Source organism: Eptesicus fuscus, chromosome 19, assembly GCF_027574615.1.
Source record: "Eptesicus fuscus isolate TK198812 chromosome 19, DD_ASM_mEF_20220401, whole genome shotgun sequence".
Classification (NCBI taxonomy): Eukaryota; Metazoa; Chordata; class Mammalia; order Chiroptera; family Vespertilionidae; genus Eptesicus; species Eptesicus fuscus.
Genome location: NC_072491.1, coordinates 28152024 through 28440381, shown reverse-complemented (window position 1 = coordinate 28440381; position 288358 = coordinate 28152024). Strand labels below are relative to the sequence as shown.

Sequence of the window (288358 nt, the reverse complement as noted above, 5' to 3'; positions counted from 1 at the left end):
ATCTTTTCTAAGCCACATGAGTTGCATACAAACACTGAGAAAGAGAGAGTAATTCCCAGAATTGCAGTTTTAGTAATGAATGATGTACCCACTTAGGGCTGAGCTAAGGATAGGGGACCCTATTGTTATGATAGAAAACAAAGAGAAAATAATAAAAGAATCACTTATAGTTCTAATACGTTTCTGCAAAGTGTTATGCAAATAAAATTATGAGAGATATGGTATCACTAGGAACCACATGAAAAATTTTGACTTTCTACAAATAATGCACGTAGTATCTAATCAGCTGAGACTCAATGTGGCTTCAACATGTGTGAACCCTTGGCCTGGCAGGATTGAATCAGGTTGCCATGTTTCTCCACAATAACCAATGTGGACATCCTTTGGTCAGTATATGGTCTAATCATGACCTACCATGTGTGGGTGTGACTATGTTTTAACCACAGTGGAAACATACTTAACCTTTTGCACTCGGATGTCAAGTGTGACTCAACACGGTTAGCATTAGAATAAAGGAATCGAGAAAAAAGCAAGCGAGTGCAAAGGGTTAATGCTGATGATTAAAAGAGCAAGGAAACATCTGCTTGGGGCATCTCTGTGTTGATGCTGTTTTGTGTCACTAATGTTTTTTGTCATATTCCAAGCCAATTCAAACTTTCCCCAAAAAAATGAAAGTTGGGCAAGGGAGCATCTTTTCATGTTCAATTATGACATTTGGGAAGACAGATAATCAAATGCAAGAGTGTAACCTTTCAAAATGAGCCTAAAGCAGTGGTCGGCAAACTCATTAGTCAACAGAGCCAAATACCAACAGTACAACGATTGAAATTTCTTTTGAGAGCCAAATTTTTTTAACTTAAACTTCTTCTAACACCTCTTCTTCAAAATAGACTCGCCCAGGCCGTGGTATTTTGTGGAAGAGCCACACTCAAGGGGCCAAAGAGCCGCATGTGGCTCTCGAGCTGCAGTTTGCTGACCCCGGGCCTGAAGAAGTCAGAACCAACTTCCTGCTCTATGATGTGGGTCAAGCATGAACAGGGTGACGAATGCATTGCTACTCTCCAGCTTCCTTGTTGCAGCAGGGTGAGTACAACCAGCAAAGATCCCACACGAATCATGGAATGTGGGTCCTAAAAGGAGACAGACCAACACCTTTAATTGTGGAGAGCGGCTATGGTGTTTGGACAGGTTCAAGCATCGGACTAATGAGAAGGCACAGTCCTCTCATTGCCACGTGCAAGTCCCAGCTTGGAGGGCAGGGCCCTCCCAGCACAACAGCTATAGTTGTAAGCTTGAACCTATGGTCTGAACACATGGCCTCACGTGCCTGAGTGATGTGGGCTTGACAGAGTTCAGGTGCATGTAATTGAGTAGGATCGAAACCCACGAGAATGTTGTAAACATCTTGACCACGCCCTTACTTTGCCTTGTGGAAATCTGGCTATAAAATAAAGACACGGCTTGTGGGCGCTGTCGCTGTCTCTCCATCAGAGAGGCAGCGTCCCACCGAGACCCAGCTTTCATTCTCTTGTCTGTCTTTTCTCAATCCTTCACCGCCCCCTCTCAGGTTCACCCTTGGCCGTGCTGGCGCGCCACATTTAATAAAGGGATATTTACAAGGTGTGGGAAAAGCTGAAGGAAACAAGGAAAGGATGAATTCAGTACCCCCGTGAGAGAAGCGGGAGGGAGTTCTTCCACACCTGGGCCTAAAAGGGCAAGAGGTAGGGAGAATTCTTGGTTTTGAGAGGATAGCCAGACAGGGTGGGCTACTAGGCAGGAGCTCTGCCCTTCAGCAGGGGATGCAGAGCCCTGGTGGGAGGGCATTGGGACAAAAATAGGACTCCACTCTGTCTGCCCTCTGATCTTTTGCCAGAATGTTCCCATACCAGGACCCAACCAGAACCTTTTAGGTACAGAGCAGAGTGGAGAAGATAGAGAGTGGATACACAGGGGCAAATAAAAAATATCCATCCACATGGTTGTGGAGAAAACAAAAGCTGCTGTCTTCATGACCCAGGGTTAAGTCCTTGACTCCCAAATATCTCAGAGGCAGAAAGCCTGGGACCTGGTCTACTGCACAGAGGGAACCCCCATCCCTGGAGTTCACAGGTCTCTCACTCAGCAATCAACCCAAATGGGTGGGCTTTTCTGTTCCTACAGTGTGATGTAAAGTGAGAAAGGGCCTCAGAGCAAGGCAGAAAAGGCAAGTGTCTTTCACACTACCCCCCTGACATAACCCTCTCTGCCAATGTAAGAATTTCTTCAACAGGGAACTCTTAATACCAAGTAGGTCTTCAGACTTTCATTGTTTTAATTGTCAATTCATTTCCATTCTACTGCTCGAATATAAATAATAATTTTAATTATGTATTATGCTTGGACCCCAGTGGTTTTCTCTTTGTCAAATATCTTATTTACATCTCTGTCATGTGGCACTTGATTACCTCTACTTCCTAAAATTCTCTCCTCTCTTGACTTCTCTGAGTCTCTCTTTCTCCTTCATTTACATCTTTTATCAGATATAGGAGACGGTATTATTCAAGGACAAAAATAAAGAATGAAAAAGGTATTCCTTGAAAAGATTAGGTAAAGTTTTAAATAGGTGAAAAACTTCAAAGGAGTTTCCAAGTTAGTACAATTACAATAATTCAAACTCTAGACCTCCCTTTCTTACAAATATACAGGGGTGGGAAAACATAGGTTAAATTATCAGCCATTATTACCTAAAAGATGTCATAAGTAAGGATACAAAATAATAATAGTAATATAAATAATACAATACTTAATAATAATACAATAATAAACTCTTGTTTCCTGTACTCACAGCTGTAAGCCTACCTTTTCCCACCCCTGTATAATGTGTGCAGAGGGGTTTGCTGGGAAAATATTTCTGTAATGAAAACAAAATGTAGAACTCTGCCTGAGACTTTTAAAGTATAAGGTGATATTCTAATTTTGATCATTGCTGGGATACCTCCACTAATTAGACAGTCTTTTAAAGGCAAAAAAAAAGAGTACTAATTATGACAAAAGTAGTTTTCTTTCATTTGAATACTCCCTTTTTTTTTCTTTTTTACCAAATTAATGGTAAAATGAAGCCAAAACGGGCAGAGCATTAATAGGGCTTCAGGCCACTCTGGTTGCCAGGGGAACCTGGCCTGTGTCTCTGAGCATAGTGAGGAAAGCTGCTTATGTGGAGGTAGGTCGTCAGGAGTATGAGATTTTATCATAATATTGGAGGAAAGCTTATAAAATAGAAAGGAAAATTAAACTGCTAAAATGTTGTACATTATTATACATGGACATAAAGCACATGTTATTAAACTTACAAGGATTTTATCTCTGTCATTCTGCTCAATGCAAACACTGCTTATAACTACAAGTAAAGCACATTTCAAGCTGAAAAATGTGTTTTCAGTGATTTTTTTTTTTATTGGTTAATTAATGCTACAAAGCATCTTGAGTGGTGGGTACTTTGGTATTTCTGTCATATGGACTTGAAAACACATTGGCAAATTGTGATCAACTCACTTTCTTGTGGATCTAACAACAGAGATCAACCTGCCATGAGTTTACTAGTATAGCTGAAAGAAGCAATTATGTTTGCTTAAGACTCCAGGTGCAGCCCAACAGCTTCAAGGAAAGCCAGAATGCAGCCAGCTCCACATCACTTCACTCACCAGGTATCACTAACGTCACCCAGTGGCAGATGAGAGGGCAGGACTTCAGGGTGCAACAGAAGACATGACAAAAGCAATCTCTTTCCCAAGGGGATGTATAATCTGGTGTGAGAGGCAGACTCTAAATTTAAAAAAAAAAAAGGATACTTAATTATTAACAAATATAATTAACTCTGGTGTAATGTAGGAAAGGTGTTGAATAAAACAGAGTAGCCAAAATGGCTCTCCTTCTTCAAGACACTTGACTATTATCTGTTAGCAAATTTCCATAATTAATATTCAACCCCCTTCATGTCTTTGGCATGAAGGCACCCCGTGAGTTATTGCAGGTGTGCAACCTGTACGTGTTTGTAGGGACCCTGTAGACCAAATGTACAAAAGCATTAGGGAAGTTCTTGACAAGTGGCATTGAAGCTGACATATAAAGAGTATGTGGTAGCTCTCCAGGTAAAGGGACAGAAAGGGACAATTCTAGGCAGGGAACAACATATGTGAAGGACATGGATGCACAGGAGTAGGGCACATTTGTGTAACTGCGGGGAAGCAAACGCACCTGAACCCTGTAGCCAATGGAAGTATGACAGAAGACAAAATGGCAGTCAAGGCTCAGATCACTCTGGGCCTAACAAATTGTTTAAGATTTTGGATTTCAGCCTAAGAGTAATAGAGAACCATTGAAGGAACTTAGGCAAGAAAATGGTAGGCTCAGATTTGGGATATTTGAGACATCACTTATCTTTAATCTGTAGAATGTATTGGAGGAGCAAGAGCGGGAAAATTTCATACTGAATCAATATCATGCACTGTTAGAACAGTGGCTACTTGGTCCCGTCCAAAACATTCATGGAGACGTTCGGTCTACATAAAAATGTCCTTGAAATTTGATCCTTTCGAAACCTACATGAGCACATTTGGTCCATGTCAAATGGTCCTGTTCAAAACATCCATGCTTACAAAGAATCCCTGAGTTCAAATAACCCATAAGGTTTACTTATACTTTGGGTTTACAGAACTAATACATTAAAAAACTATCATGTTTATTGGTCCAATGTGTTGTGGTTATATTGCCAAACAATAACCCTTCTCACCTTGGGAGCTATTTGGTAATGACACATGGGGTTAGGTAGATGACTACTGTCTTTATGGACATTTTGGACAGGATCCAATATCAAGGATCAAATATCAAGGACCTTTTGGTGTAGTCCAGTTGTCTCAGCGGACCTTTTGGACAGGACCAAATGTCTTGCAAGGGCACCGTTTTAACAAAAAGGCATCTTAGTGTGCCACATCAGTGAGCAAGAATTTGTCAGGAAGAAAAGGCATGGAAGCACACATACAAAGGCGTGAAAGCCTGACACATAGTTGTGTGTTTGCAATGTCATCAGCACCAACAGTGCTAAGGTGAAAACCAGGTGCAGAATGGAGGAGATTGAAGTGGGGAGTCACAAAGTCAAGTGCTGCACAGACTGAGAGGCTGTGCTGGGGTTGTGGGTGGATTGCTCGCGGGAAGAGTGGTACTTCATGGATCTGAGGAGGGTGCGTTTTGAAAAAAGAACCGTGGTAAAGCTATTGTAATGGTCTAGGTGAGAGATGATTCAACCCCAAATCAAGGCAGTTGCTGAGAAAATAGAGAGGAGATGAGAGTTTTGAGAACCATTTAGGAAATTAAGTTGGTACAACTTGTGGTTTGAATGTATATGGAAGTTAAAAAGGAAGAGCCTAGAATTACTATGGGCTTATGCTTGGGTGACCAAGTGAATGATGGTGTCATTAACTGAAACAAAATATAGGAGGAATCACAACAAGCTTGAGGGGAACATAATGAGCCCAGGTTTCTCGAGGCTGTGTTTGAGGCACCTGTGAGGCATTTAATTATGTACACGGTGTAGAACCATCTAATGCTGGAAAGAGTCGGTGTTGGAGAGATAAAGGGCAGTTAGGGGCATGCAAGAGAATAAGGATAACAAGGTGAAAATGGGGGGAGGAATCAAGCTGATGAAAAAATGCCACAGAAACCTTACCACTTAAGGATCTAGCTAAATACCCCCTCCGGTATTTATTGTCATTTGGAAAAGAGTGGTTCTGCATTTCTTCTGTTACATGAAATCATTCTGTTCAATCAGCATATGTCAAGAGCCAGAAAAATCTGTGTTTGAACCCAACTCTAATATTAACAGCTGTGAGAGGGACCGAAGTGCAAAATGAAACAAAACAAAAACCCAACCCCAAAACTAACCCACGTGGTAAATGATTGCAAAGGGAGGACAGATATAAGCACACTTTCAAAAGTGTGTAGCACAGACCAGTTGTATCTTCAACGCCTAGAATCATCTATATATATATATAAAAGCCTAAGTGACCGAACAACCGGTCGCTATGACGTACACTGGCCTCCAGGGGGCAGACGCTCAATGCAGGAGCTGCCCCCTGATGGTCAGTGCGCTCCCACAACCAACCTCCCATGGCCCCTCCCCCCAGCCAACTTCCAATGGCCCCAATTGACCCCAATCGCCAGCCAGGCTGAGGGACCCCACCTAGGATGAGGGACCCCACCCGTGCACGAATTTATGCACTGGGCCTCTAGTAAATAAATAAAGAGCCAAATAGGTCACAGATTTGCAGAAAGATCAATGGATCATTTTGCCCTTCCCAGCTATTTTCCTAATATGTTATTTTTACTTTCTTTCTGACTTAGATACCTCTTACTTTTTGTGAACTTCGAACAAAACATCTTGCTGGGCTGGTTTGGAGGTAGCCTAGGGTCTCACCAGCAGGGAGTGAGCCCCCAGACATCTGGAGAAGATTCCTCTGCCATCTTCCTAACGGAGAGGGGGCTCTCAGACACACGGAGATCTCAGCAGGTGCAATGTTTTGTGAAAGCTAATGTTTGCAATCAGACTTAAAAGAAATATAAGATTTGATAATAAGGTGTCCAGGGTTGAAGGAGATTGATGGGCAAGGGGAAGCCCTTTTGATCTTCATATCACACCGCTCAAGAGAACTGCGCATTTCGAGGCCGTGACAAGACTCCGGAGGCTCAAATCCTTCTTTGGGAGATAGGAGCCCTCTACTGCTGTCAGCCGATGGATGGAATTACTGTATCAGCCATTATGATGTCCACGTGCGGGCATGGATGTGCGCTGTGGGAAGTGGTGGGGGGCTGTATTTGTCTCAAGAAGTCAGTCTTACACAGGAATCCACCTGAGAAAATCAGGCGCCTTCCTCTCCTGGCATCCAGCCTCCAATACCCAATTAGACAAGGGGAAGTCCCCACTCTTCTCAGGATCCCCACCTCAGTGGCTGAATCCTGGCTCCCCTCCTCCAGCCAACCTTTGCTGTCCGACCTTTAGCCATTGTCCCATGAGTCCCTTTGCCAGAGGGCCTCTTACACCCAGCAGAATCTGACAGTGGTCCGGGGACTGGCAGAGTTACCCAATGAAATGATGGTGACTGGATTTCTCTAGGGGGGGAGGGGGGTTCAGGTTCTCAGAGGCATCATAGAGAAGGGGCTATAGTCAGGATGTGAGGCTGCACGGATGAATGTAAAAGAAAGGCATTCTCACCTACGTGGATCAACACTGAGCCCCAAGGAGAGTGTTTTGTTCTGCAGGTAATCCCACACAGGACAGGGAATGCCTGCAAGACTCAGTCTGTGGGCTGTCCCAGTTAGGGGACCCTCAAAGGAACAGAAATATTCTGTTTATGTATATTAAATCATTACTATTTTATGGCCTGTCTTATTTTAATTGGATGATTTTGCTACTGTATTTGGATGGGTCATTCAAATAAGCAAAACTACGTTGTTTCTCCGCCCCTGAAAGAAGATGTATGCTGGGAACTATGCCTACAACAAATTCTGGGCATATCAAGAGTGAATACTCACACTAACTAGGCACCTGCTTCCTTACTACTCAATGCAAAAGGCTCAGCGTTCACTGGATTGGGATGGTGGGAAGACTGCAGAGCCATCCAAATGAGGCTGTCGGGAGGGTCTGAGAACTTCATAGAAGGGTGAACCCACAGGGCAAGTTTGGGGCGCGGGGCTGAAGCCCCAACCCATCGGCAGGTTGTGAGTGGGCAGGACGGGGCGCGGCCCCCGGGAGGGGCGAGCGCGCCACCCGAGCTCCCCGCCCGCGCGCCCCTCGCGCCCGCCACGCACTCGCGCGTCCCGCCTGGCTGAGCGCCGCCAGTCCCGGGAGCCCCGCGCTGCTGGGCTGTAAAGGGCCCTGGGGCAGAGCGGGGAGCGGGGTCCGAGAGCCTGCGCAGTGCTGCGGGTGCGTGGCGACCCTGAGAGCCGAGCCCGAGCCGGGAACGCGCTGTTCATCACCCGCCAGGGCGACCTCCGGACCTCTCCGCGCGTCTCCGAGAGCCAGAGGTGAGCTTCGGGCTTGGGGGGCGCAGTCCTTGGGAGCAAGGACACGGCACTCGAGGTCTCTCGTCCCTGGGGGCTCAGAGCGGCAGTCTGAGGACCTGTCCACCAGGGGACAATGCCTAGGAAAGGGGGGCTTCTCAGGAGCTAGGGGGAAAGAGCGAAAGCTCTCCACCCCACCCGGCACCCAGCAGCGCGCCTGTACCCTAGGGTGACAGCTAGACGTCCTTCTCCTGGTCCCCCCCCTGGGGACCTGCGGCCCCGGTGGGCAACAGCGGGCCCTGCACCCCCAGCACCGCCGGCCTCTGTGCGCTAAGCCTGCCGCGGGCAAAGTTTGCCGCCCCTGGTCCAGCCCATTCTCTCGCTCCCGCAGCCCCGCAGGTGCAGCCTGTCCTCACGCTCCACCTGCAGCGGCCCGACCATGGAGTCCCCAGTTCAGATCTTCCGCGGAGATCCGGGCCCCACCTGCGCGCCGAGCACCTGCCTGCTCCCCAACGGCAGCGGCGGGGTCCCGGGCTGGGCCGAGCCCGACAGCAACAGCAGCGCGGGCTCCGAGGACACGCCGCTGGAGCCCGCGTACATCTCCCCCGCCATCCCGGTCATCATCACGGCGGTCTACTCCTTGGTGTTCGTCGTGGGCTTGGTGGGAAACTCCCTGGTCATGTTCGTGATCATCCGGTGAGCGCAGGGTCCGGGCGCGTCAGTGGACAGAGACAGGAGGGAGGGCGAGGGCCCGCCGCCAAGACCTGCGATGGCGAGCCAGCCAGGTGGTGGTGGTGGGGTGGGGGCGGGGGGCTCTATGCCGTCTGTGCAGGGCTCGGGAGAGTCTCAGAGGGTGGCCTCTTAGACTAGAACGATTTCCAGGGAGAGTTGTTTGTGGGGACTGCGAGGTTCACACAGGGCGAATCCCAGGGGCCAGAGATTCTTGAGGATGTGTTTCCTCATTTCCCCAACCCCTCCCTGTAAACGCTGGACAGGTACCAGTAAGCACCAGGGTGTGGAACAAGGCCAATGTCTCTTGCAGAGAAAACCAGTCCATTTGCTTGACCCTTTGCTTGGTTGCCTGGACCAGTTTGGAGCACTTGGTTTTGCTCTCTGAAAATATTTTTTAAGATAAAATTCAGACCCACCGAGTACACTGTATATAAATCAGAATTCCCTTGATTCACCAGGTTAGTATTAAGTTTTATGAAGCAAAAACCAATATACTATTTAAGGTTGGGTGATATTCATGCATGAGCCTGTTTTAGTACTGAAATGCTATTTGTTTAGACTATCAGTGACTTTTGTAAATAAGCCATCTAATATTGATCTCTAAAGTATGTATGGGTGGTGGAAGTTTTTAAAAAAATCACTTTGTTTTTTATTTTCCGCTGTGAGAAATTGAAGGTTTTATTTTATTGTTCTTTTGTGGGATTCTGTTGATTGCCACTTCCAATAATAAATACCCAGCTATCCATGTAATGCTAATGTTCTGGTAAGTGAAGTTATTCTTATTTTGGCCTCTTTCAACAAAGAAAAAGAAAAAAAAATACAACTTGTTCTGGTTGCCCCTTAAGATATATGTGTTGCACTTCCTGGGAGACTTGATGTCCTGATGATGCACCTTTGAGAGGGAGTGAAAAGCTTACATTGCTTTGAGAATATCCTGTGAAATAAAATGTGCAAGTCACTGTTTAGGGGCATTAAAAAACGAGGGACTAATTTCTCCTTTTTATCCTGACTTTAGTTTTAAAACAGGCTTTTTACTTATGAACTTTAAGAACAGTATCTACAGTAACAGGAGTCTGATTCTCTTGGGAAATCATTGTCATGCAAATGCCTTTTATCTTTTTTTTTTTTTTTTTTTGACTTGGGAATGTCAGGTCTTTTATCCTCACCCATGCTCTGAAACTAAAAACCATTATTTAGACCTCCAAATACATTATCAGGCTCATTTTACCTACAATTAGTGTCTGTAGCTCGGTACCCTTGGTTTCCATAATTGCTCATTGCATTTTACAGGAATTCTATCGGTGATGAGTAAAGGCTACAGAAGGGGGAATATTTTAAAAGCAAATTGTTTTTTCCAAGTCATTAGTAATTTCAGGGCTGCTCTCCATTGGAGAGATTATAGTAACTAAAAGAAAAGAAAGGACAGCTGTAGTTTATATTATAATTAAAACCTTTAAAAGATCTTTGATACAGAGGCTGTTTTGTAATAAAAGATGGCTTACTCAAAAAGAGGACGCTAAGAAAAAGTCCAACTCTGCTCCTACTCAGACTATATTTACATGCTTCAGTAAAACAGATACAGCTTATTGTCATTTGAATGAGCACCTGAAGTTCTTGCTTGAGAAGAGTTTCTCAGCTGCAGTTAGGTAGTTCCCATAAAAACATCTTCCATCCTTCCACCTCATTCTCAATTACTTGGCGATTATGTTGGGTAATAAATGAAAAGTGAAGAATTATACTATTTCCTGGAATGCCAGCCTATTGAAATGATAGCGCTCATAAATCTATAGCTAAGAGAATTGTACTTAGAATTTGTTCAGAATGATACGTAGTCAAAGAACTGAAAAATAAAACCTCAGAAGAAAAATTGAGGGACTTGGATTTCATTGGCTCAGGTGAAGAAAGGAGTGAAGATTGGAGAGGATGGCATCAAGAGGGCCGTGGGATGCTCCTCAGAACTGAGCATGGATTCAAATGCAGCTTTTATAATTGATGTTGAGGGCTGCGCATGGAAAGATGGAGGCTCACTTTTGAGAAGAACACAATTTTAATATACATGCAAAGGGGTCCTGGTGGAATTCAGTCAACTAGGGACTCATCCTGGAGATGGAATTTGGGTGCTTGAATGGTGGGGCAGGTGCCAGTCTAATGGCCAGCTGAGACCTGAGGAGAAAGTGAGGGTTGTGGAACAAGCATTGATTGTGAGCCTGCCTTACAAATTAAAGTTTCAGTTGTTTTCATCATTTAATGTGATTCCCTAACATGAGGGCACATTAACCTTTCACTATGAAAACCTTAAAATGTGTGCATTTCAGCAAACCCCTCCCTCCAGGCTTTAGGGTTTGTAGCCTTGGGGTGGGAAGTTCTTTAGCTTTTGACCCGCATCCTTGGGTCCTACCAACACTGTGTGCCTAGGGGTGTGACACCCGTGTTCTCTTCACCTGCAACCCAGCCCACACCCCAGACCTTGTAAGGTAGCCCCACCTCTAACATCTTAAGCCTCCATTCTCCCGCTCTCATTACAACTTCCCACGCAGACAGCTGTCTCCTCCCTTAGCAACAAAATAAATAAAATTTAATGAACACTTACTCTAAGCCATGGTGGTAAAGCTATCTACTTTGCATGAATTATTTTATTTAATCTTCCCAGCCATAGGTATATTACCATGACCACTTAACAGATGTTGAAAGTAAGGCAAAGAAAGATTAAATAAACTGACCAATGCCACAACTTGCTAAGTTGTGGGACTAGAATGATCCCAGCAGCTTGACCCCAGATCCTGAGGTGTGATCCATTCTGCTATTCATTTTCTTCTATACCACTTCTACAGACATTGGGATACCTTCTTACCTGGCACTCCTTCATTTTTCTCCCAGACTATTTCTTTTCTTACCTAGCCTAGAACCCAGGAGCCATAACTTCAGCCTCTTTGATAATACACTCAACTACCATGCTTTCCTGCCCTTTTGCCACTCTAGCCCATCAAACCTTAATGTGGGGCACGGCTACAGTGTTTGGACAGGTTCAAGCCTTGGACTGATGAGAGGGCACAGTCCTCTCATGGCCACCTGCAAGTCCCAGCTTGGAGGGCAGAGCCCTCCCAGCACAGTTATAGCCAACAGCTGTAGTTGTGAGCTTGAACCTGTGGTCCGAACACGTGGCCCCACATGCCTAAGTGATATAGGCTGCAAGTAAACAAAGCTTGATCAGGTGCATGTAACTGAGTAGGATCGAAACCCACGAGAATGTGGTAAACATCTTGACCACGCCCTTACTTTGCCTCGTGGCATCTGCTATAAAGACACGGCTTGTAGTCCGTGGCGCTGTCTCTCAGCGAAGCAGCGTCCCACCGAGACCCAGCTCTTGTCTTTTCTAAGCTTTTTCAGCCGCCCCTACTCAGGGTCACTGAACCTGGCTGAGCTGGGGCGGCACATAAGGCGCCCTGGGACTGAGTATGCCATGGCCGTGCCAGCCCGCCACACCTTAATTCTGGCTCAAGCCAGTAACCCATCTTTCTTGTTCCTATGCCCAGCTAGTTTAATACTGCAGAATAAAATCAATTTTATCTTTGTCAGGGCAACACCATTTGCTTCAAGTGTATCCGACTAAAATTCTGCCTAGTGTTCCTGTGTCTCCTATTTTCCAGAAGGATCCCATTCCTTTCACCGTTTCCCATTTGAAAAACCTAATTTAAATGGTACTGATCCCCAAGCCCTCTATCTGACCATATCATCCAGCTGCTAGGAACACTCCTTCTCTTACCTACGTGTACTGGCAGCCACCCTCCCCTCATTCCCTTTCACCTCAAAGGGTTCCCTTCCTTCTATCCAAGGCAAATCCCTGCTCCTGTGTTTTGAACTTTCACAGCCATAGGTATCTTTGCCATATCAGTTAATCTCCTTTCTACTCTATCCATAATCTCTCCCCTTCTGCTTTTGTCCCGTAAGCACCTGGACATAGTCAAGTATTTCTCATCTTTAGAAATAATCAACATCCATAGAGCTTCCATTTTTTCTGAGTTCCCTTAGCTAACATCTTTTCATCCTCTTGTTTGACACAGGTCAGCTTCTCGGAGGAATAATCCCTCTTCATTTCCTTGTCTTTCTCCTATTCCTCAGCGCAGTGCCCTTGGGTTCTTTTCCTGGCGCTTCTTCACCAAAGTGATAGCGCTCACATTCCAGAGGCTGGCTATCACTTGTTTTCCATGGACATTTGGCATGCTTGATCAATCTGACATTCCTCCCTTTCTACACCGGCATCCTGTTCTTGGCTTCCTTCCACATCCTTTAGGGTTCTCTTTAGTCTCCATCACAGACTCCTCTTCCTCTTAAGTTTCTTAAATAGTCACATTTTCCAGATCCTCCTTAGCTCTCTTTGGTTCTCACTTGGCATACTCTCTGTATTAGCCAGGTTTCCACTAGCGAAGCAGAACCAGTAGGGGATGTACATAGTAAGAGATGTATTGCAAGAAATTGACATGTCACAGGGCAGGCCTCAAGGAAGGCAGGTTCATCCAGGCGGAATTTTGTCTTTCTCAGGGAAGCCTCAGCTCTGCTCTTAAGGCCTTTCAACTGTTTGGATGAGGCCCACCAGATTACCTAGGACAGTGGTCGGCAAACTCATTAGTCAACAGAGCCAAATATCAACAGTTACAATGATTGAAATTTCTTTTGAGAGCCAAATTTTTTAAACTTTTTCTAATGCCACTTCTTCAAAATAGACTCGCCCAGGCCGTGGTATTTTGTGGAAGAGCCACACTCAAGGGGCCAAAGAGCCGCATGTGGCTCTCAAGCCGCAGTTTGCCGACCACGAACCTAGGATAATGTCCCTTGTTTAAAGTCAACTGATTATGGACTTTAACCACATCTACAGAACACCTTTATAGCAAGACCTAGGTGAGTGTTTGAGTATTTGGGGAGTGTAGTCTGGCCAAGATGTCACATCAAATTGATCATCCCACTCTCAATGGTATTATCCATTCCTCTGGCCATAATATTCAGGCAAATTCTGACCAATCCTGAATCCATGAATCTCTCTCCCAGGTGTTAATACCTAGCTGCAGACTCAGTTGGCCTCCTTCCTTCCTGATGGCTCTATATGATTATCTTGCAGGTACTTCAAGTTTCTAGAGAATCTGCCTGTATTAATTTGCAATGGCTGATATAACAAATGACCACAGATTAGGTGGCTTTAACAACAGACATATATTTTTTCATACTCCTGTAGGCTAGAAGTTCAAGATCAAGGGGTGGCAAGCTTGGTTTCTTCTGAGGCCTCTCTCCTTGGCTTGCAGATGGCTGTTTTCTCCCTGTGTCTTCACATTGTCTTCTGTCTGTGTCCTAACAGTCTCTTCTTATGATGCCAGCCATACTGAATTAGGGCACATCTTAAGACCCCATTTTACCTCTAGAAAGGCCATGTCTTCCAATGCAGTCCTATTCTGGAGACTCGGCATTAGGACTTGAACACATGAATTTGGGTCAAGGGACACAATTCGGCCCTAAACACGATCTGTTCCCTTCCTGTTCTACTTAAGAAAACACCTCAAGCTTCAATATGCATGATAATTATGGATATATGTTCTTTTTTAATTTAAAGAAAAGCTTTACCTGACTCAAGTCTGGGCCTCATGGTTGAACTTGTGCCAGTCTGACAACTGTGTGGCTATAACCAAACTGGAGAAGTATGGGAAGAGTGGAGTGACCCAATCAGAGTGTCTGCTACAGTGCCTGCCTCTTTTCCTTCCCAGCTGTTTTATTCCTCCTCCTCAAAGTGCTCATTGTAATTATTGTAGTTTATGTGCACACCATAAACATGTAGTTTGTTCCATAGTCTCTCAAATGTCAACCTAGCCCACCTTAGATAATATGGCCAAACCATACCTACAGAGGCGTTAGAGAAAAGGCAGAGGTATGTTGTATAATTAGCCATGTGCCACTCCCTATTATCTAACATTAGTCTTACCTTAGACTTTGGTTTAAAAAAATGTGTCCTACTTTACCCTAAATTCTCTTTTGGATTCAATATTAAATATTTCCTTAAAACAAGAATAGCAAAGGTAACTTCAGAAATTATTTACAAAGGGCTTATCTTGCATTTCTCAAAGTAATTTTATCATTTGACAACCTCTAAAAAGAGAGAGTTGATTTTATTGCAAGTGTTTATGTTGATTAGCTAAATGGAATTATTTTCTCCTCTGAGACATGTGATTGCAGATGAAGTCCAAATCTTTGTGGAACTGTTTCAGAGATAAGCGATTAAACACATCCTAAGAAAAGAGGCAAAAAATAATAACCTAGTGATCAGTATAGAGCTCCTAAAGTCTAACAGACTCCAGGTAATATTGTAGTCTCCACGGTTACTTCTTGATTAGGTTGACTTTATAAGATGACAGTTTTTCCTGGTGCCTGTCTTCTCATTAGTTCCGGGAGGAACTTCTCTCTCCTTGGGGATGACAGCTCCTCTCCATTAATCATTCAAGGGAGAACAGTATCTTTATGTGAACTATGCAGTCCTCACCTCCTTTTCTCTATATTCATTTGTGGATACACTCAATTGTCACCCCTGGTGGCTCTGTGCTCGGCTAAAAACCTAGCATTGTATGGCTGCAAGACAGGCGTTGATCTGTATTAACAAAAGATGGCTTCAGAATAACATTTATTTACTCCTCAACAGAAAATCAACCAATGCATTTTTTTCTTTCTTTCTTTCTTTGGAGGAGGTGCTGGCTTACGACTTAGATAAGGAAACCTTATGCAAGAAGAATACATTTTAGGAGTGGGGATAATATTGTAGAATGCTTGCTGATCAAGCCAGTCAGACATTACATAAAAGATAAGAAAACAGAAAAAATGTGAGGAATTGAGAGATTCCAACAGAAATTGGCCTACAGGTGGGCAAGGAAGCCATCAGATTAAGAAAGGCTAGATTTATGAGGCTTTAGAGATCAGCTATAACAATAGGAACAATTTTCTGAGCTCCCATTGAGCTCATTAACTCATTATTAACTCATTTAACTGCACAACAAAACTCTGTGCTTTGCAATGTTGCTTTTCACCTAGTGAATGGCTCACTTCCTCTGGACAAAAGAGAGAGCAGGAGGGTAACCGTGTCTCCTCTCTGCCAGCACCCTTTAGCTAAGTCAGTTTTCGGTACAAAAATGGAAAAATAATGTAGCCTATCCAGCGTGGCTCAGTGATTGAGTGTCGACCTATGAACCAGAAGGTCACAGTCTGATTCCAGTCAGGGCATATTCTCACTTGTGGGCCTGATCCCCAGTGTGGGGCCTGCAGGAGGTAGCCAAGGAATGATTCTCTCTCATCAATGATGTTTCTATCTCTCTCTCCCTCTCCTTTCCTCTCTGATATCAATAAACATATTTTTTTTAAAAAAAGGAAAATAAGATGTCTACATACATATCCAGATAGCTGTACACTAGGAAACTTCAGTCATTTGAGATTTGTAGTTTTCCACTAGGTGTTCTTGGTCATTATAAACATGCTATGCACACAGTTGCATGTACTCGAATATTGTTCTGGGAGTCAGGGCCCTGATTACAGAAAGGATGAGCAGTTACTGGGGTGCTGACTCTTCCAGGGAAATCATTATTTTGACATTCCCCTTGTTCTCCTCTCCCTGCCACCGCTCTGCAGGGGTGTGCAGTGATGCAAGTCCACCATTCTGGCTACCTGCCTGTGTCACTACCTGCCTGGGGACTGCGGTCTCTACAGTCCTGGGACTCAGGGACACACTCTACTTCTCCTCAGTTCTCTTTATAGTGTTTGCTTTTTTGCATGGGAGAATAAGTCTGGAGAACGGGAGGGGCCTGATGCCTATGGGAATATGACTCCTTTAGAATACTACAGACCGGGGCAATTTCAAAGTCAGATCATTGGAGAAACAATAACTGAATTTCCCTTCTTCTTCTAAAATTAATAAGGTACTTTCCTTTAGGAAAGTACCATGATTTCAATAGTAAGTAGTCCCAAAGGACAGATAGCAAATTAATTTCATAGAGATAAACTGAAGGTATGGGCAGGATTTAATGAAGCAAACTCATGATGTTTTCAAATTAATTCTTCTGAGAATTCACATCAGTATACCTATCATTTTTTTTATCATTTTAAACATAAAACGTAGATGCCTATGTGTCTGGAAAACACACACAGGAAAATGAGTAAATCACAGTGTTAGCAATGCAGAGGAAAGAGTGCCCAAACCTGTCTCTCACTAAGCCAGTCTTCCACCGTTGGCTAAAAGGCTTGCCTTTCTCCGGGGCTGCAGAATTTTGCTCCTACTAAGTTTGGTGTTTGGGGGTCTTCGGATTCCTAACGCAGCCCTAGTATCATAAGTTAAAGGCCGGTTTGTAGGTGTTTGTTGTTTTCGCTGTGTTGGAGCTGTAGTTGGATGGCTACTCAGAAGGCTCAGATTTTACCTAGTTCTGTCTCACGAATTTGTGGTTTCAGGCAATTCACTCACTTCCTCTTTATTCCGTTTCCGCACCTGAAAAATGGGTAGTGCCTTTGGAAAAACTCCAACACCATAAGGTACTTGGCAGCATTTGTCCATCGAGGGGCCGCATGCTAATGTTTTACATCAGTGTTACCTTCTGGACTATGCCCTCTTACCTCATGTCACATGTCTACCCTCATGACACATAGGTGACTACACTAATCAGAATGTTTTTCAATCTTTAGCTGATAGAGGTGGCATTCGTCTCAGAATCACGTTATTTCTCTGGCGAAATTCCTGACTCCTTAAGAAGCTTTGGAATGACAGTCCTGAATTCCTTTACTTATTAGATATGGAGTCTGAGAATCAATGAAAGTCATCTCCAGAAAAAAAATTTGGGCATTGGTATCTTATGGGATTGTGATACGGGTTATTTGGACGGTAGTAGATAACTAATAATAACAGTAGCAATGATAGCAGCAGCAGGAGCAGCAATATGACAATGAGGGCTGGCATTCACTGAGCAATTATCAAGTACCGAGTCCCGCGCTAAGTAATGGGTGCTTAGCCATCAAGATTGTGGACTTATCATGCTGTCATAAAGATAACAAGGAGCTTCTGATTAATGAATCAGGATTTAAATTAAAAAAACAAAACACTTGGACAATACACCTCAATAGCAAGACATTCTAATAATCCAGGAATGACCTTCCCCCTGCATGTTGTCTGAGAACAGCAGGTGCAAGGAAAGGGCCAGAAGCCCTGAGACCACTGTGTCAGAACATTGCCCCCGCAGGTGCCTCGTTTCTTGGGTTCCTAGTGTCACACTTTCCCGGAAACGCGGCCTGGTGACATTGGTTCCCGATTCCTCAGCAGGTAACTTGGTTCCCTTTGCCATCACACAAGCATGTATTGTTGCCAATCTAAGAGCCACGCCTTGATTTTCTGTAAAGAGCACTACACTGGGAAGGTCTTGAGTTAAAGTATCTTGGGGAGCATTTGTAACTCCTGGAGACACCCTCTGCCATGTTGCCTCACGGCTGGCTCTCAGTTCCCTAGTTGACCCCTTTTTTTGGGCCTGCTCCCGTGCCTCTGCTGGTACACCATACTGTTGTTTTCAGGTTTGTCACATTGTCAGGTTTAGTGGGGACAGCCCACGGACTTTGCTCTTTTAGTGCCATATGCTCCTGTGGTGTGTGTGCTAAAAAGTGCCACCACTCGCTGCCAGCCCACCTCCAGCCTCTCCACATAAGCCCCAAATGCCCACCCAGATGATGCCATTTTACTTGAAACACTTGTGAGTTTTAGTAAAGCAGTGTGGATGACATGGAAAATAATTTTGTATCCTCTCAGAGTAAGAAAGCTTACGTGTTTTTTTTCCCACCAGTGGACATACAGTGACCAGAGGACTAACTACTGTTTCATTTTGGTTAAATACAAACAAGACCCAACAGCTCAACCAGACTGTTGTTGAGGGTGAGGGTTTTGTCTTATGGATCCAGGCCAGTGTAGGATGTAGGACTGTCTATAAATATTTGTTGAAGTCTTTGCTTATTTATTACTTTTAATTATACCCGTCTAGCCCTCCCTTTGTGGTGCTGCAGGGCTATAAGCATCTGTCTTTCAGAAACGTGGGAGAGAGGCCTTGCTCTCCTGCCCCTTCAGATCCTCCCACTGAGCCTCTGCCTCTGCTAACACTAGACAAATTACTTACCCGAGTCTAACCTGCTTCACCTTCACTGCGGGAAGACATAAATCTCCAGGGTAAACTTAAAGGGCAGTTGTTGTGAGAATCAAATAGGATACATGGAAGTCAACATATTGAGTTTGGTGCTGGGGAGAGGTAAGAATGGAGGAGCTGGGATCCAACCTCTGGGTGTGAATTCCTGCCATGCCATTAGTGATGATATTACTTGGAGAAATTTACAGAATAGGGAATTTTACAGAGGCTTCCACCACCTAAGAGAGGAAAGAGGAGTTGGGAAACATGAAATAAATTAGACATATTCTCCAGGCCAGGTGCATGCTACTAATTATTTCAGGAACTTTATGAAAGAGGAATTCTATTTCCCACTTTATCGTTGGGAAACTGCAGCTCAGGGTTCTTAGTGACCTCTCCAGAGTCTATCAGTTGGGAGAAAACATGACTACATCACAGGTCTGCCTAATCGTATAAGGCAGAGATCAGTTTAACTTCATAGAGAAAGAAGAGAATCTCAGGGAAACGATGTAAGAGTAGAAGTCAAAGATATTGCCTGCTCGAATCTTGGCTAGTATTAGGGATTTGGGGGGAGAAAGTGGAAAGAGTAAGAGGTCAACTTGTAAGATGCATTTTTCAAGCATAAAACCACGTTTTTAAGAAGACAATGTCTGAACAGATAGCATTTCAGTGCGCTCATTAGAAATATTTGGCTCTGCATCAGAAAATGTACTTGCTTAGTTATCTACGCCTTTATAAAACCTATGCTCTGAGCATTGGCCTTGCACATTGAATCACTTTCTAAAGCTTATGGGACATTTAAAAATATTTGAGTAAAAACTGTAAGACGAAGCATATTTTTAAATAAACTCCCCACTCTCCAGATTAACATACTGCTTAGCCAACAGAGCATCAAAATGGAAAACAAACGATATTAACTGTAGTACCAGTCCTTATGATGCTTTTATTCAAGCACAAACAAATATGTTTCTTAAGAATGGAAGAGGGGAAGGGAAGATTGGAAGTGGGGAAAGGGTAGGGGGTGGAATTAGGAGACTGAGAGTGAAATGTGATACTCTGTGTCAGATATTTTGAATGAGGCCATCCACTGCCTTTATCTCATGTATTGCCAGTTTGGTTTTATTAACCTTATTTCACAGGAACCGAAACTCAGAAAAGTCTTATACTGAGTTCAGACTCAGGATTATTTGACTTCACATTAGACCACATTGTTTCCAAGGGGAGCTAAGGCTGTTCTATCATTTCATGGTAGAAGAAATTTCTCACGTGGCAAATTTATGTCTTGAATGACACCAACACAGTGATCCATGAATACCATGGATACTGATTTTATAGCCAAAGCAGAAGTGGTTTTCCATAAGATAGCTCCTTTTAAATGACCTTTAATAAAAGTCATGACCATACCCTTGAGAAAACCTGGCTCCTTGAAGGCTCAGTGGGCATGGCTGAATTAATTATGATGAAGTCTACAAATCTGAAGTGTGTAGAAAGTAATAACTTATGGATTTTCCAAACATATGTTGGCATTTGGCCTCTGAAAGCCTGCTGATACAGTTTGGAACATTTCATGCCCTATAGATCCCCGAGGTATCACTCTAAGTGAGAGAATTTTCTTAATTTGGTTTTAGTTGAAAATGCAATTGTTCTAAACTCCATGTTGTAATGAAAAGAATAATTTGGGCTTAAAGGCAATCTTTCTGACCTACTTTTAAATTACTCTTCCCACATTTGGAAGATGAAACAAATTATGTGCCTGAAAACTCACTCAAGATGAGAGTAAAGCAAGCAAAACAGAATTCTTTCTCACCAGCTGTACCAGATTGCATTTAGTGCTATGACATGTATAAAGGAAGGACTCAGCCTGCTTTGTTTACAGAATGCATTGAAAATGAAAAACCAGTGCACAGCGGCAAATAAAAACCAAAAACTTAATTGTAGTTTAGCCAGTGAATTTGAAACGATCTACATTATATGCAAGTCTGTTGAGAAGCTCTATACTATGTATATTCTATTTATGTATGCTGTTTTTTTTTACCTGTTAATTTTTTATTTAAATTAACTTTTGCACAAAGCAGTAGAATAAAAGCAAAAGTCAGAGATTTGGGGCCATTACTATATTACTCCTAAAGTCTAGAATAGTTCTTTTACTAATATTAAATACTCAGTAAATATCTGAAGAATAAAGGAATGAAGGCAACTTCAATAATCCACATGCTTTCACAAACATTTTTACCTCATGGATTTGACATAAAGCTGGAAGGAAATGATCTCGTTTCTTGTCTTTTAGATACACTAAGATGAAGACGGCGACCAACATTTATATATTTAACCTGGCTTTGGCTGATGCTTTAGTTACTACCACCATGCCCTTCCAGAGCACAGTTTATCTGATGAATTCCTGGCCCTTTGGGGATGTGCTATGCAAGATAGTCATTTCCATTGACTACTACAACATGTTTACCAGCATTTTCACCTTGACCATGATGAGTGTGGACCGGTATATTGCTGTGTGCCACCCTGTCAAGGCGTTGGACTTTCGCACACCCTTGAAGGCAAAGATCATCAATATCTGTATTTGGCTCCTGTCTTCATCTGTTGGCATATCCGCGATTGTCCTTGGAGGAACCAAAGTCAGGGAAGGTAAGGGCAGGCATTTTCATTTAATTTTTTAAACATACTTCTAATGGAACAAAATCTTAAGTTGGGAGTGATTAGAACACACATCTAGTGGAAAAGGCAATGGAAATATAATGCCTAAATCCATGCAAGATGAGAAATAAAACAATTTTGTGTCCCTTTTCATATTTAAACACAAGCTGAGATAATGACATTACCTGAACACAGAGCTCAACCTATCTCCCATTTCGGAAGTGCTTATCAGAATCTGGAGAAATGGGGCTGAAGGTAAGGAATGATAGGCAAGTGGATTTATGAAATACAATTCCACTGTATTCTGGCAATTTTTAGATACCTCCTCGCTCCTCTTCTTTCTCCCTAAAAAGGGACCCATGCATAGTCACATATACCAAAAGGTGGCAGGTTCGATTCCTGATCAGGCACATACCTAGGTTGGGGGTTCAATCTCCAGTCAGAGTTTGTAGGGGGGCAACTGATGGATGTTTCTCTCTCTCTTACTCTCTCTCTCTCTCTCTCTCCTCTCTCTTCTCCCTCCCCCTTCCTCTCTTTCTAAAAAGACAAATCAATAAAAACATATCCTTGGTTGAGGATAAAAACAATGGAATATTATGCAGATAGAAAAAAGAAGGATCTCTTACCCTTTTAGACAGCATGGAGGGACATGGAGAGCATTATGCTAAGCAAAATAAGCCATTCAGAGACAGTGAAGTATCACCTGATCTCACTTATATGTGGGATCTAATCAACCAGTGAACAAAATAGATCCAGAAGCATGGAAGCATGGCACAAACTAATGGATCTCAGAGGGAAGGGGGCAGAGATTAAGCAAGGAATTTATATGCATACTAGTGGCCCGGTGCATGAAATTTGTGCACGGAGGTGGGGGGACCCTCAGCCCAACCTGCACCCTGTGAGATCAGACATCCCTTTTGCAATCTGAGACTACTGGCTCCTAACCACTCACCTGCCTGCCTGCCTGATCGCCCCTAACTGCCTCTGCCTGCCTGCCTGATCGCCCCTAACTGCCTCTGCCTGCCTGCCTGATCGCCCCTAACTGTCCTCCCCTGCCAGCCTAATCTCACCCCCAATTGCTCTCCCCTGCCAGCCTGATCTTGCCCCCAATTGCCTCTGCCTGCCTGATCACCCCTAACTGCCCTCCCCTGCCATCCTGATCTTGCCCCCAACTACCCTCCCCTACCAGCCTAATCTCGCCCAGTCTCTGTCTCTCTTTGTTTTTCTCAGCAGTCCTCCAGGCCTCCCTGCCTCCCTGTGTTCTTCTTCCTCTTTCCCCGTTGGGAGGGGGTGGGGCCAGTGGGGGCTGCTTCACCCTCTGCCCATCCTCCCTTCCATCCAGGCATCTTCAGGCCCAGTCTGTTTTGTTTTCTCATTCTGAGAGAGGCTCCGAGAGTGAGCTGGGGGGGAGGAAAAGAAAGGGAGAAAAGGCTGTGAGCTGGTGGGCACTGTGTGTGTTTGTGCGTTGTGTGCAGTTGTGAGTGAGTGTGAGTGCCGGCCCTACCTCCCCTGTCCCTGCCTCCGCTGCCACAAGTCCCCACCCACCAGAGCCTGCTGCGTGCACAGCCTGGCGTTAGGTCAAGTCTCTGGTCATTGCGGATGTGACGGACCCAGGGTTTTTATATATTAGGATGGACACAGATAGTGTGGTGAAGGCCTGAGGTGGAGTAGGAACCGGGTGGAGGAGGTCAATGGTGGAAATATGGAGGACACCTGTAATGCTCTCTTCAATAAAGATTAAAAAAAATAGCACTTTATTATGTTATGCTTGACATGTAAATAGCTGTGCATATTTACTAGTAATGTATACAACTCAATAAGTTTTGGGATAACTACATACCTGTGAAACCATGATCCCATCATGAGCATAAACATATCTGTCACTTTTCAAAGTTTCCTCCTGCCCTCTTTATTATTACTTTTGTATTCATGTTAAGAACATTTAACATAAGATCTACCCCTCTTAGCAATTTTAAGTCTACAGTACAGTATTTTTAGCTATTGGGCCTATAATGCAGAGTAAATGTCCAGAACCTATTTACTTGCATATCTGAAAGTTTGTACCCTTGACCATCATCTCTCCCCGACAAGCCTCTAGTTCTACTCTCTGCCTCTATGAGTTTGACTATTTTATATTCCACATATAAGTAAGATCATATAGTATTTGTCTTTTTGTATCTCACTTATTTCACTTAGCATAATGTGTACCAGGTCCCTCCATGTTGCTGCAAATGTCAGGACTTGCTTTTTTTCTAAGGCTGAATAATATTTCATTATATATATCTCTCACATCTTTTATTCATTCTTCCATTAATGGATATTTAGGTTCTTTCCATATCTTAGCTGAGGCCAACCACAAGGAAGAGACAATGTTAGAACACACAAAACTTAAGCAGAAAAATAATAATAATAAAAAATGTTCCCTACCTTCAAGGAAGCTAGATTCAACAGACAAGTCAAACCCAGGGTAAAATATTCTTTTTCTTTTTTAACTGTTCTTTATTAATGATGTCTAAGAAAAATAATCCTGAATATTTTAGCCGACACCCAAACCATATATAAATTTGTTTTTTTCCAATCAGTATTGCAAAACAAATATTTTGAGGTGCTTCTTTTCAAAATAGTACTTTAAGTTTACTTTCAATATTATTTTGTATTGCCTAAACTGGTTTGGCTCAGTGGATAGAGCGTCAGCCTGAGGACTGAAGGGTCCCAGGTTCGATTCCGGTCAAGGGCATATACCTTGGTTGCGGGCACATCCCCAGTAGGAGGTGTGCAGGAGGCAGCTGATCGATGTTTCTCTCTCATCGATGTTTCTAACTCTCTATCCCTCTACCTTCTTCTCTGTAAAAAATCAATAAAATATATTTTTTAAAAAATATTATTTTGTATTGGTTTCAAGTATACAGTATGGTGGTTAGACAATCATATCAGGGTAAAATATTTTTTAAACTCAGGTTTTTGCAATGTGCCACCCATCAAAAGTTGCTTAATAACTTCTTTTTTTTCTATGATAATGGTGATGATTTTTTAACCCTTTGCACTTGCTTTTTTCTTGATTCTTTTATTCTAATGCTAACCGTGTCGAGTCACACTCGACATCCGAGTGCAAAAGGTTAAAAATTATTTTAACTCTTCTTAGTCCTACAAATACTATATCAAAAATTAAAAGATGCCCTGACCGGTTTGGCTCAGTGGATAGAGCGTCGGCCTGGGGACTGAAGGGTACCAGGTTCGATTCCGGTCAAGGGCATGTACCTTGGTTGCGGGCACATCCCCAGTGGGAGGTGTGCAGGAGGCAGCTGATCGATGTTTCTAACTTTCTATCCCTCTACCTTCTTCTCTGTAAAAAAATCAATAAAATATATTTTTTAAAAAATTAAAAGAGATTCTTGTTCATTTCTCATAGTAACAGTATTTTGGACAATGATTTTTATAGAGACTCAAAAATTACAAGTCATTTTAGGAGATTTTATTACTGAGAGGCTTGCTGATATTTAGTTGATTATATTTTTGTATTTTAAAGTATATGTAATTGAAATTATAAAAAGATACATTTTGTTTTATTGAGGGATATTTGATTAAGATCACATTAAAATGTTTTAGAAAACATTACTAATAGAACTGTTTCCTTATTTAAACATACTCATGGTATTTTTGAAGTAGTTTTCTAACATCAGAAGAAAATATATGTTTACGTATTTTTAATCCTCACCTGAGGGTATTTTTCCATTGATTTTGAGAGAGAGTGGAAGGGACGGGGAGAGAGAAACATCCATATCATAGAGACACATTGATTGGTAGGAGCCCAGACCAGGAGGGGGGTCCAGCCTGCAACCGAGATACGGGCCCTTTACTGGGACCCTCCCGTCCATGAGCCAATGCTCTATCCACTGAGCCAAACCAGCCAGTGTGAAAATATTTTCATTATGAAAATTACACTCAATATGGCCCACAATTACTTTATCCATAAGGAAGGATCAGGACAGAGAGTTTTGCCTGTTCTGTGCTCAATGACTGCTCAGAGGCAAGAAGAAAAAGTGTGGGCTGGTTGATGCTTGGGGAAGAGGGGAGCTCTGGAGGGGTGAGTGGATCCCCAATGAAAGTGTTATAAAAGGTACTCATCCCGGGTCTCTGCTCTTCCTGGTCACTCCAAAGTATACTCTCCACCAAAGAGAAGCAGAACAAATAAAGCAGTTTTCTAAATAATCATATAAAATATTTGTTTTTATCTATTACATAGTCAATGTTGGTAAAAATAAAAAAATGTGTCTGATTTATGAATTTACTTGATAATGATGATGATTCTCTTCCTTCTCTTTCTCTTCCTTCTTCTAGTTTTTCATCTTCCCCTCCACCTTCTTCTTCTTCTCTAGAAGTTTATTCATGTTTCAACAATGTCCTTCATCACAAGGATCACAATTGGTTCCATTAAATCATAGTATCTGGATCATATTTAGACAAATTTCATATAAATTTTTACTTACATAATGGTTTCTTGTAAACCAGTTAATGTTTTAGGACAAGTTGGCTTTTATTAAATTAAATGGTTAGATTTGCGATATCTAGTCATTTATTACAAATAAATACTAGCTTTTATTGCCAGAGCCTTGGGTCTGGGAGAATTATTAATACGTGGAAATGCAAATAAGTGCTCATGCTGTAAATTAACAATTTAGCTGTTCTAAAAGTCACCAATGTCAAATCAGCTTCCACAACTAGATAATTCATATTGATAGCTAATTTCATTTATTCTGTAGTTTAGTGTATGCTACCAAGAAATGGGGACTTTCCGGGTTCATTGTTCCATGCACACAGGATATACACATGGCATTCATTCCTAACAAGGTGATTTGCCTCAGGGTATACCTTTGCAACCAAAAGTACTAAAATCCCCATTTAAAACACTTCGCAGCCACGGTAATAACACTTTCCCTTTCGTGGTGGTGTTTGTATTGTGGCGTTGTTCTTGCAGACTTGGATGTCATCGAGTGCTCCTTGCAGTTCCCGGATGACGATTACTCGTGGTGGGACCTCTTCATGAAAATCTGCGTCTTCGTCTTTGCCTTTGTGATCCCCGTCATCATCATCATCATCTGCTACACCCTGATGATCCTGCGCTTAAAGAGCGTCCGGCTCCTCTCCGGCTCCCGAGAGAAAGATCGCAACCTGCGGCGAATCACCAGGCTGGTCCTGGTGGTGGTGGCCGTCTTCATCATCTGCTGGACGCCCATCCACATCTTCATTCTCGTGGAGGCGCTGGGGAGCACCTCGCACAGCACGGCTGCCCTCTCCAGCTACTACTTCTGCATCGCCCTGGGTTACACCAACAGCAGCCTGAACCCCATCCTCTACGCCTTCCTCGACGAAAATTTCAAGCGGTGTTTCAGGGACTTCTGCTTTCCAATCAAGATGAGGATGGAGCGGCAGAGCACTAGCAGGGTCAGAAATACGGTTCAGGATCCTGCCTACGTGAGGGATGTCGATGGGATCAATAAACCAGTATGACTAGTCGTGGAGATGTCTTCTTACAGTTCTCCGGGAAGAGAAGAGTTCAACGACCTGGGTTTAACTCAGATTACCACTGCAGTCTGAGGCGGAAAAGTAGAATTTCGGACAAACTTTTAGAAACCTCGCCATCTGAGGTCATACGTGAGGCTCCAGGAGTGACCCAGGTCAATGGAAGCATCAAGGCTGTAGGGATTGAGTACCACCGAGGGAGCAAATACAGCCCCTCAGAAGGGAAGGGAAGCGAGCCTGGTTTCCAGTTCCTCTGATGAACAAGAAACGAGCCTTTTCCTTCTGGTTTCCTAGATTCACTTCGGGACTCAGCGGCTGAGGGCTTCCGATGCAGTGTGGTTGCAGAAGCTCTGTACAGAAAACAAAGCAAAACAAAACGTTGCTTTCAGAGCCTAGTGGGCATCCAGTGCCGATGCTTAACATGGACAGGAACAACAATAACCATTTCCAGGGGCCGTGCCCAGCCCACTTTATGCTACATGGACACACATTGTGTGTTGAGGATTCCACCTTAAGTTGGACTTGGACCCATACCTGAGAAGTCTGTTGTTCATATATAGTAGAAAATTATCTCGATCTTTAAACATATAAAAGATGGGTTGCCATCTAGTTTAATTCCCCCAAAGAACTATATTTTTAGCATGCTATTTAGATAAATAATCTCATGATAAGGCGTGTCCTGATGCTAAGAAACATAAATTGGTTTAAATATCACCAAAAGTCTATGCGGTTCCACCTGTAAATAATAGGATATGTGTAAACAAGGAATGGGTTTGCCGTAAAGCCAGGCAGTTTCTTGAGAGCATGTTAATAATTTCCCCGAGTTATTTAGAGGGATGCTGAGACCTTTTGCTGCAACGTCAGCTTCTCTCTGAGAATCAGTCAGTGGCGCAGCTCTTTGTGACTCCCCGAGCACCAATTAGCCCTTCATAGTGTCCATAACGCCACAGAATATTTAACTCACTCCCAGGTTGTAGCCTTTGCCGAATCTAGTTTATATGCAACATCTCTTTATAAATATATACCTATTACCGTATTTGCTGTATCCGTGAAGGGAAGGCATTTTGCTCATGTAAATCTCAAGTTGTTCTTCTGTGGCTTTCGGTGGAAAGTAGAATTGGTCCTAACTGTGAGCTGAATGAGGACATCATGTCACTCGTGGTGCCTGGACACCCCTTGCACTGGGTTCATACCTGAGAGGATAATGCCATGAGCACCACATTTAGGGTAATTTTGCTGAAACTTTCAGACGACATATAAATTCCCCTCCCTTTTCCTGAAAATTATGGTTTCAGAAGAAATGGCTTTTTCTGTCATTTGCCTGGGCAGAAAAGGGGGTAATTTAAAAATAACACTCATCTTTTCTTTAGCCTATATGTTATGTTATTAGGACAGGACCCTTTGAAATTTAATTGGAAAATCAAAGGTATGGACCTACAGAACTATACACATCACTGCTTCTGTAAGTTCTGTTCACTGTGTGTGCTCTCTCTTGTGTATATATTCTTTTTAGATTGAAGGTTTTATATGTGGCTTCAGAATTTTAATATGATGATGTTTGTCAATTAGTTAGTCAGTTCCAGGTCTTCATGGCACCTAATCCATGGCAGCAAGGTGGGGTTTTTCATGATAAAAACATAGAGCTCTGCCTGGCCGGAATGGCTCAGTGGTTGAGCATTGATCTGTGAACCGGGAGGTCATGGTTCAATTCCCGGTCAGGGCACATGCCCGGGTTGTGGGCTCAATCCCCAGTGTGGGGTGTGCAGCAGGCAGTTGATCAATGAATGACACTCTCTCATCATTGATGTCTCTCTCTCTCTCTCTCTCTCTCTCTCTCTCTCTCTCTCTCTCTCTCTCTCTCTCTCTCTCTCTCTCCCCCCCCCCCCCCTCCTCTCTGAAATCAATAAAAAATGTTTAAAAAAAACCACAACATAGAGCTTCTTTGAACATTTCTTAAATTGTATTGATTTTTCTTGTAGTCTTATAAATAAAAGTAGATGGAAATGTGTTAAATATTGGTTGACATTCACCCCATGGTTAAAAATCTTAGATATCATACAGGAAGGAGATCTGTATAGCAAATACTTTCAGAAATAAACCCTACTGATGTGGGAAATGTAGAAACCTCTTTACAATGGTAAAACCCAAAACTCTAACAGGGATAAAATCGCGGAACAAGCTTACAGTAATGTGCTCTCTTTAACTTAGCCTTCATAGCACCAGTTGCCATTATTAGAGCCTGAGCTTTAGCCTGGGTATCCTCCATTTCTTATCTCTAAGTCTGCAGCCCAAGGAGAGGGAAGTAGCTCACACACCTAAGTGACCCTGGGGGGTGTTAGACGCTTCTCCGTTAGTTAACACCCATCTCCCCAAAATGAAAGAGGAGGGAGGGTGGCTATGTCATTTAAGGGCATTGCATTAAAGAATGATAAAGCGAATCATGTGTGAGGAAAAATATCACACAAACGTGTTTCTCCATTAAAAGTGTGTATGTGCACAAGACTGTGTGCATGCATGAATGGGTGAAAGTGTGTGTATATGTCTCTCTGTGTGTGTACTGTCATGAAGCAGTGGTTGTATTGCGATTCCTTCATCATTCCATACAATACATTTGTCCACGCTCAGCTATGTCCCATCTCTTCATGCTCCTGTTCTCCCATTGCAACAAGGACGGCACTGCTCCCTGTCTCTTTGAGACTAGAGTTTCACGTATCCTAGAGTTAACTCTCTACACGACCTCCATCTTCCAACCTGGGTAACAGCTTCTGTGAGACAGAATCGAGTAGGGGGTCAGAAAACATTCAGAGAAATAGATATGCAAGAGGCGTGCGGGTGAAAAAAACCATAATCCTAATTCGGAGGAGAGTATTTGTGTCTCACACTACTCTTAGGAACCTAGAAGCATCCCCGATGCGGAGAGTTGAAGTAAAAACTTCAGGCTTTATGCTAAAAAAGGAAGCATAGTTTAAAAAATAGTTTTGAGGGGGGGAAAAAAGGACTATTCACATATTTTAAGGAAATGGCTCCATTCTATGATGTGTTACTGAGAAATAAAAGTTCTTAAATTTGTAAACCATTATCAGACAATTTATGCGATTTTCTTCCTGTGTTGGGACGTAGTAAGACAAATAATTGAAATAAAAGAAATACGTTGACTGGCTTTACATTAGAGCTGTCTAAGGAGAAAACTGTGACAAGTTTGTATGTCCATTCAATAAGACTTATTTTCTAAGCAAGAGCCATTTGGAAGATTCAGCATAAATATGGAGATCTCATCCCTAAGGTGATTTTATTCTCTGCAAGAAAAGTATATTCATATATCCTTTACTATGATGTTTATTATTCACATCTCGTTACTTTTAAGATGATAATTATGCATTGTATATATGATTGTGTGCCTTGCAATAAAATAAAAATTGTGCTGCTAAAATTCACAGCAGAGGATTTCTGTGCTAAATAATTTATTCTTTAATACCTGAAATGATGCTGCACTGAAGCAAGAATAATGTTAATTGTTACTTTAAACTATGTACCATATCTTTAACTTTCCATTCATGACAATTCTGTGGATGATCAATAGAAGGACCAAAAGATGCAGGAATCTAAGCAATGATCTAAAGTTTTTAAACCTATAATTTGCTTAGGAAATTTTACCTGTTTTCACAGCAATGCTGCCAAGATCCCAGAAGCAATGTTATATGCTACCTTTCCGATGAAAAACCACATGTCCACTAAGAAAATATGCAAAATTTAAAATCAAATTGTCCTGCCAGTAACAACATAAACTCAGCCTTGAAACACAAGCAGCCTTCTGCCCCTGCTCTCAGTACACTATAGCCACATCACCGCCATGAATGACCTGTTTCTAAGCCTCCTGGAATTTGTACACACAAAGAGCAATGTAAAAACCAGCATCCTCCTGGTTTTTTAGATATATGCAACCGTATATTTATTGCAGCATTATTTACAATAACCAAGATGTGGAGAAACCCAAGTGCCTATCATTATCGATGGGATAAAGACGAGGTGGAACATGTATATAATGGAATATTACTCCGCCATAAAAATGAATGAACTCTTACCACTTGAGACAATGTGGATGGACCTAGAGGCGATTAAGCTACATTAAATATGTCAGAGAAAGACAAATACCATATGATTCCACTTAATCTAAAGAACAAAATTAACAAACAAAACAGACACAGACTCAGATGCAGAGAATAAACTGACATTTGCCCTATGGGAGGGAAGATGGGAGACTGCATAAAAAAGTTAAACAGATTAAGAAGTACAAATTGGTAATTATAAAATAGTCATGGGGATGTAAAGTACAGCAATATTGTAATAACTGTAGGGTATCAGGTAGATACTTGAATTATCGGGGGATCACTTTGCAAATTCTATAATTGTCTAAGCACTGTGCTGTACACCTAAAACTAATATAAAATAATATGAATACACTGTAATTGAAAAATAAGATTAAAAATTTAAAATAAATGTGTTAGGAAGAGAGTGGCCACAGCTAGTGTTGTCTCAATTTCCCAATTTCATTCCCTTTTTGCTCCCATTTAAAAAAAATCTCTTGAAATAAAACTTCTGTTGTTAGCCCTAGCCTGGTGCTCAGTGGTTAGAGCATTGGCCTTTGAGCTGAAGTGTCTTGGGTTTGATTCAGGTCAAGGGCACGAACGTTGGTTGCAGTCTTGATCCCTGGTCCTGATTAGGGCATGTGCTGGCGACAATCAATCGATGTGTCTAGATTCACATCAATATTTCTCTCTCTCTCTCTCTCTCTCTTTCTCTCTCTCCCTCTCTCTGTGAATATATGAATGAATTATGTGAAGTAGGAAATGCATGGTCCTATGGCACTAGACATATTCTGAATCATTTACTAATTGAATAACCTTATGTTAGTTATGCTCTTCTCACCTAGAAAGTAAAAGTAATAACTACCTTTCAGGATGATTATAAAGAGATGATGATATAATTTATATTCAAATGATTTATAAACAATCAACCTCTATATAAGAATGTTATTATTAACCTGTTAAATAATGATTCAGAATCTTTTCTGGAAACCAAAATTAAGATTCTCTAGTATTTTTGTTTTATAGTGAATTAAGGAGTGTGACTTGAGCCAATTATTGCCTTTTGCAAGGAAACTGTGCTTCAACTAAAGTCTGTATGACCTAAGGGAAGAATTAAATTCAGAAACTCTAATCTCACAATATTGAGTTATGATTGGCAATGTCTGGTTAGACGTGTACATCAGATAACTTGGTAATTGTTAAATCAAAATCCAGAGAGATTGCTTGGGCTAGAATTCAAAGGGTTTTTCTTGAGACCAAGGTTTGCATTGTTGGACACAAAACATTTTCTTAATAACATCTCCATGAGAAAGCAATCTTCTTTTTCCGAGAAAAATTGTTTTTTGGAGAAATCTTCTGTTTGTTGTTAAAAGCCTAAGCCCACTAAATGTTTAAATGATTATCTGCTGAGAGATTTCTTTCCAAACGGTTTTCCTTTAAATGTGTTTTCATGTATTATAGAGCCCTTAGACAAAGACAGTTTTACCCAGAAATTTTTAATTAAGTAAATCACTACAATTAAAAAAAAAACAACTGATAGTTTTGGCATTGCCAACTAACCATAGCAATTCTAGGCTTTTGCTGTTCAATTAAACTTAATTTCACCTTAAACTCCATGAAGTCTCACCCCAGCCAGTGTGGCTCAGTGGTTGAGCGTCAACCTATGAACAAGAAAGAACAGGTTTGATTCCTAATCAGGGCACATGACCAAATAGCAGGCTCGATCCCTAGTAGGAGGTGTGCAAGAGGCAGCCGATAAATGATTCTCTCTCATCATTGATGTTTCTATCTCTCTCTCCCTCTCCCTTTGTCTCTGAAATCAATAAAAATATATTTTAAAAAAACAATCAAATGCCCTAGCTGGTTTTGATCAGTGAATAGAGCATCGGCCTGAGGACTGAAGGGTCCAGGGTTTGATTCTGGTCGAGGGCACATGCCCAGGTTGCAGGCTCAATCCCCAGTGTGGCGTGTGCAGGAGGCAGCAGATTGATGATTCTCTCTCATCATTGATGTTTCTATCTCTCTCTCCCTCTCCCTCCCTCTCTGAAATCAATAAAAATATTAAAGAAAAAAAAAACCAACCACCTCCATGAAGTCTCAAGCACACTTTACATATAGAAACAGTGGCATACTGAACTCATTAGTGGCAAGGAGCAAACTTAATGCTCTGCATTTATACTTCCAGAAAGGACGGCTTCGTTTCCATGGCGCTCCATGGTCCCAGCTCTCCTACCTCTGCTGGCTTCAGTGGAGTGAAGTCAGCTTGTAAGACCAGAATGCTTCACAGAGGCCGGGAGAAAGGGCATCTCCTAAGATTCCTTTGTTGGTTTTATTCTATTGTGCCTATTCCTTGAGCCTACTCTGTTTCCCCACTGGAACACGGCGCAGTACTCTGCACCTCTGGTTACTGAACCACCTTTCTTTGACTTCGCAGTCAAAAGAAAGCTATTGTACACGTTCCTTTCGCCTTAAAAATTCGGAGAAGTACGTGTTCACTCACTGCCTGTTTTTAAAGCACTGTGTCTTTCATTTCACACAGCCTGGCTTCTGCCCCACAACGCCGGTTCTGCACAGCATTTCACAGGCTACAGGGAACTGAGAGAGGGCTTGTTAACTCCCATGCACCAAAGAGGGAAGTTAAGGCCTGACTAGGGCTTTTCGTCTACACACAGTCGAGGTGTGTTACCAGTACCTGGGCATCTGCATGCTCCCATTGGACAGTCCTCCTTCTTCTCAGCTTCTTTACATGCTTACATGCTACTGTTGCTCTCTTCCTTGGCTTCCTCCACACTCCACACTGCTGAGCTCCCACCTCGCAAGCCCCATTTTGTGCTCCCTCACTGCACCCTGTCTATGGGCCTTCCTCTCAAGGCTGCTTCTTTGTGTCTCCATATCCCTCTTGACCTTTTTATCTCTCTCAGCTTTTTAAAAATCCTCACTCTAGGATATGCTTTTGTTGATGAGAGAGAGAGAGAGAGAGAGAGAGGGAGAGAAACATTGATGAGAGAATTGATTGGTGTGAGAAAAACATCAATCGACTGCCTCTTGTACATGCCCAACTGGAGGATTGAACCTGAAACCTAGTTATGTGCCCTGACAGAGAATTAAACCCACAATTCTTTGGTGCATGGGACCCACACTCCAGCCAACTGAGTCACCCAGCCAGGGCTCTCAGCTCTTTTTGGATGGATCCCAAAAGTCTGCTGGGGCTTTGACCTAGTCTTTACATTTTAATTTCAAACTCTCCTATCTCAAACTCAGTCTTCTCTTCTTCCCAAACACCCTCTCCCTGGAAAACTCCTGTTTCTGTCACACTTACCATAATTGCCCCAGTCACTAAGGCTTGAACCATTCATGGCAGCCTTGACTGGGCTGCTGCTTTTCGACAGCCAATCACCAAGACCTATTAGCCTGGCCTTTATTGTGTGACTTAAAATCTTCTCTTCTTTTCCGCCTTCCTGTAGTTCAAGTGCTTACTTCCTGTTTATTTCTCATCCTTAGGTTTCTCCTGTTCCTCCCCATCATTTCCCAAAAAAAGTTCTACAGCCACTGCCAGGATAGTCTTCTTCACAAGTTCAGGGTAACAACAACAGTTAACCCTTTTGAGTGGCCCTTTATTGTGAGGTATACATATCTTACTTCAGTTCATCCTAACAAATACCCTATGAGGCAGATACTATTAGGTTGATTCCCATCTTACAGGTAGAAAATTAAGTCTCATGGAGGGCATACAACTGGCCAAGTTTACACAAGCGTAAGTGGCAAAGCCAAGATTCAGAATAGGTCCCCTGTCTCTGAAACACATGGGCTTGTCTCCCACACCAGAGTGGCCTGGGCTCTTGGGTGTAGACTTCTAGATGTGTATACCTTCTAGACTTCAGTTTTGCCCCTCGATCTCACTATGCCTTTCCATTTAGTAGAAGGGGCCCCCGAGTCATGTGTGCTCTATTTCCTGGTAACCATAAGAGCCACAGCGTTCTGAGCCCCACCCCCATGTCTGGGACCCTGCTGACCTGCCTAATTTTTGTTATTTCCATACTCTCTTCCCAGGACACACAATGAAGAACTGCTTTCATGTCCCCCACCTCTTTCTATTTTCCAGCTTTTACAAGGGTCTTCCCACGTTTTCCCAGCTCTCCCAATGTAAAGGATGTGCATTGGATCAGGGATTTTCAGGCTTGGCTATGTAACACAATCACCTGAGAAACATTCTGCATATAGATGACAAGCCTGCGCTGCAGTCCTACTGACTTCAGAACCACCAACTAAGACTTCCTTGAATCCTCAATGCTTATGCATAATAAACAATAATTATTCATGATGGTTTTAGCGTTGTTTTTTAATGCTTCAATGAACTCATAAATTGCATAGATGTAAGCCACCTGGCCCAATGCCTGACAGATAATGGGTTTTCAGTAAATGCTAATTAGTTTCTCTACTCTTTATTTTAGTCATCACAAGTTTATAGCTTTCATCTGTTTAAATAAACATTTAAATGGAGTTACATCTCCTACATTTCTTCCTGCTCTGTATAGTTACAGCAACTTTAGTCAAAGTTCCTCTGGCTTACTGTTGACCTAAAATTACCCTTCAAACTCTTTCTTTGATCTTTTGACATTAAACTCATGCATTAGTCTGTATATTTCTTAAACTTCTGTAAAACTATATATATTCTGCTACCTACTCTTTTTCTATTTTTAGTCTTAATCTCTTTCTTTATTTTTTGCTAAAATTTTCTTCCAACTAGTGAAGTAGACCTTGAAATCTCAGAGCCATTGGCTTGATGTGCCTTTACAATATTTTACTTTATTTAAATTGGCTTTGTTGAACATTACTGGAAGCCTTGAAACTTAAATGTGAAGTGTTCTGTCTGATTGGAATAGCCCAGATAGCTGGGAAAGGTAGAAGAGAATTTCAAAGCTAAGAGCGATCTTAGATATTATCAGTTCACCTACTTCATTGACATGAGGCAGCTGAGACACAGAGACAAAGTGCATTACCAAAGGTGATGTTGCTTACTAGTTATTCGTGTGGTGGGAGGAGGGGAGGGAGACCAGCTCATGTTTAACTGGGGCATATTGGAATTGTATGAGTGTTTTTTCATCTGTCCCCTCCCCCTATTCTTAGTCTCTTAAAATGACAGAAAAACAGCAAGCAATCAGAGGTTTTGGATTTAATAGTTTTTGTAAAGTCTGATTTCTAGCGTTGGACAATTCAGGGTCTCTGAGCAATCTATGTTGCAGTGACGTGTCCAAAATTGGTACTTCCCAGAGTTGGGAGCTTTAAAATGTACCAGCGAGAAAAGGTTTCTCTCCTTCAAGAAGAAAGAAGACCACTCCTCAAAACCCAGAGATCTATCTGTAAGGGTTTTTTCCTCCTGTCCCGTATCTTAAGGATTTTTGTTCATTTTGTTTTTCCAGTGGAGCAAGAAAGACCAAAACCTAACCGGAGTTTCAGGATACAAGGCCGTGGTGGCTGTGCAGGGAGTGATATGGAACAACGGAGTCACTCCTTCTGCACCCACACCCTAGGAGTGTGCTTCTGAGGAAAACAATAAAAAAAAAAGCCAATTAAAAAATACACCTGCTAGAATTACCAAATCCATTCATATCCAAGGCAGAAAAGAAGGTCGGAGGGTAAACGGCACAGAGAGAAAAACAAAGCATCAAATCAGTTCAGGCATTGGGCTAGCAAATGCCAGGGAAGAGCTGCAGAGAAACCTGTGGCCCTGTCAGGCTCGCCTGCGGTGGTCTCTATCCACAGACTGGTGTCAGGAAGGTTCTGTGCCCTCTGTGCACCTGAGACCAAAACCCCAGTTCCTCAGAGAGAAGGGAACATGCTGAGGGCCCTTGGCAGAATGGGCCTTGCCTCTGGGTGAGGAGAAGTGGAGAAGGGTCCAGAGCTTGCATAGCATCCCCCCTGGAGGACAGGTGGCTCAGTGGCCTGCAGCAGCCTTCAGGTGACCGGAGAGGGAGGCAGTGGATGGAACTCCTCTGTGAAGGTCGAGCTCAGGGCAGACTGCAGGCAGACGGTCTAATGGAAGAATCTGTTGCTTAAGAAGGCCACCAAGAAGAGGTGCAACTGGCTTTTTGCCCATCGTTAAGCTGATCATGAATGAAGGAAAGAGGCTAGAGAAGAAAGAGCCACGGATAATGTATGAGGATTGCACTGCTGTAAGGAAAGCCAAAGCAAACCACATTTTAACATAAAATATGTATTATGTGAGGATAAAATTCTGTGTGTGTGTGTATGGGGGGGATTAGACTAGAAATATGAGCTTGGGGGGGGGGGAACAAATGTAAATTCAACAAGTGTTGAAGAGGAGCTAATTCGTGTATATTTAAAATAGGTGATGGTTTATATGGAATCCACGGGATGTTTTGATTTCATTAGATGCATATTAAACGTCACTTATGCAGTTTTATTTTTTTTAAAAACCAACATACATGTATTGCAAATTACATCCTTTTTAACTTAGAACTTACGAGAAAGTTGAGATATCCACTGGGCGTTATGCAAGGAAGTGCGTGGATATTTTTCAAAATTATTTTAAGGGGTGCAAAAGTGAGGAAGCACGTTTGGGAACTGCTGCTGGGGGTGAGATGCCAGCACAGTTGCCTGACTCAGGATGGACTCCTGCCTTCCCTGCTACCAGCTGTTTGAACGTGGGCAGGTCCTCCATGTCTTTGAGCTGGCCTGTCTGTCAATGAAGGGCAGTCTAACACTGACCCCTGCAGGTTGTTCTGAGAGTAAACCAGCCGGAGCCTGAGGAAGGAGGGCCTACACCCGCCTGAGTAGGAAGAGGAGGAGATGATTGACAGGGCTGAGGAACTGCAAGGACGAGATCTCCGTCACAAAAACGGAGACTGGCTCCCACAGCCACATCAAAATCACAAGTAAATTGCAGAGCAACCATCATCCGGAACTGCCTGAAATCTAGCTGAAAAGGAGCTCTACAACTAGCGATTTAAAGCAGAAGCCGCATGGAGACTGGTAGGAGGGGTGTAGCCGTGGAACAGGCTGGTACCACACCCTTATTTGGCGGAAAAAAATTGGGAGGGATATCTTGGCTGCAGAGGTCCCCCCAGAGGAGCGAGGAGTTCCAGCCCCACACCAGGGACCCCAGCCCAGGGTTCCCGTGCTGGGAAGAGAAGTCCCCATAACTTCTGGCTATAAAAACCAGCAGGAATTGACACTGAGTGAGACCCAAGGCTACCGAAGTCCCAGGAAGTTCCTCTTAAAGGGCCTGCGCATGACTTAATTGGATTCATTGGCTCTGAATTCTAGCAGCTCAAAAGGCACCAGGGACAGATGGGGAGGAGCTGAATTGTCCGGCATCGGGACAAGAGCTGGGGGAGGGGGCAGCTTTCTCCCAGACAAAAGTGCCCGCAGAGGCCATTGTTCCTTTGATAAGCCCTCCCTCCACAGAGCCAGAGGGGAGCACCCCACCCAACTTGCAGACCTACTCAAGGTTGTTTCCAGTGGCTTTTCCATGTGAACGACCTGTCTTGGCTCACACTTCAGACTTTCTAAACATCTCTCAAACAAGCAGCACTGGCCTCAGCGTGCAGTACCTCTTGCTAAGTGGCAACCAGCCGTGTTTTCCAGCTTGGCCTCTTCTGAGCACCCCCAAGCCCAGCGCAAGTACCAGCTATCTGCAGATGGCTTTGTAACTCTGTGGCCCTGGGCAGAACACAGGCAGGGTCTGGTCTTGGCCTGCACCTCCCAGAAGGTCCCAGAGCCAGTGCACCCAGTGGATAGCTTCAGACCACGTCGAAGCACCAAACAACCTCCTCCACAGGGGACATACGCGAAGGGTGGACTTAGCAGGCACTAGAGCTCTGCTAAAGTAAGTCCTACTGTGTGTGTGTGTGTGTGTGTGTGTGTGTGTGTGTGTGTGTGTGCAGTGATTGGGGAGGCTTTGCCACTGAACGTCACTTATGCAGTTTTATTTTTTTTTAAACCAACATATATGTATTGCAAATTACATCCTTTTTAACTTAGAACTTATGAGAAAGTTGAATATCCACTGGGCGTCATGCAAGGAAGTGCGCGGATATTTTTCAAAATTATCCACCTACTATTACCACTGAATCCTACGGACACCTGTTATAGGCCACTCTGCCAAGCCTGGAGATAGAGCAGCGCTACCTAATACATAGAAACAAAGACAGGGAAGCTGCCACAAGGAGGAGACGAAGAAACCTGTCCCAAAGGAAAGAACAGAACAAAACCCCGGAAAAAGAACTAAACAAAATGGAGACAAGCAATCTACCAGATGCAGAGTTCAAAACACTGGTTATAAGGATGCTCAATGAACTTAGGGAAACAGTAGTTGAACTTAGAGAGAACTTCAACAGCATGAAAAAGGACATGGAAACCATAAAAGAGGATATGGAAACCATAAAACAGAACCAGTCCATAGTGGCCCCTGGCCAGGGCCTGGCCCTCCCTGAGGAGCCTGGGGCACCATTCAGGGTGGGCACTGAGGCCCAAGGCGGGGTGAATGGCCCTTCCCCAGCCCAGCTCGGAGCCTCAGCCCCCAGTGGGCAGCAGTCAGTCTCCAACAAACTCCTGGCCTGGAGCGGGGTCCTGGATTGGAAGATGCCCACTTCCTCTGCGGACACCAAGACCAGAGCGACGCAGTCACTGCCTTGCCAGGTCTACGTGAATCCCAGCGAGAACCTGAAAACAGAGCAGTGGCCCCAGAAGCTGAGCATGCAGCACATCCCTGTGCGGCTGCTGATCACACTGGCCCCTTTGATCCGGAAGTCAAGGATAGTCCAGTTCCTTGTCACCAGCAAAAACCTGGAGTCCGTCAGACGTTTGTGCCGCTTCCTGGACAAGGGCTATGCGGGCTGCGTGCACCTCCCCCACCAGGCCCCCCGGCGAACCGCGCCTACTTATGCTCCTGTACTCATCCAAGAAGAAAGCCTTCATGGGCCTCCTCCCCGAGGACCAGAAGGGCGTGGTCAGCGGTATCCGGAGGATCATCCACAACCACAGGCAGGATAAGCAGCAGAGGCTGGAGCAGCTGGGCGGGATGGGGGCACAGCAGGCCCCCCCAGGGCCCACTGTGGAGGACCAGGCACTCCAGCTCTGCCCCCCACAGCCTGAGCCTCAGGGCACTGTGGGGGCCTCTGAGGCCGAAGGGCAGGCCAAGCCTCAGGATGCAGCCCAGGACCCCCCCAGGCACTACCCAAGGCCCCCCTGGAGCAGCTCCCAGCCCCCCCTCCTCTGGACCTGTCCTTCCAAACCAAGGAAAGCCTTGAACTGTTGCGGGGAAGGAGCCAAGGGAGACACGCCCACTGCATGTGTTGTGGATCCTGGAGCACAAAAAGGACATTTAGGGAAACTGAGGAAATCTGAATCAAGATAGACCAGTCAGTAACCTCTCAACAGTGGTTCACTAATTGTTGCAAAGTTACCATACTCACCTACGATGTCAAGAATAAGGGAAAGTGGGGGTGGGCTTTATAGGGACTCGACTATCTTTGCAATTTCTCTGTAAACCTAAGACATAGAATAATAAAGTTTATTTTTAAAACATCTTCATCTCATATGTGCCCACGTATTAATCACTGACCTTACGTTTTTGTGTATTCTTTCAGAGGTTTAGTGAGCAAACACTAGCAAAAGTGAATATACCTGCCCCCTCCCCCCTACAGAAATGGGGACCCCTCCCTCCCCTGCTTTCCTCCTTCATTCCAAATCAGGCATAGAGAGTCCCAGTCCTTATTTACACCTGGGGAGACATTCTTGGGAACACTTCCCTGTTGATGGACACTAGCTGCTTCCAACTGTTTTCAGTTCTGACACGATTTCAGGGAATAACCGTGGCCGTGGCTGTGGACGAAACTATCTGTTGGACACCTTCCCAGTCGTGGGACTGCTCGACACACCAGTTTGTAATCGTGGGAGACAGGGCCAGTGGGATTTAATTCACACGTCCATCAGCGTTCCTCGGGCCTGGATATCTGAGTGAAACTGCTGTGACACCCCAAGTTTGCAGTCCGCAGGGGTCAGGGACGCTGCAAAGATTCCTATGAGTGTGTGTGCATATGTGGGTTCCCTCTCTGGCCCCTGCCAGGGCCTCTGCCCTCCTGCCCTGGGGCAGGAACTAGGGCCCTAGCAACCTGACCCCAAGAATACCTCCCCTTGGTTGGGGAGCGTGGGTGGGAGAGTTTTCTGGAGGATTGGGAGGTCCTGGGGTTCCCTGGGGGACCATGAGCATGGGAAGTTCCACCCAGTCCTTCAGGTCTGGGCTCAGCACAACCTGCTCCATCCATGACGCCTCCTAAGGAGACATTAGGATGCCCTAAGGAGCCCACCACCCCTCCTCTAGCTACCCGGGGGCCTCCCCTGCCCTGGATCTCACAGACCTCCCCCCAGGGGTCTCTCTGCATCCCCTCCCATTATCTCTCCCCCCACTCCCAGGAATTCCAGTGCTTGCTCCTACCATAATATTTTCTCCACTTCCTTACACTCATCGCCATTCACTTCCCTTAACATCCCACCTTATCTCTCAAATTCTGGCTGATTTAAAAAATTCCTCTCCCGGCACTTCATAGTAAACATTTTAGAAACACAGAAACGTCGAAAGGATTGCACCGTGGATATCCATCCGTACCTCCGCCACCTAACTCTGCACTGACATCTTACTGCGAGCACGTCTCCCTCATCTCTCCACCTCCGTCCTTAGGGCCCTTGTCCATTGAACGGTAAGTCCGTCATTTTTAATTTATTATTATTATTTAGGTAAAACTTACATAGAGCGAACTATGCAAATCTTAAGCGTGTCGCAGTCTGGCTGATTTCAGAGGGCACGTATATTTATTTTAATATATAATGGGGGGGGGGAACCCACACGTTTTCCGTTAATGATAGGGACCCCAAGCTTCCTTGAACAAGGAACGTATTTCAATGAGCTGTGCTAAGCGGGGAGGGAAGGGGGGGGGGGCGGGGGAAGAGGTAGAGATGGGGCGGGGGCTTCCCACAGAATGCCGCCGTCGCTCCCGGAGCTGCGGACGCCTCTCAGAGTGGCCTCGGCCTGGGGCTCCAGGAGGAGCGGGGGACTCGGCTGGAGTGGGGTTTGCCATGGGGCCGAAATAGTGTGCGTGTGTATGCGCTTGTGTTTTCAAATGACTGTGCAGTTGCGCGCCCCCTTCCAACTCTTTGAGGCTGGGAGTGTCCCTGTGAACACAGCACCGGGAACACAGTAGGTGCCCAAAAAGTGTTTCCCGCGATCACACCTGTGCAGACGCTTTGCAAACACTATACAAAAATCAGAGTTTGCTTTTGCTGGAAGAATCCAATTCTTCCGTGTCGCCCTACCCAGCGCAGCGCTGTCTAGCAAGCCCAAGTGTTTGTTTGCAAACAGACCCGCAGGAGGAGGAAGACCGGAGCCTGGGCGGGCGATCGGGCCAGGACGTCCGTCCGCCTTTTCGCTGGGGTAGAGAACTCCCGAGCGTCCCGGGATCCGGTGTAGAACTAGACCATGGTTTGGTGAGCATGCGCACAGGGCCGCCGAGCCAGGCTCATTACTATACAGCCGAAAGAGGCTTCTAGGTGCCTCGTTAGCGCAGTAGGTAGCGCGTCAGTCTCATAATCTGAAGGTCGTGAGTTCGATCCTCACACGGGGCACAATACTTTTGTTCGCTCCAGGTCCGTCTCCTGCTGGAAAGGGGCATTTTATTTGCTCGCCTGTGGACCGGGAGACACTGGGCGTCCTCACTTTTCCACTTTGGGGTCCCCCTTGTGTCGGCTGACGCTCGGTTCAGCCTGTCCCCTCCTCAGTGCCCGCGCCGGGGAGGTTTCACTGTCTAAAATCTCTCGACTGCCCTGCTGCTCTGCAGGCTCCCGGCTTCTGGGCCGGGGGTCGGAGGGCCAGTGCGAAGGCCAGACCAGGCGATACGCGGGGACAGGGACATCTGCGCAAAGGTAGCCCGCGCTGGGTGGGCCGGGACCCAGTTGAGCCTCGTGGAAGAACCCCATCCTCACCACCTCCTTGCTGCGGCGGGGGTGGCCCAGGAGGGAGCACCCCTGCCGTCCCACGCTCCACCAGTGGCCGTCGCGGGGAACATGCAAAGCCTGGGGTTAGCGAGAAGTTCATTTGCCATAAATCCACTCCTACATTCCACCCCCTAAGCCTTTGGGTACCGTCATTCACATCATGCCAGGGAAATGCTGGCATGTCAATCTGATTCAATGGAGGCCAACCTGAGTCCACATTTCTGTCAATTAACTGTTGGAGTTCCTTCCAATGAGTGTGCCAGTTACCATGTTGCTGCCTGTCAGCTCCGATGGACTGACTCTCCAGTACCCGCACCCCAGTAACGGACTAGGCGCTTCAAGCACTTCTCTTTACAGTGTGCGCCGTGTTAAGCTGCCAGTAGGGGGTGCTGCAGGACACGTAGGAGCAATGGGCGTATGTCATCATTCCCACTGTAACGGTTAACATGGATGCAATCATTGTGAAAAGGCCTTTGGCAAATGCTCTAAGCTTGCTCAACATCAGAGAATTCATACCAGGGAAAAACCGTGTATGAATGTAATGTGAAAAGGCTTTTCATCAATTTAATAACTTACTCAACACCATGGACTTCATACTGGAGAGAAACTCTTTTAAACGTAGTCAATGTGGACAGGGATTTAGCTAAAGCCCCAAATTTATCCAACACTGTACAATTCACACCAGAGAGAAACCTTAGGAATGTACTAACTATGAGAAGGCCTTTAGGAACCTCTTTGCTTTAACAAACTCAAAGGAGTACTTGAGAAAAGCTTTTAGGATGTAGCCAGCATGGAGAATTTTTGCCAAGCTCAGCCTTTAGTATTCAGCTTCTAGAAATTTACATTGTAAAGTGTGGGGCGCGGCTACAGTGTTTGGACAGGTTCAAGCCTTGGACTGAGGAGAGGGCACAGTCTTCTCGTGGCCACGTGCAAACCCCAACTTGGAGGGCAGAGCCCTCCCAGCACAATTAGAGCCAACAGCTGTAGTTGTGAGGTTGAACCTGTGGTCCGAACACGTGGCCCCACGTGCCTGAGTGATAGAGGCTGCAAGTAAACAAAGCTGGGTCAGGTGCATGTAGTTGAGTAGGATTGAAACCCATGAGAATGCTGTAAACATCTTGACCACGCCCTTACTTTGCCTCGTGGCATCTGCTATAAAATAAAGACACGGCTTGTGGGCGTGGTCGCCATCTCTCAGAGAAGCAGTGTCCCACCCAGACCCAGCTTTCATCCTCTTGTCTGTCTTTTCTAAGCCTTTCACGACCCCCACTCAGGGTCACCCTTGGCCGTGCCAGCGCGGCACACTCCTGAAAATCAAAACCTATCTGTATTTACAGCCATCCTTGCCACTGTCTCGAAGAGATATTCCTATGGCCTTTCCCAAGGTATAGCTTGCACCTGTGTTTTTAAATTCCATCAGTTTTTACTTTGGTTATAAGACATCACTTCATCTACTCTCCCCTGTCTTTTTTATCTTTCCTGAGGTTATTTTCATGCTGTGCACCGTAGTGCTGCAATCCACCGAGACAAAACCAAAAACCTTGTCTCATCGCCCTCTCTCCTCCTCCAGTCCTCTCCCTTTCCTTTTGTTCTGTTCTTCGTGAATAAAGAATTTGTAAATTTAATAGAATTCATTCAGAGTAGGGATTATGTCATGAATTTTCTCAATGAAGTGAAGAGATTAATATAACTGTAGACAAATTTTAACACATTGGAAGCTCACTTCTCATTTAAAGGGTGGATGGTAGTTTGGGTGAAGGCAGACCTGCTGTAAGAAAGCAGCTGATAACGGTGGCTATGACTGTAATAGCAGACGTTACTGCTGCTAAATTCACTCTCCAAAATATAAATAAGTTGCTCGTTCTCAAGTTCAATGGCCCTTTTCTTTTTCCTACTAGACTTTTCTGGCTGCATTTGATGTGTGCATGTTAAAGAATTTGGGTTTTTAAATCCTTATATTTGGGTGGTGTTGTTTTAATCATATTTGTGTGTGTCGGGGGGTTAATCCTTCATTTGTTTTTCACTGCCGACTCTACTCTGAGAATTCCTAACCCGGTGCTCCTAGACCTGACCTGAGCTCCCTCCATTAATACTGCAGGCACAGGCCCCAAAGTTCATCCTAAACTCTGTGTACTAGGAGTGTGGGACCCAGAGTCTGCTAGGTCTAAGCGAAACTGTTTTGGGGCAGTCCACATGGGCATGTTTGTGTCACATAATAGCCTACCAGTCACATTCCACTGGGTAGGAGCATCTCTTCCTATAAGGTTCCAAGCACTTGCCTTTGGTAGTGATATGGCGTTGAACAAGACCCACATGGTTTCTGCCCATTGGCACTCACAATCTAATAGAGCACAGAGACAACTAGCACCAAATGCAATAAAAATGCATGCCTGAGAAATTGAGCCAGCAGTGACCTAGTGGGGATGGATGAGCTATGTCAGTCTACAGTGTAATCCACAACAAACCCGCCTCTCAGCAATGCAAGAAAACTAGGATTTTCTCCACGGGTCTCAACACCTAGACAGGTGCAATGGGAAATATAAAGATGCATGAGAGCCTACCAGAGGCTCAGAGGACTATGGGAAAGACAAACTTGTATGTGGGGCGCAGCTACAGTGTTTGGACAGGTTCAAGCCTTGGACTGAGGAGAGGGCACAGTCCTCTCATGGCCACGTGCAAACCCCAGCTTGGAGGGCAGAGCCCTCCCAGCACAGTTATAGCCAACAGCTGTAGTTGTGAGCTTGAACCTGTGGTCTGAACACGTGGCCCCACGTGCCTGAGTGATAGAGGCTGCAAGTAAACAAAGCTGGATCAGGTGCATGTCACTGAGTAGGATCGAAACCCAGGAGACTGTTGTAAACATCTTGACCACGCCCTTACTTTGCCTCGTGGCATCTGCTGTAAAATAAAGACACGGCTTGTGGGCGCTGGCGCTGTCTTTAAAGAGAAGCAGCGTCTCACCGAGACCCAGCTTTCATCCTCTTGTCTGTCTTTTCTAAGACTTTCAGCCGCCCCCACTCAGGGTCACTGAACCTGGCTGAGCTGGCATAGCACATAAGGCGCCCTAGGGCTGAGTATGCCATGGCTGTGCCAGCCCGCCACACTAAAGAAACTGGGGTAAGGTTGAGGGATATAATGTTAAGAAGCAGGGAAAGATAATCAGAAATGTATTTCATGAAATGTGATAACCTTTGAGAGACTGAACAAAAATCGTACATCTATGGATGAGGACAGTGCGGGGGAGGTAAGGGCAGAGGGTGGAGTGGGAACTGGGTGGAGGGGAGCTATGTGGGGAAAAAAGAGGAACAATTGTAATAATCTGAATAAAGATTAAATTAAAAAATAAAATAGTGGTAGTTTGATACTAAAAAAAATGTGATAACCTTTGAAATGCCAAGCAATCGCATAGGACCAAAGAGAGCTAGTCAAGTGCCTGTAAGGCAGGGACTTTATCAAGAATATCATTGGGAGAACTGTAGGCTCGGAGAAAAGAGAGATCAAAGGAATTTTTTCATTTGGTTGAGACTTTGCATAACTCACTTTCACTGGAACAGAAACTTTAAAAATATGAAATATTGCCCAGCCAGAGTGGTTGAGCATTAACCTATGAATTTGGATGTTAAGGTTCGACTCCAGGTTAGGGCACATGCCTGGGTTGCTGGCTTGATACCCAGTAGAGGGCGTGATGATTCTATCTCATCATTGATATTTCTCTCTCTTCCACTCTGAAATCTCTCTCCTCCCTTCCTGTCTGAAATAATATATAAAGTATTATAATGCTATACAAAGAAGTATGTGTGCAGTTGCAAAACCAATTGAGTAAGGTATAAATTCTAGTAAAAGAGGACCTGAAGTAGAGGTCAGAAACCGGCAATATAGAGCTGATTCTGGCTGACATAATCACAATATTTCATTTTTCAATTACAGTTGACATTCAATACTATAGTAGTTTTAGGTATACAGCATGGTGGTTAGACAATTATATACCTTACAAAGTGGTCCCCCCAAAAAATCTAGTACCCACCTGGCACCATATTACAATGCTAGAGGCCCAATGCACGAAACTTGCACAAGGGGCTCGGCCCTCACAGCTGCGGCAGCTTGCCTCGGCTCTTGCAGCCCCAGCTTCGTCCAGAAGGTCATTCGGCTGTCCCGTCTAATTAGCATATTATGCTTTTATTATTATAGATTATTGACTATATTCCCTATGATGTACTTTATATCCACGAGAATGACAATGTTTTAGAATTTGAATGCTTTTATGTGAGCAAACAAATTCTAGTTCACCAAAGTTCCCATCATACCCTATTTACTTTATATTCTGGGACTTCCTGCTGCCAATCATACCAGCATGAGCCATTAAGGCACGTTTGGAACTACCTGAACATAAACAAAAAATTAGGCGGAGGAAAGTGCTCTTAGGACACCAATGCCTTGCATGGCGATATTTCAGAACTTTGACTATTGGACAAAAAGAGAGCTCTCTGCTTAACTGAAAATATTTTACATTAAGATTATATTTTGTGACCACCAGAAAAAAGAATTCCTACTATGTACTGCACTTCACTATATGTCAAGCACTGCCCAAGAACTTTATGTACATTATCTTATTTAATCCTCACATCAAGTCCATGAGCAATCCCCCCCCCCCACACACACACACACTTTTGGGAATGGGTGAAGAGAAGTAATTCGCCCACGAGGATGAAGCAGCCTGGTGTGGAGCTGAGCAGGGAGAGGGAGAGGGTTTCTGCAGCCAGGAGAAGCAGAGACGCTGCTGTTATGACTGCGGTGTTAGGAGCACAGTGGGATCCCTGCAGAGAGGAGATCCCACTGCTGGGGGGTCAGAGGGCAACAACTTTGGCCACACCACACAGTCGATGCTCTAGTTTCTCTCATTCCTGGATGTACAGGTGTAGAGATGGTTCCTGCTCTTTATCTCAGCTTAGCTTTAAAATCAACCCTCATCAACTAAAGTTACGGAGGTTTATGCTGGTTCTTACAACCTGAAAGAGCCTAACACAAGTTTTAATATCTGTGGAGAGCGGCTACAGCGTTTGGACAGGTTCAATCTGCATTGCTCCAGAGAACAGGCCTTACTTAGTGAGAGACAGGTTTTCAATAGTTCAAGCCTGGGACTAATGAGAGGGCACAATCCTCCTGTGGCAAAGCCACGTGCAAGTTCCAGCACAATGACAGCCAAGGCTATAGTTGTAAGCTTGAACCTATGGTCCGAACCTGCGGTCCCACGTGGCTGAGTGATATGGGCTGTGCGAGGTGCAGCAAGTAAACAAAGCCTGATCAGGTGCATGTGATTGAGTCGATTCGAAACCCACGACAACGTTGTAACCATGCCCTTACTTTGCCTCGTGGAATCTGGCTATAAAATAAAGACTCGGCTTACAGGCTATGGTGCTGTTGCTAGCTCTCCATCAGTAGAGACCCCATTTTCTTTTCTTGTCTGTCTTTTCTCAGTCCTTCACTGTCCCCTCTTAGGCTCACAGAACCTGGCTGTGCTGGTGCGGCACAATATCTTCAAAAATTTTTATTGTGAGAAGTACCAGAAGCCATTTACAAGCCAAAAAGCATAAGAATTAAATAGAACACATAATTTTTCTACACACAGTTTTCTATACAAAAGGTTGATCTTTACAGGAATTTAAATAATCTAAAAATCAGTGTCACTGATTGCAAAATAGGTATTTCTTTGACTCTTTCAAGGTGACCAGCCTCCTATGTGGCCAAAAGATGAGGTGTTTGACATCTGCTACGAGCCTGCGCGGTGAGTCTCTGGCGAAGGTTTCTCACTCTCCCCAGAAGATCCCGTTCCATGGTGTCCCACTGTGTTTTTCTTTGGTTTAAAGAAACTTGAAAACAAAATTTAAAATCAACAGTTTAATTTTCTGATAGCATTGAGACAGCATTTATTTTAAAGGTAAACATGTTGTAAAAATCAGTAATGAAATAAATAATAAAAACCAAGTTTCTTAAATAAAAGCCTGACATATTACCTGGCCCTATGTGGTTCCATTTACAAGCTAAATATATATTTGTTGAATTGATGAATGCTGTCAGACAATTTATCCACTTTTGGTTATTAAGCATTTTTTCCAATTTGGAAATACAACCTTTTAAATGAGGAACAAAGTCTGTCCAAAGAAAATTTGAGTTCTTTGTAACAACAGTGAGTTTCCTCACTAGGATGCTTAATGTAATAAGAAAAGGTATTCCAAGTTGCCCAAATTAATATTGTACACACCATGAGCACTTCCCAATGATGAAATAAAAATAAATAAAATGCTTTTAATAGTGGCTAATACAGGGAGAGTCCAGAATCAAGATTAAAATATTACAATGGGTCCAAGTGTCAATCATACTGAATTAGAGGGGCTAGTAATACTGGAATTTGAAAAAGAAATACTGTGGAGAGCGGCTACAGTGTTTGGACAGGTTCAAGCCTCGGACTGATGAGAGGGCACAGTCCTCTCATGGCCACGTGCAAGCCCCAGCTTGGAGGGCAGAGCCCTCCCAGCATAATTATAGCCAACAGCTGTAGTTGTGAGCTTGAACCTGTGGTCCGAACACGTGGCCCCACGTGCCTGAGTGATAGAGGCTGCAAGTAAACAAAGCTGGATCAGGTGCATGTCATTGAGTAGGATCGAAACCCACGAGAATGTTGTAAACATCTTGCCCACGCCCTTACTTTGCCTCGTGGCATCTGCTGTAAAATAAAGACACGGCTTGTGGGCGCTGGCGCTCTCTCCATGAGACCCAGCTTTCATTCTCGTGTCTTTTCTAAGCCTTTCACCAACCCCACTCAGGGTCATCCTTGGCCGTGCCGGCACGGCACAAAGTATCTTAAAAATACACTTCTCTGAAACTCAGTTACAGCTTCAATTTCTGAAACTATTTTTTTATTCCAAGCAATATAACTTTTATGCTTCATTTTGCTGCCAAGTAACCAAACTTATCAAATGTCCCCAAGTCAATTTTCGAATTTAGAATTATCTCGTTAAAAAATCCTGACATGTCAGAAGAGACAAGAATTGAGAATCTCTTTTGTTCGACTTACATATGACTTTTGGTTTAATTCCTGTTCTAACACAGAACTTATAGGTGATATAAGAGTATGAGTTAGCAAAAATGTTTTACACAATGCTCATGACTTCTTATTAGGTGTATTTCTTATAAAGCTGGTTTTAGTGGACAATATATAAAAATTTGTTCTAAAACAGGGGTGGGGAATGTCTGGTTCGAGGGCCGTATAAGGCCCTCAAAATCATTTGATCTGATCCTGCCAAGGCATTAGGGGTGAGTTTATTAAATGTTTGACCAAATATAGCAGGCTAATGTTTAAGTTGATAATTTTGTATGGCCAGTGAATGATGTTATAAATATCCAAATGGCCTTGGGCAAAAAAAAAAAAAGTTCCCCACCCCTGTTCTAAAAGAACTCAAAAGACCTTGTAGTCCTGACCAGTTTGGCTCGGTGGATAGAGCGTCAGCCTGTGGCCCGAAAGGTCCCAGGTTCGATTCTGGTCAAGGGCATGTACCTTGGTTGCAGGCACATCCCCAGTAGGGAGTGTGCAGGAGGCAGCTGATCGATGTTTCTCTCTCATCGATGTTTCTAACTCTCTATCCCTCTCCCCTCCTCTCTGTAAAAACATCAAATATATTTTTAAAAAAGACCTTGTAAAATTCTGCTTCATTTATATGATAGTTTTATTGAAAAAGTCAGTTTAAAGTCTAACAGTTTCCTGTCCCCTCCCTCACCTCCTTTTAAAAACTCGGACACAGAGAACAGACTGACAGCTGAGGTGGGGTGGAGGTGCTGGGTGAAATAGGTGAAGTGATTAAGCAAACGAACAGACACAGACAATAGCCTGGTGATTACCAGAAGGAAGGTGGGGTGAAGGGAGGTAGAATAAATGGTGACCAGACTATGGAGTGTTGAACACACAATATAATATACAGATGATGTATTACAGAATTGTACACTTGAAACCCATTTAATAAAAAAATGTACCCAATAAATTCAATACAAATATATATAAAAAACCAACCAAGTAAACAAACAAACAAAAAATCAAGTACTTTGCTGTGGAAATGTTTAGTTCCTTTATGGGCTAGTGCTGTGACTCTATTTCCCTAAGATGTGTCCATCCCACCCCTTCCAAAAATGAACAAAACCTCCAGGGAATCAAGTCAGGGATCAAACGTCACCTGATCAGCATGAAGCCCTAGCCTCCGGCCATCTGACTTTAGTAAGTGCTGTCCTGGCCGCAGGGCCCACAGCAAACAGGTTTTCAGTGGTGGTTGGAAGCCCAGCCCAGAACAGAAGCAAAAAAATTCAAATGCGTAAAAACTTTGAAAACGAATGCTGAGGTTTTCCCTTCACAAGGATGTAAAACAGTCACGAATATCATTGATTTAGTTAGCGACAGGCTTCTATTGTTTCGGGTGGTGCTGGTGCTGAAGAACTGGAGAAGCCCGAATGATGTTGGCCCACTTCCTTTACTTGGGTTTTGGTCTGATCCCGTTGTTTCCCCAGATGGAGGTTTGAGAATTCTGCTGCCTCCATTTTAAGATTTCCATTCCCAGTGTCCTGGGAAAATGGCATCAAGATGCCATAAATGTAATTTAAGTCACAATCTTGCTTAAATACTATCACATTTAAAATAATGGAAGAAATCTTTCTTGTTTATCAACTTACTCCGTGTTGAGGAATCCGTTTCAGAAATGTCATTTAATTGTGAGGTTCCAGGCAAACGGCTTGAGGCAACCCGCTCATTTTGGCATCTGGGCCCCTCTGCTACAAAAGTGAGGAGACAAGAGGATGCTTGGGAGTGAGTAGGAAGCCTTTATCAATTCCAAGTGGTCCCTAGTTCACCAAAATCATGGAGGAGAAAAGCCCCTTACTTTTCTGTTCTGAGAAGACTGCTGGGAAGAAGGGGTCATTATTCAAAGGACTGGGAAGTGCAGTTAGAACTAAGAGCTGAGCAGAAGTTTTGGTAAAGTACTCTGAAACACCTTTAACCCAAACAAAAAGCCTACAAACAACTCAAATATGGCTGTTAGGACAGAGATGCCAACATTTATTGGAAGAGATTGTGAAATATAATTAGCAAGCTTTCCCCGAAAACTAACTGAGCTATCACTGCTGGCTTCAACCAGGCAGGGCCTAATCACAAAATACACAGGAATCAGAACCACCAATAGGCAAGTTTTACCTGAAACCTTCTTAGGTAGTAAGCAGAGTAGTGTCCGCCCCTAGCTGGTACCCCTCCCCATTTTTAATCAATCACTCCCTTCATTTCAAAAGTTACACTCACTCTCCAGCTGTGCTTACAGCTCCCTACCTCCTACAGCTGTACAGCCAGCAAGACACCCAAGTCTTTTGACTTTTCATTCAAACGTCACTTATGACTGCCCCTTCTTTTCTGCTCCATCCCTAGGGAGCCTCCATGAGTCAGGGCCAGAATGTGTGGGTCACACTCATTAAGGTGCCTGCTTTTAGCTGCTCTCAAGAGCTTTAGCTAACAGTTTTAACTCCGCTTTAGCTCAATGAGTCATTAAGATAATTTGACTAATTACCAAACGGCTAATTTGAACTGGTGTGGGGGATGGAATGAGAGTCCTCTTCAATTATTTGAGGGCTGTCATGTGGCAGAGGTGGGAAAAGCTATCTGCATTGCTCCCGAGAACAGGCCTTAATGAGAGAATTAAAAAACAAACAAACACGCAGTAAGAAAAGCAGAGTCAATGTTACATAAGGGAAAAACTTTTAGGTGAGATCTGCATAAAATGGAATAAAGCACACATTTTTACTAAAATAAACTAGAAATGGCACTTTGTAAACATGACGGGGATGCCACGGACCACAGAACCATGAAAGAAAATAGAATTCCACGGGATGGCTGAGAAAATGTTTCTTTATTGAAGCTGTTTCTTTGACAGCCCCACTGCCTAAGCCTACTCCTTCTGACCAAAAAAATGGTGATAGGGTAACCAGGTAGGGATTACCTTTTAGCTGAGCAATAATTTGAATAAAAGTGCCAAAACACACCTCAAGGATTTATCCACAATAACAGACCATATCATTTAAATGAATCTGTAACACCATGGAGAGAGAGAAAGGCATTCACGGTACTCACCCTTGTTTTGTATATGTTCAGCATGTTCCAAAGCATCATCTAGCTCCTTCTCTAGAAACCACTTTCTAGATGCATCCGAAAGAGCAGAAGCTTTCTTTTCTGATTTCAGCTGAAAGTCTTTTTCTTCAGCTTCCTTCCACTAAATATAAATAAGGGGCGGGGGAGAGGGGGATCACATGAACATTGTGGGAATGCACATTCCTGCAGTGGAAGAAGCCCCTCTGTTCCCTCTGTTCTACTGCCCTGCGCACTGCCCGGGCACCAGGCCCTGTCTGGAGTTCGGGTACGTGGGTGCCGGCCTTGGCCAGGGCAGCTGAGGAACCTGGAAAGCTGAGGCCCTTCTGATGTCACTCAGTACCAGGTGCACAAACAGGTCCCAACTGTCACTGAGCAAACAATGCATTTCAACACATTTCAAATCTCAAGTCTTATAAGGTTAAGTTTTAGTTTTTCAAAATAATGACAACTGTTTCGTTTAGTTTGAATGCTATACCTTAATAATAAAGTCTATAAAATTCAGAGGATAATTTTTTTTACTTTTAGTTTCATTGAGAAATAACCGGCATATGTCACTGTGTAAGCAAGCCATACAGTGTGATGGTGTGATTAACGTATATGGTAAAGTGATTACAACAGGTTCAGCTAAATCCATCTTCTCATATAGATACAACAAAGAGAAAAGAAAACAGGAAAAAATGTTTTTCTTCTGACGCGAACTTTTAGGATTCACTCTCTTAACAACTTTCCTATCTATCATATAGCAGCTGCTAGCCATGGTTGTCATGTTGCGGAGAATAAATTCTTTGCCCAGTTCTGGTATACTTAATGACTACAGGGAAGTCAAGTAATCACTATTAGCCCCTATTTTCTTCTTCCTAAAGTGAGAAAACAATAATCTTACAATGAGCTTAAAGGGTAAATAACAATCAATTTGAAAAACTACATAATTCCTAAGGTTTACCTATGTTCTAGCAATGCTTCAGGTTTTACATGCAAACTTTTAAAATACATGTATATTTTTTTATTTTGGAGAGGAAGAGAGAGGGATAGAAACATCAATGATGAGAGAGAATCATTGATCAGTGGCCTCCTACACAACCCCCACTGGGGTTAGAGCCTGCAACCTGGGCATGTGCCCTGACCAGAATTGAACCTTGATCTGGTTCATAGGTCAACACTCAACCTCTGAGCCACTTCGGCCAGGCTATATACAAACTTTTTATATGCCAAATGTCTTTTATAGGAATGCTAAAGAATCAAATATGCATTAAATAACAAAAACTTTGAAGAATCATTAGGGCCAGGGAAGACCATAGAGATCCATCCCTTTCATGTTACTGATGAGGAGACTGAGATTGAGTAATCCTCCAAGACACAGTAGTCAAGCTAGAACCCAGGACACTGGACACAAAGGCAGATCTCTGCATACCACGAAAGGCTAGGATTCTCAGTGTACTCTCAAACGCACCGTTTTACCCACAGGAGAGTAACACCTAATTTTACAGTCTAGCCCCAGTGCCAGCAATCTTTACCTTGTAGATGTGGGCTTTCATCACCACTTTCCTGAGAAGAACCTCAGTGATCTGGGCATCACTCCCACCCCTTCCCATCCATGAATGAAAGGGTTATACCCTGGGGTTGGGTAGGAGGAAGATAAGTCTGGAATAGTGACTTGAAGGAAATACATTATGGAAAGCTTTCAGAATAGAACTATGATCTAGCAGCAGAAAGAGGAATGAATGAAAGCTAGTTATCTAGTTCTTGATCTCTCCCTGGCTCGTCAGTGTCCTTAGGGAAGGCCATTGTGTCTGCCACATCCGTAAAGCACAGGTCCCCGAGTTGTTCAGGGAGGATCAATCAAAACATATATACTCTTAAGTAATCTCCTCAAAACCCATTCTCTGGTTCTTCTTTGGGAATAGAATTCTAATTCTATTTGGGATGATAATGCTCCCTGCCAAAAAGACTTCATTTCCAATACCCTTTGCAGCCAAATGCTGCTAGAAATGCATCTGGGAATTCTGGAAAGGAGTTCTGGGAGATGGGGCCTCTTGCAATTCTGTCCTACCTTCTCTTGCTGAATGGAATGTGTATGGGAGGCTGAAACCCATCATCTTGGATGGTAAGTTCCCCTTGACAATGAGAGACACATATCAGGAAGTAGTGTAGAAAGGCTGGAGGAGGCAATGTCCCGATGACTTTGGAGTCAGGATACAACATGGGACTGCCTACTTCCAGACTTCTTTCATGTGAAAAAGAAAAACTTCTATCTTGTTTATCATCACTATTATTTTGGTCTTTGTTACTAGCAACTACATATAATTCTTAACTCTTCAAAATCCTCTACATTGTAAGTATAAAGAATTAGGTAAAGTAGTAATATTATGCCATCAGCCAGGACAAGTCCCACAAGCTGAGAAGCTGAGACACACTAATGTATATGAGGAAGATGCTTAGTCAGTGTTAGGTAGCATCCATCAATATGGGACTTCTCTGAGCAATGCCTATTAAACTTAGATCATCTTTAAGATATTTCCCAACAAAAAATTACTTGGCTTGATGTTTTTGTCATTTGATTATATAATATTTCAAAATTTAAATAATTAATAACAAGATTATAACATTATTCTTACCTTTTTAGCTTCATTCCACATCATTGCATTCAATACTTCTATTTCTTTCCTTCTGTTTTCCCGAAGGAGTGTGGCCATTTCCCGGTAAGATTCATTTCGTTGTTGATCGTCCCATCTTTGTTTTTGTAAAGCCTGAATTTTCCAGTCAGTATTTAGACAGGCTTGTTCAGCTTTTGCCAAGTTTTCTTCAATTAACTAAGAAAAAAATTGTACATTTCAGAAACAAGGTCAGACTATATATAATTATGGCATATCCACTTAATGTATCCAGGGCAGCTGCTTGTAAACCTGGGTGCATATTCAATCACCTCTGGGTGTTTAAAACAAACTGATGTCCAGGACCCACCACAAATCAACTAAATCAGTCTCTGGGGTGGCTGGACATTGTCCTTTTAGAAAGTTCTTCAGCCCGGCTGTAGTGGCTCAGTTAGTGTGCCGAAAGGTTGCCAGTTCAATTCCTGGTCAGGCACACAACCGGGTTGTGAGTTCAATGCCTGGTCGTTTATAGAAGGCAACCTATCGATGTTTTTCTCTCTCTCTCTCTGCCTTCCTCTCTCGAAGCAAGTCCTTGGGAGCAGAGGGGGAGATCTTCAGGCAATTGGAATATACAGCTAGGATTGAGAACTTCTAGGCCAGTGGTCGGCAAACTCATTAGTCAACAGAGCCAAATATCAACAGTACAACGATTGAAATTTCTTTTGAGAGCCAAATTTTTTAAATTTAAACTTCTTCTAACGCCACTTCTTCAAAATAGACTCGCCCAGGCCGTGGTATTTTGTGGAAGAGCCACACTCAAGGGGCCAAAGAGCCACATGTGGCTCGCAAGCCGCAGTTTGCCGACCACGGTTCTAGGCTAAGGGATAGGTGGGATTAAACAATTTCCATGTTTCAACTCTTTGAAAATGAGTCAGGAGAGCCCATTCTTACAGACTGGACAAAAATCTTTAAGGAAAAATATGGTAGGAATATTGTAGAGTTATTAGCCATGAACTGTTGCAGAACAGAAGGTAAGAAACTCCTACACTATTCTTGGCTTTTGCCAGGCCCTGCCACAGACCCACTTAGCATTCTGTTTAAGGGATAATAGAGAACATTCTTTTGTGAAGGTCTCAAATTCTATTTCAATTCATTTAAGCCAGAATTTCTCCACAAGAAATTTTGTAAGTTTGGGAAATTTTCTTAAAGAGTCACAATGTACTAGATCCTCAAATTTGGCATGAAAAACAATACGACAGACTTTCTAGTACTAATTTGTCACCTCCCATTTTACTGAATAATAGTTAATATTTTAGAGACTATACTTTGAAACTACTGACTTATATATCAGGTAGAGACATGATATTTTGTAACAAAAATCTACTCGGGGACAATTTCTGAGACCATAACACAGAATACTACAATTTATAAGTTTATTTCCTTTATATTTTTTTCTAAGTCTTAAAATTCTCAGAGTACAAAAGACACATGTATATGGCTGTCAAAGAAATATCTGCAAATAAAATAATGTGAGATTCTACAAACTATGCTAACTGAAGCAAAGACATAAATTAACTCAACTTTTACAGAGTTCAATTTTGAATTCTTTCTTTTACAATGATGGGGGATGGAAATTCCCCCTTTATATATACACTAAATTGAACACATTTTTACCTTTTGGGCTTTTTGGTTCTGTGTTTGATCTGCTTCTATCAGTCTATGAAACGAGCGTTCTTCAAGATCCACTTTTCGTCTATAGGCATCTATATCTTCCCTCATTTCTTTTGTAACAGTTTCTTGATTTCTAGTAAGATTCTGTTTAAAAAACCATTTGTTAAAAAAAAATCACCAATCTATAATAATAAAAGTGTAATATGCAAATCGACTGGGCGAAGCCGGGGCTGCAGCCCAGGATCGAAGCAGCCACTGCGGCTGCAAGGGGGCTGCGAGGGAGGGATGGAGGCAGCCCCCGCGGCTGCGAAGGCCTACTCGTGCACAAATTTTGTGCATCAGGCCTCTAGTCTATAACAATGCTAGAATACAAAAATGACCTTTTTTCCAGATTTCTAATATGCACACAAATAAAAACTGTAGTCATCTAATTTTCAAAGTAAAACACAAACATCAGTGACATGAGTGAAAATTAAAGAGTAAGGAGCTCTGAAAATTCTCTCATCCACAGAAGCACTAAGAACCCTGGCAAACCAACTTTTTCAAAACTCTGGAAATTAACTGAAGGCCCGCAGCAATCTGGGGAGCACTTACTCATGGCTGAATCTTGGTAAGAACAGCAAGCATTATGGCATCTTTAACTTTAATTATTCCTATGTCCACCCCAACCCTAAGCTCTACATTAGCCTAGAAAACCAGCAGCCTGGCAGCCAATGGAGGGGGCAAATGGAGTTTGAGCTCCTTCAAACTCCCATTCCCAGAGAACTGTCATCATCTGACCTGTCAATGGTTCTGAAAGACCCCACTCCCAAGGCTGTCTTTACTAGTATTTGACCTGACGCAGAACTCAACTACTTTGAACAGCCCTGTTCCTGGGGACATTTGCTAAAAACAGAGGAAACTGTTGCATGTATTGGCTGCCTGAGGCAATGGATCCCAGTTAGCATAAACAGGCTAATCAAAAAGCTTGACAGGGAAAGGTGGGGAACTGATGTCCACAGGGGGCCTTGAAAAGCTCTGATAGATCCTGGGACTCTAGAAGGTCATGTGCAAGTGCAAGGCTGTGCACAGGCAAGGGTTATATGAATGCTCAGACCTGAGAAGGTCCTAAGCTGTCAACTCTGGTGAACTGAGGTTTTGCACAACTAGAAAGTGAAATCGAAGACAGAGTTGTAAACTATGTAAGTGTTCAAGGAGTCACCAACATGATGTACACAGAGTCCCTTGGCAAAGACTAGAGGCTTACTGGTTCAAAGCATCTAAGGAAATACCTGTCCAATCACTAAGCTACCTGAGGAGGGACTTAAGTGGCTATATATGACAAAGACTGGAGACTTTATAGAATTAATTCAGAAAAGTCACTAAGCAAAGAAACTCTGGGAGGGAAGAAAATTTGATTTGCCACATTTTATTATTTAAAATATCTGGGTTTCACCAAAAAAATTATAGGACATACTAAAAACCAAACATACAGGCCTACATATTTTGAATAGACATTAACCACATGATTGCCAAAGAAGATTAATAATGGCTAGTAAACATGAAAAAGATGCTGACATCACTAGTCATCATAAGGGAAATAAATATCAAAACCACAATAAGATACCACTTCACATCTACAACATGGCTATAATCAGAAGGACAGACAGCAACAATTGTACATAAGAATGGAGAGAAATTGGGACTCTATACTTCTAGGTATCTATCTAAGAGAATTGAAAATGTATGTCCAAACAAAAAGTTGTATGTGAATGTTCTTAGCAGCACTACTCATCATACTGAAAAAGTGAAAACAACCCCAATATCCACCAACTGATGAATGAATAAACAAAATGTGATCTGTCCATACAATGGAATATTTATTATTCAGCCATAAAAATAATGAAGTGCTGACTCAAGCTACAACATGACTGAACCTTGAAAACATTATACTACCTGAAAGAAACTTATCCTTATGGATCACAAAAGATCACAAATTGTAAGATTTCATTTATACGAAATGTCCAGAATAGGTAAATACAGAAAGTAAATTAGTGGTTGCCAGGGCAGGGAAACGGGAGTGAGTGTGAATGGGTACAGGTGTTGGGGGTGGGGGTGGGATAGTAAACAGTATTCAAGAAGATTTAAGTTGAAAAAGCAAAATACCAATTGTTCGTAGCAAATAACCTCACTTATCCTTATTGATGATATTTAGCAGTTATTTTCTAACAGAGTTTTTTTACTTTTCTAACTCTCTATTTGCAGCGTAATTACCATATAATTAGTTTAAAATAAAAATGTTTTTCAATTATATGCAGAGAAGATATATGTATAAAGAAGTTTATTGCCAAAAATTCTAAACCACTTAAACTACCAACAGCAGAAAAACAGTTTAAGTTATGGCTCATTAATAGCCACTACAAATGATAACTGCAAAGATATGCAGCATTTAGGAAAAGAATTTGATTAAGCGAAAAAGAAAAACAACAAACTATATATTCAGACATTTTTGCTACCTTACAATCCCAGATGACACTATGTTTTTTTTAAAAAAAAACAACAACAAATAAAATGAACATTAAAAAACCATGAAAAATAGAGTCTAAAAAGAGTTTGTATGAACCCTGTTTTTCTTATATTGGAAATAGCTGATTTATACCTTCTCATAAAGTCTTTTTTGTGATTCGAGTTCCAGATGTCTCATTTCTAGGTCTTTGGCTGTGGTAGCAATTTCTCGATCTCTCATATTTACCTACGTTCAAAGAAAACCACAAACTGTGAATAACAAAAAGAATTTACAAAATAATTTTTGTTTAATAGATTTAGTAATCTTTTAATCTAAACAACCCTCTACAAGTGTTTAAAATAATAGGTATTGGGTTTTTGAAATCAGAATAACTGATATTAACATTCACTGTGGAATCTATGAATAATGTCAGAGTTAAAGTTAAGCCCGATTTTCTAAAAAAGAAAGCGCAATTATCATATGCTTATTTACCAGACTGGGAGAACAGATGACAGTTCTTACCATTACATTAGCCAATATTACAAGTTAGTAAAACTTGAGCAATTTAAATTTGCAGTGGATAAAAATATAGAATGTTTAATCACAAAGACACTGGTCAACCTGACTAATTTTCCTGGCATTTCTAAAATATTTAACCATGATGAAATATATGAAAGAGAATGAGAATAGTTGAGGGAAAAAGTCAATTAAGTTAGAAGGGTTATTTAGCATTCATTGTGAACTCCAGAGGTAATATTTAACTTAAAGGTGTTCATTACATTTAAATGAGACTAAATAAAGAGGATGCATGAGTACTAAAAATAACAAATAATAAACCTTTCTCTCAATCTCATCATCCAGTCTTCTTAGTTCCATTTCCCGCTGATCTTGCTGAAGCTTCAGCAAGCGCCTTCTTGCAGCATCTTGTAAGTGCATTTCCTGTATTTTCAGCTCCCTTTTCACAGCAGCTAGTCTTAAATACAAAATGGGAGGGGGGTGGTGGTGCAAAAATAGGGTTACAGTTGTTCACATGGGTGGAAAGTCACATATGTTATATCAAGAGGAACAAATAAAAACATTTCCCAATATAGATTTAAATGGAAAAGCATTACATTTCACAACAATGAAGGGTCTGCCACCTACTTGGGTCCACTTCCCCAATTTCACTGGTGCCACTGCATCCAGCTTTGTTTACAGTATAAATGAAAGATGCCCAGTTACAGGTCTGCACTCATGGACATGACACGTGTCCACATAACAAGTCTCCTTCTCACATGTACATGTTCTTCTTAAGCTTTACTACTCAGATCCTCTCAATGCAAGTGATATCCTCTATCTCAAGGAAGAATGCCAAAAAATGCTCCAATGTTACCCAAGATTATACTTATTCTCTTAGAATTTTAGGAGAAGGCTTATAGCTTAGCTCGGTAGCTCCTTTTAACCACATTAGAAATCTGTTTCATAAAGTCATACCCAAGTAAAAGGATCATCTTAATTAATTTCAACATTTTTAAGCATTTAATACTTCTCCCCCTATCTTCAAAGTATGAAATGCATGATGAGATAATCATTGTATGTTTCAATTTGCAGGTCACACAGATATATTTAAAACATATTTTAAAAATTATGCTCCACCAAAGGAAATTTATCCAGCACAGCAATACAGAGCATTTCTGCCCATTGTAGGATAATGTTTCTACCAATGTCCTCCCAGGCACATAGATCTTGTATTATTCTGAATAATCAGTGCAGTTATATCATAGTCGGGATAGCTTTAGAATTACACTTGACTCTATTACATTTGAAAAGTTATATATATATATATATATATATACAGATTTCTTTTTATTAACTTAAATATTTGCTTAATGGAAATACCACAGTGGGTAATGCCACATATAGTGCTGTTCCTATAATGAAAAATGGAAAAAAAAATTGTTCAACTAACTTGTATGTCCAGATTTTTTCAAGCTGATAAAACATACCTCTGTCTTTGTTGTATCATCTTCTCCTCCTCTTGTAGGAGTATTTCTCTCCTTGCTTCTTCAGCTTTATGAAGTAGTTCTTGTTTTTGGCACCAAGCTTCATCTTCAGCTCTTTGTTGGTCCACTTCAGCTTGCATATTCTTAACCGTCTGCCTTAAGTAGGTAATAGTTATTATTATATGAAAATGCAAACAAGAAAACTTAAGTCCAAGAACAGCCAAAACACAAAATGTATAACTGATAATACTAGTATATAATTGTTTTACTTCTATATGTAAGAATTAAATATCTTTAGAGATATTTCCAGCCTTCAACTGCGAATTTTACACAAATACATAATCATGTACACGTATTTTTCATAAAAACTTTTCTTGTTTACATTTATAATAGATTTTGTTTCTATCGAAGAACAACTTTTCCATGATTACCTCTCTCTTAAGTACTCCAATTCATCATTCCTTATTCTTTCCCGTTCCTGTGTCTGATAGTCCACAATGAACTTGGGGTACTGGTTAAACACTGGATACTGTCCTTTTGTCAGTGCCACAAAACCACTGAGCACACTCTCTGGATGAATGTCAGCAGGTGTGGTATCCATGAGACGATAAACTTCTCTAATTACAACACTTATGTCCAGGTTATTCCGATGGTGAAAAAAGTACTGTAAGAAAAATTTGTCTTTAAATCGAGATTTACCTAACAAAGCATTTACAGGTAGAATTAAAACAGGAGTTTAAAAATGTAACTGTGACTTTATCATGAAGAGGATTTCTTTTTTCAAATTCACTGAAGCTTTCCTTAACCCAAGTTCTAAAATGAAGATCCAATTTTACATTTTCAAAATGTAAAAAAATTTCACCACCACATTATACACTTTCAAATAACACCTTAAAATTTTAACTCAAAATGAAGGCTTCTTAAATAATAGAAGAATACTTCAACAAATGCTTCTACTTGGATTTTATTCCTTCAAAATGCAAAATAAATAAATTGGGGGGGGGGGAGAATTATGCTTTGAAAATAAATTAGTTTGATTTTTTTTTAAATCTGAAAAATTTTCACATTATCTTGTTCTGCTGGCAGATCTGAATTCATACAGGGTGGGGCAAAAGTAGGTTTATAGTTGTTTGTATGGAAAATACAATCATTACTAAATAACAATATAAGAATAAACTTTCACAAAGTCACCTAAAAGTGGGGCAAAAGTAGGTTTACACACTGCTCCCCTATCCCCCCACATACACATATTTATCTTGTGAGCATAAAGTAAAAATAAAGTTTAATTTGACAGGGATCACAAAATAAGAAACAAAAAAACAAACAAAGCCCAATTTAATTCAGTCTGTCTACCAAAAAACCTCTCCTTTTCAAAAACATCTCTACTGCTTTCTTTCACTTTCTTGACAAGCCTCAAAATTCTCAGTTACCATTCAGCACATGTAATAAGCATTCAGATTATCACAGACCAGATGGGTCACTGTGATAAAATCATGTACAGAATAAACCCAATTGTTAAATATCCTTTATACAGGCAAAAAAGCACAAAACTCCCGTATTATCATGATTCTTTTCTGAAGCTAAGATGTTAAGACTAACAGTCTGCTGCAATTGCCTGCTGAATTGTCTACAAACTATGAAAGAATGTGGCTGTGGTATAGCTTGCTCTCCACTATATTCCTACCCCTTCACACCAGGACCTGACATACAATAGGTACTCAATAAATACATGGGTTTTTCAATGGAAAGAAATGAAATTTGATAACTGCTACCTAAGAACAAGGTTATTTACCTCAAAATCATCTTTACGATCACAGTTGAGCAAAGGAGCTCTAGAACATATGTTGTAGGCTACAACGGTCATCAGCAGGAATGAAGGATGGTTGGAAAAGACATTATCAAATAATTTTAGCCACTCCTCTCTTGTCAGTACTTCTGAGAACACAGTTTCAAGAAGAGGCCATGCATATAGCTAAAACGAATAAGAAAAAATGTATTAGTTTCCTAGGGAAAAGTCATAACGTCATTGCTAATAATGCCTTACATTTGATTTAGTTATTCAAATTATTACATTTAAAACATAAATAAAGAACTACCTTAATTTGGACCCTTCTTTATAGACTTTCAGGAAAGCAGTTTAAATGAGGAAAGAGAATGAAATACTGTTAAAAATACAATACTATGTTTTTTATTATACTCTCTTAAGAAAATACTGTTTTATTTGTGATAGAACTAACGCTAGTTTCCAAAATAAGGTATGCTATTGTAAGAACCTGACACTTCTTACCTGGGAAGTCACATCACGATCTATGAAGTGCTGCAGCAGCTCCTTGTCATGAAATGCCAGGACATTTTCTATCACACTAAGAATGTTGATAGGAGGGTTAGGAAAATACTCAAACCAGTGTTGACACCAATTGGCTATGAAGAAAAAAGCGGGAAAGTTATCTTTACCTTTCTATATTATCAAAGAACTTTGCAATTTTTAAATGTATCCACTCTTCATGTCCTCTGCATGCCCATAAATAATAAAGAAAAAAACATAACTCTTTAAATTCTATAACAATAGATTTAAAAATTCTATCATGTTAACATAATATTTTAGGTTAACAGAAATTTGCCAATTTCTTCAGAGCAGTCAGTGAGAAAAAAACAAACAAACAAAAAATTAAAACAAAACTTCCCAAAGCATTCCTGATCCCAGCTACAAGGCACTTTCTTGTTGATTTGTTTCTAATAGTTTTTATTTCATTTTTTATTTATTGAAGTTATTGGGGTGACATTGGTTAATACAATTACATAGGTTTCAGATGTAGACTTCTATAATACATCATCTGTATATTGTATTGTGTGTTCACACCCCAAGTCAAGTCTCCTTCCATCATCATTAATCCCCCCTTTATCCTCTTCTACCTCCCACACCTCATTGATTTGTTTCTTTTCCTTTAAAATAAAACTCTTAGTGTTACTGGCAGGGCAAACTAGTACAACCCTTTTGGGGAATCAATTAGGAAATTCATATTTTATGACATAATAATACCAATTATTGAAATCTACCCAGTAGAAATTATTATAAATATTTGCATGTGAATATAATTATAACATTGTTATAATAAGTAAAAATTAGAAACAAACTAAATGTCCAACAATAGATTAAATTAGTACATGCAAACTATGAAATACTATAGTAAATAAATGGTTATAAAATTTATAAAAATAAGGAAAATGTATACAACACATTAAAGTAGTATGATTATAAAAATAAAAAACAGCTTAAAAGTGTGAAAAAATTAGGAAAACTCCCCAGAAGCATAGCACTTGAGGAACAGATAAATTACAGTTTACCTAAAGATGAAATACATTATGCAGGCAATAAATTATGTTTTTCAAGAATATATAATGATTTGGGGGAAATGATCTTATAAGAAATTCACTTATATATTATCAGAGATTATCTTGGGGGGAAAAGAATATTGGTAGATTTTCTTTTCTTTTGTATATTTTCCTATATTTTCTTCATTGATCAGTGAAAACTTATCAAAGCAACTACAGTGTCATGAAATGAACAAAAAACAATGTAAAGAGAAATATTCACAATATGTACACCTGGATCTTTTCAGAATTTTATTGTTATAATTACTTTCTCCCTTCTGTGTATAAGAAAAACACTAAGTAATTTAAAAATACATATAAGATTAGTTATGTTTGTTAAAACAACCTATAATTTGAGTCCAGTTATCAATTGTTCAACTGATCTGATCAACCAACATGAAGACAATGACTCACTTTTCAGTGTAGAGGACGATGGAAAGCAGTCAACACAACGACTGGGAATACAGGCCACAGGCTCTGCCTGCCTGGTCCAATCCTTGTTCTGCCATCGACCTAACCTTGGGAACTTAAGCTCTCTGTGCCTGTTTCCTTATCTACAGAAAGGGGACAGTAACCACCTACCTCATAGAGTGTTGTAAGGATTAAATGAGTTAATAGAGACAAAACACTGAGATGGTACCTGGCACACAGGAAGTTCTCAAATGTCAGCTTTGGATGATGAGAAAGAGGTAGCAGCCAGCACTTGCCACAACCGCTCTGTGTGCTAAATGCTTTACATATTTACTACGTCCTAGGAATAGTAAGTGACTTTTAGTAGGAAACCCATCTGCTTCCTTCTTACCAACAATTAGCTAGAACAGTGTCTTCTAAAATACAACTATCCAAGTATTCTTGTAAATGAGAAGTTTACTAGTATGTGTAAATGGCTGTGCTATTTTATGCTCTATATCTGATTGTTTCACACTAGACTTGTTAAATGTTGCAAAGGTGCAAAGCCATCAGGAAAATGTACAAGAATTCAATCTTGGTTTCATTAATGCTTATTTACTTACTTATAAGAGTAGCAACAACTTCAAAACAGATGAGTTGGTTGTTCTGGAATAATTTCACAAATGGAAATGCCAGGAGTGGAAGATACGGGGTGTCACTAAAGATAGCAGACCAGTGCGCCAATGCAGATAGGGTTCTGTGAATAAAATAAGGAAATAAAGACCAGAAAACAGATTATTAAAACTTATTTGAATAGACAATACAGTTACATAATAACAAATTTGATACAGAAAGCATATTTGCTGAAAATTCCCTCTCCCTATTGTCTAGCTCACATCCCGTTACCATCACCAAAACTTCTTTCAATGTGTGAGTGCCTCCGTCTCTCATCTTTTATGACATTGACATTTTGAGGAATACCAGATAGTAATTTCATTGATTGTCCCTCAACTTGGGGGACAATCTCATGATTAGACAGAGGTTATACATTTTTGGCAAGAATTCCACAAAAGCAACGTATAATATAGTGATGGGCTTTATCACTGGCGATTTTAAACTTGAGTGCTTGGTTAAGGTAGTGTTTGCTGAGTTTTTCTACTATAAAATTACCATTTTCCCATTTGTATAGGATACACATTTTGGAGGAGATTCACATTGCTGCAATATACTGAACATACCTCTGTAATACTCTGAGTAGTTTCCTACTTTTGATGGGGTATTGCCTCTGAAGGTTGAGAAATGCCACGTGAACACCTTTATCGATCAAGCTACTAAATGCAGTATGATTTTCAGGCAACTGCAGCAGAGAGCGCCAGATGAACATTCTGAAATGAAAATGTAATTTTTTTCTCTGAAAAAATATATATATTTATTGATTTCAGAGAGGAAGGGAGGGAAAGAGAGAGAGAGAGAGAAATAGAAACGTCAATGATAAGAGAGAATCATTGACCGGCTGACTCCTGCACACCCACCACTGGGGATCGAGCCCGCAACCTCGGCATGTGCCCTTGACCAGAATCGAACCCAGGACCCTTCAGTCCACAGGCCGACGCTCAATCCACTGAGCCAAACCGGCTAGGGCTGAAAATGTAATTTTTTACAATGAAAAAACTGGGGGGTAAAACCGATTTAACATGAAAGAATTTCAATTTTACCTGTATTTTGTTGGATATTCACCATAGCCTTTTAATAAGATTTGTAAACGTTTTTTATTTAATCCATCTGACAATTCATTCTATAAAGAAAAAATATCAATAAACAACATAATCATAAAACTGAAACGGTAAACTAGCCCACAGTGGCTTTACAACACAAGCATGGTAAGAAATATTTTTGTCATTGGACTTTCTCTCTCTCTCTCTCTCTCTCTCTCTCTCTCTCTCTTTCACACACACACACACACACACACACACTAACAGATCATCTCAAGACAAATTGGTACATACTTTTTATAGAATAATTTGGCTATTACTATCAAAATTTTTATGCACACACTCCGACTTTAAAATATCTACTTCTACAGATACATTTGTGCAAATGTTCAAATATAGTTGTACAAAGATATTCACTGCACCACAGATTGTGTTAACAGAAGACTGACAATACAACCTAAGTGCCAGCCAGCAGAGTCCCAGTTAGATCAATTAAAGTACATCCATAATGCAGTACTATGCAAATATTGTTTAAACATTGTAGCCTATATGTGCTAATATAAACAGATATTCAATCTGTTAAGTGATAAAAGCAAGTTATAGAACAGTGCTGAAGTAAGATTACATTGCTGTAAAAAAATTAAAAATAATATATGCAGATATATATACATATGCTTATATATGCACAGAAAACTTCAGAAAGGACGTCAACAACTATTAACAACAGTAGCCTCTGGGGAGTGAGACGAAGAGTGAGCTAGGGAACAGGGAGGAAGAAAGTGTGCTTTTAGTTTTCCCTTTATAACCTTCTGTACCATCACTGTCTAACAGATAACGCAAGTCACAAATGTCACCTAAAACTTTCTACGAACCACAGTAGAAAAGTAAAAAGCAGGTAAAATTAAGTTTAATAATATATATTATTTAACTGAATATAATAAAAATGTTATAATTTCAACATATAATCAGCATAAAGTTATTAATTATTAAGATGCTACATTCTTTTGTCCACATAAGTTTTCAATACCTGATGTGTGTTTCACATGTACAGTACATCTCAGCGCAGACTAGCCACGTCTCAAGTACTCGTCAGCCACAAGTGGCTAGGATATTAGATGGTGCAATTCTATACGGTTTGACTTTTACAAAAGCAGAAGCATGTGTTCATTTTATATTAAAAAATTTTAAGCATATTATTTTAGTTATATAACTTTCTTCTCTTCATATTATCTTCTTTCACTTTTTAAAAAAATATATATATTTTATTGATTTTTCACAGAGAGGAAGGGAGAGGGATAGAGAGCCAGAAACATTGATGAGAGAGAGACATCGACCAGCTGCCTCCTGCACACCCCCCACCGGGGGATGTGCCCGCAACCAATATACATGCCCTTGACCGGAATCGAACCCGGGACCTTCCAGTCCACAGACCTACGCTCTATCCACTGAGCCAAACCGGTTTTGGCTTCTTTCACTTTCTAAGAGAGGGAAGAGTGATGATGGCCTAGAAAGCATGAGCCTTGTCTACGGCAGTCACGACGAACAGAAGTTTAATCATGATATGTTCTTACCTCTTTATTTTCAAAATGGCAAGTCAGGTCTTGCTTTAATATTCTGGTCTGTATTTTGCTTTCCGTTGATTTTGCTGGCCGCTGTACTCTTCCTGATGTTACTTTCATCTTAAGATCACCAGAAGTCAGTTTACGTCTAGGCAAATCTTCGATCACTTTCACTAGAGGAGGAGGTGGCTAAAGGGGGAAAAAATATCTAGTAGCTCTCCTTGGAAAATAGACCTGTTAACATGCGATTTACAAAATTTGTTTTGATTAATTTAATAATGAGCCTTAATATAGATGATTATTTTTCAGACAAAGTGTAAATAAGATATCCAAGAATGTTTCCTTGTTGACTAATAATTCAAGCAAATTTCTGCCAAATTCCTTTGAAGAATGCACATGAAGACCCATGATTAACAACAACACATAGAATTTAATAATTCCATGAAAGCTGGCCTTAAATCACAGACTACAATCCATGTTTTGCATTCTGTGATAAGGTTAGTGGCATGGTGATCATTTGCAGCAGGAAGGCAGTTAGACATTGGCCTCTACAATGCTGAGAAAAGCCCCCTAATGTTCTTTGGGCAAAAGTGAATTTTCCCTGAGGGAAACTGATGGGCAGTGGCAGGCAGTGAGGGCTCAGAGTTTTGGTGTATCTGCTTAAATTACTGTTATTCAAGAGCAGTTAATGAAGACCAATGCAAGGGTGGCTAACATGGATGGACGACAGGCAGCACACATATACGTATTTCAAACTTAAGAAATTAATGACTTAGTATTGACTAGATTTAGGAAATAACGGAATAGGAACAGTCACAGTGCTCCAAGGTTTCTAGAAGGAAGAGTGAGACAGAAACAGAGACTGGAACCAAAGGCCTCCTTTGGGGAGCAGGTTATGTGGGGCACCTTGCATGGGACAGGGACACCAGACTGATGCCCTTGAGAAAGACAGACGTTTAGGAATGGAGGATAAGTGAGAGATCAAGTCTGGAGATACGGCTTTGGGAGTGAAAGAAAATATATCCAGAAAAATGGATAAGGTCCAAGGAAGTTAGAAGGTTGTAGCATAAAGATTTTATTTTTGATGAAACATGTAAGTTTTTTTAAAAAATTGGTGTTATTGCCTGGCCAGTGTAGCTCAGTGGTTGAGCATCAACCCAGAAGCCAAGAGTTAACTGGTTTCATTCACAGTCAGGACACATGCCTGAGTTGTGGGCTCAATCCCCAATAGGGGGCATGCAGGAGGCAGCCAATTGATGAAGTTTTTCTCTCATCGCTGTTTCTATCTCTCTATCCCTCTCCCTTCCTCTCTCTAAAATTCAATTAAAAATATTGATATTATTTACTTGATAACATACCTTATTTATTTCTTGTGTTAAAGCTTGAACTGAGTATATGTTCAGACTTCCATTTTCCATAACACATGCTATGTACCGTCCATGTGGGCTAATTACCGATGAGCTGATTCCTTCGTCAAGGCTCCCAATTTCAAAGAGAAGTTTACAAGTCTGTATATTGATGAATCTCATAATACCATCTTGACTTAGCACTCCTAGAGCCTAACAGTAGAGAGAAACCAAGTCAAGTCAAAAGTCTGAAAGCCAAACTACACACACACACACACAGACGTATGTACGTGTGCGTACTTATATATGTATTTTTTTTAGAGGAGGACAGTTGGAGATCATATTCACAGAGGATGATTATATATTTTCAAATCCCTAATTCTGGCTCATGGAGATTTGCCTCTTCAGGTCCAGAGAAGCCTGGCTTTGCTCAGAACAAGCCAGAGCCCGCCCTGGGGAACTATCTAGAAAGGTCGCCTCCAGATCCCCCTTCCCACGGGCAGGCAGGAGATCGCCACTAATCCCTACAAAGGGAACACAGGAGATGAGACAGTTCTTCACTTTGGTCTCCACGCTGGCGGTGGGAGGTGAGGCGGGCGGAACCTGTGTATTCCTTCACTGTCCCCACAGTTTGATCAAAGCTAACATCCATCCTGCTGCTCCCACACGCCTGGGCCTCTGTGAGGCTCCCCAGGTCTACGTGCTTTCAGCTGCTATAACTAACATTTGGGGAACGTGGAAAGTTTCTGAGTTGCAAGAATAGTGGAGAGGTAAGAGGAAAGCTAGTCTTTTAAGGGTAAGTAAGATTTTAACTCATATTTTGAAAATTAAAAACATACTAGAAATGAGTAAGCAACTATGGAAGACCACAGTTTGGAGGTGGTTGGGAGCAGTTTGAAGGGGTCACTCTAAAAAGCATGTCCTCTGTTGGTCAGGTTATAGGAAACCCCCTCATTCACAGCTGATGCAGCCTCTCCAGAGGACACCTATCACATTTACAGAGCACATACACCTGATACCACTATTTCAATTCTGGGATTTTGTCCTACAGACAGGCTGTGTGGATGTTGCATGCAAAAAGGTATTCAGTGAAGTATTATTTGTAAAAGAAAAGAACTAAAAAAACAAAATGGTGAAGTGCCCACTAATAAGACTGGTTAAAAAGTTGTGGAACACTATAAAATATGAAGTTCTGCAGTGACATAGAATTATCTTCAAGGTAAATTAAGTGAAGAAAAGCAAGGTGCACAGCTCTAGAAAAAGTGGGAAAAACAAAAAACTCTAACAACAGTGGGTATGGAGAGTGAATAACTGGGCAAATGGGAGAGAGGGAGGAGGAAAAGGTTTCACTGTCTGCCTATATACATTTTTATGTTTATAACCCTGTGACTGTGTTACCTGTTAAAAAACTTAAGGGTGGAGCTGGGTGGAGGGGGGTGTGGGGGGAAAAACAGGAGACATCTGTAATACTATAAACAATAATAAATAAAATTTTAAAAATTTAAGATATAATAAACATGCACATGATACATATACATACACACACACACACATACACACACACACACACACACATCATGGGCATATACAAAAATTTGTTAAAGTGTAAGACCCAAGATAATCAATTTAAAACAAAAAAATTAATGGAAGTTAAAAATAGTGACAGGAATGTGAAGTACAGCATAGGAAGTATATAGTCAATAATATTATAATAGCTATCTATGATGCACGTTGGGTACTAGAAATATCAGGGGAATGCTTTGTAAAGTATATGATTGTCTAACAATTATGCTATATAACTGAAACTAATACAAAACAATATAGAATATAAACTGTAGTTTAAACATTTTTTAATAAATATTTTTTTAAAGTTAAGGTCAGACTATACTCAACTATTAAAAAGAAAAAAAGATGTGTGTTGGGGGTGGGGTGGGAAAAGCACTTTGTATACTAAGGCAAGATGCAAAGAAACATGTTTCATAGGATTGAGGTAAGCAATTATGGTCGATAAAACACTGTTCAACGAAGTGAGAAAATTGTAGCTCTAGTCTCACCTTTAATCATTCCAACCAACAGGAGTGTTGATGGGTCATTTAAGTTTCTATGCTTCAGTGTCATGATCTGTAGAATGGTGAGAATAACTTCCTTGCCCATGCTCAAAGAATTTAAGGTTCAAATAAAAAATAACACGTGAAAGCATCCTGTAGACTATGAAGTAGGGCATGAAATTAAAATACACTGATCTTAGGAAAAATAAATGAAAAGGTACCCTTTAGAAAAAGAGTACATTGCCAGTAACATACAAAACCTAAGATTAAAAAATTCTTTTTCAATTTTAGACTCTTCTCAACAATATATTAGCAATTTCAAATCCTTGTAACAATCAGGGTACAAGTTAAACGAGAGGGCTATTACAGTTCAGAAATTGGTATGATCCTTCTCAACACAGAGAATGCCCTGCGTTATGTTACCAACCTGGTTAGAACCAGCATCAAAACTATCAGGAAGAAATTCTAGGTGGCGAATGGCTCGAACTTTAGTAGGCATCTGGATAATTCTAAATAGCTGTTTTGCTTCTAAGCACCACAAATGAAGATGGTTTGATTTGCCTCCAGCGGCCAGGACTCGGCCATCTCTAGGTAATAAAAAGGGGAGAAAGTAAGACTAGCTGAATTGTTCACAGTGGCACTGTCCAGTTTGATCCAATATGATGATGGAAAGGTTCTGCATCCTTGCTGTCCAATATGGTCACTACAACCCACATGTGATTGAAAACTTACATGTGGCTAGTGCTTCTAAGGAAATTAATTCTTAATTTTATTTTTATTAATTTAAATGGTCCCATGCACCCAGTGAAAACCATAGGGAAAGCTCATGTTTACAGTATACATTTTTTGTTTTACGTATTGTGCTAAGAAACCAGCTTAATAAATATTTGTTTGATGACTTAATTGGGGGTTTTGGAGTAACATTTAGATTTTATCTCATACTCTCAGTCAGTTACCACTTTCTACATTTCACATATGACTATACAGAATTGGTACAGCATTGCTATATGAAAAACCAAAAACCCCAAACGTTTTCCTGCTCAAACAAAGCTACTTTGTGTTTATAAAGTACAAAAAGAATTAGCTGTATTGATTTGCAAGGTTGCTGCTCATTCATTCACCAGGCTTGTTAAGTGTCCACTATCAATCAGCCAGGTCTCATGCCAGATGCCAGGGACACAGTAGCGAACAGACATGTAAGACCCTGCTCTGAAGGGATTTTCAGTCTAACGGGGGTGGGGAACCTTTTTCTGCCAAGGGCCATTTGGATATTTTTATAACATCATTCACGGGCCATACAAAATTATCAACTTAAAAATTGGCCTGCTATATTTGGTCAAACATTTAATTAACTCACCCCTAATGCCTTGGCAGGGCCGGACCAAATGATTTTGAGGGCCTTATATGGCCCGTGGGCTGGACATTCCCTACCCCTGGTCTGGAGGAAGGCAAACAAACAAATGAGCCCGATCTCAGCTGAGCAATTCTCTAAAGAACCATGCAATGAGTGGCATTGCAGAGCTGGGGAAGGAGGAGAGCTGCGCCTGACTCTAGTTATTCAGCAAGTGCCCTTATCCTTTAAAAATACTCACTGAAATAGTTATGGCTGAAATGATATGCTTGGGCTTTGCTTTAAGACAATGCAGTAGAGAAGCAGTAGGTGGAGTTATAGATTAAAAAAAAAAAGTACCTATTAGCTGATGATGATTATAGCTAATGAAAGTATTGTAATTAGGACTCCATGTACTTTTTACATTTTTGTGCATATTGGAAATTTTCCACAATAAAGTAAAACAAGTTCTACAGACTGTATCTAAGTTTGAAGGAAACTTTTCTCACACGACAGTAAGATACTGAATGAAAATTTATAAAATTTTACTGAAAGTTAAATTTCTTTTTTTTTTAATTTTTAAATATATTTTATTGATTTTTTACAGAGAGGAAGGGAGAGAGATAGAGAGTTAGAAACATTGATGAGAGAGAAACATCGATCAGCTGCCTCCTGCACACCCCCTACTGGGAATGTGCCCTCAACCAAGGTACATGCCCTTGACCAGAATTGAACCTGGGACCTTTCAGTGCGCAGGCCGACACTGAGCCAAACCGGTTTTGGCTGAAAGTTAAATTTCTTAAAAATTCTCAGTGTCTTAAAATGCACATTACCTGGTCACAGCAAACACTTTGTACAGTATACTAGAGCTTTCAGGTGGAGCTGGCAATTGATATTTACAAAAAAGCGTATCACATTCCCAGGCAAAGATGGAATTATCTTTAAAGCAGCTGAGGATGGTATTACTTAATGGTAGAAAGAAAACCTAAAGATGGAGAAAAAAAGTCATTGTCAGATAAGGATCATATAGCCCTCCTTAAATTTAAAATTATACAATTAGCCAAACATTTTTAAAAATTATTTCTTCTTGAACTAGAGAAAAATACATTCACAATATATAAAAGGGGATAATACTGATATTTCACATACCATTATAAATTAAAAAGAAAAGGTAAAATCCTTTAAATAAAAAATAGGTGACTATAATGATTAGGCAATTCATAAAATACTAAGTTTACCAATTAAAAAGTATTTAACCTTAGAAGAGATTCAAATGAAAATAACAAAATATCATTTTATGTGAATCAAATTTATTTAAAAATAATACCCACATATATATACACAACTATACATATACTCACATATGTATTATATTTACAAACTATATACTTAACATAAACACTACATTAAATACTAACTACTGATAAATGTTAAACATAATAAATGGTGAAAGCACTGGAAAAGGGCATTGTCACACACTGCTGCTGGTAGTCAAAACTGGTTAAAAATACTGTACAGCATATCTCAACAGCCTTAAAAGTACATATCTCTTCTGAACTAGTCAATATATTTTTAAAAGTTAATCCTTTGGGGGGAAAATCAGCAAAGTGCTTTAAGATAAATGTTTGTTGAGCATTACTTATAAAAAATGTTAAAAGTTGAAAACAAATACATGATCATATTTTTTAAGAGATTTAATTTACTTAATGGACAAGTAAGACTAAAATTGATAGCTAAGTTGAAAATATCATTTTATTAATTTCTCAAGTTTCAATGGCCTCAAATATAATTTTGTGTGTCATCTGTGTAAAACACACAAAGAGAGGGAAGGAAGGAAGGAAAGAAGGGAGGAAGGAAGGGAGGGAGGGAGGGAGGGAGGGACGGAGGGAGGGAGGGAGGGAGGGAAAGAAAATGGAAGAAACCAATGGCATTAAGGACAAAATATTCCTGCCCTTCCTCTCAAAATAAATCCCCTCAAATGGCTTGAGACATTTCACATGGTTTGAAACTTGGTTACATCTCCAGCTATTTATTCTTTGATTCCAATCTAGAAGAGCCTCCTTAGCTATATAGCTTATTATTACACTTTATATTTGAACACATTTTGTCTTTGTTTCTACAGATGTGTCTTTAAAGCTTTATTATTATTTTTAAATATATGACTGTTTCCGTGTTGGAAAAAGAGCAGTGGGACTCAATGAGGCAGGAGAGCACCTTTAGGAAGTCCTGGCCTCTCATTCCAATCCCCGGGTTGTCACACACCTTTGCAATGTTACTAGTGTCAGAAGGAAGCCTGTTTCTCTTGGAATGCTGCATTCTTTGGAGGTGAAGTGTTCAGTGTCTTTTAACAGTGGATTGGAGTGTCCCTTGAGTATTTAGAATCTGGATACAGCTATTGTCACAGTCATGACAGACAGCAAGCCAGAATGACTGTCTAGGGGAAACACCAAAACTACGATGGCTTTTCCCAGTGTTACAAAAATAGTGGGTTAATAAGGCTCTTCCTGAAATACTTCTGCAACCTTGACTCCAATTTGTGTTATTGTCACCCAGCTTATTATATACGTACAGTTAAGAAGTGATTCTAATAGTAATATTATACAAGAATTTCAGGGAATTGTAAGCCATCATTTTCTCAACAAAAGTTGCAGGCTATTGTCATACACTTCGTTTTTCTCATATACATATAATAGTATCTTTTTTCAATAATAAACAGTGCTAAGAAACACACGTTAATACACACATACATAATAATGCACTATGGAAAATACTGGTTAAATAAAAAAGCCTACTCGGGATTCATGTTAACAAGACGTAATAAAAATGCCCACTCAACGTCTGCCCCTGCCTGATCCAGCCCCTCAGTGTTGTCTTTGGCTCACTTTGTCAGACAACCTCTGGGAGATCTCTTGCCAAAAGATTCAGGAAGGCATTTATAATATAAGGGCCATTTAGAAAGAATCTGTAATGAATATAGTGTACTCTATAATGGATGCATTAAAAGATGGTTTCAAAACCAATGTCAAAAAAAGGGACAATATATAAAAAAATTCATACAATATGTTAAAAAAAAGTGACAAGATTTTTATTATAACTAGCAACATTTTTCTAGAAAAGTAATAAATTTATTCCTACTGAGAGAAGCAAAAGCTTAAAAGTTAATGAGCATCAGCTGCTATTTTAGGGGACTAGCTGTGATAAATTATTGCCTACATGATTATTCATTACTAGATCTGTGATTTTAATTGCCAGAGTTTAATGATTATAAAATTGTTCCTAATGAATCATGCCACTATTTAGATAGTGTCATCTCTTGACAAGCATAAAAAGCTTAGAAAAATAACTGTAAAAGCACTAACAAATGCACAAGGATGAGGCTGTGGTTTTTTTCTTATAAAAGATGACAATCCTATGCTTTTCAAATCCATTTTTGAGAGGTATGTGAGCTTTTATCCAAGTTTAAAGAGTACAGGCTAGTCATAAGAGCAAGTTAAGGCCAAATGTATAATTCAGCAGCAATTTTAGTGAGCGCCTATTATATATACAGAGATTAAGTTAACTTCAGTAATATACTCTTTATTAAATATTTTCTAATATCCATCATTAAATCTTTTCTGATATATACTGAACCACAGAAATCAGAAACCCCAGGGTTTACTCCAAAACCCAAATAAAGAGCTAAATAACCTAGCTCCAAGCATCAGCAAAAGAATAAAAATTTACTAATATGAAGAGGTGTAACTAACTGGTTTACCTGAAAGAATGAATGACTTTGGAGTAAAACAGGCTTTGATTCAAACTGCAACTCCTCTATAAGCTGTGTGACACCTGACAAGTTACTTAATGTTTCTGAACATCAGTTTCCCTATTTGTATAATGAGGATAATGTTTAGGATTATTTAAGCTTAAAAAGAACAAAGTGCTAAGTACATAGTAAGAACTCAATAACTGGTATCTATTACTATTAGTATTAATTACTGCTACTGCTAGGTACAAAAATCAGTGGAAAGCTGTTGGAGTGGTAGGTTCTTTAAGAACATTTGAAATCTAAGGTCCATAGTTCTCTATCTGAAACGCTTGGGGCCAGGTGTGTTTCAGAATTCAGAATTACTTCTGACATGAGAAAAGCAATATGATGCATATTCTATAAATTTATGTGGAACCCCTAAGTGAACTGGAGCAATGCCCCATACTCAAAAACATTAATCTTTCAGCCTCATGTCTATTCAGTCCAGGCTCTGCTGCCAGACGAATTCAAGTCAGATCAGATTTTGCCATCAAGGGAGTTATTAAACAACTTTTTGCTTTTTGAATTACTAATAAGGAATGTGCATCTATTTATAATGTGTTTTTAAAAAAATAGTCCGGCCGATGTAGCTCAGTGGCTGAGCGTCAACCTAGGAACTAGGAGGTCACAGTTCGATTCCTGGTCAGGGCACATGCCTAGGTTGTGGGCTCGATCCCCAGTGTGGGGTGTGCAGGAGGCAGCTGATCAATGATTCTCTATCATCATAGATGTTTCTATATAGTCACTTTACAGCTTTTTAAGATATTTAATTGTATAATCCCATAATGGAACTAAATAACAGATAACAATAATTATAGATAATAATAACAGCAATAATAGAAACAGTAGCAGCTGCAGCTAACTTTTACTAAGCACTTACTATACAATAAGCATTGTACTGAGTGCCTTGCACAGATGATCACATGCAATCCTGAAGCCAACCGTAAGGTATTATTACTATTTTCATCTTATACACATTAGAGAAATAGCTTGTCAAAAATGTTTGACATGAATCTACTCATGCCTTTATACTTCTAGTTTATAAGAAACAGAGGTGAGAGATTGAGTTAAATGATCAATGATAAAACAGTAAGACGAAGCCAGAATATGGGGCATTTTCTAAGACAATTAGCCTGGTCTCTCACTCAGAAAAAAATTGATGTTATATAAAGTGAAAATGGTGGAAGGCCGAAACCGGTTTGGCTCAGTGGATAGAGCGTCGGCCTGCAGACTGAAGGGTCCCAGGTTCGATTCCGGTCAAGGGCATGTACCTTGGTTGCGGGCACATCCCCAGCAGGGGGTGTGCAGGAGGCAGCTGATCGATGTTTCTCTCTCATCGATGTTTCTAGCTACCTATCCCTCTTCCTTCCTCTCTGTAAAAAATCAATAAAAATATATTAAAAAAAAAAAAAAAGAAAATGGTGGAAGACTGTTTCAGATTAAAAGAGCCCTCATAAAATGAGACCCACAGCATCATCTGTCATCATGTGCCATTAAAAAAAAAAAATCACAAAAGTTCTACTTAAAATGTAGAATCAGAAACTGGAATAAAAATACAGTTTGATAAGAATAAAAGTCTTGCTTTACAATTATTCCCTATTTTCAGCAGAATAAACCAGGAATGTCAACATCTGGCCCACCTCAGGTTTTTGTATAGCCCAGCAGCTAAGAATGGTCTTGACATTTTTAAATTATAGATGCTTATATAAGTACACAAATAATATCCTCCATTTTTCTCTTGGCCTTGAGAACCAAAAATATTTACTGGCTGGTCTTCTGAGAAAAGAAAAAGTTGGCTGGTAACTGATAGACTATGCTGCTTTATTTTGGAACAATATATTTACATGAATACTGCATACTATACATACTTTCCTACACTTAATTTTATTCTCATATCACTAACATTTGAGTCCTATTTTTTAAACTAAAATGTCTAAATGTCTGAGCAAGGTTAAAATTGACAAATATCCAGTGTATACTAATTTTAATTTCATGGTAAAAAGAACAGATGGTTTTTGTGTCATTGTTTTATAACTGTTTCCATTGTGGGTTCAACTCCCAAAGCTCTCTTCTTTAGAATTTAAAATTCAATTTAAGTACTAAAGCAATTAAAGAAACAACTTACTAAGACATTTGGCCTAAATCCCCGATGAATACGCTGGCTACAACTTTGATCTTTCTTTAATTATCAAAGGCAAAAAATTAAAGAACTTTGGAATCTCCATGGAGACTGTAAAATAAATTTTTGGTTGACATGAACTGCTACCTGCTCATGTTAATACCAGAGAACTTAAAAGAAATACTGCATGTATAACACAACTTGAAGCAAAATAATTAATCACACGGGAGACCGAGACAAACCTGAAAATAGTATTAAGCTAATCAAATAAAAAAATTAAACCTTAAAAGCAAAAGAAATGGATTTTTTTTAAAAGGTGATATATGTATACAACAGAATATTGATCAGCAATAAAGAGGAACAAACTACTGATACATACAACTTAGATAAATCTCAAAAACATTATGCAGAATGAAAAAAGCTTTACACGTATAATTATTGACTATTTATGTGAAATTTTAGGACAGAACTAATCCACGCTGGAGAAGCTTCAGGGCAGTGCTTATCTGGGAAGAGATAGCATGGACCTTTCTGGGAAGATGGTAATGATAGGTCTGCACAGATTACAAAGGTGTGTGCATGTGTCAACACTTAACAAATGAATACTTAAGATTTGTGTATTTCATTTTATATATATATATATATATACATATATATTGTATATATATATATATTACATCAAAACATACTGAACGCTTAAGTATTCATGGGCATATATACTTTAAAATGAACAAAAAAGACAAATTACTAATAGAGGGACAGAAAAATGGTTAGAACCATACTATGGTTTAGTAACATAACAGGATTTCTAGCCCTGCTGGTGTGGCTCAGTGGTTGAGCATTGACCTGTGAACCAGGAGGTCACAGTTTGATTCCTGATCAGGGCACATGCCCGGGTTGTGGGGTTGATCCCCAGTATGGGTGTGCAGGAGGCAGCCGATCCACAGTTCTCTCTCATCATTGATGTCCCGGTCTCTCTTTCTGTCTCTCCCTCTCCTTTCCTCTCTGAAATCAACAAAAATATATTTTAAAAACCCCACAAAATAAATAAAGGGAAGTCTAGCATAGGAACATGTCAATGATAGAATCTAGATGGGGGTGTACATGTGCTCACTGTGAAATTCTTACAAATCTACTATATGTTTGAAAAGTTTCATAACAGAATGTTGGGGGGTTAAAACCTAAAACAAAACCAGTCAGCTAAATATCTATCAACTTGCTAAAGTTGAAGTTATATACTATAATAATAATTTTTTTAAATAAGAAAAAAAGCTCAGTAAGGAATAAGCTGTAGCCATAGGCAACATCTTCAATTCTATAGGCCACTTTGCTTTGCTTGTTGTTGAGTTACAAAAACACTGGTATGTGGGACAAATGCATCATTACCCTTAAATCATCTGTAAATCCTGTTGGCCAAGAAACTAGCCTGAGAAACACAATAGACCAAGATGGCCCCCCTCACTGACCTTTTGTATACCCACAGACTGGAGAATATTCAGCTTTCTTTTTCTCTGAAAGGTATCCAGGTCCCAGAGCTGTGCCGTATCAGAAGAAGTAGTGATGGCGTACCTCCCTGATGCGTGCACAGAGATTGAAAACACCGATGACTCATGTCCTCTCATCCAGCTAACCAGCTCCTTGGTGACTGTGGAAAAAAGTAAAATGGTTACACTAAAATGGGTAAAACACTATATATCATCCAAGAACGAATTCAACTGATGACTAGGTATTATGAGGCACCTCCATTAATCTACAAAAATGGAAGCCTGTGTCTCGGTAATAAAACACACACTATAGGACATGTTAGTAACATGTATATGTATCATGGAGGCATGAGGATGAGGCCAAAAAGGGTTTAAGAAAAGCCTCCCGTGTGCTGGGGAGCTCAGGCTTTCTCTTGTGAGGAATAGTCTCATGATAGAGAGTGCTATACCCGATCTGTGTTTGAGGAAGAGCATTTTGATATACCTGGTGGATCTATTGGACAGGGGAAGAGATTAGACAAAACGACTAATTTCTTTGCTGCTGTAACAACCCAGGAAGGAGATAAGGAGAGTCTATACTAAGAATGTGGTGATACAGAAAGGACAAATTCAAGAGCTATGAAGGAGAAAAATCAAAGGACTTTGTGATCAAATGGATATCTGGAGATGAAAGAGGAGTTAAGACTCCAGTGTCCTAGTTATGTAAACAGATGGTCATACTACTAACTAACGTGAGAAATACATAAGGAGGAACAGGTTTAGCAGTGTGGGGAGAAGAGATAATGAATATGATTTGAAAAATTGATTCTGAGGTACATGTGTGTGCACATGTGCATGCGTGTGTGACATACAGGCAGAGAAAACAGTCAAAAACTGTTCATGATAGTTATCAGTGGGTAGTAAAATCATAAGTGATCTTTATTTTATCTTTACATTTTGTGTCTCCAAGTTTCCTATGGTAAGCATCTTTTAATCAGGTTTTTTTTCCCTCCAGAAAGATGTCAATTAGCAAAACTAAAAGTTGACAACGTATGTGGGTTCTTCTACTTTTTCTTTTTAATTGAGTCAAAAATCCAAAGTCTAGGAGCTGCTACTAGTATAAGAAGCCAGGAGAGAGACTACTATAGAAGCTGTCAGAAAGGCAGGGGAAAAACCAAAAGAAAAGTATGAAAACTAAGACTCTTAAAGTCACCAAACTATTAAATGCTACTGAGAAGTAGAATGAGAGTTTAAAGAGGATTTAAACAATCAGAAGTTACTCATGACCTTGGAGATAGAAGTCTCAGTAGCATGGAGTTGGGGGAGCAAGAATCAGAATCCATTGATGGATGCTTCAAAGATGCAGGACTTGGTAGTGAAACAGAGGGAGGTAGTTGGAGAGGTGAAGACAATATCTAACAAAGGGGCCTCATGGTGGGGGGGTATCAATAAGACTGAAGAAACTATAAAAAGATGGAACTAAGACAGAAGAACAGAGTAGAATATAAGAAAAGCAATCGCAGAGAAGCATAAAGACTTAGTTTTTCAGAATTTCTGTGACAGCAGTGTTGGTAACAACAAAAACTGGGAACAGTTTAAAGTCCATCAATAGGTAATAGGTTAAATCTGGTTGTGCAAATATCAACAGAGTAGATAGAATATTTGGTAAATGATGTCAAATATATGTATGAATTTTTGAGGTAAGAAAATGATTGCACAAAACAGTATCGATAGATGATCATGTTTGTCAGAATGTAGAAAAGGTGTATGCATGAAAACAGACTGGAAAGCTAGGTCACATTACAAAACCCGTGTCTCCGGGCATCACTGAAGACCGCTGCTTTTTCTCTAGCGTGTGTCCTGGTGAAGAACTGCAGGGACCCTGCAGCTAGACTACCAGATTGGGAATCCTGGCTCTTCCACTTAGAAACTGTGGGGCCTGGGTCACGTTACTTCTGTGCCTCATTTCCTCATTTGCAAAATGGGGATAAGAAGTACCAAACTTCGTGGGTTATTATGGTGATTAAAATTAATTAACATGTATCAAGTCATAGAACAAAGAGTAAACACTGAGTGTCAGCTATCACTATTATTATTATTATTATTATAGTTTATATATTGTCTTAAATATAACACATCAATTACTTTAATAACAAGAAAAAAATACAGTTGAGATACCTTTTTTCTTAAGTAAGAATAAGAGATTCAGTTTATAGAACTCTACACTATAAAAAATGTTGTATAAAATATATAGGTTATGTTAAAAAAGTATTATTCTGTCCTGTGTATTTGGAATTTGGCCTTCAAAGGGAGGTATAGTCTTTATCCAGGCTCTGGGGAGGCACCCTCTAAACCCCTGGGACCTCCCCAGCGATAGGAATGTCTTTGTTATTCAGACAACAACAGCTGACGGTTTGTGCTAAGGAGAGAACCTCAAAGTGGAGGTCGGCCATACCAGAAGGACCAAACATGTGAGTGATTAGAAGGTTGGGGCTTTGGGCCACATATCAGCCTGACCTCCATAGAGAGGATGAAAGGATGAAAACCGAGTTCATCCAGGAGGGCAATAACCCAATCAATCATGCCTACACAACGAAGCCTCAATATAAACTCTGGACGTCAAAACTTGGGTGAATTTCTTGGTTTGGCAAAACTCAGTGGGGATGGCCACACATTGAAGCTGAGAGCGTAATTCATCCTGGAGGACAATGGAACCTTCTCAGATTCCACCCTATGCTTCCTTCTTTGGCTGGGTCTAATTTCTATCCTTTTGCTACATTAAAACTATAATCATAAGCATAGTGCTTTCCTGAGTTCTGTGAATCATCCTAGTGAATTATCAAACCAGAGGGTACTTGTGGGAAACCCTGAGTATACAGCCAGCTGATCTGACGAGGATGGCCCTGGGGCCCCTGAACCTGTGGCTAGTGAGGGATGGCTTTTGGGGACTGCTCCCACAGACCCCTTGCAGGACTCCAGTCTATATTTTACCCTGCTTCAAAAGACAAATAGGAGGACTTCTTACCTGTATCGAAACATTTAATAGAATAATCAGCTAACGCCACAAGGAATTCAGACTTCCTATGAAGATTAAAGGCCAGAGCTGTGCAAGCTTGTGCTGTTCGCTGAACAAGATTAAACCTATTAAGAGATGACTGCATTAGTATCAGACATTCTTCCAATAACCATCAATTTTATGTTGGAGGAGTCCTTAGAAATGAAGAAAATGAAACCCAGGCCAAAAATAGATTATGAAGAGAGCTAAATGGCATGTAAAGCAGTCTGGATTTTACTTACACAGCAGGAAGCCAGCAGAATTAGGATCAGGCATGTCTTTTAGAAAGATGATTCTGGCAGCAATGACACATGGATCGAGGGACAAGGAAGAAGTGCTCACTGAGAAAGCCGCTACAGAGAATCTCAACCAGAGTTATGAGTATAAAGTGAAAGAACAAACAAAAGAGGTGTCAGAAGTCAAGTGGAGAGAGGCTCAGTGACCCCCTAACATGGGTGACGAGGGAGAAAGCAGGAATGCTTCACGTGTACATGAAGATGAGAACAGATATCTCATAAGGTTATCGTGATGATTAACTATACAATGACTAAATGAAATCATATGTTAAGTGCTTAGCAGAGTACTTGGCACAAAGCTAGAGTTTAATCTACAAAAAAAATACATTTTCAAGCTTGGGCAAAAGATGAACAAGTTTGGGGACAGGAAAAAATAAGTTGGATTTTAAACATGTGGAAATTAAGGCCCTTGCAAAACATTCAGAGCTGCTTTGTCCAAAAGAAATACAACGTAGGCCACATGTATAATTTAAATTTTTTAGATGCCACATTAAAAAAGTAAAAAGAAACAGTCAAATGAATCTTAATATATTTTACTTAATTCACTATGTTGAAATGATATTTCAACAATTAATTAAAAATTGAGATACTCTACATTTTTTTTTTTTTTCATCCAAAGTCTTAAAAGCCCAGTGCATGTCTTACACGAACAACACATCTCAATTTGGACTAGCCACCTTCCAGGGGCTCAAGAGCTCCATGCGGCCAGTGGCTGCACGGCAGCCGGCCTGGAAGCTGCCCAGTGGTGGCAGAAGCAGGTCTGAGTTACCCGTATTTCCATGGCAGCTGAGTTAGGCCGGAGGCTTGGTGGTGGTGAGATTATCAAAGAAAAACCTGGAGTATGGAAGGAAGCAGGCCAAGGACAGATCCCAAAGTAGCACGACAATAAAGGGAAGAAAGGTCAGCAAAACACGGAAAAAAATAAAGAGGTAGAAAAATCAGGAAAAAGTTGTACCTAGAAGCATCAGGAAAAAAATTCAGGGAGGAGGGAAGAAAAGAGCATTTACTAAAAGAAAAATGGTAGAAACCACTGGATTAGGCAATTGGGAAGGTTGTGAGGAAGCCCAGCATAGTGGATTTTAGAATCAGGCCAGATGTCAGCTCTGCCACTTACTCCTCTGCTCTGCTGTATTTACAGCAGAGAACAGGGATGTGGACAAAACAAAAGAGAGGACCTCATGACCCGGGAGTGGCTATAGAGGACAGAGATTAGAGTGCCATTGCTTCTTTCCTAATTCCCTGGAAGAAATTAGGATCACCTACTTTTATGAATAAAGTGACAAAGAGGTGCAGATGGTTGAACTTGCAGATATATTTGAGGCTGCTGTTGGGGAGGTGGAAGGGAAGCTTGACGGCAACAGTCAAAATAAGAGTAGGGTCCAACACAAGGAAATTGATAAAGGTTTGAAAGCCTCTAGGCTCTTTGGCTCAGTGGATAGAGTGTTGGCCTGTGGACTGAAGGGTCCTAGGTTCGATATCAGTCAAGGGCACATGCCTCAATACCCTGTGACCTGCCATGGAGGAGGCAACCAATCAATGTGTCAGACACATCAATGTTTCTCTCTCTCTGTGTCTCCCCCTACCGTCCACTCTCTCTAAAAATCAATGGAAAAATATCCTCCGATGAGGATTAGCAACAAAAACAAATACTCGAAGGAGGATAGGAGAAGTAAATAACAAGAGAAGCAAATGAAGCATTCATTATTCTGTAATGTAGCCAATCAACACTTATTTTTATTTCATTTAGCAGTGGGAGCAAAGGAGAGACAGTTGTGTTGATTTAAGACCCGGAATTGGCAGGGTAGGTTAGGCAAGAGTAAAGGGTGGGAGAACTGTAACCATTACATTTTGGGTAATGAGGAGAAACATGAATAACAGACTTCTATCTAGATAAATAAATCACAGATGACCTCTTCTTTTCTTGAGCTTTTTGAAAATAAGTTACTGAGATCATGTTCACTACAAACAAGGAAATTCTCCTGTGTGATCACAATACAACCATCAAAATCAGAAAATTACGTTTATATATTACCACCATCTAATCCTCAGACCCCATTCAATTTTCCAGTTGTCCCAATAATGTCCTTTACAAAAAGGGCCAATTCAGATTCATGCCTTTACTTGTCATGGGTCTAGCTTCCCTCTATCTGGAATAGGTCTTCAGTCTTTCCACAACTTTCATGGCCTTGACCCTTGTGAAGATTACAGGCCAGTCTTGTAATACAATGCCCTTAAATTACCTTTGCCTGGTGATTCAACAGATTAGATTCCGGTTACATGTCCTTGGAACGGAATATCACAGAGGTGACACTGTATGCTCTTTACTGTATCTAATCAGGTAGCACACAAGTTTTGATTTGTCCCACTATTAATTTAACTGTAATCATTTGACCAGGTGGTGTTTAGCAGCCTTCTTCACTGTAAAATTACCCCCTTTCCTCTGAAATTAATAAATATTTTGCAGGAAGTACTTTCTGACTATGCAAATATCTGCTCTCATTAAACTGTTTGTTGAGTGCAGCACAAATGCCTGGATTTCTATTTTATTCAATGAGTTATGAGCCATTACTATCATTATTTATTTTGATACTCAAATTGTTTACAATATGGCCTGAGGGAACTCCTTCAAGCTGACATTTATGTCCTTGTGAAACATTCCCATTATTTTTTAAAAATTCCTTCTTTCTAGCTACAAAAAGTTCCAGGATCATGTACTTTGCCTGCCTTCATCCTGAAAGTGGTCATTTCTGCAAGAATCCTTGAATCCTTTCAGCAGATGTGGTATTTAGAAAAGAAGAACTGAACATGTTCTTTGTTAAGCAGGGGAGGCCCAGGTTCTATGAATGGACAAAGCTAAGAAGTATATGTAAATATCATTCACTCATTTGCTCGTACACACACCTCTATTTCTATATCTATACTAGAGGCCTGGTGCATGAAATTCATGCATGGGGAGGGGGGTGTCCCTCAGCCCAGCCTGCACCCTCTCCAAACTGGAACCCCTTGAGGGATGCCCGACTGCCCGTTTAGGCCCGATCCCACCAATCAGGCCTAAACAGGCAGTGGGACATCCCTCTCACAATCCAGGATTGCTGGCTCCCAACCGCTCGCCTGCCTGCCTGCCTGAGTGCTCCTAACAGCTTCTGCCTGCCAGACTGATCACCCCCTAACCACTCCCCTGCCAGCCTGATCGACACCTAACTGCTCCCCTGCTGGCTCAATTGCCCCTAACTGTCCTCCCCTGCAGGCCTGGTCGCCCTTAACTGTCCTCCCTTGCCGGCCTGGTCGCCCCTAACTGCCCTCCCCTGCAGGCCTGGGTCACCCCTAACTGCCCTCCTCTGCCAGCCCGGTCACCCTTAACTGCCCACCCCTGCAGGCCTGGTCCCCAACAACTGCCCTCCCCTTCAAGCCTGGTCCCTCCCAACTGTCCTCCCCTGCTGGCCTGATCACCCATAACTGCCCTCTCCTGCTGGCCATCTTGTGGAGGACATCTTGTGTCCACATGGGGGCAACCATCTTTGACCACATGGGGGCGGCCATCTTGTGTGTTGGAGTGGTGGTCAATTTGCATATTACTCTTTTATTAGATAGGATATTCAAAACCAGAGTTTGCATAGATATATCAAATTGCAACCCAGTGCCATAGGCTCATTCTAGTTTCCTTCCTTTCCAAGAATTAGAAACCTGGCCCCCATTATCCTCAATATACTCATTTGATCAACGCCCCTATCTTTCTCATGATTGCCCTGTCCCCCATGCAGACACCTTCTAACTTTGGCTGGGCAGTCGCAGGTCTCCCTCCCAACTGCCCCCACTGCTTGAATGCCTCCCTTGATGAGTCTCACTTAATTGCTTTTGTACTAAGTCACTAAGTCGTTCAGCAAAGGGAGAGAAGAGGAGGAAGAAGAGGGAGGATCAATTCTTTAAGATCCCTAAATCTAGCGTTCTGACACAATGTACCAAGATATTGTGTTCTTTCTAAATTGCCGAATGAAGCACCAGACATTTACTGACAAATTGGCAATAATAAATCTTTAAATTTAAGGAAAAACAAACTACTAGAGATACTGTTAAAACCAGAACTTTATTTAATCCTCTCAAATATATAACCGTATTATCTTTCTATCCTTCCCCACTTTCTTCCATCAGCATTAAAACAGTGTTTTTCAAGGCACCTGAAACACAGTAAGAACTTAATAAATCTTCCTGGATGAATAAGTAATAGCAGGTACCGAAAGTCAGTGATTTGATAACATTAAACAAGGCAAATATTAAAGTATCACTCACCTGTTTCCAGGCAAGTCAAAACCATAGATATTTCCTTGATGATCCCCAGCAATTAAGCAATCACCTGAGCTATCAAAAGCCACATTCAAAAATCGCAGAACTTTGGGAAGGTAATCAGAGGTGGTATGAATGATGTTCACTATAATTCTGCAAAAAAATACCAAACACACACACACACATTTAAATTCTATGTCAGGCACTACTTGTTATTATGAAAAATATGGCTTTTATAGCATAATTCACTAATTTTGAAGTTGTTTGCCTACCCATTCTTCCCTCTCCTACTATTGCTGCTGTTTCTCCTCTCCTGGAAGCAATCCTACAATGATTTCTGAAAACGGTTCAGAAAGTTACTCACCAAAGTAGCTATTGTTCATTTAGTCATCAAACACCTGACAAGTCACTATGGCTCAGACACTGAATAGGCCAGGAACTAAGAGTAATCGATAGACATGGGTACTGCCCTCATGGAACTTAGTGGTAAAGACACATTTAAAAAAATAGATGCACACAGGAACAGATTTATAAATTGTGATCGATAGACAACAACAGGATATAAGAGAATGTATTTTGGATTTAAATTGCTATAGTAAGCAGCAGACATGATAAAAACAATGAGTTTTCTACAAATCACAAGCTGCTGGTACGACTAGCACTGTGCTGCTCAGGCACGCAGAGTTGGCACTGAAAAGTCTGTTGCTTTGTAGAGGAGCAACCCAAGGATCAACAGAAAAATTACAAGAACAAGAAACACATTGAAACACAAACTCAAGTGATGAAACAAAGTCCAGGAAATCCTAGGGAATTAGAAGCAAGAAGATCAACCAGTGTGGCAACTGGAACCAAGATGGCATCACTTTGGGGCAAAGGATACCATTGAAATCACACAGGAGAGGCTGAGCCTTAAACAGGACAGACATTTAGGAACAGAATGAAAAGCAGGGCTGGGAGGGGAGGGATAAAGAGGCAGAGCACAGAGGATTTTCAGGGCAGTGAGAATATTCTGTATGGTTTTATGATGGTGGATACATGTCATTATACATTTGTCCAAACCCATAGAATGTACAACACCCAGAGTGAATCTTAATGTAAACCGTGGACTCTGGGTGATAATGATGTGTCAATGTAGGTTCATCCACTACAACAAATGTACCACTCTGGTGGGGGCTATGGACACCTATTGGGAAGGCTATGCATGCGTGGGGGCAGGCGGTATAGGGGAAATCTGTACCTTCTTCTCAATTTTGCTGTGAACCTAAACTGTCAAAAAAAGAAGAAGAAGCCCTAGCCGGTTTGGCTCAGTGGATAGAGCATTGACCTGCAGACTGAAGGGTCCCAGGTTCAATTCCGGTCAAGGGCACATGCCCAGGTTGCGGGCTCAATCCCCAGTGGGGAGCGTGCAGGGGGCAGCCAATCCATGATTCTCTCTCATCATGGATGTTTCTATCTCTCTCTCCCTCTTCCTTCCTCTCTGAAATGAATAAAAATATATTTTTTTAAAAAGAAGAAGAAAAGGTCTATTAAGAAAAAAGGAGCAGAAGCAGAAGCGCTGGCCTTACTAGAAGGCTGACCTGCCTTGTAGAATGTGAATCCTGCACCCCTACCACTAAACAAGCTAAAATGTAAACTCCAGAGAACCGGACGTTTGTTTGTTCTATTACTGTCTCAGCGCTTGGAATCTGGGCACATCGTAGGTGCTCACTAAACAGCCGATGAATGAATGCTTGCCTGAATGCAGACGAGGACTGGAGGATGGTCAAGCTGCGGCATTTGGAAGGGGTGGAAATGCACTGTTCTCCTTCACCCTCACCTTGAGTTCTTTTCCAGCTGCAGTAGCTAACCAGGTCTTACTGAGCATCTACCAGGAATGCCGTAGGATGCTATGGTGATTTAGGCAGGCCGAGTCCTGGCATCACCAGGAGCGCAAATGCTCCCACGAGTTTCCGAGGACCACCTGTCTCCTGCTCCAGGCTCATCCTGGTCACACCCTGGACCCCGGACTGGGAAGGGTCTGCACCTCCTCAAGTCACCCAAGCCAGGCATCCCGGGCAGATCAGAGCCAGAACCCAAACCTCCCCTCCCTCCCCGCCGCACTCCCTCTCCCCCTTGCACCCCTTCCAGCGATCCTCTCCAACAGCCCCTCCAACGCCTCTCCAAAAGCGAGGACCGGCCCCTCGCCGGCCTCCACCCCCTGCACAGCCAGTGCCCTCCCGCCTCGGCCTTTACCCGTCCCGAGCGGCCGGGGATGGCTTGCGGTGCCATATCTTGCCGCTCTCCTTGTTGCCCAGGTCTGTGCTCTGCATCTCGGAGCCCACCCGAGGCTGCCACCGGGCAGGTGACAACCGTCCGGTGCTTTCCCGGCAGGCCCCGCGCTCCAGGCCCGGGAAGTTTGAGCGCCGGCCCGCGACAGCCAGATCTCCCTGTGCCAGTGCCAACCACGCGCAGGACGCCGGCCTGGCTAAGTACAGCCAATCGGAAGGCGGTTTCCTTCCAAACTACGTCCCAGCAATCCTTCCCGCTTCGGACAATGGAATAGGCCAACGACCTTTTAGACTCCGCCCCTTTCGAGGTCCGTTCCCCCCCCCACGGGAACCAAAGCCTTCTGGGAATTGTAGTTTTCTGCAGGTGGGACATAGGTGCGAGGAATAGGCATGGGAATTCTGCATTCTGGGGTCCTCGCGGAATTTTAGGCTTCCAACGGAGGCAATGAAAGTGATTTTCTCCTGTGGTTCCTACATTCTGTTCTATATTGCACTTAGGGATTAAGGGGTTGTAGAGACAACTAATAGAAAACCAAGGACTCAAATATAGAGAATTGAAGGGTTCTTTTTATTGAACATTTGGGCTCGAAAGAATCCTTGCAGAGTCCACTCTTCTCAACCTTTTCACCGCGTCATGATTATGTTTTCAATTCTGTAATCTAATAACAGGAGGCTTCAATATTATGGTGTCCAGCCCACCAATCATGATCCAGAAAAGTAATGTCATCATCAACCATTGACCTCAGTTCTTTTTTGTAAAACTTCACTAAGCACTTCAATAGTGCTTACTAGGTAACAAACACCCTTCCAAGAGCTTTATGAATATTAACTCATTGAATTCATTTAATCTTCATAGCAAACCTACAATGTTGGCAGTACTATTATTCCCATTTGTAGTACTCTATGAGGTCATGTATTGGTTCCCTGAGGTTGGAGTAATAAATTATCACAAATTTGGTGGCTAAGAAAACAGAAATTTATTCTCTCATGGTTCTGGAGGCCAGAGTCTGAAATCAAGGTGTTGGCAAGGCTCTCCAGCCAGAGGCTCTAGGGGAAATTCCATTCCTTACCTTTTCCAGCTTCTGGTGGTTGCTGACTTTTGGTCTTGTGAACACAGCACTTCATTCTCTGCCTCCATCTTCACATCATCTTCTCTTTTCCTCTTCTGTCTGTCTCAAATCTCCCTTTGCTTCTCTATAATTGGATTTATTCCTGGATAATCCAGAATGATCGCCTCATTTTAAGATCACTAACTTCATTAGCAAATACCATATATATTTATGGCTCTTTGGCGCTGGAGGACCTGTTGTCCAACCTCCCGTGGGCTCTCCCCACTGCCGGCCTGGTACCCACTGGCCCCCATCGAGGCAGGCCAGCCGGACCCCACTCGTGCACAAATTCGTGCACCGGGCCTCTAGTTTTCCAAATAAAGTAATATTCATAGTTTCTGGGGATTAGGATATGAATATATATTTTGGGATCCCACCATTCAACTCAGTACAGGTAGGTGCTTCTATTTTCCCCATTTTGCAGTCAAGGAAATTGAGTTAGTAGGAGAGCCAGGGTTACATCTTTAGTCTTTTATTTCCTGGCCCATTTATTTTTCCACAACAGAAAATGACTTTTTACAAAATGATATGGTCATAATACTTGAAAAGCTTAAACTCTATCAGAAAAGCAAAACTCTAACAAAAAATTTTCCAATGCAGATTTTGTAACTTTTTATATTGCTACCAAGGGGTGGCTCTGAGAGACCAGACAACTTTTTAACAACCTATTGCAGAGGGGACAACCTGTGAAATCAGATTTGAGAGGGTAATAAACTCTGTGTATGAATGTCAGCATTATCATTCAGGAAGCTTAGGGTGTTAAACTTATGGGCACCTAACTTGAAACACAGGTTATTTCCCACACATCTATCCTTCATAAGTTACCAAACAATGTTTAATTAGTAGCAGAAATAATTCTGCTGAATGATTTCCTTGACTATTTAGGCTTCACCTGCCTGCAGCTCAGTTTGTATGGCTGTCACAGCCCATGAAACCATTCTATTCAATTTCATATATGTGACAATGAGGTTTCCATATTACAGATCTTCTGGACTCCCTCTTCACACTTATCTTCAGATGTAGTTGAGCCAAATCTGAAGGTCAGGTTTGCAACTAAGGAGACATGCACCTACGAACACCAACCTTTTGGTCATTATAATCTTCCAATTTTTATAACCCAAGTTGGTAGACCATTTGCTAGTTTTTTCCTAAATCATTACTCAGTCAATAACTGATGCATCCTGTACCTATATATTTTTTCAATTTTATTTAGATGTAATTGGCCTTCAATAAACTGCACGTTTAAATTATATACTTTTATAAATTTTGACATAAATATACCCCTGTGAAATCGTTATAATAAAAAAAAGAACATATCTATCACCCCCAAAAGTTTTCCTCTGTATCTTTGCAATCTCTTTTTACCCCCACCCCACCTTACCCACAGGCAACCACTAATCTGCTTCCTGTCCTCTTAGAATAGTTAATATTTTCTAGAAATTTATATGAGTGGGTCCTGAACTATGCACTGTTTAATTTAGTCTGGCTTCTTTCACTTGGCGTAATTACTTTGAGAGTCAGCTATTTTATGGGAGGTATTAATAGTTCATATGGTTTCATTGCTGACTAGTCTGCTGTGGTATTGAAATAGCACAATTAACTTATCCATTCACCTGTCGATGAACATTGGGATTGTTTCCAGATTTTTGCTATTACAAAGAAAGCTGTTAGGAATGTTCCTGTACAAGTCTTTATATGAACATATATTTTCATTTCTCTTGGGTAAATTCTTAGAAGTGGAGCTGCTGGGCCATATGGTTGGTGTGCATTTAACTTTGTAAGAAACTTTCAAATGTTTTCAAAGTAATTGCACCCTTTTACAACCCACCAACAGTGGAGGAGAATTCCATGTGCTCCACATCCATAATGAGTCTTTGTAATTATAGCCATTCTAGGAGTTTCCTGGTACTTCACGGTGATTCTAATTTCCATTTCTAGAGTGACAAAGCAAATCACTAGGGGATTGAATAGCAGGAGAATCAGAGAGCACGTATGTAAAAATTAGAATATAAAAGATCAGGTCTGTCCTTCTAAGGAGTTTGTATCTATTCCTGAAAGGTTGAAGGGAAACTCGAGGTTTCTAGACTCATCCTCCTGCCCACAGCAGAAAGATCCCTTAGAAGAGCTTGACATTTGAGGCAGAAAGAGGGTGGAAGCTGTTCCATTTGAGACAAAAAGAGATTAAGGGATGACCAAGTCCGCCACCGTGGAAGGAGTCCAAACAGGCAACTGCTAATGACCCGGCTGTGTTGACATACGTAGGAAAGCTGACATTACACAGGAAGGAGTCCTGTTTCATCAGTAAAACCGAAATGAGTGTCAGGCTGCTGACTGATGAAACCCAGGCAACGTTTTCCATTTCCTAGAAGACTTGGCTCTTTGGTCTTGTATGAAGAGCTTAGGAGGCAAAAGGCACTACAGGGGGACTCTGACATAGCGCACCTCCCCCCACCCTTTTAGGACGAGTCAGGACAGAATAGGGAAATCAAAGAGCTGTGATCCCAGTGGCTTATGGAAATACTCACACCCAGCTGTTCTCATAAAACATGCATGAAGCCAACCACGGGGAATATTTTATGGGTAATCAGAAGGATGTGGCACCTACGGCGGAAATGGTACAGCATCAAAGGATGCGGGGAAATGGGATGCTCAACTCGATGGGCAGGAAGGTCATTCCCACCTGCAATTAGAAAGTGCTGCCATAGACTAGCGTTCCTAAAAGGCCTCTGCCAGACTAAAGGGAGGAGGAGACCAGAGGGCGAAGCTCCTTATTTCATGGCCGAATGGGAAGTGGCTGCAAGCTTCCAATCTGTACAGCCCTCCCACGTGGCCCAGGAAGGATGCAGGTGTGGAATCAGTGGCCTCTACCATGCCCAAAGCTGTCCTAAGAAGCAAGCACAGCCTAGAGCCACCTCTGCCTTAGCCACAATTGCATAATATCCCCTCTTATGGATATGCCATAATTTTATAATTCCCCTATTTTTTGTGGGCAGTTGGGTTTTTAAAATTTATTTGCAAACTTGATGCCAGAGAAGTAAATATCTAAGTATGCTACCGTAGGTGCTAGGATGAACCAGTTAGAAAAGCTTCGATTGGGAGGCTTAAATCTTCAAAATTATGCTCTCTAGGTAGTGGCTTTTTCCAAAGGCCTTCCTGGGCAGAGGGCTGTGGAGTCAGAGGATGCTGGGAATATGTCGCCCAGGACTGAATAATTAGCCTGATCACAGGCTCCGAATAACATATGTGGGCTGAGAGGACAGGCTATCCATCAAGAATGACAGGATGCCGGTACACCAGGAATAAATGCCTCTAATCACTATAAGGGAGGCAGGCAAGCTGGTTGAGCTAAGCGTTTATTGTCCACTAAAATATTCTAGGGCGGCGTGGCATCCTTCCCCGGGGGCCCGCTCTGGGCAGTATGTGGAGAAGAGGCACAGAGCTGAGTGAGGAAGACCAGCAGGAAACGGCACCTAACTGACCCCTCTCTGCAGAACTTCCTCCTGTCCCTGGGGGCTCTTCGGTCCCTCCTGATTTCTACGTGGCTTTACGCGGCAGTAGAAGCTGCCTTTCCCAAGCATTGTGTTTTTTAAAAAGACTATGTTTTTTAAGAGCAATTTTAGGTTCACAGGAAAATTAAGAAGAAGGTATATACATTTCCCATCTACCTCCTATCTCCCAACATGCACAAGCTCCACCATTATCAACATCCTCCACCCAAGTGGTACCTCTATTAACAACTGATAAACCCACATTGACACAGCATTATCACTCAGAGACTCCAGTTTACATTAGGATTCATTCTTGGTATTGTACATTCTGTGGGTTTGGGCAAAAGTATAACGACATGTATCCATCAATATGGTATCATATATAGGGTATTTTCACTGCTCTAAAAATCCGCTGCTTTATTCACTCCTTCTCTGCTCTTCCTTACCCAGTATTTTTGTTGTTTTCGTTATATAGATGGCTTTGAAAAATGCTGCAATTTTCTACATGAGGAAAGAGAAAGATAAGATAGTGTATGCACAATGGATTGTCTATCTCATCTACAGACCTTAGAAGTGTGTTGTCTTTGTTAGTGAAATAGTGCCCCAGAAACTGGTCCCATCTGCTTAACCCTTCAGAGAATTAATTCTATGTAAGGAAGTAGGTGTGAACATGTGGGAGGTGGGTTAGGTGATGGAACCACCGTTGACTGGCCACCTGTGCATGTGTGTTAGCTGCTTTTCACTTTGTTATTACAGTTTGTTCTTTGGTCTTGTTTTTGTTTTTAATCCTTTAGAATGCCTATGCCTGTGCCTTAATTCTAGTGGGATGTCTACACCATGGGTGATCACTTGGGTCCAAGGCCAGCTGATAAGAATCCTGCATTTAAGTAAAACATTCTAACACGACATTAGCTAGAACAATTTTTTCTTTAATGTAGGAGGAAGGCATTTCAGATACTTGCAGGCCTTCCTCAAGGCATATCTTGAATATCATTCAGTACTGTTCTGATTATAAATGTAAATGGTGAGTTGATGAATATAAATTATGAATAGCAATAATTATAGGTTAGATTATTGTTATTCTGATGATTTCAGTTTTCAGATTTGTTAGTTCAGAGAAGTTTGATATTAAGGGGATTATTTCTTCCAAATACATCCTACTAATCTCTGGTTCAGCCAAGCTAGTTTACTCATATATGAAACATTGAGTACCTCCTATGTGTGGGTTAGCAGATAAAACTAGTACCTATGGGATGCTTTGGAGTTTTTAAAGGGCCTTCATATTTATCACAGAAGAAAAGCAGATTGGTTCAAAGATGGTCTCAAAGTCAGACTGACTTGGATTGAATCACCACTTAAGAGTTATGTGACCTTGGGTAAATTAGTTAATCTCTGTTTCTCAGTTTCCATAAAAATAGAACCTACCAATGGGGTTGTTAATGTGAACATTAAATGAGATGATGCATGAAAAGCACAAGCACAGAGCTTGGTAAACAGCAGGCTCTCAACTCAAACAAACAACCAACAAGGTGATGTAGGCGGCAGGTAATACTATTTTCCCACTGGGATGAATCAGCTAAGAGGTTAGTGACTTGCCCGTGGTCACATATCTGCAAAGGACAGAGGCAGGACTGAAATTCAGACTGATTCCTTCACAGCATGTAGAAAGCTGTCTTTATTTAGTACACACACACACACACACACACACACACACACCCACATCAGAATAACAAATGGAAAATGCTTTACATGCTGTCTAGTAACCCTCTTGTCCCCCAGCCCAGTGCGCCAAAATTTAAAAAATTTCCCAGGTTTGACCTGGCAGTTGTGGCTCAGTTGGTTGAGTGTCATCCTATGCACAGATCCCTAGTCATGGCACATGCCCAGGTTGCAGGCTCGAATTCTAGTAGATGGCATGCAGGACGCAGCCAATTGATGTCTCTCTCTCTCTCTCTCTCTCTTTCTCTCTCTCTCTCTCTCTCTCTCTCTCTCCCTCTCCCTCTCCCTCCCTCCCTTCCTCTCCCTCTGAAAAATCAATAAGAACATATTTTTTAAAAATTGCTGATAAAATAAATAATTTCCAAGGCTTATAACTGACTGGTTCTTGACAGAGATAAATTATTATTCTTGCCACAGTTTCTTCATCTGCAAGATGATGCTAACAAAATTGCCTACTAGTTAGCATAAGGATTAATTACATTTTTGAAATGTGCTTTGGATTTCTTGAAGAAAGATGCCACATACGTAGCAGGCATCCCAATAGGATGGTGCTCCTGTATGATTATTGTGAAAGAATGGTATTTGAGTCACCAGCCCCCTGTCTGTCAGCATCACTCAGCAGTGCAGTGTCAAGCTCAGCGCAAAGTAATGCTGTGCCCCTGAATGCGGGTTTTCCTCCAAATTTTTTTAAAGTCCTTTTTTTTTTTTAAAAGAAAAACAATAGGGAATATGCATGTTTATAAAAATTCTTGTGGCACACAGGTTGAAAATCGCTGAACTAGATTAACAGTCAAGATCATTTCTGTTTTAAGTTCCGTCAACATTCTAAGTTGGACTGGCTGTTTTCTCTGCATGGAAAACTCTCCAGATCTTTGGCTGGGGGGCTGGCTGGCTCAGCTCAAACATCACCTCCTCCGGGAAGTACTCCCAGACCATTCTCATCTCTCTCCCACATCCCTCCGCTGCCATCTCATCACTGTACCCTATCATCCACTTTTATTTTCCATACTTTCTTATTACTCTCTGAAATTATCTTATTCAATTGTTTATCTTTCCAACCCCATTAGAATGTAAGCACCAGGAGCGAAGGAACCACGTCAGCTCTAATAGCCACAGCATCTCCGGTGTCTCGATTCCTACCCCGCACTGTGTAAGGCCTCAACAAACGTTTGCAGAACGAATGAACAAACGCTTTATTTTCCTCCTTCCCCTTTAAACACCCTCCAAGTGGACCTATGAATTACCAAGACCTAGGTAGAGGAAGATCAGCAACGCCATTGGCTGGAGTATTAGCCGTTGCTCTTGGCAACTACTGTTTTCCACGAGTCGTGTCAACATCCCGCCTGGCCCCGCCCCTTATCTCCTCGCCCCCAGACTGTCGCGCTTCAGCCTGGTGGTAAAAACGGTACTTGCTCTTTAAGCGGCGGGACTTCCGGTCGACGTCGTCCGCGGCCGCCGGAAGGGGAAGTTTCGCCTCCGAACGCTCCCTCGCCCGTCCGAATTCGGTGGCGCCACGTCCGTCGGTCTCCGCCTTCTGCACCGCGACCTGGGCGGCTTCCGCCTCGACACCTTCCACTCTCGAAGCCGGCCGCGTCGAGAGGGGGCCGGGACGGGGGGTCGGGCGGCTGTGCGCATCCTGGCTACCTAAGAGGCGAAGATGTCGGACATCGGGGACTGGTTCAGGAGCATCCCGGCCATCACGCGCTATTGGTTCGCCGCCACCGTCGCGGTGCCCTTGGTTGGCAAACTCGGTCTCATCAGCCCGGCCTACTTCGTCCTCTGGCCCGAAGCCTTTCTCTACCGCTTCCAGGTACTGACCGGCGACCAGGGGAGTGGAGACTACAAGTCCCAGGCGGGTCGACGGCGGCAGAGCGTAGACCCACAGGTTACGAGTGCGCGATGCCTCCTGGGATTTGTAGTACGACCACTCCAGCGATTTAGGGCGGGGTCCTGGGGTGCTGGGGGGCTAAGTGGCGGCAAAGGGATCTGGAGCAAGGGCCTGGATACCTGAGGCATGGAGGCTTGGATTTGGTCTGCCCAAGGGGCTGATTTCGTCCTTCTATTAAGATTGTGCTCCCCGCACTCTGCAGTCAGAGAAGGAGGCAGTGGGAAGGGAGGTTTTTGTGATAGTTGTCAATCTGCTGGACGCTGGTGATTAACAGCGTGGGTTTTACCTGAGAGCAGGTGCCCTCTGACCTTGCTTTGCCACGTGGGTGGCCTGCGGCTGTCATCTTACCCAACATCCATCAGAGTTCTTTTTATGTTAATGAAGTGGGTCTTTTGTTTTTGTTTTTGCTTTTTTGTAGGAGTGGTTTGAGGTCAGAGGTGCAGAGAGTGAGTTTGTTTATCTGCTTTTTCATGCCCTGACCTAGTATCTGTCATGTAGTGTTTGAATATGCAAAGGAATGAGTAAAGAGTTAATTGCTCCAGAAATAGAAGGCTTTGCTATTTTTTTAAGCACCAAGGAAGCAGTCCAGAATAACATTACTGGCAAGAGACTATTTCCTGGAGATTGTCTTTACTCACTGGATTCTGTGATTTAAATCTTTAATCAGTGGCAGGTCAGATATTAAGATCTGACATTAATTTCAACACGTTACTTGGCCTGTGGAAAATACTTTTTGTCGAACCCCCTCTTCACTGGCTGTTTCTTAGTCTCCTTTGCTGGTTCCTCATCTTTGTGACCTTTAGATGTTGTGATGAGCCCCAGGGAGCAGGTATAGGACCTCTTCCCAGCTGTAGGTGATCTCATTTAACTTCATGGCTTTAAATACTTTGTATAATACAAACATAGTTATTTTAAGTCCAGATCTGTCTCCAGATGTCCAGACTTGTACATCCAGCCATCCATTTAAATTACTATTTGAGAGACTGATAAGTATCTCAAACTTAATATGTCCAAACTGAAACCCTTTTCCCCTTTGCCCTATAAATAAATAGAAACGCCATTATTACAGGAGCTCAAGCTAACAATCACAGAGTCATCTTTGACTTCTCTTTTTCTCACACTCTGCAGTCTATCAGCAAATTCTGTTTACTTTAGACATATAACCAGAATACGGTACTTTTTCATTCTTCTTTGCAACCATTACCATTCCAGCCAGTTCCTTTCAATCTTTTCTCTAGACAGCTGGAGTGATTCTTCTAAAACATAAATGAAGTCCTGTCAGTCCTCTGCCCAGAACCTTCCAGTGTTTTCTCAACTCAATGAGTGAAATCAAGTCCTTTCAGTGTCCTGCAGTGCCTCTACCACCTCTGTGACCTCAAATCCTCTTACTCTCCATTTTGCACATTAGGGTCCTCAAAGGAATCCTAGCTATTTCTTAAGTAGCTAACTCGATTTCTCTCCCAGGCTGTTTGCACACTTTGTTTCTGCTTGAGAGAGATAACCATGGCTTCCCTCCTTACCACCTTCAAGTGTTGGCCCAAATGCCATCGTTTTTTGGAAAGGCCTTATCTGATTGCCCTTCTTTACTTTGTGTTCCTTACCCTTAATATTTTTTGTACATATCACCCCTTGGTATTTTGTTAGTTCACTTACCATCAGAAAATAAGGCTCTATGAGATCTTTGTCTTGTTTAGCACTACCTTCCCCCCCCCCCCCCCCCCCCCCCCCCCCCCCGCCCTACACACACACACACTTAGAATAGTGCCTGTCACATAACAAGCAGATGCTTGCATGGACATAATTGAGCTCTGGAGGTACAATTGTGAATAAGACAGAAAAAGTTGCAGTTCCCATGAAGAAAATAAGAGAGAAGCATGCGCTAGAGAGTGACTTAAGGGGTGGATCATTTGATAGAGTGCTCCAGAAAAGCCTCAAAAAAGATATCTGAACTGAAATAGGAATGGTGAGGAGCCAGCTTTGGGAAGCTCTGGCTCTGGGAACAATCTTCCATGAAGACGGAATAATAGTAAGCTTAGAGGCAGGCACTAGAAACAGAAAGAAGACTGGATAGTTAGTACAGAGTCAGCTGTAAGGATGAGGATTGAAGATGAGGACAGAGATAGCAGGGGTTAGTGCAATAACACAAGAATGGAAAGGTAGGCTGGGGCTAGATTATATGGGACTTTGTGGTTTGAACTTTGTTTCGAAGACACCCACAGGGCATTGGAGCCTTGGAACAAAGGAGTAACTAGATTGCCTTGACTACTCTGTGAGAAGGACTTGCTATGTGGGTGGGGGAGAGGAAAGAATCAAGTTAAGAAGAGAGGTGTTGTTTTTGGACCAGAATAGCTGTGACGATAGAGAAAAATGGATGAATTTGGGAGTTGGACAGTATTGCAGCTGAATGGATATGGTGAATGGGTTAAGGAAGCAGAACTCCAAGATGTCACTGTTTTCACAGTGGGTAGTGGAGACTTATACTGAGACTAGAGGCCTGGTGCACGAAATATGTGCATTGGGGGAGGAGGGTGTCCCTCAGCCCAGCCTGCACCCTCTCCAATCTGGGACCCCTCGAGGGATTTCCATTGGAATCAGTCCTAAACGGGCAGTTGGACATCCCTCTCACAATCCAGGAGTGATGGTCAATTTGCATATTACATCTTTATTATATAGGATAGGATTGTAAATATTTAGGGAGCTTAGTTTGGGGATGGGGGAAGTTCTGGGTGAAGAGTTATCTTTTGAATTTGATGAAAAAACTATTAAAATTCTCCCTTTTCAACTACAGATCTGTTGCAATGTAAAACATCACTTACTAATTTTACTTTTTTGAAAAATAGTTTTCATAAAAATTGCTCTTTCTATTAACATGTAGTGGATTTATTGTTATTATCCTAAATAAAAACTTAATTTTCTCAGTGGTTAAAAAAAAGGTTTATGTTTTGGCCATGTTAAGTGTAGAGATAATTTTTAGGCATCCAAGTGGAGAAGTTAAGTAGGCAGTTGGCTATTAGAATATGATTTGGGTCTGCAGCCAGAACTGCATACTGCTTTCTACTTATTTGTTTTGGTAAATATTTGTCGACTGATTGAACAGTGTTGTACACTTCGTGCTTGGTGGCATGTTGGGTGATGTGTGTGCAGGAGGAGCAGTGGCTATCAATCATTTTGTGGGAAAGACCTGGTCAAAACTGGCTCTTGACCCTCCTTGCAAAATCTTGCTCACTTGTCTAGTCAGATTAGTAAAATGAAGACTTTCTAATGGACCACAGGCGCATAATGTTAAAAAAGGCATGCTGATTAGAAAGTCATTCATGTCACACCTTCTGTGTTTTCCCCATATTCCTTGCCTTGTTCTTGGGTGTTTGTTATCTTGAGCCTGGGAGAAGCTGCTGGCAGGAAGCAGAACAGTGCACTGACTGCCAGGTGTGAAAGGACCAATCTTTATACCTTTTTGCTCCTGCTGTGACGTGCCCTAAACCAGAATTGAACCCGGACCCTTCAGTCCACAGGCTGATTCGCCATCCACTGAGCCAAAACAGCCAGGGCTCTTACCCATTCTGGACAAGTTTAGCTTTCAGATCCTCCTGGAGGAACTTGTTTGCAAATGAGAGCTGAGGTGTGAGGACAAACAGCATGTGGTGTGCTTTCTGCTAGAGGCTCATCTTTTCCTTAGAAGCTGGATTTTTAACAGCTTCACATAAAGATGGGGCTGATTGATTTAGTTTGGTTAGATGTGTTTAAGACTCACTTTACTGTTGCCCACAGTTCCTAGTCCCTCACACTTAACACCTGACAATCAGATTGTTCACTGTGATCAAATGCCTTCATATTGATCCCTGATTAGCTAGTAGAAAGGTGGCAATTTCTTGTTGCTCCAGTGGTTTCTGAGATTATGTTTCCCGGGGCTTCCTCTACAATGTTAGTTTATTTATTTGGACAGAATAACATTACCCCCTTCCATCTGTATTGTGCTTCTCCATATATTATCTCATTGAGCTCCCACAGTCACCCTGAGATATGAGTTATCCCAGTTTATAGACATAGTTTCTGTTTCTGTTTCGGTGAGTTGATCTGAGCTCTTGTTTAACTCATTTGCATAATCTCTACCAAAACACAGGTAATTGTTAACAGTATTGAGAGTGATTTCTTCCCAATCAGTCATAGCAAATTATTTGTCTTTTTCTGTTGGTGTAGAAAGACTATGGGATTACAAGTAGTTGAGTCATGGTCTTTAGGCCTGACTGGTTGTATGCTCTTAGGCAAGTTATGTACCCTTCCTGAGCCTAAATTTCTTAATTTACTGAGGACATGTATATAGCCAGCACCGAGGTCAAAAACAACATTACCTAAAAATGGGGATAATTTAGTACCTGATGAACTCTGTCCTAAGGGTTTACTCTATTCTAATTCCATTGATTATAAGATGCTCCATCCATTTAATGCAACTTTTGGAGGGAGAGGAAAGTAGATATTATATTTAATGAATATATTGATAGATATATCCTGATTTCAGAAACACAAAAATGATATGTTCAAGTTGAGAAAATGTTATCTACTTTATACCTCTATTATATAAAACATATAGAAAACTGTTTGCAAAGATCCCAAATAGTCCAGTAAGTAAACTATTTAGAAATAGTGCCATTTTTATTTATTAGGAACTCTCAATTTGTTTAATTTGTTGCCAAGAATAATAAGAAATGGCACCAGTCAAACCTGTGATTTGATTTGGTGCCTATATTTGCCAACCCCTGACAGCAAGCCTAGCTGCTTGATTTATGATTGTACCTGGGAAGGAAGACAAGCACACACTAACCGGAAGGACAGTAACTTGGTCTGTAGGCTGAGCAGAGTAGCCCCAGGGTTTGGATTAGAATGTGAGTGGCAGGTGTTTTGTTATGTAGTATAGCTTTCCAATCTTTCCTTAGCAGTCCCGTCTACGTTAGACAGTTCTTTGGTCATAGATAAGGTTGCCTCTTAGACCATAGCTTTGTTTTTTAATTTTTTATTGAGCTATAGTATACAAATAGGAAAGTACAGTATATGTGTTATATATTTACAGCTTGTTGAATTTTCAAAAACCAAATACATGTATGTAGCCAGCTCCTAGATCAAGAAACAGCATTGCCAGCACCCCCAAAATGTTCCTACTGCTCCCTCTGGCCACTACCTCCTCCAGGGGTAGCTAGTATCTTAACTTTTAATACCAGAGGTTGTTTTTGCCAGTTTTTTTACATGCTCTAAGTGAAATTATACAGTATATATTCTTTTCTTTCTTCTTTTCCAAGCTTATACCTTTATTTTATTTTTCTTGCAGTACACTGGCTATAACTTCCAGTACAATGTCCAATAGAAGGAAAGGTAGCAAACTTCCTTGCTCTATTTCCAACCTCAGGATTTGAAATCTGTCTCTGCATTTATTTATTTATTCATTCATTCATTCTTGAGGTAACATTAGTTTATAACATTGTGTAAGTTTCAGGTGTGAAACATTATGATTTGACATCGGTATATAGCACAGTAACTATCATCTTTTTGATAGTACATTTGAGAGTCTCCCATATTGTTGCATGAGGCTATAGATTGCTCATCCCCAGATTGTTCCTTCCTGGGAATAGACCACTGTTTATTTACCCATTCTACCAGTATTGGACTTTTTGGATGGTTTCCAGCTTTGGCTAGAATGCATAGTGCTGCTGGGAACATTCTGGTGCATAACTTGGTGAACATAGGTATGCTGAGTAGAATTGGTGGCTTCTAATAGCTCTTTCATTTGTTTTTCTTCCACACCTAGTGTGTCAAAAAAAAAAAAAAAAAGCTACAGTTTGCTAATATCAGCATTTGGCACATGAGTGCTCTTCTTTCTTAATTGCTTGGTGACCCAATCAGACTTTAACTCCAAATCAACCAATCCTTATTGTTTCAGAAAAAAACGGAGTTTTTGTTAGTTTTTAAAATTTCCACTCTAGATTCTGGATGGCAATTGTGATTATTTCAGTGGCAGATCGTTTGGGAGATTTTAGGTCAAGAATGGCCGAAATAAACATTCTCTGAACAGAGGTTGTTGGACTAAACTGAAGAACAGTGTCTTATGGTTTTTTTTGAAGGTCTAATATGCCAGTGAACACGTGGGCTTCTTGCCCTTGTTAAGTGAGCAATTGGGCGGATTACCTAAACTCTAATGAGGGGCTGGCTTTCCTCATGGAAAAGCTGGGTGATTATGGTTCTGGCCTTGGGATGACGGTGGTTTAAAATGAGATGCTCCCCTCCAAAGCTTCAGGCACATGAGCCACACAGACCTCTGCCTTCAAGTCGTGGGCTCTTTGCGCTGCACCTGGCTGCCTGTAAAGGGATCCATGGAGACTTTCGGGGTTGAAGACATACCTCCATCACCCCCAACCCAGAAAATAAGGCCTTTTCCTTATTGTAATGGTTTACATATCAATTAGAGGAAAGGAGGGGGTTTAGTTGGGTACTTTCCATGGGGATTTCAGAAATTCTGTATTACATTGTGTCCTTCTGAAGAGACAAACTATCTCTTGGTGTTTTCAAATTATAATTTCAAAGTAATGCAAAAATAATAAGACTCTTAGATCAATGAAAGCAAGTATAACTCAAGGGTAAGCTTAATGAACAGGGAACAGAAGTGAGGTATTTTGACAGAGACTGATTTCCAAAGAACAGGTGCACACAGTGGCTAAAAATAGTGTTGTGTTGTCAGTGTTAGTGAAAATGTAGTTAGAAAAATAACCAAGGTTTCTTTTCTAAAATCAGGCCCCTAATAACTTACAGAAATATGGGGGTAGTTTAAAATGTGCATTTGTAAAAACCCGATCAGTGTGCATCTCCTAGAAGATTGTAATCCTCATACACTCACACATAAACAGTTTTTTTTACAAAGCTTCTTCTTAATCCACTTTCCTAATTCCAGCCTTGTACAAAGTCTGTGAGACAAGGAAGGTGGGAGTCACAGGACAGATGGCATTGGGTAGATGAAGACACCAATTCCACGGTCCAGACTTTTGCAAGGCCCCATGGCTACCTCAGAGCCAAGGCCAGGGCTTGCTTGCTTCTGGTCTTTACTCCCAGTGTTTTTCATAGGCAGGAACAATCAACTTTATGTAAGTATATTAGTATTGAAAATGTTTACTAATTGTAATATACCTCAGAATGGTGATGTCACTTGTGAGAGGCATTGTAAAAGTAGGGGTTTAGTATCATAAGCTCTGGGGTCAGGCTGCGACAAAACTCTGACTCTACCACTTACTAGCTATTGCTTAATCTTTTCTCATCTATAAAATCCACCTCATGAGTCAATGCATGTAAATGAACAGAATAGCACACTAGTTTTTTGTTGTTTTTTTTTTTAGAAATCATTAGCCAAAGAACAGCAAGTATTAGTATATCACCCCCTTCTATGGTGGTGATTGAGGCTCAGAAATGAGATTGATTTCTTCAAATCATTGGAGAAAAGATGGGTTACTCTATAAATAGGTGTAAGCTAAGACTTTAGGTCTTCTCAAATCATTTCTAGTGGTTTTTTTTTTGTTTGTTTGTTTCCATTAGACTATACTGTTTCTATGATAAAATTGTGAATAAACCGAAATGAATGTTAACCAATTTTGTTTTACTGCTTTAATATACAGTTCTTGCAAAGTCACTTTTGGGGATTTAAAGTGCATTTTCCTTCACGGGAATTAAGCTCTGTGGGTCCTACTACTTGGAGAATATAACTTGCCAGTTCTGTGTCTGGTCAGGCCCCATCACTGATGTCCTCTGTTGCAGCCACACCCCAATTCTTAGCAATACCCTCTCATTGATTGTGCTTTTGCCATTCTTTGGGACTTTGTACTCATTTTTCCAAGACCACACTTACCCTCCCTTGCATCCACTCTTGCTTCTCTGGGCAGCCTCCCTCACTGTCAAGAACTTCTTGAGCATTAGCCATGCCTTTTGTGCTTGTGCAGTAAGACACATAGCTAGCTCTCAAGCCAAAGCCAGCATTATGCTGGCATTTCCAAAAGTCTGGAAAGCCATCTATTTCCACCACTATTATTTAACATGGTCTGGAGGTACTTGCCAGTGAGTTAGACAAGAATGGAATAAGATACACCATTTTATTTATAGATAGAGTTCTATACTTGGAAATCCCAAGAAGCTCAGTTTTCAAATATTACAAACAATAAGAAAACTCAGCTTTGATGAGATAGAGATAGAAAGCAGAAGCTCTATGGAAAACTATAAATGCTGTGAAAGTCTTCTTCCTGGCTGGTATTATATCTATATCACATTATATCACATTGATATAATAAAGATATTGGTTCTAGTTCATTTAGAAAAATAAAATACTGAGACTAGCCAAGAAAATTGTGACAAGTGTGGGAGAAAAACAGGAGGGGATCATTTAATCATATACCTTTACCAAGTATGAAAACATTTTGTAAAACTAATAATTAAAGTAGCTTGGTGTTGGTATAGGAATTCAGTTCCAAACAGAATAGTTTACAAGTAGACCTGAATATAAAAAAGGAATAAATATATGATAAAAGTACTTTTTCAAATCAATGGAGAAAAGATGGGTTACTCTATAATTAGGATTGGGAAAACTGAGTGACCATCTAGAAAAAATAAGTTAAATCTCTTCCTTACTGCTTAGGTAAACCAGGAATATGCTAAAATAAACAGCACTTTTATCTTCTTGGAGTGAAGAACCTTGTAAGCACGATACATTTGCCTACATGAAGTTAAACTTTATGTGTCAAAGTATGGCAAAAATATCATAAATGTTTAAGGCTAATGATAGTCCAGAAAATATTTGCAGTGGCGAGAAAGGGACATTTTTATAATACGTAAAGAAATGCAAATCTAGCAGAAAAATGAAGAAAGGAAATGCTGAAGTTTTAAAACCATAATTGGTGAATATAAAAATGCACTAACCGGTGCAGGTATAGAGAGAAGACAGGCATTAATGTACATTTTAAGAGGAAGTATTAATTGGTTAAACATTTTTATAGACATTTGGCAAAATCTACCAAAATTAAATGCAGACGCTGATATAGCAGAATGACTCACAGAAATTTATAATTTATCTCATGTGTATATGTATTTGAGAATATTCATTGTAGAATTGTAACAGTTTACATGAAGTTTAGATATCAACATGAAAGGAATACTATGAAGGCAATAAATATATTTTTCAAGGGAATGAAACAGGTACAGAACAGTGTGATATAAGATAGGATGAAAAGGGATAAATAATAGTAACACATTATTATTTCTTGAAAGAAATACAAGAAACTGATCCGTTGTTGCTGGAAAGGCAACTGGGACACCGAGGATCAGGAGAGAAGCTTACCTCCTATAATATTTTCTGGTGGGGGGAAAATTAATATTATAAAGTCAAGTGTCTATATTGCCTAAATAGCACAATGATTTGGGTAAAAATTTTCTTATTTTACTTTTACCTTTTGAGTATGACATTTTTTGACAAGGTTTGTCACCTGAGTAGTAGTAGTATTTTCCTAAATAGAGATGTTACAATACTGTTGGAAATTGTCTTTGTAATTAATTTTTGGCAGGCTTAACTGTATGTTTGATCCCTGTAAAGACTAACCCTATACTTCTACAGTATTGATTTGTGTTCAGCTTGCTTAGGACTGTTCATTGCTTATTTTATGACTAGAGGCCCAGTGCACGAAATTCGTGCACAGAGGGGGCGGTGTCCCTCAGCCCAGCCTGCACCCTCTCCAATCTGGGACCCCTCAAGGGATGTCTGACTGCCCGTTTAGGCCTGATCCCACCGGACATCCCTCTGACAATCCAGGACTGCTGGCTCCCAACTGCTCGCCTGCCTGCCTTCCTGATTGCCCCTAACCGCTTCTGCCTGCCAGCCTGGTCACCCCCTAACCACTCCGCTGCCAGCCTGATTGATGCCTAACTGCTCCCCTGCCAGCCTGTTTGCCCCCAACTTCCCTCCTCTGCTGGCCTGGTCACCTCTAACTGCCCTCCCCTGCAGGGTTGATCGCCTCCAACTGCCCTCCCTGGCAGGCCTGGTCCCTCTCAACTGCCCTCCCTTGCAGGCCTGGTGCCTCCCAACTGCCCTCCCCTGCTGGCCATCTTATGGTGGCCATCTTGTGTCCACATGGGGGCAGCCATATTGTGTGTTGGAGTGATGGTCAATCTGCATATTACTCTGTTATTAGATAGGATAGAGGCCTGGTGCATGGGTGGGGGCCAGCTGGTTTGTCCTGAAGGGTGTCCCGGATCAGGATGGGGGTTCCCTTGGGGCATGGGGTGGCCTGAGCGAGGGGCCTGTGGTGGTTTGCGTGCCCCCTGGCAACCCAAGCGGAGGCCCTGGTATCTGGAATTTATTTAGCCTCCTGCTTGCTCCGTGGCCGGCAGCCATTTCTGTTGGGGTTAATTCACCTTCTATAATTGAAACTTTGTAGCCTGGAGTGGAGGCCTAGGCCGGCCAGGGCAGGCGGAAAGCTTGGCTTCCTCCGTTGCTGGGGGCAACCCTGGCCTGCTCTCTCCAGCTCTGTGGCTGCCGCCATTTCTGTTTGGATTTGTTTACCTTCTATAATGGAAACTTTGTAGCTTGAGTGGAGGCTTAGGCCAGCAAGGGCAGGCGGAAAGCTTGGCTTCCTCTGTTGCCTGGGAAACCTTGCTCTCTGTGGCTGTAGCCATCTTGGTTGGGTTTATTTGCATACTTGTGCTGATTGGCTGGTGGGCGTGGCTGGTGGGCGTGGCTTTGGGTGTAGCAAAGGTACGGTCAATTTGCATATTACTCTTTTATTAGGTAGGATGTCATTTTATTCCATTGATTTGTATACTGATGTGATTGTAACTGATATGAGCTTTCCTTAGGTCATCTTCTTGAATAATATTGATGGTGCCCCTTTTTGTTTGTTTTTGTTGTTGTTAATCCTCACCTGAGGATATTTTTCCATTGATTTTTTTTTTTTTTCTTTTAGAGAGAGTGGAAAAGAGAGGGAAAGACAGAGAGAAACATCAATGTGAGAGAAACACATCGATTGGTTGCCTCCTGCACGCACTATGACCAGGGAGGAGCCTACAATCAAGGTACATGCCCAGAATCGAACCTGGGACCCTTTGGTCAGCAGGCCAACGTTCTATCCACTGAGCCAAACTGGCTAGGGCAGTGGTGCCCCTTTGGTAGCACTCATTATTGAGAATGTCTTGCAAGGGTTAATTTTGTGTAGTTAAAAGAAAAAAAAAAATAACCAGGCTTAGAGAAACTAACAGCTGTGTTTATTTTGATCTGGACAGATTTGGAGACCCATCACTGCCACCTTTTTCTTCCCTGTGGGTCCAGGAACTGGATTTCTTTATTTGGTCAATTTATATTTCTTATATCAGTATTCTACACGACTCGAAACAGGTACGTTATCCATAATTGTTGTAGGTATTGTTTCTTTTTAACTTGCTGAACCATATGTTTACTTGGAGGAGTTTTGAGGGCAGTTAGCTTATGTAAAGAGATGGCATAATGAGAATAAGTGCTCAGGAAGTGGTAGCTGTGCCAGGACTGGACTAGGCACTGAGACTATTTGATTTCTTGTCCTCCTAATATCCTTATGAGATATAAGTAGCAGTGTCCCTATTTCAGAGCTGAAAAAAAACCCACAACAAATCCAGGGGTTTTCAAATCTTGCGCATGTCCTTAGTGGCTGTGCTATTTGCCCTCCACTGAACTTGACATCTTACTCATTTCTGTCACACAGCAGACCTTGTCCTTTAGTGCACAGTTGGGCTGAAGTGTACATGTCTCCTAGATTGAGGTTGAAAAACAATACCTTATGCAATTAGAAGCCTAGACTTATTCTCGGTAATCAAAACACTCAACTTTAAAATATACAGCCAGGATTTAGTGACATGGTAATTTATCAGCTATGACTCCCTATATGATGTTATGGATAAGCTCTCTTATAAAAATCTTTTCTTACAAGGTTTCTTGCAGATTGTTATTTATTTCCTACAATAGCTTGTATGCTGTTCTGAGTTGCTTATCCTGGGAAGCAGTAAATTGATACTGCTGTGTCAAAATGTGAGCATAATGATTTTGAAAAGGCTGGCTGACTTCAGATTTCATAAACCTGCTGGCTATTAGCTCAGGATGGAGAATTCTGAACCATCCTTAAATCTGTCAGCTTGAGCATGGTGAATCAGTCTCCTAACTGCAGGGAACTACAAGAATGGGCATTTATGTGTCAAATACAATCTTTCCTTAAATTGGTATTTGCTACTATGTGCTTTTTAAAAAGAAAAACATCATTACGTTAATACTGTGTCAGGCCATAGACTCTTACTACTGGGAGAGACCGAGCCCATTTTCTTAGTGTTGTAGAGAACAGGAGCTTCAAGGAAGTAAAGTGAACTTAACGCACAACAGGATTCTAAGGCCATATCAAGGGTTTGTTCCTGAAATCTACCAGAATAGATGATTTTCATTCTCCTTGTCCCAGTGGGCCCTGATTAGCATTCTACCCCTCTGATATAATTCAATTGAGGATTAAGTTGTTGTGATAATGTTTCTTTTATACCAGTAGTAAACTCTAGGTTAAGTGTAGATGACCTATGACCAGTTTTTAAAAATTTTTACTATGGAAAATTTTCAATTATAAAAGTAGAAAGGTTAATAATGAACTTTTTTTCTTTTTGAAAAAAATTCACGTAACATAAAGTTCACCGTTTTAACCATTTGAGAGGCTATAATTTTGGAAAGTTCTTAAAAACCGAGTCATACAATACATGGCCCGTGGAATTGTGATTATCATCTTTCACCTACCATCGTGTTTTCAAGCTTATTCCTTTTTATTGCCAAATAAGATTCTATTGTGTGGAAAAACATTTTGTTTTTCCATTTATCAGTTGATGGACATTTGCCTCTTCGGTTTTGGGCTGTTATGAATAATGTTGCTGAGAACATTCATGTGAGAGGAACTTTTAAGGTCTTTTCATTTAAATAAGATTTTACAGACAAGAAAACACTGGTCTGGAGAGGTGGTGACATGCCCCAGAGTTCACAAGTAGGTGAGATAGCACAGCCAGGACTGCAACCCAGGTTTGTTCTTTTCCTTCCTTCACCATACAACCTCAAGGAAACATGGGACAAAATGTTTGCCATAAGCATATTGTCCTGGCTGAATTAAGTCTATAGCAGTGCTGGCTTATTTGTATTTTTTGATTTATACCAAAGACTGCAATTGGAGGCCAGTTAATTTGTAAATTCCCAGTTGCAAGCTTGCCAAAGAATAAAGTACTGTAGTTTATGTGAGTATTTTAAGTTTTCAATCTAAAGAACCCTTAGAAACCACAAAGCCAAAACCACATAAAAAAGAAGCAAAACTATCATTAAAATTCAGAAACACTTGTTAGAATTGCAGCTCTGATTCATCCGAGTGATCCCTTCCATTAAGCATCCTTACCACTGTGGCTAAAGTGTGCCTTTGACATGCCAGGGGAGAGGTAAAGGGAAAAAGAAGAGACATTTGTTGGAAATTTATTTATTATAGTTTTTTTTTTTTTCTATCTTTCTGACACTTGTCAGGATTGTTTTAAATTAGAGGGAGGTAAGGTAAGCGCTTGAGCTAGAGTGACCTTACAGTCACTTGTTTCTTTTTTCTGTCTCTCTTCTAGTCTTCTAGCCTAATGCGTGAGGACTCCCCTTAGAAGGTAGAGCTAGGCCATGTTGATTTTTCTGCCCAGGAATAAGACAGAGCCTGGTATATGGTGCAGTGACAGGAGCCCTAAACTGGTAATTAGACTCCACTCTGCTTCTAACAAGCCATGTAACTGCTCATTTAGCTTTATTTCCTCATCTGTCAAAAGGGGATCTAGGTCTTTCCATTCGACCTCACAGACATAGTATGAAGGTTAAGAGTCAGAGGCTATGGAAAGGTTTGGCTGCCTCCCATTCTCTGTCCCCCATAACGCTCTCTTGCTGGAGTGTAAGCTCAGTAAGCCCAGTGCTGGACCAAGTGGAAGTGCTTACTTAATCCTAGTAAGTACCTCCCAGCATAGTCCTGCTGCGGTAGACACACTGGTAGGCAGACAGATATGGTTCCTCCCCGACAGAGCTGACGGTCTAATGCAGGGAGAAGGGATTAACCCAGTATCACAAGTGCATCCTGGTGTCATGATGAGCCATGACGGAAAGCCTGACAGGCTGTGATGGCGTCTCGGCATCTCTGGAATCGAGTCCTCTCTTTGGGTCTCTTTTAGTCTGAGGCCATCAGAGCATGGTACTTACTGGAAAACTCAGGTTAGCCTTCCTAGGTGACTGTAGTTCAGGGTTTCATTGAGACATGGATTTAGTTAGTTTTAAAAATTTTATTGGAGAGGACTGATTTTAAAATATTCTCATTTTGGCTTCTTCTATGATTTTTAAAGCATTTCTCTACATAGAAGTGATTTGTTTTCTGAATTTCTGAACCATGACATTTGGCTTATTTTTGTTTCTAGGAGCCTTTGATGGGAGGCCAGCGGACTATTTATTCATGCTCCTCTTTAACTGGATTTGCATCGTTGTATCCTTCAGTTTATTGTTTTGGGCCAGAAAGAAACCAGTTTTTCTGTGTGTGTGTGTTTTTTTTTCAGGTTTGGGAAAACAGTATTCTGTGAGACACTTCAAATGACAGTATTTGCATCTTTGTTTACTGCAGTTAATAAGAATCATTGAAGTTCTTTTTAAACGCTGTAGTAATTCATAGAGCCCCTGAGTGATGCAGTCTCTTGCCATCGTCTCTGTGGGATTTGCCCACATTTGGTTGCATTTTATTACTGTTCCCTCTTCTTGATCCCAGTTCTCTGTGTTCTCATGTGTGACAGCTTGTTGCCTGTGCACAAAGAGGCCCTGGGCCCTGAGACAGCTTTTGAAATCTGTGGTCCTGATCAGAAAATTAATTTACAACTGGCATTCTTCTCTGACCTCTTTGCTGTCCTTGTCTTGGGGTCCTAAGTAGTGATCCAGTCCCTCTGTAAGTACCCGGCTCTGGGAAACGACACGGCATGTGTCTCCGCTGTGTTTCAACCACAGTTGTCGGCAGCCCTCCAGCTGCAGATCTTCACAGATGGCGAGAGACGCAGAAGGGACTTAGTGGCTCAAGTCCTTGCTTTGGGGCTTAGCTTCCATCGACACATGGCCAAGAGCCAGAAAATGTGGCACTTTGGATGCCCTTTTCCCTCCTTGAAGGGAAGAAAAAATAGTTTGGACTTCAGCCACACTGTGGAGCCCTGAACATGTAGAATCATTATTTGTTTCAGAGGGCACAGGCATCTCCATCCTCTATTTAAAGGAGCAATGCTAAAGTGCAGAGGCGAGGTGAGGGAAAGAGGACACAGGTGACCAAACTGAGTCATATGCCAAAGCAGGTAATTTCCATCATTTCCTTGTCATCATATAGACTGATAGAATATTTGGAATGAAGATTATTAGACACCTTTGTGCTCTGGATGTTTTAAGCCACCTGAAGTATATAAAAGTATGTTCTTTCAGAACACTGGAAGGAAATGAACTTTTACTGGGTGCAGAATGCTTTCTTTGTCTGATCTTTAACGTTACAAACCAAGATTACTGGCTTAGCAATGGACATGCAGGTAAGTTGCGACTCTCCATTTGCCCTTTTGTATGTTTCAGATACACAATTAAAGACCTTTGACAGAAGCTGAAATTGCATTAACTATGTGGTTAATTATGTGATATTTTGAAATAATAGAATTATAGTTGTTTTTATTTTGAAGATCCTACATGAGTTAGCTAAGCCATTACTTTTCTTACTCATTTCTGGCTCTTTTATCATGTTTGAACATTGAGAATGATGACTATCCAGTATTTTTTTTATGCACATAAAGGATATACATTTTATAAAAATTTGGAATATACAGTTAGTAAAGCTTTATGCCTACTTTTGACCCTGATATTTCTGAATCTGTCTAAAATAATATAACTGCTATATTTTATTATAGGACTTTGTTGCATACGTTTATGATTCATTAGAAGGATATACTTACAGTTTTGATGAGTTGAAGTTCTTTTTGCCTTTTGAATGGCCCTCTAAGGGTTTGTTTGGAGGGGGAGGTGAAAAGGTAGATTCATACTAAGCCTCTTTTTAGGGCCCCTGGAGCCTGGTCCTTACATGTTGATTATTTTGCAGTTGCTGATGATTCCTCTGATCATGTCGGTGCTCTATGTCTGGGCCCAGCTGAACAGAGACATGATTGTGTCATTTTGGTTCGGAACACGATTTAAGGTATTGTAGCCTAGTTGGGAAAATTTCCTTTTCATTTGTCTATAGAAATCCCTCTTCAGCCCAGAGATGTACTTTCTGATTCGTCCAGAAGAGGTCAGTGCAGAGCAGTGTACCATAGGCAAGCCCCTTCTTGCCTTCTCAGTCCCCCTGTTTCCTCAGCCAACCCAGAGTCCTTTGCTGATTGTCACTTCTCACTCCCTCTGTACGTCAGGCCCCTCAGCCATGTGTCCCTGAGAGATCTCCTGTCTGTGTGTGTGGCAGAGAGAGAAAGAAAGATACTCATGTGAAATGCTCTCTTTTAATGTCTGTTCTTATCACTCCCTGTTATATATTTTATAATTTGGACAAAATTTGTTTTTGTTTGCCCTCAAACACTTACTTTTGTGCTTTCTCTCACAGTTTTCCACCTGTAACATTTTAAAAATTATCTTACTCCTGCAAATACTATTTGTTCTTAACATACTTATTTCCTGAGTCACCTGCCTGGAATTAGTTGTGCCTTGGGCTTCTGCAATGTTTTGTGTTTACCATGTTCTGCCTTCACGTTATCTAGGTATAACCCTTTCTTTACTGGTTTATAAAGTTCCTTAACTCTTGGTATGATGTCTTGATTCTTGTAAGGGGCTCAAGTGTTCAATTTATCTGGAGAGCTGTCTTATTTGGGAGAGTATTAGTTCAAGATATCAATGTATAGAGAGGTAAAAATTCAACTAATTTTGTGAAATATGCAAAAGGAGAACCACAAAAGATGGGGTATTTTAAATTTACTGGTAACAATATGCTGGTTGGAGTCATGATGAGATTCTATTATGGACCATGCTTTTAATAGGATAGGACACTCATCTACTTTCTGGATGACAATATTAATCTGATTGTATTGCATTTGAAACTATCAGCAAGGAGTTCTGTCTCTCCAGTAACTGATCTAGGGAATAAGTATAATTTTAGATAGGAATGATGCTAGTCTGATCTGAGAAATTTTGGGTATGACTTTTCAAAGGATTTATTAAAGCCCTTGTCAGAACATTCTTACCCATTCCTGCCCACTCTGTATCCCCTTTAAGTGTGGTTACTCACATGTGTATCTATTCTTTTCTAGGCCTGTTATTTACCGTGGGTTATCCTTGGATTCAACTATATCATCGGAGGCTCGTAAGTGATAGTAGATTTATTTATTTATTTGTTTTTTGAGAGGCAACAACCATTTATTTGAATTCAAAAGAAAAGCTATTTGGAAAGCACTGATTCAGGCAGAAAGCCAAATAGTGTTCCCTGTTAGATTTATTTAATTGGAAACTAATCCTTGGACGACTTCCATTCTTTTTTATCTTCCTTCTCTAATTTTTATGAAACTTTAAAGAATCTCAACATTGATGCATTGAAACCTTGTCTTACAGAATAATTTTATTTTGATGTAATTGATTAAATTGTAGGGCTTTAAGTACATTTTAGCATTGAGTGATAGTTTTTTGTTGTTAGTTTTTTATGACAGTAGGCTTCCATATACGTGTTTTTGAATAAATATTCATTTCTGGTTCACTGTTCAGATTGAGCAAACAGATCTAATTTGTGTCTGAACTGACTATTCTAAGAACTATGCCTACAGTAACTGTATTCTTTAGTCTTAATGCCTTGGAAATGGCTCACCAGTCACAGAAATGCATATTCTCAGATGGGAAGTAACTGGGTGAATAGTAGAGAAGTTTTGACCAAACAGGGTCAAATTTCTAGTCTGGAATTAGGATGAAGACTTAGGAAAACCTAAGGAAGAGGATATCAACATGCAGCTATTCTGAGAACTCCCATTTCTTACACTACAACATATTTTTAATGTTTCAATCGATTCTAATAGTACTAGTCCCTAGCATGTTTGACATATTTGCTCTGTGTGGTCCTAACTTCTGCTGCATACTGATAGGGAGAAGTGAATGAGTCAAGCAAGCAGACTGTTTAGAGAGCAGCTACTTATGAGCTTGGTAAAGCCACCCTGCTCCCCAGAAGGACAGCTGGGAGCAGTTGCACATGCTGTTTGTCCCTGCCAGAATCGTGTTACAGTGAAGACAGACAGATATGCAATAGTACGAGTGGATCTATAAAACCTTGCAGTGGCCTCTGTGTAAGCCATGGGAGAACTGAAGAAGGTCAATGCTTATTTTAGGATTACAAGGTGAAGGTCACATTTCCAAAGTGATCTCCGTGATGGCTTACACCAGGATACAGGAAGCGAGGGCGAGTGCTTACTGGCACCAGGAATGGGGAGCAGGCGTCTCTCCTTTCCTTGCTCCCCATTCTTCTTTCTTGCTGGTCTTCATTGTTCACCACGTTTTGCAATACAGTACTCGTACTTGGAAGATTTCAGGAGTTTGCAGCTTCCCCTACTCTTAAGGCAGGAAGTAGCAGAAACAATATTTTGAGGATGGGCTAGGACTTGAAAGAGATGTTAAAGGGGCAGCTGGCCTTGAGGAGCACAGACCCCACTGGTCCAGCAGGCCTGGTTTCCCTTCTCCCTCAGGATGCATTTGCCACTCAGACTACAGCTCACTGTCAAGCTGTCCCAGGTCCCCAGGGAATCACAATGGGCTGCCATGAGGATCTCCTCCCTGTGCTGTTAGTTAAAACTTACTGCTGCTCACTTCACTGCTTGAATGTCTTTAAACTAATTTGTCTCTCTGTTTGCAGGGTTATCAATGAGCTTATTGGAAATCTGGTTGGACATCTTTATTTCTTCCTCATGTTCAGATACCCAATGGACTTAGGAGGAAGAAATTTTCTGTCCACACCCCAGTTTTTGTAAGTGTTTTTTTCCTCTCTCGTTTAACAATCATTTTACTGTCCATGTTCTTATGTATCCTGATAAAAACTCGAGGAGGAATAGAATTTACCTCTCTGTCTGATGGAAAAATGTGAGCCAACAAATGAGTTGCCCTGGTCACAGAGTCAGGGAGCCAGGAATGAAAACCACAGCTCAGTCTTCTTCACAGAGCCTTAGCCAGGGGCCACTGAGGCTAGAGCCAGCATCACGGGGAGCTATGGGCAGCGCCAGTGTGCGCAGCCGCGGGGCCAGGATGACAGGCTGTCAGTTTCTCCCAAGAGTTTGGGTGAGGATGGGTGATGGGGATAAGTTAGCTCACTGGTTAGTAAGGTCATAGTTTTCTATTAAATATTACAGATTATATTATTTATGGAACTTTTCAGAATTAAAATGAGAGACTTGAGTTTGTATAGTCCTCTGTTTTAGGGTTTACTCAAGTGAGGAGGCCGAGGACACTGCTTTGGCTTTGAGACAGACTTGGGTTGGAATCCCATTCCCCTCATTGACCAGTTTTGATATTGGGAAACTTAGTCAAACCTCTGAGCTTCAGTTTGCCAGTCAGTCAGTTGAGGGGAGCCCCAGCTCACAGGACTGTTGGCAGCACGGTAGTGGAGCCTCAGTAAATACAAGTTCTGGGCCTGTTCCTGACATTGGCATGTAGGGTGGGAGAGATGCTGACACACTCAAGCTACAATGTAAGTAGTATGACCATTGTGTCCGTGAAGCAAAAGACTGCCTGGCAGTCACGCCCAATCTCCAGCTGGGGATATGCAGTAATAGCTTGCACTTAAAAGCTTAAAAAATGCACGCACCAGCCCTTTTCACATCTTGTATGTTTTAATGTTTTGTAGTTTGTCATTCTTACAATTCTTTTATAGATTAGGGATAGGTTTTTAAAGGAATTTTATTATAAATATAATATACAGAGAAGTACACTATTGTGTTTTTTTGTTTGTTTTCTCCTTTAAGAGCATAAAAAGAAATTTGTTTCTCTTCTGAGTCTTGAGTTGCCTCCAGGCTAAAAAAACAAATGACCAATCTGCTTTCTAATTATCAAAGGACACACAATAACAGCAGGCTTGGATTTTTGATCTAGGTCTGTCAAGTCAGATGGCAGATGCATCCATTAAAATAAAAACGTGGTGCTTTGGGGAACAGCCAACAGTTACTATACTTTAAATGGTCATATTCTATGTTCAGGGCTCGGAGACATTTCTCAATTGTGGGCAACAAAGTATAGGGGATTCTGTGGCAGAAACGGCAGCACGTGGAGCCTGCCTTGCATTTGAGCTCTCTGCTGGTGGAAGCCCTTCTGTTATGTTTTGCATAAAGATCAGATGACAAAATGTAGCTCCTTGCAAAAACAGGAACTGCTTTGAAATTACCATAACTTTTTGTTGATTATGTGTAATTGGGTGTCTTTTTATACTAATTACTTGCATTTAATTTCACTGTCTGTTTAAGCAATGGAGATGGCTTCCATATTGTCTTACAATAAGAACCAAAGCAAAACGGCCCGAGCACTGCCTGTTTTAAGTGTTCTATTTTATTATGCACTATGAAGGAGCATTATCATACCAGAACGTCACGGATATCCAGAAACAGTGCTTGGAAATGCATTTTGATTTAAAGCTAGAGCTGTATTCGTTGAAAGGGGAAGATGTGAGTTATAGAATTCTAAGATGCATCACCATTCTGCATTCCATCTAAGAAAGTAGGCAGACCCTTTTCTCTGCTGAATGCAGTTATTTTTCTGTTTAAAAGGGGGCCATTGTCTTTTTGGGAGGGAGCATGAAGGCACGTGGGTGACGGCTGCAGTCCCTAACTGCTGTCACTGGAACCACCCTGTGTGTCCCGCTGCAGCCTGGGGTGTATTGGGTGGTGCAGGGTCCAGGCCCCAGAGCCAGGCTGCCTGCGTTTGAATCCTGACTGTCAATTTAGAAGAGCTTTACTCAGTCTTGCCTCCGTTTTCCCTTTTATGGAATGGGGTCATAGTAGTGCCTACCTCCTAGGACTGTGCAGGTGAGATGAATTTACTAACATGTGGTACCTGGTGTAAGGGAAACACTGTATGTATGATAAGGTTGTGCTCTGCGGGCAAGTCACCCCTCATGGTTTAAACAGGTATCATACACGGTCTTCTTCAAGCAGAACTTTAAACTGAAGATCTGGTGTGTAGAATAGGTGTAAACATAGTCTTAGTTTCCTAATAGTTAAGGAAGGGAAATCTTTGGAAAAACTGAGAACCTGGACTTTTATTTAAGTTTCTTAGCTGTTCTGTGACTCTTAATTTATGAAACTATAAGGTGGCAAACCAGCTAACTTGTTTGGGCTTCAACTTTCCCACCACCTATGAGATGAATGCAGTTGGAGGGCAAGTGATGAGTAAACTTTAAAAATATGTGCATACCTCCAGGACGTAATGCTGCCTTCTCCAGTGCCCCCACGGATGGACGCTGCGGGACGCAGTTGCGTGCATGATGGAGACGCCGTGTGGGGCTGAACACAGGCTGCACATTTGGCCTTGGAAACTGAATTTATTTTGTACCCTTTGATCCAGATGCATATTATCAAAATGCAAAAACACTACAAAATAGGTGTTTTTTTTCTGGTGGCTGGGCTTGTGGAGTAATATCTTTGTTTTTGTACTGTTCTGCATGAATTATTTTGCTAATCAGAGAAAAAAAATTTAGAATGTAAAATTTAGCCGAAAACAGTAAATTTACAAAGCCTGAAAGTGAGTGCTTTCTCTGGTCAGGGCGTTGAGCTAAGTGCTGAAAAGGCAAGTTAGTAAGACATGGTACTCAGCCTTCCATTGGCCACAGCCTAATTCAGTGTGACAGACGGGGATCACCGGGGAAGGGAGCCGGGGCTAGATGGCCTGACAGCCCTGCAGAAGTGACTTTGTTGTCTTCTCTCCCTTTGTTCCCCGCCTTGCTCCAGATACCGCTGGCTGCCCAGCAGGAGAGGAGGGGTGTCCGGATTTGGCATGCCCCCTGCTAGCGTGAGGCGAGCAGCTGATCAGAATGGTGGAGGCGGCAGACACAATTGGGGACAGGGCTTCCGACTTGGGGACCAGTGAAGGAGTGGCCTCCAGCCTGCCCACCAGCCACTCTGCTCAGATGAAGTTTTCCTCCCAGTGCTGGGTGTGCTCAGCAACTGCGTCCCAGCAAACACTGGTGGACCTGACCCACACTGAATGTAGTCTTTCCGTACAAGACACCATTTTTAAGTCCTGAAGAAAATATAAGTGTTCCTCAAGTTTCGTGATTCTCATTCAAGTCCTTTCTGCTATGAAGAACAAACGTCAACTGTGCAAATTTCAGAAATGACTATGGTTTTTGGTGTCTCCTCTTCCTTTTTCATCCGAATGATGGGTTTTGCTAGGTCCTGGTCTGCTGTCACCAACCTGGGCATCTGCGATTGGGCCACCAAATGCTTGTCAAAGGGACTCTTACCTCTTTCTGACACATGCCTCCCTTTTCCTTTTTCCACCCCCCAGATTTGCAGCTAGAGGAGGTTGCTCATAAAATGGTTCTGCCTTTGACAAGCTCTCTTATTTATTGACTTTTGCCAAGACTTGGTCACGGAAACCTTGTTCAAACCTTCTTCCCCTTTGGTGGCAGAGCTGTAGCAGTAGCGGAGAAGATGAACAGGGGACCAAGAGCTTTTTCTCAGCTTTGCAATCCTGTGACCTGGTATCAGTTGCAGCCACTTGCCAGCTCTTCAGATGTTTTGATAAAAAAGCACCGCTGGGTCAGCGATGGTCACAGATGGGTATTAAGGCATGAAGGTGTTGCTAGGCACTTTTTTCCTAAGTGACCACAGCTATAGTGGAGTTGCGTCTTACACAGGGGCTAGTTTTAAACTGTGGTGGGATAATCCCTTTGCATCTGATGGGTGAGGCATCCTGGCTGTATGTGAATCCAGAGTAGCTGGGTTGTATTGTGCTAGAAAATTCCAAGTCACACTTCACCGGGAGATTCTGTCTTTGAGAGGCCTCTGGGTGCTGATTCCATTTCATTCTCATTCTGGCCATATGTTTACTAAATAGAGTGGTGGGAAAATCTTGTGTCCTTTTTAAGATATCATTTTTTTGGCCTCTCTTCCCCCTTTTATGGCCACATACATCAGTTAATTGTGAGGAGGGTGTAGCTCCTCCGTATAAAGATCATATTTTAAGAGCTAATGCAAGCAAATATGAGTCACATCATTTTGTGTTGTAATGGCTTTAGAATCATTGTGACTGAGGGTCTTTATCATATTGATTTACAAATGTACATGACCAACATAAATACCCACAATTCCTTCTCATAGGTGGAATTTTCCATCAGAGCTAGGCCTGTCACCGAATAAAGGGTTTTGAACATGTTCCACACAGTTTCCTATTTGATGTTTTTATTCCGGAAGCAGACTGCGAGGAGCAGCGTAGAGTGGCTGCCATACTTCAGACAACTTTTTAAAAAGGCTTCGGACTTGTCGATCAGGTTTATTTTTGGGAAACTGCGCTAACAGGATGGCTAGTCTTCGCCCCACTCTTACACTGTGATGTGTTATCCGAGGAAGTGGGGTTTGAAAACAGCTCCTCCTTTTTAATCAAGTTTGTGTGTATTTCTCCAGACTTAGTTTATATGGTCAAGTAGAAGAGGGGGCGGAATCTGAACCTTAACTGTCAGATGTTCGGCTGTTGGCCTGTGGCCACTATAAGATGCACTGGTGAAGTGTAGAAGCCATTTTCCTGTTACGTTGCATGTGCACTCTGTGCAGGAGTGGGAATCACTGTCAGGAGGGACTCACGGGCAGTGAGCTGGAGTCTCATATGCCCTCTTAGCAGTGCGACTGCCGAGAGCAGAGGTGTTGCTAAAGGTTCTTCAGGTCAAGGCAAAATGTTCCTTAAATTCGTCTTCTTAAATGTGTGTAAGGAGCTGATAATTTTATTAATCTTATCTGGATTACCTATCTCCTGGGAATAATGTTAGCTAAGCAAGCTCTAGAGATTGATTTGGCAAGGCAAGATGTGACAGTGGATTCTCTTTATGAATGAAAAAAATCCTTATTTTGTGTAGAAAATTCCCTTTTTGTAACTAATCGTTTTTATTGGTAAAAAAAATTGTAAATTAAAATGTACAACTTGATGGTTGTCTGTCAAAAGTTTCTGTATGTCTCCTCTGCTCCCTCTTTGAGATACTGCATAATTTCTGTAACCAGCCATCTCTTGGGCATTTAGGAGTGTCCAGTATTTGTTGCTATTATAGTGACATAGCAGTACTTCTGTCCACATGTTGGAGGATTCATCCCTGGCTTTTAGTTGGATGAAGCGGGATGTTTTGGAACATTGCGGGAGACAGCTGCAGAGAGGAGGAACTGCAGACCAGATGACTGAATTTTCAGTGGTTGCTGTGCCAGGTATAAGGTTAAGTGTAGGTATAAGGTTGGACTGAACCAAGCAGTGGGATTGGGGCCAGGGCTGGATTGAAGAGCCCTCCATGAGAGAATTGCTGGGACTTAATGAGGAAGAGGATGGATTATGCGCAGGGGTTTCCATTGGACATCAGGTCTCGATATAAGTTTCCCATAGAAACAAGACTGGTTAAATAATGCTATTTATAGGTATTGTTGGTGCAGCACATTATAAATAATTGGGTGCTGGTGGACCAGCTGGGAAACCTAGCCACTATGGGTGTGTTTCTGTAGAGAAATACATAGTGAATGCTAAACCTGTGAATTTGAAAGTGGGCTTTTAGAACATGATTTCTTCCTGAATTGGGGACAGCTTTGGAGAAGGCCCTAGTGAAAGAGAAACAATTCTCAATTGATGTTGCTCACTCTATCCCCATCCTTCAGGTCCTTCCGAGCTTAAACATCATTGCATCAAGGAGAGGCCTTTATAGATCTGAAGGTGAGGTAGAATGTCTCCCACATGGTCCACTGGCACCGTCCCTGCTTTATGATGTCATCACACCCATAGTCCTATGTTTCATGTCTCTCCTGTGGTCTGTTAGCACACCTTACCATGGTTGTAGGCCCAGCACTTAGCACAGCGCCTGCCTCGTACAGGTGCTTCTCTGTTTGTTGCACTCACCTGAAAGCTGGACTGGGTAATGGGTTGAGGAGGAACTTGGCCTGCTTAGGGAGAGAGCTAATAGCCTGGTCTCCCGGGAGCTCCAAAGGGTTTTTTGTTGCTTATACAGGGGAATCATAGTCTTCTGAAAGAAGATATTAGAGGAGGTTGGAGATGTTAGCAAGAAAGGATTCAAAATTGAGATACTTTTTAAAAAGCAGTTAAATAACTTCTGTCTTACAGTGTGTACTTATCTGAGCATGGGTGTGAATACTTAGGGTGATTTGGGCAAAGGAGACTCAGTGTAGACTAAAGGCAGCAAGAACAATTGGGAAAAGTAACTGAAGGTGTGCGTTTAACTTTTTCTCCCCCAAGCAATTCCCCTATGGCCTGCCCAAATGCATATGCACTGAGAAAGGAGAAACTTGTGCCAAGTCACTGTCATCCAAGCCAGAGTGACCCACAGCGAGTGCAGAATTGAATTTAGGTACAAGGCTTAAGGATCCCTTAGGAACTGTCCACTAAGCTCGATTTGTCCCTTGATGCCTTACGCTGACCCAGATGAATTTGATCCTTCTCTTCTCTCTGCCAGTGTGTTGGCCTTTTCCTGAGGGCAGGTGCTGACACGGTGAGTGTCCCTGTTAATTAAGGGCAGTCACGGTTAGCCTAAGGGACATGTGGATGTTGATGGTAACCATTCGAGAGAAGAGCAGTAAACCTGGCTCTGAGGATGTAAGATGCGGCTGTCCCCACGGCAGGCCCTTGTCACCTGGAGGGAAGGGTTTGAACTTTCCTGATCCCTTCCATTTCTTTGATAACCAAAAGGACTCTGGTTAACTTCATCCAAAGGGACTTTATTGGAAGGAAATAGAACACCTCATAGATTCCAAGGGTCTACTGAAAAAGCTGACCTGGAAAGGAACCCACAAGTTCAGGTGGCAGGAATGGATCTTACCCCATCTGCTGGCTGTCAGCTCCACCTTGAGTTTGTGCTTCCATCTTTCCTATTAGGATTCAACTCCCAGTCTTACTGGCCTAGCTTGGACTATGTGCTTCCCCTTGGCTAGGAATTCAGGGGAAACCATTAATGACAGTCCCATTAACACTGCCTGTAAGGGGGAAGAGGTAATTATTATTTTTCCAAAAGCAAATCAAAGTGCTCTTGTTTCCTAAGAAGCGGGCAGTAGATGCTGAATGCCTGTACCACCCTTGCTGGCCCACTAGCACACGTTAACCACATGCGTGGCTTCCTGGAGGAGCCTCTGGCTTTGCCTCATTCCAACCCGGGAACAAGATAGCATTTCCTCCCATCTCCTCACTCAAGCTCCTGTGCAGAGCAGGAGAAAGCAGGGTAGATTTTGCTGAAGATTGGGGGTGTGGGGGAAGGGAGTGGAGAGGTTGACATTGAACATCACAGGGAAAGAGACTCCTGCACTTGAGAGCAGGGGTCATGTGTGTCCACCTATCACATCCCCACTACCTAGCACCCAGCTGGGCTTGCTTAGGCTTCTTGAGATAATATTCATTGAAGGAATGAATCCATTTCATAACCTAGATTCTCTTCAGCTGTCACCTGGCTCCCTGCCTTTCTCTTCACCCTTTCCCCATATGGCTTTTACAGGGCCCTCTAATGTCTTGGTCAATTTAACTCTGGCTCTAAAACACTACACTCAGCAAAATAAAGGCCTTGTAATTAATCAGACCTCCCCACCTTGGAAAGGCTTCTCAAAGGTATTCACCAAAAATGAAGATTGGATCAAGGAAGCAGGGCAGTTCTAAAAAGACACACACACACATACACACACACACACACACACACACACACACACACACACTAAGCTTATTTCATCGTGTTTATTTCAAATTATTTTAAACATTTCAAATGTTGGATTATTACATAATCCCCCAAATTATGATCGACTCCTTATAGTGAGTTGATTGGTGGCCCCCAAAAGATAATTCCATGTACTAGTTCCCAGAACCTATGAATGTGACCTTATTTGGGGGAAAAGGTCTTTGCAGATGTAATTAAGGATCTTGAGAGGAGGAGATCATTCTGGATTATCTGTGTGGGCTCTGAATCCAATGACAAGTGCCCTGTAAGAGGCACACATGGGATATTTGACAGAAGGGGAGAAGACAGACACAGAGCAAGAGGTGATGTGAAGATGGAGTCAGAGATTGGAGTGCTGTGGCCACACACAAAGAAGCTGAAGGATGCCTGATGCCAACAAGAAGCTGGAAGAGGCAAGGGACGGATTCTCCCCTGGAGCCTTGGGGGAGGTGTGGTCTGGCTGACACCTTGATTTTGGACGTTTGGCCTCCAGAACTGAGAGAATAAATGTCTATTGTTTTATGCCAACAAGTTTGTGCTGATTTACTAAGGAGCCCCAGGAAACTAATCCACCCCCTGACGTACTGTAATAACCTCCCAACTGTTTTCTCTCGGTTTCTTAAATGCAACGTGCTCTTTCTGCTTCTCACTGGGGTGCAGGGCTTGCTGAAGCGGGGGGAGCAGAGGCAACTGGACCCTAAGAGTGAGCCCTGTGCTGGGGAGCTGGAGGCTCTTGCCAAAAGGTCATTGGTCACATGTGGAGAGCGGCTACAGCGTTTGGACAGGTTCAAGCCTGGGACTAATGAGAGGGCACGATCCTCTCCTGGCAAAGCCACGTGCAAGTCCCAGCACTGTGGTCCCACGTGGCTGAGTGATGTAGGCTTCGGGAGGTGCAGCAAGTAAACAAAGCTTGATCAGGTGCATGTGATTGAGTAGATTAGAAACCCGCGAGAACATTGTAACCACGCCCTTACTTTGCCTCGTGGAATCTGGCTATAAAATAAAGACTCGGCTTTTAGGCCGTAGCACTGTCTCTCCATCAGAGAGGGTGGCATCCTACCTAGCGCCCAGCTTTCTTCTCTTGTCTGTCTTTTCTTAATCCTTCACTGCCCGCTCTCAGGCTCACCAAACCTGGCTGTGCCAGCTCGGCACAGTCACAGCTCTGACTTCACCCATGGCCGCCCTGATTAATGTGCATGTGAGGGGGAGTGGGGTGGGTACTGAGGCCTGAGACGAAGCTGAGCATCAACTCTCTTGAGAAATGTATTATCATTAATCAACATTACCAGGCCCCACTCAGACTAAGTGGCCTCTTGTGATTAGGAATGGACCCTTGAAAAAGAAAAACAGTCTTAGCATTCTGAGTGTGTGCGTTTGACAATGGATTTCTTGATAGCAGTGGTGGGCGGGGGGGGGGGGGGGGGGGGCAGGAGGGGAGTTTGCTATGCAGAGTGGTGATGTGTGTGTGTTGGGGGTGCAGGCCTGGCTTCAGGGCCTGAGGAACAAAGATAATTGGTGGAGTTATGAGTCTGACCTATTGGCAGAAGAGAAACTCTGTCCAGCCTTTGGGGTGAATTCTAATGGGGTACCTGTCTCTGGGCAGGAACTGGAACCTCCAGGACTGATGAGGGCAGCTGGGGGGCTGGAATCCAACTGGGACTTAAGAGTGACACAGGCATAATACACCTGGAATTCCAGAACTAGAAAGAAAGAACCCGGTTCCCACCATGGAAGGCTGTTGTGGGAATCCGGTCAGGGGACACGTGTAAATCATTGGGCTCTCAGAAACGTTAGTTCCCCTTCCCTTCCCAACCATGAATTCATTTCATCCTCACAGCCACCCTCTGAAGCACTGCGGTCCCCACGCTGCACACGAGGACACCAGGGCCTTTTGGGGCCATCACCCCTTCCTGGTGGCCCTCACGGTGCCCAGGTGCTGTCTGTTGGTGTTCAGCCCTGTACTACCACGCCTGAGGGCTGTTGGCCCAGGTCCTTTGCAGCTGGGTTCCAGTTCATTTTGGCAAGTGAAAGGCACCTGTGTGAGGTCAGAAGGTGGAAGAAGGCAGATGTGACTTTCCCCCGGCAGCAGCGTCCCGGGGCCGGGGCTCCTGGGCCCCGGGTAACACCACGTCCCTCCATTTGCACCTTCAGTCCTCCCAACACTTGTCATGCGTTCTCTATAATCACCCAACTCGCGTCTCCCCTGCTAGACAAGGACCCCCCACCCCTGGGCACCCTGAAAGCCGGGGGCAGGGTTTCGGCATGTGTATGTGCGCTGGGGGGAGAATTGAGGCTTTCAGGTCACCCTAAGGAGGAGGCTCAGCCCCCCCAGGATCCTTTGTGGAGTAGCTAACATGTCCCTGGAGGGAGAGGGGCTGAGCAGCCAGTGCTCACCTGGAACCCCAGCTGACAGGCTCCACGGCTCCGCGGGGTGATGCAGGAGGCCCAGGACCTGCCTGGAAAAGCAAAGGAGCTGGCGAACCGGGCGGAACCGGAGTCACGCAGACCCGGGCCAGTCCTCTCTCTGCCACCTCCCAGTGAGCATCTCAGGAACTCGCCTGGCCTTTCTGGGCTCCCGGTTCCCCATCTGTGACGTGGGCAGGTTAGTTCCTAACCCCGAGGGTGGAGGGCAAGTTAAATAGAACAGTGACTGGGAAAGCCCTTTGCATATAGGAGGGGGAGGTTTTCATGGAGAGGAGACACTCTCGCCCCGCAAAGAGGGACCCTTCAGCTGAGGAGCAGTTTTGGCTCTCTCATTCTCCTGACCGTGCGCTGGGCACATCCAGGTGTGGCGCCGTGCCGGCTGCTGGGGGTACAAAGATGGAAAAAGACTTGGTCTCTGCTCTGAAGGAGCCCTGGTGGAGATGAGCACGCAATTGGCGATTGCAGTTCAGCACGAGAGGTGCAGTGAAGGGCTGAGTAGAGGATGCTATGGGAACTCCCCTAGACCTGGGGATGGAATGCCAGGAAACTTCTAGAAGCAGGGATTTGTAAGCTGAGACCTGGAAGAAGCACGAGGGTTAATCAGATAAAGGAGCAGGACTAGAGAGAGGGTCTCGGGTAGAGGGGAGAAGGTGTGCAAAGGTGCAGAAGCAAGAGAAAAGTAGGCAAAGGGTAAGGCGTGGGAAGCGATGGGGCTGCAGGGTGAGGGAGACAGATCATGTCCTCCCAGGGACTTGGATTTACCGGGCACCTTCTCTGTGCCAGGAGAGACACAGCTGGCCCCGGGCCCAGCTCCAGGCTGATTTACAAGCTCCAAGTGCCAAGAGCAGCTGCATCACCTGTTTTGAAATTGTAAGCTCTGGGGCGAACGCTCTCTGTGCCTTTGTCCAATGTTAACCTGAGCCGAGGGGAGAGGCTGCCGCTGGGACCCTGTGGACTCTGGCCCGCGCCCTGCTCCACAGCGGGCAGGAGAAAAGTCCCAGGAATAGAAGCTGCCCCTGCCGGGACCTTCTCCACCTCTTTTCGCCTCTGGTCCCTGCTCCTGGTCAGAATCCGATACCTCTCTTCTCTCGGTTTGTCAAGCCAGGCAGCAATGCGCTGTGATTTTCCACTGCCCTCCAGACAGGCGATTTTTGTAAGGAGACCAGAGCAGGCTCACACTGATGTTTCCACGGGACACTGACGTTTTCCCTTTGGGGAGTAAAAAGCCCATCGGCTGGGTAAGGAGAGGCAGGTGGAAGCTCATTAGAAGTGAGAAAAAGCTAAGCTTGTATTGCTCACTTCTGCCAAACCCCACCACCTCCAACCTACTTCTTCTTGTGGTTTATCTTATTTGTCTCAGAATCAACTTAGGGGACACCTCCTCCAGGAAGCCAACCAGGCTTCTGTTTTGAATTGATGCCCCTCTATTTTCATAGTTCTGTCTGTATATGCCCAATTGTAGGTGTTATTGACCTGTCTGCCTCCCCCATTAGACTGAGTTCCTTCAGTTGAACAAAAGTGAATTGAACCCAGTCCTATGTGCTGGACTGTGCTAGGTCCCAGGTGGTCAGGCTGACCTGGACCAGGTCCTGGAGCAGCCCAGGATCTACTGAGGGCACAGACCACTGGGGTCCATTCAGGGCAAGGGCCGGCTCATTCAGTTTTGTTTCCCTAGCAACTGCAGTGCTGGACACAAGGGGAGCTCTCAATAAGTGAACAGTGAATGAATGGTCTTGGCATTGTAGATGTAGTTACTGAATTTCTAAGAAAAGAAACTCAAAAGCACTTTGCAAAGTAACTCACCAGTGAGGGCTTCACCAACAGTGCTTCTCGGAGGAGCCCTTCCTCAGGGATCTCCCTGCTTTCCTTCAGAACAGTGGGCTCAGGTCCCAGGGCATAGTCTGCGTATGGCCCAGAGATGCAGGTATCATATGGCATGGAGCTGCATCCCAGCAAGGGGGAACATGAGCAAGTGGCTTGCCATAGATGGACCACCACTAGTCTAGGGAACTGGGAAGGCTGAGACCAGAGGACTGAGGACTAGGATTGCAAAGCTTAATAGGTGAAACATTATATTTCCACCTATGGACGGTGGGATGTGCTGACAGTTACCCATATCCATCCTGACAACCAGCATCCCTTGCTGTGACAAAGCACTATTTGTATATTAGTACATCATCCTGTAGAAGAACCACCAGATCGATGGGGCAGATGTTGCTGTCACTTTAGAACTGATCAGAATGTGGCCCACGTTGTTAGGGGTTTGTTCAAGTCACATATAGCTACTACATGGCATAATTGGGAGTAGAACCCAGTCCTTTTAATCCCCACTTTCCCCCCACTACACTATGAAGTTATTATTATATTATTAGTATGGTATTATCTTAGAAGGTGAACAGGGTAGGTATCCTAAAGCCACAAGGAAGGTAAATATCTTTCAAAACATTCATCTACCCATCGATCTACCTGTCCATCCAAATATCCATCTATCATCTACTCACCCATTTACCCATTCATCCATCCATTCGTGCTTCTATCCACATTCAGCCATCTGTTTACCCAAATATCCATCAATTCATTGACTCACCTAAGGGTCTATTAATCCACTCATCTACCAATCCATATACTCATTCTCCCATCCATCCATATATTCATAATCCATCCATTTGCCAAAGATGCCTGTGATATGACCTGTCCTTGAGGAGCTCTGTCAGATGATGGTGACAGGGTGATAAGTACTCAAACAGAGATTTATGTAAAGAGCCATGGGAAATCAGAGGAAGGAGCAATTATCTTCCCACCTTGGATGGATGAAGAAACACAGGCTCATTTCTGCAGGTACTAGTTGTAGAAATACTTGGTGTGATGTGAATTCACGCCAGTGATTATACTCTGGGACTGAGGAATGCTTTTGTCATCAACAGAAAGACTAAGTCCTGTGTGTGTGTGTGTGTGTGTGTGTGTGTGTGTGTGTGTGTGTATACATGTGTTGGGGTGGAGAAATAAAGAAATAGACAAATGCTCCAAGGAGAAGAATCTTGTCTAATTTATATTAGTATCCTCAGCACATAGTACAGTGCTGACTACATAGTAGGTGCTCTATAAGTGTCAGGAAACTGCTGTAATTGCAAGGAGAAAGAGAAAATGAGTGGATCAGAATGATATCAACAACCACCCAGTACCACATTAAAGTATACTCAACTTCATTGTTCCCTCACCAGGCTTCAGTTTTAATCTGGACTGTTAATTTGAATTGGAATTTGGAGGAAGATTTGTCCTTTATAATTCCTTGAGATCTGCAGGCTGTTTATATTCTTGCTGGAGCCTATAAAAGAGGAGGCTACTCTGATTTCTCATGGCTTATGTTGGGCAAAGTTTACAAGGGACAATTAACTTTTTATGTCTCAGGTACTTTAGGAATAAGTACATTGATGGTTCTGCCAAAGACAACTTTGATGCATGGCTGCGATAATGTTTATAGCTTTTTTTTTTTTTTTTTTTAAAGCTGGTTCTGGAGTCATAATGTCTTCGTTTCACACCCAGGACCAGAACTAAGTGGAAGATGACCTTGGGCAAATTAGTGACTCGTCCTGGGCTGCTCTTTTCTCATCTCTAAAACCAGGGGTCTGGGTTAGATGAGCTTCAACACCTTGCATTTTGTCTCGTTTACTGGATGCCTGGCTGGACCCACGTGAGTCCATCTGAGCCTCTGCCTTCCTCAGACTGGGACTCCTCTGGTGACCCCACTCCACCATGACCTTGCAGGACCACTGCTTTCTTCTGTGTGGCCTCGGAAGGCAGTCAGTGTCCCTGATTCTGTGACATATGAATTAGAAATGAGCATCTTGAGTGGGTTTGCCTCACCCAAAGTCCCTTGTCATATCACTGGCTTCTCGTTTGGTTTGGCCGGGGCAGGCAATGGCAGGAGACTGGAGGGCAGGAGGAGAGAGAACCTGACATTTCATTTTCTTTCTCGTTGGTGTTGTGTCACCATCAGTAGCACAACTACAACTCCAGCTCAGTGGTCCCTTCTTCATGGTGCTAGAAATCACTGGGTTCCTTTAGCCCTAGAGGTGGCAATGGCTCCTCACTTGCTAGTCTCTGGGTGTCTTGCTTGTTCCCTTCACCTATAGTGTCTACGAAGTCCCTGCCATGAAGTCCCGTCAGGTGAACCACCGGTGGTGAATAATATTTCCTCTTAGGCTACCCCAGTGCCTCACCTTTGTTACCTAAGACAATCCACACCAACCTCCAGGATGCAGCCACTACCTTCCCATGCCACACCTCAGGAAGCAAAGGCTCAGCCAAGTTCAATGATTTGCCTGAAACTACAGAATTTGGAACTCCTGGCTTCAAAGTCTGGGTTCTTCCTCCCCAGTGGAGCTAATCCTGAGCGAGGTTTCCATCTCCTTCCCTGTCTCTAGGCAGAGTGGCTTCTAGACCCTTCCATTCTTCATGTCTTTCCTGTCTGGCCTCTTGGGATAGGATAGTAATCTATCTAGGCTTTAACTTTTATGTCTAGAAAATGTCAATGTGCCTCCTGGAGCCTTAACTCATCTGTGTTGAGTTAATTGGTGTGAGTTGGCAGTTTAAACCCGGCTTTCACGCTTGGTCCACACTCAGCTCGGGCAAGGGGATGAAGGTAGGGAGCCTCCTAAGGAGCTTTCCTGCTGTTGCAGGGCCTAGACGTGGATAAGGAAGCACAACAAGCAGTCTAACACCTCTGTCTCCAACTCGGGCCTTAACTCTTTCAGGTTTGGCTTTGATCTTAGAAACCAAAAGGCTCTCCCCCATTTATCCTAAGGAAATACTCAGAGACATGGGAGAAGAAGGATGAACAAGTAGTGGCAAAAAGATTGGAAAGAGCCTGCACGGCCATCAGGAAGGGACGGGTGAAAGAATTCACAGCCCCGCCCTGGAAATGACTCATTGACAAATCCACTAAAACGAATCTGCATGTGTTGACATGGAAACAAGGTCCAGAACAAGTCATGAAATGAAAGAAGCTGGTTATAAAACAGTGCACGTGGTGGGATGCCATTTTTATGAAAAATAATCCTGATTTGTTTTGCTATATCTCCATATCCAACCTGGCGATCTTACAGTCTCCAACCTTTAGGTCCATCCACTTTCCACTGATTCCAAAAGTACCTGCAAGGCCCATCACCCCACCCTACTGGGGAACCCCTATTCCTCCTTCACGAAGGTTCCAAAGACCATTTCTGGTCCTTTCTTGCTGTGCTCTTCCCCGAAGCACTTAACGCACCAGTGTGACAGCTCCCATTGGGTTGGGTTGAAGTCACTCATCTAGCCTCCTGTCTTCCTCACCACAGCTGCATTCAATCTGGGGGCTCTAGAGCTCAGCCCCTAGTACATGCTCTGTACGTGTTTGTCGAAGACATGTATGAGTGAATGAACCAAGGTAGGCTGCTGGAGGAAAGGGTCAAATTGATGTAGCTTCTTTCACATTCATGTTTTGGCCAGGGTCCTATTGATGCTGCACTTGAGGCAGAGGAAAGTGGCACTAAGGCTTGGAAATGCTAAAATGTAGACCACCCACGCCTTGGTAATCCCCCATGGACATGTTTATATTTTAAAAACATGTTTTTGAGTCCACACTGATTCTAGAAAGTAAACATGTGCTAGGAGGAGGAGGGAGGGGCTATTCTTTTCAATAGGATGCCAATTAATAAACATAGAAGGAAAGAGAGAGCTAGAAAGTCACCATCTTGCAGCCAGCACAGTATTCATTGACTCAAGCAAGAATCATCAGTGGATGACGAAATCACGGGTGAGTTGCTGTTGGAGAACAGGGCAGGGTATTTCCACAGTCTCTTAAGTGTCTGCCAGATCTCTGATTGTTTACAAGGGGAAGAGGGTGCCTTTACGGTGGAGATAGCTGGCAGACACCGCCTTCGCCAATGATCAGCATCAACATCACCAATAATAGGACAGACTGACAGCTGGTGCCTCGGGATGTGTCGTACTGAAAAGGGCACAGCATCGTATGTAGTTATCCCCCAGGATGCCATAGTATTCCAGCAGCAAATCATGAGGACGCAATCAGACAAATGCAACAGAACAGCGAGCTTAGATATTTTTTAAAGTGTTGTGAACGACAAAAGCAGGCTAAGCAACTGCTCCAGATGGAAAGAGAGCACAGGAGCAAGGCAAATAACTGCAAAATGTGATTCAGGATGGGATTCTGGATGGGATTCAGGATGGGATTCTGGGTATAAAGGGCAGTAGGAGACAACTGACACAATTGGCCTATGGGTTGTATATGAGATGGGTAGTATTGTAGTGATGATAATATCCTGAATTTGATAATTGCACTATGGTTATGTTAGAAAACTGCTTTATTGGGATTTCGTATTATGAAAAATTTCAAATGTACAGAAAAGTGGAGAGAATAGTATAATAAGCATTCATGTACTTTTTATTTAGGTTTAACAATTGTTAATCTGCCATCCTTTGTTTTCTGAAATATTTAAAATATTTTAAAGGAAATAACATATATCTCATGACATTTTGCCACTTTAATAGCATCTTTAATTTTTTTTTACATAAGTCCAATACCATTAACTTACCTTATGATTAATAATAATTTTCTAATATTATCTAATATCAATTTATATTCAAACTTCCCCTAAATATCTTTGCCTCTAAATGTCTCTTAGAGTTTGTCTGTTCAAGTTAGGATCCAATTAAGACCACGTATCATGCTTGGTTGTTATATAAAAAAAGCCTTAAATTTATGTCCTAGATTCTTGTTTTCTTTATCTCCTTTTACTCAATTCCTTCCTTCCTTTTCTCCTTCCTTCCTTATTTCCTCCCACAATATTGATGAAGAGCCTTATGATGTGTTAGGCATTGGGGATACAAAGATGAAAAAGAAAAGCTCCTAGCCTTGGGCTTCTCACAGCCTAATGAAGGAGGAACAGTCATGTGAGCAGATAATTATAAAACTGTATGAGATCTGTGCCCGAGATAGATGCTGGGTATTACACAACACTTTGTAACTTCCATCAAATGATGAGAAGAAGAAAAGGACAGAAAAATTGGTTTAGGGAGGCAATTGGGGGGAAAAAAATAGAGTAAAGTTTTATAGGTCATGATGGGATTTCCAATTCCCTTAGTCTCCCGGGACTTATTCTTATGAGTCAATAGGAGACGATCATTAAAATCATTTGATGTCCAAGTTGTTTAAAGTCTATTTTTATTTCTCATCTTAGCTCCTTGAAAGGCTCTATCTGTTCCAAATCAGCCTTCTACGACCACAAACATGAAAGCCAGAGTCCTTGCAAGGAGGACTGTCCGCTCCCTGGGCTGTGAGTGGATGGAAGGACCCTCAGGGGATATATCCCACATATCAGCCCATCTTGAATGTTCGAGTGCCCAGACATGGTTTTCAGTTTTGAGATGGGCCCTGAGCCACTCGATGTGGAGCGTTGTGGTTTTTAAAAGCATGGGTTTGGGTCTCAGAGAAACCTGGATTCAAATCCTGTCTTGGACACTTCCGAGTTTGTGGCTTTGGGCAGATTCCTAACTCCAATGCTGAAGTCTTTCTGCAATCTAAGCTGGACTCCTCTGATGTGGAAAATTATGCTGTTTCCCAACACAGAGCATCAGCATTTTCATGTGTGTGGAAGTCTTGCCTTCTGGGAGCCCTGCACATCCTCTCCCCACATGCTGACCTGCCTCACAAGGGAGTCAGAAGCCCCCTGTAAATTTTCTTCTGGAACACACAGGGATTGAAAAATTCCTTATAGAGAAACTCATCCTGCTAGGGCCAGCCCAGTCCGCAGCCTGGTTCCCAGGCCCATGCCTGGAAGGCTCACTCACCTCCTCAGGGTGCTCAGGAGGCTGTCCAGGCTAGAGCGAGAGCAGCTGTTTTCCAGAGCAGCTGGTTGGATGACCCCAGACAAAGGTTCTCTGTTTCTCTAACAACTGCCATTGTGAACATAGCTTGGCTGCGGAGAGACACAGAGCGATACGTTCTGGGTTTGGAGAAATATTTCTGAACAGCCTACTTTTTAGTGTTCCATGCTGCCGTTTCTGCTCTTTAATTAAACACAGTTTATGGGCACATTTGCTTCTTCAGAGCTCCTCCCGGGAGCTGGCTGACAGTGTTCGCTCCAAAGCTTTAGCGCTAGGCCCTAAAGCTTTCTTTAGCTCACTGCTCTCCTGGAGTCTCCCCCAAAGCCTTCAGGTGATGGCAGGGGTTTGGAGACTTTTAAGAGGGGTGTAGGCCCAGGCTCCCAGAATCAAAGAATCTCAGAATTTGAAGGCAGTGGATGGTCCTCATTTTTCAAATGAGGAAACTGAGGCTCAAAGAGAGGAAGTGATGCATCCAGGGCCACACAACACGTTAGCGGTAAAGCAGGGGCCAGTGTTCAGGGCCCTGAGACATGGCTTTGCCATGGACAGTCCATGCGACTGTGAAAAGTCCCTTGTCCTCTGCTGCTCCACTGTGCTTCTGTCTGCCCCGGGGCTCAGGAGAATTCCTTCCAGATAGAGGACAGTATGAGCAAATGTGAAGATGCGTATGGTCCATGGAAATGGGTGATGCGTCTCATCCCATTAATGGCAGGATATGCTTTTATTGGCTTTTCATTTTCATTTCTCATTTTCTGAGACAACTTGCTCATGTCACCCCGTCGGAGCTGAGACCCTCATGATCCAGCCCCAGTCATAGAAGCATAGTCTAAACAAGACAAGACATGATGAAAAGGGCATTTAATTTTTTGTCACCATTCTGAAAGTATGTTATGTGGGCTTCCCTGCATACACCATGGGAGCATGTCTTATAAGCTCTTTTCCCTCTCTATTCGTTATTACATAGATGGACTTGACCTTTTTCCTTAAATTTTTGTGCGTCTCCTTCAACCCCTCTGCAGCTGTCCTTCAGTGCTGACTCAGACTCTGCACCAAGCATGTCTAGAAACCAGTCTCTCGGGGAGATGGGAGAGAGGAGAATTAGGCCATCAGTTTGAGACTCTCTTAGACAGATTGGGTGAAGGGAAGAAGTTAGTAAAATGTAATTGATTTTTATCCCATTGTGGGTATTTTCCCACAAATGATTTTTTCCAAATATCTTGCTACCATCCCTAGTCTAATTACATGTCTGATATTACTGATGCGGGTTTATTCATATGACACATGGTGGAATGCATGCTTGCATTGTCCCTAGCCTGGGATCGCAGGTAAAGATGACCTGGACCCTGTCTGCGAGGAGGCCACAGGCTTACATGGCAGACAAACCCAGAGACAATTGTGATGCTGTGTGGTCAGGATAAAAACATGCAGACGGTGGGTTAGGGGCTCAGAGGAAGAAGCACCTGACTTGGTGGAAGGGGTAAGAGAAGATTCTTGGTGCGGGGGGGCTGATGTTTATCTGGGGCTTGTAAGAGTCAGAGGATTTTGCAGTACAGGAGGAAGAAAAAGGGAGTTCAGGCAACAACAGCAGGTGCAAAGGCACCTGGAGAGAGGTGGGTGGGGGATCCAGTGGACTGAGGCTGGGAGACACAGCGAGGGGCTGGGACAGGAGGAGCTTGTGCGAGGCGCTCAGCAGCCTGGGTTTTATTCTGGGGGCAGTGGGGACCACTGACAGGCAGATGAGAGGTGTGATCAGACTTATGCTGTAGAGAAGAGCTAGCTGCAGCCTGGGGAACCGATGGGGCAGGTGAAAGTGAGACCGGGGCAGGAGGCCGGTTAGAAGGCTATGTATGCAAGGAAATGATGATATTGGCTAGAGGGTGGGAAAGCGGGGTCATTTGGAGAAGTATTTGGAGCTAGAAGTTAGAGGGCTTGGTGTTTGGTTAAAACCCAGGGATAAATGAGTGTGGGAACCCCCGCCCCCCTCAGATTTCTGGCTTGGGCAATTGGACACTGCTGCTGCCATTCACCAAGACGGGAAGTGTAGGGGCAGGTTCTGGGGAGAAAAGATAACACATTAAATTTGGGCTATGTGTGTGTTCCTGAAATCAAATTTCCCTGTAACTCAAGATTTAACCTTTTCTATTTGGTTTCTAGTTTCTATGGTCACACTAAATACATATTTATAGTTTTATTAAGATATAATTTACATACCATCCAATTCACCATTTGAAGTGTACAATTCAATGGTTTTTAGTGTATACATAGAGTTGTGTAACCATCACTGCAGCCAATCTCAGAACATTTTCATTGCCCCACAAAGAAGTCTCACATCTTAGCCCTCACCCTCAGTCCTCTCTCTACTCCTCTGCTCCTTCCTCCACCCCCCAGTCCCTGCCTCTATAGATTTGCAATTCTGGACATTTCATATAAATAGAATCAGAGCCAATAAATTTTAAAATATAATTGAATCTGCCTTTACATTTTTAACTGTTATCTATTATGCAGGCATGCTGGGCAGGGGGGTAATAGGATGGGTTTATCGCAGCTCTTTCATTTCCAAATGACAGTGACACAACTCAAACTAACTTAAGCAAAAGGGGGATTTGCCAGCTTCCATAAGCAGAAAAAATGGGGTGGACCTAACTTTAGGGTTGACTGGATCTAAACACTCAAATGATGTCATCAGTCTTGTGTGTGCGTGCATGTGTGTGTGTGCACTCTTTCTGTCTCTCCCTCCCTCTCTCTGCTTCAATTTCTATGAACCTCATGAAAGACTCCGATTGGCTCAGATGGGGCCATGTGCATACCCCTTGGACCACTCACTGAGGTCAGAGATGAGTGTTACCATTGGCTAGGCCTGAGTCAGATGGCTACCCAGGGACACCCTGACATCCTAGAGTCAGAACAGGGAGAGCAGGTCTGCAGGAGACTTCCCAGTGGGAAGGGGTGTGAGTGTCGCTAAATAAGAGGGGACACGGATGCTGGGTGGATGAGAACAATTGATGTCCAGCACATTTTCTGACCTAGACCAGCATCAAACAGAGAATATTAAACAGCTAAACTCACATGTGGTTAGGACTAGACACATCCTGTTGATGGTAAGTGTTTCAAAAGTTCGGAGCAGCAGGGCTCCCTGAGAGCCAGTAGGGATATGTGTATGTCTTCCTTATTTGTGACCCAAATTCAGCGATGGGAAGCAAGTCCAAGGTGAAAGACTTTGAATATGTTTTCTTTCACTTTGTACATCTGTTTTATGTAATATTTTACTCGTTTGGGGAAATCCCAAACCACTTTTTGATTTCCCATAATACAAGCAAATAGCATAATTCTTTGGCTGTTTTGCAGGTTCTTTCCAAGTAGGTAATCATCCCCTGTTTGTGTGGGGTTGTTTTTTTTTTTCATGACTGGGTTTGAATTAGGGTGGCTGATTGTTTTTCAAAATTGTTTGCGCCAAACCAATGGTTTCTTTTTTGTTACACATTATCGACTGCTTGCTGGATTCCTACTGCTTAACACCCTGGCATCGTATTTACCTCTTTCATTTCTGCTTCTTGTGCCTTCCTCTGATTTACCCACTTGGCAAACTCCTACTCATCCTTCAAAATATAGGTCAAGTTTCCTTGAGGAGGGAACAGACTGTGCCTAACTTAATTCTATATCCAGCAATTAGCACAGGGATAAATGGACATGTGTGTGAGTGAAAGGATCTATCTAGCCCGAGGATGGCACATGGGTTTTGTGTTAATTCAGAGAGCATTTGATTGCAAACATCAGACAAATCCAATGAGGGATGGGTTAATACTTTCCTCACATTTTAAGAAGTTTGAAAACTTCAGATGAGGCACTGGTCAAGGGCCTCAATGAAGCCCTCGGGGACTTAGTCTGAAGCTCACCAATGCATACAAGGTAAGAAGGGAGGAAGGAGAATGGGACCAGCTATGTACTAGTCTTCTGCATTATGTCTCATTAGCCACCCCTAGCTGCCAGGGAAATGGACTTTCTCATCTGGGGCTTGGCTGGGTTACTGGCTCTATTAGCAAAGAAGAATGAGGGGATGGATATTAGCCAGGCAACCAAAGGCACCCACCACACATTACACCTCCTATTCCGAGGTTACTAGACTCAAGGTGGAGCTCAGTGTTCAGTATTGGGAAGACGTGTCCAAGCCCAGTGGGCAGAGACCCTTGGATTGGTTATTAGTGTCTGCCGTGGGTGTGGAGACAGCGTGCTCGGTGTGTATTTGCCATTTTGGTCCAGGCCGTAGATTGATCTGTGTGCTGGACCATCCGTTTTCCCCTCTGCCCTTACCCCCCTGCCCAGTGTGCTGGCAGGCAGTTCTGATGGGTTGGATCACCAGGTCCCCTTGCCCTGACTTCTGGTTGGGTTTGGCCACTGGGAGGCGGTGGCAGGCGGGCAGAGGAAGGGAGGGGAACAGTGTCAGGATATTTATTCCCTGACCTCCTCCCTACTGGTCACCATGGTTTATAGGAGGCCACATCTCTTCATGTGGCCCACTCTGGACAATTCTTACAGGTTCCAGTAACTGCCCCATTCTTTACCCCTCGCCTTGTTGATTTCCCCAAACTCTGTCCACTCCTCTGTAGAGAGCTTTTTTAATACACTGCCCCCAAATTACCCGGTTTCAGAGTCCTGTCTCTTCCCTGCACGGATCCAGACTGAGGCGCTTGTTCTGGGAGAAGGTGTTGGAATTACTAATGAACACCTTTGTCTCCCTCTTCCTCAAAGTCAAGGGCAATGTGCCCCCTACCCTTAGCAGGATACCTGACTTGCAACATGTCCTAGGATGGGATCAGATGTCTTTTTTAGTCACTTTTGTTGATCAACACCCCCACCTCTCCCAGAGCAAGGACAGAGCCTCTGCGGTGGCTCCTAAGTACATCCAGCTGGGAGGCCCTTCAGACGGGAGCTTTCAGGAATCAGCAGGAGGGAACTGACCTCCATCCTGGTTCTCTCCACACTGTACAGTGGCAGGCCAGAGAGAGCTGTCATTTCTAGAACTGTCGATTGGAAGTGACTGTGCACCAGGTGGCTTGGAAGGACAAGTGCAGCCACAACTGGTGCACCATGTGTTCTCAATCCCGTTCCTGCCTCTGCCTTCCTGTTCCCAGGGCGTTGGAGTCTATACTCTGAAAACAGGCTCAGTGGTGTATTATTAGATCCCCACCTCCCTCCCTCTTTCTCCCACCCCCAGCCCTCCCCAGTGTGCTGGAGGAGGGGGCGGGGATAGGCTGTTCAATGCCTTCAGAGCAGGGTTGCTGAAACTTGAATGAACTTGTGAATCACTGGGGGGTGGTGTCAAATTGCAGGCTTTGATTCAACAGGTCGGGATGGGGGCGGAGATTCTGCGTTTATAACCAGCTCCCTGGTGCTGCCTTTGCTGCTGATTCTGGGAACACACACTGAGAAGAAAGGACTTAGAGATGGGCCTCCAGCTGGTAGCCACTAGCCACACATGGCTATTTCCATTTATTGTCTTTCCATTGGTTTTTATCCAATAATCTCATCAACCAGTCAGAACTGAGTTTCTAATGAGAGAAACCCAACTCAAGAGGTTTACAGCTAAAGTAAAAACAGAAATAGTAGGTGTTTATGAAACGGAAAAGATAGGGAGATGGACATGGTCAGGGACTCAAATGAAGTTGCCATTGTTGTTATCACCACCACCAACACCATCGTCATCAATCACCTCTTTCTCTTTTATTGCCCCTTTTTTTTTTAATTTAAAAAATTTTATATGTTTTTATTGATCGCAGAGAGAGGAAGAGAGAGGGAGAGATAGAAACATCAATGATGAGAATCATTGATCAGCTGCCTCCTGCATGCCTCCTACTAGGGATCAAGCCCACAACCCAGGCATGTGCCCTGAATCAAACTGTGACCTCCTGATTCATGAATTGACACTCAACCCCTCAGCCACACTGGCCGGGCCCCTTTGCCTCTTTTCTTGAAATTGTTGTCCTCATTTTTTCTGCCTACAGACTCTGTCCAGCAGGGGCTTGGCAGGTGGCTCTGGGCTAATATCACCCTCATCATCTAAATGGGATAGGGAGCTCTTTCCTCCAGCCTCAGACTGCTCCTGCATCACACTGCACCCAGATCTGTGAACAGGGGGCTGGCGTGCCGGGGCTCGCCCTGTGGGAGGGGGTAGGACAGTCCCAGGCGGCCCCCAGAATCAGATGAGTGGAGGGGGAGACACGTGTCCCCCCTAAAGGAAGAGGTGCTAGTGCAAAGAGGAACAAACCAGCATGTTCACTCCGCCTCACTGCTGTCTTCCACTTCATTAAGAATCCCGTTCAGCTACTCCCCTTTAGGAACCTCTCCTGGTTTCTGCCACCCTTTAGTCATTCCCCACAGAGAAAAGATACCTTGGGTGGTTTCAAGAGCACAACTGTTCTCTCTGTGTATCTTCACTGCAGCCAATGATCAAGGCTTCTCTTGGGTACAGATATTAAAATCAAAAGACAAACGTTCTGGCAAGGTTTTCCCTTTGCCTTCTTCAGGCATTTGATAACTTCGCACACTGGCTTCCTTGAAGAATTTATTTAAATAGCTTGAGCGTAGCAAGCAGACTACAAGGGCGTAAAAAGCAGGTGGGGGAGCAGCTACCTGCCAAGGAAGAAGCTGGAGGCGGCTTTGGGCCGGAAGGGCAGGGCACCGTTGCGGGTGGGGTCTGTGGAGAAGTTCCAGTACTGAGAGCACAGACAGGAGAGGCGGTGTAGGCAGGGACCAGGAAATGAGGTCGCTACAGCCATGTTTTACTTTTTTTAAAAAATATATTTTAATTGATTTCAGAGAACAAAGGAGAGGGAGATATAGAAACATCAATGATGAGAGAGAATCACTGATTGGCTGCCTCCTGCACGTCCCCTACTGGGGACCGAGCCCGCAACCCCGGGCGTGTGCCCTTGACCGGAATCAAACCTGGGACCCTTCAGTCTGCAGGCTGTCACTCTATCCACTGAGCCAAACCAGCTACGGCCTTTTTTGGGGGGTTGGGGAGTGAATAGGAGGAGTTTGGAGGCCAAAGGGTGGTAAGGAGAGGATCGATTGCATATGGCAAAGCCCCCAAAGCCAGAGGCACAGGTGTCTGGAATGTCATCTCTCAGACCTGCATCCAGCTTCCTCCAGTGTGCCCTCCTTTCACAAACACCCCTTTCCATGCCCAGTGGGGGTGTTTGCCGCGGCCTGGGAGCCAGACAGAAATGAAAGGACCAGGAGCAGAGGAAAAGGTTATAAAAACGTTTAGTCTTTGCTTTATTGAGTTACAACAAAGGAGCAACAAGTTAGAAAAATTGTGTTCTTTTTTCCAAACTCCCTAGCATTTTATTTGTGCAATGTACTCAAATTGGGGGATGGGGGGGAGGGTTGCACACACAATTCATATTGCAACATTTACACCAGATCTGTCTCTTGGTTTTTCTTCTTTAAAAGTTAGAACTAACTGGGAAGAAAAAGTGCACTCAGGAGTCTAAAATTGGCCCAAAAACAAACACAAACAAAAAAATCAATTCATGGGGAGGCTTCAAGCTGAAATCTTGTCAAATACCACACTGAGAAAAGGCAGTTAGGAACAGAAACGAAAACCAACGCGGTTTATCTTTGTACCATCTAGGTAGGAAGATCTCTGTTGCCATTTTATAAAAGCAATGACAATGCTAGGAATGGGGGGAGCCCTTTCTGCGGATATCTAAAAAGGGGCTTTAAAAGGACAGCCACCTGCTCCCCAGGTCGCCGGGCAATGGTTGGGCCCCAGGTCTGACTAAGAGGCCAGGCCATTGAGAAACCAGGCCTGTAGGAGGCCGCTGGGAGCGCCTTGTGCGTGACTCCACAGGGATCCCAGAGGCGGCTGGCGGAGAAGTGGAAACAGATTTGATTTGGAAGATCTGCCCTCTGTTAAACTCTCTCCAAGTTGAGTCCGACGCCTCCCCGAGAGATCTCCCAAATTTCAATCTACCTTTAAAAATGAACTCTCCCTACCTAAAATCCAGTAGATATAATGGCACTAATGCTAACATTACCCCTTTCCCCAAATTAATAAAATAAAATAAAAAAGAAAAGGAAGGAAAAAAAAAGCGCATGTGACCAGCCCCCGCCTCCTGGGGAAAACCTTCCGATGGTAGTGCTGGAGATGGAAATTGCCCGCGATTAAAAAGGTAGCAAAATTCCCACGTTGTACAAATTGGTTCCAGTGGAGCAAGAGGTGGGGGACAGGGCAGAGGAGCCAACTATTTACAAGGACCCATTGAAAACGCAGTAGTAGGACTTTGGCACGATGAACAGTTCCCGCCGGTCCTCCGGGAGGCGCCTGGGACGCCGCTCGGTCTGCGCCTGCAGGGACAGGCCAGCTAACTAGGACCGGCTGGGGTCTGACCAGGTGGCCCCCGCAGGCCTGGGAGGGAAGATCTCTTCTTTCTTCACAGACAGAGCCGTTCGGACCGACTTCCCTAGAAGATGACACAAAACCAGAGACAAGATGTCAGGGAGATGGTGGATGGTGGCAGGGGCTGGGGATGACCCTTCCAAAGCCATTGGGGGAAAGGAACAGGGACAGGAGGAGAGATGAACACCCTTCACGTTTGGGGCCGGTTTTAACGTGTTTCCTGAGCACAATCTGACCAGGTTGGGAGGCAGCCTCAGAACCAGGGTGGCTTCCTGGGGGATCACAAGGGTGACCTATGAGATTCCTTCATCATCACGAGCCCCTTGATTATTCCTGTACAGGCAGCCAGTCACAGTGTCCCCTCACAGGCTCCGGAATCAGACAAATGGAGATTCTGGTTCTGACCTTGTCCCACCTGCTGGCCCTGAGGCAGGCAGTGCACACGTGACCTATTCCGCCAAGGGCTCTGTTTTTGTGTCTGTAAGACACGGGTGATCACGCCATCCATCTCTTTGAGTGGACAGCTGCTGCTTTTCCTTCCCTCAACCAGAAAGCTGATCCAGGATCTTCCCACCTCCTAGCTGCGTGCTGAGGTCAGTTAAGCTCCCCAAACTTGACTCACTTCATAATTCATACCCCAAGGGCTTCTGAGAGGGACACAGATGAGCCGTGCAAAACAGGCAGGTGCTCCAGAGATATTGCTTCATTTTTTCCTCGAGGAAGGCCAGGTGTAAAATTAGGGCCTTAGGTGTAAGCAAACTCGTGTGTGTGTGTGTGTGTGTGTGTGTGTGTGTGTGTACACGTGCATGTGTGAGAGTACACACATTTTCCTCCTGTCTCATAAACGAAACTGAACCCTGTCTCTTCAAGTGATTGGCAGAAACTGCCACTTTTTAGATAAACCTCAAAGCTAAGGTGCTTCTCTATCTGGCAATGAGGTTTTTCTCCTTCCCTGTGCAATTTCTTACGGACATGAGCATGCAGAATTCTCCAAGCATATGCATTCATAAAGAAAAAATGCTGAACAAGGCCCTTAAAAAAATACAAAACAACATCTTGCAAGACCAAAGGGATGACTCGGAGAAAGGGGGACAGAGCCACTTTTCTCGGCGTTTGCGGAGATGCCAGATGTCTGTGGGGACCGCCGCACTGCCAGGCGCCTTTGGCTTTGTGCGGGGTGTGTAGCGTGGGCGGGACTCGGGCTGTGGGGCGGGCAGCTCTCGCCCAGCGAGTCTGGGAAGACGCTCGGAGCAGAGGAAGAGGAAGCAGAGGCAGGGCTGGCTTCTCCACCTAGGCCCAATCGCCTTCCCCCCAGCAAATCCCAGCTTGCAGGCCACCTCCCCGAAGGGCCTTGCCCCAGACGCCATCCGTTCTTTTCGTTGAGTGTCCCTGTGCCGGGGCTTCGCCAGCACAGCTGTCCTCAGATTGCCTGGCTGACTGTACATCTTCTGAGGCCCGTGACGGCATGGACGGCGCCCACAGTGTCCACTGCTGACCCCTGTCCCTCCCTCCCTGCACTGTGTCTGGCCCACTCAGGAGAAGTTCACATTTCAGGTTTATTTTTTAAGAGTATCACAGTGATTTTGACCATGTGGCCTCTTGCGAATACTGTTTTTTCAACCTCCTGGGTTTCTACCCAGGATCTTACCCCTTGGTCACAGGCATTCGCCAACAGCAGAGGCCAATGACCGGATGGGTCACCTGGGCCCAGAGCAGCAGGTCTCGGCTTCGGGAGGAAACTGCAAGGTCATCCTGCCCATTTCCTCACGGCCACTATTCAGACATTGCTGCCACGTGGGTGTCCAGCCTCTCCCCGAACTCCGCCCAGGACAGGGAACCCCCTGCCTCCCACAGCCACCCCTTTCTATCTCGGGGACAACCTGGGATGTTAAAAAGTACTGTCACTAATTCTTGAGCAAAATCTGCTTCCCTGTGATTTTACACGTTGGGGAAACACGAAACAATTAGAATTCTTTCCCCACACGATAGCGTTGGGCTTCTGTTTCTCTTTCATTTTCCCTGTAGGGATTTCCCCAAGCCCTTTGGACTCAGGAGAGAATAACACTGTATTCCATGAGAAAGAAAGACAAGCACTGCGATAGCGATTTATTCTCTCTCGGTCATATTTCTGAGTCAAGTTGCCTTTGATAAGAGGGGGCATGGCCTGATTTTAATTAGAATTGAGATAAGGAAAACACAGTGGCATGGAGAGGGAGTACGCAGTTTCCCAGGGGATAGGGAAGAGTCCATACCACTCACAGTCATCCCCACACCAGGCCTCGGTCCACTTTGGCACATCTGGCAGAAGCTCTTTCCCTGCTGCAGTTCGGGGAGCTCTGGGGTTGGGGAAATTGCTGAGACTTAGGGGTCAGGTAAGACCCCCTCGCTGCTCTCAGGGAGGCTCAAGACAGAAGGAATCAGAGGGGTCACTGGCCCTTCCTGTCCTTTTCCCTTCGCTGAATATTACCCAGGTGGTTCAACAGAATTTGAGCAAATGGGATCATATTTGAAACTCACTAGGCAGACTCCAGATGAGGTAATGAGTGTGGGCTGGCACACAGTAGGTGTTTGTCAAATTGAATTGGACCCTATTGTCTAAAGCAATCATGTAGACTTGTATCATATATCAGAAAAGGTCAAGGACAGAAGACAAGGAAAACTAGAAAGTTTCAGGCTGATTCTGATTGGACAAGAACCATTGCTCTTCCACTTTAACAAGAGAGGGGCCGGACTGGTAGGGTTTTGCAAGAAGTGGCCAGAGGGAGGACAAAACCGAGGCAGCCAGATGGAGGTGGGTGGTTGGCGCTATTGGTAACATCAGCAGCCTTTAGCCCTCTTCCTGTCATGCCCCCTCCCTCTGAGCTGCTTCCTGATCCTCAACCCATTACTACTTCCTCCTTCCTCAGAGGAAGACTTGACGCATTCTGTGATTGGCTGCTCATTAAACTGCTCTTTTCATAGCCGATGGAACTATGTTTCCAGAAGACTTTATTTTTTTGCCAGGTGCCTCATTTTATTACTGGATAAATGAATGAATGAGTGACATGGCCAGCCAAAGTTGTCCAAATTCATTAATAAAGAGGCATGGTAATTTCCAGGGCTCCCTTTGGGACTTTTTCAATCATTCTGGAAGCCCTTACCTTTATTTTATTATTTTTAACGATGACATGGGGGAGGGGAGGGCTTTTGTGCTTTGGCCAAGGTGGATCTTTCCCTCCTGTATCCTTCTCCCTACTACCCCCCACACCCACCACCAAGCAAGCTGCTGTGCTTTAGGCCTTGATTTGCACAGACCTCTTGTGAAGCACAAACACCAAGGGCTTGGGTGGCATGTCCCGTTTCGTGGATGACATGGCTATTAGTAACCATGGTAACCTCCCTTCCCAGGCCTCTGTGGCTCCACGGGCCTAATTTACACCAGTCTCTTCCAGATTGAAGGGGTTTTGGGGACCCAATCAGCAGAGCTAGGAGCAGGGTTACTTAATGAGATACACAGGCCACCTTCCATTCACCATGACAAGGCAAATGCCCAAACCTTTCAGGTTAATAGAAACGACCCCAAATCTATAGCCAGTAAATTTAGATAATTACCCTTTAAAAATCCAAAAAGAAAAGGAAAGAAAAAAAAGGAAAGGACACATCCTTTTCTTGTTTGTTTTTGTTCTTATAGCAGCGATCACAAAACAAGCGATTACAGCAGCAACTAGACTTTAGAACGGACAGGCCCAAAGGGTGGTGTCCAGACAGGCCACAGGCCACAGTGCTGTCACCCACTGGCACAGCCTTTTAAATAAGAACATGAAATCTACTAGCTCCTACTTTCCTTCCTTTCAAAACAAAACAAACAAACAAAAAACCATCATTTTTGTACCCTACGAACTCCATTAACTCTGGCAACCAAAAGGAAGAAACCCAGCATCCTCCCCTCCTTGCCCGGGGGAAACAGGTGGCATTACCTGTCTAGGCCTGGCCAGCCTCAGCAGGGACGCTGTCGGAGTCCGAGTCGGCCAGCTCTGCGGTGCCTTCGGGGGCAGTCTGGCTCCAGCTGTCTGACCGGTCAGAGGTGGCATCCTCCTCTCCGACTGTCACCTCCACCCAATCCACAACGCCTGACTCCCCGTTTTCGTCACTCCCCTGGCCTTCTCGGCTGTTGACCTCTGACCTGTCCAAGGTGGCCTCTGAGGGCTTTGCTGGCAAACCATCTTTTGCTGGCTCGCTGCCCACTTTCACCCTGGGTACCAACTTCTCCAAGTCCTCTTCGCAGAGCTTTTTGGGGTCCTTGTGGTATGGCGGGCCCACCTCGCTCCCGTTCTTTGGGCTCTCGGTGACGGCGGCCTTGACGGCTTTCCTCGACAGGGTGTCATAGCCGTGGTCCTCCGCTATGTGCTGCTGCTGGTACTGCTCCATCCACTTTAAGGTCCCTGTTTTCAGCAAGCACCTGTTCTCCTTGAACCAACGCACGATTTCAGTTCGAACCAGGCCGGTCTTTGCTGCTAACTGGTCATACTCCTGGGGTGTAGGCCACTGGGTTCTTGCAAACGTGCTCCTCAGGAGATGGACTTGTTCTTGACTTTTTGTAATTGCTGGTGAAGGGCTGGGCAGAGAACTGACCAGCTGGGCACCGGTGAGCTGGTCAAGTCGAGACAGAGCACCATTTGGGGCCACCCCATCCTGGCCCTTTTTGCCAGACCCCATGGAATCCAAGACCGCTTGCTCCATGCTGTCCCGAAGCTTCCTCCGCTCTGAGAACCAGGAGTCGATCTCCCTCCTGCTCAGCTTGGTCTCCACCCTCAGCCGATCCAGTTCCGCCTGGGTCGGAAAAGAGCTTTTCAAAAAGCTGTCTTCCAGGATTTTAACCTGACCCTGGGTCTTCTCTTTGAACTTCTGTGGGGCAAAGTCTGGGTAGGCGTGGTACGTGCGACCGTGTGGGGTGGCCGAGGCGGACAGCTGGTCTTTGGCAAGGGATTCGCTGGTGATGTGGACGATGCCCCTTTGACACCGGTACCGGTGGTCACTGAACCACTTCTTGATCTCGCTCCTGGCAAGGCCGGTCACCTCGATGAGTCGGTAGATCTCGGCATCGTCAGGGAACTGGTTCTGGAGAAAGCTCGCCTTGAGGTGGGTTATCTGCTCCTTTGTCTTCTTGCGGTCGCTGGCCGCGGTCAGTGAAAGGTTCGCCAGCTTGGGTGGGGGCTCTGGCACCTGAGCGACCTGAGCGACCTGAGCGACATGTGGACGCTTGGGCTCAGGGGCAGCCTGCGGAGTCACTAAAGGTCTCTTCTGGCTGTGGCTGGTCACTCCGGCCACCGCAAGTGTGATGGGGGAGCAAGAGACAGTGGTTGGCCCGCTGGTCACCTGAGTCAGCACCAGGCTCGTCTGGCCGAGGATCTGGCATGGCAAAGCTGTCTGGAGGATGGGCTGAGACATCTTTGTGGGGGCCAGCTGGGTGGGCAGCACAGTGATGGTCGGGGGCACCGTCTGGATGGTGCCATTAAACATCTTCTTCCGGGCCTCCTCCACTTCCTCGGGGGACCAGCTGATGCCGTGCTTTAAGCGCTGGGTGGCAAACCAGATTCTGATGTGCTCCTCTGGGTGTTTGGACGCAGCTGTGAGCCAGGACAGCTCAGCCTGGGTCGGGTAAGGGAACTTGTTGAAGGAGTTGATCATGGTGGCGTTCGTGTCCAGGGCAGAGTTGTATTTGGTAGTATTCAGCGGGACGGGGACCTTGGGGACCAGGTTGATATTTGGTGGGAGCTGGACAGAAGGCGTGACGTGCCCTAACTCCTGGAGCAGCTCCACGCTTCCGAGTCTCGAGAGGATCTCAGCTGCGTCTGTCACCAGGCGGGCAGTCCCTTCCATGTGGTTCTCCGGGGTGGCCTCCTCGGGCTTCTTGGGCGCCTTCTTGGCATCAGCTTTCGGTTTCCCTGGCTTCATGATGGGGGTTTTACTCACCGAGATCCCAGGGTCATTGTCACCACTCCCGGGGCCACTGGTGGTGATGGACACAACGTGGTTGGTGGCTTCGATGGACTGCTCTAGGACAGTTTGATTATTGCGCTTGATCAACTTCAGCTTGAAGTTGATCTCCCCGGGATGGAACTTGGAGTTGTGGTCAGACAAGGAGTCGTACTTTTTGGTTGTGAAATTGCATTCAGCACACACATAGAGGGGGTTGAGAATCACGTTGGGGTGCTGCATGTCCACGTGCTCCGTGAACTCATTCAGGTTTTGCGTGGAGTAGGGGCAGTACTTGCACTCATACCCGCCCTGGAGCTTTTTGGATGGGTTCTCCCCTGTTGATTTCACCTCTATCACTTCATTGTCTTTGGAAGAGTTGTCAGGTTCCGCTGCCCAACTGCCCTTGGCCGTTTCAGGCTGTGGCGTGATGATCCCTTTTTCTTTGGCCCTGTCTCCTTCCTCGGGCACATCTTGTTCTAGAACTTGTGATGTCCGAACCATGCACGGGGTTGTAGATTTTCGTTTGCTCGCCATGCTGCCTGCCTGCGTGCGATGGCTTATTTTGGGGCAGGGGTGGGGGGCACGTAGGGAGGGGGCAGTAAAACTTTTGGAACAAACTTATTTGTTCAAAGAAAGGCTCTTGGCTTTATCCCCCACTCTGATGACTTTGGCTTCTCGTCAATGCTGAAGTCTAGTGTTTGAGTTTCCAGAATGATCTCAGCACAGAAAATTGTAACTGCTCCAACAGTTAAACACAAGAGGCAGCATCGTATCTGTGGGACAAGAACAAAGATAGGGTCAGTGTTTCTCTACAAGGCAAAAGAAACTAGCATTGCTTTCTGAGCTGCACCCATGACCATCCCAGCTGGCACCCAGAGCCAACACCCAGGTCAGCGTGAGAGTGGGCGCACGCCACAGTGAAAGATCACATTCTTCTTTTCTTCCTTCTCTTGCAAGGGAAGTGGGAACTGGCCCAAAACAAGCAAATGAGGATGCAGCTCACTCTGTCACGTTTAGAGACAAACAGATACAGAAAAGCAGCAAAGGTACTGAGATCGGGAGTGGTGGATGGGGGGTGGAGGGAAAGCTGCAGATGACATGTGGCCGGGCTCTCAAGCCGCTTTAATTGTTGGTATATTAGATGTAAGACGCTTTCCTGGGTCCAGCAAGTGGCATTTTTGTGGGCATTAAAAAACAGTTATGAACTTTTGTTTCTATTCATAAAAATAAAATCACTATTGATAATCCAGAAAAATGCACTGAAGCATAAAGGCGAAAAACATCACGCCAATATTACAGTTCCTTCATTTCACTTGAAAGGTTCCCCATTTCTATAAAGATGGAGCAAAATAATAATTTAAAAAATGGCTGTGTGATACTACATTGCAGAGATACACCTTCCAGGACTGATGGGCTGCGCCATGTTGAGCATCTACATTCATGTAGATAGGGCCTTTCATTGTGTGGCTATAGGAGAAGCATTTGGAACAGGATAGCTGACATCCGGGGAGAGGGTAATGGAGGAGATGGCATATCACATCCTGCCCTCCCATTGGCTTGGGTGTAGGTCCCACTGACAAGAGTGCTCAAGGCAGGAAATGAATACTTCTAGTCATGGGCTACTCTGTGGGACTCTGGGCCCACACCCACCTCCTTAGGGGCTCGGTGACAAACCTGAGCAGGACACAGGAGAGGGGCATTTCTACCTTGTGAACCCAGAACCCGGCCACCCTAAGGCTGGAGCCCTCGTATTTTCATGCTGGGCAACTTCGTCTCCAGTGGAAAGGGTCCCTCAGGGTTCCAGTGAGGACAGGACATGGACATATCAGAGGTGAGGGAAACCATGTTGGTTTTTTTTTTTTTTTTTTTATGACAACCCTCAACTGACATCTTCAGTCTCCATGTCCTCATTGGACACCAGACTCTTGATCTTCCCCTCAAACACATGTGACCCTCTATTGAGTTCTTCACCTCCATCAATAGCTCCACCATTGCTCCCTTGGGCGAAAGACCTCTTTGCTTCACCCCACACAATTCATCCATCATCAATCCTGTTGACTCTGTCTTCAAAAGAAATCTAGTATCAGACCACTTCCACCTCTTCCTGACTTGTCTAAGCCACCATCATCTCCCTCCTGGAGCCTCTACCAGCCTCATGGGCCTCCTGCTTCCTTTCTTTTCAGAGCGGCAGAGGGGTGCTTTAGGATAGGAATCAGTTCATGTCACCTTCCTCCATGGAGCGCTCTCCCGGTTTCCCATCAGAGTGAACTCCACGCCCTTATGACAGCCGGCAAACCCTGGCACATTCTGGCTCATGCTTCCCTCTCCCCCTTGCTCATCACACTCCGGCTGCTGGAACAGGTTGTGACAAGTCAGAAGATGATGCAGAAATGGGGGAGAACTGTACAAAGTAATGATGGTGGAAGAGAACAGAACAGAGAATGCTGGGTGCTGAATAACACGAGACACCTTTAGAAACAATGGAGACCATAGCAGTGGGCTGGGGGGAGAGCTTTAAGAAGCTATTTCCTGTCCTAGCCGGTATTGCTCAGTTGGTTGGGCATCAGCTGGTGCACCAAAAGGTCACTGGTTTGATACCTGTCAGGGCACATCCATCCCCAGTAGGGGGTGTGCAGGAGGCAGTGGAGCGATATTTCTCTCTCTCTCTCTCTCTCTAAAATAGTTTTTTTTTTTTTTTTTTTTTTAAAAAAAAGCTATTTCCTGTTTCCTATGTCTATGCTTAGTTTTTATTGTTCAGTTGCTCAGACTATTTTTTTTTTTAAGAAGGGGCTTGCTGAGCTGGTTAAGTGTAGGCAGGAAAATGCAGTAGCAAGATGCTATTTACATGCACAATCTTTACTATTCTCACAAGACCAACAGATGGCTATGAGCTCCATTTCACAGGTAAGGAAACTGAGGCTCAGAGAGATGAAATGGGCTGCTGAGGAAGATGAAGCCCAGACTCTCCTGCCTCTATCCCCACTGCTTGGTCCCTGCAACGATTCAATTTCCCAACACTGAGTCTATAAATTAGATTTCTCACAAATTCCGAGTGGTGTTCCCCCTCTGGGAGTATTCAAAGGAGTAAGATTTTAATTGAATTATAATATATTTTTCAAGTTGCTACTCTTGAGACACTCTTTTATTAGGTAGAAGAAAGCTTGCATGGCCTCCTCCAGAAAAAAAAAAAAAAATTCAGTGGATGAAATGCTGTTTGTGGCTGTTCCATGTGGCCCACTACATCAGTGTCACCGTGCATTTAGGTGGCACAGGACTCTGAGAGGAGGCTGGTGTCTTAGGAGTGGTAACCTGAGACCCCACTCAGCTAGTGCTCAGGGTCAGAGAAAGCCAGCTATGCCTGAGGAGGCAGACCCTTCTGGGCTCGTGTGAACCTGGAGCCCAGAATTGTAATCATTTACTCAGGGACAATGCATTCCAAAGCTCAGACGCTTCCAGCCCTTCAGGAGGCCAGGAGGTGGCCTCCAGCTGCCTTGCTGCTCCTCAGCACTCACCATTAGGCCCCAGTGCTCGGTGGAAGGGGCACAGGCTGGAGCCAGGCCTCCCTGGTTTGAACGCTGGCTCTGCCACTTACTAACAGAGGAGTTCGTCCTTCTCCGGCCACAGCCAGGATGCCTGCCTCACAGGCCCCGAACCCACACGCCCCTGAAGGACACCAAAGGCAGCACTCCCATCCCCCGTGGCCAGCCTCAGTTCCTGCAGCTGGAAAATGGGGTGAACCTGCGCCTGCAGGATTGGACTCTGAGCACCTTTCACGCCGGCACGTTCTGGTTCCCTAAAAGGGTGACCTGAACGAGTGAGCTAGTATTAATGATGACAGACTTGGCAGAGCGAGGTTCTGCACCTTCCTCCTCTTCAATCTACCTTCTGATCATCCCTACCTTCTCCCCCACAGCCCCCCTGAGCTGCCAACCATGGATAAGCTGCTGCGCATTGACACCAGCTCATCTCACCTCAGTCATGCTGCTCCAAAGTCTGTTTATTCATCTTCTGTACATGCCCATAGCAATTTCTATGGCAACTGCGCCAATATTTTTAGTTCTCCCAACGTTGCCTCTCTGTCTTAGTAAAAGATTCTGCCTTGAATCTTTCTGAGAAGATCAAGGTCACCTGATCAAGCTCACAAGACAACAGTCACCTTCTTCTCCATCTCCACACCCGGGTCTTTTCTCCCCACCTCAGTGGAGGTAGCTGGTCTCCCCACCATAAGGCTAATAACCCCGCTACCTGGCCTTCAGCCCAGCACTCACCAACTCTCATCTCCTTTCACCCAATATCCAGGGTGTTTGTGGGTTACAAACACTCCAGGTTGCCTAAAATAGTAAACAAAGCAAAACAAACGCAAAAAGCAACAGCGAATTTTCCAAAGCTGCTCAATTCCACCATCATCTGCACATTATTATACCAACTCGTGCCTCCCATGGCAGCGAGGAAGAACTCGGGCTCCCGAGTGAAAGAGGCTCGCCTCCAGGCCTGGTCCCACCACTCGGCAGTGTGTGAGCCTGGGCAAGTTGCTTCAATCTTCTGCGACCTCAGCTCTTCCATCGCAATATGGGGATGGAAATGGTACCCTGCCAAAGGGTGGCTGAGAGCATCCAGGGAGCTATTCGAGCACAGCGTTTGGCTCTGGGCCCTGTTCACAATGAGCGCTGAGCTCACAACACCAGGTACCTATGGTTAAAACGATGTAACCATCAAACCTCTCACGGGAAGTTTGAGATGCCTCCTGTTCATCTCTTCTGCACTGCACTGCTTATCCCTCGCCTCCCTGCATTCTGTCCTCCTGCTCTGTGGATGCCTTTTGAGGTAACTGCCAAACGGATGCCACGTCACTGCCTCTGAGGGGCAAACAGTCTTCGTGAAGTCCCCTGCCCCTGTCTTCCCTGGACTGTGTTCCATATTCTCCTCCTGACAGCCCCTTCTTTGCGACCTCTCCCTTTTTCTGCTCCATAGATGCCTCTCCATGCCCTTGGCGATTCCTTATCCCTCTCCTCTCCGTCCTCCTTGGTGATCTCATCCAGCCCAAAGCTCTAAACCAGGGGTCCTCAAACTTCTTAAACAGGGGGCCAGTTCACTGTCCCTCAGACCGTTGGAGGGCCGGACTATAGTTTTAAAAAAAACTATGAACAAATTCCTATGCACACTGCACATATCTTATTTTGAAGTAAAAAAACAAAACTGCAAAAACACCCGCATGTGGCCCGCGGGCCGTAGTTTGAGGACGCCTGCCTAAGCTCATCCTTGCAGATCGATGTTGACCAGACCAGCCTTTCCAGCCCCGTCTCCTCTGTGCAGACCTTCCATTCTGACTGTGAGGATGAACTACACGGACTCATGAGTGGACAAAGACTGGAGCAGCCACTGGCACTGACATTTGATTATTTAAAAAATAAACAAGGCCAACGTGATTCATGAAAACCAAGGAAATAAAATAAATAAAAAAATGGGTGATCCATATCTCACAGGTTAGGTAACAGACTGTACTCAGCTAGCCCCACCTGGAAGGTGTATCTGAAGGGGCAATCTGGCAGATGCTGGGCTGGCTTGTCTCAGAGCCTCTTCCAACTGTGCTCTCTGTGCATCTAGGATCCTCACTGGGAGTTTCTCAAATGTAACACAAGAACCCGGCTCATCACCTGCCTCCCAAACCTGATCTTTCCATAATGTTTCTTTATTCCAAGTAAACGCAGCACAATCTACTCAGTCATTCAGGCTGGAAACCTGGATTTCTCCCGTTCCTCCACCCTCTCCCCACCCCACAGTGCATTACGCACCAGGTCCTCCTGACTCTGCTTCCTTGATGTCTCCTAATTCTTCATTCCTCTGCGCTAGGCTGAGTCCTCCTCAGGGTTTCCCTCAGCAGCTACATCTTGGCCTGGCCTCTGGGCTTCACCTGTTTGCGACAGGCATCGCCTGTACAGCATCCTTTCCTTCCTCCTTGGCAACAACGGCCCAGTTCTCTCTAGAGAAAGACCCCAACCCGCTCTTGGCCCATGTGCATCAACCAGCAGTGGGCATGTGACTTGGTCCTGACCACTCGGAACATCATGTCCACCAACAATAGTGAGTGATTAAGGGATGGGCTCATGGAGCATCAGAGCCAGTGTGGCCCCATTCCAGAGCTCTCATTGGAACCCTTGGGAGAAAAATGTATTCCTTTTCCAGGGGATTTCCTGAAGGGATTGGATGTAAGTGCAGTAGCCCAAGCAGCCATCCTTCCACATGACGGGGAACTCATCTGAGAACTGAGCTGAAAGATGCAAAGAATGAGTCCTGACAACATCCCACTGAATGCTGCTGTGCTGAATCCAGCATGCTCTCTGACTTCTCCATTAGGTCAGTTTGCTTAAGTCAGTTTGATAGGCTCTTTTTTTCTGTCACCTGTAACTGCAAATGTCCTGACAGGCAGAGTTTCAGGCCAACCTCCTCACTGCCACCATTTCTTCCTAAAACAGCAAGTCTCAGCCTTTTCCCACCACGATAGACAAGCTAGGTGACCCACCCATTTGCAACATTCTCTCATTCTTGTGTTGGCTATTCTTCCACACTATTTCTTCTCCTTTAAGAAAGAATCTCAGGACATTTGTGAGAGTGACACTTTTATAGGAATAACCTTGAGTCCTTGCTAATCAAGAAAAGTGAGTCATTCGCAAATTTCAATGCCTTATTTTTAGAAACAACTGATGCCATGATTGAACATCATGTTTCCAAACACGAATCCGACCACATCATCCTCGTCTTCAAAACCTCCCTAGAAGGACTGGAGCTGGCCGTGATGGGTGCTCCTTCTTACCCATGCCCATCCTCAAACATTCTGGGTATTTAAAAAGGGAAATACAGTAGAAGACCTACTTTTAGAAATAGAAACATGGACCTTGGAAAAGAGAACACAGCTCAGACATATGTTTGTTCATTCACTCACTCACTCACTCACTCACTCACTCACTCACTCACTGTTGAGTGCCTGCTATATGCCAGACATTGCATTAGATAATCAGGAAATAAGACATAACATTCCTGCTCTCAAGGTGCCTATGATCTAGGAGGGGAAGACAGAAAATAAATAAAAAACAAAGAACTTATAGATAGTGTGTAAGTGCTCTGAAGAGTTTTTAAACATGTGATGGTGACTGAAGAGCTTCTTTCTCTGAGATACTCAAGGAAAGCCTCTTTGAGGAGAGGATCCACCAATCAAGAGAGCGGCCTGGACAGGATAATGAGTGTCTATGAGAACAGAGGAGACGCACTGACTACTCCTGACACTCTATGCTTACTGCAAAGTAATTTCCAAATTATTCATTATCCTTTAACAATTCTATTCTCCCCAAAGACACTTTTTGAAAGGCCTTAAAAAGCTTCATTGAAAAGTACAACTATTCATTTGTCAACATGAAGTCCAAAGTCTTCCATGGTTTTATAGTGGAAAAAATGTCTTCCTTTTCCTACCTAGGACAATTCAGATGAACATGAGATAAACTGAGAGCTCCAAACAGCTCCAAAAAGAGAGGGAAGTGGGGAAGTCATCTGCATTTAGGTCAAATGTTAGAAGACATTGTAATCTCAAGGAATAGTTTTTACAAAGTGAATTTAAAAACAAAACTATTACATACATTGTTTGAAGTAGTCAAAATAAAGCACTGACTTGATAGCTTATGAACAAAGGCCTTGCACCCAAATGTACTGTCTCCCTCTAATGAGAGAAGCCAAAGGAGAAAAACCAGAATCAAGAAGGTCCATGGGGCACTGGAGTTGGAAGGCTCTTAGAGGTGACCTGAGCTTGTCCACCAGATAAGGCAATCATGAGATCTGGGAAGGGAAAGAGACAAGTGTGGTGAGAGGACCCAGGATCTCCTCCTTCACCATCAATTATAGGACTTCAGTGGCCTATCTCTCTGGGGCATGTGGGTGACATTTCTCTTAGAGGTGGGTTGTGTTGGGGTGATGGGTTCTGCTGGGGGGTTGTCTGTCCCCAATGTCATGGTAAGATCAAGGTGTTTTGAGCTGAATTGGTCCTTGAGAAGCCAGTTAAGCAGAGGGGGTCAGTCCACTAGCTTTGGAATTAGAACCGACCTGGGTTTGAATTGAGGCTCCATCCAACACCTACTAGTTGTACGATGTTGGCAAGATACTGCAGCTCTCCTAGATGTGGTTTCTTTACCTACAAATCCAGAGTGAATGCTTACCTCATCGGATTGTTAGAATGCCACAAATGGGCGTAATGCTTGTAATGACCCCATCAAAATACCATGCCAGGTACCTACAAATGCTCAACAAATGGTAGCAATGTTGATGGTGATGCAAGAGCAGCTCCACTGTGATGTATTCCAAAGCAGAAATTAGTGTTGTAGAAAGATTAAGGTTGAATTGATTCCCTGGAGGGGCTTGAGGTAGCTCATGACTCAAATCCAAGCCAGGACAATCAGGAAATTGTCATTGTTTATGTCTGCCTGGGCTTCAAATCATAACTCTATCACATTGTAACTAACATCTTTACTACCTCTCTTTCTCTGAGCAATACTCTACAAAAAAACCCAATAAGATTAAGACATATTTTGAAGCAAAATGGCTTCACAATTTTTGCAGTTAATTATCATTTTCTCCAAGGCAAAACCTTCTTTTTTTCTAGGTAGAAAGAATCCTAGCAGTCGCCACCACACACAGGCACACCCCCACGCATCCTCAAACACGGAAAACCAGGGCTGGGGGAAGAGTGATGTGTTTCTGAAAGCAGAAAAAAAAAAAATCTTGCTGAGACAGAAAGAAAAAGGAATGAATTCTGGTTTTCCATGTAACACACATAAATAAATAAGGCACTTTCAAATGTTTAAGATGGGCCTGCTCTGATTTACAAGCCATCAAATTCTGCTATCAAAACATTTAGAGAGGCTGCGAGACGGTAGGGATTTATCATATCGACAATTCCCCGTGTAACCTTTTCATTTTATTCCTTGGGTGATGCGCATACACTCCATCTTCCCAGAGCCGGGAGAGGAGTGAGATTTCTCTATTCCCCAGGCACAGAGCAGGGCGAGACAGGGCTTTTCAGCAGTCGCTGCTTCTGTGTGTGTCAGATCCCGCTCTCCCTTCTGTCCCCCCGCCCTCCCTCCAGCCAACCCTTTGCATCCCCAAAACCACAGTCGTCTCTTGAACCCCTTTCATCTCTACCTCGAAGAGCCTCCCCTTCACCTCAAAGCCTGGGATAAAGGCTGAAGGTGTACTTGTACTCTCTGGCACAATGTCCTCCACAGAGCCATTCATGCAAGCCAGTTCAATCCCAGACAAAACCGCACAGATTTAAACCGCACCCAGGGGCTCTATTTCTCATCTCTCTGCACAGGACACAGGGCTAATAATGAACCCCTAAAACAAGCATGTCAAACTCAGAGGCTAACATGGGCCAAATAAACAAGGTTTAAGTTTATGTGGGCCGCAAAAAAACAAAAGCTTCAATTTTCATAGAAACATAGGCTTATTTCGATAGAGACATGCTGAATACAATGGGCTGAAATAAATGAGTAATTGTTAGCATAAAATAATAGAACATTGTAATAAAAATTAATATTTTTTCTTGAACATTAACTTACCAGACACTGAATAACTGCACAAATTAATAAGCGTAATGCAAATAAACCTATTTTTCTTGTTGTCTGAAAGCGAAATATTTCCTGTTGTGCACACCAAACAAGTCAGTCCAAGACGAATGTGGCAATCGGCTGCTAAAATATTCGCTGCTAGTATTAGTGGAGAGAAATGTTGCGCCTGCGCGTAAGTGCGTAAGGGAAATGAATACAACAGTTATAGTAATCAGTCATTAGCAAATGTTGTAGTTCGTTATTAATAATCTTATATAATAAAGAGGGAATATGCTAACCTCATGCCATCGCAAATATGGCGGTGCCCACAGCCATTAAGGCGGGAATATGCTAATTGACTGCCCTGGCCTCAAAGATGGCGGCGCCCACAGCCAATAAGGAGGGAATATGCTAATTGACTGCCCCGCTCTCAAAGATGGCAGCTCCCACAGCCAATAAGGAGGGAATACGCGAATTAACTGCCATGCCCTTAAAGATGGTGGCGCCCACAGCCACAAGATGGCAGCACCCAGTCCCCTCAGCCCCGCCAGGGCGGCAGGCACGTAGCAAGGCTGGGCCTGCCCCGCGCACCTGCCTCCAGAGTCCCTCAGTCCACTCGGCCCCCCAGCTGCCCAGGGCCGGCCCAAGGCGCAGGCAAGCCTCGGATGGCGGCTGCCCAGCCACCCAGGGTCGCCCAAGGCTCAAGTAACTAGGGCCAGCCAAGGCTTGTGCTGCTGGCAGTGGCAGCAGCAGAGGTGTGATGGGGTGTCATCTTCCCCTGATCACTGGGTCGCCTCCTGCCCCTGAGGGCTCCCGGACTGTGAGAGGGGGGCAGGCTGAGCTGAGGGATTCCCCCTCCAGTGCATGAGTTTTCATGCACTGGGCCGCTAGTTATGTATAACAGGATATTGTAAAAATTAAGTTACAAAATTTTTATTAAAACGTTTCTTACACACCATTATATTGGCTGGGCTGCAAAAATTTTCACTGTGGGCCGCAAGTTTGACATACTTGCCCTAAAATATCCAGGTCCTAATCTCTGGAACCTGTGAATGTGGCAAAAAGGACTTTGATGATGTGATTAAGGATCTTAAGATGGAAGGATTGTCCTGGATTATATTAATATAATCACAGACACCCTTAAAAGAGGCAGATAATTGACCATATTCCCTATGCTGTATTTTGCATCCCTGGGACTATTTCATAGCTACTGATTTGTACTTCTTAATCCCTTCACCTCTTTCATCCAGTCCCCCAATCCCCTTCCCTCTTCAATCACCAGTCCAGTCTGTTCACTGTGTCTGTGAGTCAGTTTTAATTTGGTTTGTTTATTTTGTACTGTAGATTCCACATATAAGTGAAATCATATGGTGCCAGGTGGATCCTGAAAATATCAGGGGGAACACTTTGTAAAGTATATGATTATCTAACCTCTATGCTGTACACCTGAAACCAGTACAAAATAATGTTGAATGTAAACTATAACTGAAAAATAAAATGTGAAGTTCTTAAAAAAAAGAGGCAGGCAGAGGGAGATTTGGCTGCAGAGGAGGAGGCGATGTGATGATGGAAGCAGAGATTGGAGTGATGCGCTTTGAAGGTGGAAGAAGGTGCCACAAACCAGGGGATACAGGTGGCTGCTGGAAGCTGGAAAAGGCAAGGAAACGGATAGTCCCCTGGAGATTCCACAGGGAGTGTGGCCCCAATACCCAAGGCCTCATGGGAGTTCCCTGTGACCAGCTGAATGGTTTACAGATGGTCCTGCACAGTACACACATGTCAGCAGGAAGTGAATAACTTCAATGAAGTGTGGCAATGGGCCATGGCGTTCTGTGGTCGCCCATGTTCCCGTGACCTTGAAGCAGCTGGCCTGACAGCACGGTGGAATGACCTTTCTAGCCACAGGAAACAAATACAATTCCCATTTTCCTGGAGCTTACTATCTAGGGCAGGACATAGCCTTTCATTAAGAAATCACCCAAATTATTACCTAATGACAACTGACAGCAGCTGGACAGCCTGACTCTGTAGGGGAGGGCATTTCTCCAGGGCAGGGGTAGGCAGGGAATGTCACCCTTGGCTCTACACGGCATCAGCTGGGGAGCTCTTAAACACCCCGGTGCTCGGGCTGCACCCTATACCCATTACGTCAGACTCCGTGGGAGTGGGGTTCAAGCACCTATATATTTAAAAGTCCAATTCCAGTGGGCAGTCCCGGTGGAGAAGCACTGGTTTCAGGCCAGCCACCTTCCAGGAGACCAGGACCATGGGTGACACTCTATGGGGGACACTCGAAGATGGGGGTTACCTCACTGTTCCCCTGCCAGGTGGGATCATGAATCTGGGCTGCCATCCCACTTGAGCAGGTGTCAGAAAGAACTGGGCATTCTACTTGTGTTCCCTGCTCCATCCCACTTCCACACCCATCCCAGGTCAGGCCTTCCTCCTGTGTCCCCTGCACTGTCACAGCGGGCTCCCAATCTACCTCCCATACACGGCCACCGGGCTTTCCCAGGGCACTGTCCAAACGGCTGCCTTGTGATGTGTCTGAAAACCAGATCATGGCACACCACTCCCTGGCTAAACCCTGCCCTGGCTCCCCAAAACTTGTCCAAACTCTTCAGTGTCATCTTCAAAACCTTGCCGATACCGTCTGGGCTTCTGATCCACCCTAAGGCACACTCACTGTCTCTGAACCTTCGCACATGCACCTCCAGGCCTCGTTCACACTGTTCTCTCTGCCTGGAATGGCTCTCTCTCCAAAATCTCCCAATCGAACTTAGCCTGTCTTCCAAATCTAACTCAGATCCCTTCTCTCACAAGAATCTGTCTGATTCCCTCTGCCAGGTTGTTTGGTCCCTCCCTCAGTCTCAGCAAACACCATGTGAACCTTCCACAGGGCTCTCTTAAGAGTTACCCATCTAGGTGTCTCTCCCCTAGTGCGTCAGGGCTCATCCTGGGCAAGGACCCTGTCCTCTGCATCACTGTGTCTTCGATAGCTCTGAGCACAGGGCCTGGCTCAGTAGGTGCACAACCGACATTCACTCCATCCATGAACATCGATCACACCCCGTTACTTTATCCTCTAGCCCAGCGGTCGCCAACCGGTGGTCCGCAGACCACTGGTGGTCCGTGAGGTCCGAAAGGTTGGCGACCACTGCTCTAGCCTGCACATTTCCTTGGTGTCTAATGCACTTTGCAGAAGACAGGCCCACTAAGAACCTCATCTGGCAATTATTTGATTTCGACGGGGGATAACAAATGAGTACTCACTCTAGGAGCTCTTGTAACAGCTGACAGAAAAGTAAGTGATAGAGCCTGCCCTGGATTTTTCTTTATAGCAGGATATCGCTGACTCAAGTTCAAAGCAGGCCCAGAGGTCTGTTAATACTCCTGTACTGTTAGCAGCAGGAGTAATCACAGCAGTAGCAACTCAAGAGACCCTCAGCTAGGACCCAGCCACCTAGGATCAACCCACAAGGATATGTGGCATGTTGGATCTCATGCTCTCTCTGTCTGGGCCACTGGCTGTTCATTGGTTGGTTGACTGGTTCATTCATTCATTCATTCATTCATTCATTCAATTAAAGATGTACTGAGGGCCAACACTGTTTGGGCACTGGGACTGCTGTCCTCCGGAGCTTATATTTTGGAGGATCATGGCGTAGAGACAAGCCCCAATTGCTATACTCTGTCTCAGCTTTTCACTTGTAGAATTGTGAGTTATGATGGATTTTGTTGGAAACTCCTAGGTTTTGGTGTTGTTTTAGGCAGTAATAGTTAACCAGAACAGAGGCAGATCCAAGATATTAACCAAGACTGTGAGAATATGCTCTTTGTCTGGAATTCAAGACTGACAAGTAATTTTAAGAATGAATGAAGGGGCCCTGGCAGGTGTAGCTCAGTAGTTAGAGCATTGGCCCAAGCACTGAAGGGTCTGAGTTCGATTCCTGGTCAAGTGCACATACCTGGGTTGCAGGTTTGACCTCCAGTCCCAGTTGAGGTGCATGCAGGAAGCAGCCAATAGATGTGTCTCTTTCACATTGAGGTTTCTCTCTCTCTCTCTCTCTCTCTCTCTCTCTCTCTCTCTCTCTCTCTCTCTCTCCCTGCCTTCCACTCTCTCTAAAAAGCATGGAAAAAATATCCTCTGGTGGGGATTATAACAAAACAAAAGAATGAATGAAGGGTGCTGAGGAAGGCCTGAGGTTGAGTGCAGATGCCAAGTGTTCACACATCAGGCTTGCATTTCCATTCCAAGTCACATCTGATGGGGCCACCCGGCTGGTTCTGTCAGCAGGATAGCAGACACAAGCTGAACTGCCCCCTCTGTAGCCCCCGACGGTCCCCGGGGCAGGTAGAAACACATGACTAGAAGGCAAGAGAATCTCTTTCTATCACACAACATTGCTATTAATAGCCTAGCGCTGGCCACTGTGCCAGGTGCTTCCCGTGTTACTGCTCAACTGCACAAAACCTTGAAAGGAGGTGTTTTACAAATATGGAAACTGCCGCTGCGAGATGCTGACAACATGTTTGAGGACCAGCACTAGTCCAAGGCAGAGCTGGGGTTCAAACCTGGGCTCCAAGGCTTGGCTTCTGAAAGAACTCAGGATGCCCAAAGATGGGGTGACCTGACCCAGGAAATTGGGGCGGGGGGAAGGGAACAGGAGAAAGGTCTTTAAAAGACATAAATAAACTGTAGTCAAGTTATTCCAAGGTCTTCCTTGAACGGCTGCCATATCAACTCTTTGGTCAACATGGAAGGTTCCAGACAAAAACCTGGAAATTTCACCCAGCCTCAGAGTTCCGCGGGAGCAATGGCTAGGCACACGCTCTGCAGAGAGTTTTCTGCAGGCCTGAGAGACCGGCGCTGTGCAAGTGCTAACATCTGCTGATTTTGTAAGTGGATATATTTAGTGGTGGAACAGTTTTTCTTCCAGTTTCGTAACACTTACAGAAAAAATCCTGCTTGTCCTATTTTTTCCCTCCCCCCCCCCTTTCCTTTCTTTCTTTCTTTCTTTTTTTTTTTCATGAACTTGCAAGTGATGTTGCCATTCTTTCCATAGCAACATGCTAGGATACCGACTCTACTTTGCGGGGAGAAGTCTGAGCAGGACCCAGGAGGAGGGAGAAGAAAACGTGGGGATGGGGTGGAGAAGAAATGCTAAAACTGCAACAGCCAACGTGAAGGCTGAAAGGCCTTGAGCCATGTCGGGACCAAGAGTACAAGTGTCCCCAGCACCCACTCCCAGCCCTGCGGAGGGGTTGCCTGCTGTACCCGGGTGGGGGGCAGGCTTGCATTCGCTCCCAGAGGGTCAGGATCCTGACAGCTGTATCGTTCTTCCTGAACTGCTCGCTTCCTTCAATTCTCTTTCGATCCTTCTGATGACACTAGGGAAAGAGCTTTAAGCAGTGACAACTTGTCTTCAGTACTTTTCCTTCACGTGAACTCATCTCTCCTTTTTAAAGGAAGGCGGATGCAGACATTGGGGAAGGGCTGGAGTGGGGAGGAAGCGAGGGAAAACCAGCCCAAAGGCTGGGCCCCGTGGTCCCCACTTCCACACACCATCTCCTTTCTTCCTCACGGTGGCCCTGGGTGGACATTCTTATCTCCATTTCCGGGAGGAAACTCTGGATCGGAACCCTGGACTCCAGAAGGGGCCACGTCTAAGCAAGAGCGCTAAGGCTCCGAGCGGGATGTGAGTGGTGGTGTCACGCCTGTGGTTTGGCACTGCCGGGGTGCCTACGTGGAGCTCGGCCACTTGGCCCGCAGGCCGAAAAGCCAGCGCCTCCGAGCCGGGGTGCCAAACGTTAAGCAAATCCTTCTGCCTTTATTCATTCCAACATGACCTTTTACCTCTCATTTCTATTCTCTGAGAGGCCCTGGTGAACTGGAGAGCACGTGGGATGGCAGCCATGAAAAAGAATATTTGACATGGGGACATCCTCATATGATGTTAAGTAAAAAATGAGATTACAGCACACCATATGATTCCATTTATCTGATCTCTGGAAAAGGCAAAACTAGACAAGAACCAGTGACTTCCAGGGTTGAGGGTGAAGGTTAACTACAGAGCACAAGAGAAATTTTCGGGTGATAGAACTGTTCTATATCTTGATTTTGGCGGTGGTTATTCAACTACATTGGCTTTATTTATTTTTATTTTTTATTGTTTTCAGAGAGTAAGGGAGAGGGAGAGAGAGATAGAAACATCAATAATGAGAGAGAATCACTGATTAGCTACCTCTTGCACACCCCCACACTGGGGATCAAGCCCATAACCCGGGCATGTGCCCTGACTGGGAATCGAACCATGACCTCCTGGTTCACAGGTTGACGCTCAACCACTGAGCCACACTGGTCGGGCTACATGGGCTCCTTGAAAGTAACAGAATTGTATCTGGTGGTGATGACCCCACAGCCCGGACTACATGGGAGAGTTGCCTTGGTGGCCCCTGCATCCTGCTCAAGGCTGGGAGAGCAGCCTCTGTCGAAACACTGAGGCCGAGGGGGATGTGAAGGTGTGGGTCCTCCCCCCTAGCACCCACCCACACCCCAGATGGCTTTGGCTCTTTCCCAAATTCCGATGCTACCCGCTGAGCTTGGGGGTGCTAGAGAGGGAGGAGCTCCCTTCTGCAAGAACAGCGAGGGCTGCCAGGGAATAAAAGGCATTAGTCAGACCCCAGCTTTCGTCTTTCCTCTCCCATTCATTTTCAACGCCCTGAATGAGCTTACTCCCTCAGCCTCCAATTCAGCTCCCCCATTCTTGAATTCAGCTCCCATCCTCTTTTCTCTCCATGAAAACTCGGCTCAAAACCCATGGTTTCTTAAGGGCTACACCCACGCAGCGTGCTCGGTTCTGCTTTTGTCCTCGGGGTCTATGGCAGCCTAATGGCCGCCTAAGAAAAATGTTGGTTGAACGGCTGACATGACAAAGGCAGGGAGGACACAGTTCTGACCCGGGAACTGTAGAATTCCTGTGTCTCTGGTTCCTCACCTGTAAAATGGGGATGCTAGTGGTACTTACTTCATATGATTGTGAGGATGCAATGTGTTTAGTAAGGGGCATGGCGCAGTGCTTGAGGCAAGGTGAGCGCTCAGCTGATGTTAGCCATTAGTCCTGTTATTAACAATCTCGGTGAGTCCAGACAAGAGGACAGAGTCCTGAGAGCTTTGAGAGGTCAGAAAAAAGGAAGTGGGGTCATTTCCAATGAGGAAAACCTTAGAGTGGCGGTGCGGTCCGTGGTGCCTTAAGACTAGCATGTTGAGAGGAATGCTAGCAGCTCCGCTGGGCAGAAACTGTACCACGGTCGAGACTGAGGCCTGCTCTGAGCGAGGACAGTGGGATGACGGTGTGAGTGCCTCGCCCGCCTAAGTCACGCTTTAGGATGCAGACATGTCAGGGCACACTTGGAATTCTGGTAGGACAGGCCTGCCGATAATTTTTTGAATTCTAAGGCCTAAGGGGCGGCTTGGGAAGTAATGTACCTGTAGGGAATCAGAAGGAAATGCAGTTCTGACTGCAGCCTGGTGCCTGATCTGCATCAGATCATCCTTTGCCCCAGATCCCAGTGATCCGTGTCTAATTCTAAGAGGAGGGGACAAGTGACAACGGACAGAGTTGTCTCAACAAAACTCTCTGCATGTGCTAGGGCCCCATGGTGGATGTAACACGTGTGTGTGTGTGTGTGTGTGTGTGTGTGCGTGTGTGTAGGGGAAGAGTCTCCTCATTGCAGCACGGTCCACTGTGGGCTTGACTACGGTGGGGGAGGGGACGCTGTGGGGGCTGGGCGCTCTGGCACTGCACGGTGTCGATGCTGTGTGGCCTCAGAGGGGCAAGGACAGGAGGCCCAACGCTGGTAGGGGCAGGTGGTTTCTCAGTGGCTCCTTAGGGTGAAGCACACCCCCTGAGGACTCCCAGAAATAGTTAGGGGGCTGGAACCCCCACCACAGTGGGTGGGGGCAAAGTCCTATGCATAGTGCCCCAAGGGAGAGCCCAAGGCTGGGAGCCCTGAGAAACACAGGTCACAGCTGTCATGCCGTGTGGGGTGAGCGCTCCGGGTGCAGAGGGAGGGAGTTGGCTGCCTGGCGTGGGGACAGAGGGGCTGGAAGGCTTCACAGGGCCAAGAGGAGAGCCAGGGGCTGTGGACGAGGGGCTGGAAAAGAAGGGCCATCCTGGACGGAGGAGAAGCACGAGCAGACTCACAGAGGCATGGAAGGGCATGCTGGGTCAGGGAAGGCGTGAATTTGGGGTGCACGGAGGTCAGGAGACAAGTGGTAGGGGATGAAGGTAGAGGGCAGGGAATGGAGAAGGCAGATCAGGAGGAATGGACTCTTAGGAGCGAGGACTCTGCTTGGTTCCCCGTCACAGTCAGTACCTAGCACATGGGGGAATCCATGAGAGACGGTTACAGGAGAGGATGGAGAGAAGGATGGGAGGAATTGGGATGAGGGAGAGGGCAGATGCTCCCCTGGTTCATTAAGAGTGACATGTGAAGGAAAGCCCTTTTGGCCTTTTAAAGGAAAGCGAACCCGAAAAGCAAGATTATAAGCAAATACAGCCGAGGATGGAGGGTGTGCGCCTAAGAGGTGTGTTAGGTTCTCAGCCCTGGGCCTCAAAAAAGTACTTACACGTTTGAAAGAAAAGACAAAGAAGAAAGGCACCGAAGCCCCTCTCGACTGGATTGAGGTGGAAGGCACAAAGCAAAGGGATGATTAGAGCGTTCCCAGGATGCAATGCAACTTTCTGCAGGCATCGGGGACTGTGGGGCGGGGGAAGGACCCCTCTTAGCCTGGGCCTCGGTGCTCCCTGCCCAGCCTCCGAGGCTCAAAGGGACGCGGCTGGAAGATGCACAGGCTGGGTCGCCCTGCCCAGCAGGGATGCAGCCGCCAATGAGCCTCCCCTCCTCGTTCTTGCCTTATTGCCCGTCTTTGGAGCCTTGCTGAGAAGGAGAAAAATGGGGCCAGAGCTGAGATGAAAGAGCCTGTCATCTCATAAAAGAGCCAGGCGATGCTCTGAAAGGCGCAGAGGAGCCAACACCTGCCATTTGCACTTCAAGGCTTGAAATCCACCAAGGAGGGGACTTGTCTGCCCTTCCCCACCAGTGCCTTGGGGGACAAAGTCTGCCGGTCGTGAGCAGGAGGAGCAGGAGGGGAGGCGAATCTCCGAAGAAGCCCTAAGTCTGAAACCCGCATTTAGGAGAGCTGGAGACTGAAAAATCCATCACCCCCTTTCCCTGCCCGCCAGGAGTCATTCCCCACTTTCTTTGGTCTTCGGACCACTGTGTGATGGTGAAAAGCCTCCCCCACCACCAACAGAACTTCTCTCACTGCCATCACACAGAGACGCCACCGGGCTGAGACCAGGGCCAGTCCGCTTCGGATGACACGCACGGAGCCTTTTCTGCTTTTATTGGGTCTCCTGAGAAATTCTCCCACCCCGCCTGAAGCCACAGCCTGGCCGGGTCCTGTGAGTCACTCAGATGGGGGAGAAGAAATGTTTCCTTGCAGAAACGTTCCACGCATCTCTGGGAGCGGAAATGTAAAGCCAAGAAAGCAGAGAGCAGAAAGAGGTGGCCGATGTTCCGAGTGAATTCCCCACATGATCAGTCCAGGACCGCGAGCACATTTCTGGCCATCGATTTTCTATTTTCCACAAACAATCTAGGAGGGGCACTCGGGGAAATCTCCAGGCGTGGAGAGAACCGGCTGCCCTTTCGGGTTGTGAACCGAGACCGCGGGGAGCAGGGCTGAGTGGGAAGGAAAAGCTGCAGGCTAAGTTCGGAGGCATCCAGGTGTTGCTTAGCCACGTTCATAGGATGGTGGGGTCTCGGTTCCCTGCTGTAACTCTGGTCCACGTGGAGAGAGCCCTGGAAGGGGGAGGAGGGGTCAGGAGACCTGAATGTTGTATCTGGCCCCATTCTTTTTTTTAAAAAAAAATGTATTTTATTGATTTTTTTTTTTTTATAGAGAGGAAGGGAGAGAGATAGAGAGTTAGAAACATCAATGAGAGAGAAACATCGATCAGCTGCCTCCTGCACACCCCCTATTGGGGATGTGCCCGCAACCAAGGTACATGCCCTTAACTGGAATCGAACCTGGGACCCTTCAGTCCGCAGGCTGATGCTCTATCCACTGAGCCAAACCGGTTTCGGCTCTGGCCCCATTCTTAACAGCTGTCATTGCCTCCTCTGTAAGGCATGGGGATGGAGGGGTGAGCTCTCCACGCGCAGCTCCGGCCCCGAGGGCTCTGAGATGCTCACGGGTCTCCTGGGACAGGTGAAGGGGCGCCTCGCAGAAGGTCAGCAGGAGGGGGCAGGGCCGGAGACGCTCAGCCAGGGCTGCAGGAAGCCAGACGCCACAGCCCCAGCCTAGCACTAGGTTTGGGGAAGGCAAAGAGAAAAGCAAGTTGCTCCCCTTCGGGCAACACATAAAATTTATCGCAGCAGGAATCATCTCAGAGAGACTGCCACCCCACAGCAGCTTCTCCGGGAAGAACTGCATCAGAGCCTCTGAATGTCAGAAGAATCCAAGAGAGAGACAAGGAGGCTCGGATAGCACAGCAATAGAGAGAAAATGGCTTTTCCGGGAGCTGAACGCAGCATGTGAATTAGCCTGTACGATTTATCAGTGAGTCCAAGCCCGCCGCTTTAAGGAATCGGCCGCAAGTTTTAATTAGTCGGGTTTTTATTTTTGATAAGTGGCGAATCTTGGAAGCGGTAAAATGCCAAGTGATGGGCCTGAAAGGGCAGGTCTCGGGAGGCAGGCACAGGGTGAGCAGTTTGCTCTGGCAGGAGCTTATAATGAGCCTGAAACTAGGCCAGGGCTGAACCTGGGCCTGCAGGTGCGGCTGAGAAAGAGCTGGTGGGGCCCTTGGGCCTGTCAGGTGTAGGCAAATGCCATCTGCTCTGGCTGCGGCCCACTCTGCCCCACTCTCTCTCTCACCATTTACGGTTACGGTGACCCCGGCCTGTGGGACTCAAGAGCCTTTAGCTCTCGTCTGTTCCTTCTTAGTACGCACTACCAGAGAGCTGGCTGCCTGGACCAGGCAGCAGGGGGAGAGCAGCGGCTCCCTGGTCTGTTGGCTGGTGGCCAGGACTGTGCTGGGTGCTTGGAATATGACAACGAACACTCTTTTATCTCTGGTCCCCAGGAGGAGGCAGACAAGAACACAGGCAGAGATGAGACAATGGATTAAGTTCTGTGAATAATGGGAGCATAAAGAATTATGGACAACCAGAGAATAGCAGGTGTGGGGTCTGTGGGTGGAGATCAGGAAAGGCTTGCACCAGGAGTCAGCTGAGTGCATGAAGGCCATAGTTATAGGATGGGTTCACCCATAGGCTTGGTAGAGCTTGCTGGCCTCTATGCACACATCCTTTTGTTCTATCAATAACTGACAGTGTCACAAAATCCTTCTTTTGTCACAAGAGAAAAAGAGGGCAGGAGGTGACTGGCTCAGGAAAGAGCCATGAGTGATTCGAAGCGCGTGCCCTCTGGTCAGTGAACACGCACGCCCAAGCCGGACGGATGCCACATTCACTGCACTGCTGATGCTGCCCAAAGTGCTCACTCAGTCCCTGGGTCCCCCGAGTTTAGGGTGGCTCGGGACACAATGCCCCAGCCTCTGCTCTCTGTCAGGAGGGGCAGGATGAGGGGCAACACGATGGCTGGAGAACTTCCTCAACTGCCGATTCCCAGGAGACCAGAGCGAGCTTCATGGCTGCCAACACGCCTGCCAGGCTCCGCCAAGGCCGTGGTGCAGGGTAAATTCCTTCCCTCCAGACGCGCCACGCTCCGAGGCAGGCTGGCTCACGAAGGCAGGGTCTTTGGGGGCCCCGAAACTGCTGAGGGGTACAGTGGTTAGGCTTGGAGATGGGCAGACGTGGATTCAAATCTGGGCTCCTGCCACACAGACACATGTACATGAATGTTCATAGCAGCACTTTTTATAACAGCCAGGAAGTGGAAGTGCCTGCCAAGCGATGTATAGATAAACAAAACACGGCGCCTCCATACAGTGGGATCGTACTTGGCAAGGAGGAATGCTGACAAGCCACCACATGTATGAGCCTTGACAACATTGTGCTAAGTGAAATAAACCGTCACAAAAGACCACGTACTGCATGAATCCATTCATGAGAAAGCCCAGAGGGGGCAAGTCTGTAGGGACAGGAAGTAGATGAGGGGTTGCCTAGAGCTGGGGGGGGGGGGGGGGGGGACGGGGAAGGGACTTGGGAAATGACTACAAATGGGGACCAGGTTTCTTTTGAGGTGATGGAAAATGTTCTAAAACTGTAGTGAGGGTGGTGCAACTCTGTAAATATACTGAAAACCATGGAATGGTACACTTCAATGGGTGAATTGTGTGGCATATGAATATAATTCAATGAAGCAGATATATTTTTAAAATCTGGGTTCCCACCTCTTCCTGGTTCCCTCTAGAGTCTAGACTGTAAGGTTCACAAGGGTTAGGACCCCCTTGTTTTGCCCACCTTTGTCTTCTAAGGACCTGGCACAGAGTAGGGGCTTTCACATTTGCTAGTGCGTGAAGATGTGGCCTCGGACAAGCCTGTAGGCTCTTTAAGCCTCGGTTTCTGCATCTGCAAAAGGAAGACAAGGATGCCTCCTGCAAAGGGCTGCTGGTAACTAGGAGACAGGCACCATGGCCTTGGCAGATGGGCACACAGGGCCGCTGAAAGGGTGGTCTCTGGATCTGTGCTCAGTGCCAGTGACCAGGCTCTGCAAAGGCGAGATTAGCCTCCCACCGACCTCCCATCACAGGTCCATTCCTACAGCCCAGCGGCCTCGCTGTCACACACGGCAGCCTTCACAATGCCAGGAGTCGGCCGTTAGAAGCAGCCCGGGAAGGTCAGGCTCCGGTGCTCCCCAGCGCCCTAGCCCAGAGCCCAGAGCAGCAGGGGGCTGGCGCAGGCGTCACACTGAATTTTCTGTCTCTGCCTGGAGATGCGTCTGACAGCCTCTCCCAGACGGTGTCTGCCACTGCGGATCAGGGCCGACGCCAGCTCTGAGGCCACGCTGCGTGCTGGCAGCCCGCACTGAAAAGGCACAGTGTCTTCAAAACAGCTGCGTGAGGGTCAAGGTTATGACCCCTGGAAGTCACGCCACCGTCCTTAGGAACTCGTTTTGCAAAAAAAACGTGGAAAGGAACTTCCAGGCCACCACATACTTAGAACTCCGAGCCTGTCTCTTTCTCCTGTTCACCCTGGGGCCCCCAGACCCCGAGCCAGCATCCTGGGGGCAGTTCCTCAGAATCTCCGTGGTCTCTTCATGGAGAAGCCCCTTGTGTGGGAACAGCAGGGGGAGGAGAGAAGTGGAAGGGAGGGGCTGTGGGGTGAGGGCTGGAGGGGTGTGTGTGTGTGTGTGTGTGTGTGACTGTGAGGGATGAGAAGGGGTTGAGGAGGTGCTAAGCTGGCCCACTGGTCCCCTGTAACTCTGTCCACCCACACCTCCATGCCCCTCCCCACTTTACCTTGCAAAACCCTTCCCCCTTTTGGCACCACTGGGAAAGGGGGGGGCAGTTTAAAGCTGGCAGAGACCCTACTAAGCAACCCCACAGTTGACTGGACGGGGCCGACCCACTGGTTTCAGATGTTTTCGACTGCGACTCACAGTAAGAAACACGTTTTATGTGGCAATCCTGGGTGTGTGTAGAACTATGTATAAAAGCAACGTAGACGAGATAATACGCACCCTCACTGTGTAGGGTGTATTCTAACGCCCCCTATTGTTTTCTGTTTCATTTCAAAAACACCCGTCTGTCCTGACCTACTAACAGGGACCAATAGAGTGGACAGGGCCGTGCTCGGAGGGCGGTCCTGAGCTGGGGCTTTAGTGCTCCGTCGTCACCGTCTTGAAATTCTAGATGATTTTTATTTTTGAATTCACTCACATATTGTAAGTAAAGTGGGATGGGACACATGGACCCACTTCCTGGGTTCTGGGTCACCTACTCCCTGGCCCCAACCAGTGAGGGCTGCTGTCCCCCCTTCCCAGCTTGGCGGCCTGGGCTGGCTCAGGGGGGCTCCCGGTCATGTGCATGTCCAGTAAGCCGTGAGGTCTGCACTCTGTGCCTGAGGGAGTGTGGCATTAAATGGCAAATAAAATGCACCATGACAGGCTGAGAGACTGCAGGAGAGCGGAGAAAGCTTTTTCCTGCCTTTTCAACGAGGGGGCCTGCATTTTCATTTCACCCAGGGACCCACAAATCATGTAGCTGGCTCCGTCTACTAGCCCGATTTCACAACTCCCTCGTGCATTGTGACTGGCAGTGCGAAAGCATAGCACTGGAAGGCAGAACACTGCAGCTGGCCGAAATGCAAGCTTTTATCAGGACGTTTGGAGTTTAAATTCCAATTCTGTAACACACTGGCCGTGTGATGCTGGGCAAGTCACTTAGCTCTGAACTCCTGCGTCCTCATTAGCAAGGCCAGGACAATGATAGGACCTGCCTTTAGAACTGGGGTGGGGACTGACTGAGGAGAGGCACTGTGCCAAGGGCAGTGCTCTGAACGTCAGAAAGAAAGCAGTCATTATTATTTCTAGATCTCGCCCGTCTTTGGCGTGGCTCTGATTTTTCCCATTTTGCTTTAGTTCTCTGAGGAGGGGATTCCTGAGCTGGGTTTTGAGGAGAGTGCAGGAGTTTTCCAGATGGGCAGCCAAGTAGAAAACAGTGTTGTCTTCTTTCTCCCTTCCTGATGTTCCCAAGTTCCTTCTTTGTCATTTTCTGTCTAGAGAATGTCCGTTAGCCCTTCTTTTAGGGTAGGTCTGCTGGCAACAAGTTCTCTTAGTTTTTCTTTATCTGAGAATGTTTTCACTTCCCTTTCATTCCAGAAGGAGATCTATCTCTATCTCTCTCTCTATATATTTTTTTTGGCTGAATATAGGTTCTGGGTTGACAGTTCTTTTGGGGTACTTGTCTGAATCCTCCTAACAGACCTAAGCCCCATGAGGGATAGGATCCTCTCTTACTCATTTTTGTATCCTCACCAGCCACTGTAGCACCTGGTAGAAAGCAAGCCTGTAACACATGTTGGATCAGCTGAATTCGCCTGGAGGGGCAGCCCACAAGCCGCCTGAGCCTGCCAGCTACTTTCTGTTCCATAAAGTCCCTTGAATTAGCAGATGATCTCAAGTAGGTTTATGCCAAGCTACTCATCCCGTTCATGCACAGAATTCAAATGGAAGGGCCAGAGAGCTATAAATAATGTCTTAAGTTTTTTTTTTAAAAATTATATTTATTTGGGTGCCATTGGTTAATAAAATTATATAGATTTTGAATAATTTCCCCTGAAGCTTATTTTCCACATCCGGGGACCTGAGTTTTCAGGTAAATCGGTCCTAGTAGCAGAAGGTTAGCGAGTCCCCTCTGACCACATCTTCTGAGTCTAGTTGGGGCTTAAAAAGTTTATCAAGGTGGAGTCGAGTTACTCATTTGGCCCAGCGGTTCTCAGTGGTAGATGGTCTTCCCCGCCAGGGGACATCTGGCAATGTCTGAAGACCTTTTTGGTTGTCACATAGTGGGCACGCAGGGCATCCTCCCACATACTTATCCTCTGCACAGATTTCATAGGATCTCCTACCACCAACCCACCCGGGTAGCTTATTAATAAACGTACATTCCACGGCCTCGCCTCAAACCCACGGAATTAGACTCTCTTAGGGAGAGTATGAGGGAACTCCACTGAGGGCCCCCCAAAGTGACGGAGAGGTACACTGACATTTTTCTTCCATTCTTCCAGAAGCAGGTGAGGTCAACTGGGGGTGAGGGTGGGGGTGGCGGAGGAGCACGGGTGGACAGACTGTGTGCCTGGTCGTTTTTAAAAAGTTAACTAAAAATGCCCACATTCCAGCCTGGTTCCTCCAGCGTCAGTCACTTGTACCACACTGCGGTGAGTTACACCCCTTGTACTATCCTTTCCTTCACGAAAAAAACCATTTGGTAAATTCTAGCACCATTCCAGACAATTATACCCATCTCAGGATTGATCAGCTAGTCATGTTTTTTCCTGATACAATACAGGGGTGGGCAAAAGTAGGCTAATAATAATAATTAATGCAATAACTAATGAATAAGTGATGTCAGGATACACTCTGTTTTGGGTACTCACACTGTAAACCCACTTGCCCACGCCTGTGTTTGCCCACGCCACCACGTCGGCGTGCTGTGGGTGCAGGCAGAGGGAGCTCTGGCAGCGTGAGGCCGGCCCCCGGAGAACGCTCACAGCACGCCCTGTGCTCTCTGGGAGGCAGACTCTCCGAGCTTCCTCTGCGGGGATGGATGACAATCCCCGCTGCTTCCTGGAGGCGGAGGAACAGGGTGGGCAAAGGCTCGCACCCTGACCATGGCACGTGGCCTCCTTGACAGCTGCCCACGCCCACTTAGGAGCCTTTGGAACCAACCCTCAGAAACCCGGCATTAGGGCCACACGCAGGACCGGCACGTTCTGAACGCCACTGAGCCACGGAAATGGGAACGCACGTGTGTGAGGAGCAGAAGGCACTGCAGCCACGAACCGGTTTCCGTGATCATCCTCCTGCTCCCAGAGCCCCCGCATTCCAGTGGGGGGTGGACGGAGGGAGAAGCAGATACACCGACGGCTACGACATGTCATGGCTCTGCTCAAAATCAGCACAAACATCGGCAGTTTATTTTTCCGTTTATGTCCTTTTTCAGAAAGCCTAACCTTGACATAATGTTAGTTTTAACAGGGCTCTGCACACAGCCCACCTGGCGACAAACCCGGGAATGAAGCAGCAGCACGAACTGCGGGTGTGCCGGGATGAGCTAACACCACTTTATTTTTGTCTTTCCCTCCCATCTGCATGAAGCTGCCTGCATAATTGCCACCTCAGGTGAAACCTCCGTATTAGCTGTTTCCTACTTGAAATACATTGATTTCCCAGGGAAGTCACGAGGCTGGGAAGTGGGGAGGGAGGTGTGACTGTGGAATTGGGTTAAGACAACATTTTCAGACTCAGGTAAAACAAACACAGCAAAAGTCCCCCCCCCCAAAAACCCATGACAAGTATTTCTCTTTGGGGTAAAGGTAGGGGACTCAAAGGGGTGTCCCTGAACAATGAAACTGAACCTCAGAGAGAGGAAGTGACTTCCCCAAGGTGACACAGGTATGGAGTTACTGAGCATAGCGAGTATAAATGACACCCTCTCTCTACCGCGCAGGGTTTGCTCTTTAAGAAGCTTCTCTCTGTGGGCAAGTGTAAACCATCCCTGTTTAGCTCTAACTGAAAAGTCAATACAGGGTTAATAAGCATTTATTGAGCATCTACTATGAGCCAAGCAAGTTCCCTGTGTGGAGGACCAAATTCCTGCTCTCATGGAGCAGAAGCGGGGAAGGGGAGCAGTTAAACCCTCCCTCGGGGAGAGGGAATGCTCAGAGCTATGGGAGAGGATGGGGAGAGGGTCTGTGTAGGAGTTAGAGGGGCTGTGGCTCTGGGGAGGGAGGAAGACATAACTCCGCCCACGGGCAGCTTGGAATTCCCTGGAGATATGGATGAGGCTCTGGACTCACGGAGCCCAGTTTGGTGCTTTGGGCCCGGCAGGGACTCGGTACAGGTCTGCTGCATGGATGGATGTTCTGTGGCAGGTGACTGAGCCCCTGGACACCCAGGACTGTTGTGAAATGGAGAGGATCCAGAGAGCGAGTATTGGACAAGTCTGTGCAAATCCCCCCCCCACCCCCTGCAGCTGGAAGAAGAGGGCGGGGGAGCGGGCTCTGTGGAGCTGGGCCAGGAGCCCAAAGGGGCAGAGGGGAGGAGGAGACGAGGGGCCTGCGTGGGCACGCATCCCCCACAGGGACCTCGGCAGGTGGCTTAGCCTCGCTGCACCTCAGTTTCCTTATCTGTGAAATGACTACAATGGTGTCCGCCTGCTGGGATTAATCCAGGTAAAGGCTTCAAACAGTGCTTGGCGCCCAGAGGGCCAGAGAAGCATGAACTGTGGTCATTTTCTGTGGGCGGGACAGATTGGGATCGCTTGGTTCCATTTGGACTAGAAACAAAACAAAACAATCCTGCAACGGGAACCTCGTGATGTCTGAGGGGAGGGAGGGAAGAAACCTCAGAAGCAGGTCGGCCAGGCCGAGCGCTGCCTCTGATGTTGGCATTCATGCCTGCAAACTGCATTCCTTCCCAGTTTTTTTCAAAAACAGAGTTGAATGTGTACCTGTAAGTCTTCAGACCCTTTTCGGAAAACGAAGAGCTAATAAATACGTTATTACGAGGAATAGCACCATTTTCCCCTGTGGCTAACACCACTTCCACCCATCCCTGAAGTCTTTTCTGCTGTTTGCTCACCCCGAATGTCCCCCCCACTCCGCCGCCGGGGGGGATTTACCAGAGGGATGCGAGCTTTGGAATAAAAAAGGCCCTGCTGGGGAATTTCACAGCTGACACCTTGGGCAAGTCACTCCCCTCTCCCAGTTCCCCTGTCCTCATCTGTGAGATGGGCTTTTGGTGAAAACGAGCGATGATGTACAGGAAGCCCCAGGAAAGGCTGGTCAGGTAGATGGAGATGCTGAGTAACGGTGCCTTCCTTTCACAGTGCGGACAAGTCGGGGGTCATCACCACTCACGGATTTCCCTCTGAGGTCCTGAAATGTGTCATTTACCTGAAGAAGGCTGATGGCCATGCTTTCTCCTCATGAACTCGGGGTTCCAGGTCGAGTAATACGACTGGAGGCCTCCCATAAGCCCATTGTGGCCTTGCGGTGATCCAGCCACCACATCTGGCAAGACCCTGGACACCGTGCACAGGGACGCCCTGTCCCTGCATCCAGGCTGCCAGCTCTCTTGGCCTCGTTTCCAGCTGTTTGGTTGAACAGAGTTGACGTGGGTTTGAGAGAAGTAGCTACACCGCTGACCAGCTTAAAAAACAAACAAACTCCGTTCTTTGTCAGAAAAAAAAAACACACGAAAATCACTCCAGGTATGAGGCAACATCCTATGACAAAAAACCTGATCTTGTTTCCCTGTCCCTTTAACAGATGACTTCACTAAATGGAAATGAAATTGCTCCATTAAATTTCTAAACACCACATTCAAAACACAAAACAAACAGAACAAAAAATTCCCTGTCCGAGGGATATAAACTCAAAACCAAATAGTGGGATGCAGTGTTTTCCGGAAACCATTAGACTTGAATTTCAGACCAAGAAATGTAATCATCAGTGATGTCTTAGAATCGCAAGGTTTTGTTGAGTTCTTAAAAACAGAGCAGAACTGTGGTGCCGGAAAGCACTGACGAATGCTGGTTATTTTTATACCCAGAAAAAGATCACTTAGTTCTTGCAACAACCCTTTGAGGTAGTAGGCACTATTATTCCCATTTAACAGGTGACAAAACTGAGGCACAGTGTGGTTAGTAACTTGCTGAAGGTCACTCGCCAGTAGGTGGGGAGCTGGAATTTTGACCTTGGTCCTAACCATTAGTCTGTATTGCTTCTCATGACCTTGAAGTAACTCTAGGAGGAGCCCAGGCTTATATTCAACAAGTTCCTAAGACACCAGGGTGCCTATCAGGGTGCCAAGAAATAGCCCACAGTAGCTCAGGACATCATGGTATGCTCCCGTATTCTGGTTGTTTGAAAGTTTACCCAACCTGAGATGTTCTATTTATCTCTATTTGTAGCCATGGCAACTGAGGCTCAGAGGGCTTCATCATCTCTGAGGGCACACCCATTATCTCCTAATTCTCAGACTGTTCTGTCCTGGATGACATGAGTCTGAACAAAACTGGGTCAGGGTCGGGGGAAGCCTCAGACATCCACAAAGCTCTCTTCGTACCTAGCTCTGTGCTCAGACCCAGGGAGGCAGCGAGGAAAACGGAGCAGGGACCTGCTTCAGACAGGTGGCTGTGTGACCTTGGCCAAGTGGCTTCCTGTCTCTGAGCCTTGGTGCCTTGGTCTATAAAATGGTGTCTGTTTGAACAGCACTGTGTTGAATGAGTAACAGTCTGGACTGAGCCAGAGACAGAAAATTCAGAGAGGCGTTTTTCTGTCCCTCCAGAAGATCTCAGTATGGCCTCTTAATTCTCATATTGTTTTTCAATCACCAGAATTGATTTCCCTCATCCCTCTCCCCAGGGTCATCGCCAAGGAACTGTATTAAGTTGCAATTAATGTTGACATGTGTACCTCTTGAGCTCTCTTTCTTGAAAGGGGGCGCACAGGTGGTGGCAAATTGAAGAGCCAATAGTAATCATATCACAGGGGAGGTGTGAGCACTTCAGGGCATTTGCAATTAAATTAGGAGGAGAAATGGAAGGGACCCCCCTCCCCCCCCCACCCCATAGCTGCTGCACAGCCCAGGAAGAGGGTGTGGCCGCTGGGACCGGTCCAGTACAATTGGCGTTGCACAGCTCAAGTTTTAGCAATCAATGGCTGTAAGCCCTTTTACAGCTGGAATTCACAAACAACTCTGTGCTCTGACCCTGTAGCATTCTTTCCGGCTTTCTGTTGTTTCCTTGTCCTAACTAGTACCTAGCTAGACTCCTTATGTCATGGGTATGGACCAGATATTGCCACACCGGCTACATTTGGGATGCTCCAATAATGCTACAGGGGAAAGAGGTGGGTGCTGTCCCCAACCTTTTAGGCACCCCCAGTCTGGGAACCAGGCCGTTGTGCTATTGTGTGACAAGATAAGCACAGCAAACAAAAGTATTCTTCTTCATGAGAACCATCCTTTAAAATCTCCTGTCGGATCTCGAGGAAGATCCCCAGTACTCCCACCCGCCACGCCAGGCTCTTCCCAAAGAATAAGCTTTATTAAGAGCTTCAATCAAGCTCACTCTTAATTTTTTTCTCTCCTGCAATCAGGGATTCATCAGCCCGCAGGTCATTAAGGAATACTGCTGTTGTTGGTAAGGGCACAGCTGGGCACTCAGACTACTTGGCCCAGCTCTCTGCAGACAGGAGGGGACAAGGGCAAGTGCAGGGGCGAGGGGGGTCCATCCTGCCCCGTCCTGGGATACCCGTAGGAGGCAGAAGGCTAAGGAGGGAGGCAGAAATGCCTGCCAGTCTAGATCCAAAGCCCAAGTCTCTTCTCCCTGGACAGACTCTGGAACCTTCCTACAGCTATTTGTCATGACTTTTTAAAAAAGGTACAGTTTTTATTAAAAGGGATGAGCTCCCCTCTAAAAATATTTTTACTCCCTGCCCTCGTCTCTGGTTTCCTCTTGCATGAAAGGGCACAGCCAGACCCATTGCATGGGATTCTTGGGAGGATATTCCAAGATAATGACTGTAAATGCCTGTGACACAATGATATGTATCATTAGCATTTTTTGAGCATCAATTCTATGTTTTACCCACTATTTACATAGTATCTCATTTAATCCCCACAGAAACATTATGAAGTGATTATTGTCCATTTATTTATTCACACTAAAAAAAAAACATTTATTGAGCACCTACTATCTGCCAATATTATGCAACACACTGGGGATCCAGCCATGAATAGGCCACTGCCCTGCTGACAAGGAACTTATGTTCTAGTAGCTGCTATTATAAGAAATATCAATGATGAGAGAGAACCATTGATCGGCTGCCTCCTGCATGCCCCCTATGGGGTATCATGCCCACAACCCAGCCATGTGCCCTTGACCGGAATCAAACCCAGGACCCTTCAGTCCACAGACCGACGCTCTATCCACTGAGCCAAAACCAGCTAGGCTGTTATACCATTTTATAGACCAAGACGCCAAGGCTCAGAGACATGAAGCCACTGGGCCAAGGTCACATAGCCACCTGTCTGGCTCTAAACCCAGCCCCAGTTGTTCCTGTGGGTTTTTCTATTAGTGGGTGAAGGATGGGGCTCAAGATGCTAAGATGGATTAAAAGGCACCATGCAGAATCAGGAAAGTGGCTAAAGAGAGAGAAACTGCCCTTCCCTCCCATGCATGACATCACCATAGAAAGGATGTGAAAATGCCAGGTGGGCAGCTGGATCTTTGTTTCATGGTTTGGTTCAAAGTGACCTGATCCGATGCCCTCGGGAAACTGGATGGCACCGGCCAATTTTATTCTAGCACCTTCGGAAGGAGTCACGTGCTGTGTCTGTGTTTCTGGACCCGTCTGCAGGACCAGAGGCAGTATTTTGGAATTACGAGTTGCTCACCCACATGTAAGGATGGGAAGGCTGCTGCCTGGTCCTCCTATTCTCATTGAAAGGGGAACACTCTGGAGGCGGGAGCACAGGCTCTGGCTGCTGGTGTGGAACCTTCTGTGCAACTTGGATGAGAGGAGCTGTCCAGGACCACCCAGGGTGGGAGGCTGGCTGCAATGCAGCTCGCAGGCTGGCCCGAGCCCCAGGGCAACACTGGTCAGCCTGGGCGACGGCCACACACTGTCCTGTGCTGAGCCCTGGTGGGCAAGCAGGAGCAGGGCGGCAACCCACAGGAAGAGACCCAGACACAGCACAGGGCGGGGTGGGGAGGACAGGGGACGCTGGGATGACGATTTACCCAAGCCACCGGCTCCGGGCAGCTCTAGGGGACCCGGCTCCTTGCCTTCTTCCTTCTGACACTTCCTTTTTTTCCATTTCCTTCCTTCTTCTCTCTTTCTCCTTCACTTGTGTTTGTGCATTTTCATTTTTTGATGCTTTTTTCCCCCTTTTCTTTCATTCTATCCACTCTCACCATCTCTTTTTTTCCCCCATCTCTCTAGCCTATGTCACACATGTCCACTCTTACCCATATGTGCACGATGGCAGAGCACAGTGTCAGGAACGGGAGCCCAGCAGTCAATTAGACCTGGTTCACATCCGCCTCTGATGCTCTGTGACCCTGGGCACGTGACGGAACCTCTCTGGGTCCCCATGTCCTTGCTCATAAAATGAAGATGGTAATTAGGACCTTCCTCCTAGGGCAGTGGTGGTGACTGAACACATAAGGCTCAACGTTGTATCCGCTTGGACCTGAGTAAATGCTTTTAAAACGAGAGCTATTCTTTCTCTCCAGTTCTGCTATGTCCTCGCCAACAATGACAGTGACAACTTTTTATTATGAGTTTGCCTCTTTGGAAGCGCTCAGTAAGTGTAGCTATTAGGATAATTATAATAATTTTGTTAATTATGTTATGGCATATTATTTAACTTTAAAAATATTAAGACTAATTTTTAGAGCACAAAAGTAGAGTTCCCAGGAACTCCTCTCCCCTTCTCCCCCTCCCCCCATTAATCTCATCTTGCATTGGTGTGGTCCATTTGTTACAAATGCTGAACTAGTACCGGTACAACCAAATCGATCATTAACCGAAGTCCATAGTTTACATTAGGGTTCATTCTATGTGTTGTACACTTAATGGGTTTTGACAAATGTATAATGGCATGTATCCATCATTACAGTGTCACACAGAATGGTTTCACTGCCATAAAACCCCCTGTGCTTCACCTATCCATTCTCATTCTCTCTCTCTCTCTCTCTCTCTCTCTCTCTCTCTCTCTCTCTCTCTCTCTCTCTCTCCTTCCCCTTCCCCCACAACCCTGGGAACCACTGATCTTTTTTGCTGTCTCTATAGTTTGCCTTTAGCAAAATATGACAGAGTTGGAGCCATATGGTATGTAACCGCTTCAGATTGGCTTCTTTCTCTTACCAATATGTACTAGTACTTAAGGCTCCTCCAAGTCTTTTCTTGGCTTGATAGCTCATTTCTTTATGAGTGAATAACACCCCATTGCGTGGATGTAGCATTTTTTTTTTTTATTCATTCACCTATGGAAGGGCATCTTGGCTATTTCCAATTTTTGGCACACACTGCTTAACTTTTAATGGCATTTTTGTGCATTTTAGTTATAAAAAAAACTTCCCACTGAATTGGCAGCCTTTCTGAAATGCTGATCTAACATGTGTGAACTCAGCTCTTTATCAATGCCGCCCGAATACACAGCGCGAGAAACTCCTGTGTGAGGTGTTGACGCCGGCAGAGGCCACCAGGCCACACGGCCAATGCTCCCGAACGCGGGATTTCGCACCAGGCCAGAGAAGGGCTGACCATTTCCCCCAGTGTTGGATGTTCATGATGTTTTAAACCAGGGCTTCTCAACCTTGGCACAGTGGGCATTTGGGGCCAGCTGCCTTTTTGTTGAGGTGGGTGCCATGTGCATTGTTGGATGTTTAGCTGCCTGCTAAAATCCTTCACCCACGACACGCCAGTAAGCAACCCGGCTTCCAACTGTGATAAACCAATCATGTTTCCAGACATGGCCAAATGTTTCCTGGGGGTGGGTTGGGGGGGGGGGTTCCAAAAGGCCCCCTGCTGCTGAGAACCAGTGTTTTAAATATTTTAAATATTTTGTTACGATGAGAACTTCCAAGGCCACCCTAAACCTCCAACACAGAATGCCACCTCCTGGGAGGGTTCTTTCGTTACCAGGCAGTGAGGAGGTGCCCCCGCCTCCCAGTGTCTCCCTGAATTTCACTCCCATTGGGCGTGTTTGTGTTGATCACAGCAGAACTCGGCCGCTGTGCAGACTGGCCTTCGGATGGTTCCTCTGGAGACGACAGATTCAACATCTCGATGACTTAGCTTTCACTGCCTTGCCAAATTTCAGACTGCCAAGCGGGGCAGGCCTGTCTCCTGCCTGCAATCCTGTGGCTTTCCCAGGAGCCAGGAAGGTCTCCCCAGCGACAGGCGACAACACACCTTTCTGCTGACCCCGATTTATCCATCAGCACTTCCTGTTGGCTCTGCCTCCAAAATATCCCCCCAGTGTGGCCACTCCCCGCCACTGTTCTAACCCTGCTCCAGGCGGCCACCACCTCTTGTCTGCTTCGGGATCTGGTGTCCAGCCCCCCAGTTTCTACACGATTTCAGGTCAATGTTAAAAAACAACAACACCATCTAAGCCCAATCGCGTTGCCCTCAGCTCCAATGGCTTCTGTTTCTGTCTTGCACTTTGCAGTGTTGTTACCACTCTGACTGTGGTCCTTACCTCCACCCCTGAAGAGGGGTCTTAAGTGGACACATGGAGAACGAGAGGTGGGACATGTAAGGGTCAGGAGAGAGCAGGTGCAGGGCCCAGGGTACTGCCCGCACATCGGCCGAATTTCCTGGGCCCATCTGAGCCCTGGTTTCCACCCGTTTTCTCAGTCCCTCCTCCCCTCCCATGGGGGCCAGGCATCAGCATGGCCAACATTACACCCTTGATTTGGGGGCTGCTGCAGCTCTGTCCCCTGACCAGCCCCTGACGAGGCCCCAAGGTCTCTGGATTCTCCAGTGGCTGCCCGGCAGGGGCAGATCAGCACTCTGAACACGGAGCGGAGTTGGTGCTGGTGGGGACTCAGACCCGTGAGAGACAGGCGAGGGAAGGAGCTGGCCATGAAATCCCTCACTCTTTCTACCCCAGATGGGCTTGGCTGAGACGCACTCCTGCCAGACCTGCTATAATGCTGGTTTTGAAAATGTAGATTTGTTCCAACGTGATTGATAGACCAGAGAAGGAGTTGGGTATGCCACGAATTTTGCATTTGCTTGTGCCCGATTTCATCCGTGAGGAACAGTAGGCGAACACAGACAGCTTTATCCAGCTGAACTGAGCTGCACGGAAATACCCCAACCACACCCCTGCTCCCACCTGAAACCTGGGCCAGCTACCTCAGTTTACCTTGTATGTTATGAGCCATGCCTGACCACACCTGGTGTTAGTAACTTTTATCCAACTTTACCCCCTTTCACAGTAACCCACCCACCGCTGCAACCCCTGTGACACCCAGTTCCTCAAGCAAACAGGTCTTTTTGCAAGGCATGTGTAACATGGAACAAACTATGCGACTGCTTTTATTAGGTTATCTTTTGTAATGTGACATGACAAAGTTTTTGAGTGTTGTGTCCCTAACCTCATTTCCCCCAAAGCCCTGTGCTGTGTAGTGTGCAGTTTTGCATAATGTGGTGGATTTGGGGAACACCTGTTGCATTATGGGATAGCTGACTATGTGGCATATCGCCCATGATTCAGAGCCGCTGGCTGGAGTGTCTCATGAAGTAAGCAGCCAGCGGAACAATGCGTTTGTAGCATTGTTTTCTCTTTCTCACTCCTTTCCCCTCATTCTTGCTGCTGCCTGGGACAGCACATCTGCCCCTGTCCCCACCCTGTCCCCTCATAAACCAGCTTCCATTTCCTTTTTTCCCCCACTGAATTTTTTTTTTTGGGGGGGGGTAGGGAGAGGGAGAGAGAGATATATCAATGTGAGAGTGAAACATCGATTGGCTGCCTCCTGCGTTCCCCAAACTGGGGATCGAGTCTGCAATCCAGGCCTGTGCCCTGTCCAGGAACTGAACCAGCTCAACCAACTGAGCCACAACAGCCAAAGCAACCTGGCTCTGTTTTCCAGGAAACACAGGCTAAGATAGAACACGACACACGGAGGGAACAGCACATGCAAAACCGTAAGGTGGACCGGGCTGGTTGCATCTGAGCGACAGGAAGAGAGCCAAGGGGGCGGGGCACAGTGAAGGGGGTGTAGGTGGTAGGAAATGTGGTTGGAGAGGTGGAGAAGGGCGGGGTCTTTTAGGGTTTGGGCAGCCAGGGAAAGGAGTTTGGGTATCAGTTCAGTTGTAGGGAGAAGCTATTGGATGATTCCATCCCCTGGGAGTGATGTGATTCAGTTTGTCTTTTAAAAAGATAACAGGCCGAGTAAAGGATGAATTGCAAGCAGCAACGCCGTTAGTGGGGAGACCGCTCAGGTCCAGGTGAAAGGTGACAGGGTCTGGTCCAGGGTGACTGAAGTCAGCCTCAGGAAGAGGCAGGCCATCACAGCTGTCTCTGTGGACTTGGGAGAGAAGGGAGAAATTCGAGGGGACCCAAGGTCCAGTGTTGTGTATTTCATTTGATTTTGCAGTTGGGGGCAGGCCATTATTTTTTAGAGAGATGACGATAGAATGTTTTTAAAAAATTAATGAAAATCCTTGAGGGTGGAGGCAAAGGACCACAGTCACAGTGGTTGCAAAAGTGCAAAGCTCATTGCTGGCTTTGGAATGAAAAATAAAAAGAGGTGTGGATCTGTGCGTGCGTGCCTGTGCGTGTGCGTGTGCGTGTGTGTGCATGTGTGTGTGTGTTTGTGTGTGTGTGGTGTGTGTGCGTGTGTGTATGTGTGTGAAGAATTATGCAAGGAAAGGTTATTGTTTCCATTCCCTCCTTTCAGGGAACAATAACCACAACATGATGAACTGCAGTGCCATGCTGTCTGTGTGTGAAACGTGGCCACGGGGAGGACAGATTAATCACACGGGGATGGCTGCTATCTCAGGGGCAGATTAAGACAACAAGCTAGCAATTTGAGTCTGATTACAAACTGCTAAAATCAGAGCTCCCAGGGAAGGACTAGGCTTCACCAGCTCTTTTTTGAGGGGGGCATGGGTGCAGGGAGGGAGATTCATTTTAAGTTAATTAAACCTAGTGCTTAATTAAGTGTTCTCAGATACCAACTGCATCCTTTTTGCATGGTAATGCCAACCTGCGCTCACAGCTCTATCAAGTGTGCCGGCTGGAAGTTTTGGGGATATTGGGGGCGGGGGGGCCAGTTTCCATTAGATATATGAAGGCGGGCATTTCTCTAATCATGAGAATCGTGGGGTGGTAGAATGGGTGACTTGGGGATGGGACAGAGCCCCTTCTCAGGAGAGCCAGGCTGCCTGGAAAAGCAGAAAGGGTTGAGATCTTGCGGTCAGGGAAGCTGGCTTCTGTCTCCATGGGCCTCGCACCAGCAGGGTGACCTTGGGTACGTCACCTATCCCAGTGGACTCTACATGTTTTCTTCACAGGAAATGCTTTGGTGGTTCCACCCCAAGGCCCTGTAAATATTTTCCCCACAAACTACAGTTATCAAATTACTTCATTTCCATTTGTGACGAATCAAAATGCACTCAGTAATGGCAATAGGTACTTCCTAGGTTTGTTCTAGGCACAGTGTGTCCTCGCTTAACGTCGTCATTAGGGCCTGTGACTTTAAGTGAAATGACGTATAATGGAAGCAACTTTACTGAAGGCTGATTGATATACACAGGAGTTAAGTTCCTGCAGCATCTCATCAACATTATAACAAAATGTTGAACAAAAGATGTTATATGTACACTAGAGGCCCGGTGCATGATAATTCATGCACTGGAGTGGGGGGAGTCCCTCAGCCCGGCCTGCCCCTCTCACAGTCCGGGAGCCCTCAGGGGTGGGAGGTGACCTGGCCATCAGGGGAAGGCGACACCCCCATCACACCTCTGCTGCTGCGACTGCCGGCAGCACAAGCCTCAGCTGGCCCTGGTTACCTGAGCCTCAGGTGGCCCTGGAAAGCTGGGCAGCCACCATCCAAGGCTTGCCTGTGCCTCGGGCTGGCCCTCGGTGGCTGGGGTCTGAGGGGACTGGGGGACTCTGGAGGCAGGCATGCGGAGTGGCCGGACCCACCTGGGGGCGGGGGTCCTGGCCGTGCCATGCACCTGGCACCCCGGTGGGGCTGAGGGGACTGGGCACTGCCATCTTGTGGCTGTGGGTGCTGCCATCTTTGAGGGCGTGGCAGTCAATTAACGTATTCCCTCCTTATTGGCTGTGGGTGCCATCATCTTTGTGAGGGCATGACGGTCAATTAACATATTCCCACTTTATTAGATAGGATTATGTAGATTAATGATTTAATCCCCATAATAACTCTAAGAGGTAAACACTAGTTAACAACTCTAAGAGGTAAACACTAGTTAACAACTCTAAGAGGTAAACACTAGTATTCCCATTTTACAGAGGACCCAGGATTGAATGCAAAGCGACAGTTTTAGCCAGTGTCAGACATGACCTCTTTCACCTCCCCCAGGGAGTGAACCCAACCCAGACAGGCCGAACGAACCTTGCAGACTGTGAGCTACCTAAAGACTTCTTGTTCACCGGTGAGATTGGTGGCGGTTTGTTACGAAGCACTGTTGTGGCAATAAATAGCTGAAATGTACTACACAATGGCTTTGATTATAATTAAAATTGCTACACAATTCAAACCTTCCTTAAGAAATGTACTACACTATATGGCTTTGATCGTAATTAAAATTGCTGCCCAATTTAAATCTTCCTTAAGAAATGTACTACACTATGGCTTTGATTATAATTAAAATTGCTACACAATCCAAACCTTCCTTTCTTTGCCTCTTTCTTTGCTTTTGTAGGTACTGGCACAACTTATTTTCATTTTCCATATACATACACACTTGATACAGACGTTCTCATGTTATTCCAATCAATCCTGGTTTGAGGAAATGAAAAACTCAAAGGCTTTCCTCTCCCCCTTATGCCTCACTCATCCTCTTCCAACCCATATACCATACATAAAACCCCAAGGGGAATTTTACATTAACAGGTCCTATTTGTTTAAGATAAGCTCCCACTCAATGCCAAGAACCTGCCTTTGGAAGAGTCAACCAGACTGTGGTTCTCTTCGAAGTGTAGTTCCCCCAAATTCCTCAGGGTCCTACTCGGGTTTGCTCCTCCAGCTACAAATCCTGTCCTCTATCCATGAGGACCTGTGACCCTTCAGGGCATCTATGGCCACTTCCCATGGACGGCCCTGCCCAGCGCCTGCCTGTGCGCCCGCCCACGGCACCATCGCTGTGCTCCTTGTAGTTTGTGTTTTGTTGGACAGACTGGATTCCTGTGCCCCTTACTAACCTCACGACTTTGGGCAAGTTCCCCAATCCCTCTGAGCCTCAGTCTCCTCATCTGCGAGGTGAAGACAATCATAATGAAAGTTTTACTGGGTTTCCTGTGCAGATTCAATGAGCTAATATAACTCCCGCACTTAGCATAGTAAGCCCATGATAGATGTCAGCTGTTATTATCATTGTGTGCACGGTACCATGGGAACCTAGAATCCCAGATAGCAATTACTTACCACTTACCACGTGTCCACTCTTTTGAGTAGCTGAATAACTGGGTTAGTGCTTTTTTTTAAATGTTTATTTCATTTTTTAAGAACTTCATGACAACAGTTAGGCTGTCATATAGATACTGTTATTGTCTCTGATTTATTGATGAGAGAACTGAGGCACAGAGAGGTTAAGTAACTTACCCAAGGGCACACAGCTAATAGATCACCATGACACCACTCTCCCCACTGTATTATAGTTATTCAACCATCTCTCCCATTGGGGATCTGGGATACGTAATCAATTTGTGCCTTTCCAGTACTTAGCACACAGTCAGACGATCATACTGGTGGAGACTGCCACAGAACATTCTGTCCTCCCCTGGTCTTTTCTCTCTCAACATTGATCCCCCTGAGGGCAGAGGCCTGGGTCCCTGGGTATCTGTACCTGCTTGTTACTGATTCAATCGTGGGGGACCAGATGGCGCCTAGAAGAGGAAACGAGCTTGTTCTCACACTGGCACACGCGTACCCTGGGCTCTCCACATGCCGTCTCACAATCCAGCTTGATTCAAGACACCAGGAGCAAACAGGCTTTCAGCAGCCTCAGGCGAGCAGCGGAGAAATTAGTAGATCGGTGTACAAAGGAGCCTTTAATAACGCTATCACACTACCCCGTCCTCGAGGAGCTGTTGTGACATTCTGCATTAAAGGAGTGACAATCCTCCATGGCTGCGCATGACGGAGGCCGGGCATCTGGTTGGCTCCCAGCCCCCAGAACACGTGCGTTTCCTGGCGGTGATGGCATTCAGGGATCAGGGGCACTGATGGCTTCATGCAAAAGTGTCCTCGCAGACCCTCTGCAGTGTGGTTGCTCTTCTGCTCGCCTGTCGGGAGCATAATTTTCACTAAATATTAAGGGAACTGTTTGTGAAAAGAATGTCGTCATGGTAACTGGGGGGTGGTGGTGGTGGTGCTGAAATAGCCTGGTGCTGCCCAAATTGCAGCATATTAATCAAGTGTCGGGTGCCATTTAATGAGCTTCCCTGTGGCCTTCAATTTGGAGGACCCAGGGACTGGAGTTTGCCCCAGCTGTCACTGTCAAGGACGAGGGTTCTCATGCGTTCCTGGTGTTGTGTAGGGTGGGTGGGTGGGTGGATGGATCAATACTGGAACTAAAATTTTAGATGTCCACATCTCAGAGCTCTTTCTGACAGCTCCTCCATTTTTTATTTTCCCTTTTACGGTGGAAAAACATTTTTGCCAGACAATTGGGGGAAAGAGGTTAGGAAAGTAGCCGGGGGAAGGCATGGCCAAAGACTTCTTTGCCTGAAAGGAGACGTGATGACCACAATAGAGAGGAAAAGTAGCAGAGTGTAGAGTCGGATGGCCTGGGCTCACAGCCCAGCTCCACATCCTCTCACTGTGTAATCGCGAGCCAATGACCTTCTGCCCTGAGCAACTTCTGTTTCCCTATGCATCCCAGGGCTGAGACCAGGGCATACTTCAGAGGGCTGTTGAGGGGATTAAGGAGATAAAGCTCTCACCTCAGTGCTTGTCCAGAGTAAATGCTCAATGAAATCTGCTCACCACCTCTACCCCTTCCTTCATGGCTGCTGCCACCATAAACTGTTAAGAAAGCCACCACTGAGGGCTCTCAGGTCTAAAGGTCTAATCAGGCCCTGACCAGCCACTGCAGGATCCAAACCCAGGTCTGGTGACTCAGCTGCTGATGTTCTTTCTGAGGTTGGCTAACTTTTTCTATAAAGGACCAGATAGTAAATATTTTAGGCTTGGCAGGTCATATGCAATCTCTGTCACATACTAGTATTGTTCTTTATCCTTTTTTTAAAAAAAAAAAAAAAAAACACAACCCTTTAAAAATATAAAACCATTCTTAGTTCACAGGCTGCTTAGAGATGGGCATAGTTGGTAGATCCTTGCCATCTGCCTCATGAGGAAATAACGAAAAAAAAGGAAAGCAAAGTAAAAGGAGATGCATGTATGGGTTTTTGTCCCACTAAAAGTGGGTTGATGTGACACATACAAAAGAAAAGCTTGGGTCCAGGAATTTGTTTTCCTAAAGCAATCCTGAGAAAAAAGGACAAAGCCAGATGTATCCCACTCCCCGACTTCAAACTATACTACGAAGCTATAGTAATCAAAACAGCATGGTATAGACAGAAAAATAGACACACAGGCCAATGGAACAGAATAGAGAGCTCAGAAATAAACCACACATACTATATTGACAACATTTTACAATGAAGGAGCCAACAATACAATGGAGAAAGGAGAGTCTCTTCAACGAATGGCATTGGGAAGACTGGACAGCCTTATGCAAAAGAATGGAACGGTACATAAAAATTAACTCAGCATGAATTGAAGACTTGAATGCAAGACCTGAAGCAATAAAAAAAAAAATCATAGAAGAAAACACAGGAAGCCTCTAGAAGCTGGAAATCAAGGAAATGAATTCCCCTGGGAGTCCCCAGAAAGGAAAGCATCTTGTTGACACCTTGATTTTAGCTCAGTGAGACCCATCGCAGACTTCCGACCTCCAGAACTGCCAGATAATACATCTGTATGGTTTAAGCAACTAAGTCTTTTTTTTAATCCTCACCCAAGGATATTTTTTCCATTGCTTTTCAGAGAGTGGAAGGAAGGGAGGAAGGAAGGAAAGAGAGAGAAACATCAATGTGAGAGAGACACATTGATTGGCTGCCTCCCGCACGAGCTCTGACTGGGGCCCTAACCCCCACGTCATTCAAGGGTCATCTGTATGCTGTTTATGATACCAGTGGCCTCACCAGCCTTGGGAGGGCCACCTGCAGCAAAGGCATCCCCATGCTGGAGGACGAGGGGCCTTCTCTGCCTGTCCACTCTGATGCTGCTAAACCATAGCCCTTGGCTGAGGGGCGGACATGTGACCAGAATCTCTCAATTCCTGGGCATTTGCTAGGATGACTATGGAAGCAAAGCCCTCTTTAGTGGGGTGGGGGGGAAGGGGGGGACGACACAGAGTGAAGGGATCGTGCCCGAGTGAAGCCCACACAGAAGAAAGCCGAGTGGAGAGATGGAGAGAAATGACGCCTGCTGCCACTGTTTAGATCCAGCCGGGCTCCAAGCCAGACCAACTCAGACTTTTCAGTTACACAAACTGCCTTTTGGTTTTACACTTCCGAAAATGCGAAGTAGACATCTATCTTGTAACCCAAAGTCTGACCAATACAATCAAATACCCACTCACGTCTTGTTGCCCACTGGACTCAGGTGTTACCTTTCCTTGGCCAATAAACCCTGGGCTCTGAGATAGCATGGGAGGGGGTTTAGGGCAAGGCACTTCGGGCAAAGGTTCAGATGGACAGTAGGAGGAGTGGGATGTCCTCTGTCACTTCTCTCTTCATTTCTCCTGTTCATCTCAGATACGTTGAGTCTGCTATGGCTCCGGGAGAAAGGAGCAAAGAGCCCCTCCTGTGCTATGGAATGGAGTGTGGCTGGAAAGAGGTCCCTGCAGATCTGTGCAAGAACCAAATGCCTACAGTGGGGTCTCCAGGTCTAGTCCATCAGGGTTGTGCGAATGCCAGACTAGTGATACCTGGGATGGTTGTACCTAGGTTTCCTGATTGAGCTACTTCTGGTCCCACCTCTTATGCGTTTCCCAGGGTTCTGTCCTCTGGCTCTGAGCTGTCCCTGGGAGAGAACGCTGTCACTCCATGGCCCGCCCCTCTCCTCCACCAGCTGTCCGTCCATCTTCATTCTTTCCTAATAGGCCTGAGTGACGTGGCACAGGCCCTTAGTAAGGGTGACGCCTGCCCACATTGATTTTTCAAAGGACAGGAATAAGGGCTAATATTTATTGGCCACTTTCTGCCACATAAACTGGCCTGGGGCCAAGCAGCTTGACATGAATTAATTCCTCGAACCCTCACAGCCGCCTGATGTGGTAGGCACTATCATTGTACAGACAGGAGACTAGCACAGAGAGGTCGGCCACTTGCCTAAGGCTCCACCCACAGCTAGTGGAAGAGACAAGATCTGAACCTGGGCAGTCTGGTTTCAGGGACTCTCTTCTTAACACACACGTCGCCTCCTTGAGCTGCCTCCTCACCACTTTCCCTTCCAGTCATTCGACAGTCACTTACTGAGCACCTACTAAGTGCCAGGTCCTGTGAATTAAGGACATGGCCCCTGTCTTCAAAGCCCAAATCCTGCTTGAAGATTTGCCAAGGAAGCACCAAGTCAGGACTCAAATGCTCTGTTCAGCCCTCCGCCCCCCCCCCCCCTTCCTGCCTCCCGCCATCCCCCGCCATCCTCCTGCTCAGGACTCTGCTGAAAGTCCCGCCCATGTGCAACGAATGTCAAACTCCATCCGCATCCAGGCTGTCAGTTTCTTAAAGAAAAAAACGCCATCTCTGGCCTCCCGAGGCGCACTGCCTTCAGGGTCCTTGCTAAATATTTACTGCTGCCGCCAACCCAGGCCCAGGGGAACAAGGCCCAGTCACAAAGCACAAAGGAAGTCGGGGGTGGGGCGGGGGTGGGAGGGGGGGTGCTCGCCATTCAGACCCTCCCATTGGCATGGGTGTCCCTCTTGCACGATTTCCCCAGCTGGGTCAGGGGCGCAGTTCTCAGGCGCAGTGGCCCCAGCCTTGGTGACTCGAGTTTGTGGTACTGGTCCTACCAAAGAGCCCCAACTCCCCTGGGGCAGCCACACCCAGTGCCCTCCCACAGCGTTTCCAATGCCGTTCCTTCTGGTCTGCGTGGGCTGGATCCTGGGCCCAACCTCCCGACAAGCTGGTAAATCTCTTCGGGGGTCCTTCCCAGAGGTCCTGGTCAAAACCCCCATCATGCTTGGAGAGATGCCCTCCGCATCACAGACAAAGCTGCTTGGGGTCACGCCTGTGATGGGTGCAGCCGTCTGGCTTCGGCTCAGGGACACCTGGCCAAGGAACAGCACATTTTAGGAGAGACCTGAGGGTCGCCTCATCCAGCAGCATCTGAACACTTGAACAGCAGAGCTCTGCCGCACAGAACAGGCGGTGCCGAGAGAGGGTGCGCGTGAGCACACAAGCTCGCCTCCTCCACGCTCCCTAAGCCCTCTCCCTCATCCTACCCCCACCCCTCCCCGGGTTTCCAGGTCATCATGGGACAGAGTCTGTAAAAACACAGCCCTACTCAAAACCGCTCCTCACTTCAACACTTCCCATCGGTGCTTCTCCAACCTGCGCTTGGACTCTGCCAGCGACAGGGAACTCACTCCATACACTGGGCGCCTCCTTCACCTCCGCACGCCTCCTTTGCTAGGGAATTTTCCCCAGGTTAAGCCGACGGCTATCCACCTTCCCCCTGACAGTGACAGCCCTTAAACATGCAAAGCTGGCTCCTCGCCTCTCTGTAGTCCTGCCTCCTCAGAGCTGTGGTTTACAAACCCGTGTGAGCCAGCTGGCTCCCTCTCTGTTCTAAGCATGTCTTCCGAGCCCTGGTCAGACGTTCCCTGGAAACAGTTCCACGCATGTGCCCTCTGGAGGGTGCGTCTGAGCTGCTGTGGTCCCAGCAGAGAGGACGGCCCGGCCACCTGCAGGCTCCGCTTGCCTCTGGGGAGGGCCTGGCGGGACCCAGTGGTTGCACGGGACTCGCACCTGGATTCCCTGCACGGCGCCGTGTGCAGGTGTATCTGGAGGGAAACGCGTTCCACGCCGCCCGTGCTCCTCCCATTCATCCTTCCCTTCTTGACAGGCAGCCGACGCCCCGACCTCCGCCGGACACGCAGTCACTCACCTGCCCCGTATCGCTTACATCCTGGGAATCTTTTTACACTTGGACTCTGCGGCCAGTCAGTGCGTCAAGACCTACAAAGAAGAGAAACTCAATATTAAAGGCAGGGCAGAGCCACTGGGTGTCCCATCTCTTTTCTGGCCGGACAGTGCCATTGGGGGGGGGGGCGGGCTGGGATGGAGACGGGGACAATAAAGGGAAAGGAAATGGTGAGGATGGCGCTGCTCAGTAAACCAACCTTAAAACCCCTGGGCTTTGTGGCGATGCTGAAAGGACAAAAAGACCCTCACCCGGTGAGTCAGCAGCTTCTGAGAAGCAGGCCTCTGGGAAGAGCCAAAGGCCCAGCAAGGGCTGCGTGGGAGGTGTCTCTTGAACCTCACTCGGAGTCTCTTGAGGGCTTGGGCGTCTCGTCCTCACAGCCCAGGGCCCTTTGGGGCTTTATTCTGATGAGGGTGAGGGGGCAAGCCCTGGGCGCAGGCCTCAAGTCCAAAAGAGGCTGCAGGTCTTCAAACAAAAGGCCCAAATGTGTATTTCTACCCTGGGAGGCCCCAGCCAAGCGAACCCTGTGTGCTCTGAAAATTCCCCGGGGAGAGCCGGAGCCGGAGGAGGAAGGCGTGTGCCGCTCGCTCGGAGGATGCGCTCCCCGCCTGGCAAGTTGAGGCCTGAGCCCCAGAGGTCCTGCAGGGGCAGAGGCCCGCCTGCAGCGCACGTGTGCTGGGGAGCAGGGGGTGCAGGTGAGCGGGGCAGGTGAGCTGCGGGGAGCCGGTCTTCTCACTCCCCACACCCAGCCGGTACCTAGAGCAAAACTTGTTTTTTCTTGTTGCCCTAAGAATGCAGAGGTGAGCAAAGGTTTCTCCAGTCATCTATCCCTTTGAGTTGGGGGCGGGGAGGGGCGTGGGAATCACCGCAATGGCAATAACTTCTATTGACTGAGTAGCTCACCACGCGCCAGGCGCTCTACATCTGATCTGTATTAGTACTCTTGCTGTGCGGGTCAATTCGCATCACCCAGGAGCTTGTTGGAGAGGCAGGTTCTCAGGCCCCACCCAGCCCTGCGGAATCGGAGCCTGCTTTTTCACAAGCTGCTCAGGTGATTCCTGGGCACATTAACATCAGAGAGGGCCCATTTCTTCTCTTAATCACGGAAGGAGGGAAGTCAGGCAGTGAGTCAGGAAGTCGAAGCCATTCCCCAGGCGAGGAAATGGGCTGAAAGAAGCCAGAACATGGCCACTGTGGTTTTAGCGCTGGTAAGACATAGAGCCCATTCAAACCCAAGTGCATGTGATTCCCAAGCCGGTGTCCCTCTGTCCGCACTGTTGAGGGGAAGTAAAATGAGAGGGTGAAGGGGCAGGCAGGCCTGGCATGGGGGGAGTGGCCGTGGGAAGGACACTCAGCCAGGGGTGGGTGGGTGGTCTCAGGCCCTGGAGAGGGAGGGTCTAGGGTGTCCTAGAGGGAACTCAGAGAGGGGGGGCACTGGATACTGGAGGCAGGGTTCCCTTCTCCTCACTTTTGTCAAAGGCCAGACAGAAGTTCTGGGCCTCCTTCCTGCAGGGAAATTCAAGCTTCTGCATTTAATCCCAGTGATTAATTTACCTCGGGTCCAAGGAGTTTAGCTCTCTTGCCCACTGCCCTTAGAACTGACCGTCCAGGGGGAGAAAGCACTCCAGGAGACAAGCAAACCTGAATGTTCTAGGCACTGACTTGACAATACTCTGCAAACCCTTTATAGTCCAGGAAGAGCTTTTCATCCGCTAGCTAATCGGCTCCTTAAAAGGACTTGGGGAATGTCGCTAGTACTATTTGCCGTTGAGAAAACTGAGGCACAGAGAGGTTAAGTGGTTTTCCTGCGGTCACACAGCTTTGGGGCAGGCTGGAGTTGAGGTCCTCTGTCTCCAAGCCCAGAGGTGTGAGCTCAGCTGCTCCTGATGGGGAAAGAGATCTCATCACAGGTCCACGGTGCCCTCGCTCAGGGTCACCCAACGATACGGTCTTGCTCCACATTCTAACCGACTGAGTTTACTGAACGGACTCATGGACCAAGAGGAAAGCGGCCCACAGCCCACATGGGGGGGTGTGACTGGTGCCTTTCTGGATGTAAACTGGCCAGCAGGCACTCTTGGTTTACCTGAGTCATGGGTTATACTACATACGGTGCATCCTACTGCACTTGCTTCCACAGGACAGAGGAGTGCACATAAGGTATCGGGGGAAAGGTGCCCATAAAATGTGGAGATTGCACTGGTTCATAGGCATCACCAAGTGACAACAGCTGGAAGCAAAATACAGCAAGCGACAGAGGACTCCTCGCTGCAGACACCCGCTTGCTCCACGCTCCTCCACCTGCTCTGTCTCGGAAGCTCTCAGTTCTCCCCGATTTTTGAGCAAAGCCCCTGGGCTGGCTCATGCCTCCCTGTACATTTTGGCAAAGCCTGCAACTGCTCTCCCTCCTGAACTTCCAGAGGGATGCCTGTCCCCTTCTGCCTCTATGGCACGCAGCCTCAACCCTGCTCGAGTCCCTCCACCAACAACCCCTTTTGGTTTTGAAATCATAGCCCCTATGGTTACTCAGGTCCTAAATTACTGTGTTGCTGTGGTTTTTTTTTTAATTCAAATTTTAGCATGCCCTTTGAACTGTGCCAATACCATCACTAGGACTGTGCTTCATTAGACTGTTGCATGAATTGTGAGGCTCTGCTGCACCCCAATTGCCCCCCAAAGTGCTACTATTTTTCCATTTTTCTGAATGCGAGTTTCTACAGGAATGCATTGGCATTTTATAGTGGAAATGCTTACACAATGGAAATGTTATTATCGGTTACTAATCCTATCTAATAAAGAGGGGATATGCAAATTGACCATCATGCCATCACAAAGATGGTGGTGCCTAGTCCCCTCAGTCCCGCTGGAGTCCCCCAGTCCTTTCAGCCCTGCTGGTGGGGGGAGGGGGGGGGTCTGGCAGGCGTGCAGTGTGGTTGGACCCGCCCTAACCTCCCAGCCGCCCAGGGCCGCCCGAGGCTCAGGTAACCAGGGCCAGCCGAGGCTTACACTGCCGGCAGTGGCAGCAACAGAGGTGTGATGGGGGCGGTGCCTTCCCCTGATCGCCGATCGCCTCCCACCCTTGAGGGCTCCCTTGAGGGGATAGACCAGGTTGAGGGACCCCCTTCCAGTGCATGAATTTTCATTCGCCGGGCCTCTAGTAACTATATAATAATGTATAATATATATAGTTATTAAATATTAAACATGCTAATAGTGTTAAATATTAAATACTATATTACATATTTGATTAATAATCATTTGAGTACCCATATGTACCTGATTCTGTGCTAAGCACCAGAAGACATAAATAAATAAGATCCAGTCCCTACCCTTAGGAGTTCATGGCATGAAAAAGGAGAAAGACAAATAATAGACTGAGTGTGAGACAGGACAATGTATACAGAGGGGGTACAGGTGGAAGCAGCTAACAGATGCCTCATCTGTCTCAGGATGACGACCACACTCCTTAACCCGGGGCCTCCGAGCCCTGCAAGGTCAGGCCCCTGCTCATCTCTCTCCGCCTCACCTTGCCCTGCTGTGTTCTGGGCTCACCATGTGCTAAGTTTCTTGAACCCACTGTGCAGCTATGTTGTCCTACTCCCTCTCTCTTCAATGCTCTGTCCTCCTTCTTCCCCTAATTAACCCCGATTTACCCTGTAGGACTGAGGGAGATAACATATAAAGTGCTTAGAAACATGTAAGCAGGTCTGCTACTTACTATTATCTATACTAATAAAAGCCTAGGTGGTCCTCGCACCCTCGCGTGACAGCCTCACTGTCATCAAAAGATGGCCGCCACAAGATGGCTACCCTCACATTGTTACAAAGATGGCTGCCACAAGATGGCCGCCACAAGATGGCCAGCAGGAGAGGGCAGCTGTGGGCAATCAGGCCGCCAGGGGAGGGCAGTTGGGGGCAACCAGGCCAGCAGTGGAGTGCAGTTGGGGGTGACCGGGCCAGCAGGGGAGGGTAGTTCAGGGCAACCGGGCCAGCAGGGGAGCAGTTAGGCATCAATCAAGCTGGCAGGGGAGCAGTTAGGGGGCAATCAGGCTGGCAGGCAGAAGCAGTTAGGGCCTAATCTGTGGGATCGGGCCTAAACCAGCTGTCCGACATCCCCCAGAGTTCCCAGATTGGAGAGGGTGCAGGCTGGGCTGAAGGACTCTCCCCCCCATGCACGAATTTTGTACACCGGGCCACTAGTTATTGATAATACTTAACTATCCTCAATTGACTATGTGCTTCTTCTTGAGCACAGAGACGTGGAGTGACTTGGCCAGTGTGAATTAGTCTCAGAGCTGGGGAGTCCCATTGAGTTGATTCTATTTCTCCATTTACCCTCGAACCCATCACCATCCATTAGACCCTTGATCCTAACCAGCGTTGGGGAAAGGGTACTGGTCTTGGAGACGGGATGTCTGAGGTGAGTGTGGTCCTGGTCCTCTGGCACCTTCTGTGCCCTCACACTGATCACTTCTCTCCCTGGGACCTGGGTTTCCTCGTCAGCCAAGTGGGGTTCTGAACAGAACCTGCCTCCTTGGGCTGCGTGAGGGGCCAGTGTCATGGTGCCCAGCACAGTTCCGCACGTGGAAAACAGCAGCCCTCGTGATGAGTGTTACCAATGAATCACAGGACACGTCAGTGCCCTTCCAGCTCTAAATGTGCACACATTTCCCATCTTCCTGGCTCAGGACCCCTGGTCCCCAGAAAGTGCTGGGCATATGGAGCAAAATCCCAGTAGGATTCTCCCTACAGGCCCCCTTATTCCCTTTGAGCCCATGTTAAGCTCATCAAATTTCTAGACAGTTTATTCCATTCCATGTTCATTCAGCAAACATTTCTCAGATGACTAAGAAACTCAGGGTTTGGTAAGCATGTCACTGTGTCCTGGGTGATGGCCTCACACTGACGTGAGAGCAGTTGTGGAGTACGGGGAGGGAGCAACCGGCTCTGGGTCCATACTGGACAAAGGAGAGGAAGGTCAAGTAAAAGAAGGTGAAAAGCTAAAAGCCACTCTGGGGAGCCATCATTCTGCAATCCAGAAGTGTAGTCTTACGCTGCCCGTCTTTGCTCCAGAAAATGTTTTACCTTAGTCACCAACAGCAGCCAGAAAAAAAATCACTAACATTAAAAAAAAAAAAATCACTAATGAATGACTAACACAATGGCCACCACTTCCTGAGTGCTCGCTCTGTGCCAGGCATTGAATGGGGTCCCTCTGTCTTATCTTTCTTTCTCACATCAACTCTGAGGAGCAGGTATTCATATACCCATTTTACAGATGGCAAGCCTGATACTTGGAGTGATCAAATAAACTGGCCAGTGTCAGAGGAGTAGAAAGTCCAACACTAAGGTTAGAACTCTGGCCTGATCAAGTATAGCTTTTCCATTCTTCCCGGACACGGCTTCTGAAACCCTGGCTTCAGGACTGAAGTGGCTGGAAAATGGGGCCATCTCTCCCACCAACCCCACCTACTCTTCCACTAAGACTCCCAAAGTGTATGAGGAGGCTGAGTTTACAACCTCCCCGGGGTGTGTGGGTGCAGCCTGACGTCTTGAATGAGAACACCGAATTCTACTCTAGAATTGATCTGAATTTATTTCCAAACATTGCCCGCTCAGAATTGTCAAGTACAATCAACACTCTGGAAGATGTGCCCAGCACCGGGCACAGGGCTGTGTCTGTTTTGCTCACTGCTGTCTCTTCATCCTTCCAACGACTCTTTAAGGGGCACTGAGTATGGGCCATGCGCTGGGGAGATAAGGTGAGCCCTGCCCTTGCACTTGGGTTGGAGACAAAAGACTTCAATGATATTATTGCGCTGAAGCTCATGCAATGGTGGCAAGATTGCCAGGACAAGGCCCACGGGGGTACAGCAGTTGGGGTGTGGGGGGACCTGAAAGAAACAGCAGCAAAACAAGCAAAGAGGGGAAGAGCTGAGAAAGCCAGAGAAAGGGTGTGGGGGACTGTGGTGGGCGGGGCCAAGGTGGACACCGACTGTGGAAGGTGCCAGAGAAAGAGCAAAGGCCAGACCTAGGGACTCGCAGGCCTTTCAAGAAGTTAGGTCTTCACCTGGGAGTGATGGCAAGTCACCAAAGAGTTGGATTCTCGGGGTCTGTAGTTGCCAGCACGTGGTGGCCCTCAAAAGTGTTTGTTGAATGGATGGCGGAATCCATCCATTACCCTAGGCCCCCTTCATGTCTCCCAGCAATCTGAGAAGCCACGCCTGGGCCCCTGCCATCTTTACAAAGGGCAACCACAGGGCAATCTGATTTGTTTAGGGAAACATTCTCCCCGGGCACCTGGCCTGAGCCCCCATCAGTCCCTGGGAGCCCTGGCTCCAGCGTGGCTGCTGGCAGATGTGCGGGGATGAATGCACCTTTGATTACAGCTCATGTTTCGGAGGGAAAGACACAGCTCCCTGGAGATCGGGAATCTATGAAAATGAGCCCTTGCAAAAGAGACGTAAGTGAGCTGGAAACATAAGCCCTCTGGGCGGGCAGTGGTTTCTTTCTTTAAAATAAACAACAGCAAGGAGAGGATCAACCTGGACGAGAATCAAGTTCTTCATAATCCCTAATGGGCAGGACTCAAAGGCCAGTTGCAGAAGGAGGCTGAAGAGACTGGTCTGCGAGAAAGTTTTACCAGGTTAGGGTGTGCAGACATGTCCCCTCCGCCCCACCCCCGGCATGGGTGTGTCTGCCTCCCTCCTTAGTGGGAAACTCAGCTCCTACGGAGCTTCCAGGGAAATTTATCTAACCACAATTTCTTTACCACAGGGAGACTGCCTGACCCAGTTTAGAACATGGTTGCTACTACTCAAGAGCTTTGTGTCCATAAGACAGAATACTTATCCTCTCTGAGCTTTAGTTCTGTCTGTCATCCACAAAACAGGATGTGATGGGGCTTAAGTAACATTATAAAAGTTGGGTCCTGGGGTTTGAACCCGAGTGTCTGAATAGAATTGTCCCATTTCCCTCCACATTGCCTTTTCAACCTGGGACGTGCCCTCCCCCCTCGCCCCATGATTATCTGGCACATGATAGGTGCTTAATAAGTGCTGTTTCTGCTTCCATTCTTCCACACATCTCTTATTTCCCCGCCCATGTTTAGCACAAATCTGGGTATCCAGGAGGTGCTTACTAATAAACCCATGTACATTGGACCCTCCCGGTGGAACACAGTGGCTGTGAATGCAGAAGGAACAGGCAGCTAGCTGTGTTTTTCCTCTATTGCATCCTGTTCTGAACCCTTTCTTAAATGTGTTAAGTATTACTTGCCTTCAGGGTCAAAATAAAATTTCCAGAGATTTCCACTTTGCACTCATAAATGATTCTTGCTAAACTCTTTTTTTCTTTAAAAAAGTGTGTGTGTGTGTGTGTGTGTGTGTGTAGAAATGTACTGACTCATAGCTGGAAAAACTCTCCCTAACACATTCCAAATTTGTCGAGTCACATGAATTGAGTAAGAACACGATGTGGTGGCTGGTCCCAGGCTGGCGAGCAGCTCACCAGGGATACGGATGCCATCTCTCCCTTCCCTGCCCCCTGCTCTGAGCAGGAGTACGGAAATTGGGGGGCGGGGGGGGGGGGAGAGGAAGGGTGGTAGGGGTTCTGCAGTTAGCAGTGAACTTGAGGCAGCTTCAATGAATGCAAGGATTGGAAAGGATCTGGCAGCTACCTAAAGCCAAAGTTGAATTGTGCAAGGCGGTGAATAATTTTTTTTTTTTTAATTTGCATGTAGGATAGCCAAAAATGAACAATTTTACTGACTCAAGTCAATCCTGGTCACTATCTCAAGCACGTTACATGCATTAGACTCATTTATTCTTCACAGCCGCCATGTTAGGTGATTATGATTTATCCTCATTTTACAAGGGGGAAACTGAGTCACACAATGTTAAGTAACCTGGCCAAGGTTCCACAGTGTGCAGACAGTGGAGCTAAGATTCAGCCCAGTGTAGCTCTAGAACAGATGCTCTTATACACCTGGCCATTTGTTCTGAAAGGAAAGAATCCTTCTGCACAGAAGAAAACTCCACTCATTCCACAAATATCTCTCTAACACTTAGAATACAAACACTGCACCAGATGTCGAAGGGGAGGTGGTGGTAAGCAGGGGAGAAATGGGGCCAATTGGTTAGCTTGGCCCATGAGTTTGAAATTGGATAGAGGAGATAAGGTGTATGCACAACTACCCTATATAATCAAGAGTTAATATGCAAATGGTCGTCATGCCCTCACGCCCTTACGTCCTCACGCCCTCATACCCTCATACCCTCACGCCCTGAACTGCTAAGACACTCAACACTGGGGAGAGAGGAATGGGGACCAGCCAGGCACAAATGAGCTCGCAAGAGCGGAATGGGGACCAGCCAGGCAAAATGAGCTCACAAGAAAAGAATGGGCACCAGCCAGGCTGTGGCCCAGGAGAGGGACAGGCCGCCTGCCCCACGGTCCCAGATACCTGCAGCTGCGGCCTGTGCAAAATCGCCCGCCCACGGTTCTCTGCAGCTGTGGCCGGCCTAGACGAAGCCAGCTGGGTCCTGGGTGCCTGCGGCCAGCCAGAGGGAGGGAAGCCTGGGTCCCGGGTGCCTGCAACCAGCCGGAGGAGGGAATCCTGGGTCCCAGGTGCAGGGCGAGGCAGAGGCAGTTAGGGGCGATCAGGCCAGAAGGGGAGCAGTTAGGGGCAGTCAGGCTGGTAGGGGAGCAGTTAGAGGTGATCAGGCAGGCAGGCAGGCAGAGGTGGTTAGGGGCAATCAGGCAGGCAAAAGTGGTTAGGGGTGATCAGGCAGGCAGGCAAGCGGTTAGGAGCCAGTGGTCCCGGATTGTGAGAGGCAGTCGGACATCCCCCAAGGGGTCCCAGATTGGAGAGGGTGCAGGCAGGGCTGAGGGACACCCCCATGCATGAATTTCATGCATTGGGCCTCTAGTTTATAATAAAAGTAAGTGGAAATGCCAACAGCAGGATTCTGAGGTGGCAGGGATGGAGAAGGCTTGGTGAGGCGATGACTATGGAGTGATCTGGAAGGGCTTCCTGGTGGAGGTGCCATTTAAGCTGGATTAGAGGATGTGTAGGATTCAGACAGGAGTTTGCCAGAGGAGGTCCTGCCTGCTTAACACCAGCGAGTACACACAGCTGGCCAGTAGCCGGTGGCCCTGGGAGTTCCCATTTTGGTTCTGATTCGGGTCCCACCCACTCCAGGTGGGAACATCATCCTTGAGGTGGCTGAACCTCCATGTCTGGCAGGTGAAGAGCACAGGCAGAGGGGAAAGAGGGAAAGAGACATCAGGGGACTAAAAGATGGGGGAGAGAGGCAGGACAACGGAGCAAGAGGGGAGGGGTGCAGATCTGGCCAGCTCAGGGGTCCGGACCCACCTCCACGTGGGCTGGCTCTGAGCCAGCCTCCGCTCTGGGGCCTCAGTTTCTCCGATCTATGGGGAGGAAAATGAAGGAAGTGCCGGGATGTTCCAGCAGGGCGGAACTTGGAGAGCTCCCAATTCATCCCATCACTTTGTAGATGAGACAACCATGGGTCAGAGCGGCTGTGTTAGTGAACGTCCATGGATTTGAAATCTAGTTTGTAGGACGAGGACTCATGGGTCCCATCTCCTGCACATCAGGGGGCATGCTGACCCCCGTCAGCCATCCAGGAAGTTCCAGGCATGCTGTGGGAGGGAGCACCCCAAACATGTCCACGGCCATCAGGCTCCGGCTCCCCCTGGGCCCCGGAAGGCTCAGCCACAGACCCTGAGAGGTGCAGCTCCAGAGTCTCCAACCTGGGCCCAGCCCACCCAGCACGCTCCCCACTCAGTGTGGCTGGCACGCGGGCGTGGACAGCCCCTCACCCCCCACTCAGGAAGTTTCCAGGAAACCATGACCGTGACTGCGGCCCTGGCTTTCCCTGATAAGAGGTACATCTGGTGTGACTCACGGCTGGATTTCCGCCCAGGGTCTTACATCTTGAGTGGGGAGCACATTCTCTCCAACTGACAACCTGCCCACCCGCCGTGACAATGGAGGCTGTGGCTGCCTGGCCAGCTCCCGCTGAAGCCACCCAAAGGGCGCCTAGGCCCCTGGCCTGACATCACCTTCAAAACTGGGCGGTCTTCGAAGGGCCCCAGAGACCACGCTTTCCAACCAAATTCCCCGCCCTCTGGAATGCTTGTCTTCCTCCCTACACATCCTCCCCCTCCCTGGGCCAGCTCCACAGCCCTCCTGCTCTCCCCAAAAAGCCCAGGAAGCTGGGCACCACACCCTGGAGGGCTGCACAGAGGTCCTGTGTCCCCACAGGGTGGTGGGACCCCGAGGATGGCACCATGTGCGGTAACAATCCCAATCACTATTCTCAGCTTGTGCGGGCACTGGGTGTGCCCACCCGCAGGCCTTGGCACTTCCTGTCGCCCACCGAGAAGACGGTCTCTACTTCTGGTCAAAGTCACCTCCCCAGTGAGCCCTTTCCTCCTCTTCTGCCCTCTATTTCACCACCTGTTTTATAGCCTAAAGGAAAGACAGCCCATGTCCTGTTCTCGAACTATGGACTTGCTATTGGATGACACATTTACTTGTTTGTTATCTGGCTCCTCCAGGAAGAAAGAGAATAGGGGAATGGCTCCACCCGGCTCACCACCAGCTTCCCAGCACCCAGCAGAGTGCCCAGCACCAACTACGTGCTCACTAAATGTCCCTCAAGTGCGGGAATGAGTGTGCCAGGCACTGTGGATGTGCGTTCATCTCACGTGATCCTCACCCAAACCCTGTGTGTGGGTGTCATTGTCCCCATTTCACAGCGAGGAATCTGAGGCTCAGAGAAGTTGAGTAGGTTGTCTAAGGCCACATGGAGAGTGAGTGGCAGAGGTAGGAGTCAAACATGAATTTGTCTGATAGAAAAACTCATGCATTTGACCGCTGGACGCTGCTGCTTGCCCTCAACGTTTTTGGAATCCCCATTTGAAGGACACAGGAAATGCCTGTGGATCAAATGATCTGGAATGCCATGTGTTATGGACTGAATGTCTATCCCTCCAAAATTCACATGTTGAAGCGCTAACCCTCCGTGTAGTTGCATTTGGAGAAGAGACCTGTAAGGGAACAATTAAGATGAAATGAGGTCATAACTGTGGGGCCCTGATCCCCTAGAATTAGTGTCCTTATACAAAGAGACAACAGAGTGCACTCTCTCTCCCCCCCTTCCTCCCTGAGGCATGCGTACTGAAGAAAGGCCTTGGGAGGACATGGTAAGAAGCTGGCTGTCTGCAAGTGAGGAAGAGTCCTCACCAGAAACAGAATTGGCTAGAACCTCCATCTTGGACTTCCAGCCTCCGGAAGCGTGAGAAAATAAATTTCTGTTGTTTAAGCTGCCCAGTCTATGGTATTTTGTTATGGCAGCCCAAGCACACGAATACACCATGTTTTATGGAAGCTTCATTGCCAAGTATAGAAAGATAAATTCTCTCCCTCCCTCATCTCCTTCCCTCTCTCATTTAAGCACTAAATGTAAACACGAACAAGAATCTGAGGCGCTCCAAGGAGTCGGAATCTTTGGTGGCCCGTGGTTCAAACACCAGCCACAGAGTTGTTCTAAAAATGAGGAATCAAAATGCCCTCAGGCAGGGCACACACTCTCCAACTCTTCCACACACAGCACGGCTCCCTGCTGTCCTCGGTTCCGGTTCCGCAGGCTGTGTCAGGTGCCAGTGATGCCCTGTGAGCTGTACAGGGTGCCCTGGGGCAGAGTGACAATGGGCAGGGAGAAGGGTGTGGGCCATGTCAGATCAGAGGAGGCTGCATGGAGGAGGTGGCTTTGGCCTGGTCCATGAAGGGTTGCGGGGAGGGAGTGTGCATTCCAAGGAGGGGAGCAAAGGGACCAGAAGAAGGGAGTGTCCTGAGCAGGGAGCTGTGGGTGGTTGCGTGTGGCTGGAGTGAAAGATGTAGAGCTAGGATGTGGGTGGCCGGGCAGGGGCAGAGGGCACAGGGGGCTCGCACACCACACCAAGAGTATGGACATTGTTGTCTGGGAGTCATGACCAGAAATCCCAGGGGCTTAAACCGTGGAGGGGACATCAGATGATCTGGGTTAACATGTTGATTGTCACTTTCTAGCTGTGTGACTGTATGCACCCTTGCTTGGGGCTGTGTGGCACCCAGCTTCTCCTCTGTAAAACGGGCATCTTAGTTAATACTATCTCTCTCAAAGGGGGTACTATGGGGATTAGAAGGAAATAAAATGTGAAAAGTCCCTAGCACAGTTCCTGGCTCATCGGAGGCACTCGATCTAGGATAGCTATCATTATGATGTGTATGCATTACCATTCAGTGGTGTGGAAGGTGGCTGGGGCCGTCAAAGGCCGTGTCGCTAAGATTACGCCAGTGAAGTAAGAGAGACCCTAAGGAAGGACCCAGGAAACACTTGTAGGAGGCAGGAGGGGGTGTGACCTTAAGATCAGCCTTCCCAACCTCTGTTTGCTCCTCTGTAAAATGGGGCTCTCCCTGCCTGTCCACACGAGGTTCCTGTGTGAATTAAGTGTAAAAAGAGATATGAAGGTACTTTTGAAGTTGCAAAATACCAGGCCACCGTAAGGGTTTCATTTTCCTTTTCCTACACAGAAGGCCACCGTAAGGGTTTCATTTTCCTTTTCCTACACAGAAGGGGGTGGGGGTGTAGATATGCACCTGCAGGCTCTTGTGCCTGCAAACCATTGAGGCAAGAAAATTAGCAAAGAACAGGACAGCCAGATGCACGCATGAACTTGACAGGAAGAAAGTCCCCACCTAGGGCCTTTCCTCTGATATCCTTGGCTCAGCCCTGCTGCACCCCAGTTGCCGACACATCTTTTTAATCCTCACCCAAGTATATGTTCATTGATGTGTGTGTGTGTGTGAGAGAGAGAGAGAGAGAAACATCTATGTGAGAGAAACATTGATTGGCTGCTTCTCATACACATCCCAACTGGGGACGGAATCCACAACCTTTTGGTTTACTGGATGACACTACAACTACAACCAACTGAGCCACCCAGCCAGGGCCACCCACTTTTGGCATTCACACCAATGACTCAAAACTGCTCCCAGATCCTCATCCTCAAAGGCGTAGAGTTTTCAAGCTGGAAAATAGGATTGAACGCAATCTCCGCCCCACCCCCCCCACCCCCATTTGCAGATGAAGCTGAGAGTCACGAAAGAGAGCGATCCTCAGGAGTCAGCCAGCCTGAGTTCACACCCCGGTTATTAGCTGTGTGACTTTGGCTAAGTTACTTGACATCTCTGTGTCTCTGTGACTAGGATTAACTGGGGTTGATGAGTACTGACTTCCCAGAGTGGTTTGGGGGATTAAATGAGTTAATAAGTATAAAGCACCTGTAAAGTGCCTCACACCTGATAACAACAGGAGTTATTATTTAAGGCCATAGAGTAGTTCAGTGGTAGACTTGGGAATGTGCATCTTTTGACTCCGCCTTGTACTCTTTGCTTTGGGTTCGAGGCTGAGCGGAAAGGCCAGGTGGCAGCCGGGATGGTGATCATGTGGGCTGTGTGGGCCCCACACTGAAATATTTGATTCTAATCAATACGCTATGTTTACTAAAGGCAGAAATATGGACTGAGCTGTTTTTGGAGTAAAGACCACATTCACGCAGCCTGCGCGACCCATTTCTGGAGCATTCCCGGCCACCCCGCTCCGAGAGTAACTGAACAGAGCAACACCGCTTCCTAGACACCTTTCTTACCACCTCGCGATGCGGCATCTAGGGACGCAGCACAGATAGTTCCCCACATTTTAAAAAATTAAACAGGAAGAACACCCAAATCAACTCAGAGCCTTTAATTCGGAGCCACCTGCTTAGCTGTCACGGGCACGGCGACAGTCGCTCCGGTACTTTCGTGCATCACATTTCCACCTGCAAAGGTTGAACCTACAGTCTTTCATTTCTGCCTCATCATAGCTGGCGACGCACAATGTGGTTTCTGGAGTTAAACTAGTTAGTTCAGATCCCGCCGCCACCACTCGCTGGCTGGGGAGCCAGGGGAGATTTATGACTGTCTCTGCACCCCCACTAATGAGGATATGACAACACTGATGTTGTGGGTTGTTAGGAGAGCTGAGGTCATACCTACAAAGCCAGAATCCGCCCGAAATAATTCCCTCATCCGGGAAATGTTTACCTGGTGCCTAAGACAGGCCAGGTACCGAGGACACAGTGGCAGCCACCCAAACCGTGTCCCTCCCTCCACGGAGATGAATGAGATGGGGAAAGCAGACAATGCCACACGCAAACACACCCACCACGACCAGGAGCCATCTGTGCTCTGAAGAAGAAAAGGAGGATGGAGATCTTAGGGGTGCTGGTTTAGCTATGGCCTAATGGTGGTCAAGGCCTCTTTGATGGAACGTATTTGAGGCAGAATCTGGAAGAAACGAGAGAGAAAACCACAAAGGCAGCTGGCGGAAGTATTCCAGGCTGAGGAAACAGCAAGTGTGAATGTCAGCGGGTGTGGGTGGGGTTCGAGGCCGAGCGGAAAGGCCCGGTGGCAGCCGGGATGGTGATCATGTGGGCTGTGTGGGTGCCAGGGGGGCTCTGGCTTTTGCTCTGAGTGAGATGGGGAAACCTGCAGAGGGTTTGGGACAGGGACGTGACAGAACCTGGCTTATGTTTAGAATAAGTCGCTGTGAGGAGAGCAGAGCCCTGGGGCGTGTGAAACGTGACGTGCAGGGCAGGAGCAGTGGGTGAGAGGCGAGCCCAGAGGACAGCCCATGGCTACTGCCACAGCCCCTGTGACAGATGACAGGGTGCAAACTGGAGTAGAGTGGCAGAGCTGGAGATGCAGCAGCCCCACCAAAGTGGCCACTTTAGCCTGTGCTGTGCATGTAACTCCAGAGGTGCCACTCACATCCACCCAAGTGGGTAGGGCGCCCCCTGCAGGGGTGCAGCATGGTGGTCCCGGAAGGTGGTGGTCTGATTGGGGATATATTTTGAAGACAGGACAGACAAGACTTACAGATGGAATGGAGTGTGGGAGAAAAAGAAACCAGCATGATTTCAAGGATGGCGTGAAGAGGAGTGCCTCTTGACCGAGCTGGTGAAGACAGAGTCAAGAGTTAATTTTAGATGTGGTGAGCTTGGGAAACTTCTACACAAAAGTTAGCTACGATGATGATAGTGATGTGAGTATGAAATGATGGCTAGTGAGGATTATGAGAAGGGCAAACGTTGAGTGTATACTCTGTGCTGGGCTCTACTCGAAGGACTTCAGACATATGAGCTCATGGAGTCTCCATGATGAGGTAGGCACCTTTATCATCCTTATTAGATAGACCAGCATAGTATAGGAGTCACCTGGTTGGATTGTGCACCCCCCCCTCCCCCGCCAATAATACGTCCATATCTGACTCCCCAGAACCTGTGAAGGTGACCTGATTGGGAAAGAGTCTTTGCAGATGTACTTAAGGATCTCAAGGTGAGATCACCCTGGATTATCCAGATGGGCCCTAAATCCAATGACAAGTGTTCTCAGGGGAGACACCCTGGGGAGAAACACACAGACAGAGGAAGAGAGAGGCAGAGAGTGGAGTGATGTAGCTGCAAGGGAGGCCAACAACCTCTGGAAGCTGAAGAAGCAGGAAGGGTTTTCTCCTTAGAGCCTCCAGAGGGAGCAGGACCCCGCTGACACTTGATTTCAGATGTCCGGCCTCCAGAACAGTGAGCGGTTAAATGTCTACTGTTTCAAGCCACCAGGTTTGTGGTCATTTGTTATAGCAGCCGTATGAAACTAATACAACAAGGAAAACCAGGAACAGAGAGGTGAAGTAACTTGCCCAAAGTCACACAGCAAGTGAGCAGCAGAGCTGGTAAACCTCCGGCTCCAGAGCGGCTCACCGAGCAGGCAGGTGTTGTTAACCAGTGAAGACATGGAGATCAGAGCCACAAGGCCACATGAGGAACGAGCTGGTGAATGGCAGCACCAGGCTCCCTAGCAGCGAGGCCAGATGCCTTTCCCACTCTCCATCCCCACCTCTCCACTTTGAAAAACTCAGGCCCTTGTCCAGCCACTCCAAAGCTTCTTGGCAGTCACCCCTTAGATCCACGGCTTTGCTGGGAAGTCTACGCGATCTGGTGTCCACATGCACCCCACTCGGATGGTGGCCTCGGTAAACAGATTTCAGTGGCACCTCAGGATTCATAACCATCATTCAGGAACTGCGCATGGTCTAGATTTCAAAAGCACCTCCCTTTTGCGTGACACTGAGAATCTCTTGGCTCCGGCCCACCCCGGCCACGCAGACGGAGGGAGCGGAGCTGGGGGCGGGACGCTGGCCGCCCCTGAACCTCTGCCAGGGGCTAAAATTGGTCTCTGAAGAAACAGAGATTGTCCATTTCCTCTCCCTCGGATGCCCAGGAAAATATTTTACTGGGGAAAAAGAAAACTGGGAATCTGGGGAAAACATCCTCCCCACTCCCCCAACCCCCCGGCCTTGTCAGATCATCATTTTAACAGAGAGCCACTGTGGGACCCTGGACACACAGGGCCTGTGAATACAGCCCAAGCCTCTTCCCACACACGTTCTTGGGACCCTCAGTGAGGAGAATTTGGGGCTTGGGGGTGGGAATCGAGGGAAGGGGGAGGTGTTCTGTTTATGAAGAATAAAATAATTAAATTCAGGTCAGTGGAGGGAGCTGCTGGGCTGAAATAAATTGGGGGGCCGGTGAGGGAAGGCAAGAGAGGCAGAGGAATGAGGGTTATGGCTGCTTCAAAAACGAGCTGTCTCTCTGGGGGCCCCGGGCTGGTTTAGCAGCCCCCACCCCCATACAGGTACACACATACACAAGCACAACGACACACACTCTGCCTCTCAGAAACACACTTGGGCTAGGAGGTCATGAGGTGTTACTCCTACACTCACTCGCTCGTTCATGCCTCTAAATGTCTATTTTGAGGACAGATTTTAAACCCACTCACAGGACTGACCCAGCCAAAAGCAATCCATCGTTTTAAGGTCCCCACGGCAGACCTTTGACATTGACCTCAGTGAGGTGGCCTCGCCCAGACACATCATGCCTTCGTCTCCTGCTCAGTTGCCTAGGGTGGCTTTCGCGCAGCTGAGAGCCGTGGGATAGGTCACCCCACTCTCCTCTGGGTCTTGCGCGCACTATTTCTGTGATTTAGTAAACGCTTTACATCTCTGGATCTTTGCGTTCCTGTCTGTTAAATGCGTGTGTGGAACTAAGCTGGTCCTGCTAGACCTACTTTCTGGGTGTACGTTCTCTGTACTAAAACATGAATGTAGGTGATTAGATGTGTATTAGGAGTGTTTGAAGCCTTCCTTCCCTTCCGAGGTGTCTTCAGTCAGGTTAGGAGGCAAACAGTACCACGGGACACACTATGGATCAATGCCGCTTATGCTGAGCACCTGTCCCCCACGCCTGTATTCAAAGGGAAGTCATGTTCCTGGTTCCATGGATGTGACTGGTGCAGAGATTTGCCGACACCAGGGTTAAGAATGTGTTGTGTGTGTGTGTGTGTGTGTGTGTGTGTGTGTGTGTGTGTGTGTATTCTTGGGAACTAAGAGGTTCTGAGTATGGGGCCATCTTTGGAATAAGTGGTAAGCTTCCCAAGGGGACCTCGATGCACACACCCCCATTTGCAAAAGTGGGCTCTGGGGATTACGATTTTTATCATTTTTAGAAGACAGTTGTATGTCTCGGCACCTGCTCCGGGCTTGGCACTGGGCCAAGCACACGGAGGATGGAGAGCCACAAGGTACAAGACAAGGTCTGTCTCATCTACCCAATGGGAGAACCAAGACCCATACGTGAGGAGTCACCTGGGGCAGATGACATCACGTGCCTGCCTGTGGGGCCTCGGTGGCTCCGTCGCAGAAACTCATAGGAAAAAGGCACCAGGAAGGTGGAGGTGGGGCCTGAACCCTATTTCAAAGAACAGAGAGCACTGTGCGATGATGGGTAGAGGGGGGCACTGGGACGGGAGGCAGAGAGGAGACAAAAGGCTCAGAGCCATACTCCATGGGGCACTCAACCCCACCTGGAGTGGAAGGCAGACTTACAAGGGAGAGTGTGAGACTGCTGGCTGGGAAGCTCACACAGGGTCAGAACTTCCCAGGGACCCAGCCCTGGCAGGAGCCTCCCCATCCAACCCAGCACCACCTTGGAACAGATTCCTTTTGGGTGGCATCCAGGAATATCACAAGTGTACGCAAACTTGGAGTTGATTCCTTACTGAGTGTGTATATCCCAGCCTCAATGCGCCTCTGTTTCTCTATCTAGAAACTCATCATTAGAACAGCAGCTCACATGCACGAGCTAAACCCTGTTTTGAGCAGCTTACCTCTTTTGAATGCTGTCACCATAACTTCACATGCTCTTGGCGACTACATTCTTTGGCCTCTCAAGTACAGATGCGCCTCGACTTACCGTGGGATTTAGACCTGACAAGCCCACCCTTACATTGAAAATATCACAAGTTGAAAATGTATTTAATACACCGAACCTACCGAACATCATCATAGCTCAGCCTCGCTTACCTTAAACGTGCTCAGAACTCGTACATCAGCCTATCCTCGGGCAAACTCATCCAACAATGGATACACTGTAGACTACGGGTTGTTTCCTATCATGATCGTGATCGCATGGCTCGCTGCCACCGCCCAGCCTCACCAGAGGGTATTGTATGCATATCACTAATCTGGGAAGAGATCCAGATTCAAAACCTGAAGTCTGGTTCCTACTGAATGCAAATTGCTTTCTCACCATCGTCAACTGGAAATGTCCTCAGTGGAAACTTTGTAAGTTGGGGACTGTCTGTAGAGCTAAACACAGCATTTATCTTACCTCCGAGATTTTTCTTTCTCCTTTTTTAAAAAAGAATAACGGCGATTCATTGGCTAATACAGTATTTTTTAAATTTGTTTTTTTTCCCCTTTATTGTTGAAAGTATTACATACGTCACCCTTTTCCCCCTATTGATATCCTCTAGCTCAGTGGTCGGCAAACTCATTAGTCAACAGGCCAAATATCAACGGTACAATGATAGAAATTTCTTTTGAGAGCCAAATTTTTTAAACTTAAACTTCTTCTAACACCACTTCTTCAAAATAGACGCGCCCAGGCCGTGGTATTTTGTGGAAGAGCCACACTCAAGGGGCCAAAGAGCTGCATGTGGCTCGAGAGCCGCAGTTTGCCGACCACGGCTCTAGCTGGCCCCGCCCCCACCCCAGGCCTTTTCCACCCTATTGTCCGTGTCCAAGGGTTATGCATATATGCATACAAGTTCTTTGATTGATCACATCCCACCCACTTACCCTCCCTCGCCCTCCCTCTCCCCCCCCCTCCCTCTGAGATTCTACAGTTTGTTTTATGTTTCTATGTCTACCTCAGAGATTTTCTTGAGGCTAAAATCAAATAACATATACAAAAGAGGTCTTTTAATTACATGGCACTCTACAAAAGCTTATTATTGTTGTTGATGCTATTATAATTTCACCTGGCTTCATCTACTCAGAAGCCACCGCAAGGTAAAGGTTATTTAAGGCCTGAGTACAACATTTAAAAAAAAAAAAAAGAATCACTTTCAAACATCAGCAGAGGAAAGATCCCGTGGAGATTGGCAAAAGGAAAAGTTACCCAAAGCCTGAAACCTTAGAAGGCAGGACATCGGGGTTTTTTGTTTGTTTCTTGTCCCAGGCCCAGCGTTCGGAGAAGGGGTCACTAATGGTTCCCTGGTTCCCTGGCAGCAGAAGGAACACAGCGCCTTGCCAGGGGCAGCATTCTTTGCAGACGGGCTGCCCAGGCCCAGGCCGGAGCTCCCCCAGCTCACTGAAAGCATTTATTCAAAGCCCGGGAGCAAGTGAATACGACCTGCTCTTTGCCATCAGAAGGCCGAGTGTTTGGGGAAACATATCCTCCTTCCAAAAATAAATGCAAATAAATCTCCCCGTTCCCTGCCCCCGTCTCTGAAACCTGTTCCTCTGCAGACTTTCCCACCATCAGCCACCCCTCAACCCACTGGGAGGTTGGGAGCCACGCCTGGTTCCCCCTCCCCATCCCCTTCCACGTCCAGTCCCCTGCAGGCCACCTTCTGGACACATCTTAGCACCTGTCCCCTCTCCTGGTCTTCACGAGCCCTACGGTCCCCTGCTGCCTGAACTTCCACAGCTGCCTCCCAAGTGGCCTCCCTGGTTCCACCTTGGCTCTTTCCCCTCCACCAAGAGATCCGTCTAAGAAGTAGACAAGATCACAACACTCTGCTGCTTGAGCCTTCAAAGGCTTCCCACTGAACTCAGCACAATCCGCATCCCTTTACCGCGTCCTCCAGGCCTAAGCGATGGGGCTCCTGCCTGCCTTTCCCACTCAGCGTTGGCCACTCTCCCCTGAGACTCTCTGTCCTCACCTGTGGAATGGGCGGAATAGCACCTCCCTGGTTGTGAGGCCACCCGGGGTGGGGATACATAGAAGTGCTTTGAAACGCGGAAAGTGCAGCAGCCTCGGACCCCGTGTCCCATTTATAACTGGGCTTTTGTGTTTTTACTCTTGTTTTCATGGTTTCCAGTTTCATGAATTGGTACCTTTTATTGTTTGCCATTTTATATGCTTCTCAGATCGAAGGATAATTACCCGCACAGGGTAGTATTGAAAACCACCATGACAGCAGCTCAGTATTCCAGAGATAACAGCCCAGCTATGCTGTGCTTAAAACTTACACAATGTTTGTTCTTCCCAGGGCAGAAAATCAGTTTTAACTATGCATTCAGATTGCTAGAGGTCTAGTGAGGTCTTATTTAAATTATAAACCAGTTAATTCCCTTATGAAAACGATATAAAGAAGGATGTGATCTTTATCTCTCTCCAATTTTTCAAGAGCAGCAGATAACACGTATTAAGCTCCTACTTTGTGCCGGTCCCTGTACAAAGCATTTTTATGCTTCCCCTTTGTTAATATTCACCACAACATTAAGAGGTATTAGTATCATCCAGACAAGGAAGCTGGAGCTCAGAGAGGTTAAGTGACTTGCCTAAGGTCACACAGCCAGTGAGAAATAGAGTTCCAACCCTTGTTTTTATTAGCCCTTGTTCTTTGGTTCTATCCTATGTGTGTCTGAGAACAGAGGGACCAGGAATTTATGTATTTGTGGGAGAGGAATAGGGACAATGGGGGGGGGGCATAGGCTAGGACAAGGCCACCAAGCCCTACACAGACAAAGGAGTTTGGGCAGTAGATTCTCCTTAACTTTAAGCTTCATTCCTTCATGTCTATATTCCAACTTGCAAAGCTGCATAATGCCCAGTAGGTTTCCCCATCAGTGAAAAAGAGTGCAATTTTCTCTTGTAAAGAGCAGTCATTGCCTTTTTGCTATTTAAATCATGAAATACCTGTGGGCATGTAAGAGAGAGACTGATAGATGAACAGAAATAGAAACAGACACAGAGAGAGACACACAGAGACACACAGCATTTAGTGACAAAGTGTTCCATTGCAGAAGCTGGTGAAGGTGCTCTGGCCAGAGAGAGAGATCCCCAGAGAATGTTCCCCTTTATTTCCCCAGTCACTTCACTCTCCACTGGCAAAACAATCACACCAAAGGAAGCAATGACAGCTAGGACAATATCCCATCTACTTCCAGTTCTGCTCTTCTGCCCAGAACTCGCTGTGCAACCTGGTGCAAGTCACCTCCTCTCTCTGGGCCTCAGTTTTTCATTAGTCCAGTGTAACGTCGAGATTCCAGCTTTCAGGCGGAGGAACGCTCTTCTAGCCATCATCTCCTTTGCTTGGACAACCTCCCTGAGGACGTGGGCAGGTCAGACTGGCCACGGGAAGCGTGGAGAAGGTGCACATTTCAGTGGCAGCTCCTGGACTAGAGCTGTGGACTTCCAATGCCAAGTCCACTGTCAGCTGACTCCACTAAGCTGCATTCGGGGCCGTGGACAGAGCTTGTCCAGGACCCATGCATGTCTGTCCTCTTACAACAGAAAGGATAACTCTCTGAAGCCACTGCGTGGAGGCCTCTGGCCACCCCAAGGGATCAATGTCTGGGGGCAGTTCCTTCTTGCCTGCCTGCCTCCTCCCTCTTCTTTGCAGAAGGAAGAGAACAGGTAGAGGAAGCAAGAGATGCTGCAGGGCGGGCAGGGTGGCTTGGATGACTTTCTGAGGTTCCTGCCAGATGTCAAATTAACTGGGGAGAGGGGGGCGGGGATAAACCACCACCACAGGCGTGTGTGTGTGTGTGTGTGTGTGTGTGTGTGTGTGTGTGTGTGTGTGTGTTGGTGAGTGATGAGAATTAAGAACTGAGTGTGGAAAAAGCCCTATGGCCACCCGTATTTCCTCTGTTTCATATTTCTTCACACATCAATGAGCTTCCTGTTAGTAAGAGATGAATCTCCGTGAGTCGGAGGGGAAAAGCTCCTCCATGAACACCCGGAAGCTGGGAAATGTAAGTCATGGCCCAACCTCCTCCGCTTCTGTCTGGTGAACGCTCCCTGGAACCCAGCACCAGCAGCTTTTTTCCAGGGCCTTCCAGGCCAGCAGAAGGTCAGCCAGGCCAGGGCCCAGGCAGAACCCCACCAGGCCGGGGGCTTCAGTGTGGCAGCGGACCACCGTGTCTACCTAAGCAGCTCAGAGCGCTGTAGATGCAACAACCCCCATTTCCAATCCCCATTGCAAGCGGGCTGTGTGATATGAGCAGCACAGTGCTGTGCCATGGGTGTGGGCCAAAGGCCGCTGCCCACAGGGTACAATTTGTGGGGAACTAATGAAAGCCTCCTGCAACCAAAAATACTATCCCCAACCTGCGTGCCTGCGTGGTGACCCCTTCCTGAACCTGGCTTCAAATTCCCATAACAGAGTCACTCATATGGCTGAGGCTGCAGAGAGGCTGGTGGGGTAAAGGAAATAGCCAGGACTTTGCTCTAGAAAGTTCTGATTGCACTGGTGGTGAAGTGCCACCTGAGATGATCACTTAATCTCATCGCTCCTCGATTTCCGAATCTGTGAACCCTATATCATAATGGGAACCACTGACGGCAGACATCGAGCACGGCCCTGGCAGGTGTGTCCCCGTGCACAGTAGCTGTCAGGATAATGACGTCAATAATGTCTAAGGTCTCCGTGAAAACGGTCATGCGCTGACGGGCCTGGGAAGGTATCCTTGCTGGTTTGCTAGGTGGGCTCTGAAAGAATGAGCTAGGGCCGTGGTCGGCAAACCGCAGCTCTCGAGCCACAAGCGGCTCTTTGGCCCCTTGAGTGTGGCTCTTCCACAAAATACCACGGCCTGGGCGAGTCTATTTTGAAGAAGTGGCGTTAGAAGAAGTCTAAGTTAAAAAAATTTGGCTCTCCAAAGAAATGTCAATCGCTGTACTGTTGATATTTGGCTCTGTTGACTAATGAGTTTGCCGACCACTGAGCTAGGGCAGTGGTTCTCAAAGGGTGGTCTCTGCATCACCGGGACATTTGTTGCAAAGGCAAATTTGGGGGCTCCTCCCCTGAGCTACTGAGTCAGCAGTTCTGGGGGTGAGGCCCAGCCATTTCACAAGCCCCCAAAGTGATTCCAATGGCCGCCAAAGCTTGACTACTGAGCTTAGGCAATAACCAGCAAGTCTGGCTGGTGGCCAGGATTTCCTGGGACTATTCAGAGCAGAAATGCAGGTTCCTGGGCCCCGTCTCCAGGGGTGCAGAGTCATTAGGTTCTGGGAGTCAGCATTTTAACAAGCTTTCCGGGTGAGTCACTGAGCTAGAGGTTGGGTTTGTTGGGAGAGGAAATCACAAGGGCTGGAAGTGAGGCAGGGATGGAGATGGGTGGGGAGGGGGTTGGGCAGTGCAGGTCTGGGAGGGCTGGTGGGGCCGAGTGAGAAGAAAGCACCGAGGGCCACGGTTCTAGGTCCATTCTACAGACTTAAGGATCGAATCTCCTACGACCTCCTCATTTTCCAACCAGGGAATCTGAGTCCCAAAGGGAGGTGACTGTTCTAAGTCCACGCAACTCATGCCTGGCGGAACTGAGCCCGAACCAGGGGCCCTGCGTCCAAAGCCCCTGCCCTTTCTGCTGAACTCATGCTCACATCTTAGCTCCTTCTCAGTGTCTCAGGAACAGGCCCTACAGCCAAGCCCTGAATCTGTGATCATGTTCCCCGTGGAGACCGTAAGGATAAGATCAAAGGTCGAGTTGGGAGTCAGACCTCAGAACTGAGGGCAAATTTAGGCTCAGCCACTGGGGTCTGTGAGCTACTATGTCACCCTTTCAAGGCCTCCGTTTCCTCATTTGTAAAATGGGGGTCAAAGCTGCTTAGCAGGTCAAATAAAATCATACATTTGAAGGTGCTTTCCAAGCCACCAACCTGCCCCACGTGTTCAGGGACTAAAGGAGCAGGAGGAGTCATAATTTCTGGCCCAGAAACGCTTCCAGTCTAGCAGGGGTAGAAGCACACTCACAGCAACTGAGAACAGTGAAGAGCTGAGCTCCACGTGGACAGCAAGGTCACACCCGTGTGCCCTACTGGGGCTGCCATCTGCCTGGAGTCTGTCCCCCGATGCCCTGTTTGATCTAGAATCCCCCTATGCTGTCCCTGATGCCCTGTTTGATCTAGAATCCCCCTATTCTGTTCCCAATCCCCTGTTTGATCTAGAATCCCCCTATGCTGTCCCCGATGCCCTGTTTGATCTAGAATCCCCCTATGCTGTCCCTGATGCCCTGTTTGATCTAGAACCCCCCTATGCTGTCCCCGATGCCCTGTTTGATCTAGAATCCCCCTATGCTGTCAACGATCCCCTGTTTGGTCGAGAATCCCCCTATGCTGTCCCCATCCCCTGTTTGGTCTAGAATCCCCCAATGCTGTCCTCGATCCCCTGTTTGGTCTAGAATCCCCCAATGCTGTCCTCGATCCCCTGTTTGGTCTAGAATCCCCCTATGCTGTCCCCGATGCCCTGTTTGGTCTAGAATCCCCCTATGCTGTCCCCGATGCCCTGTTTGATCTAGAATCTCCCTATGTTGTCCCTGATCCCCTGTTTGATCTAGAATCCCCCTATGCTGTCCCCGATGCCCTGTTTGATCTAGAATCCCCCTATGCTGTCCCCGATGCCCTGTTTGATCTAGAATCCCCCTATGCTGTCCCCGATGCCCTGTTTGATCTAGAATCCCCCTATGCTGTCCCTGATCCCCTGTTTGGTCTAGAATCCCCCTATGCTGTCCCCGATGCCCTGTTTGATCTAGAATCCCCCTATGCTGTCCCCGATGCCCTGTTTGGTCTAGAATCCCCCTATGCTGTCCCCGATGCCCTGTTTGATCTAGAATCCCCCTGTGATTTGATTCGCAGTCCGTGCCTGACTTGCCCACCTGTGAGCTCCTTGAAGGCAGGAAGTGAGGCTCCCGCAGTTTCGTGGCCCCAGGGTGGCTGACATCTCAAAGGCATTCGCAGGAAGTGGTTGAGTCAGGCAGGGAGGCTCCCGGGCAGAGGGGCCTGAGTGGCTTGGAAGGTGCTTTTCAGGTGGGCAGGTGCCCGAGGCTCAGAGAATCCCTGCCATGCCCCACTGGCACGAGCAAAGGGAGACAAGGGCTGCCAACCAGGCGGGGGCCAGCCATCGACTCCTTGGTCTTCTCCAGCCCCCCTGTCTCCATCACTCACCCCCCCCCCCCCCACCACCCGCAGGTTCTTGGGTTCCTGCCAGAGTGCAGTAAGATGGGCAGGAAGGGAGGAGAGTGAGACAGGGAGCATCAAAGCTAAACCCGCAGCAGCACCTGCAGCGGCACCTAAAGCTACTAAACGTGGACTAACTGAGCGGCAGGCCCGCAGTCCGTGCTCAGTGATCCCAACAAGGGTTTCCGAGATCTGGTTCTTTCTTTCTTCTTGGTTCTTCCTATTTTCCTGCTCTGGAGGATTAAAGGAGGTGTGCAGATGGAAGAACTCTAGGCTTTTACTGCCACTCTGGCCCCATGAGCTGTGTGACCTTGAACAAGTCACATGGGTCCTCTGGGCCTTGCTTTGAAATGAGAACTGGGTGAATGAGGAGCTATTGGACTGTTTTTACCTCAAGGACAAAGCCAGTGGGGTAACTGCCCCTGGTCCAGCAAAGCAGAATGGGGTCAGAGCTGGCATGATGTCCTGGCCCGGCCCTGCCGTAGAAAACCAACAATAACAACGATGCCGGTGGCGACGACTGGTCTTTATTAAGCCTGCGCCGGGCGCCAGACACAAGACAAGCATTTTCATCACTGCATTCGTTAGTCCTCACAAGGGCCCTTTCAGGCAGATGCTATCATTATTCCCATTTTACAGCTGGGAAAACTGATGCTCAGAGAAGTTAAACCCGGGATCATGGACCGGTGAGTGGGGGAGGGGGGAGCAGGATTTGAACCCAGGCCGTCTTCTTTCCTGCTGCACTCTGCTAAACCTAGAAGTCTGTGTTTCCACAGTGAGGCAGGATGGGAAGATCTAGAAAGGCACTGGCAATATTCATTTCGTAGACCGAGGACTCAGTCTGGAAAGATGACAGTTGGACGTGCACACATTCAAACTCTACCAAAGTTATCTCAGTACAGGAAACAGGTCCCGGGAGCCTGGTTTAAACAGAGAGGCAGCTTAGGCGCCCTTGGGACAAAAAGGGCCTTGGAGTTGGACAATCTGGTTCTGGTCCAGAGCCTCCTTGGCTGGGGTCAGGTAGCTGCTCTGGAAACCATCTGTCAGGTCTGCCAGGGTTTCCCTGCCCACATGAGCAGGGTCCCATCCATGTCCGCCTTCTCCACATGCCACATTTTAAAACATGGTCTCTCACACATGAATTCATTTCTCCATTAACAAAATAGCCAAGAATTCGTATAACTGCGGGGGGTTTCTCATCAAAACAAGCTAACCATTGTTACCCCATCCCAGCCCAGAGGAAAGAAAACAAAACACTGTGATATTTTTGGGCAGCCAGTGACACTGTACCCTGGGTACTGCACAATTTCCACTGGTTTCTGGAAATACTGACTCCCATTATGTGGACTTTTAGGAAAACACTGGCCTAACCGGTTTCTGAGGTCTCTTCCAGCACCACGCTCAACAATCCTACCACATCGCTGATGTCTGGAAGTGTGCTTTGCCTACAGTGCGTGTGTAATCGCTGTTATTTGGGTTGCTCAGTGCCAGAAAGGCAGAAACAGGGAGGACCCCTCGCAGTCTGAAGGAGGTCAACTGAGGATACCCGCTGGGCAGGCCTCAGCGACTTCACACCGAGAGTGGAAAACACATGGAGCTCGCTGGGCCCGAGAGGCTGTCCCAGCTAAAAATATAAACAAGTTCGAGGAGGGTTTAGAGGAACTCCCGGAGGAGGGAGCGGCGGGTGAGGTGGAGGGGAGCTGCTCAGGTTTTGCCGGTGCTCCGGCAGCTTTCTGTGTCCCGTTAGCAATAGAACGCTTGGCTGGGCAGAACACGGACGGTTCCACCGGCGGCAAAGCCGGCGTTCTCCAGCGAGGAGACAAAAAAGAAGGAAAACAGGACAAAACAAAAACGAAACAGGGGCAGATGACAGTTCCCTGCTTTGACATATAACGTCTATAATCAGAAAAAAATATATATACTGTATATCACTTGTAGGACCTTTAGCAATAAGGAAGAAAAGTAGTCATCTGTGATTCTGTGTCTAAGGATCGACTGAGTTCACGTTTTGCTGTTTTGTAGTCCCCCCTGATCTGCGGTTTTGCTTTCTGTGGTTTCAGTTACCTGCGGCCCAAAGTTATTTCATGGAAAATTCCAGAAACAAACAATAAGTTTTAAATTACGCGCCATTCTGAGTAATGTGATGAAATCTTGTGGGGCCAGGGATGTGAATCACCCCTTTGTCCAGCATCGCCACACTGCACACACTCCCGGCCAGTCAGCCACTGAGTAGCTGTCCCAGTTATCAGATCGAATGTCACAGCATCACAGTGCTTGTGTTTGTCACCTTATTTTCCTTAATAATGCCACATTCGAATACATTTTACTACATACGTTATCATAGGTATGTACATATAGGAAAAAACATAGTATGTATCAGGTTTGGTACTATCTGGGGTTTCAAGCATCCACTGGGGGTCTTGGAACGTATCCCCACAGATAAGGGGGGACTACTATATTACTACTAGAGGCCCAGTGCATGAAATTCATGCACAGGTGGGGTCCCTAGGCCTTGCCAGTGATCAGGGCCAATCAGGTTCCCCGCCTCCCCCCCCTCCTCCTTTCTTTGCCACCCACCCCCAGTTCCCTGTCCCAGCCTGGGGGCCCGACCCCGATCAGGCAATCGGGGCCTGCTGGCCGGGGGGGGGGGGGGGGGGGGGGCGGGGGAAGGGAACAGGAGGTTGCCTGGCTGACCTCATCGGTGACCGGGGCCTATGGGCTGGGGGCAGCTCCTGCATTGAGCATCTTCCCCCTGGTGGTCAGTGTGCGTCATAGTGACAGGTCGTTCTGTCGTAATGGTGGCTTAGGCTTTTATATATAGAGATATTTCCGTGAGTGTTTAAATAAAAACTGTATATACAGTATGTATCCTGCATTTTCATTGAACATTTAACACTTTTAAAAAATGACATGACTAAATAGTCTTGCTGTATGACTTAAGGGTTTCTACTGTGTAATTAACCGTTAACTTATTTAATTGTGGGGTTATTTTACCCTTCAGCTCTTGTTGAAGAGCCGTATAAATAATGCTGAGGTGGACCTGCCTGGTTATTTCTTTTCAGAGAAATAACAATAAATTTCAAAATCTCAGAGTAAGTTTCTCTTACACAGACAAAGGTCATGTGAGGGACGGGCTAGTGCACAAGGAACAGTCCCCAGGGTGCTCAGCCCACAGCCTGCTACAGTGCCATGTTAAAGGCTCTGGTACTCCACCAACCTGGGCTTCCCCTCCATCCCCACAGCTGTTTATTTATGCCGAGACTTCCTTTGGCCCCTGCAAACTGGCACTTGGAGACATGTAGCCACTGAGCTGAAGCACACCAGGGCATGGCCCTTAAGCAGCAATGCAAATCTCTCCGTTGACAAATCCCCCCAAACCCAGCTCATGGGTCCTCCCACTGCCCATCCCCCAGTCAGGTGGCCTCTGCCTTCCCTTTTACCTGAGTGAGCTGAAAGGGAGTTGGCTGGGCTCTGGATCTGTAATCTGAGAAGAAAAGGGTCTGTCTGAAATGGAATTGTCTTCCCCGGCGTTTCAATTTTACCCAATAAGAGGAAGTCAGTCCTTTCTTCTCAGCCTTACCTCTACTAAAAGCCATTAAGCATGACAGAGACTGGAGACAGCTATCTGTTGGCCAGTGTGAAAGCTGCCTTCTCTACCTCCAGCAGGGATGGAGATTAAGCTGTTTACTTGATGGCCACCCCCAGGGACTGAAATGAAGCTCAAATGTGACAACAGCATTTCTGAAATGCATTTTTTTCCATTATTTTTTTTAAGTGAGGTTAACACTGGTTAATCACATGTACGCAGTCATGAAGAAACTCAACAAGGTACAAGAAAAACTCAGATAAGTATTCAAGGAGCTCGGGAATAAACAGACTGAACAGAAGCAACACTTTCCCAAAGAGATTGAAACTAGAAAACAAAAAGAAATTCTGGAGCTGAAGAACTCAATGAGATAGAGAATGCATTAGAAAGCATTGGAAATACAGTAGACCAGATGGAAGAGAGAAAGAACAAACTTGAAGATAAAAATCTAGAAATGATTCAGGCAGAAAGGAGAGAGAACTAAGATTTTTTTAAAATGAAATAACTCCATGAGAACTATCTGACTCCATTAGAAAGGACAACATAAGAATAATGGGTATTCCGGGAGAAGAGAGAGAGAAGGAAGCAGAGAGCATAGTCAATGAAATGCGTTTTTTAAATCTCAAATTCTCATCTGCCATTCCCCTCCCCTGTAAACCCACTAGAAATTTGCCAAATCCAGTTAGCTGAATTACACCCTGGCCAGCTCTGACCACCACATGTAGATGGGGTGACGAGCAAGGGAGCTCACTAAACTGATTCTTGGTTTGGAAAGGAAAGTGGGCATCTGAAGGATGTTGGGATTGCAGTGGGACTAGCTTATTTAATAACCACAATCAAAGAGGGGTCTGGTACCAGTTAGTCATATAATCTAACGTGATAAAGTCTCTCAATATGGGGTATTCAGATTCTCCCTTTCCAGGGAGACAAACCAACTTCCTCAGCACCAGCAGAATTCCCTTCGCAATCTGTCCATGCCATTCCTTCCACCAGCGTGGGGCCATTGCTACTTCAAAATGCCTCCCTAAACTTCCCTTTTATACGCAGAAAACCTATCAAGATGGAATCCATCTGGGACCATTTATTTTGTATCCTTTTGGCACTCTTAAATTCAGACCCCCTTCAACTCCTGGAGCTCTTGCTTTGCAACCATTGTCACATGACTTGGCTTGTATATTTGGTCTCCACGCCTAAGTTCTTTTCACACTTGCAGGTGAAACCAATCTTTAATGTTTGGTCCCTGTGATAGACTGAATGTTTGTGCCCCCCCCTCTCCCCCTAAATGTATATGTTAAATGCTAATGCCCGTTGTGATGGTATTGGGAGGTGGGAACCTTTGGGGAGTGTTTAGGTCATGAAGGTGGAGCCTTTATGAATGGGATGAGTCCCTCATAAGAGAGACCCCAGAGAGCTTCCTCACCCCTTCCGCATGTGAGGACACAGCTGGAAGATGGCCATCACTGAGCCAGGAAGCAGGCTTTCACCAGACACTGGATCTGCCAGCCTTCTGATCTTGGACTTCCAGCCTCCAGAACTGTGACGAATCAAGTTCGGTTGTTTCTAAGCCATCCAGCCTATAGTATGTTTGCTATAGCAACCCAAGCAGACTAAAAATCCCCAATTGTATTCAAGTAGAGAAACCGCCTTGCCCAGCTCCTGGAATGAGGTGGGAGAGTTTCATATCATTCTTCTTATTATTTTCTATCTAATGTATATAACTGTATATACAGGGTGCCCCCAAAAATGTATACACACTGTAACAGCTCATAGCTCAATTTTGAAAATGAAATGTATTTTATTTTTATTATTATTTTTTGTTTAAAATATTACATATGTCTCCTTTCCCCCTGACTGACACTGCCTGCCCCCCCTGCCCCGGAGAAATGTATTTTAATAAATACTGCTTTTGTAATTATTCAAAGTGTGTGCATACATTTTTGGGGGACACCCTATATGTGCAGACCCTTATAAAGGGAATAAGCACATTAAATAAATTTTGAAAAGTAGAGAAAAACGATCCGATTCTGAAGTCAGCTCTGAGTCACCTTGGGCCAGTCCCTTACACTTTGGAACCTCAGGTTTCTCATCTGTAAGACAGGGCTATGTTACTAACTCGCTTCACAGAGTTGCGGTGAGGATTAAATGAAGTGAGGCAGGTACGGCACTTGGCAGTGCTTGGTACAGAGAAAGCATACCATTGTCAGCCATCATTACTGTTATTATTATCATCATTAATTATAATAATGAAAAGCAATCCTCTATTATTCTACACCAGTGATGGCGAACCTATGACACGCGCGTCAGCACTGACACGCGTAGCCATTTCTGATGACACGAGGCCGCATGCCGAGCATGAAATATTTGCTGCTCCTGAGGATGAAACATTTGCGACTAGAGTCTTGGAGTTAGTTTTTTCCTCAAAGTGACACACTACCCGAGTTATGCTCAGTTTTTTTGGCGAAGTTTGACACACCAAGCTCAAAAGCTTGCCCATCACTGTTCTACACAGACTAAGGTTCTCCCACAACTCGGCATTTTCTAAATCCCTCCAGCTCAGATTTCCGAAGCTCTCCCAAGAAGCCTCATCCAACCCCATACCCTTATCTCCTGCCTAATTTTTCTCTCCTATAGGCCGGGAACAATAAGAAATCTGAACTCTACTCGGGGAAGCGTAAAAATGACTTGTGATGCTGGGCAAATGGTAGTCCTCCTGGGTTCCATCTTCCTCGCCTGAAAAATGTGGAGGTTGGTCCAGAGCATCATTTCCCTAAGCATGCTCCCGGAGCCTCCACCACACTCCCCCTACACCGCCCCTTGGCCAGAGCAGGGCCACAAGTGACCAACCTCGCACCCATCCCCCAGGCTCCACCTCCGTCAGCTGGTTGTCAAGATTTGGATCTGCACTGCCCAGCGCCTCAGCAGACTGTGAGAGGGCTGCCCCAGGCCCTCTCCGAAAAAGAGGGTTTGAATTGGCATAAATCTCAGCTCTGTAAGGAAGGAAATTGAACTGCCAGCTCTGCTCAAAAACTAGGACAAGGTTCTCTTAGCAAGTCTCCAGGTACTGTTCGGGCAATCACCTGGTATCATGCGCCTTCAATTATGCCCCGCCTGGTACAATGTTTCCTGATTAAGCTGCCTGCCAGGCCCAGGGCATTTCAGGCAGGAATGGTGAGTTTCAAAACCACACAATTACTGGTCGTTTGGAAAACCCTTTTGAAATGCCATGCCAATCATTTAATTCATTTTCCGAGTCCTTTTTTCATGCAAAATATGCTAATATGTTGTTGGAGTGTCCAGCAGAGAAACCTGCTAGAAATGGGGCCTCTCTTGCTTGGAGGTTAAGTGGAGGGCTGGTGGGAATGGGGCACGGCTGGAATAATGGCCCATTTTCCCTCCAGTGAAGAAAAGCAAGCTGATGCCACTGGCTCAAGTGTTCCTTTGTGCTCCCTTCAGCTGCAGGAGGTGTGATCGCTCTCATGGCTTCCTTTCCGCTCAGAGCCCAAGTCCTGCCCCTCGTAAGATATGTCCTTGATGGGTCTGTTATCTCCTCCCCGCGAGTCAGGGAAATAAAGGTGGACATAAAGAAAGGGTGGCAGAGCAATTTATGGCTTGAAGGAGTAAATTAATTCAGTCCCGAAGGGTGCAGTGTGGCCCGTGATAAATGGCACAGCCCAGCAGGACCCCATTTCTCTTAACGGCGTAAGAAAGAAAGAGAAATTACAGACCAGGGGTCTCTCCCTCTCTCTTAGACATTTTAGGGAATTTAGCGTCTTTACCAAATATTACACCCATTTTGCTAAAACCCGCAGGCTTCTTGCAACCTATGTCACATAGCTGATTCCACGCCACCATTAAAAGTTGCCATTCTCGCCGAAACCGGTTTGGCTCAGTGGATAGAGCGTCGGCCTGCGGACTCAAGGGTTCCGGGTTCGATTCCGGTCAAGGGCATGTACCTTGGTTGCGGGCACATCCCCAGTGGGGGGTGTGCAGGAGGCAGCTGATCGATGTTTCTCTCTCTTCGATGTTTCTAGCTCTCTATCCCTCTCTCTTCCTCTCTGTAAAAAATCAATAAAATATTAAAAAAAAAAAGTTGCCATTCTCGCGTATTTAGTGAGCACATACTGTTAGATAGGACTTTGTATGCCCAGCGCTGGGATGGAATACACAGGAGCACAACACACAGATCTAGCCCTTTGTGGCCATCATGAATTGAGCACCTACTGTCTTCCAGAGACAACACAGGTGTTGACTGCAGGGGGAGAAACACATATCCAGACACAGAGGAAGTGAGGCACACAAGCCCACCTATCAGAGTGGGAAAGGCAAAATGCAATCTACCAGGGCTTGCAAACAGGTGGCCGAGGCTGGATTTGGCCCCAGACACATTTCCCTGGACCTATACCATGCTTTAAACATTTTGGAAATATCTCATAAAAATCAAGATATCCTACCTTTCTTGAAAAAAAAAAAAATGAAAAGGGGCCCTCTGGCATCACTGAATCCACATTCCTGCATGGGAACAATCTGTCTGAGCTCAATGGCAAGTATCTCTTTTAGACTGGGCATATGCTATCTAATTTAACAAAGTCACCGATCCTCCCTGTTATTTAACCCTGGCCAGCCTCCCTCATTCTCTTTACTGCCTGACCTCTGTAGGCGTTTGGGTTTGCAAGCCTAACTTAGGACAGGCCCCTTACTTTGTAAATGTGAAATCTGAGCCCAAGAGAGGTTAAGAGATAGTAAGCCAGTAGAGACTTGAACCCTGGTCTCTGTTGGACACCTGGGTCTGTGCCATTTGTACTATATCACACTGTATGTCATCAAGGGTACACGATACATTAAATACAGGAGGACTGTCATAACTACCTGATGGATGAATTTGCAAATGAACGAATGGATGGACCAGCCCAGGTTATAGAGGCTGGAGGGTGTGTGTGTGTGTGTGTGTGTGTGTGTGTGTGTGTGTTTTTGTGTGGGGGGGGTGGGGATGGAGTGGGGGGCGGAGGGCTGGAGGAAGCTTTGCAAAGGGGATGGAATAAGAGCAGGCCCAGAAGAGCTCAGGAAGGGAATAAAGGGTTCTTGGCTGACTTGAGCACCTGAAACTCCATTTATTCCGTTTTGGTTTTTGGTGACTTTTAAAGTGTATTTTTATTGTAAAACAGGACACAGGCACAGAAAAGCACATAACCTACACACATACATATTGTTTTCAATACGTATTGATTTTTTTTTTTTTTTGCTCGTGTTTTCTTTCCAAAGCCATCAGGCTGCTTCAAAATCAGAACGTTCCATGCTTTTCCAATATGCACTCACTTTAGAGTAAGAAACCATCCTACCTCTTCTAGGCCGAGATAGCACAGTGGGAATATCAGGGGTGCACAGCAGGGAGACCTGGGGTGCCAGTCTTGACTTGTTTGCATGGGGAAAGCAGCTGCCCTCTCCAGACCTCAGATGGGGAGCTGGAACACATCACTTCTGAAATGCCCACATCCAATGCCCTGGGCACCTGTGAGGCTAAGGAAGGCTGGGAGAGCAGAAGGAACCTGCGAGGATGTCCGTGAAGGGAAGGTCAGAGATGCAATCACTTACTGGCTCAGTCCAGAAGCAAAGCTGTCATCATGGCTACACTAGAACCAGAAACCAGGTGGCAGCATCCACCATAGATCCTTCCAGGTCACAGGATGCTGGTGAAAGGGAACTCGGAGGCCATGGACTCCGACCCCTGCTGACACCTGAGTACAGGACAGTTTGGATGAGGAATGTGACCTCCTCAAGGTCTGATCCTGAGCATTAAACTGCCTCCTGGATGTTTTTTCTTTGGCCTTTATTCCAAGCAGGGCTTCTCACAAGGGCCAGAAACCTGGGGGTGTCAATAGAAAAGCTTCTTGGGCCAGACGTCTCACTGATGAAAGAGCATAAAATTTTTGACACAGTCCATGCAATTTTGACACAATTGTATGTGGCTACATGGGACTATAATACCTGTAGAATACCCCGAATTAATGTATTTTAATTATAAACCTTGTGATAAGCTAGTGTACAACACGAACCTATTGCGTAGCATTTGGATGTCAAAAGAGCAAACATGGTTATTTGAACATTTTATAGATCCACAATTTTTGTAATCAGCATTAATATTTTTTCGTATTTTAATATGCCAGGAGACGAAAAATATAAAGTGGCCAGGGTCTCTCTCGACCTCTGTGAGGCCCAATCACACGGCAGAGCTCAAGGACGGAAGCAAAACTGTCATCGTGGCTGGCTGGGAGTGGGGAGGGGGTGTGATACAATGGAGATGGAGAACTTCTATCTCCGAGAGGCAACCAGCACTTCCTGCGTGCTTACTGAGTGTCAGGAATGTGCTAATGTTTGAGCCCTGAGATGACCATCCTTGCAGGTGAGGAAGTCATGGCCCGGCCAGGCATGGGCACTGAATGAGCTGTAATGCGACAGGGACTGTACTGAGAGGTGCAGAAAGTGCTGGGGCACCTGGGGGAGAATGTACGTGCACTTGCCTGACTAGCACGAAGAGGCAGATGGTGTGACGGGAGGTGTGGCAGACAGAATAACACCGATCCAAAAAGGACCACACCCTAACCCCCAGTACCTATGAAGATGTTACCTTACATGGCAAAGGGGAACTCTCAAATGTGATTAAGTTAAGGATGTTGAGATGGGGAGGTTATCCTGGCTCATCTGGATGGGCCCAATGTCATCGCAAAAGGCCTTAGAGGTGAAAACGGGAGATGGGAGGGTCAGTCAGGGTGATGCCTCTTGAGAAAGACTCAATTGAACATCACTGGCTTTGAAAATGGAGGAGGGAGCCATGAACTGAGGAATACGGGCAGCTTCTAGAAGCTGGAAAGGCCAGGGAAGGGATCCCCCTACCGCTTCCACAAGGAACAGCCTAGCGGACACCTTGATTTAGCCCAGGAAGACCCATCTCAGAGTTCTGACCTCCAGAACTATCAGATAACAAATGTGTGTTGTTATAAACTGAACGTATGGGATTTTGTTACAGCGGCATTAAGAAACTAATACAGGAGGAAAACCCGAGTAAGAGACAGGAGCCCTGGGGGACCAGTCCTGAATTGGTACCAATCAAACCACTAGTTCTCCCTCCAAAAAACAACAGCCTGGGACTAGGCGGTCTCTAGCGTCCCTTCCAGTTCTGACACTTGGAACTTTTATGCAAGAGGGGTGCAGCCCCCATTACAGTACCCTCCCTGTACTATAATGGCCAGCAAATCATTGTGAGGGTTGACAGAAAACAGCATGTCCCAGCGTGTGTTTGGTGGAATGTGAGTTCTATGGGTTGTTGATTCGGGTTAGTCAGAAAAGAGGCCTATTCATGCGGCAAATCATTATCAACAGCACTTACTAGAAGCTTTTCTAGGTACTGGAGAAGACAGTGGTGAATGGGGCCGATAATATCAACCCTGCCCTCATGGAACTCAGACCCAGGAGCAAGCTGTGGACCCTGAGAAGGAATATATTTGCCCCAAAGGAGTCCTCATGTTTAACAGGGCCCAAATTCACAACCAGAGTCCAGCAGCCATTGTTTATAGAGGCTTCTCCAGCATACTGCCTATCGGGGGAAACCTGCAGACTGAGCTGCCAACCCTCCCACACTGTGTTCCTGCCTTCTGAGCCAGGTATAAAGAAGTTTCCGGAATCATATTTCCACCAATAGGCTGAGACCCCCCTTGCCCAATCAGAACTATGCAGCTATATTCCCATTTGCATCTTTATCAACCAATCAGAGCAGTTCCATAAGGCCCACTCAGGATGCACACAGCTAGTGAGAAAAAATTCCCAAACCTCGGTGTATTTTGGACCAATCAGATGTGCAAATTTTGAGTCTCATTTGCATAAAATGGGCCAATCAGGGACTAGGGTGGGCACTTTCTCTATAGAAGTGGGCCTCCCCTTTGTCTCCAGGGAATGCGTTGGGGGGGAGGGAGTGGGGGGGGGGTGGGGGGCGGGGGGGTGGGCGGGGGGCGGGGAGCTGTGCTTCTCTGGTTTGAAAGTGTTTGCCTAAATAAAGCTTCTCCTTTTTACTGCACCCCAGATTGGGGACTCTTGTTGACATTGGATTGGTGGAAGTGATTCTTGTTGACAGAACCAATACACAGGGAACTAATGAACAAGCCAATTTCCGCTGGTGGTTAGTACTATGAAGAACATAAAACCTGGTAAGGAGATGAAGCGCGACAGGGAGGCCAGCTACTCTCGGTAGGAGGTCAGTCTGGCCTTCCAGGGTCAAACTTGGCCTGGGCCGACATGATGAGATGAGCTGGGCATTTGAGAAAAAGGAGGTAAAACGTGTGAAAAAATACCGAGCTAAACAAAGTTAAACAGAATTATATATGGAGGAGTCCTGAGGCCTTAATATTAATTGGTTCATGTGTTCATTTGTCACATTATTTTATTGAAACCAGGCAATGTTTGGCATGAGGGAGACAGAACTGAACAAAACAGACAAGGTCGCTAGCACGTGACACACTGTTAGTGTGGGACAGACAGACAATACAAAAGTAAACAGATAAGCATAAAAATCAGGGTGTAAAAGTACTCTGAAGAACAGAACAGGTAAGGGGATAGAGGTCTGGGAAGATCTCTGAGAGGTGTTGATGTCTGAGCAGCAACCTAACACACTGGATGAATCAATGTGCAGCATTTCCCAAACTACGGTGACCACGGCACCCCTTTGTCACAGGCTTTGGTTCTGCTATATTCAGAGCTGGAGAATACGCTGAACCCGTGATTAGATGAGCTGGCCTCTGCTGGCTTTTCACATGCCCCAGAGAGTGGGGCATAAGAACAGGAATCCTCTCCTGGGACACTCCGTTGCAAAGAACACGTATTTGTTTTTAAAGTGTATCTGAGTGACAGCCATCAATGCCCACGATTCCGGGGATCTTTACCCAAGTCCATCTTCAGTCTTGATACAGGAATACATTCTACACTCCAGCCCCAGACACCAGATCTGGGGCCCAGGCCAAGGCACAACCTGTACTCATGGAAAATCTACACCCTGGGGGAGAGACTAACCTTCTCTCCAAGGAGCCACAGGGAGTTTCTGTGAGAATGAGCCCCGCTGTCCCTGCAATGTCCTTTCCTGTCTAGAGAAGGCCGTCTGGACTTTCTCACAGCTCACATCAGACGAGCCTATTATGTATTCAAGTCCTGCTGCGGCGAGCCTTCCAGCGCGGCATCCTGCCCGGGCTCTGGCAGAAACGCCTCTCCCGGGAGCAGGCTCTGTGCACCATCAGCTGGGCTCCAGGTCTGCCCGGGGACCGCTCTGAGAGCCTGCAGAAGAGGCCCAGCTGACAGGCGGTGGTGCCACCTTCCACATCCCCTGGGTGAGGAGCCCGCACAGAGACAGGTGGGGGCAGTCTTCCCACCAGAGCCTCTGCTTCCCGGAGTGGTGAGGTGAGCGCGGGACCAAGGACGTGTGTGGTTCCCCTGTGGATGCTCTCCCTGCCCCTAGTCACCCTCTCGTCACCTGTTGTCCTTTTCATCTCCGTTCAGTGTCACTTTCTCTGGGAAGCTGTGTTGAGTAGATCCAACCCCACCATTTTGGGTTCCTAGAGCACGTCACACCTCTACCTGGACCCCTGAGACGGCCTCAAGTGCCAGGTCTGCCACTGACTGGCCTTCGAACAAATCCCGTCACCTCCCTGGGCCTCAGTTTCCAAAGGAAGGGAGCTGCTTCTCTCCGGTTCTCCCAGTCTTCACCCTCTGGGATTTCCCTTCTTGAAACAGGGTCCATGAGCCCAGAAGCTACCCAAGCAGAGGCCTTGACCTTGAGGAGTGACCTTGGGAAAATCCAATTCCCTCTCTTTCATGTACTTCTCTTTCAAATGACAGAGCATGCTGCAATGTCGATTCCCAAACTTTTTAAGGCATGAAATCCATTTTTTTAAAAAAAGGTAACCTAATGCCTAAGACAGGGAAGAGTGTGACTTTGTTTGAAATTGCAGGGCTTGGAAGGCCCTTTTTGTTTTGGTCTCCGAGGCACCTCCCCCACTTGGGCTCTTGAAGCACAGATGGAAAGCCACTCCCTCAGATCATTCCAACTCGGACACTGAGTCAGGTTCCAACGTCCACCCCTTACTCCTCATGTCCACGGGCTGCCTGCACCCTGTGGGGTCCGGAGATCTTCTCCTGAGGAGTGGCCAAAAGGTACCAAGGTTTGTCTGCTCCTCCTTCATTTTTATTTTGCATGCTTGATTTCAAATGTCACTCCAAAAAGACACCAGAAATGAGAATGATAAAGGTAGGAGAAGAGAAACCAATCAATTAACCCATTTCCAAATCACTGCTACGGATGCAAAAGTGTTAAAGGACACCAGTGACCACTGCCAGCCCTGTGTGCTCACAAAGAAGGCACCGACTCCCACAGAGGGTGTCCCGGCTCCCCACATGCCCCTGGGCACCTGTGCCCATCATCACACCCAGCAGAGCTCCCCTAGAGCTCCCCACTGGAGGGCTGGGCAGCAAATCCGAAGACCTGGCTGATGGTCCCCAAGATCACCCAGGGAAGCCAAGGACACGAAAACAAGGATTCAGGTCCCTGCAGAACCAGCTCCCCTCCTCCGGAATTCACTGGAACATTTCCCACTCACCACCGTTACCCGGATGTGAACGGCGGGTGGCTTTCTACAGCCAGGGCTGCACACCTCTTCCCCCGCCCCCACCCCTAGCATCCTCTACCTTCGTCCCCCTCCTCGTGGTGAGCAAGAGGTGCAAAGGTGTGCAGAGAAGGAGTGCCCTGCCTCCTCTGGTCAGGGGGACAAATGCCCACTAGCGATGCGCTGGGAGGAGCCCCAGGGACGAGCCTTTGTGGGCACCTGGCCCCAGGTTTTGATTTGGAAGTTAGAGCAGCTGACCTCTGGGAACTGGAGAGAAATTCCGAGGCAGTTGATTTTTATTATTATTCTTTAATGGCTCTAAAGCTCCACTAAAGCCATCTCCTGGAGTTAGAGCTTGCTTTGTTTTCCCTGGATACTTCGTTGGCTTATAAAAATGCATGAAATCAGTAGTCACTCTGCAACCCCAAATGCGTCCCCCTCTCAGCCCCACGATTCCACTGTCTGGTGATGATTCTCTTTATCAAGCCCAAGTCTGCACCATCCAGCATCTGCCCCTCGACCCCACTCTCCACTCCCTTGTCCTGTCTGTCCTCTTGAATTGAGACTGTCAACCCTCCAGTGACAGACACAGCAAGTTGGAAGGGGAGGGAGGAGGTGCTATTTATAATTCGGCGTTGTTCACCCTCAGAACACGGCCATTTTTTCCAGGCCACCTGCCAGAGCCACATTCTCTGGGCTTCATTTATGGGCCTCCCCACAGGCCCATGGCAATAGCCTGGCCTCTGAGCAACCGAGGGAGCCTGGCAGTCAGGATGGCAAGGCCCGATCTGCTCGGCCAGGGCCTGTGAGGAGGCCAAAGCCAGCCTTGGCAGCCTGGCCTCCTCCCCTGCGGGGTGATCTGAGACTGGGGAGAAAGACTGACTGAGGAACCCTGGGGTCCTTGCAGGCCTGATAGAGCTCTGAGAAGAGCCAGCTTTCCCCTCCCCGCCCCCAGCCCCCAGGGCTTAAAAAAGAATAGTGGGGGGGGGGGGGGGAATGTATTCTTGCTCTAAAACATTAGGTCACCTCTTCTTTTGCCAAGTGGTTTTCAATTGTTTCCATCCTGATGTGACTGAGGTCCATGGTGGCCTTGCCAGCCCCGGAGGGCTCTGAAAACTGGATTTATGGACGCCCTTGGATAGGCAGATGAGAGGGCGAGCCCTGGGGGGGCAGGCAAGCTAAGGCGAGGGAGCGGTGGCTGAGCAGGTGTTTTCCGCAGGCGCTCAGCTTTGGTTAGCATGCATTAAGGACACAGAAAGAGAAAGGTGCCCGGCCTCTCACGGGCATTTGGACATGAGCACCATCCAGAAGCCAAGCGTAGAGGCAAGAGGACGGGCCTGGCCAATCGAGTTGTCACTCCGGGCTGTTCTAGTCTCTGTCCTTCCCCTGCTGACACCTGTGGGGCCAGGGTGAGGTTGCAAAGGCGAGGGGATGGGGGCCCTGTGGAGCAGGAGACCTGGAAACCTCCTCCAAGTTCATGTGGGCAATCTGACTTTGATTTCTTGGACAGTTTCTCCAAAACCTCCCCAAGAACGGTCTGCCCCGGACACAGCTGTGTCAAATCAAGCTCAAGTGCTTCCTCTAAATACCCTTCTGTGGCCATTCGGCTATCTCTCTCTTAGGCTGGAACGCATCTGGTATTACAATGAATTGTTATGAACATTAATGGTAACAGGCAGGCTTTACTGAGTGCTTACTCGATGCCAACCATTTAACATATCACATCTCATTTAGTCCCCATAACAACCCTGAGAGGTGGGTGTTATTTTGTAGGTGAGGAAACTGGGGTGCAGAGAAGTTAAACCCCATGTTCATGCTTCACCTTGTGGGTAGGTGATAGGACCCGCACCTGTGCGGCTCCTCACTCCCAACCCCCCCCCCCCTGCTATGAGTGCTGGTACCTATCTTTCACTCCTGCAGTTTTCATTGTTACTTTTCATCCTTGTCTTCACCGTCTTGCCCCATCCTTTCTCCTCCCCTAAGCATCTACAACAAACGGGACCCACAGAAAGCTTCCACTCGGGTGGTGGTCCTTCGGCCCAGGGCATCTGCTACCTGCAAGCTCTCTTCAGCCTAGGACCGCTTTCCGATTCTTTTCTGAATCCGCGGCCTCCGTAATCCTCCCGGAGCGGCCAGGATCCTGCTGCTGTGGAGGTCCCAGCCATCCCTCCCTTACTCGCCCCTCTATGACAAGTACGGGACTGGCACTTCAGCAAGGAAAGGCAGCAGCAGGAGTTGATCAATTCCTAAGCAACGAAGATCCTGTTTTCATGCAAACGTCCTCCGCATTAAAACAAAAACAAATTCCTCCCAGGGAGGATCCTGGATGCCAAGACACATTTTGAAGTGAGGTTTTTGCGCCTGCGTGAGAGACTCACAGGGATGAGAGGGAGCTGTGTGCCAAGTGCTGTCTCATTTAAACCTCACAGCCACCCCGCCAGCCAGCACAGTCAGATCCCGATTTGACAGATAAGGAAACAGGCAGAGAGAAATGAGGGATCGTGTCCAGTGTCAATCAGCTGGCAAATGGCAGCCAGGGGGTTTGACCAGGTCTGACTGGAGCAGTGTTGGTTCGGACACAGGCACAGGTGTCCACTGTGACTGCCTTTACCTTGCAGAGAGTAGGGGCAGGGCCATTGCCGACAACTACGGGGAAAGCCTGTTGGTTTTCTTAGTGTGCTTTCCCAGGCCGCCGAAGAAGAAGAAAGAAGGATGATGCCTGGGTACCAATTCTCTTCCTTACAAAACAAAACCAAAAAACAGTCCCGGGGGTAACTCTGGATGAGATGTTAGAATTGACTAAATGCTGTTTAGTCTGTGACACCTACAAAGTGCGCAGGAGTGTCCCTCACTAGTTGGTTCTAGCCGTGGTCTCAGCCTCCTCGCCGCTGAGGCTAACAGCAGATACAGACATGGTGACTATGAGAGGTGTGACCAGGTGATGCGGGACCTTGAGGTGAAATGGCAACAAGTGCCCTGAGTTCTCAAGAGGCGGGGACTCCTGAGGGCTTCCTGGAGGAGGGAGATATTTTGATTCAACTCAGGGGGTCTCATAACAGACACCTTTGGCCTGATCCTATAGGGGCTGGTTATAAGAAAGTGTCTGCAGGGCATCTAGCCTCCAGCTGGCTCCAGCAACTTTGTCCCAAAGGCAACACCCATAAGGGCAGGCCATATGATTCACTTTGGCAAATGACCAATAATACCAGCACTGTGTCATGTTAGTGCTGCAAGGCCATCTGGTATTGACCCTTTCTGCCGATGCCATGCCCAAGGCTCCTGGTCCCGCCAAGACTCCAGTTCAAACCTCTTTCCTCCTGTTCTCTGAAACCCCATCTCACACTGAGGAGTCCCTGGCTTCAGCACCTGCTCAGAAGCACCCAGTGACCTAGGACTGGGAAGTAGAGAGCCTAACACCTATGTGGTTGCGGCCTTCTTAAGCCAGCCTGAGAGTGATTCCAGGGTGGGCGTGTTCCCAATGCATCTGCTCGTGCCTAGGCAAAGGTCTGATGCCATGGAGAGTGAGCAGGCAAGTCTGGAAGGAGAAAAGGGCCCATAAAGGGTCTTTGTGGAAATTAAGAATGACAAGAATCAGCTAAGTAGAGTGGAAAGAGCATGGGCTTTGTCTACAAAAGACATGGGCTAGAATCCAACACTGTCACTGTGTCAGGGATTGAGAGAGCTCCCCAGTATCCATGTTCCCTTTTTCCTTCCAGGCATGTAATTGGCCTACATTTCCCAGCCTTCCTTGCCGTTCAGAGTGGTCATGTGACTGTGTTCTGGCCAATGGAATGAGAGAAGACGTGATGGGGGGCCAATTCCAGATCTGGCTCCTAAAACTTCCACTTGTGGTTTTCTCTCTTTCTCCATCTACCAACCGAATGGAGAGAGCTCCCAGGACCCGAGGGATACAGAGCTGCAAAAGGAAGGCGTCTGGGCCCCTGAATCACTGTATGGGAGACTGCCCGCCAAACACACACACTGAATTGTGTGAACAGGAAATAAACTCCTAAGTTGTTAAGCTATTAAAATGTGGGGGTTCTTACAGCTGTTAGCCCAACCTGACTAACAGCTGCAACAACTACTAGCTGAGTGGCTTTGGAAAAGTTTCTCAACTTGCTGAAGCTTCAGTTTCCTTGTCTGTAAAATGAAAATGAAAAAAAAATCCTTCCTGAGAATGACTGAGTTAACCTTTGTACAAGTCCTACAAGCATGGCTGCATTATGACTTTCATTAGCCCTAGGCCCTTTTGCCTCTGTGGGTCCCTTTAGTATTAAAAAAAAAAAAAACACCACCACCCCAAACATAAAGAAATTAAAAATTAGATTTTACAATATAATTGGTACAAAGATCAATACAATCTAGGTTGAATTCATTATGATGTTTATAATTATTATTTTTATATTTCATTTTATATTCACTATTATTATATTCTTTTTTTCTTCTTCTGATTTTAAGAGAAATTAAACCTTTCCTGGGGCCTGAGTTGTGGGGCCCTGGGCATTCTGCTTAATAGAGAAGCCGATCTTATTTACTGCAGTGCCTGGCCCACAACTCAGGCAATAAATGGTAACTATTATGGACATTTTAAAAAATAATAAGATGGAGGCACAAAACAGCAACAAATGATTATGAAGCCCCTTTCATAGACCTGTTTCCTCCATCTGGTACATCCACTGTATCATATATATTGGATATCATCTATATTTTCCAGTGGAAAAAAAGTGAGGTTCAAGGAGATTAAATGTTATGCTCAAGAAGGGCAGGGACATCCACCATGCAGTCATGCTTTAGGCCTGCTGCCTTATGTCAGGCATGATGCTAGACACCTGTCTTACTTTATCACATTTAATTTCACAAACCTATGATGAGATAAGGTTTCTTATTTATCCCAATTTTATGACTGGAAAAAAAACAAAACAAACAAAAAAACTAATGCTGAGAACAAGTGGCTGAGCTCAGAACCGAAATCACTTCTGGTGCCAAATCTAATGCTCACTCTCCCACCTAGTTTTCCCATCCCTCAATAGCTGTGTCATGAGAACTGATAAGTGGCAGTGTCTGAGGAGGGTGTCAGACACCCCGGCCCCTCCTTTAACAGAGCAGAGAGGAGCCTGCTCAGGGCTGCAATGCAAATACAGCATGCCGGATTCTGCTGTGCTTTCTCACTCTGCACCCAAATGTACTCTTTAGAAGGTCTAATTATAGTGACTTCTATTTTCTTGTAAATAATCACATCTGTCATAACTGATTTAGCTGATCTGAGGCTCCAAGTTGGCAGTCTTGGCATCCTGAGCCAATGTGTCAATTATGCCAAGTAGGCTGTAAGCAAAAGTTTCATGAAATGGAAGAGAGAGAGAGAGAAAAAATATTAGTCACAGGCAGCTAGAGGGTGGGGGCCAATATGTGCTTTTTCACAACAGTAGTATCAACACATACTCCTTAATGTGGCCAATGGGTGTCAATCCCTCAACAACCCAACTTAGCAAAACGGACACAGCCAGGCAGATCCTAGGGAATAAAAGTCATCATTTTAGTGGAGACCCAATTCTAGAAACTTAAATATTTTTTGAGTCTAAGGAGATACCCCCAGGAATTTGCCACGGCTCTTTATGGTTGTTTTCAGGAACAAAGGCAGAAGGAAGTACTCCTATGATTCAAGAATATAGTCGTAGGGGCTATATTCTGAGAGTGGCTGTCCAGCCAACAGAGACCTTTGGATCTGGACTTGGGTACAAGTCTACTCTCCACCCAGCTTATCAGTAGTGTGACTAAGCAAATCATCTTACGATGAATTCCCGAATTCATCTCAGCTTTCTCATCTGTAAAGTGTTGACAACCTAGAACCCTTGTGAAACTGATGATATAATGACTGTGTGTGACAGCTTGTTGGAAAGTGTAAGTACTGCATAAATGCTAATCATCATCATTATTACTAGCAGATCAGCATATACTGAGTCCTGTTTTCAATCCATGGGGATGGCTTCTCTCCTCAAATAACACTAAGCAGAAACAGTCACACTTTAAGTCAGACAGGGGATAAGAGATGGAACCTACCAGGGACTTGTTTCATAGCGAGGTGAGTCATCTTGCCGATCAAACTCCGAGAGTCCCCGTTTCTGATGGGAAGCTCTGAGAAAGGAGCATCTTCCAGGTAAGAATATGGGGAAATGAAAGGCACCTCCCATCCACTCCCTGGCTGCCCACAGGAAATGGGCACATGCTTTTGGTCACCCAAACCCTGTGGCTGGCCTAACCTTCCTTGGGTCCAGCCAATCTGTGTGAGCAGAGTGGCGATGAGCACAGATTCTGAAACCAACTGCCTGGGCTTTGAGTCCAGCTCAACTCTTTACTTACGGCGTGACCTTGGGCAAGTTATCTCACCTTTCTGTGCTTAAGCTTCCTTATCTAGAAACTGAGGTAATAACAGTACCCATCCCTTAGGATGGTGGTGAGCAATAAATGAACACACGTCAACACCGTACAAAATGGTCAGGTGCATGGGAAGCAATCTGTATGGGCTGGAATTTATTATCACTGCTGCAATGTTCATATGACAACCCAGTGGCCTTCCGTCCCTCACCCAGTTCTTATTAACATGTGTGTTTAACATGTTAACCATCTTCAGATTTTCCACATTAAACCTCTTACTAAGAATGACATTCCGTAGTCCACAGAGAAGATCTGGCAGCAAAGCATAGCCTTCAGAGCTCCAGAGTAACTTTCTTCAAAGGAAGTTCATTTTGGGGCAGAGATGTGGGGGAAAGAGTTCTGGACTGAGATTCAGAGGATTCAAGTGCTAGCTCAATACCCTTTTCCCCCAGTATGGCCTTGGGTAAGTCACTCTGCGTCTCAGGGTATTAATTTTCTTGGCTGTAAAATAAAGCTTTGGGCTGTAAACTTCAGTTTATTCGTCTGTAACAGGGACATAGGAACTATGACAGAGGTGTTATAAGGTGTGAACCAAATAACACATCACACACTGAGACGGATGAGGTCCTGACCATGGCCGTGAGGCTCTGGGCCATCTGCATCTCCTAGCCCACTGTTCTCCCCTCACCATTCTGCCATACCTTATTTTTCTTGCACTTCTCAGGCACACTGCTGCCTTCCGGCCTTTACCCAGCTTTGTCCCTCTGCCCGGAATGCTCTTTCCCCAGATAGTCCCATTTCCTTCATGACTTGGATTATTATTTTTCCCATAGCAAAGATCATTTTATAGCAAAGTACACTATATCCTTACTTATGATTATTGCTTACTAGAGGCCCGGTGCACGAAATTCGTGCACTGGGTGGGTGTCCCTCAGCCCAGCCTGCCCCCTCTCACAGTCTGGGAGCCCTCAGGGGATGTCCTACTGACCACTTAGACCCACTCCCCAGTCTGGCCGAAGCGGCTCTGAGAATGCCCCTGCTGGGCAGGTCTGTGGGTCTACTGGGGGCCTTGCTCCCAGGGCAGGTGGTGCGGCGTGCCTGCCTGAGAACCCCTGGCAGGAGTGGCCTCAGAGCTGGGGCGGCACCAGGGCTGTGGCCACGGCCGCTCAGAGCCTGCCCCCAGCCCTGGTGTGTGGTGTATGTCCGCTGGGGCTGGGGGCATGCTCTGAGCTGGTCGTGATGTCCTGGCCTAATTTGCATATCTCTCTCTTATTATATAGGATTGTTTGTCTCTCCCCAGGCCAAGAATGAAAGTTCCATGAAGGCACAAATCTCTTTCTGTTTTGTTCCCCCAAGAGCCTGGTAGACCACCTGGCACACAGTAGGTGATCAATAAATATTTGACAATTCATTGAATGAATAAGTGAATGAATGCATGGAAAACACTTAGCTTACTGAATTTTTTGTAAGCTAAACATAAAGGGGGATTCTTATTCTTTACCAGACTTCTTTCCAAGAGGAAAGATCCTTACCTGGACAACCTGGACCTGTTACCATACCCCTGTAAGTAGAGTAAAGCACCTGGTTGGTAGGTGACCGTCATGGCCCATTTCTTGACCTGGTGAACTTAATCTGCAAATATCACAGATGCAGTCTCTTTGCCTGTTTTGTATCCCTTGATCAGGGAGCAGCAATGGCCCTGAGTAAGTGTTTCTGCCTTGTAGACAGGCTGTTTCCTTGTTGGGTTCTTTGCAGTGTGGAGTGCAGGGCAGGGAGTGTTAGAAAGACCTCCAGTCAGTGGATGTAAGTCACACCCTCTAGTCTGGTTCTGTCAGGAACAAAGTAGTTATTTCGATCTTCACCTTGTGTCTGTCTCTCTATTGGTCTCGAACTTGTTCTGGTAATAGCATTGTGCCGTCGACTAACTCCTAAAACGACCACACCAAACATCCCTAATTTTAACAAGTACAGCCTTATGTTCCCTGGTTCCAGAGTGTCTGCAATCTTAATCCTTCTCCTTTGACATATCAGTCTGTGGATGTCCCACTTTATACACAACTCTAAACTGAGCACAATTCTGCAAGGAGATTTGTGTCCCAGGGGAGAGAGGCTATTACCGGCTTGCTCACTCTAGACACCACTCCGCACTGATGCCATCTATACATCTCTCCTCCCACCAATGGCCCGTCCTGCAGTCCTTACAGCCTTCCCCACCCAGGATCTGTGATGCCTCAGGGCCCCATCTCTTGCTCCGGTGGGGCTTGACACTGTTCTGTAAGTCGCTAGATTTGGCTTATTCTTCTTATCTGCCCAAGATCTTCCAAGAGGCTGTCTCTATCCTTCAACAAGTTTACTATCACTCCCAGCTTCACGTTATCTCTGACCACAATGAAATGATAATGACCGCTGACTGCCTGTTTGCAAGGTCTCAGGCACAGGGCCCAGCCTTCTCCTTTCATCATCCCATTTCATCCTCCACATAAGCCAACGAGGCAGGTGTTTCCCCCATTTGACAATGAGGAAACTGTGGTTTTTCGAAGCAAAGGGTCTTCATGTGTCATTGTAGCTCGTAAGTAGCAATGTGAGCTCCACGCTCTGCACACTGGATGGCTTCTAGGGCTAGCATTTAGGTCTTCAGTTAAAGCCACCAGTAAAATGTGGGGCTCGCTCCCAGGACCTCAGTCCAGATGATTTCACTCAGACCTGTCAGTCCCCTGTGGTGTGGCCATTCAACTTGCAAACTTATGCAATGGTATCAACCAACATTTCCCCATCATGTCCCCAAGGAGCTCATAATTGGTGCTCTCAAATACCTTGATGAAAGCTGGAGATGCCTGATGTGTGGCCTTCCTGTCACCTACCAGCTCAAAAGCCATTTTCAAAAAATGAAGTTGATCTGGTTCAACCTGATTTTGGTGAGGCCATGTTGGATTTTAATGACCACCATGCTTACCTCGCTAAGCCCTGACAACAGGGCTCAGGGAACCAAGGGATTTAAGTCAGCCAAGACCAACACCAGCTGAGTCCAAGTACAAGGTTAGACCTGCAATAGGGATTGTCTACCTTATTCAGCAAGTCAGTGCCAGGGAGGTGAGAATGGCAGAGGAGAAAGAAACAAAAATGATTCATTTGTCAGAGATCTGCCTCAAGCCTACAGGTCTCCCACTGTAAATCTGGAGCATGAGGCAGCTCAGCTGAAACGTGACCCCTGACTCCCTTCCTGAGCATCCAGGAAGTAGTGACAGCAAGTCATCAGGTGCACAGAAATTAACACCCTGCATTTATTAAGCTCTTACTATTTGCTAAACGTTGTGCACAGTGCTGGATTTACAAGATCTCTTAAAATGCTTCAAAGAAATACATGCTCATGTCAAGAAATGAAATACAATAGGGGTTTAGAATGAAAACCACCAGCTGATAGTAAAACCTAGCTCCTCACCCACACATTCCCCAAAGGCAACCTTCTCTAACTGTTTCTGGTTCTTTGGGGTAGTGATTTCTCTATGTATAGGATTCTCTTAGCCTCGACAAAGGCTGGATGATGTGGATAGAATTATTTCTTCACAGATGGTAAAATGGTAGCCTCATGGCCTCAGGTCACACAGCTGGAAAGGGGTGGAGCCAGGATTCAAACTCCAGGTCTTGCTCTTAAACTTGATGCTCCACAGATGACATGTCTGGAGTCTAGCAAAGGACGTGCCTTGGGTCATATCAGGCACAAAGGCGCATGATGGCTTCTAAGGTCACCTGTGGTCTAAAATCACTCCCGGAGGACATGACTAGGGAACATCACGGGATTACACATAAGTGAGCTTTCTGTTCCCCAGGGAGGTTTGTTTTCAACCCTCCTTTCCAGTCTCTTCAGTTTTTTTCTGCCTCTAGCCACTTCAGATGCCCTTTATGACACAACACGTGACCGCCTGAGAGGGGGAGTCTCTCAGGCCCTTGTATTTCTCTCCAGGAACCGCGGCAGCTTCCTGTCTCTCATCCTGGGAGGCAGTGCTAAGGGCATTTAGCACCATCTTTGTTAAGATGTTGAAAAAGAGACCAGTCCCGTCCAGACGCAGGTTTTATAAAGAAATGCTTTTCCTTTGCTTTGTGGCTATCGTCACTGTGTGTGCAGTGCAAAACGTAACGACACCGACAGTATTTGTTAATAACATAGCCACTGGTTAGGAGCTTCAACCAAGCTCCAGGTTCAACTCTTGGTAAGGGCACTCACTAGCTTTGGTAACCAGGCAAGCTACTCGCCTCTCGGTACCCAATTGCCAGCTGTAAACATGGAAGGAGTGTGCTGAGAATTATAGATTACGAACAGTAAATTATGTGGGTTACAGATGGGCTTTGAACGCTCCTGACCAAAGCCAGAGCTCTACATGGACTATTGTTTTTTATTAGCACTGTTACTGTTGTCTAGCGCCGCAGTGTGCTGGAGTTGTCAACATACACCGTATGTGGCCCTTAGAGCCCAAAGGAACCAGGGTAGGAGTGATCGCTAATCTCTTAAAAGTACTTAAAGGTATAATTATTAGCCGTTTTACAGATGAGTAAGTAAATGAAACAAAGCTAAGCAATCTGCCCAAGGCGCCAGGATGGTTCAGAGTCAGACGCAGTCACTGAGACCCGTCTGAACTCTCCTGCTAACAAGGCTGAGTACCCCTCTGAGCCTCTTTATAAAATAGGAGGGCTGAAGCGGAGGCCTCGGCTCTTCCATTCTCTAACGAGCACCCCAGTTAAGAGGAGGCATCCACAGTCAGACTCTGGACGTGAATTAAGGGTCTTCCACTTCCACTTGGGTGACCTTGGGCAAATTATTTAATCTCCCTGGGCCTCAGTTTTCTCATCTGCAAAATAGGGCTGATCCTAGAACTCACCCTGGAAGACAGTGCTGGGAGTTGAACGGGTATACCCCTGTGGTGTCTCCGGACCAGGGCTGGCACGTGAAAGCACGCAGTAAATGCCAGCTATTATTACTGAGCCTCATGTGGCCAGCCTGGCCTCCCATGCCTTGGTCAGCCTACACCCTGTGTGTTACTAGCATCAGAGCTCTCTCCTGTCTGGGGGAACCCACTGGGAAGGGCATCACCTGAGGTTTCCAGGCCGGGTGGTTTCCAGGTTTCAGGCAGGAGTGTTCAACTCTCAACCTAAATCCAAAGCCAACTTCCAAGTGCCTAACATTTCAATCTGAATGGAAACTCCTCTTTTCCTATGTCCACCTGTAACATGGATGATGGTGTTTTGCTTTCCTTCCCATATAATCTGGAAATCCTGAATAAATGTCAAAGAGAATGCGCTGAGTCAACAAATATATAATAGTATTAACACTCTTAGCAGTGAACCACTTCCTATATGACCAGACGCTTAACGGGATATTTTCAATTACATTATTCAATAAATAGGCTATTGAGGGCTTACGTGATGTGGCTGTAATTTGTAGCTAGTAGGTCAGTGGTTCGTTCATTCACTTGGAAAATGTCTGAGCCCACCTAGGAGCCAGGCTTTGCTTTGGGCTTTGATGACCCAACAACAACCAAAATAACAATAGTAGGGGCAGCAACCACAGCGCCCACTTACCAACCATCTATGGTGCTGGCCCGCCTCCCTTTGCCCTGCAGATCCTCTCTCTACCCTTCACTCTGCTCTGTGACCTTGTGGACTGTTTCAGCGGGCATCCTCACCCCCTAGCTTCCAGTGAGTCCTACCAGTGGGAGGAACCAACAGGAGATCAGAGGGTCAAAGGAGAAAATGCATCTTTCTGTGCCTCAGCTTTCCCATCTGCCAAATGGGGTGAATAGTAATACCCCACAAATGAGCTAATATGCTCAGAACACTGCCTGGCACACAGTAGGCACACAGTAGATGTTAGTTCTTACTCCTTATTATCTCGCAGGACAGCCACTCTGCCGCAGCCACGCCTCTCCTGGGTTCCAGTGGCCACCCAGCTGTTGCTACCTGAGGCTTAGGGGAGGTCGGACCTTCAGCTGCTGCTACGCTGGGGCGTCCCCATTCCTTGCTGGCTCTGCTTGACCTGGCCAACCCTCTGTGAATAGTCCACTCATTAACTTCCCCTCATTACTTCATTTCTTGCTGGGACTGACTTAAAGGATACCTGTAAATACCATGTTCTAGGAGGTATTTAATTCTTACAATACTCCTGTAAGGGAGTTTTTATTGTGTCCAACCTGAACCCCACAATTAGGAAGAACTAAGCTGAGTTTCAAATTCAGGCCTAACTTTCATTGCCAGGCCTAGCTTTAATGCCCAGTGAAAACGACAAGCGCACCCTGACTTCCTGAAAGCTTACAGAGAAAAGGTGATGACGACTGTGTGTGATGACTACTCTGACCGGGGGAAGAACAGTGAACCTGACCACAGCCAAGGGCTCCTGGGGCTGGAGTGTCCATCAGAGAGGGCTTCCTGGAGGAGGGGCTATTAACCTGACTCATAAAAGATGGGGAGTTATTCTGAGAACAAGGAAGGGGGCCTGGAATGGGGGAAGGCCGGAGGGAGAAGAGAAAGAGAGAAGGATCTTTTTCAGGAGCCGCAAGCCGTTCAAAAATCCTAAAGCAGAGAACTCGAGGGGGAGGGAATGACGACAGAGGGGCTGGGTCCTGCTGAGGAAGAGCCCGGGATGCTGAGCCCGGGAGCTGACATTGTGGGGTCAGTGTTTTGGTGTGATGCTTATGTAGGAGCGCTCTGGTCACCAGTCATGGCAACCAGCTCCTTCAGGGCACCATGTCTATTTCAAACTTCAAACCTAGCATGGGGCTCTGTATACAACAGGTGCTCAATATCTGACACCAACAACTCAAAACAAATCTATAATTGAAAGATGTTCCCTGAGTCTGAACAGAGGCTGCCATGTCCCACCCATGTCGCTCTGCCCTTCCCACTTCAGTGCATGTCACCTCACTTCTAACTGCCCACACCCGTGTTTCCTTGTTTTGGGGCTCTCTCTGGTTTCTGAAGTGCAGGGGAGGTACAGCCCCCTGGGGAGCGGCCCACAGCAGTGAGTGACAGCTGGTGAGGAAGTACCATACCTGCAGGTGAGATGACACTGAGGGGCACATGGTCTCTCCACTGGCCCCGAGGTGCCTGGTAGGATTGAGCTCCAATTGCCCACCATGCTAACTTGCTTGAAAATGCTCCATGTCCCGCCCCCTTCACATCCCGTCTCATTTCCTGCTCCCCCACCAGACCTTCCTTCACTTTTCTGCACTTGAATCTTGGTCTTGGGGTCTGCCTCTGGGGAACCCGAAGTGAGACAGTCGAATTTTGGGTTTCATAGATGGAAAGAGCACAGAATGAGGGGACTTCCTGGGTAATGACCTTCCAGGGCAGGAAACACACGGAGTCTACAGTCCATGCATGGCAGAAGCCTGAGGGCACGAAGCAGCCGCCCTGCCCACGGGGATTCCAGTCCAGTCTCAGCTCTGGATGCAGCATCATCGGTTGGACAGAACATGGGCTTTCCAGAGAGGCAGTGGCAGACCTGGCCCTCAGGTAGGCAGGTGCCCCCGCCCCCGCCCCCCTCCTCAGCTTGCTCAGCTGATGTGATGATGTTCAAGTGTGAAAGTGTATGCAAAATACCTCGCTGAGACACTCAAGGTTTCTTTCTAGTGTCTTTTTAGGAACTGCTTCTAGAACATACTAGTAGGCTCTAACTGGTCTCCACATACCTTTCACTCTAACAATGATCTCCGTAGATGGGCAACCCCGTGTATTTGCGTATTTGCCTCCCAGGAGACTGGGGGTCAAGTTTTACTTAACTTTGCATCTCCAGTGGTTAGCACCACCCCTGGCAGGAAATAAGCACTTCATGAATGTTTGTAGAATGACAACGTGAAAGAAAGAATCCCTAAAAAGATCATCGACCAGTGATGATGGGTTCTCTGAAGCATTTGTTCCCTCACTGAATCTCAGCACTGAGTCCTACTATGCGCCTGGCACTGATCTATGTACTGACAACAACACTGTGGCCAAGGCCACCACGGTCCTCCCTCAGGTGGCGCCTTCCCCTCCAGGGAAGAGAACCGTGATCCTCAACCCGGGCTGATGAGCCTGCGAAGCTTTGGGAGAGATTCCAATTTAATCACGTGGGGTGAGAGGGCGCCTTGGAGTTTTTTTAAAAAGCTTCTTGGGTGGATATTAGGTGCTGCTAGGGCTGAGCATTGGTGGGATCAAGACGGGGGAAGACAATTTCAGAGTGAAGGGGGCTGTGAGGAGAATAAAACAGAATGTCATTTAGCTGGTGGTTCTCAAGGGAGGGATGGGACGGTCTGCCCCCCAGGAGACCTGTGGTGACATCTGGAGACATTCCTACAACACATGGGCAGACCCCCACAAGAAACAATCACCAGACCCCAAACGTCCACAGCGCTGAGATAGAGAGATTCTGGTCTAGAGGGATGAGGGCAGGGGTCCCATAGGGAAGGCCTGCCAGGGGCGGTGTGTGTGTGTGTGTGTGGGGGGGGGGAGGGTTGACAGGGGAGCTGAGATGTGAGTTCCAGCATAAGTCTCTGCAGGAAGCGACAAGGCACTGAATGGGAGGTGGCCCCTAAGCCACCGTCACAGCCTTGAACAGAAAGATTAAAGTGCCAAGCGTGGCTCACACCACCTCCTAACCTAAGAGCACTGGCACCTCTGCTCCTGGCGTCATTCTGGGGTTGTTTGCTGGGGTGGGGTGGGGCAGGGAGGGGGAAATCCGGCTGCTTGTGCTTGGCTACTTTCAGTTTTAAGTCCCCACCCCCAGAGTCCCCACCCCCTTTCCAGGGTCAGAACCGGAAAGGGGGAAGGAGAGGGTGTTAATCCAGGCTGACCACTCCGATGTCCCCACACCACCTGCAGGCTCACTTCCTCTTCTCCCAAGGCATCTCCCACTGCCACGCCTGGTCCCCAAAAGCTCTAAAGGGGGGGGATGGAGGAGGTTAGGGGTGGGAGGGGGAGGAGGGAGATTTCTTTGGAGATATTCTGCCAGCTTCTCCAGCCCTGGCCGTAGAAGTCGTTTCCCCAGAGAAACAGGGATCCATAAATAAACATGGCATTCCATGGGAGGCGGGGTGGGAGGGCAGTCCAGCCAGCTCTGTCCCCCTCACCGAGATGGCCCATTAACTGTGCCTGCCAGGGCCGGGGCCTGAGAACCTGCCAGCCCTCTCCACCCACCAGGCCGCCCCTTCTCCTTCCCTATCCCAAGGCTTCCCAGGAAATCAGCTGCAGACCCACTGCCTCGGGGGCCTGGACGAGCAGGCGCTGCGCAGAGCAGGCTGCTTGCTCAACACCACGTGGGCTTTCCAAGGAAGCGTCACAACAGCTGGCGGTCGGTGGAGAGTCGAGAGTTTTTTGCACACGGATTCCAGAAAACTCCGCGTCGACAGGCTGCTACGGGGGCCAGGGCAGCCGCAGGCCGCGGGCTGGGAGCCCTACCTGCCGAAGTCCCACCAACCCGGAGCGGGCAGCGCCAACCCAACCTGAGCGGAAAAGGGGCTCAGAGGCTGTAAGACTTCACAATCGGGGAAACTGAGGCCAGAGAGGGGACGGATGACCTGCCCAAAGTCAGAAAGCGGTGGGTGCTGAGCTGGGTGACCCTCCTGACACCCCCTCCTATGTGGGAAATTTCTTTCAGGACATACTAGTTCCAGAATAGTGGAAAAGTTCCATGTTGACTCATCCAAACAGAAGGACAGAGATGGTTCAGAAACTGGTGGCCGTTTTCCTCCAGCATGTGCCTTTGGTGGGTGACAGGGCTCTCCTAAACATCTCTGTTTCCTAAGCCTAGACTTCTCTTCTGAAATTAAAAGAGTCCCCTTGTCTTTCCAGAGTCCCCAAATAGAAGCCCCGTGTCCAAATTCTGTTCATGGGGATTGTTGTCAAATCTCAACTTATGAAAATCCATTTCACAAAAATGGGCATTATGGGAAATTAGCAAGAATATGTTTACTTAAGTAATTATCTTATTAAAAATGACAATTTGCCAATATGCCCTGAGAATTTCATTACAGATACCCATGATGAAGTAGGTAATTAGCAATAAATAGTCCCTTTCTGCTGACCTAGGACTAGGAATTTTTCATGGTTGTTACTTTAAACACTCCACAAACCTAGTCTTTTCATTCATTGAAAGCTTTGACTCACACAGAGTTGAATGCCTACAATCCAGGACTTATAAAACAAACCATCAGCCTCAGTGTATATTTTCTGGTTAAAGTTGTACATAAATACCTAAACACAGTCACACAAAGGACTCAAAAGTATTAAACTTTTAAAGCAGTGCTGTGTTTTAGCTGTGTGTGTGTGTGTGCACGCACACACCTGTCTACACACTATATAACTTGCAGTGGTAGATTTTTGTTTTGTTTTCATAAGTCTTGCAGGCAAGCCTCCCACATTGTTTTGAAAGAAGAAAGAAAACATGTTCTTTGTTCTTTAGCTCTAGCAGTTTAATATGATTCTCATCCTCCCTCCATCCCTCCCCTCCCTCCCCCTCTCTCCCCTTCCCTTGGGAAAAGACTTGGCTCTTAAGTGACCACTAGCTATTCTCATGATTAACCCAAGCAGTTGCTGCTAACCTGCAGTCAGGGTTCCCGGTAGCATATGGTGCCAGGATGTTTCATCAGTTGCCAGAACAAATGACCAACGTGCCAAATCTCCGCAGCCTGTGTCCTGGCTGAGCATCATCGTGGGTCCATTGGTGCTGCCTGCCTCAGAAATTCCGCAGATATTGAGTATCTACTCTACACAAAGGTGACACGGTCGCCTGGGGGCACCACTACATGGTCCAGAACACAAAACCTACCCCTTCTGACCTCCATTTTTGTGGAAACCAAGGGTTGCAGGCTCAGCACCAGCTTCCTTTGAGGGTTCCCAGCAGAGAAGAAAGGATAGGGGCCACCAGGATCCTGGCTAGGACTACCATGTGAGCCCAACACAGGACAGGGAAAGAAGGCTGAAGGGGCTGGGGCTGGGATGAAAGGGCTATCATGGTGACTGGTGTCTTCCGTCTTCAAGGTCATCTGAACTGCAGACTCTCGCTGTACCAGATGAGCGAGGGGAGCCGAAAGACTTCCTTTTTCTCAAAAGTAAATTCAAATGTCTGTTGTGATGCATGCAAAGCAAAGGTATAGGGTTGGTGGGAGGCTGGTGGAAAGGACTCTTCCAGAATCTCAGAAGAAGGAAGTTGCCTGCACTCCAGGCTGCCCAGACAAGATTCTCACAGTCGGATCCCCAGGATCACCAAGTTCTCTACTCCACGGAGATAACCAGGCCACACTGTTACTTTTTGGGGAACCAAGCTCCGCAATGTAAACCATGAGCAAACAATGTAAAGTTCACCGAAACAATATTTAATAGACATACTTCTCCGGATTTGTATCTCCCCAAAAGTCGGAAATGATTAGCTTCGCCAGAGACCTTGGTGTGAAATTCTAATCCTGAGAAACTGAAGAGAAATGAGAAAATAGTGACGCACAGGCAAAAGCGCGGTGTCCTAGCCCAGGTTCCATCACTAGTGACCTGACATGGGGCGTGTCCCTCACCTGCTCTGAGATGGAGGGAAGAATGGCTGCTGCCTTCAGCACCTCCTCTCACCTGGGGGCCAGGTGGGAGACGAGGCTTCTTGCCCCTCCTGCTCTGGTCACCCTAGGGTGGTGAAAAGGCATATTCTCAAAGCTATAAAGGGCAAGGAAGGGTAAAAATAAAAGTATCTTTAAATCCTGACTATAAGTGGAGAGGAGGGAGGAGCAGTTTTTGTATCATTGATAACATCTGTTGCTCTGGAATGAGCGAGATTTGCTCTTGAAATGTTTTAAGTAGCAGGGGGGCGCTGGGTATTGCACAACCTAGAGAAAGCCTCATTTTCCTCTCCTATAAAATCTCAGAGGATTGGACTGTAGATCTCAATGCTGGCTTGAATACTGGTTGGCTGATTGTTCAAGACAGGAACTAGTGAAAAGTTGGTAACCAACGTATGCTAGGCTGGTTAATCATGGAATCAATTTGTAGAAGGGGGTTCTTACTTTCTGAGCAGAGCCCAGATGCCACATGCAATGTTTTTGGAGCCAAAATTCAAATATGTGATCATTTCTGGGCAGCAATGGGCAATGTTCTTAAGTTACCTTTCAAGGTGATTTTTTTTTTTTAAAGTCTAGAAAGTTACATAGAAAAATGAACAAGTCTAGATTGAAAGAAATATCTCATTCACCACTGTAGTATCTCTAGTTATTTAGCATGGTGCCTGCAGCATAACAGGTGCTGGAATATTTCCTGTATGCATAAGCAGAGTCCAATACCCATCACACTTCTGACACCTCAAAACATATAGATACAGCCGAATACACAAAAGGCATTCAGCTGCTCACCGGAATAGCACTGGCTTTTTACCCCTGGCCTTTTTCACATCCCCGAACATACTCCCAACCACCCAAATGAGTGTTGGGTTGAGAGCCTGCCTGTGAAGCCAGGCCCTGCCCCTTCCTTGCTGTGTTCTTTTCATCTTTTTGAGTCTTGGTTTCCTCATCTATTAAATGCAAATAGTCAGGCCTCTCTCAAGAGGAAAGTCACAGAAAGGACCTCCTAGGGGCTTTGGGTAGGGTATATAAATGAACCCACAGAGTGTTGAGAATCTGCCTGGCACTTTGCACACACGTGGCAAATGCGATTTAGAGTCACTGGTTGTGCTCAGCACCATTACATTAGTGTTTGGCAGTAATTAGGGGCTCATTAAATGTTAATTTTCTCTATGCCAGACTGCATGCTCAATGTAAAACCAAATTGCAATGGTATTCTACAACATCTAAGAAAAGCAATATGCTGCTGTAAAAAAAGAAATTCATTTTTAATGTTTGGTGGTGTTTCAGATCATCAGGACCTCTACTCTACCTACCACGGGACGGGACAACCGAGTGCCGTCCTTAGAGTCCACAATGGCACTGGACTAAGTGTCAGGAAGCTCTGATCAGGTCTGGGCTTTGTCACGGATACTTTTAACTGACACTCAGTGAGCCTGAGAGGAACAATGACTCGCTGAAGCAGCACAGCCAGTCCAGGGCTCCACTGGGTAGAGACATGTACTACCTGCCAAACGGGCATGTGCTTCCCCACACTTTCCAGGCTCCTGGAAGTAAGACAGGGTTGCGTGAGCAAAAGCGATATCTTTACAGAGTGTGTATGTGACCCTTCAATTTTCTTTCCTCTGTTCCAGCTGCATGAAATTGTTTCCAATGATGTGGCTACCACATCCAGGCTGCCTGGATCCCTAAGTCACAGCTTGGAAGAAAGCGACCTTGAAGAGCTGTTGTCCTTCAGGGCATTTCGTGAAAGTAAGAAATAAACCTTGCTTTGTTAAACCTCTGGGATATTGGGGTTTATTTGTCACTGCATCGTAGCTTAGCCTAGCCTGACCATTCATAGAGCTTGTTCAATGCCTGTTCCACAGGATTCTTGTGTGTTTATCACAGAATGGCCAGTTATTCTCTATTACTTAAAACAGTTAAAACACACACACACACACACACACACACACACACACACTGCACTGAAATCTCAAGAAGACTATTTTTCCCATCACACAAGATGGCCCAGAAAGATTAAATACATTTGGCCATCTCTTTCCTGACATGTATTTTTTTCCCTTCCAACCCCAGAGTGTATGTGTGTGTGTGGGGTGGGGAGTGAGATGGTGACAAAACTTCAAGAGGACAAAACCACATGAGAAACTGTATTAGTGCCAAGAAGCACCTTCTAAGGCAGTGGTCGGCAAACTGCGGCTTGCGAGCCACATGTGGCTCTTTGGCCCCTTGAGTGTGGCTCTTCCACAAAATACCACGTGTGGGCGCACATGTACAGTGCAAATGAAACTTCGTGGCCCATGCGCAGAAGTCGGTTTTCGGCTCTCAAAAGAAATTTCAATCGTTGTACTGTTGATATTTGGCTCTGTTGACTAATGAGTTTGCCGACCACTGTTCTAAGGGAAAGAAAAAAGATTATCCTGTTACTAACTCTAGTCCTTTGGCCTTTCACATGCAAAAATATTGAACTCTGGAATACATTGGTGCAATGGTTGGCATAAAGCATTGTTTGTTTCCTTCCTTCCCACCACCTTTAGAGTTTGGTCTCTAGTTCAGGCTCAATCAAAAGAAAGCTTACTATTGGAGGTAGTAGTAAGACTCTGGTACACCACCTATGACATTGCTCTAGGTGCTGACAGGAAGGTGGAGACAAAGGGCAAAGCCCAGTTAGAGGGAGGACATGGACCCAGGTTGCACACAGGGGCCAGCTGTCCAGACGATGCAGCAGGGCTGGGCCAGTGAGGCAGGCAGATTGGCAGTTTGGCTAAGAGACACTGACCCTGGAACGAAGCCAGCCTGGGACCGGAAGTCTCCTTGGCTGCTTCCTGTTACGCAATGGCCCAGTGATCGTACTCCCAGGTGGCCCCAAGCGCCTGCCACCAGGGGCAGCAGCAAGCAGCAATGCTTATTTCACCCTAACTTGCGCTGACCTGGAGCACAGGCTCGGAACCAGGGTCTGGTGGATTTATTCATTCATATAACCATCCAATCGCTTGAGGGACATTCATTTTGAACCAGCTCAGTGGGCCAGCCCTGTGCTGATGCTGGTGTTTTAGACCCACACGTCAGCGGAGTCGAGGCAGGGAGAGAATGGTGACAGATGCCTTGACATGTATTCCTTCCAATAAGACTTCCTCTTTTCCTCATATTGGAAAAAAAAAAAAATCCCATGCAAAAAATCAATTCTGGAAGCACGTCTGTTCAGTTTGGGGTAGGTAGGCCCAGCATGACTTCCCCCTCCTATTTCAACAAGCACGGATTCTCTCTTTTGTTCAATTCTACTTATCAATTAAACAAGTATTTACTGAGCAACCAACTCAGCCAGAGCTAGGTGTTCAGATGGCAGCAGGTGGGGGACGGGGATGTGGGGATCAAAGCACAAAGCCCCAGTTTCCAACAAGCCTGAGATTCGTCATGGCAGCAGCTGACACATATCTTCTATATCCAGAAATGTTGATGTTGATTCCCCAAATCTTCAATCAGTGCACCCTTCCCCAACCCTGAAAGGCCAGCAGCCTGATCTGATTACAACCAAGGCCTCCAAAAGGGTCCCTTCTTCCAGCTGGGGAAATCCAGGGGACTGGTCAATTCAGCAGAAAGGACCCAAAGCCCCCCATCCCTGGCTCACCTGGACCCCTAATGTATTAACCATCAGGGATGTCCTCACATCTGGGAGCACTCTGTATTAACCATCAGGGATGTTCTCCCATCTGGGAGCACGGGGACTGCACTCTTAGTTTGGAACTAACAGAGCTGAAGTGAAGCTGGTGCTGGGCTCTATGAATGACCCACCACTCCCAGGACAGGCTCGGGAGGTCTGAGGACAGCCTGGGTGGCCAGTTTCCTCTGTCCCAGCCCTCTTCCTGGTCTCTGGGTGATGACCTTTCTGTGGGGTGGGGATGAGGCTCCTAGTCAAAGATCTAGGGCACAAGGATGTCCCTCAAACTACAGTGACTCAGAGAAAGCTTCTCGGCAGAGTTATGTTAATGACAACACAAGAGTACCAGTGGCATTTCTAGGGCATTGCCTAGGTGCCATGAGCTATGCTAAGTCTTTGACAGGCACTTCCCCCTACAATTTGCACAGCCAGCGAGGAGCAAGTGGTCTGCTTTTGCAAGTCCCGGGAGGCTAGCTGTGTGGGGCTGCACCTCCAGGGCAGGGGCCATGAGTGGCTTGTCATCTTGTGTCCCTTTCCTTCTCCCCCAAACACTGAGCACTATGCCTTAGAGACAAAGCGCAGAATGATGGCAAGGCCAGGACAAGGACGAGGCAAGCACACACAAAATTTAAGGAAACATTCCCTCCCGGGTGCCAACTCTGTACTATGACAACTTGAGAGTGAGAGCCACCTTACATTTCGCACACTGGGTGCCATTGTTCGCTTCACCCTGGTCAGGTCGGGGTAGTGGACTGGTCAGACTGGTGTGTGTGTGTGTGTGTGGATGCTGTTCCTCTGCTCTTGAGTCCTGTGGCTGACCTTCCCCACTCCGTGCCTCAGTTCCCTCCCCTGTAAAATGGGGCTTATGACAACATGGAGGGTTGGAGAGGCTATGGAGAAATCCGAAGCTCACACTGCAGGTGGGAAAGTGGAACGGTGTCACAGCTTTGGAGAACAGTTTTGCAGTTCCTCAGAGTGTGATCCACAGAGTTACTGCCTGGCCCAGCAGTCCCACTCCTAGGTATCTTCCCAAGAGAAATGAAAACACACATCCACGCGAAGGTTGTTCAGGTGTTCACTGAAGCCTCATTAAAATGGCCAAAATGCAGAAACAACCCAATTATCAACTGGTGAATGGATGAACAAAATGTGGTGTTATAGGCTAAATTGTGCCCCTCTCCTCCTGCCCTCTTCCCCGTTTTCATGTTGAAGCCCTAACCCGGGTGCCTCAGAATGTAACTGTATTTGGAGATAAGGTCTTTCAAGACCTGATTAGTTAAAATGAAGCCGTTGGGGGAGGGGGAGGCCCTAATCCAATCTGACTGGTGTCTTTATAAGAGGAAGAAATTTGGACAAAGACACCAGGGATGGGTGTGCATAGAGAAAAGGCCAGGTGAGGACACAGAGAGATGGTAGCCATCTGTAAGTCAAGGAAAGAGGCCACAGAGCAAATCAAACCTGCTGACACCTTGATCTTGGACTCTCAACCTCCAGAACTGGAAGAAAATAAATGTGTGTTGTTTAAGCCACCCAGTCTCTGGTATTTTGTTAGAGCAGCCCTAGCAAATGTGGTACATCCATACAATGGAATATTGTTTGGCCATAAAAATAATGAAATACGGATTCATGCTACAACATGGATGGACCTCAAAAACATTACGCTAAGTGAAAGAGTTCAAACACGGAAGACCACGTATTATATGGTTCCTTCCATAAGAAATGTCCAGTAAAAGCAAATCTATAGAGACAGAAAGTACACTAGTGGTTGCCTAGGGCTGGGGGACAGAGGGTTAAACAGGGGGATGGAAAGTGACTACTAATAATGGGCACATAATTTATTTTGAAGGTGATGGAAATGTTCCAAAATTAGATTGTGGTGATAGTTGCACAACTCTGTAAAAATACTAAAAATCGATGAATTGTACACTTTAAATGGGTGAATTTTAAGGTGTGTAAATGACACCACAAGCTATTTTTTTTTTTTAATGGGGCCATTGCTAGTAAGATGCTAGATGAGGCTGGTACACAATTAGTGGGCTATACTCCTCACTATGCTCAAATAAATATCTGCTGCTCACGTGAAAGTTGCCTAAAATGCCTCACTGTTCCTTTATTTTGGGGGAAACTAACCTGGACAGTCACTGGTGACTTCATGTCCCTAAGTGACCTGTCTCTGTCCAGGTAGGACTCCCCATTAGCTACTTCTGGCTGCAGCCTGCCTGATGTGGATAAAACCACTTCAGTGTCAGATTCCGCAGAAGCATGTTAAAGTTCTAGCTCTGCCCTTCACCCGATCTGCTCAGCAGGGTTGCTGTACAAATGGCCGGGGCTCTGGTGTAAGGGTGCGTGAGCCTACATACAGTTGGCATTCGATAAACTGGAAAAAACAAAATCTGTGCATGAGAAAGCCCTTTGTCGAGCCCTGAATGCACGCACACCCATTCTTGCTGTTATCCTCAGTGCAGGCTGGCGGCTCGGCCACTAGTTCTACCTAGTGGGGGAGGAGCCACAGCCCTCGCACGGAGCTGCAGGTGCAAGGAGGGCAGGAGAGGCGAGTGTAGTGGAAGATTGTCTGGTTTCCAGAAACCTTGGACAAAGGACTTCTCTACTCTGTGCTTCTTTGTCTATTAAATGGGGATAGCAGAGTCCTCACATCTTTTGGGAGTGTCATGAGCTAACCCACGAAAAAGCACTCAGCATTGTGCCTATGATGTTGCTAAGAGTTTGCTATTATCATTGCAGTTGTTGCTAAGTGCCGAGTGACTCTGACCTTCCTGAGGGGTAGGGACGTGGTTTTCTTCCTCTGGCAGGTGCTCGGTGCTTGGACAGAGGAAAAGGGGGGGTGGGGGGCGGGAGGGAAGGTACTGTGATGGAGCTGGCTGGTCAGGGAAGGCCCAAGGAAACAGAGGCCTGAAGCTAGCAATCCTCTGCCATATGATTGTGGAACCTTGGGCAAAGTCCTTACCTCTCTGGGCTGCAGTTTCCCCAAGCTGGGCTGGGTGACCCCTGAAGTGTTTTTCCAGCTGGAAAGTCCTTGATCCTCTTAATGCACCATGCTGCTATTTTTTTAAAAAACACTTTATTGATTTTTTTACAGAGAGGAAGGGACAGGGATAGAGAGTTAGGAACATCAATGAGAGAGAATCATTGATCGGATGCCTCCTGCACACCTCCTACTGGGGATGTGCCCGCAACTAAGGTACTTGCTCTTGACCGGAATTGAACCTGGGACCCTTCAGTCCGCAGGCCGATGCTCTATCCACTGAGCCAAACCAATTAGGGCCATGCTGCTATTATTCTGTCCCCCAACATCCCTCTCCAGGGAGCTCAGAAGACACTAGGCTTGGTACCAGGAGACCCACCATCCCATTTCTAAAAGTGCTGAAGTCAGGCTGTGTCCAACCTCAGGCCTCAGTCTTTGGAATGTCTACCATAACCCCGTGGCTGATCCCAACCATCTCCACTGCTCTTGGGAACAATGGGAATCTTCCAGCTGTCCTGAACTGGGTAGCTCTGGGAATCACTTCCGTGACACGAAGTGCCCCCAAAGAAAGGACCTGGCTGTTCTATTGGACAACGAAACCCCAAGCGCTCTCTGTTAGGGGAGGTTAGGAGAGGGCTTGTGCTTCTCTCCTTCCTGCCTGGAGCCACCATCAGCCTTTCCCCAAAATGTCTTGGCCAAGGGGCAGTCTCTTTCGCCAGCTTCTGGCTGTCAGGCCATATCCCTCTATGCCCCTCTCCCACAAAAAAAGCAAAGGCACTCCCCATCCCTGACAGCACTGACATCCTGGCCTCTCCCTGCCCTCTCTGGGCCACCACCCACCGTAAACAACTTGGCCATGACATCCAGCTCTGCCCAGGCTGTGTGCAAATATCTTAAAGGAGCTGTTTTCAAAAAGACAAGGGTGCAGTGCAAATGCCAGGAATTTCTAAACCTCCTCCTCCACAGGCCAGGGAGATTGTATGAGGGCTCTGGGTATACCCAGGGGCTGGGGGAGCAGGAGATGGCTTTGTCGTTCGAGCAATTCAGCTCAGACTTATATTTTAAGAACAGCGGGAAAGTAATGTCAGCTGAAAGGGGTTTTCTGTGTGCTATTTAACTAAATGGCTCTACAGCTGGAGAAAGCCATAGGCAGACGTGTTATGATTCATGGGCTCCCAATTACAATGATCCTCTGTTATTGTATAAAAACAGCAACACAGCCATTCTCCACCCTCCCAGTGCCTGCTCCCTGTATCCCCTTCCCCCATTGGCTGCTGAGGCTGCTGAGCATCCTGAAAGTAGCATCCCAGATTCTCCTCCCTGTCCAACTTTGCAGCTTTCTGCCCACTGGGATTCCTTCTCTGCAGAGCCGAGGAGGAGAGGGTGGAGGGGGTGCAGGGCCCCTGGGGAACATTCTGCTACAGACACGATAAAGGCTTTAGAAGTGTGTGTGAGTGATTTGGAATTCTCTCCTGTTTTGAGTCAACTCACATACAGACATGCACGCACGTGTGCACGCATGCCCACATCCCTTCAGCAGAACAGCCACCAGACTGTCCAGAAGCACGTTCTAAAACTGGCCCTTCTCCCCACACTTCCTTGCAGGCAGGGTGAGGCTGGCCTCCGGAAGACTTCAGAAAGACCTGGGGACGACTAAGAGCTTTGGCATCAGCGTGATCTGGGTTTGAATGCTGACTCAGCTACCTTCGCTCTGTGACCTTAAGCACATACCTGACCTCTCTGAACTCCGACTTCCTGTCTTTCAAATGGGGTTCTATCCCTGTACTCCTCATAATCAGCCTGAATGCCATAGTGCAGGCAAAGCGTTTGGCAGAGTGCCCAGTGCATGCAGAAGTCCCCCCTTATCTAAGGCTTCGCTTTTCGCCATTTCAGTTACTCAGGGTCGACTGCGGTCTGAAAATATTAAATAGAAAATTCCAGGAATAAACAATTCATAAGTTTTAAATTGTGTGCTGTTCTGAGTAGATGAGGAAATCTCGTGTTGCCCCGCTGCATCCTGCCCAGGATGAAAATCATTCTTTGGCTGATGGATCCACACTGCACACCCTCCCCGCCCCTTAGTGGGTTATTGGAGTGACTGCTGGGGTATTGAGGCGCTGGTGTTCAAGTCACCCTTATTTTACTTAATAATGCCAAATTCACATAACTTTTGTTACAGTATATTTTATAGTTGTTCTGTTTTATTTTTAGTTGTTGTTGGTAATCTTTTACTGTGCCTTATTTATAAATTAAACTTTATCATAGGTATGTATAGGAAAAAAAACTATGTATAGGGTTCTGTGCTATCCGTCATTTCAGGCATCCATTGGGGGTCTTGGAACATAGTCCCTGTGGGTAAGGGGGGGCTACTGGATAGGTACTCAGTTTTGGGAGCGGTTGCTGTTCTTTTTTTTTTTTAAATATATTTTATTGATTTTTTACAGAGAGGAAGAGAGAGGGATAGAGAGTTAGAAACATCGATGAGAGAGAAACATCGATCAGCTGCCTCCTGCACACCCCCTACTGGGGATGTGCCCGCAACCAAGGTACATGCCCTTGACAGGAATCAAACCCGGGACCCTTGAGTCCACAGGCCGACGCTCTATCCACTGAGCCAAACCGGCTTCGGCCGGTTGCTGTTCTTAAGATGCCAAATACTGTGTGTCTGTGGTGTGTCTGGGTGTGTAGGGAGCTTTGTATTAATTCCATCTCACCAGCCACAGTGGACAAGGCTGGGGGCGGGGTCAGGATGGCCACGGGGGGGGGGGGGGCACAAATGTCAGTCCTCGTGAGTAGTCCTTTTCTCGACTCTTTCCGCAACACTGATGTAAACCGTCACGTTTGCACAGCCCATGCATACATGCAAGCTGCTCCTCCTGGATTCAGACTTTGGGTTCTTCCTCCGTGGCCTGCACATGCTTTCGAGCCCAGGAGCTGCAGCTGCAGGCATCCAGCCAGGCTCAAGGAGAACCTGTAGCCCAGGAATTCCACTCCCCGCCCCCACCCGCCGCTCCCTCTCTGCACAGCAGGTTCCTCTCTTGCCCACTGTCTGGCCTGAGCCCCCATGGGGAGGATTCTCTCCCAAAGGCCTCTGGGATACGTGAACCTACTCCCCACCCTGAACTTGACAGTAAGCGGTTCCCAGGCTTTTGCTCGTTCCCCCTGCAAAGTAAACCCCATATGGCGTTAAACCCAGGAAGGTGAGCCCAGCATGCATGTCCCACTTTCCCATCCCAAACCAGGCCTCTGCTCCCCTAAAATATACCACAGACCTCGTACACCAAAGTGAATGCCTGGGTCACACTCCTTCCTATTGATCCCCCACAGATCAATAGCACAAGCATTTCATTCGCTGCAGAGTCCGGGCTTTAAATACTATCGCAGAGAAACATCGTGTAAGAAGATTTAATCTCCGGTAAGTGTTTCTGGTACAAGGGGACTGGCGGTGGAGCAGAAAGAGGAAGACAGTGTGTGGATTGTGGCTTTTGACAGGTGGGCTGTCCACCTCGGGGTAAAAACAGGGGTCGGCAAGAAAGGTGGGTCCGGCCCTGGTCTCCTCTGTTCCATTTTAAAGTTTAGGTGGGAACTGATATGCTATTGTCAGGACTGTTTTCTTCCTTGGGGGTCTGATACGTACACACGTGTGTGCGCGCACACACACACACACACACACACACACACACACACTCCTGCCAATCAAACCCTGTTACTGGTAAATGCATGACTACACGCATAAGAACAGGAAACAGATTGTGGGTGGATGTTCTTAAAATCACAGCCTGTTCGATGTAGGGAGGGGCCTTAGAAAAGGGTGGAGGAAGGGATCGGGAGGGAATTTTCTCTTTCAGTTAAAAATGAAACTACCTTGTCAGTACGAAGAACAATGTCCACTTTATTGTCTACCACAGGCACATGTCATAGCCAAGCATCCTTTCAGAACTGCTTGGATTTGACCATGACACAGCACATTGCAGTACCTGAACACTGCACCAGGGTCTCCCTACGACAGTCGGAAGAGTGCCTGTGTGCATGGGGAGGACGGAGGAGAATAGCAATGAGATGGGGACAGTCTGGCTCTCAGAATCAGCGATAAAATCCACGCATGTTAATTACTTGGCACCTCAAGGCTGCTACAATAGAGTCACATCCTAGAGGTGAGGACAGTGACCTTGATGGTGGTGGAGGTGATGATGGTGACAACTGGTACCATTTATTGAGTACACTCTATGCTGAGCGCTTTTATAGATTTCTTCTTGAGCTTCACAACGACCCACAATACAGCTAGCTACTAGAATGATCTCCATTTTTGAGGGACAAGGAAACTGAGGTGTAGAGAGGTAAGGAATAGCCCAAAGTCATAAAGCTGATAAGTTGAGCAGAGAATCAGGGATGTGGGTCCTTGCTGGAGGAATCCTGCGTGGGAAACTTAACGGCAGTGCCTCTGAGGCCCTCTGCTCTCATCCCCTGCATTTAGCAAAGGGAAGGGTCATGACCAAAGTCATTGTGCTGATAAGTGGAGTTGTAGGTAGAACCCAGGAGCTGGAGGGTCAGGAGAAGGACAAGTGTAGTATTTGGGGAGTACTTGGTATCTCCTTCTACGGTTTCCAGTCCCACTAACGGAGGAGAGCTAGTTACCCCTGATAACAGCTGACTAACACAGGGTTAATTTTGGATTCTTAGTGGCAGGATGGATAAGAAAATCTTCCCATCACCCCTCACTTTCTTTGTTGTATGCTGGCTTCTTCTTGCCCTGAGGCAAAACTGGTGCCCTGGTCTGAAACTTTCCAGAGCTCGTTTTATTTCAATAAGAACCAAGCTGATGTGTCCCACAAAGCACACTGCTGTCAGTCTCCCCTTCCTAAAACACACGGCACTCCCTCCTCAGCAACCTGCCATAGCTCCCCAGTACCTGTAGATGAGTCCCCAGTACCCCCAGGTCTGGTGTCATCTCTTCGACACCTTCCCTACATCCCCTCTCCATCTCCCCAGGACACACACAGCCCCCAGGGTGGAGCTTCCATCCCCAATACCTTTCTTCCTCTTCTCATCTTAGGCTGCACACACTTGATCTGCCAACTCAACAGCTGTTCATTCACTCCTTCCGCCTTACAAGTTTGGTCATGGCACCGAAGTGCCTAACTAAAAATATTTGATTGCCACTCCCTGGTAGGTTTGGGAAGCTGCGTGGCAAAGAGCCAAGTTGTGGTCAATAAGCGAAGGAGAGAAGTCCCTCAGAGACACGTTCCTTCCCGGAGAGAAGAGGAAAGCCATCCTAGGTTAGCACTCTCAGTGCCTCGCTCACCCTACTTCCTCTTCCCTGGAACGCAGGTGTGAGGCCTGGAGATGCAGCAGCCACCTTCCTGCCAGGAGACCATAGCCCTGGGCCAAGGGCCTACACTCTCAGGATGGCAGAGTGGAAAGACCGAGTCTAGCTTCCCACCAGCACAGCTGAGGCCCTGTCCCTCCCGCCCTTCTTGCTGTCTGACACCAACGAGCCTCCATCTGGCGAAGTCACCGGTGCTCAGGGTTCTGTGGCTAGCAGCTCAGTGCAGTGATGTCTGATACACCCCCAGACATGATTCCTCCTCATTCCCGGGTCAGTCCAGATGCTACCACACTAGGATATGCTCCATGGCTCTCTCCCTCAGAGAGTAATCATGCCCTTCATTGTGCTCCCAGGTAGTTTACTTTTCTCAGTGACAGCACCTACTGAATCCTGCGTGCTGCGGCCTAATGGTGGTTTCCCTGCCTGTCTGCTCAGACTCCTAGAGGGGGAGGGACTCCATCTCACCAGCATTCCTATACGTTCACTAACGCTTACTATGCATGTCAGTGTGCACTGCACTGGAGCGTGGAGTGCGCGGCACTCCACTTACTGGCTGTTTGGTCTTGGGCCCCAAGTTAGAGAACCTCTCTGTGTTCTCGGCTTCCTCGTCTATAAAAAGGAGAGAACGAGAGTACTTAGCTCACAGGATTGTCACAAAGACAAAACAGTTTAATCATACTTGACATGGCTCCTGGCATGTAGAAGTGCTTAATGACAACAGGCTCTTGGGGGGTGGTGAGCCTCCTAGTTGCTGAAGGGACAAGGAAATCAACACATAGTTGATAAGTAAACGAATGCAGGAATGAAACTCAGGAAGATTCCTCTGAGCTCGGACCACAGGGCAGTGGTCACTGTTCCCTTTCCGGCCTGCACCTGACCCTTTCCTTTTCATTCTAACGAGGTCTTCTCATATCCAGGGAGCTGCCATAATGGGGTGTTTCAAGGTAAAATGTAAGGCCAGGCTTCGAAAGCTGACTTCATTTTTTTGCTGTGCAGCTTTGGGCAACTTTCTTCACCTCTCTGAGCCTCAGTCTCTTCAACTATAAACTGGGGATAACAATAGAACTGATCTAACAGGGTTACAGTGAGAATGGAATGATAAAGCAAGGAAAATAAACAGCAGTGTGCCTGGCATACTGAAATACACAGTGTTAGCAACGGTTATCAGACATTGTCATTATTCTTTTTGTCAAATGCACAGCATCCCACCAAATCACACGGCCCCGCTGTGGAGGAGACACCTGGCTTGGAGCCACTTTCAGCCCCATGGGGGCATGTCAAGATACTCTGCTTTCACACCAGGGAGAAAACCCTTCTTGAGTGCCAACAAACATCTATGTCTCTTTGATCTTTTCCTTTAAATGAGGGATTATTTAATATACTGCAGGTGCTCGATTGATGTCACCTCATTATGACGTTGATGAGGAAAAAGAAATTGATTCCCAGGCCGGACCGCTGTCTGTGTGGAGTCTGCATGCTCTCCCCATGTCTTTGTGGGTTTCCCCCCAATTCCATGTGCATGTTAGGAGAATTGGTGTCTAAATTGTGTCAGTCTGAATGTAAATGGAAGGGGGAGTTCGTGCCTCACACCCTGAGCTGCTGGGACAGGCTACAGCCACCCGAGACCCCGAACTGGAATATGTGAGTTGAATTACCTTACTTATTTTTATTAATCTTTCTTAAATGAATGTATAGCTCACATGTATGTCCATGTTGAACATTAGAAGTGTTTTGGGTCTTTATTTACAAGTGTGGTGAGGTTTTTGTGATTAGAAATAGGCTGTTGTCACTTAGCTCCTGTTTATGTCAATTAGCCTGGGGTCAAACGGGTTTCCTTATGAGTCATTTCCATTAAAGTTGCAGTTCCCATGAACCTATTGACAAGGTCAAGTGAGGACTTACGGTATCTGATTTACCTTCAAACCTTGGCCGCGGACTTTTCCCCGTAAGAGCTAGCTGTTAACTTGAGGTGGATCTTTAGTTGGCATCCAACCTGGCTGGAAGGTAGGGACCACAAGGGAACAATCCGGGAGCAGAGCTTTTAAACAGCAAGGATATTCCCACAGTTCACAGGGCCAGTCATTGTCAGTGACACACATTTCAATCTTACTTAGAGAATGGTTCCCTTTGGGCCTCAAAAGAAGAAGTGTATACAGCTCTCTATAACTTTTCCTTTAAACTTAAATCAAGCCTTTATGTTAGACCCATTCAAGCACTTGACAGCTCCATTAATTTATTTTTACTATTAAACATGCCATTTTACAAGCTATTTATTCCACTTGGTTGTCATCCAAATGCTTTTTGACATCACTGCCCTGGGACTGAACTGCGCGGAGCCCTCGCAGATAGAAAGTCACTGTTTGAAATCTTGAAGAGCTCTCAGGACCGCGCCCCCTTCTCTTCAACAGGCATTAATTTCTCTATCGAGGAGTGAGAGTGTACGTGAGTGAATGTGTGTGTCTCTCTGTGTTTTCAGAGGGTAACTGTGGGAGGTTTGAGTGAGCTAAGGGACGGAGGGGAGGGAGTCTTGCCTCCCAAATCCTCCCCAACAGGCCTGATGCTAACTTGGAGAGAAGGGGATCATCAGAGATCAGGTTGGGGAAGAACTCTGGGCCCTGAAAAGACTTAGTGATCCTGGGGCCCAAGCCCCGCAGGGACTCTTTCAAATGGGAGGGGTCCAGAGAAAGTCCTCCTTTCCCACCTTCCTCCCACCCATCTCTGGGACAAAGGGCCAGCGCAAAACGGAGGAAGGCAGAGACCCCCACTGGCCTGGCAGCCCATCCGTCAGGTGGCAGCCTGAGCAAATCACAACTTGGCTTCCCCCAAGTTTTCTCCCCAGACTAACCAACCAACCACCCTCCTCCGCTCCTCTGCCTCCCGGCCCCGCACAGCTGCCAGGCCCAGGGGACCATCCTGTGATGCTCCCTGATTCCCAACTTCCCGCTCCTCTTCCTCTCCGCAGCCTCCTCCCAAGCGGGCCCCGGGCGGGGCAAGGGCAAGTTTGCCAAGGCTTGGCTACCAAGTCCCGAGGAAGCCACAAAAGAGGCTGCCACACCAACAAAGATGAGCCTCTCGCGTGGGGCAGACGCAGAGCGCCAGCTGCCATTCCGGGACCAACGTGGGCTGGGGCTGGCAGAGGCGGGCTGCGGGCGTGGGCCAGCCTGCGGCGGGCAGCCCGGCCGGGGACCCCCGAGGTCCCCCCCCCCCCGCAGCCCCTCCCCACGCGGGCGGCCCGGCACCTGAGCGGGGCGTGGGGACAGCGCCGCGCTCTGGCCCTGCCCGCGGCAGGTAGCTCGGTGCCCGCCCGCCCGCCCGCCCGCTGCCTGCAGCCGCCAGGAGCGACGAGAGAGCACAGGCAGCCTCAACCCACGGCGTCACGCTTCCTGCCACCACATTACGGCGAATCGTCACCAGGCGAGGGGAGAAGAGGGGAGAGCGGGGGAGGGAGGGGAGCCCCACACGCAGCCCCCCGCCTGCCCAAACCCGCCGAGACCGGGCCACGTCCCGCCGGAGTCCCCGCGGGACCTGCCCCGTTTGCACAAAGCGCCGCGGTGGGGCCGAGAAGGAAAGGGAGCCGGCCACGAAATAAATAAATAAATAAAAAACACAGTCGAGTCTACGTAACGCCCTGTCGAAAGCGGACGCCATATTTTTTTGTGGCTTATGTCGACATAGGGAAACGTAGACATGTTTTTTTCCTCCTCCTCCTCCTCCTCCCGGGCTGGCTCCCATTTATGCAAACTTGTAATCAAAACTCTTTAAAAAAAAATCTCTCCCCCCACCCCAGATCTCCGTCTTTCCTCCCAGCCGCAAAAAAAAAAAAAAAAAGAGCCTGCACCCCCCCGTTTCCCGCACCCCCTCTTCCGATCACCACCCCGGCCAAGTCCCATTAACAACACATTTTCGGGAGCCGCGGCGGCGGCGGCGGCGGCGGCGGTGGGAAAGTTGGGCTGAGTGGCCGGCGCCGGGCGTGCGGGGCGCGGGGCCGGCGGCGCGGGGCGGGGGCTGCGGGGCGCCGAGGCGAAGTTTCTTACCTGCGCCGGGGCTGGGAGCGCGGGGACCCGGGCTGGGAGCGCGGAGACGCGGCACGGGCTTTCCAAAATGGAACTCTGCTGGCTGCCCCCACCCACTCCCCACTCCCCACCGGGCGCCCGGCGCGGGCTCCGTGGGAAAGAGGGGCAAAGCCAGCCCGCCGGACCGACAGACAGAAAAAAAAAGCCCTCGTACGGAGAACAGTGGCCAAAATTTTAAAAGAAAAAAAAAAAAAAAAAGAAGAAGGAAAAAAAAAAGGGGGAAAAAAAAATGTCTCGATCAGTGGGGAATCTACGCCAAAACCCACATGATCTGTAACGTCAGCATGCGTATTTGCATACGATACCACCACCCGAGCTGCCACCCGGGCTCGGGTTCCGCAGAAAGTTACAAAGTGAAATTCAGCCCCCTCCCGAGACGCCGGCGAAATGTCATTTTTTTTTTTTTTTCAGGCGGAAACTGGGGTTGGGGGGGACGCTAGCCCTAAAGGCGCTGGTTCCTAGCCAAGGTTGGGGTGGGCGGGGGAGGGCGGGGGGGGGGGGTGCAGTAAATTAACTTAAAAGTCTGAGCCCAGTAACGGAGTCAGTGGAATTTCTGCGAGGGGAGGAGGGGGAGGCGCGAGCGAGATCATTGAATATTAAGCAGGACCCGGCGCTGCGGCCGAACCCTCTCGGTGCAGTACCCCATATTCTTTATGAAAAGTTCAAGGTGTCACTGATGAGCTCAACAAACTGTTGATCCTGACCACGTGGAGTGGCGGACGGAGGGACCGCGGGGCGCGGGGCTCGGCCAGACGCCGGTGGGGGGGGGCGGGATGGGGACTCCGGGACCCCGCGTCCCTCCCGCAGCGCGAGGGGCAGCGCGCGGGCGGGGCCGCCAAGTGCCCAGGGCGCTGCCTTGCGCCTTCTCTCGGTCTTCCGGCTCAGGGAAAGGATCACAACACTTAACACACACTTTAAAAGCGAGACACGTTTTACTCCTGGAATGGCAATGACAGGGCTTAGGGTAGGGAGGCTAAGAGAAAGCCCCCAGTTACATAACGACTTGAAATGAGGTGAGACTGGCCGGGGAGATTCCGAGAGATTTCCTCTTGCGCCAGGTCTGAGGTTGGTAAAAGATCCTCCAACTTTTTTTTTTTTTCCTTGAGAGCCAATAAACAAACAGACGCCCTTGGGAGCTGACTTCAACTCCTGCGGGGGGGCCGGCGTTTGCTGAGATTCTCCGACTCGGAGACATGCACACCCCTGCGGCGCCGGCGGGGAGGTCCCTGGGAAGCGAGGCGGTACCTACCCTTTCGGAGTTAGGGCCCCGGCTTTCCCGGCGGGAGGACATCCCTACCCGCCGCCGCCCCTGGGCTCCCCTCGGGCGCGTTAGAGCACAGGCGCGCCGGGATCCTGCGGCCTGGGGGAACCTGAACTTGCCCTTGGGCGCAGCGCTCCTGCAGCCGTGCTGGGCGAGGTACCTCTGCTGAGTCCGGGAGAGACCCTTCGAAATGCATCTCACCGGGCGACCTGTGGGTGCCGTTCGTTAACTGCCAGGATGGATTGGGTTTCCCCTCCGTGGGCATCTGAACGCGTCCGCGTCTCCCGGGCGGGAGCTGGAAGCGACCCCGCACAGGAGCCTAGCGAGGGCGACGGGAAGCCGTCTAGGGTCTGCTTTGGGGGGCTCTGAGCTCAGCGAGAAAACGAAAGGAAGCTGGGACTGGGCGGCTCCATACCTGCCCCGAGGATCGGCAGGCGGGGCGGGAGGCTTCTCGGCGGCCAGCCTCTGCTCTGGGGAATTAGAACGAACTCTAGCGGCGGTTTGCGACGCGGCTCTGGGCTCAGGGCAGCAACAGGTGGCCTTGTGCGACGGACCGAGTGGTGGGAGGCGAGGACAGAGACGGGGGTGGGGACAGCTGGCTTTGGGGGCTGACGGCTTGGCCAACAGACATTGGTGACGTTTGGCCTTTTTTCTTTTCCTACGATGGAGAGAAGAAAGTAGCGGAAAGGTTGTTTTGTTTTAGAATCTCCCCTGGGGCTTCAATTTCTCTAACATAACCCTTTGGGTCCCCAGAGATTTTTTTTACAATAGAAATAAAAATAGCTCAAATGCAAAACTTTCTTAGTGGCTTGCACCCTTTGGTTAGGTTATTGCTGATGCAGTCTGTTTGCTTTTTCCACGACGCATAAAGCAAGGGCCTGGCGCGGGAGAGGGTTTCTGGCATGATGCTTGCACACCCGAGGCGACCGCCCAGGTGTAAAGGGTGCTGTTGAGAATTTCCTTGCTGACCGTGACCCAGATCTCATTGCATCTCTCTCAGACTCATTTGATACCTATTGGTATCATCTACTAGCCATCAACACCAGAATTTAGAGATGCTGTCCCCCCACCCTTCCCTCAATGGTGTGCCAGGAGAGTAAACGAAAAATAAAAGTTTGCCCCCCGCAACTTTAATATTTTTGTTTTGCTTACTTTGGACTCTTTCAGGTCTCACTCTTACCCTTACTTTCTCTTGCTTAGGTCATTACACCACCTTCCTGCTCCTTTTAAAATAAGTATAGTTCTTGCCCTAGTTGGTTTGGCTCAGTGGATAGAGCGTCAGCCTGCGGACTGAAGGGTACCAGGTTCGATTCCGGTCAAGGGCACATGCCGGGGTTGTGGGCTTGATCCCCAGTGTGGGGCGTGCAGGAGGCAGCCGATCAATGATTCTCTTTTCATCATTGATGTTTCTATCTCTCTCCCTCTCCCTTTCTCTCCCTTCCTCTCTGAAATCAATATATATATACATATATATTATTATATATAAATATATATATTTATTATATATATAAACTATATCAATATAGTTTGTTTCCAGGGGAATACTGAAACCGTGAGGAAGCTATTCCCATTTTGAGGCTGCATCTCTTTTTGATGGTCAGTCGCTTAGGAGGGTGTCTGTAAGCCAGGGTTTCTCCACCCCACCCATCCCACCTGCTTCTGGCTGGATAAGAGACTCATAGGGTGGGGAGCGCCAGGGTATAGCCAAGGAGGGTAAATCCTCGGGACTGTGTATAGAATTTCTGTGTTTTCGGGGCATTTGGGTCTCATGGACATTGTCGGGGTTTCTGGTGGGCTTCAGTGTCATCAAATAGGTCAAAGTGTAGCGTGGACTCAACTTTCACTTTATAAACAAACAGCAGGGAGTAAAGCAATGTGGCTTTACGTTAAGTGCTCCGATTCCGCTGTAGGTGGAGTGAGCAGACCCTTATCTGACATGATTCAAGAGCTTTGAAATCAATCATGATAAGAGTAATGTTTATTGAGTGCTTTCTATGCATATGCTACTTGCTACTTCATCTTTTCAACAACCCTCTCAGTCAGTGCTTCTTCAGTTTTGTTTTTGTTTTTTTTGGTCTTAGGTCTCCTTTAAACTGTTTAAAATTATTGAGGACCCCAAATAGCTTTTATGTCTCAGAAATATATAGATATAGATAGAAATTAACCATGTAGATATTAAATTGGAGAAAAACTAAAACATACTTTTCATTAGCCATTAGAGCAACGACACCATCACAGATCACAGAGCCTCTGGAAAACTACTGTGTGTTTGTGAGAGAACGAGAGTGAAAATGGCAAGTGTCATTTCCACACCCTTAGGAAACTAGTTTGACCTTGAGGACTCCCTGAAAGGTCCCGAATCACATTTTGAGAAACACTGTTAAATATGTTATATTATTATACATGTTTGCAGACAAGGGAACCAAGGCTTAGAGAAATATAGTCACTTGCTCAAGGCAAATGAAGGATTTAAACAAGGATTACAAGGATTAAACAAGGAAAACAAGGATTTAAACCTGGTCCATTGGAGCCCAGAGCCAGGGTCCAAAAATTCCACCTTTTGTTGACAACCCGAGCTCCACCCCCAGTCTAGAACAGCTTCTAGTGCTTCCCAAGGCATATGTATGTATATGTGTGTGTGTGTGTGTGTGTGTGTGTGTATGTATATATATATATATATATATATATATATATATATATATATATATATATATATCTCAGAGAGGAAGGAGAGGGAGAGAGAGAAACACCAATGATGAGAGAGAATCATTGATTGGCTGCCTCCTACACTCCCCACATTGGGGATTGAGCCCGAAACCTGGGCATGTGCCCTGATGGGGAATCAAACCCTGCCCTCCTGGTTCATAGGTCGGTCGACACTCAATCACTGAGCCATGCCAGCCTGGCTCCAGGCTACTTTTATTAATAGCAATCATGTTTTGAGGCCCTACCAGGTGCCAGCCTACCATGGGATATTGTTTCTACCCATTTTACAGATGACAACGCTTCTTTACAGAGGTTAGGAAACTTCTCCAAAGTCACTCAGCCAAAAACTAATAGAACCTGGTTTCAAATCTTTGTCTGGCGGCTTCAAAACCAACGAAAGACCAGAGTCCATCAAGTGCTTTATAGAGTCCTAGGGAGGAGAGAGAGGCTTCTTTTTATAATTTGGTGAGAATGAGGCCTGGCGGGGGAAGTCTTGAAAACTGAGAAATGGCAGGAGCAGAAGAAATAAATAAGAATAAAATCAGCATTACCTTTAAGGAGTTCCTCATCTAATGACAACACGTTCACTCTGGCTTATAAGCTCGAAGCAGTCCTGGTGGGTGCAGCAAAGATTTGGAATGGAGATTCGAATTGCAGGGCCGCCCTTCCACCTGTCTAATTTTGGCACATGTATGCTCGATGAATATTTTTTAAATGAATGAAGAAAAAGAAAACGAAGTATAGAGAAACAGCAAGAAAAGGAAACCAACCAGCAGCAGTCTGACCTGCTACTGGTGATAATTTGGGTCTGTATCCTTCCACATATTCAGTTATTTACTTGGCCATAACTAGACTCTTAAGAGAAATGACAACTATTACATATTGATTTACAAACTGTAGCATGGACCAGATACTGTTATAACAAAGCGAGATGGAGTGTGACTGTTTGGAACATTCAGATCACTTCACCAAATGCCTGCAAGTGGGAGGGGAAGGGAAGCATGCGAGACATGCCGTTTCCTTCCATGTCTGCATCTCCTCACCCTGAGGTTCGATATAAAGCTCCTCATGCCTTGACATGAAATCCCATGGCATTAGTAGGATTGGAGCTGGGACTGGATGTTTTCAAGTTCGTAGCAGGAGCTTGACTTGGCAGTAGCTCGAACCAGTTTGGAGTGTAGAACTGAATGTTTACAAAATGGGAAAAGCTCAGAGCTTACTGTTTACTTGATTTCCTGATCTGGTTTGATCCTTGCATTATCCCCAGAAGATGAACAGAATGGGTGCTGTTATTCCCATTGTACAGAGGAGGTGGCTGAGACTTATAAAGGTTATAGTAATCAGTCCAAGCTCACAGACTAAATTCAGAACCATGATTTAAACCCAAGACTTGTAGCTGTAAGGCCAAAGCTATTTCTGTGCCCCTTCTTCACCATTTGCTTTTGTACCCAAAGGGGACTGGCCACTATCAGACACTGACCCTCATTTTTTCAGAATCCTGAAGAATTATCACCCATCAAAGCCTTTTTATTATAAATTATCTCTATATACATATCTTAATCTATTTGTCTTTCCGCTATTATGTAAGGTTCCTGCAGGCAGGTATATACTTTGTTTAGTTCACTGCTGTATCCCCATACTTAACCCTCCCTGGTGTGTCATAGGTGCACAAGTAAGTGATTGCTGAATAAGTGTATTTCTTGGTAGAGCTCGTCCAGTAATAGAGAGGCAATGCTACTCAAAAGTGTATACGTCTCCTATTGGCCTAGAATGATTTTAGCTTAGCCCCACATTTCCTGGGGTCAAGGGTTTTGTTTCTGGGGAACATGGACTGAGTGTCTGGTGAGGAAATGCATAGGCAGCCAGCCTTATCTGGATTCCCAGCATGAGAAATAATAGCTCTGCGTTGATCCGTAGGCATCTGATATTCCAAGTTGCTCATTTTACAGGTGGGGAAGCTGAGGCTCTCAGTTGGTGACAGTGCCAACACTACAAACCAAATCTCCCAACTTCTGGCTTATATAAATTCCCCTACAGATTTGCTTATCCTATCTAATAAAAGAGTAATATGCAAATTGACCATCACTCCAACACACAAGATGGCTGCCCCCATGTGGTCAAAGATCCTGCCCTCATGTGGACACAAGATGGCCACCACAAGATGGCCAGCAGGGGAGGGCAGTTGGGAGGGACCAGGCCTGCAAGGGAGGGCAGTTGGGGGCAATCAAGCCTGCAGGGGAGGGCAGTTAGGGGTGACCAGGCCTGCAGGGGAGGGCAGTTAGGGGCAAACAGGCTGGCAGGGGAGCAGTTAGGCATCAATCAGGCTGGCAGGGGAGTTGTTAGGGGGTGATCAGGCTGGCAGGCAGAAGCGGTTAGGGGCAATCAGGAAGGCAGGCAGGTGAACAGTTGGGAGCCAGCAGTCCTGGATTGTGAGAGGGACGTCCGACTGCCCGTTTAGGCCTGATAACGGGCAGTCAGACATCCCTCGAGGGGTCCCAGATTGGAGAGGGTACAGGCTGGGCTAAGGGACACATACCACCGTGCATGAATTTCGTTCACCGGGTCTCTAGTAAACAATAAAGCCTCAAGAGAGAAACAGAGTCGTGCCTTCAGTCAATTCATCAAAGAGCTAAGAAAGATCTGTCCAGCTTAGTACTGTGGGGGGGGGGGGGGGAAGGCTTATGAGCAGGGGACAGGAAGCTCCTGTTACAAAGGTGTGGTGTGAGACAGACGGCAAGACATGGCCCTATGTGCCCATGAATTTGTCTTTAAAGTGGGGGTACTGATGCCTGCTGGCTCTCTTCATAAGGTTTTGTGAGCCTCTGATGAGACAACATGGGTGAATGTGCCACCATATTCTTTATAAGGAACTTCTATATGAACCATGAGGTATACATTAATCCAGATAGCCATTTGGTAGCTATAGCATAGAGGCTCTGGAGTTTGAATTTCAGCTCTAGCACTCACTTATCAAAATTTTTGTATCCTTATCTCTGAATACAAAATGAGGGTAATGGTAATACCTATCTCCCAGGAATGCTGAGTTAATTCATGTAAAGTATTGAGCGTTAGTGCTTGACCCACTGTGAGTGCTCAGTAAATGTCACCTATTATTATTTCTCATATGAAAATAATACATATTCATTTAAAACATTAATACACATAAAACATATCTGTTGAAGGAATGCATAAGATAAAAATAAATACATAAGATATCACTCAATTTTGATCCCCAAAAGAAAGCACTGTGAATGTCTTGCTATATATGTGTACCTACTTTAAATTTTTTAAGAAGTGTCTACTTTTTTTTTCACATACTGCCCTAGGGCCTGGGATTCAGAACTTACATTAGATCAAGATAATAAGTAAATATATACACATGCTCTGCCATTTCCCTGCTTACAATTTTTCATTGCTCCCAATTCTTTAGGATTACATGGGTCATTTTGCACAAACCGGTTCCAACCCACTTTTCCAGCCTCTTCTAACCTTGTCTTCTAAGTTCCAGCCTCCCTGAGTGACTTGTCACTTCCTACATTTGCTATGGTCTTTCCCATCTTTGTAAATGGTGCGTCTTGTACCTGGAATACCTTCCCTCCTCTGTGCTTTCAGACTCAGATCAAATGTCATTTCCTTTGGGAAACCTTCATCTACTCTTCCCAAGAGAGTGAATCCTGCCTCCTCTGAAGTCCTACAGAATATTGCTCTGTCCGTGAAGTAGCAATTATTGCCCTGTAGTTCTGTCACTCCCTTATATTTCCCACATCCACTTGACTGTAAATCCTTTGTGGATGGGTATTTTGCCAGTCATCTCTGTGTCCTGATTTCTTGCCTAATATGGACACGTGGTAGATAGAATTATAAGGTGGCTCCCAAGATTCCAGCCCCTGGTTATTCAAACACTACCCTTAGGTACTGCTGTAAGAGGGTTTTGGACATGTAAAATCAGTGCATCTTAAAATCTGGAGATTATAAAGATTATCTAGATAGGCCTGATATAATCTTACAAGCAGATTTCTCTGGCTGGTTGAAAAGAAGAAGTCAGAGACATTTAAAGAGTGAGAGAGATTTTACACAAGGGAGGTTCTCTGTTGCTGAGATGGAGGGGTCCTATCGCCCTGTAGGTGGGGCCCAGGGGTATCTGAGGGATGATAGGATGATGAATCCCCAGAAGATGGCAGTGTGGATAGATAACACTGAAAATAAGAGAATGCTTCTGCCCTTTTCTCCACCCTCCCCACATGGATATCAGGCTCTACATTTGTTTCTCAAAACTTGGGCCAGCCCTCCAGGGAAAGGAGCAAGGGGTGGGAGATGAATTGCCCGAGGTGATTTCTGCCATACGGGCTGAATGGAACTCAAAATATAGATGAAGTTGCCATATAGAAATTAAAGAAAGTTGTAAGTCTTTCACACCTGAGTTGAGATTTCTGATTTATAATTGATACGCTCTTTGTAGAATGTTTTCTTTCCAGGGTAGTGGGTATATCTATGCAGTGGTCATATGAACATACAGGTGAACATACAGGTACCAGGACCCGAATTTGTTTGTGGTCTTTTAAGATTGATTGAAGGTGAAAAAATATGTGGTTTTTAAACATTGTAACTCTTATTTTGAATTAACTTAAGATTCTCCAAAAGTTGCAAAAATAATATAGAAAGATCCCATGTACCCTTTCCCAGGTCCTCCCGCCCTGCAGTGAGAATACTTTATATAACCCTATTATATTTTTTAAAATGAGAAAGTTGATGTTGGTACAATGTTAGTACAGGCCTTATTGGAATTTCACTAGTTTTTACATACACTTTTTTGTAGGGAGCAGCTATAGGGTCAAGCCTTGGATTGACTTTGTGGAGGGCCACAAACAAGTCCCAGCTTGGAGGGCAGAGCCCTCCTAGCATAATTAAGCTTAACCTTACAGTCCTCCCTAGTTCCTTCCTAGGTAGCTAATGGGCTATGGGAGGTGTTGCAAGTGCTGCCAAAACAAGGTGAAACTCATAAGAACATTGTAAACATGTTGACCACTTCCCTTGTTTTGCTTTGTGTGCTCTGCCTATAAAATAAAGCTTCAGCTTATAGGCTTTGTTACTGTGTCCTCATCCAGGCACAAGTGAACCTACCTAGCCCCAACTGTATTCCCTTGTCTGTCTTCTTTAATCCTTCACCGCCCCTCCTCAGGTTCACCCCTGGCTGTGCTGGACGAAGTTCACTTTTTTAAGTTAAAAAGTTTTAAATTCTATGAAATTGAAGTTTTTTACGTTGTAGTTACTTTATAAAATTAAGATTCTTATTTTGAGATAATTGTAGATTCACAAATGGAAGGTCCCTCATACTCTTTATCTACATACTCTTAACATCCATACTCTTCTCTTCCTCTCCTATCCCCTTTTAGTCCCTGGCAATCATTAATCTATTCCCAATTCCTATAATTTTGCATCTAAAGAATCTTATATAAGTGGAATCACATAATACATGACCTTTTAGGATTGGTGTTTTCCACTCAGAATCATTCTCTGGAGATTCATCCAGGTGGTTGCAAGCATCATGGTTTGCTTTTGTTCCTGAGTAGTGTTCTTCAGTATGGATGTGCTAGTTTGTTTAATCATTTCCATGTTGAAGGACGTCAGTTTCTGGCTATTTTAACTAAAGATGCTATAAACATTTGTGTACAGGTCTTAGTGTGAACCTAAGACTTTATTTATCTGGGATAACTGCCCAGGAGTGCGCTTGCTGGGTCATATGATCAGTGCATTTTTAGTTTTGTAAGAAACTCCCAAACTGCTTTCTCGAGTGTCTATGTCACTTTACATTTCCACCAGCAATGTATGCGTGATCCAGTTTTTCTGTGTCCTCAGAACGAATGGGTGTATAAACATTTTTTATTTCAGCGTTTCTGATATGTATGTAATGATACCTCATTGTGGCTTTAATTTGAGTTTCCCTCATGGCTAATGATGTTCAACATCTTTTGATGTGCTTATTTGCCATCTGTAGCTCCTCTTTGGTGAAATGTATCATCCTGTCCCTTGCCCATTTTCTAATTAGATTGTTTGCTTTTATACTGTTGAGTTTTGAGAAGTCTTTATATTGTCTAGATAGCCGTCCTTTGTTGGATGTGTGGTTTGCAAATATTTTCTCCCACTTGGTAGCTTGCTTTCTCGCATGCTTTACACAGTCTTTCCCAGAGCAAAATTTTTAATTTTGATGAAGTTCAATATTTAACTTTAGTGTTTAGTTTTCATGTGTTTTGAGATAGATTTCTAGTTGGATTCAGTTATGATTGGAGATACACTGCATATAAGTTCCTGTTGGTTGATGGCGTTGTTGGGTTCTATATTATTGTTGACTTTTTGTTAAATTGTTTTATCAATTGTTGAGAGAAGGCTATTAACATCTCCAACTATGTGTATTTGACTAAGTTATTCTTTTAGTTCTATTAGTTTTTGCTTTACAGATTTTGTAGCTCTGTTGTTTGGTGCATATACAATTACCCTGTTTGGGGTTCACTCAGCTTCTTGAATCTGTATTTCATGTTTCTTGTGAAAGTTGAGATGTTTTCAGTCATTATTTATTTGGTAATCTTTCATCCTTGTCTTCTTCCTCCTCTCCTTTGGAGACCCCAGTGATATAAATATTAGATATTTTATTGTGATCCCACAGTCCCCTGAGGCTCTGGGGTTTTTTCTAAAGTCTATTTCTTCTATTGTTCAGATTGGGTGATTTCTATCATTTTATCTTTGAATCCACTGCTTCTTTCCCCTGTCCCCTCTATTATGCTGTTGAGTCCATGCACTGAGGCTTTTATTTTGGATATTGTACTTTTCAGGTCTAAAATGTCCATTCTGTTTTCCTTTATATATTATACTTCTTTTTTAAGGCTTTCTATTTCTTTGACAAGGCTTTTTACTTATTCATTTGTTTGCTGCATGTTCCTATTTGCTTATTGAAACATTTTTATCATGGCAGCTTTAAACTCCGTGTTAGATAAATTTAATGTAATTATGTCATCATGGTTTCAGCATTTGTTGATGGTCTTTTTTCATTCCGTTTGAGATCCTCCTAGGTTTTTAACATGACATGTGACTTCTGACTGAAACATGGACATTTTTATATTATGTTATGAGACTCTGGATCTTATTTAAATACTAGAGGTGTGGTGCACAAAATTCGTGCACTCGGGGAGGGTTCCCAGCCTGGCCTGTGCCCTCTCACAGTGTGGAAGCCCCACAATCGATCTCCCCAAAGAGGTAGGCCCCGACCACCCATCCAAGGCTCCTTGATGGATTACCCCCAAGAGGTAGGCTGAAGCCAGGGCCTGCCCCCAGTGTTGCCACGTGGAGCTGCTGGGACCCACCGCCAGGCCGCACACACAGCATCAAGTCCCTGCCCACCCGCGCGTGCCCACTCTGCATGCAGCCTCCTGGTGATGGATTGTTATGGCGTGAGGGCATCACAGCGTGAGGGCATGATGACCACATAGGCTTTTATTTGTATAGATCCTGTTTTAGCTGGCTTTCTCTGACACGGGGAAAGAGAGGGGCTCTGCCTTGTTGCTTACTGCCAGATGGAGGAAGAAGTCCAGATTCCCCAGTTGGCTTCTGTTGTTACTTGAGATGGGGGACTCCTCTTTCCACCAGGTGCAACAGGAAGGGAGAAACACCCATTATTGAGGGGTAAATGTGGATGTCCAGGCTCCCAGATGATCTCCATTGAGACCAGTGGTGAGGAGAGTCTTGGCTCCTTCCTTAGTCTTCTCTGCCAGCACCCAGTGGGTATGTTGGGTGACTCATTACAGCCTTGCCAGGGTGGAAGTCTAGGCTCCTTCCTCACGTGGCCTTTGCTGGCAGGGGTGGGGCTGGACCACAGGTTTTGTTTTTGTTTTTTTTTCCTGTGGTGTTTGGCTGGAGTAGAGTAGTTATTGTCTAAACCTTTTCTGTCTTGCTTGTCTGCTGCCCTTTTCCTCATCCTTTGGTGAGAGAGAACAATCCTTGGGGCTTTGTGTCTGTACCTGCTGCATTTGCAGGTTGCTGGTTTCTTCAGCTCCAAAGTCTGGGGCATAGGAAGCAAAATAAAACCCAGGGAAATCACTGCCATGTTGTTCTTCAGGCCCTGACGTCCTGCACTGGTCTGCCTTCTTCTCTCCACATTCCAGAGCCTTTTTATGTTTGTTTTACTTAAAGTGTACAGAGATTTTTATCTGTAGCTAGTAGAAGAAATAAGGAAAAGCCTATCTACTCCATCTTTGCAGAAGTCCTAAATGATGGAATTTTAAAGCCACTTCCATAGGATTATCATGTGTGCTTTACTCCTGGAGGATGGTGATTATTTATAATAATAAAAGTGTAATATGCAAATTGACTGAACAGCCGAACAGTAGAACAACCATCTGGAATACCACGCTATGACACGCAGGTGCCAGGCCAGCCATGGCAGGTATGATGTGATTGGTCGGGGGGGGGGGGGGCCCTGCCATCGCCCCACGATCGTCCCACAAAGGGAGGCCAGGCCAACAACCGGTGGGCTGCGGCAGGATTGAGGAGTCCTGGACGGGTGGGTGGGGCCTCCCTTTGCTGGGCGTTCGATCGCGGGGCTCCCAGACTGCGGACTGCGAGAGGGCACAGGCTGGGCTGAGGGACCTCCCCACCCAGTGCACAAATTTCGTGCACTGGGTCTCTAGTACATTATAATCACCTATAAAGGATTCTCAGCTGTCCTTATGAAGGAGCTAGGCACTGGGGGACATCCTGACTGCAAGACCTGCCTATGATGTGAATCTTTAACCCTTTGCACTTGCTTGCTTTTTTCTTGATTCCTTTATTCTACTCGGGATTTAATTTTTTAAATACCCCAGATTTTACAAAGCGCCGCAGTAGAATAAAAAACTGGAGTTTCTTTTCATACAAACTTATTTATTTGGATTTTTTTATATTTCAAATTATTGATACATTCAATACAATTCGACATATGAGCTGCTACCGATGCTAACCGTGTCGAGTCACACTCGACATCCGAGTGCAAAAGGTTAAAGGGTCACGATTCATTTCCCTTTTACAGAAATAAAGGAAACGTTTCCATCTGCTCTCATGGACCCAATTTGTCTTCCAAGCTTGAATCCCAGTTCTTTCATGAAAGTGGGAAACTTCGAGTATGGTAGATGTGGAAAGAACACTAAAGCAGGGGTCAGGGGAAGCATCCTGCTGGTTGTCCTTGGGCAATTCATGTCAACTTTCTGGGCCTCAGTTTCTCCATCGCAAACAGAGGAAAGATGAAAATAGATCAAATTAGAGTTTCCAACTTGAACCATTTATATAGCACCAGCTTGAGTTTCCTATGGTAGGAACACCTGCTTTTTAATTTACTTTTCTCCAAATTGACTCACTTTAAAGAGGAAACTTCATGTTGCTGTGGGACATGTGCCCGTTGGCAAGAGGATGGCCAATCTGGCTCAGTGCAGCCAGAACCAGAGTTTTAGTCATGTGTCCTCAGAGGTCTCAATCTCAGCCTGAAGGAGATGGTCACCTGGGCTTGTAAATTCAAAGCGCTACCTGTACCCTAACCCAGATTCTAATAAAGCGTGTCCTCCTGGCAGTGATCCAGTTATGAGCTTTCCAAGCACAGAAGCCAAGAGCTCTGTAGGGTGGTAGTATTTCACTCTCCCCAAGACAGTAGACAGGAAATCTGTTTGTTGTTGGTTCATTTGAAAATTCCTAACCATGCCCCTCCTTTCTCCCTCCAGTTCTAAGGCACTTAATTTTTAAAAAAACCTCCCTTGCCCTGCTGGTGTGGCTCAGTGGTTGAGTGTCGACCTATGAACCTGGAGGTCACAGTTCCATTGCAGGTCAGGGAACATGCCTGGGTTTCAGGCTCGATCCCCAGTAGGGGGCAGGCAGGAGGCAGCCAATCAATGATTCTCTCTAGCTTTCTCTCCCTCTCCCTTCCTCTTTGAAATCAATAAACATATATTAAAAAAAAAAACAAAAACCCAAATCTCCCTTATTCTCAAACATTTTGGAGCAGACATTTAACATCATGGCCTTCCTTTAGCACCCCTTCTGTCTCCCCCTCCCCGGTGATGGAATGTTGCTTGCCAACATAGTTACTCTTTAAATGCAAGTGAATGGACACTCATCTCCTTTGGAGTACACCTGAGAATTTCATGATACTTCTTGTGGTAACTGGAGAGCCCAGGGGATTCTGCACAACTGGGGATTAGTTAGACATGCTATAAGCCAGCCAGCCCCTCTCTGACCCCCTCCTGGGATGTGACTCTGGGTAGGTGACTGCCCCCTCAGAGGGCCAGACTTCCCACTGACACCTGGATGGCTCCCTAGAGGACCAGGAAGGTACATCCCTGATGAGAATGAGTGTGGCACTCATGTTTCTCCTTCTAACTCATCCACTGCCTGTCTAAAATGCACAATTATAACTCTGTATGGTGTCAGATGGGTACTAGACTTATTGGGGTGATCACTTTGTAAGGTATATAAATCTCTAAGCACTATGCTGTACACCTGAAACTAATATAATATTGTATGTCAACTGTAATTGAAAAATAAATTTTAAAATAGTAAGCATCTGGCCGAGACCGGTTTGGCTCAGCGGATAGAGCGTCGGCCTGCGGACTCAGGGGTCCCGGGTTCGATTCCGGTCGGGGGCATGTACCTTGGTTGCGGGCGCATCCCCAGTGGGGGGTGTGCAGGAGGCGGCTGATCGATGTTTCTCTCTCATCGATGTTTCTGGCTCTCTATCCCTCTCTCTTCCTCTCTGTAAAAAATCAATAAAATATATTTAAAATAGTAAGCATCTGGAAATAAAATCAAGGTTTAAGCTGCAAATAATAACAAGTAAGGAGTGGGGGCAAAGTTATAAAATGTTTACCAGTATATCCTTTTCTTTGCTCTATTGTTTTTAAATGTAACATTCCTTTATGATATCTTTTTAGTTGGTTTCAGAAATATTATGTATGATTTGTAAAAAATAAAAATTAAAAAAGGAATGTCTTAACATTATGAGTTCAGCATCTGTCTTTTCTGGTCACTGCTACATCTTCAACATTTGGAAGTGTGCTTTGCTCTGGCATAGAGTCTCTCAACAAATATTTGTTGAATGAATAAATTCTGTGTTGCCCTCCTTGAACTCTAAGTGCTATGAGGCACGATCCATTTCTGTTTTATTGCATCTCTAAGTCTTAGTACTGGGCACATAGTATGTGATCAATAAATATCCACTGAACTGAGCTGCACCTAGGATGTTCCTATTAACTTCCTGAGGAGTCACTGTGGCCTTGCAGTGAGGAGCCGGGCGTCAGAGTCAGGCAGTTTTGTCAGGGCGTCAAAGTCAGGCAGTTTTGACTCAAACATTTTCTCTCCGATGATTTGTTGCAAGAACTTCAACTCTTAGGCCCTCTGTTTCCTTCGTGAAAGAGAGGGATAACAGTACCCACCAAAGCACTTCAACCACAGATCATTAAGAGGATTAGATAGAAGGCACATGGCACTTAATACATGCTGGTTATAATTGCTGTTGTTGGCATTATGTCCAACTTCCAGTTCTTATGCAGACAATCATGCCCACACCACTTGGTTGTGTTTTAAATGGATATGTCAGCAAGAACTGGACAGAGCCTGAGCTGTGTATCTAAGGTGGTAGCCCCCAATCTAGAGCCCACAGGGGTGGATCTGGGTGCTCTGAGAGTTACCTGCAGGTTGTAAAACAAATCCTTGATGAGACTGCATTGTGTGTGTGTGTGTGTGTGTGTGTGTGTGTGCGCGCGCGCACATGTGTGTGTGTTGGGGGAGTTGGCATTGCATGATCAAACAGTGACTTGATTGTTACATAATAAATGTTGCCTTATAGACAAAATATTTCAGTCCCTGGGAGTTGTGAAGGGAAATATCAAAAGGGGCCTCATATTGTTTCTAAATGACCCCAACTCTTCACTTCTCCCTGAGGGCTAGAACAGAGATAGTGAAATCTGGTGGCTAAATTCAGGAGTTCTTGACCTAGATTTCCTGGAATGGAATCCTGACGCCTCCACCTCCGAGGTATACTGCCTTGAGCAAGTTACCTTTCTGTATCTCTTTGTTCTCACCTGTAAACTGGAGATAGTAACAGCTACCACACAATTTTGATTGTGAGGGTTGAGTGAAACAATTCACATAAAGAGCTTATAGCAACACCTAGGGCATTAGACATGCCTAATACAGGTTACCCACCACTATTGGGTAATCCTGGTTGCTTTACCTTTCTCACAGGGGTTACTCTCCAGACAACTTTCTGGCTCCCCTCTCAACTCCATCATGTTCCCCTGACTCGACCTGGTTGTAGGGCACAGGTGTGGACCTGGCACCCGCCTGGGGCCTGCCGTGACAGTGTTAGGGGAGGATGTCCTCAGCCCAGGCATACTTCCTGATGACCGCTGGCTTCTATTTATACACCCCAGCACTGGGCTTGCTCACAGAATGCCAGCAGTACTGAGACGCCATTAGCTTGTCAGTCACCTGGAGTTGAAAATCGTCCTCTGCTGTTACCATAAAGTGTTCCAGAATGATAGAATGTTAGAGCTGATGTCAAAACCACAAACGTCTCTTAACTCTGACGGATAGAAGTAGTCACAACCATGGCCAATGTAGAAAATATTGGAAAGGCCCAACATTGCTAAGCTCTTCCTAGTTTTCAAAAATGCGGCTACAGAATCTCTCTCCCAGCTCTCTCCTTCTCAACCTTGCCCGTTATCTCTTGCTTAGACTCTACAAGAGTCTCCTTGAAATAGAATTTTTGGACTGGAACCCAGATTTTTTGTCCACCAGAGTCGAAGAATGAATCCACGGACAGAGAGTAGTATAGCAAAAGTGGAGATTTATTGAAGAACAAGTACAGACTCCCATATGGGGAGAGGGAAAGAGTCCCACAGAATGGACTCCCACATGGGGAGGGGAAAAGGGTCCCACTGAGTTCCTTTCCCTATGGCTTATAAAGGCTGCAGATCCTGGTGCCTTGATATCCCCTCTGATTGATCACTATTCCCTTAGACTGGTTACTATAGTAACTCCTGGGCTCAAAGATTGAACCTCACATGGGACATGTGAAGTTCTACCGCCCCCCACTTCCTTATTGTTCTCCTATTCCCTTTGGGCTTTTTTCTTCTCCTTCTGGATGAAGGGCTTCCTTCTCTTTATTTTGTAAATATAGACCTTTTGCTGTTCCCAGCTCCCTCATTCTATGGAAATGTACCTGTTGCAGCTTTTCAGCTCCCCTATTCTATGGAAATATACCTTCTGCTGCTCTGCAGCCCTGTGCTTCCTCCATGGTCCTCTTAATTTCCAAAATTTCTAAAATTTCCTAAACCTGTCTTATTTTACCCCTAAAATTACTGTTTCACCCTCACTGGTCTTCCTTCTTGTATCTTTGGAGGTCTCAAGTCCATTCCATAGAGCAGGGGTTTGCACAATTTTTCCGTAAAGTGCCAGGTAGTAAATATCTCCCACTTTTCAGGCCATAGCTCTCCATTTCAACTGCTGATTTATGCTATTGTAGCACAGAAGCAGTCATAGACAATGCGTAAGTGAATGGGAATGGCTGTGTCTCAATAAAACTTTATTTATGGGTGTTGAAATTTAAATTGCATACAATTTTCATGTGTTATGAAGCATTATTATTCTTTTGTTTTTAAAACCTACTTTAAAATGTTAAAATTATTCTTGGCTTGTGGACAGCACAGCAATAGGAGGCAAGCTGGATTTGGTTCTGGGGTGATTAGTTGCCCACCCTTGTTCTAGAGTGATTTTTAAAAATATATTTCTATTGATCTCAGAGAGGAAGGGAGCAGGGAGAGAGAGAAACATCAATGATGAGAGAGAATCACTGATCGGCTGCCTCCTGCACGCCCCCTACTGGGGATTGAGCCCGAAACCCAGGCATGTGCCCTTGGCCAGAATTGAACCTGGGACCCTTCAGTCTGCAGGCCGATGCTCTATCCACTGAGCCAAACCAGCTAGGGCTAGAGTGATTTTTTTTTGAAATGCACTGCAGCTCTTATGATGGCTGCTGCTTTGAAGTCATCTGCCAAGTTGGTGTCAGCCACCAGGCCCTGTGCTAAGAGCTCCTCCTGAGATGCACTTAACCTCACATGAGGTACCAGAGGCACTAAGGCATAGGGCTGCCCCAGGGCACCCAACCAGGAAGTGGGAGAGAGATATGAAGGGATGGTCTGAGCCTGCTCCTTATCTGCTCCATTAACTGCCTTGGGTAGATCCACCCATGGCTTCCTCTGCACCTGGAAGGTCCCCCCAGGTCCCTCCCCCGGTCCCT

General features: G+C 46.0%; 4 protein-coding genes and 2 non-coding genes across 8 annotated transcripts; 3 read left to right on the top strand and 3 right to left on the bottom strand.

Annotated features, from left to right (window-relative positions):
- Positions 1-8470: 8470 nt before the first annotated feature.
- On the top strand, positions 8471-27092 carry OPRK1 (opioid receptor kappa 1). The gene is made up of 3 exons (XM_008143349.3): positions 8471-8727; positions 21223-21575; positions 26560-27092. The coding sequence occupies exons 1-3, from the start codon at positions 8471-8473 to the stop codon at positions 27090-27092; spliced, it is 1143 nt and encodes a 380-aa protein (XP_008141571.1).
- A 15667-nt stretch (positions 27093-42759) lies between these two features.
- On the top strand, positions 42760-42832 carry TRNAM-CAU (transfer RNA methionine (anticodon CAU)). The gene has a single exon. It is a non-coding gene; the product is annotated as a tRNA-Met (tRNA).
- A 5885-nt stretch (positions 42833-48717) lies between these two features.
- Positions 48718-91238, bottom strand: TBC1D31 (TBC1 domain family member 31). Of its 2 annotated transcripts, none has more exons than XM_028147997.2 (22): positions 91092-91238; positions 88866-89012; positions 84253-84368; positions 81231-81409; positions 74692-74843; positions 72956-73115; positions 70493-70693; positions 69147-69323; positions 67579-67658; positions 67102-67248; positions 66487-66620; positions 64389-64522; positions 63894-64073; positions 62533-62765; positions 62105-62257; positions 60957-61092; positions 60273-60365; positions 57638-57778; positions 55988-56182; positions 53355-53493; positions 51914-52012; positions 48718-49068 (listed from the first exon to the last, which is right to left on the bottom strand). In XM_028147997.2, the coding sequence occupies exons 1-22, from the start codon at positions 91166-91168 to the stop codon at positions 48935-48937; spliced, it is 3207 nt and encodes a 1068-aa protein (XP_028003798.2). In that variant the 5' UTR covers positions 91169-91238; the 3' UTR covers positions 48718-48934. The 2 variants fall into 2 exon arrangements, with proteins under 2 accessions (XP_028003798.2, XP_008141572.2); XM_008143350.3 differs by having other exon boundaries at positions 51914-52009.
- A 7635-nt stretch (positions 91239-98873) lies between these two features.
- On the top strand, positions 98874-123551 carry DERL1 (derlin 1). The gene is made up of 8 exons (XM_008143352.3): positions 98874-99252; positions 110623-110734; positions 113818-113882; positions 114925-114951; positions 115509-115604; positions 116704-116756; positions 118284-118394; positions 121360-123551. Exons 1-8 carry the CDS (start codon positions 99100-99102, stop codon positions 121496-121498), a joined length of 756 nt encoding a protein of 251 aa, XP_008141574.1. The 5' UTR covers positions 98874-99099; the 3' UTR covers positions 121499-123551.
- A 20311-nt stretch (positions 123552-143862) lies between these two features.
- On the bottom strand, positions 143863-151554 carry ZHX2 (zinc fingers and homeoboxes 2). Its single transcript, XM_008143354.3, has 2 exons — positions 148974-151554; positions 143863-145081 (listed from the first exon to the last, which is right to left on the bottom strand). The coding sequence occupies exon 1, from the start codon at positions 151507-151509 to the stop codon at positions 148978-148980; it is 2532 nt and encodes an 843-aa protein (XP_008141576.2). The 5' UTR covers positions 151510-151554; the 3' UTR covers positions 143863-145081; positions 148974-148977.
- Positions 151555-151620: 66 nt separating this feature from the next.
- On the bottom strand, positions 151621-270275 carry LOC103287642 (uncharacterized). 2 transcript variants are annotated; one of them, XR_008554556.1, is made up of 3 exons: positions 270042-270275; positions 196217-196287; positions 151621-151748 (listed from the first exon to the last, which is right to left on the bottom strand). It is a non-coding gene; the product is annotated as an uncharacterized LOC103287642 (transcript). The 2 variants fall into 2 exon arrangements; XR_008554557.1 differs by lacking the exon at positions 151621-151748 and adding an exon at positions 191104-191325.
- Between the last annotated feature and the right edge of the window lie 18083 nt (positions 270276-288358).

Coding starts and splice junctions, on each gene's coding strand:
- DERL1 (XM_008143352.3), top strand. CDS start 99,100: ATGTCGGACATCGGGGACTGGTTCAGGAGCATCCCGGCCATCACGCGC. Junction 110,735..113,817: donor TTCTACACGACTCGAAACAG/GTACGTTATCCA, acceptor TTTTGTTTCTAG/GAGCCTTTGATGGGAGGCCA. Junction 116,757..118,283: donor AACTATATCATCGGAGGCTC/GTAAGTGATAGT, acceptor CTCTGTTTGCAG/GGTTATCAATGAGCTTATTG.
- OPRK1 (XM_008143349.3), top strand. CDS start 8,471: ATGGAGTCCCCAGTTCAGATCTTCCGCGGAGATCCGGGCCCCACCTGC. Junction 8,728..21,222: donor GTCATGTTCGTGATCATCCG/GTGAGCGCAGGG, acceptor CTTGTCTTTTAG/ATACACTAAGATGAAGACGG. Junction 21,576..26,559: donor AGGAACCAAAGTCAGGGAAG/GTAAGGGCAGGC, acceptor TTGTTCTTGCAG/ACTTGGATGTCATCGAGTGC.
- TBC1D31 (XM_028147997.2), bottom strand. CDS start 91,168: ATGCAGAGCACAGACCTGGGCAACAAGGAGAGCGGCAAGATATGGCAC. Junction 74,844..81,230: donor AGTCTGTGGGTATACAAAAG/GTCAGTGAGGGG, acceptor CTCCATCTTTAG/GTTTTCTTTCTACCATTAAG. Junction 62,258..62,532: donor TTGGAGTACTTAAGAGAGAG/GTAATCATGGAA, acceptor TACCTACTTAAG/GCAGACGGTTAAGAATATGC.
- ZHX2 (XM_008143354.3), bottom strand. CDS start 151,509: ATGGCGAGCAAACGAAAATCTACAACCCCGTGCATGGTTCGGACATCA.